Here is a 288358-nt window from a genome sequence, read left to right as displayed (position 1 = left end):
CTGTATAAGCAACATATTATCACTCTCTTGGAGAAGAATCTGGGCCAGTATGAATGGGCAAAGCATCTCTTTTTCTTAGTATATTGCTTCAGTTTGGTCTCAGCAAATACTGTGTGATGAGCTGGATAAAAGTTACATAGACTCAAGCATGCAAATGTGGATAAATTTTCTCTAGCAGTATCCACTACAGTCCTTTTTAACTTACTAACCTAAGTTTAGGTTATTTGGACATCAAATAACAAAAATGGTTTGTTCTCTTAAGGATCTCTGGGCTAATACTCTACTCCAGTTTTCCAGATTCCTGGCTATAGCAACAAATTTGCATAAAATGCATGGAAATTATTCACTTTTTATTGCTAGATAAACTGTGGCTCCACCAAAATAAATTAAATTGCCATGCATCCTAACCATAATAGTTAGTATCTACCTTAGCATGTTCAGAAATATCCAACTGTCTGAGATAAGACTATGTTAGTTTAATCTATTATCTATTCTCTGTTCATTCGATGTAAAGGTAATTTACATTTTGCATTAAAGTAATAGCAATTATATATTTCTTTTCCACTGACGGAGCTTCCTACTTTTATTATAATTGGCTCAGGAGGGAAAGGACTATAATACTTTCTCACTTGTCTAAATGTTAACACTATTCCATCTTCTTATTAGGACTAGGACTGTGAGATGGGAGGATCTCACTTGCAAATTTTTTTTAAATGCATCTCCCCAGCTTCCCTATTAAGCAATAGCTCCATGGAAATCATTCTGGCAAAGTCTTGAATATATGAAACAATGGTGAGTTATTACTGTAGGACCTCCCCAGTAAAGTGTTCAACTGAAGAACCATGCAACAAATTGTTTTACTCACATAATTAGTGGCCAAGCACTTATGTTCTTTTTAAATTATTTGTGATTCGCACAAGATTCAATCGTTTGAGCATCGATACTAAGTAGAGAGTGTGATAGAACAGTTTTAAGGACATGAGAATTTGCTCCTAATCCTGCCCACCTCACACAAATTATCAGATAATTTGTTCATTAAATCCATAGATAAATTTCTTTCAGGAGAATTAAGAAACTAAAAGCATGGAAGTTAGACAAAGGGGGAAAATGTGAGTAGGTACACCAAGCCTTGCTGACAGTCTTCAACTCATTCTTCTCAGCTTGGTTTATTAATTTCTTCTGCCATCTACCTTGAAGATTGGCAGTTGAAAAATTAAAAGGAGGGTGGAAAAGGTAAGGCAAAATGAATGTGATGCATAAATGATGCTGCAGTTTTTACAATTAATGTTATTCACACAGGAGCCCACGCAACAGCTTTACACATTTGAACTTTATTAGGAATATATGTACACTTATTTACATTTACACTTTGAAGACCTTGCATCCTGGATTTTATCACTTCCTGTCAAAAGCTGGTGAATATGATCCAAGGAAATTACTTGAAAACAGATTCAGATTTTTTGTGGCTCTGCAGATTTTAATGACTTGTTTTATTTACTTATTTACTTACAGCATTTCTATGCCACCTCAGTCCCAAAGGAGTCTAGGCAGTGTGCAGTTAAAGCAGAATTAAGCAAATAAAATAATTAAAATTAAAACAATAACTCAATAAATCATTCCCAGGCAGCTCAGGCAGCAGGTGCTTTGCAATAGGACATATTTCACTTGCTTTCAACATGGAAAAAAATACATCTGGGGGGGGGGGGTACTCTAGTTTATACAGTGGGGTCTTCTACTGAGAAGGCTTGCTATCTTCCATGTATCTGGCAAGGAAGATCAGCTCTCAAGCCTTCTCTAGATGTTTGCACCACATGGAGGGATAGCATTCAATTCTGGCAATCTTGTTTGAACAAGATGATAAAGAAAAGAGAGATCCTTTGGCAGGGAGGACCACAATACAAAATGCCATTTTGCCATCCATGACCAAAACTGAGCCACTCAGTTTCAATGCTTTGAAATCCTCCCATGAGCTGAGCTCCTTTACACTTTTCTTCCTTTAAGCAATTTCTGCTTAAACTATTCCCCCTACTGTGGAATTGCAGAGTCTACTTGGGTGGTCTGGACAAGTGTATAATGTCATTTGTTATGGAAGCTGAAAGAAACCCCTCCACCCACCCAAACACATGCATTTTCTGTTATGGGCTTAAGTAAGGAGGGGGAGTAAGAATGTCATGAGGTTTCGCATTTCTCCGTGGTGGAAACATCTGGATATTCATCTAAGGTTAAAACTTTATAAATCCAATCCCATGTCACAATCATTATCTCCACTAATTTAAAAAGCCACTTCTTAGTTCTGGCTGACTGCCAACTTATCCAATTGCTGTTAACTCTTTTCAGGAGGCCTTCAATCTGTGAGGAATTAATACATATGGAAGTGGGAGATATAAGCAACAGGGTAGTATAAATTCATTTCTAGACTAGGAAATATGCTTGGATATTGCTCTGTTACTAGCATTAGCACAAGGATACTATTGAAGGGTGGTCAGAGTCGGAGAACTAAGCCCAAACAGAAGGTGCTAAATACCTAATAAAAACAAAAGAGACATGTATTTTAACAACATAGGAATTTGCCCCAAATATAAAAAACCCAATGGGTTTATATCACATTACAGCATTACAGCCTCTTTTGAAATCAGATATTTTCACCACTTTTTTTTAATAACATTGAATTTTTAATCTGTGTATCTTTGCTTACGTCTTCAATCAAAACAAAATCTGCTGCAATCCATTCCTTAGTAGTCTATTTGCACACAAAGCATAATGTCTTAATGATCTGTCACTCAGATCAGTGTTTTTCAACTAGTGGCAAGCAGAACTTTGATGGTGCAGGACTCAGAAGTCATCAAGATGAGATGCATCTTTTCTCCTCTTATCAGGAAGGAGCCTATTTGAGAGGAGGACAGAAAATCTCAGCAGAGTGTTTTATGAGTCTAGAACAGGAATAAGTGGTGACAGGCTTGGCTTAAGAGCCAAAATAAAATAAGAAATGTTTTGCCCTAGTTTAGAGGTCCCCAACCTTTTGGGCACCAGGAACCGGTTACGTGGAGAGAGATTTTTCTGCTGACCAGAGGGTGTGTGGTTTTGTGTGCTTCCTGAATCCTGCAGATGGGGCTTTGCTTGTTTGTGTGGCCCAATTGCTGGCATGCCACAGCCTGGTACCGGTCCATGGACTGGGGGTTGGGGACCCCTGCCCAAGTTCATTCTCACCTCTTTTCATGATTTGAAGGTATTTCTTTGTCTTTTGAAGGAAGGGGTCATGATTTAGGAGACAAGAGCCCACAGAAAAAAGATGTTCCTTTTATTCCAGTTATCCAGTTAGCTCTCCCTCAGCGTGCAATACAGTGATAATGCTATAAACAATATGTCCACACTTTTGATTTCCTTAAAACTTGCAGATAAATGCAATAAGATATTATCTGCAAGCATACACAAGTCCTTCTTTTAAAAAGCAAGCTTTTAGTATCTAGCTTGCTGGAAAACTGATGAAAAATTAAAAATATTGATTTAAATAATAAACATGTAGTCTTTATGTCCTTTTTCACAAAAGAGAAGTTTGTGTTTGAACACATTCTTTATTTTAAGTCCTCTGTTTCAACTGTCAGTTGGAAATAATAGTCTATAGCAGTAGTGGCAAACCTATGGCATGGGTGCCAGAGGCGGCACTCAGAGCCCTCTCTGTGGGCACGTGTGCCATTGCCCCAGTTCTAGGCCTTCATCTGGGTTTTATAAAACCTTTTCACTTTAGGCCTCTGTCGCCGTGTGCAAAAAAAAAAAGTTTCAATCAATCAGTCAATTTCAACTTCTTGTGGGAAAAAAAGATCTTGCAAAGTTGGAATTGATTGATTGAACTTTTTAGTCCCACCCAGTCTGCTTTACCACCGCAGCCATGCCCACCCAATTGGCCACACCCAGCCAATGGGCCACACCCACCTGGCACCCGAAGATGCATAAATGGGTTTTGGGTTGCAGTTTGGGCACCCGGTCTCTAAAAGGTTCGCCATCACTGGTCTGTAGCACAAGAGTTGCTAAGTTAAAATATACCATCAATGTCAAGAAGGAGAAAATCATAGTGACAGAGAAAAGTAAGGCAAAGATAAATAAATTCAAATGCTATATGTTTCTGAATAGATGCATTGACTATGAAGTTACTGGATAAGCAGTAAAAATCCAGCTTCTTAAAAATGTGGTTATAATTACTGTGGAGACACCTCTATATAAACTAAAGAAATGTACTCTTTAAAAAAATCTTTATGATCATTTTTATTTTGGAAATATTCATTGTATGAGATTAAAGTCCAGATTAGTTTCTGGTTGTCAAAAATTCCTTTTGTCAGTGACTTCCGGTTCCAGATCACGGTGCTCACAGCTGGGCGAAGAGACTGCTCTCTTCGCCAGCTGATTCTCTGCTGCCGATAGACCCTTAATCGTGTCGAAAAACCGCTCTGGAGAGGCGGCTACCATTGAGGAGGTCCTTGTTGTCCATGGGAGAGGAGCAGCTTCTTCCACGGCCCAAGATTGCTCCTTTGGGCCGATGGTGGAAAGACCGGCCAGTAAAATGGCCGTTCACCTTGCTGCTGTAACCAGAAGTCAAAAGAACTGCTCTGAGAAGGCGACGTTGATGAGTATGGGAAAAAGAAGCTTATGGATTGAATTAATTTAAAGTGACTTTTTTCTCTATTTTTATTTTTTTTTTTTATTCACTTTGGGGTCTTGGGGGAAAAAATTTAATATTGAATATTGAATCTACTATTGGACTTTGTTTATATCTGAAGAATTCTCATTTTCTCTGTGTTTTCTGATCTTGTTAATGATATTTCTGGTGTCTGGGAGGAGATTTTATATTTTACTGAGGACACCTTGTGGAAAAAGTTAAAATTGTACTGTCTCTTTTTCTGATGGTGAGACTGGCTTTGACCTTCAGGTTACCATAAAAAGGAAAAGACAAATAAATTCAACAGCTGTATTTGTGAGGGTGGATACTGATTAAATGTTCTTTGAACAAAGCCTCTACTAAAGATATAGATTGTTTCTAATTATTTTTGAAATGGAGAAACCTAATGTTCAACTTGACTATAAACTTATACTGGGAAAACTTTATGAAGCTACTGACCAAATATGTTTCCAAATAAAAGAGTGTACTATGGCAATAAAAAACAGAAATTTTGCTTTGAATTCACAAATTGACCCCCAGACTACATCTGAGTATTTTTTAGACCAAAAAACAACAGAAGCGGAATCAACTAAGATTAAAGAAGATTCTACTTTACTTTATATGCATGCTGAGGAGATCTCTGAGGAACTAAAAAGGACTGTAACTAAATCACTTACAACTTTAAAACCAACAGAAATGAACAGACAAGCTCAACTAACTGAGAACTATGGCAGCTTGGATAAGCAGCTATTAACTACAAAGTTGGACATAACTGAGCCTGTTATTCAACAGTTTCAAATGTGGAGACTTGACTCTTTAAAACAACAAGGGATTATTTACAAAGGAGCTAAGTCTTTAAAATAGAAAAGGAGATGCTTTTGTTTGACCCAAAGGATACTACAAGGCATAAAAAGTGACTTGTTCATTGATATAGAGGCGGTGTTATGGAAACCTGTCTGGCATAAAAAGAAAGCTAGAATAAGATTTAAGAGTGTGACTTAAGGCTCTACATATTGGATTTAAAAGGCTTACTATATATGGATTGATATTAAGACAGTTAAATAAGATGTTAGATGGAATAAAAATTAATTAAAGGTTTGAATTTAATAAGAAGATGTTCGTCTATATATTAACATGTTTGTTGTGGATATAATAATTTTTGGAGGAGGTTAAAGGAGTTTGACACAGATATTGAGGGAGTGATACAAAGTATATAAAGTATAATAGAAATAGAAAGGTATTTTTTTGTTTTGTCTTTGTTTTTTCTTTCTTTTCTTCTTTGAATTAATATTTTTCTTATTAGAAATGATAGCTATTTTGTAATGGAAGAAGAATAAGAAAAAAGAAGAAATTATATTAATAAATGTTTATTGATTATGTTAAGGAAAAAGGGAATGGGGAGACACCCGAAGTGTTAATTATGTATTTAGATTAGCAATATGGAAGATAATAACTGAAATAGTAAAGCTTAATACAGGATTTGGATTTATTTAGATGAAATGGTACTGATTTAAAAAAAAGAAGGAATGATATTAATAAATGAATATTGATTGTGTTAATGAAAAAGGGAATGGAGAGACATCTGAAGTGCTAATTATGTATTTATATTAGCAATATGGAATGTAGCAATTGAAATAGTAAAGCTTAATATAGGATTTGGATTTATTTAGATGAAATCTTATTGATGATTGTTTTGACTGACTTAGTTGTATTGAAATACATTAACTTGAATATAATATATTACTAAAGGGAATAGAGAGGGGTTCTTTTTTTAACTTTTTTTTAATGATTTAATCTGAACTTTATGAGTATGACTTTGTTTTTGGACAATTGATTGCCCTGCCACCATGGTGATTCTTAAGTACTGGTTTGTAAAATGAAAAAAACTAATAAAACTTTAAAAAAAAAGTCCTTCTGTCTCTGACAATCATCCAAAAAGTGTGCATTTCCTCAGGGAATGTAGGAAGAATATTGATGGATCAAATCAGATATCCATTAAATCCAGCAAATTGTATCAGTATGTGGTTTAACAATGGTTGTTGTTGTGCTCTATCAAGTTGCAGTTATTTGTACATCTCAATTTTGCTTGTAGGGATTTGGACAGGATGTTATTTCTGAAGCTACAGATGTCATAAAGTGTCCCTGACTGATAGGCCTTAGATGCTGTAACCTGCATGAATGTGTCTAATCCATCTTTAAAGCTCTCCATAAACTTGCCCTTACCACATCCTGTGGCAACAGATTCCACAGGGGTAATGCTTGCTGCTTGAAGCAGCATTTGTGAAAACAAGACAAACAAACAAACAAAAACCACGAAAGCAAATTGAATAATATGTATGTTACAGAAAAGTTGCAAATACTTTGCACTTGCATTTGTTTATATTTGTTCTCATTTTACTGTTTTTCCAACTATGCCATCACCAAGAAAACTTGTCATTGTTGTAATGAATGAACTTTTAGATTTATTCATAAATATTAGGATGACACATGAAATGTAGCAACTCAGCATGGCAATACCAAATTATAAGTCCCATGGGTAGAGTAATGCAACCAAAGTATTTATTTACCATAGAAATAAATAGAGGTTTCTTCTACACGTTTACCATTAAATTGCTGTTAGTTCTTCAAGCACTTATTCAGACTTAGAGATGAAGTTGTTAGACAAAAGAAAAAAGGCTAACAAAGACTTAGAATTTGGATTCAGTCAGTTGAACAAATTGAAAACTGAAGTGTACCCATCACCATAGCCTCAGTTATGAGAACAGAAGTATGACTACTTTGAAGTCTTCTGGGCTGATTGAATTGGCTTGTAAATGATATTGTTTCCAGGATTTTTCCTTGCCAATAAAAATGTTTTCCTAAATAGTTATGATTTAAATTACTGATGAGTTAGAGCTCAGATATTTTAGTCTATATATCAAATGCATGAAGCTTCTGGGATACCCTTTAGAAAGAAATTTCCAGGCCTTGCTTTGAATATTTTATTGTGAAAAGACTTCCTTGCTAACACACACATGGAAACAATCAGGATGATGGACAAATGTGGAAAATGGAGAACAATGACTTTAGCATTATCTACTGATGGGTAAATTCATGCAGTTCAGTGATAGAGCTCCAATTCTTCTATTGCACCTAGTGGGGAAATGCATGGGCTTATAATTAAGATGTTGATATACTTCTTGTGATGAGTTTTCATACAGAGAGATTAGCTTGGCCAGGTAAGATTGTTTTAGTAAAAAAAAATGCGTCATATTTGTTTTCCATAAGCATATTTAAATGAAATACATAATTGCATCAAATAATTGCAAAATAGTTTGAATAATCTCATTCATCTAATATGTTGAGTATATTAATCAAGGCAAACAGCATATCAGACAATATAAACTTTATTTACTTCTTAGATTTAGGTCCCATTTTTCCCATAAAGGTGTGAACAGGACATTCTCCTTCATTATTTTCTCCATAATCAACCAGACAGAGGTAAATTGGGCTGAGAAATAGTAACCTGGCTTCAGTCACCTTATCTGCTCCTATGATAATTTGAACATGTTCATGTAGCTCAGGGGTCCTCAATCTTGGCAACTTCAAAACTTGTGGACTTCAATTCCCAGAATTCCTCAGCCAGCAAAGCTGGCTGAGGAATTCTTGGCGTTGGAGTCCACAAGTTTTAAAGTTGCCAAGGTTGAGGAACCCTGATGTAGCTGAAATGTAGTGTTATCAGATTCCCATCAGACATACAGATACCTTTGATTCCTCAAACCTCAGTCCCCAAATGCTTTTTTTTTAAAAAAAAAAAAAGACAAGTTTTCAAGACATTTCTGAATAGCAAGAGTATTGGCACTGATCTTATGCTGGGCACAAGGGCATTCTATAGGAGTAAAATCCCTGCAGAAGATGTTCGCTCCCAGGCCCTTCCTGTTGTATCTCATGAGGGGATAGGAATCCTCAGTAAATGTTCTCTGCAGACATACCATGGATGAGCATACTCTATTAGGAATAAATAGTTTTGGAGATAACCTATAAAGATCCATATAGCTTGACATTTTTGTCAGTCTTTTGCACTGTATCCAGAAACCAGTCAACAATTAATGCAACTCCCACAGCATAGGTATTACATGACAGTACCAAGGCAATTTTTGCTAGTTGCAGTTTCAGGAGTGATTTTAATGGCAGACCCATACAAAGCATATTACAGTAGACCATCCATGAGTGACTCTTGTCAGCATTTTCTGCTCTAAGAATTGTAACAATTATCTATATAGATATCCACTGGATGGATGGCAACACAAGTGTTGAAAGTATCAGGATTAATTATAAAATCAAGTCAATTGAAGAGATATCTGACTAGTAGTCTGCTACAGATTATTAAACCAATTAGAGGAGGAGGACAAGAAGGAGGAGGAGTCACGAGGAGAAGTGTCTGGTATTCAGACATTTGTTGAAATATTAATTCTACCTAGCACACAAAGGCAGAAAAATTCTTGATTTCTCACAAATAAAGGCAAATATACATGTCCCAGGATAATGTTCCAGAGGTTTAGTTTCCCAAGCTTTTGGACATTCCCAGAGCACATTCTCAGGGAACTTTTCTCTCTCCCAAATGTGTTCTATGTGTAGTATTTATGTGGTGCCTGGCTATGTGTTTCTTTTAGTTGTTAATTGAGATGTTGATCGCTGGCTATTAAATTGTTGGCTGTTGTTTCCCTGTGCTGCTGTTCCTAAGTACTGATAAGCTGATGGTAAATCAGCACTCCTATTGACTAACAAAGAGTCTGTTTCCCAGACTTCAATAATTTTCCTGGCTATTTTTTAGCCAACAATCTTAGTAGCTGCTAAATTGAATGTATGTCCTGGTTCATTGCAATGTGAGGCTAGATAATGAGTTCTTGATTTCTGTTGGCAAGAATTTTCTTTTTTGAAAGGGTTAGGATAAATATTAAGGATTCTCCTACCTTAGATTTGGGGCTTACCAACCAAGAGGAGTTGATTGAAGTTATGTAGTAGGAACTTTAGGTGCATTGTTAAAGTTCTTAATTTTAACAAAAAAAATTAAAAACAGTTAACTTCAAAGAATGGGTTTTAGAAGGGTGAGAAAAAATAGTAAAGAAGGTGCTATGGGAAGAGAACTTTAAAGGAAAAGATATTATAGCTGACTTTCCACTCGCTGGAAACCTGTCTCACATTCATGCCAGTAGTTTGTGCAGTGGATTAAAAAAGAACAGAGAGTTCTGTGCAATATGAATGTTGCAGATTCCAACAGAGGAATGTTCACCGAGAATTTAAAGATCACATTTTTTTTAAATGAACACTCTGTTCAGGGAAGTCACTGAAAGTAGGAGTTTTGTAGAAATGATAAACACCAGAAAATAAATGTGTGAAATATACCATTTCACAACTAATAATGGCAATACAAAATCTTCACTCTGGAAGAGATGTAAGCTCTTTGATTCATACCAACTGCTATTTCTGTGCTCCCTCCAAATAGGAAAGATCTTTATCCTCCATTATGAGTTTCATCTACTCATTGTACTTCTGTGTATTGAGTCTATCTTTAAAACAGTAGTGAGGAATCTTTTGAAGTCAAAGTCAAAACTCCAGGATTTTTATTTCACTTTCTGAAGTAATAATGATGCAAAATGGAGGTGGCATGGTTTGATTCTTCTCCTTCTCCTTCTCCTTCTTCATTTACTATTTTTGATAGTGTTTTTTGAGGATATTTTAAGGCTGATTCTGCAAACCAGCAGAAAACCATGCTATAATTTTCCAGTGCTTAGAAACCATACATGGCTATGGTGGGTCAGAGGTTGTTCCTCCCTATTTTAAATCATCAGATGTTTTCCTCAATACCAAATGTTTTTATACAAATTAATATAAATAATATATTTATATAATATAAATATAAATGTTGCTGAATACAGGACTTTCATACATTTGGTGGTCAATAGTAAATGTCATTTGCATTTTCTACAAACTTTTGTTGGATAAAATTCAACTGCCCGGAATGGAAAGAAGAGCAAGACAAGACTAAGAATAAACTTTCTAATCTGAGTCATCCAAAGGAATTGGTGTACAATTCTTATTATTCCCAATCCCCCTGATAAAAGAAGGCACTAAGCAAGCCTTTCCAAAGAGAGAAGAGTTTTTTTCTTTTGGAAAAGTCCCTTTTTCCCCTAAACAGGATTATCTAAATAGTACAGCATATTCTATATACAAACAATATTTTAAAATATTATTGGCCTTTTAGTTTTCCATTTCTTAGCATGGAATTTGCCCTTTCCTTCCAATGTCACTAAAGTAAGTCGATGCTGCTCCTCATTAATCTAGCTACTATTTTTTTTCTTTTTTGGTTAATTGGATATAAAATTAAGTTTAAAAAACTTGAATGTGCATTTTCATTTGTCATAATTTATATATATAACTAAATCAAAGCAGAAGAGAATTCTAAATTACTGTAGATGAATTAATTAATAACCTATTAACCTCCCTTAATAAACTGTTCAATTTATAATCTGGATAGCCAAACTGATTTAAAGATAGTTGTTTTCGTCATTCTTATGCTGAAGGATTAGCTCAATGAGGGGGAATCTGTAGCTTTCCAGATGTTGAATTAGAAGTTGAATTGCAGCTCTAGTTTCACCACTATCCATATTCACTTTATTCACAACCCAGAGTCGCTTATAGGGAAGAAGGGCAGCAGAAAATTTTAATAAATAAAATAAAAAAATTGGCTGAAATGCTGAGAGTTCAATAGTAGCTCAATAATATTCAAAAAACATAATAGCTCAATAATATTCAAAAAGCCAAATATCCTCTGTGTTAGCTCCTTGCCTTAGCACTAAGAATCTCTAAATAGTCAGCAATTGCAAAAGCTAACAATAAATTACATTCTGGTGTGTTGGAAGCTAAATTTGATAATTGTAGATAACCAGATGTTTAGGCAAGGTGCCAGTCTTCTCATTATTTTCATTTTTTCCCTTCACATCTGTAACAAGTCAACTAAACATATGTGAATCAACCATGAATTTAAACCTGAAAATCTTCCCAGGATCAGTATAGACTTTAAGGCATGGACACCCAAGCTCTATTTGTTAGGCCTAAGTTAAACATCTGAATGCTATGTCAGTAATGTATTAGTGAAGTGCAATATTTTAATATTGTGAGGCCGAACAACTCTATACAAATAACATAAAGTGATTACCAAATGTATCTTCTGAGTTTTATCTAGTTTTAATTTAATATTTTAAAACAACATTTGGCAGCATTTATGGATGTGGAAGCAGATTTTTCTTTTGTTTATAATCACATTACAACCTCTCTCATTTCAACATAAATTTAAAAAAAAAATGTTCCAAAGTCATCTGGATGCATGCTAAAATATAGTAACCATTATGGATAGTACATTTATGAAACATCCATTTCCACAGATTTTATCCAAATCTCTTTGATTACCATCGATATCCAAATGCTTATTGGGTCCTACCTAGTGCCAGAACCGATGTCAAACACATTGAAGCTGGCAGAAAAGTCAATACTGCCATGTCATTGCCTATGTATGAAGCCAATGTTTTAATGCTAAGCTCCAAATTTGTTAGTTGATGCATACACGGTTATTCCAGTCTTTATGACCAGTTCTTTTCACTCTGCACAATAGGATTTCAGAGAACAGGCTGCATTGGTGCCCTAGACTGGAAGTAATTATTTGAATGAAGCTTTTAACTTCTTCTTTTAAAGAGAAAAATCATTTTATTCTACTGGAACCTTCTCAAAAAATTTTTGGCACCCATTATTTTAGCAGCTATTATTAATAAAAATGCAATTTTCATCCATCCTGTTCTGATGAGCTGAAAGTTCCTGTATACCAACTTTCTAATCCTCCAGGAATGCTTTTTTCTCTTTTCTGTTTTCTTACAAAATGTTCAACTTTTCCATATACTGAAGCCCTTTTAGTCAAGTTTCAGACCTGGGCATAGTAACTGGGACTGTATTAATTGCTCTTGTGTATGACTTATAGTGGTATGGAAAGCTGATGTTCTTTTCCAAATTCATATTAAATCTCTTCACAGCATTCAGTACCATCACAGTATCCTTAGACTGTTTATGAGGTTGGGGATTGGAAACACTGTTCTGCAATGAACCTAGTCCTTCCTTCCTGAGAGGTTCCAATCAAAGATTATGGGGTAAAAGAGTTCAAACCTGGTTACTCCAGTGTGGGGTACCCAGGCTCAGCCCTCTCCCCGATCTGTGTAACATATACGAAGCATTTGAAAGAAGTTGCCTATTGGTTAGCACAAAACACAGTTGCCTGCTTGCTAACTGGTATAAATCAGTTCAGCAGAATAACGCTAATGGTTGTGAGAAAGTAAGCGTCCAATTCAAAGTTTTGTTTGTTATCTATATGGATTGGGCTCTTGATACCTTTAGGACCATCTTTTCCAAGTAGAATCTGCTGAGAAAATATTCTGAGTGCGTATGAAGAGAACATTTTTGATAATAATCTATAATCTGTGCTATAATAATCTACATAATAATCTATGTTTGAATTGTTGATATGTACATCACACTATTGATAAGTACTAAAGCAATAGAAATCCAAATCCAAAACAACTCACAGGTACAAAATCAAGCCAAGCTTGCTTTGGTATGATTCTTTATTTGCAATATTTCTGTTATTAGAAACGCTGTCCACCCATGGTGTGTTGAAAATTATAGTATAAAGTACTTAGACTGTACTTTATGAAGGAAAAGTGATCCAGCAACACAGTAAACCTCAAGAAAACCAATCTGGTTTTCATTATTCATGAATACAACATAGTTCTTTTTAAGGGAAAAAACCTCAAACAACTATTTGTTCACAAATATAAAGCTTAACAACCAAATTCCTCTAGCTAAGGAAGTGCTTAATTGTTGTGGATGCAACAGACCTGTTTAATCAAATAATGACTGCATGAATTCCTGTTTGTTTCTCTAGAACCATGTATTGTGTTGCAAAAGGAAACTCATGCTGAATGCAACAGCTCCAAAAACAAAGCATCTGGAATCTCAGATAACTTCATAGTTTATCCATAGTTAATCAAGAGTCCCACATCCTAAAATAGACAGAGCAAGTGTTATTTTAGCATGTTTAGCATGTTCAGCATTTTAGTAAACAGTGAGTAAATCCCAGTTACAAGCCATTTATTGGCAACCTTTAGGATCCAATAGTGAAGACATGTTAACTCTTGGTATAAAGTTACTGTATATCTGCAGTATAGGGCAGCATTTTTCAATACAAAGTTTCACTTCCCTGGATTGTGTTTGGAGATAAATAAGTAATACAGGATGTTTCCACATACAAGGACTGCACTCTGAGAATAGAGCTATATCCTGCATCCCGTTGGTCTTCACTAGCTGTTTATTAGCTTGGTTTGAGTTGTGGAGTGCAGGCCAAGCATTATTCCACTGGCAGTCCACCTCTCTGCTCCTTCAAATTCCCTCCTCTTTCTTGAAGCTAGTATTACCTTCTTCCATTCCTTTCTGGTAACTCCTGAGTACTTGCTTTGCTATTCCCTAAAATTATAACTGGTGGCATAGAAGTTACTTTTGTTTACAGTTTTCCTAACTGCAACAAGCAAACGCAGTATAAGAAAGGCAATGGTAAGGTGGGTGCTGCTTTTCATATTCATCCACTGGTCAACTAAAAGGAGTGCTGGTCAGTTCAATGGCAATATAGTGCCCAGTAAAAAGGGCATTAATGAGGGCACTTCCACAGAAGGACAAAAATAAAGTAAGGCATATGAGAAGTGAAGATGGTACTTCTAAGTAAATGTGACAATTAGCTCTATTTCGTCCATAGAATCCTTGGTGCTCTTTGAGGTTGGCTCTTGGCTTGAAGACAATTCATTACCCAACTAGGTAACATCATCAGTGCTAGTGAGTGTGGGGTTTGTTTCCTGCGTATAGAGTCTTGCTTGCTCTGCTAGTGTTGGTGGGGGTGCAGTTTCCTTTGTAAATTCCTTGATTGGAATATTGTTTTCTGCTTAATTGTTTGTCTAGTGTTAAATTCCTGCTTATGTAAATGTTGACTGCTGGATGGAATGTCTATTGGTCTTTTTGTTTTCCCAACTATTCGTTGTCTTTTTTGAATGGTGTGTGCATGTGATTTATTTCTATGAGTCTATTGATACCCCATTTGTCTGACTGTCAAGCTTTTGGATTGGGCTTGGACTATTTCTTCTTTATTGTAACATTTGGAAAAATGAACTATTTTACATCCTGTTCCTCTTTTTTCTTATATTGTACACAGTAGGCTTAAAAATACTGGATTTTTAGGCCAATATCATCTCTGTAATTTATCAGGGAACAGTGCTTAACCATGTATTTCCATCTCCTCCTACAAATAATGCCCAGTGGTGATCACAGCTACTGCATCCCAGGGGAAGAAATGCCAATAAAACACCAGCTCTACTATTTAAAGTGTTTTGTGTACTTGGCAGCTGGAAGCCCAGAAGAAGAATCAGTTTCATGTAAGCAGCCACTAGCTTGCCAGAAAGTGACAGAGTTAGATGTTCTGTTCAAAGACATAATAGCTGAAAAACTGGTATTTATTTGGCCAATGAACTCTTCTTTTGAAAAGTAGCATTCTATATATGAAATAGCTTCTCTATAATCTCTTCAAACAAATGTTGGTCCCATTTTATTTTACATTTACAAACACATATCATATATTCTACTTAATACCTGATGATCAATTCCTATCCCTTGTTACAGCTTATGGTAGCAAATTCCATCATTTAATTTTGCATTGTGTGAACTTCTTTTTCTCTCTTCTGATTCCTTTCTCATATTCAGCTTCATTACATGGCCTAACTTCTAACATTATGAGAAAAATCTCTTTATCTGTTTTCCCTGTGTCAATCGTCCTACAAATATCTTCGGACTATTATTTCTAGAATTCCCTGCTTGAGTAGCTAATAAACCTGGTGACTGGGGATTTTTGAACTTTCTCTTACAGCAGACACGTCAAACTTGCGACATCACATGACATCGCACAATGTATCGGAACTTTTTTGCCATTGCCGGCAATGGGGTGGGCATGGTTTTGCGATGACGTGTCTGGCCAGCAGTTTGACATCCCTGTCTTACAGGCACAAGGTTAGAAAAGGTTGCAGTACAAAGATATAGCTATGTCTGATATATAGCAGCCTTTTCCTTGGGCCTCTAAGGTGTAGTTTCCAGAAATAGAAGAGCCAGTTTGGTCTAGTGGTTAAAGCTCCAGACTAGAAACCAGAGACTGTGAGTTCTAGTCCTGCTTTAGGCATGAAAGCCAACTGTGTGGCTTTGGGCCAGTCATTCTTGCTCAGCCCAAATAACATCAGACTTGGGCAATAAATAGGCTGGTCAATTCCTGTCACAACCACATTCAATTGATCAAAAAAAAAAAAAGCGCATGTGTGGGAAAAATGCTAAGAAGGAAAAGAAACAATATTATCAAGTCATCCTCATTTCATCTTTTGGAAAATACAACACTGTTGAGATCTTTCTTTTCACAGAAGTTGTTCTCTGGTAATTCTAACATATTTCTGCACCTTTTCCTTTCAGCTCTGTTAATATCCTTTCTGAGAAATGACTAGACATTCTGTCAATAATGAGCTGAGCAGACTGGGGAGAGAAGAAAATAACCTTATTATTTTCTTGCTCAACTTAGTCAAAGCATTTTAAGCTACCATCAAAGCAAGTTATTCAGCCTGGTGGATGATCTTTGGAGATTGATAAGAGGACTGTGATTCCAGGTCTTTCTGACCTGTAACTAATCATAATACAAATATCTCTGGCAACATCTTTTTCTCTCACATCTCTATGATGTTACCTTCATCCCAGCCCATTTTCCTATCCATCCATAAGTGACCCTTAATTATATTGGTGTTATAGTCATTTTCCTCTTTAAACTGATCCCATGCAATCTCACCTGCAAGGTATGTATAATCTGTTACATTTGACACCTATTAAGCTAGATGTGAAGTCAGGTGACCAATAATGGACCAACAGTAGTCTATCGAGCTGATTCAGGCTGTTGAAGGTCTAGCCTCTTCCCTTTAATTACTGTACAACTTCATTGGCCACCATTCTCCAGCTTACCCAAAGAATTGGGCAAGCATTAGTGTATCAGTTGTCTATTAGAAATGCAAAATAATATATTATGTTAGATTGCTCAGTTGGTAATGGTTTAGGTGCTTGAATTCTATGCTACTTACTAAAACTAAAATAGAAAAAGAGTGAACCAACTTCCCTCCCTTGACTCTGAAACTAGTATATTTTGCCTATATATGAAAAAAAAAGATAAACCCTATTTTTGCTACTTATGGCTCAGTTACATTCAAATTCAAATCTCTTTTCTTTCTGTAATATTATTTAGTTCACTTGTTGATAGCATGCAGAGGACAGAAAGAAGAAACAGTCAAGAGATGGGACAGAAAATCTTCAAGATGGGCCTGTCCCATTCTGCTAAAGGGGAATGGCTAATGTTATTATTAATTAATAAAAAATAATGATTAGCAAAAGAAGGAGGCCAACAAAGCCAGAGGACTCAACTGTTCGTTTTGCTTATCATATGCTGCACAGGGAAAATCAGCAGGGCACCATTTGACAATGAGTTAGAATGGAATGGAGATAATTTAGCCTGTCTAGATAAATGAAAGATCAGCACAGAATTATTGGGAATTTATTCAGGAATCTGTAAATCATGTTCTCTAAATATCATAGTCTCCCAGTCTTTCTTTCTTTTTTTTTTTTTTTTTGTCTGAGCAGCAAAATCTTATTGAATTCCAAAGTGTTTTTTACTTGATTACCATTTGGTTCTAGTTTCTGTCCTCTGCGTTCATGTTTGCCTCTTGACTTTATCTTAGAGCTAAAATAGATGAGATGCAATACATATATTAATAAGTTGCATTTATAGATTTTTAAAGAAGAAAATTCTTGAGCAAAGAACTTAATCTGTATTAAGAAAGCACTGAGGAGTCATGACTGGAACTGTGGCCAGTAAAGCCAGTCATAAATATGTGTTAATCATGTTTGTTTGCCTCTTATTTTACTGGCTTGGCTGCATGGCTTCTGGATCACCCTATGAGTGGAGAGTTGGCCATAATAAACAGCCTCCTCTTTCAGGCTTTTTTGCAGTTGGGGAGTTTGACTTTCCAGATCATCTCATAGGAACACTAGAAGCTTCCTTATACTGAGCCAAACCATGGGATCTGTAGACCAGTATTGCCAGTAATGACTGGCAGCAGCTGTCCAGCATTTCAGATCAGATTTTTCCAATTCTGCCCCAAAGATGCCTTAGAGTTTCTGTTTATAGAACATATCCTCCATAATTTATTCCATAATTATGGGGATTAGAAAATTGAAAGCTCTCTCTCTCTCTCTCTCTCTCTCTCTCTCTCTCTCTCTCTCTCTCTCTCTCTCTCTCTCTCTCATACACACACACACACACACACAGAGAGAGAGAGAGAGAGAAAGCAGAGACTATATGTGTCAAGATTATATACTTTTCTTATTTATTTCAAATTTATAGAAGGTGACAGTTTTATGTAAAGTTCTCCCGCCTGAGCATCTGTTCTACTTTTTAAAAAAGATTTAATTCATTGTTAGTTTAACTTCTCAGTACAGGTACTCCTCAACTTACAACAGTTCATTTAGTGACTGTTCCAAGTTACAAGGAATGTTAATAATTGATTAAAAAGCTAGGGGCGAGAATTTCAGGGATGCGTGCTCCTCTGCATGCCCACAGAGCCATTTACCATTTCCAATGAGTTTAATTTATTTCAAAACTATCTAGGATTGTTATTTCTTATTTATTGAAGGCAAACTTCATTAAACTTAATGGAATTTACTTCTGAGTAAACGTGGTAGACATGCATTGTCAAGCAGCAGTTAACGGTTGTGTTTTTCCACTGGAAACCGTGACGCTAGAACTCAGACCAACTAAAAACCATAGAACATTTTTCACATCAGAATGTTGAAGGTCCCAAATTATACAGCCAATTGTTATTGGACTATGAAGAACGTGTGGGGAAAAGAAGCAGTTCTGTTTTGCCTTGAATACATACAAGATATAATAGACTATTTCAATACTTAGAAAATTCAAGCTTGGGGTGACTTACATTTACAAGAATTCCATTCTCCTTCAATGAGTTTTATGAAGCAAAAAATTTGTTTGCTTGTTTATTAGATTTGGAGGACTCCTGATTTGTAATGACTGTTGGAATAGGCTTCCAATTTAAAAACATAAAAACAATAGAAGAAGAATATGAAGCATCTGAAGTTGTACAGGTAGTCCTCAACTTATAACAGTTTATTTAGTGACATTTTGAAGTTACGACAGCACTGAAAAAAGTGACTTATGACTGTTTTTCACACTTACGACCTTTGCACCGTTCTCATGGTCATGTAATCAAAATTCAGATACTTGGCCACTGACTCATATTTATGACAGTTGTAGTGTCCCAGGATCATGTGATCACCTTTTGCAGCATTCTGACAAGCAAAGTCAAGAGGGAAGCCAGATTCATGTAACAACCATGATGCTAATTTAACAACTACAATTCACTTAACAATTGTGGCAAGAAAGATCATAAAATGAGGCAAATTCACTTAACAACTGTCTCACTTAGCAACAGAAATGTTGGATTCAATTGTGGTCATGTGCAAAGGACTACCTGTAAGGTCAAATTGTTTCTGGACTAGAAAAAATGCAACAAATCTTATTTTTTGTTTTAATAGGAGAAGGATCTGCAGTTGCTGAGGATTTCATTCATGTTCAGAGTCTCTGTATGTAGTTGGAAAGGGTCTTTCAGAAAAAGAGTGAGTCAATAACCAGCACGGTGAGTTAATCACCATTATAAACATGGATGAACATACTGAGATAAATATCCAAGATTTTAGGAAATGAAAGTTCTCTGCCAGATTGGATGTCGTCACTTTCATTTTCTCTCCCAAATGTTTTTCATTTCCAACCTTTCTCTCTTGTTTGGGAAAACATTTGTGCATTTAAAGTTCTTATTAGAAAAATAAGCCAAACACAATTCTCACCAATCACTAAAACAAATATGGATTAAAATGTGTGTGTGTGTGAATTTATTCGTCGTGAAAACAAAAACATATTTCTAAAAACCAAATGACAAATGGCAGAATATAGGCTGTAATCCATCATGAAAAAATCCTACTGAATTTAATGAAACTTTCCTTTGTATGAAGTTGCCCACAGTGGTGCTATATCCTCTTAGGCAATACATTTTAAAGAAGACTTGTTTGTTATTGATTGGATTAATGCTAATTAGCACAACTTGATTTATGAAGGTATCTCCACTTTTCAGTAAACAAATACCTCTTTGAGGCTCATTGTCTTCCAGAGAAATGTTGGTTATAATCTTTCTTAACTAAAGCAATCTGTCACTATTGGGGCAGCCAAAAGAATTCCCTGCCTCCAATTAAAAAGCAGTTCATCAAGTCATTTAATGAAACTCTAATTATTAAAACCACATGGGTTTTTATGATCATCTATCAGAAAAGTTGACAAAGAAAATTATAATATGTCCAGCCAATTTTGTTTCAGTTGTTAGTCAAATTTCAAGTAGCCCAAATCAATAGCTGCTTTCTTCCAGTTGAAACGATGGGGTGGGGGAGAGGTGGTGGTGGGATTCAGCCGGTTCGCACCACTTTGGCAGAACCGGTAGCTAATTTTTTGTTGCCCAGGCCCAGAATGGACTTCCAGAAGTGGCATCCACACAGAGAACCTGTTTTTCACATATTTGAATCCCACCACTGGGGAGAGGGAGTGCAGTTTTTCTTTTCGGTCATTTAGGGAAACAAACATTTCCTCTTTTGTTTCTGGTACATTTGGAGTAAATTTTCATATAAGCAAGAACACCATTTCAGATATGTTCACGATTTTTTTAATTCAAACTAATTTTTTAAAAAATCTTGGCATTTGAGAAATCATCATATTTATTTTAGAAATTTAAACTGGTTTAATAGTTCCATTTTTCAGAAGATACTGGGAACTATAATTCTATCAAGTAAAGGTAATAACATACAGGATTCTTTGGGGATATTGCATATCTAAGATATATAGTAGTTAGTGTTTCTCAACCTTGAGCACTTGAAGGTGTATGGACTTCAACTCCCAGAATTCCATAGCCACCCATGCTGGCTATGGAACTCTGGGAGCTGAAGTCCACACATCGGCAGGAGGCCAAGGTTGAGAAACACTGCGAGCAGCTAATGGTATCTAGTTAATTAAAGATAAGAAAAAGATAGAGAAATATGCACCTGACATCCAGTGATATATCTTCTATTCCAAATAGATCCACAGGATTTTTGTTGGCAGTGGATTGACAGGCTGATTCTATATACAAGTTAACCCCATTGGTAAGCTCATGATTCTGATTTGGTACCAAAGCTCTAATTACTTTCACATTAGTTGCTATTGGGCTGCCTTATTGTTGTCCCTGCCAACTGCAACACAGTGTCCTTCAAGGTAATGTTCAATTTGGCATTGGAAGTAAAGAATCCTTGACCTCCAGTACCACCCAGTTCAGTTTGCCTTAAATTTCCATCTGCCTTTTGTTCCACTCTTCTAATTTGATATCTGGTTGGCTGGCAATTATAGGACTTTAAGGGAAAGGCATGTGGATAGTGCCAGGCTAGGGAAGATGTACTATTCATTGTCAAACACTAGCATTACTGTCTGCACTCCTTATGTCCATGAATTGTTACATATTTAACTCACAACAGGAATCTTCTATGTTCTTTCTCTATACAGTTTCTATAATATACTTCTGGCACTAAAATCAATATTTTGTGGCTTTATAATTGGAAGCATCTGGCTAGTACATTGTTGGTGTGTTCCAAAGCTATATTTATATCATACATTTTAGTCAGGGCATATTTTCTCATACCAATGATATTAGCCCAGCCATATTGTTTGCTAGGCAGATTCCCAATTAATTCCCCAGAAGACTTGGATAGTGGTTTATCGGCAAAATTCAGAAGGAGATGTCCTTCTGAAAACTAGAGATCTGAAGGAGGAAACCATCAAAGTCTGAAGATTCCTCTAGCTGAATGGCATATAGGACTTTTGTGTAGCAATTGCAAGATATTTTCCAAAGTAAAATATCCAGCCCTCTCTTGTTTCTGCTTTAATATCACTGTCTATTCCTCTGCTCCCTTTAATAAATAAGAGCAAGAAGGATTAGCATTTAGCTCAGAGAAGGAAAAGGGCAGCAGTGACAGCAACAAGAATAGGATCAGATCACTCTGGAAAGTGGTCCATTGATAGCATCTTATCCAGGACCATTTTGCTAAACATGGTCCTCAGATGAACTTTGTAGAGATGCATTTTTGTAAGTATAGCCAAATGTTTCAAAAATTCCATCCATTGCCAGTGTTCCTTCATCCAAAGAAAGCTAAACTTAAGTAGTATTACAACTCACCGCTTCAGAAAATGGAGAACGTCATGCAGCAGTATGCTTTTAGTGGTATCACCAAGCCAGACCTGCTTTTCCTGGAAATAATAAAGATATTCACAATTTTAACGTTCTTGATGGTTCTAATTTTGTTTTTATTTAGTGAAACTTTCTTGAAGGGGAAAAAAAAGAATTTAAAGATTTTCTAAACCCATTCATGAAAGTGTTAACTAGATTCATACCTGAATATCCATCATTCTTCACATTCTAGATTTGTTTCTTATCAGTTTGATCTATTTTTATTATGCTTCTTCCACTTATTTCCAATTCATTAAAAATCATCTTAATTCCCATGCCAGCAGGAATTCATTTTGAAAAGACAAATTTTATCCGGGCCTCTTTTTTCAAAGCTCATAATCCAAGATTTATAATGGTGTTTTCATAGCTTCCCTGGAATTTCACATAACACAATTTCACATAACTCCAAGAATGGCTTAAAGCTGTTTCACTCATAGGTTATGAACAAAATGATGGTCCATGGTGAAACAACTGGGAAAAAATAGTTGTTTATTATTATTATTATTATTATTGTTGTTATTATTATTATTATTATTTTGTTGTTGTTTATTCCACTGCTGTATGCAAGTGGAGAAGGCCCATAATAGGAAAGCCAGTTTGGTGCAGTGATCTTGGCCTAGAAAGCAGGACATGTGAAATCTCTCTTAGGCACAAAAGCCAGCTGGGTGATTTTGGGCCAGTCACTTTCTCTCAGCCCAATTCATCTCACAGAGTCATTATTGTGGGAAAGGCAGAAGTATTAGGTACAGAAATAGGGGGAGACGAATAAAAATATGAGAATATAAAATAAGCTTTGGAGTTATGGAAAGTGTGTTTCCAAATACAGTGCAAGTTGCTCTGTAAAGACCTCTGTAAAGACCTCTATAGCTGATGCCTGGGTATCTAAGAGAATACATTTTACATCTATAAATTGCCTAGAACCCCCTAGAATTGAAGTGGTGGATAAATTGCAGAAACAATCACATAAGTAGACCAATGTCCTTGTGCCAGCCCTTCAAAGTATGCTGGTCAAGAAACAGAGAAAGTTAAGATTTCAGGAATACTACTTTCCTGTTATGGGATATAATAGCAGAATGTTGATAATCTACTATCCCTCTGCTTCTCTAACACCAAATAGAATCAAGACAAAGTTACTTTACCTTCTCCTTTTCCAGGACTGAGTTTTTCCTTACTTTTTTTTCATTGTTTTTATATTTCTTCATTAAGATTTTCTCCATGTTGCTCTACAATCTGAATGGTAGACATTGGCAATAATAGGTCCTATGTTAATACTTATTGTGGTCTGTAATTGTTCTAAATTTATGGTACCTAAGAGTACTCCTTTGCATCATTTCCTTTTGATCAAAATTGCCTCACTGGTTTAAAAACTTAATGTAATGAAATTCCTATAATAATTCAGAGAAAAGCATGGGCTTGATCTTTGGTCAGCCTCTGTAGAAAAACAAATTTTCATGGATGAAATACTACTCAAGAAATCCTTAATACAATGCCTGCTGATAGTGATAGAGAATTGGAAGAACTATATCTGGCAAGTGCCAAGTTGAACATCCTTTTTTTACTTGAACTTGTTGCAGAATCTAAAGAATCCAAAGGGAAACATTGGTTATGATGAACCAAGCAAATACAGTGGACTACAATAAATTGTAGGCTTTGTAGTCAAAACCTAAGGCAAATTGTTCCTTAATTCAATATTCCTGAAGATGGTTAAGCTATATGAGTTCAATTTTTCTTTGTTCTGTTTTTCCTCAGAACTTAAAAAGAAATCCTTCTGCCTTTCCTCTTGCACTCATTGTTACAGCATGAGGCCCATCCTTATTCTCACTTGTTTTTCCAAGAAAAATACAAGATATGATTGTACAAGATATGGGTAAAACAAGTCCAAGTGGAGCAAAATCTCTCTATATATGTATTTGTTATATTTATATATTGCTACATTTATGCCCAATCTTTTCTCTCACAACAGCCTTGTGAAGCAGGCTAGAGAAAGTGGTTAGTCTGAAGTCTCCCAGTGAGCTCTGTGAAAGATTTAGCTTTTAAAGCCCATCCAGTCTTGCCTGATGTTTTTTAAAAGTTTCATTCCTACAAATAATGTAATCCCTTGACTACTTCCTTAAACCTCTACCACTTGGAGAAGATAGATCCTGAATGAAGCTCTTCTAGCTGAGTGGCCACAGGACTACTTCAAGGTTGGGGAATAAATTGGACTGAGATTTATAGCTTAGCCAACTTTTCACTTTTACAAGGTCAGTAACACATCTATTCTGCATTTTGCAGATGGAAAATAAGTGTCATCCCAAACTGAAAGACTTGAGTATATTAACATCTTTATTTATTTTATTCTTTTTTTGCTTTCAACAGAAATGCCTTGAAAGGGAGAGAAGAAGGTAAGTAGGATTTGCTGCCAAGGCAATAAGCCAACTGTCAAACTCCCAGAACACAAAGCATAGACCAATTATAGCTGCCTGGGTCTTGCTGTAGTTTATTCTGGAGAGATTCTACTGAGAGATTGGAGACCAGCCAGATCTGGAAGACATGAGGCCCTGAATCTAAGAAAGTGAAGGCAATTTCCCCTCATCTTACCCACAAGTGCTATAGTTGTTGCTAATTTGAAAAATACTGTCCTTTATGAAAAAAAACATCTTACATGTTTTTCAATAAAACTGAATAGTTGTTATGATGGAAGAGCTGGCCACTTCTATTTAAACAAAAAGATCTGCGAAAAGCATGTCCGTTTTCAATATGTGCCAGAAGCAGAGACATATAGATTTCTTGAGAAATTTTACTTGTCTTATAAAAAATAAATCCTTTGGCTTGCCCTGAAATTTCATTCAATATTTTCCTGGACTTAGATTCTCACCCTGCCACCTTTCCAATAGAATCTGGGCAGGAGTTTCCAGTTTATGTAAAAACCTCGATTTTAATGTTGTTGAGATTATCTAACTTTTATGCACCCTATATATCTAGGGTATACCTAGATATATATACCTGTATATGCACCCTAGATATCTAGATCTTAACAAAGAGAATATAAATTAAAGACACTGTTCACTCTAATGAATTGTATAATTTGTATACATTTATTTTTATTGATGTTAATCCATAATTCTTCCAAGACCTCTGGCAAAAAAATGCAAAAATTAACCTGACATCATATCAGAATCAGCAATAAATATCAAATTCCAAATAACTTATCAAATGCAACAGTGAATGGAAGTGGAAATTACTGCATTATAATAAATGTATAAAATTAATTCAGATAAATGCTTTATAAAGTACTACCAAGTCAATTTCACTGGGAGCTTTTTCTGTTTTGACTCAAATAATTGAATAGAACTCTCAAGATATGCAGAGCTAGTTTCAAAATGGGTGGCTATACAAAAGTTTTAAATAAAATAAACGTACACAAATTCCAATAATTCCAATAATGTTTATAGGTAAGAAGGCTTCAGAGATCTATTTTGCATTAGAGACTATCAAAGGACCCTATTACTTCTTGTGCATTTGCTGCCCACTCTTCTCACATGCATAGGTACAATAAGCGGCTGAATGCTAGAGCTGTAAAAATATCCAGTTTTTTTGCAATCAAGATGCAGTAGCCCCAGTGAACAAGGAAGTTGCTTCCCATGTGTGGCTTTTGTGAACTTGCTGCTGGTCTCACAATGCAAGCATTCTGTTGGTTAGGCAAGAAGAATCACTTATTGTTTGTGCAGCAGCTGCCAGCTGCCTGTGAGATAAGATCTTTAAAATGGACTGTTCATGATTTGAGGAGCTGTACTTTGCATCCTAGATGCCTCCCCCAAATGTGAATGTCTGATCACCATAACCATGCAATAAGAGGAAGATAGGGTTTGATGGAAGGAGCTTTCACAAGCCAATTCCTTTGTGTTGAAAAATATATGAAGATTGGTGATAATTATTGGGATTCCTTCCCATCCCTAAAACAAAAAAATATGAAACAATATGCCTCCTTCCTATGATTGCTACCATAATTAACATTTTACAGCAATTGTTAATAGGGCTTCAAAACTTCCAACATGAGTAATATTCCTGCTTTCTAAAGTGCCTGCTGAAAACAGGGGTAACTGGAGGCCAGACCTGAAGCTATTATGAAAAACTTTTCTACTGAAGTTTGCAAAGGGATATTTTCATTGGAATTATTATACTGATACACAAATGAAAGAATAAATTAAAATAATGACAAACAGAGCTCTCAAAGGGGAATATGAAAAATATGTAGCTTTTGTAGAGCCAGATTTCCAAACATTTCTGATCACGAATGACAAATGCTGGGAGCAAGTGATCCATTCATATCTTTCTTATTCCTTCTGCTGTCTGGTGCCCTCATATCTTACTGATTTGCTTCCAGAGGCATCTGGTTAAACTATAGAAAATAGGATTAAGTTGATACTATTGGAGCAAGGTTCTTCTCATTGGGTTCGTGTTCATGTTGGCAGCACCAAAATGCTTCTGGATTGAAAGGATTAGACTGTGACATTAGCATTTTGGGGAACATCCAGCTGGGTGCTCCTTTCATGTCCTTGTTAATGTGCCACTGAAAGGGTACCTATCTATCCACTTGCAAATGCACATGTTGAACTGCTAGGTTGGCAGGAGCTAGAGCAAATGAGGGGAGCACCAGGGGTGACCCTGTCATACTTGCTCTCAAACCATAGGCTTGCTGATCATTAACCCAGCCTCCTAACTACATGAGGCACTGTGCTCCTGGTTTTTTCCCCCATGTTATTGTAGCTTACAACAATCTATATGTGGATTTTAAGTGAAAATGTGACTTATTGATTCAATCTGTTAGCCCTGATTTATCTGGGGTTCAGATAGCTCTGAGCAAAGGGACTACAAATTTTACTATTTTTAATACTCACATGCTTCTTTTGTAAACTCTTCTTCATAGTTTCTGAAGATGCTATAAAAAATGAAGGTGTCATATCTTGTCATTATGCTTGCCAAATGACAGGAAATTCCACGGAGATTGTGGTTCCTTGTCAGTTGATATATCTGGAGTTAATTTTCATGGGGGTTTTAATTGATTGGTTTTGCAACATAGTTACTTTTAATTGCTTCTCAGCATGTCATCCATTTAGCTCATTTTGTCAATACTGACTGATACCTGATCTTCAACTTTTGATGTAAAACTTTTTTTTTTGCATTACTCAGAAATTTCAAGACCTGAATTTTATGTCCTGAGGATGTAGTATAACTATATAAAGGGAGGAGTGTAAATTAAGAATCTCTTAACTATCAAATGATATATAAATTATGCACTGATCCTGAATTTATATTATGTCTTTAAAACACAGGGATGAACTTGCTAGATTAGACTAAGTTCCACTTACTTGATATCATTTATAAGATCCCCAACAAGAAGCCAAATTCAAATAGTTCACAGGCTATCTTTTAAAGAAATCCATTTACCTGCCTTGAATATAAGAGACATTTATTTTAATGATAAAACAGGATAACGGAGCTAGAAAATATATTGGATAAGAAGCTGATGAAATAGGCCACATATCATTTTTTTAAGTAACAGTAGTAGCAATAACAAAAATAATGTTCTGTTCATTGCTGGAACTTTCAAAACATGAGTATTGAATATAGTAGACGTTGCCATTCTTCAGATGTATCTCGATAAATAAGCAGAAATTAGTCCTTAGAACTGACTGAAACATTTTAGCTTAAATTGGATAATGTGTTGATATTGTAGAACAATGACATCACAAGCCTGCCCCCAAATGTCTTTATTCATGGCTGCATAAAGATATGAGGCCATATCTCAGCTATAGAGAACTATAAAGTTAAGACAAGATGGAAGAAAAGAGTAATCTGTGGGTTTAAAATGAAGGATGGCGGCAGATGTGTGTCTATACATACAGACAAAATCCTATTTATCTTTTAATGCTGCCTGGGATTGAAAGAATTTATCTTCTCAAAGGGATTTGTTTTGTTCACAGTGGAAATGAGGCAGGGAGACTTAATATGGAATAAAAAACCATAAAATAAAGTGAAAATGACAACTGAAGCCTGGAAAAAAAAATCATTTCCAGCCAGCTGTCTGGCCAGCTGTCCAGACATTGGTAACAATTCCTGCAACTGTTTTGCAATTGTTGATATTTTAGCTCTGCCTTCCTCCATTCCTCCCAGTCATCATTTGCTTGTCTTTGCCCTTTCTGCATTCAGAGGGCATATATTTAGGATTTTGAGAAGTTGCTGCAGACAAAAAAAAAAAAAACAGTTATTCTAATTCATAAAATTATGGGGTAGATCATTATCTCAAAATCCAGGATAAGATTTTTGCCAGTAGAAATTATTGTGAGGATGTCATTGGAACCTTGTGCTGAGATCTCCCATTGTTTTCATCTGCATGTTTTGTCCCATTCTCCTTCAATCTGATGGAAAATAATTGCTTTCAAGGAGGATGAGGCAATGTTTCAGCAGATTCTCTTGAGTGGAAAGCAGAGTTGGTGCACTTGCTTTAATAAGGTGACTCAGGTATGTACAAGAATGTACACCTGTGAAGTTTTGTCTCTCATTGTGCATCTCCAATAGTTTATAGCTTCTTATATATCTCAGATCACCCCACTTATGGGCAGCTGGGGAGGCCACAGAATGGTCAGGGAAAAGGAAAAATTAACATCAAAATTGTCTACCAACTGATACTAAGAACTAAACATCACTGCACAATTTCTAAAGCAGTCTGTGAATGAGGAAAAATGATGGTGAGAGGGGAAGGACAAAATAAATTATGTAAAGTGCATGTTTCTTTGAATCCTCAGTATTTTGTGAATTACAGCTTGGTTCATCAGATACACTGATGAAGTGAGCTTTAGCTCATGGATGTTTATGCCTTTTAATAAAATTTGTTAGTTGGAAAAGGAGCTGCCAGTCTTCCTCTGATTTTTTACACTTATATTTTTTTATATATTTTTTATGCTCCTGCATCTGTGATTGAGTATAAGACATTGCATGATTGAAGGAACTCCCATCTCAAGCTAGTTTTTGTGCATATTTTCACTTCCTAAATATTTAATGAGCTCAATTTCTACATTTTCCAAATAGCAATCTCCTCATGAAATACAACTTGTTAAATTTTCTCTCCCTTGGTGCTTGGTTCTAAAAAAAAAACACCCTCACTTTAGTCTTTTTCCTAATAGATCTAATCAATTAAATATATGAAGTTGAGAGAGACATTGAGGAGAAAAAAAAAAGATTGGTTTAAATCTATGCTTAAGAATGCTACTTATAGTATGTTTTCTTAAATAAATAATAACTTTCAAGTATCATCAGTGCTGTGTACTTACTTTGCATGTTTTTCTCGAAGATGATGCAACATCAGAGAACATATTTCAAGTAAAAATCTTCCAACAAGAGAAAAATGACACAGATTTTCTGGCTTTTGAACATGGACTTATCTTATGCTAGAGAAACTGTTCTTCTAGTCTTCTATTTGCAGCTGTTGAAAAGTATGTATTTTGAATTACTTTCTACATTTTAATGTGTCAGGTTCTTTTTCTATTCAGTGGGGAAAGGGTCATTGCTCTCCATTTTAAATATTGTCAGTTTATAGGTAAACAGAAATGACAGATGACAGCCTATGAAAAATGCCATCTGCCTCCAAGGTTTGAGACATCACTGACTGACATCTGATGAACTAAAGGCCAAAGACCAAAGATCATAAGGTTGTGGGAGATGAAGATCAGCAGGAGATCAAGTTGGAGAAAGCTAGGATATATTTATCATTATATTTGGTGTTTATTTTCCATAAAAAAACTCAAACATATCAATAATTAGTAACATGATAATATGAACTCTTGTAAAAAGTGTATTAGAACACCATATGATGCCAGATTGTAATTTCTTGTCTATAACCTGATTCAAAAGCAGACCACTTCTAGCAAAAGAAGCATTTGTACTGTAGTTACAGTGCAATTATATATGCTTACATATGCATATATATGCTACATCAGGGATCCCCAACCCCCGGTCCGTGGACCAGTACCAGGCTGTAGCATGCCAGCAACCGGACCACACAAACAAGGAAAGCCCCATCCAAGGATGCAGGCAACACACAAAACCATGCCCCCTCCGGTCCGTGAAAAAACTTCTCTCCATGGAGCTGGTCCCTGGTGCCTAAAAGGTTGGGGACCTCTGTGCTACACGACTTATATCCTAATGGCCCATCCAACCTGGGACTATCGTTCTCTATTCTAATTTGGAGCTCTTGAGGAATGTGGATCTTTTCCAACTATATGACCTAGAATTGTTTTATCTATATGCATCACTCATGATGCACAGCTTATATGTAGTAATTGTAGCCTATAATATATATCAGTAAATCAGTTTCATTGCAATAACAATCAGCAGGCCTATGTATAAAAGACACTAAACCTTGAACTTACAATGTCTTACCATCCAGTTTGTCTATGGAGATTCTCAGTCATCCAGGTCATGGTTGTCCCAAAGGTGCTTTTTCAAAAGGCAACAGGACTTTCTTTATTTTTGCTCGAAGATGTTTTGCTTCTCATCCATGAAGCTTCTTTAGTTCTAAATAATCATTGTGGACTTTTCTCACTTCTGCCTAGCCATGGTACCAACATGTCCTGATTACCTCATTTTTCTGCCATCTTCCCATGGTATTGCCTGAATCTCATTCCCAGCCTTAAATCATCTTTAGCTGTACCAGGGGGGTTTCCTCTTAGCTGACCATATCTGACAGCATCCCCAAGGAGTATTAAATCTGTTAGGCTTTGTTACCTTGGCGGAAGTCAGGTGGCTGCCTGGGCTCAAAACATAGTAAAATAAGGACTGGAAAGGGGGGGGGGCTAGCAATTTTCATGCCCACAAAATTTGCTGCCAACGCAAGAATATCCACATAGCACCAAGTGGTGGGACCTCTGACATCACACAAGTTTGTGCCCTATGAGCTGAGGTGGAGGAAGCTTCCTGGAAGATTCTATCAAGACAACGTTCAATGTGAATTGTGTATATATGTATGTATGTGTGTGTGTGTGTGTGTGTGTGAGAGAGAGAGAGAGAGTGTGTGTGTATCATTGTTATGAGAATTAATGTTTCTTGATTACAAGCATTTATATGATTCTAGGTCAGCGGTTCTCAACCTGTGGGTCGTGACCCCATTTGGGGTCGAATGACCATTTCACGGGGGTCGCCAAACAACGCAGTCCACCATTTTTTCCCCTTTTCCTTAGCTGTGCTACTCCCTTTTATTCTATTGGCTTTTGAAAGCCAATAGAATAGACTCTCTTGAATAGAGTCTAACTCTATTGGCTTTCAAAAGCCAATAGGAATTATCCAGGCTGTCTCTGGCCTGCTGAGCCCGCCAAAAGTCCCATTCTGCAAACGGTGCTGCAAGTTGTCTACAGCGAAGGCGAGCTGTCTGGAAGTTTCCACCCCTCCCTGCTGAGCAACTACTAAAAATGTAAGTAAAAAAGGGCCAGGGGTGGGAGGTGGGAGGCCGGCGGGTGCAGGGAGGGTTGCTGGCGCACGTGGGGCCCGGTGGATGCCTTACCTCCCTTGGGCTGGGCCAGTTGGTGGCCCAGCCAGTGGTCGTCCTGCGCCGTCGCTGCCCCTTGCCAGCTACGCCTCGGCTGGTGCAGGAGGTGGCACCACACATGCACGGCGCTCTCGGGCAGGGAAAGTCCTCAACTTACGACCGGTTGGGTAGTCCTCAACTTACGACCAATTGAGTAGTCCTCGACTTACGACCAGTTGGGGGTCGCAACATTAAAAAGGTTGAGAACCACTGTTCTAGGTGCCATACTGCAAGGTAAGCAATGTAAGAAGTTATCCATAGAGGTGCTTAGAAAGCTTGTGTTCTTATAAATATTGTGCAGAGGCTACACAGCTCAGCTTGGGACTTGATCCAGAGTTTTGGAAATGGCCTGTACAGTCTAGTCATTCAGAAATAACTCCAGCTTAATTTAATGCAGCTCCATTTCACCATAATATATTACTGTGGGGGAACCACACAGCTGCATCCTTTTTAATTTTTACCAAAATGGGATGAAATTTGCTGGCAAGCTAAAATTTTGTAAGTGGCAAGATGCTAATTTGCACGTACACTGGGGCAAGGATTGCAAAGCGGTGCTCTTTTAAACTTGAATTATTTTTCTAAAAAAAGGCCTCAAAATATATTGCTTTTGGAAAGAATACTTGCAGCAACAGAGGCCCCCATGACAAATTTCTGAAAAGCATTTGTATAAAGAAAAGATGAAAAGGAAAGAACAGAGAAAGGAATACTGAATGTGCATGTGTTGGGGGGGGGGGGCAGAACTATTCAGAAATTAACTTTGTAGCTGTCTGCCCTGACAAAAAACCCTTTAGTCGTTGTGCCCCAGGTTTTGCAAATAAGCCAATAAAAATATCTGAGACATGAGCTAGGAGGAAGGGTGTTTATTTTTTTTAAGTATTGCCTCTGAAACAGTATTCAGATGTGAGGATACTTTAGAGACACCAATGCCAGAAATACAGTGGCATTAAAAAAAAAAGGAAAAAGTTGAAAGGAAAAAATGCTGGAATGGGAAAATCCATTGATTTACAGCAGAGTCTCACCAGGTAAAAAACAATTCATAAAATCTTCAATCTCCAAATTTAGTTCATTAAGCTGACTAGCTCATTAATTTTGCAACAAGTTCAACTTTATTTTGTATAGATTTGCTTGTGTCGGGATCTAGTGAATACCAAAAGACTGGAATTCCATCCTGGCTTTAGCCAACGGCTCTCTACAAATTTGGAAGCAAGCAATGTGCCATTCATAAGCGTCCTGCTATTTCAAACAATCCAGGTGGTTCATCACCTAGCTTCTCACAGAGGCAGTTCAGATACTTCTGGGAAGTCTGTTTGCAAGACCTCCCCTGTGCTATTTCCTCTCTAGAAAGTGGTATTCAGAAGAAAACTGCCTTTTGAGTCTGAATTTTCCATACAACTGTTATGACTAATGGCTATTACAGAACTTCTTCCCTGAATCTATCCCTTTTTTTTTAGGTCATCTCAATGAATTCCCCTGATTAAGGAAGCACTTTTTTTTTTAAACTGAATATCATTTCTTTATAGGATTAAAGTTTTATTATTATGGAACAGGAAAATCCTTTTCTCTAGGGACTCCCTCATACTTTCATAATTCTATAATTCATTCACGTGTCAGAAAATGGAATAATGGGTTTATTTTATATATCACCAAAATCATACAACTCCTGGCAGTTTAGAATCCTAAAAATATGGCAAAACAATGCTAAAACGTACAGTAAAATTTCAACAAGAATTAAACAAACAATAGGTAACATTATAATGTGATGGTGCAGATTGGTATTTGACAGTATCAACTCCCAAAAACTTAGAAAACAACTCCATCTTGACAGGTTTTTTTTTTTTTTTGAAAGACCACCAAAACTGGTGCCAATCTGATCTCTAGAAGAAAGTTATTAGATAAAGTGGGGATCAGCAAAGCTTGGTCCCAGTGAATTTCAACATTTTAAATCCATCAAGAGATATTTTTATAGAGGTGTATAAATTTGTATTCACAACATTAAGCAATGAACTATAATAGCCTTCAGGTGTTTTTATTTCTATTTTCTCTAGGATACCAAACCCTTGCAATGCAATGATATATTTTTTCAATTGCTATTAAAAAAATAATTAATTTTTTAAATAGCAATTGAAAAAATATGTCATTGCATTGTTACTATGACCCTAGACTCCCTTCATGTTTAAATAATAAAGGAACTACAAAGGCATAATTATGTAATTTTGGTAAATTTATGAAAGGCATAAGTATGTAATTTGGTAAATTTATGAAAGTTTTCTGGAAAAGAATTTTCAAAAATATGGAGAATACCATTTTAGTAAACACCATTAGTCTTCCTATAGACATTTAGGATCCACACAGCCACTCCTCTCATCTTTAAGTTGGAAGTAGTGAAGTGCGCATTTGAGCTTCATTATACTGGGCAGTGTTGCTTTCCTTTCAGATTTTATTGTATAGTACATGTCTATTGAATGTTAATTCCTAGATTCTCTATAAATGAAGGATATTCACATATATTCTGGACAAAAAAATATATGGTACAGTAGTTTGCCTTATGACATTTTTAACTTCTTTAGATTAGGAGTCCATAACCACCAGGCCATGGCCACTGGTGGGATTCAAATACCTGAACAACCGGTTCTATTATGTGATGCAGGCCTGGGCCTCCGATGTCTAGAATGGACTTCTGAAAGTGGCATCATGCACTTCTGGTGGGCCATTCTAGGCCTGGGAGGCCTCCAAGCCTAGACTGGACTTCTAGAAGCCAGCCAGTTCTCTGAATTCAGGTAAATTTAGCTACCGGTTCTCTCAACTGGCTGAATCCCACCACTGGCCACTGGGCCTTGAGCTATTCGGAACCTGGCCATGGAAGTGGCAAGTGAGTGCACAGCAGTGGGTGAGCATGTGTGCATGTGCTCCATTCACAAGAGCAGTGGACACGCTTGCCCGCCACTCATGCAGAGCCCTCTCCCCCACCCAGCTGGGTCACAAAGCCAGAAAGGTCAGAGAACTCTGCTTTAGAGGTTCCTTCTTTACATTCTACTCACATTAGAAATGTGTTAGAGTACCTAAGCAAACACTGACTTTATGCTAGTATGTAACTCTGTGTGTTTGAACTCTGCTTAGATTATTTGGCTTACTGGATCTCTAGAGAATGGATATAGATGGATCCAACAATTGTGGAATCCATTCTTACATGGCAGGCACATAGAAATGTTAAAAGCATCCAACATTTTTGGAGTTTTGCCAACTTTTATAGACACTTCATTTCTGATTTTACTAAGCACATATGATCACCCACTTACCTTTTGGAAAAGGACACCAACTTACACACTCTATTCAAGAACAAGCACCTTGACATTCTTACAAGACTTGATAACTTCATATTCAAAGAATTATATCTTTGATTCTGACAAATGCCATTAAATCCTTCTTGTGAACTTCCTAGGAATGGCAGGTTACTTGCCAACAGAGTTTTTGGTTGGTTATGTCTTTAATTTGACTCTCTAAAAGTTTTCTTAAGAGTAACCATGCTTTTTAAGTATTTAACTTTACTGGTTGCATAAGATGGCCTTGTCACAACTTTGTTTTGTTCTACCTTCATAGTTAAAAAGAGGGATTTCCTCTCCTTTTTCCTCACAGCTGGAGCTTCATAACTATTTGTAGTAACCACCAGGGGTCAAGCTTGCACATTTGGTATCAATTGTCTACTTATTTCCAAAGAATTAGCAGTTGTCTTCTGCCCTGCCTCCTATCTTGTTATTAATTTTTATAACACCACAGTGTGGTCCATAGCAGCTCCTATTTCTAACATAGGGTAAACAGGAGTATTATTATCAAGAACCCACTATAAAGAGAATATAGTCTGTATAAATAAGAACAATATTCTCTTCATATTTTGCTTTTTCTGACATTTGCCTATCAAAGAATTAGTTTGTGCATTACTTTTAAGCATTATTATATTAAACAGGTGGTTACTTGTGGAACATTTTATAGCACAAGCTGTTTGTCCTTAACTTGAAAAGGGATATAGGACTCATTTCTATTTTGTTGGTTCCAGGTCAACATAGTGTGACTGTATTCATGCTTCTTCCTGATCATCAATTTTTGTATAGAAAAGCTGCTTTGTATGAAGGAATATTATTAAGTATTATTGTTTAGACATAAGGGAACTAATGTCCTGCTTTTTTCAAAAAGAAAGAAAAAACATCACTCAAAGACACACAAAAAAATCCAAATTTGTAACACTGCATAATCTACTTTATGTGCATACTGCATATTTATATTTTAAATTGAAAAATATAACTCTCCACAGTGAAGAAGACTGAAGAGTAGTGATGATTCACCTGCCTGCTCAGTCAGCTATTGAGATGCTAATTATTAATGAGCAAATGCAAGACCTGAGCAAATTCTTTGGATTCAATACAGTATGTGAGAAATTTCTAATTCCTTTATTTTAAAAAAATGCATTAGCTTCTGATATTTTTCCAGGTACATTTCAAAGTGATGATAACTTTGAGTAATAGGAACCTTCCTATGTATGAAAGATCCCCTTCAGAAGATCCCCTTCTGTATACCCAAGATCCATTTGAAGATGGAATTCCAGTGATTGGGCCTAGGTTTTCCTTTTGAAGGCTTATCTCGTTTCCTTATTTCCAGTATTCTGGAAAGTGATAAAGATATCCCACTTTAGAAAAGCTTCTGAAGATCCTTGATCCTTATCTCTTGAAGATGTATATTTTAAAATGTTTCTGGTTCAGCTTTGTTGTATTTATATCTTTGTGTTCTATAATAATATGTACAGTGCTTTTTTCTAAAAAAAAAAAAAAAATGGTGCTGGAACTCACACACGTCATATAACCTGCCTTGCCTACCCTACAAGATTCCATCCCAAAAAGGTGCCGGAACTCTGTTCTGGGCATTTTATGACAAAAAAAGCCCTGAATATGTATAATGTTACTTGTAGTGGAAATTAAATAGAATATAAATGTTTTTCTACAATGAATGCCTCTGAAGCAAGAAATACTGCCACATGAAGTCTATCTGAATTAAGAATTTAAATATTAAGAGATTTGATTCTGCTTTCTAAGATTCTGTACATACAACATACAATTTCATCTGGTCTTTATGGTAAAGATGCTTGAGGCGATGGGTGTTTTAATTCATGCCAGGCATCAATTATACCATGATACGAATTTGAGGAAGGAAGAAGGCAAAGTGGCTTAAACCTGGATAATAAGCCAGGGTGATTTGAACACACTGCAGAGAAGATGAAAACTGCAAATACAACTCATGTGGCTATAGAATACTGAGTGAAATTTTCCTAAAAATGTGACAGCAAGGAAAGGAAATAGGATTATTTAAATCGAGAAACTGAAATCCGTGTGAAATCCACCATTTTCTAAAAAGAAAAGCTATGCCCAGTTCCTTTCTTTTGCACACAGAGTGTATCTCCTCCATGTTCTATTTAGTTATGAGCAACTACAGCAGTTTGCATTGAATCTAAGTAGAATAGTAAGACTCTTAATTTTTTCCTTCAAAAATCTGTAGATAAGAACTTATCAAGAAGTAAAAATGGAAGACTTCAATGAATTGGATGAGGAAGACTTTCACTCAAAGTATTACTACAGGCAACTACAGTACAGGTATATCTATTTTAAGTAATTAAAAAGACAGCTTCTATGATAGCTTACAACAGTGGTGGGTTCGCATCACTTTGACAGAACCGGTAGCTAATTTTTTGTTGCCCAGGCCTAGAATGGACTTCCAGAAGCGGCATCCATACAGAGAACCGGTTGTTCACATATTTGAATCCCACCACTGGCTTACAACATAAACTGTTGAGCCTCACAGATCTCCATTGCAAAGTAACTGGGCATCATTATAAACTTTCTCACTGATCCTGCACCTTCTTCAGGAAAACTCTGATTCAGAGAATTAAAGTTCCATTCTTAATATATTCCTGGTGAAAGCCATTAAAGAATATATAGAAAATAAAAAATACTTACTAACATTTCTAAGGTTCAGGATTAACCCTGAAGGTACCTTTATCTAGGAACTAACAAATTTTATCCTAACATTTTTTTATTCATTTTATACTTTAAAAGACGAGCAATAATTTTATTATTTCATTATTTATTTATTTTCCAGAAAGGAATTATCATCAGCATAACATTATTAATATTTTAGAATGAAATCTCCATCCCAACCTGAAAACTACTATCTACCAATTTTGATTTGGAAGATTTGTGTGAATTTGTATATGAATATGAGTAGAAATATTTCTAAAAATGTTTTGGTTATGCATAAATAATATTTAAAATCTTTTAAAATTGGTTGATTATTACAAAATCAGTTTGTATAGCCATCCAGAATTGCTGAGATTGGTAACTATACTAAATAATACATAAATAATTCAGTATCATTAATGGCTATGGGGAGCCACAATACTATAATGGTTAGACTGTGACTCAGAATCTAACTTCATTTAGTCATGAGGCAAATTAAGTTTACTTGATCCAACTGTTTCCTTCCAGCCTTATAGAGATATAGTAGAAGGGAGAAAGATAAGAAGATGCCATGTTTCAGGAAAGTCCAGACTTTGATCAAATCACCTCACTGAATTTGTGAATTACAGTGGAAAATCTGCGTCAAATAAATAAATTGAATCAACAACGAACTGAATCAGCAAAGCACTTGGCAGGTCCTATAGGTTTTCTCCTAATTATGAGGTTGTTCCAAACAGCATTCAATATTGCTTATGAGGAAGCTACAGACAGACATATATTGATTCTGAAGTTGTTACAGACAGCATACAATATTGCAATTTCATTTACATCTGTACAAAAAGCTGTATGGAATAGAGTGGTACAGTGGGTTTTCCGACCTTGATAGAGGTGATCAACTGAAAGATTTCATTGTATATATCCATCACAATATTGCATGTTGTGTTGTGATATTTCCCTTCCTCTGGAAAGTACTGTAGATCAATCTCACAAGATTTTAAAAAGATCAAACTTTACAACATAAGTAGTTCTCAACTATTAGTTAACAATGGTCTGGAATTATGACAGCCTCCAAAAGTTTGCTTATAGCCCCTTTGTTGTTGCACTATTACCACTCCCATCGTCACGTGATAGCAATCTGGGTGTCTGGTAAATTTATTCACATTTATATCCAGTTTCCAAGGGCCCGTGATCGTGTGGTCAGGATTTGTAATTTTCTCTGCCAGCTTCTCCAGAAAATCAATGTTACTTGCATACGATGGAAACTTAATTTTAGTGCCAGGTTTTTAATGTTTTAATAAATATATGTATTAACATTTTATTATTGATGTTATTTTAATTGTTGATTGGAAGCAGCCCAGAATTTAATATAAGATGGTGGCTATATAAATTTTTAATTGTTTCTAAGAACAGGAGGTAGAAAAGCAAGAAATGTCATTTTCTCTGGGCCAGACTCTTGCTTTGTGGCATTTCATTTCATTGAGGCAGCCTAGATTTTTGCCAACAAGCCACAATTTTGACATATCCAAGGAACATTTGAATTTAATCATGTATGGACATTTCCTGGCAACATTTTTTCTTTAACTTGTCCCTGTGAAGTTCCTTTAATGACATCCTCAGTTTGTGTGGGTTTTATGTTGTCCTCACCTGTACTGTTAAAGTATCTTTGCCTTTTAAGCCAACCAGTGGCACTTTCAAAGTGTATCGAATGTGACATACTTTGCTTTACTATGCAAACAACCCATGCAGACAGAATCAGCCCAGCAACTATTGAGGGCCCCTCTCTTCTACTCTCTGGGCATTCTCCTTCTCCTGGCTCTCCCACAAGCCCAGGAGACATCTCAGACTGGAGTCAGGTTTTGAAAGAACCATATTCTGCTGCCATCATGGAAAGTGGGAGAGCAGAACTTTTGTTAAACCCAGCACCTATATAACACCTGCTAAACAGTTGGCATGTCTCTCTTGTCAGCATTGGTCTTCTATAAGTTTTTTTTGTGGGCTTGTGAAAATATGGAGTTTTGAAAGAAAGATTGAGAATTGCAGAGAGGAGGAAACTAAAGTCTAGACCAGTGATGGCGAACCTTTTAGAGACCAAGTGCCCCAAAACTGCCCCGCCTCCCTCCCCACTCCCAGTCTGTACCCCACTCACCCGCATGGCCACCCACACCCAGGCAGCCCAGCAGCGCCATGGTGGTCACGCCCTCCACCCATGCCCCGCAGCATCATCTGCAAGTGACAGGGCGTGAGGGCAGAGTCTTGTCCCCGCTGCCTGGCTGCCATTCCCTTGGCTGTGCTGCTCTGCACGGACTGCACTCAGGGCAATTCTCCTCTGGGGGGGGGTTGCTGGTGAGGAGGAGGGAGCTACGGGGGGAGGTGGGGCTGGGGTGATGGTGCACATACCCACAGAGAGGGCTCTGAGTGCCACCTCTGACACGCATGCCATAGGTTCACCACCACTGGTCTAGACCTTTATCCGAACCCACCTCTCATTGAACAACTGAGACAGACCTCCAGAGATAGCAATGAGACACATGCTTTCCTATTTACTTGAAATTTTGCCAGTGATGACAGAATCCTCCCTTTGGGCCAAGCTCACTAAACATCCATGCCAACCATCCTCTCACATCCTAATACAGAGATTAGAGGCAGCAAAAGACATCACTCTAAAAGAATGACCAAAATGAACATTCTTCAATATCATTCCGAGTTAGGCCTTTCAAAGAAGCATGAAGAAAACTCAAGGGTTTCTAAAGCAATTAACTGAAATTTTATTTTCCACATCCGTTCAGCACAATTTAAGCTTTTCACTGGATAATTTGTATAATGGTCTCCATTCCGCCTTCCTTCTGTTTCTATCTTAGAAGAGTTTAAGGGAAATAGTTCAAATGTTTATTCTGATGAAACCTTGAAGATAATTTTATTGAATGTTGGCAGAGCTGATGTCCTTGAAAGTATCTGACATTTCTCCTAATGTCATTCCATTCTGCCAAAAAAATGAAGCTGCTGAAAGCATTTTGACGCTTCCCCAATATAGCCTGTGAATGCTTTTTTAAAAAATGAATCTCATAAACAGAAGTAATACAGAGGATTTTCTCTTAAAACATAACTTGCAGGATTTAACTGAATTATGCCCTGTTTGAATCTTTCATACAAATTGAACTGAGAGCTAATTCACACGGATTTACCATGTATGCATTCAGAGCACTGTAATATAATAATAATAATAATAATAATAATAATAATAATAATAATAATAATAATAATAATAATAATAATAATAATAGTAAAGTTGGAAGGGACCTTGGAGGTCATCTAGTCCAACCCCCTGCTCGGGCAGGAAACCCTACACCATTTCGGACAAATGGCTGTCCAGTCTCTTCTTAAAAACTTCCAGTGTTGGAGCATTTTCTGCTTCTGGAGGCAAGCTGTTCCACTGATTAATTGTTCTCACTGTCAGGAAGTTTCTCCTTAGTTCTAGGTTGCTTCTCTCCTTGATTAGTTTCCACCCGTTGCTTCTTGTCCTGCCTTCAGGTGCTTTGGAAAATAGTATATAGTATATTGACTAACCTTATTTTTCCTAGATACTTGTGAAATTTCTCTCTGAGATTATTATTTATTTCTCTGTCCTAAATTAACAGCAAAGACCAGTGTGGCTAATGACAGATCACATAGTAAATGGAATGATGAAACCAAGCCATTAAAAACAAATGAAATTAGGGGAAGAAAAGTAGAAAATAGGGCAAGGTAAGTTAACAGATACTTTTCATTAACTTTTCATTGCTATAAAAATCTCTTAAAATAAGAACAAAACTGAAGTTATTCCAAGATAATGGAGAGTTAGCATGGCTAAGCTTCAAACTTGAATGAAAATATTCCAAAATGGAAAGAATGACTATTGATCTCCTTTCATACTTAAAGGCAAGTAAAATAGCTCCATACATAGCAGCAGTGCACAGATGGATCTCTGATTACATGTTTGATTGGTTGCAACCTTACAAATGCATTCCTAATTGAAGTTATCATGGGAAGGTTATCTAGATTTTGATCTAAGATTCTGATGACACCACTGGAGATTTCTTATAAATCTGAATCTTAAGAGTTGAGCTGAGACAAGTGGGAAATTCATGGATGTAGCTGAACTCAGCACAAGTCCTTAGCTTTCAGGTTTCCTGGCTTTCCAGTTCTGCTTTTATAACTGCACTTCTTTTATAAAGCCAAAGTCAGACATAGTAGGTTTCTTACTTCAGGATCCAATAGTTTTCTTGAAGATTTTTTTATCATACTTGGTATCATGTAAAAAAAAACCATTTTTTGTTTCAAATACATACATTAATTCAGGAGATTTTAAAGATTAATATAAATTGAAACCAAAGGTATTTCTTTTGGGACTAATAGACAAACTGTTGAGGAAAAAACTCATGGAACTTTGTTTCTACATATGACAACAGCTATAAGACACAGTGATGGAAGAATGAATAGTAAAGCTGATGACTGAGATGGCAAAACTGACCACTTTGATTACAGAAAAGACATTGATTAATTTTAATACTGATGGTACACTCCTTTTGGACTTTTGTGTGAAACAGAAAAAAATAAGAATTATGACGTGTGGATTTGATTGAAAAAAATGGTTGATAATAGAAAAAAATTAAAGTTATGTTGGATACTTAGAGTAACAGTTTAATGTAAATTTACACTTTTATTTATTGTAAAAAAAAAGTCAGAAATCATTTCTTTCTATTTCATTTGCACTTTGGCTTGGCTTTCTGTTTCATTCTTTACTCTTTTTCTTTCTTCTACCTTTATTAGTTTTGGTTGATTTTTATCTATAGTTCTTAAAAATATCTAATAAACTTATTTTTAAAAAGGATCCAATGGTTTTGCTGAAATGAAAAACAAATACCATAGAAGAGAGTGTTTGTAGTTTAGGATTGAACTGTGGAGTCCTTGGTGCTCAGTGAGCTTGATTTTTTATTTTTTATGCTTACACTGAAGATGTTACAGAGTCTGCTAACAAAACATCTGCAATTAAATGACCAAGCTCAGTGAGCACCAAATAAGTGCCATGAGATTGGGATGCAAGTTGTGCCTCTTACATATTTGCATATAATGCATGTTCATGGCAGGTAGAGCTTGCAACCCAACATCATTATAATAGTTTTATCATCTGTCTGCCTTACCTCCTCCCATGGATACCCATGCTATGGGAGCAGTGCTGAGAAAAAGCAGTGGATTTTCATTTAACTTTATGTTCTTTTAATGTCTCCCATTTGCTGTAATTGTATACATTGTCCCTAAACTGATTCAGTTTCTTTAATACTTGGAGGCAATCCTATTAAGAAGAGCTCAGGCAAGAAAGACCTATAAAATGCAACATGTCCTACAATCCAAGAACTCTGCTTTGTTGTTTGAATACACAATATTAGACCACATAAACCAGTGCTTACCAAACATGGATAAATTACCCCAAATTGGGAAAAAGTGGCTTTTCTTTGAGTAACAACATGCTAAGCCATTACCCAATCACAACAGGGACATTTAATCTGACTTAATGTTTTCCCTACATTTGGGTAAAAAAGACTTTTTGATAAGCAGTTTTGGGAAGGCAAATGTTTGGGAAGAACCGATGAAAACCATTGATTCCATTAAAGCAATAGAAATACACACTGTTTGTTCCCTCTCTTGCTTATAATAAGCCGGCAATGAGAATAACAGAAATATTACTACTTAGGCTGGATAGTCAAAGAAACACTGGCATTCTGTGCTAGCTATTCAGTATTTTTCTTTCCTTCTCTAGAGAACCTGGGGAGCCAAAGAGACCCAGGGTTTACACATCAGCATAACACTGTTCTAATCTTTTTTCTTTCTTTCAGTGTTTAGAGGAGGAGAATCCAACCACATGCTTCTAATAGTGGCCCTGCCTCCATTCCCAAATAAAACAACAGTGTTTCTGATGTTAGCTGGGTTTCATTAGCAGAAGGGCTAATGATGAGCAGGGTGAAACATTCCATATGCAATTTAAAAAAAAAATTCTATCAAAAGGCTTCTGAGGCAAAGGAAGTGATGGGGTAGCGGTAACTTAGGAAAGTTTGAAATTAGGCAACTCTGAACAGACTCTTAGAATGTGCCACTTTGATCACAAAAACCAAATTGATGAAATAGAAAAGAGAAATGCAGACATATCTCCACAGGTATGAATCTTAATTGTGATGGACAAAACAAAATGGTTTCCTTTCTCTGTTTCTAGATGATAACATATCTAAGCCATGTATTCATTCAACAGCACAGCAGAAAGCCTGGATGGAGGAAAGTCTGATGTCTCCACCAATTTGTGAAGCACAACTTTTGGGCTTTTAACAAATATGGGACAAAGGGAAATACAGGCAGAGGAACATCTCTTATAATTTTGTTCCATATTGGGGAAATTTAATATATTGAAATTCTATCTGTTATATGTCTGATAAAGGTGGTTTCTGGCTTGGGAACCAGCAACAACCTAAAGCTGGCCCTCTCCACAGTTCCAAATGGAATCTATTAAACCTGAGAAAAATATGAAAAACAAAATTCATATATACCATCTATGTACATGAATTCAACGTGTAATTGAGGAGATTAGCTATATACTCACCTGCCAACATATTTTACTCAGAGTTGCCTTGCCTTCATACAGTATGTATATCATTGGAGACTTATAGATAAGCCAATAAGTCAGGCTCATTATTATCAAGTATTTTACTCAGCTACCAGGACTGGAAATAGTTCAATAGTCAAACAAGAACTTCTGAGAAATAGATGGTATTGTAGAAAAAAATAAGAAGCCATGACAAGAGAATTTCAGCAACTGCTGAATATCAAATATGAGCTCTATTTACAATTATCAGTTTTCAAATAGCATCTTTTTGTGCTAGTCACTTCACATAAAGAGCTAGATGTTAATCTCTTTTGGATACAAGATACAATTTCTATCCTTTTCTTACTTTTTGGTTGCTTAGGTATTTTTGACTGTGCTTGAACTATTTTTTATATTTACATGTATTATCTGTCTTCTCTGAGTAAAATCCATATTTAAGGCAATGAGCCAGTGAGTATTCATGGTAGAATAGCTAACCTCATGGTGGAGAAGACAAGTGCTGACCATGCTCCCATCATAATTTGAATCTAGATGTGCTGAAGAGATATGAAATTAAGACCTTCAATTTTTTATGGAATGTTTCTGAATAAAAACATTGTTTTGTAAATGAATTCCAGGTTCTGAGCATATCTGTACTTAAGCGGCAGTTATATTGGCATGATTCTGTGCTCATGCCAGCTTGACTATATGCTGATTTACAAAATCCTACCCAGATTGAGATACTTTGGCAACAAATTGCAAGATGTTCACTCTCAATTGCAGGCTTGTATGTCCCCCTATTGGACAGATCTCCTGCTGTGTTCTCCCATATCTTTTTTTTCCAACTGCCAATCACTTTTTTTCCTTTGGGTGGGTCTTTTTGAAAATATATACTTTGTGTGTACTTTGTGTATACATACATACAAACACACAGACACATAGATATGCATAGTGAAATCATCAAAATGTCCATACATGCAGATATATAAACAGCTTAAAACAAGAATTCTTTTCCATCCTTGAAAAAGCTTGAAACCTAGCAGAAATATGATGGTTTTGCAACCATCTTTTCTTTTGTACCTAGTGAACCACTGGGTTATTGTGGTCATGTGAGGTAGAAAGATTTCACTAATCTCTTTAAAAAAAACTAATACGGTAATGTAAAACAATTTTTAATGATATCAGACTGGCAACCTTTTTTATGCTAACCAGAGAACTTAACCCCTCTGCTAGTTCAGCATTATTAATAAAAGGAGGTATAGCAGATGTTAGACCTATTTGTAAGGGCTGGCTCAGTTGAAGGGCCAGTTCTTCCCTGCAAAGTAACCAATGAACTGCTGAGATCAACTTTGAACCAACTAAGTGGAGCAGAGAAATGCAGCTTGAGATCACTTTGAAAGGGATTAATAGAGAGCAATTTTGTCCTTGAAATAATTGTCTACACAATCTGGCTGGGAGGGCATTTGTTTACACTGCTTTCTGTCATAGCTAGATTTTGGTAAAATGTCTATAAATAAAATATTAATTTGGTATTCAAATAGAAAGCCAGTTATTTTATAAATATTGCAACAATAAAACAGATCTGCCTGCCCTCTTTACTTACTAAACACCTGAGTACATAGGACAGATTCTGCCAGGAAGCCAAAGGAGAATAATAAAGGCAGAAGGAAAGGATTATAGAAGCAGATATTTCTTTCTATCTGGGTTCCAAACTTTACAATTTAAAGGCTAAAACCAGTGTCCAAAAATAACATAGAAGAGGGAGGTGCATTATCAGATCTATTGTTGAGTGCATACGAATGGGAATACTGGAGGAAGCTCTGTGTAGTATTGCCCTCTCTTGGATGAATCCACAATTCTTCTGTAGGAGCAGAACATGCAAGCCTTGATGCTTCCATTCAAAATCTTGATATGATATCAGTATTGCCACATGTTTTAAGGAATAGGGCAAACTCTAATACTGTTTCTCTAGGCCTGCCTATCTGCTCTTTTTAATTGAAAACCAACCTACCACAACATAATAATCACACAAAGCTTTCCCAAAGTTTTTGTAAAATTCTAGGCCATGGAGAAGGGTCGGATTGGAAGCAGCATCTTTAACCATTTCCCCTCTGATTTTATCCACAAAACCATTTTACAAATCATTTTATAAGTACTAGAGATGGATCTGTTATCCCATATTATTTTTTTAAAAATGGGTAGAAGGGGAAAAAAGGGAGGGGACAGGGAGAAAAGTTAGGCATGTTCAGTTCTTCTTTTTCCCATTATTTCCCTGCTCAAAATTTTCATTTCTCCAGGAACCGAAGACTGAATGAGGCAAAGTATACAGATGTTTGCATTTCTCATGAAGCTTCTTCTTAAGTAGCCATATTACCCTGGCAAGATACAATGCTTTTCAGTTATTCAAATTGTAGCAATTATTTATGAATTTGCATTAGCATGTGCGCATTTTATGCTGTTTTCAATTTTCCTGCCCAGCCTAACCCTCCGACTATAGAGCTGTGTCAGAGTTGCTAAAATGTAAATTCCTGAATATGATTGAGGCCTATTTGGCAATGTGCTATTTCATAGTCAGTATATATAGTTATGTAGGAAGGGAATTAGAAAATCTGATTAATAACATCATATCCGATAATAAAATTGAACTCATCAAAGGAAACTTGCCATCTGTAGTTTCTGAGTTTAGTTTTCTTTTGCATCCAAGCAGTCACCTGATGCTGCTAATTCAGCCAAGAAATATTGCTGGTTAAGAATCATCACTTTAAGAGAAGGATGCTCATTAAAGGAAGAATCTGATGCCCTCTACAGCAAATTACCACTAACTATAGATTTATGTCCTACCTTTTTCCCAGGAGTTAAGACATTAAATATCTCATTTTTTTTATCATATATGTTGCTCACAGGAAACCTGCATTAGGATATGGGTACTTTTGTTAACAAGTACATACAATGCTATTGATGAAGTGAAAGAAATAAACAACCTAGGCTTTGGGGCTATGTACAATAAGAGGTTTTTGGTGATCATCAAAGCATCCAGAAGCACTGATGCCTGTAATCATAGAAACAACAATCCACTCATTAAAAACCATGTAATTCTGTGACTATATTGAAGACTCTTTTCCTTCAGGGTTTTCTTTTGGTTTTTTTTTTGTTTTTTTTTTGTTTGTTTGTTTGTTTGTTTGTTTTTGTAGCCCTGTGATTATTGCCACTTGGATTCAAAGTGCTCTCAAGCAGAGAACATTGCATAGATGTACATAGTTAGATGGGATGAGTCATAAATTGCCAATTTAGTATAGCCCATAACTGAGTTTCACATGACTAGCTTGATGGAAGAAAAGAGTTTGTATAGGTGGTCCTCATTTTGTGACTACAATTTGGACTGAAAACTCAGTTATTAAGCAAAATGGTTACTAAGTGAATCATCATGATTTTACAATATTACCTCAGCTTTGCTTTGCTTTGCTTTACAAACCTGTAAAGGATGTAAATGCAAGGGCTGATCACAAAATTATTTTTTTATCACTATTGTGAGTGTGAAGAGTCACACTAAATGAGGTAGGCACTAAACAGGGACTATCTGTATGTCTGGAAGTTGAGTCATGGCAACTGGACTTCTTTTCTTTCTTGGTTTGAAAAGTTTTGTTGCTTATTCCAAAAAGAAAGAAGTCCAGTCACCATGCCTGAACTTCCAGACAACTCTAACTCTACCTAGGTGACTAAGAATCTACAAGTGTGAGTTCAAGTTGACACAGCCATGATGGGCCCAAGTTTGGATAAATTGCCCTTCAAAGAGGGAAGCTATTTTGAAATCATCTTGTTAAATCGATCTAAGACTATGAGATTTCCTCTGGACATAATATCAAGATTAACTATGATTTATTTCATCATGAGATGATGTGGCTGAGGGACTAGTAATCTAGAAGTGAACATTAATTATCCCAGGCACTCAGTAGCAAGACAGTGAACAAGGAAAAATAAACTATCAGAATTTGTTTTAGGATAATCTACCTTAGCCAGAAAAATATCTATTACACTTTAAAATAACTGCAATCTACATTTCCAATGAATTAGTAGAATTCCTGAGGCAAAGGGTTGGGTTAAAGTTCACCTATTAACAGACACCATAATTTGCTGCATACGATAGACAGATGTATGTATTACTGTATATCTGCATTTTGCAAGAAAAATGTTGTGCTTTGCAAACATGCAGCATGAGCAGTGGCAGCACAATTAGATATAGTTTTTTTCAATCTGGGTCCGTCACTGAGACCAGAGGTTTAATCTTCTGAGCTTTCAGATTCATGCTGGAGTCCATCCTCAGGGAACTTCTCTCTTACCAGAATGTAATTCCTTATTTAGGCATTCACAAACTGGTGTCTGTATATTTATGAAAAGAAAGAAGCAGAGATGAAAATGTGTTAATGGTGACTATGTGCAGTAAAGGAAGTAATGAGCCTAAACTATCTAAGCTGTCATTAGATGTAAGTACACCTCTAGAGCCTTCATTATTACAGTGACACCACAATGAGTGTCAGAAGGAATCTGGCAGCAAATGCAATGCCAAGAGTTTAGCCATGTTGATTGAGGGGGACTCAGTTCCCTGTGCTTGGCAATGCCCATAGGAAACTTCCATAGATGGAGGGACTCTTCCACAGTTATGCCAATATAAGAGCCCAGAGTCATAACAAATCAGCCTATGAAACTAGAAATGAGTAAATCTGTCAGTTTTGATTCAATTTCTTATTCCACTGATGAAAAAACACAAGATCCATATTTAGCTTTAGTGTTTTTCTGAATCTTACATGTTACATTATTATTAAAATTGTGTCTGGTTTGAAGCAGTGTGCACATTTCACAAATGAACTTTCAAAAAAATGTGTATTTTATGCAAATATTGTGTAATCTGTTATTTTTGCATATACTTTTCTAATGCAGCTCTTTTACAATCCATTTTTCCCAATATACATTTCAACATACTTTTCACAGTATAAAATGTATAAATCTATGAGCCTGGTTGCTTTCTTGCAGATGTTTCATTACTAAACTAGGTGTCATCAGTGTACTTGATGATGTTACTTAGTTTTGTAATGGAATGTCTGCAAAAACAAATCCAACCAAGCTCATTGAACTTTATAGCACTCTCCAGACTGTTTACAATGTAAGCATTATTTACATATTGCTCCCAACAATCTGGATCCTCATTTTACTAACCTTGAAAGGATGGAAGGCTGAGTCAACCTTGAGCCCCATCAGGATCAAACTCCAGGCTGTGGTAGAGTTTACTTGCCATACTGCATTCTAACCATTGCACCAGCAAAATAAAATTATGTATGACGAGTTACTAGAGTGGCTAAATCTATGGCTGGATACACTGGGCAGCAGAGCCCTTGTATTCCATGGAGGTTCCAGGGAATCTCCAAGGCATTCCATCACAATATGAGGTAAAGTTTTAGGACATTCTCAGTCACATTTAGGATTATTAACCAGCCCACATTTATATTCCCAATATTAGCATCTGCCATGATTAGTTCAAATCTGGTTAAGTGCTGTCCAGATTTTCCTTGAAAGATCAAAGCCAGAGGGGCATTGTACTGGATCAGACACTAGATTAAATAGATATGGGTTAGAAGTAGCCAACTCCTGGCATCATGCTATCTCAATGTCAAAGTCTTCTCTGACTAATTGCTGTCCAAATTTCCATGGTGGGTTCTGAGATTTGAGTCTGAATGTTTGATTGTGACAGTCCTTGTGTATAGATAATAATTGGTTTGCCACAGAATAAGCTGAGTATCTCCTTAATTCTAGGTTGGGTCTCTCTTTGATAAGTTTCCATCCATTATTTCCTATTCTACCTTCAGGTGCTTATGAAGCCACCTCCTTCCCCTCCTCTCCACCACCCAAAGTGAGGCTGGCTCCATTGCTTTTGATTTTCTGTAAGTCTCTCAAAACCTGTTTATGCCATCAGGCCTGGTAGCCCCAACAAACCAGCAAGGTACTAAGATGGCTCCACTGTTGTTGACATCTACTGCCTGCCAGAGTCATTTTTTCAAGAGATTGGCAGCCATATAAATTTAATAAATAAACAAACAAACAAACAAACAAACATGTGAGATGTTTCCTTTGGCTTAGGATATTTTGTGCACCCACTTGCTATGTTTTGAAAATCATAACTATGGGATAGTTTAATGTGTAAACCATTAATTCAGGACCATCAGATCTGGTTGAAAGAATCTGGATTACCACTAGAGGCAGTAGAATTAGCATTTTCTCTATCAATTTTTTAGCAGTCACTCAAGATTTTGCAGCCCAGATGTGGTAGCCTTAATCATAACACAAACTACAGTATTGCTTATGGCAATGTGTGAAACCAGGACCCACTTCATCCGTTGAATTCTCACTGCAATTTATATATTCTCTGTAATTCTTTTTTAATCAAACTCTTAGCTCTGTGGAGACTAAATAAATAATTAATCAGAAAATTAACCAGAATTCAGGAACTGGACTTGGCTATTCCCCAAATGCTCTACAAGTAAAGCAAGAATAGAAATTAGGAGATTGATGCCCGTACAATAATTTACTTCAAGGCTATTTTATTTTGCTATTTGTTTGCTTCAACTATTAAACAGGTGCTGCTTAGTAGAATTATAATAGCTTTCCCAGAGACCTGGTGTTTTAATTTATGTTATATTTCAGGCATTTTAAAGAAGACAGACAGTCATGTAGCCTTTAATCTACATAAGAGCCAATATGTATACTGTTCATACACTTTTTTCTCTCCTTTTTTGCAAGACTGCCAAGCAATTCCATTCCAGAGTAGTAGAAATTGGAAACATTACTTCATTCTGAGGAACAGTAAGCCATTCTATAAGTTCTGTGACCTGGAGTGCCCATTAATCTGAACTGAAGATTTCCAGATTTTTGAGCTGTCTATAAGATTTGAAGGATCTGAAAATCAGGCTGAGCAAAAAAAAATTTTTTTTAAGTATTTCAGAACACATGGAAGCACGTAGGAAACACCTCTTTCTGAATCATTAAAACACTGGTGTTTTTTCCCCAAAGTTTGCAGGACGTCTTTAGACGTTTCTCCCAGCTGTCTCTGCAAAGTGATGTGGTTGTATGTTCACACACATGTGAAGACAAGAAGAAGCAACCTCTGAAACATGGCTGTTTTTAACAATTCAGAAAGAGGTGCTACATCAATACCATCACACCCACCTCAAGATTTTGCATGGTCCTCATAAGAATTCTCTCATTTAATAAAGACAAAATTAGAGAGTTCTGGATTAGACATCATGGCATTACAAGCACAGGAAAATGGGGCTCCATCTTCCATATCTGATTTCATTCTGCTGGAGACCCTAAAAAGGATTGAAAGTTGCCCCGGAGAGGCAACAAAGGGGATCCTGGCCAATTGCAGAGGGGCAGCCACCCTTCCATTTGATCTGAGGAAGCCCTCCAAACTGGCAGAGGAAAAACTGGCTACATTTATGTGGCCAGACAGAAGCTACTGACAACTGAAGCACTAATTAGCAACTTCTGAACAATGCAGACAGAACTGGGTGAAAACGTAATCCTCTCTTTATAACTTTAAAACCTCTTCCTGGAAAAAAGAATTCCCAAAGCAAAGAATGCCTCCAGATGATAGAGAGAAGGGGAATTTCCACCCCGTTCCTTCAGGAAAAGAGAAGTGGTAAATAACTTTCCTTGGGGGGGGGGGGAATAGAGAAAACTATAAGATTAATTTGGAATTAATACAGAGGCGGAGCTTTGATAAATTTGGGGACTAAAAGTACTTTTAAGACTTGCTTTTTGAAAAGATATTTGGAAAGTTGGTGAAATAAGTTTGGACTTAAAAGCTGGAAGATGGATGTTAATAACATCTAGTGGTGAGCTTTGGCATTACAATTTATTATGCTTAAAGAAAATTTGGCATGAAGCCCGGACATAGATAAGGCTCTTTGTTGTTCCTGGAAACTTTCACTTTTGCAGATTGCAGCTGGGAAAAGGGGGTGGAATCCTTGAGCTGTTTTATCTGTATGAAGGAGACAATAAACCATTTTGAATTGGCCAGCCTCGATTACAATTATTGACTGACTTTTAGTTTCAAGAATTATCAGGAAATATTAAAAAACAGTGGGAAAGTTGCTTCTCAACTATTTCTCTTTGGAAGAAACATGGATGATCAACAAGAAAATGTAAATGAACTTCAGAAAGAAATCTTTCCAAGTTGAAATCAATTCGAGAGACAATTGTTTTAAATCATGATGAGACTAAAAATAATTTAAATAATATAAATGAACCACTTTCCAACTTAAACTTACATGCAGAAAATGTTCATAAAATGACTACAAAGAATGAACTAGCAACTCAGAAAACAGAAGAAAAAAATAGAGGAAACTGATACAAAGATGGAGGATTCAAAAGAAGAAACCAACAGACATATACAGATAAATAAAAATTTGGAAGATCCAGATATAACACTGGAAATGGAAAAGATATTTTACTTTTCAAGATTTCAGAACATACTTGAGGACAAGGATGAAGAATCTATAGACTAATGATGGAGCTGTTAAGAGAAATGCTGAAAACTGGAAAACAAGAAATTAAAAGAGAAACAGAAGGAGAAAGAAAATGGAGGCAGTTTAATGAATATAAATGGATTAAGTGTTTTTACAAAAATACTTTAATTAAATCATCTTTTTTATTCCAAACAATATATATAGAAATAGAGGAAGAAACACTTGGTGATCTAAATGCACTGACTTACAAAGTTATTTGGCAAAGGAAGAAAGCTAGAGTAAGACTGAAGAAAATAGAGGTCCTGACTAATCAGATGAAGTATTATACTATCTAATGGATGTTTGAATATGACTAAAAGAATAGATAATTGTTACAAATAAAAGGACCATTATAAATTAGAAGGATATGATTTGTAACTAGGATAACATAATTTTTATAAGATGGGAAATATGAAAATACTAAGAGAGTTGGTATTTTAATTACCCAAATGTAATTAACTATGAGAAAAATGATAATTGATAAAGTTATTTTGAATATTGATGGGAAATTAAAACTGAAAAAAGAGAAAAAAACAGGATATGGATTGAATAAGGGAAAATTGATTGCAAATACATCTGAGATATGTTTTGGCTAGAGAAGATATTATAAACTGATATTATTGACACTATGTATAACATTAGAAAAATGTGATGAACATGCATATATTTAATTGTATAGGTATTAATAGCAGTAAGAATTTTATTTGCCTAATGTGGAAAAATGATTATTATTGGAAGAAGAGAGGACCAGGGAAATACTGCATGTTGTAGTATTGATATTTTGAGTGAAAGCTAATATGTACCACTGAATGGCAAAGGAACCCAGACACCATGTTGTTTATTAAGTACTTATGATTGTGAAACTTGAAATTAATAAAATATTTCCAAAAAAAATAATAATTATATTCTTTTTTAAAATCCAACTTTGGAGGGTTGTGTACAGACGGAGGAAGAAAAACAGACAATCTATTAAAGGTGTGCCCCTAGCTATGTGTAACCTATATATTTATAAATACATTCAGCTGGTCTAAAGTACCATTAGCCTCCAGTGAACTCCTTGAAAATAAAATAAAACCTTGGGAAATTGCTCACACAACAGAGAAGTCGAATAACATTTTGAAAACCATGGCAGAAAAAGACAGGAAGAGAGAACATTTTTCATAGGCCTTCTGTAAAATTCCTTATAGTTTTAGGCCTGTGCAACACTTCAGATTTGAAGGCAGTATGATATTTCAGATGACACATGGCTGGGGATGTAGCATCTGTCTGAATTCAAACCACATATGTCATTTGCAGAGATTGTACAGCTGCTACACATGATTCCAGGAAAAGACATGACCACTTTAAATAGTTACTGCATTCACATATTTGCACACTCCTTTTTGCTTCCTCTCCAAAATGCTACCTTGTCCTAGCCCATATATTCCACATACTCAATTATCAATAAATAAAATTACTTGTATTATTTTTGTACAACTGTGGCTTTAAACTGCAAATTCTAATTTGCCAACTGTGCAGTCATCCCATTTAGAATTCAATTGCCTACAGAGGAACAATTGTAAACTTCCTTATTTTGACTATGTTTTCCTAATCTGGGTATTCTCTAGATATGTAGATATCTGCTACACTAAGCAGACCAAATCAGGAAATCAACTCCACAGGAAAAACAAAACTACTGTTATTGAGATTGGCAACCGCAGAATCCTTTAAATATTATTGTGCTGTACCTCCCCTTCCTTCTCATAGTTTATTGAATTACGGAAGCATCAGAATTCATTGCTGAATGTGTCCATTGATACGACTTGATGTCTGAAGGCTTTCAGGTTGGGAAATGCTGATTGTCGAAAACAAGAATATTTGGACTGGTTGATCATACAGTAGAAAACAATTCCCCTCTTTGGACAAAGGAACTTTTTGTTTCTTTTAGAATTTAATCCTATGCATCCATACAGACAGTAATCTCTGTAACTTTGATATTGTTATTTTAAACCTTAAGTTCTAGTTCTCGTAATTTCATGTAGTCCCCTTATGGTACAGTGATTATTTTTCATGAAATCTATGCAAGATTAAAATGCAGCCTAGATTTTTTTTAAAAAAATCTGCTATTTTTAGTTTAGCTTTATATGATATCTCAATATTTGAGTCCTTATACTTTTAAGATCAATAGTAAGAAAAATTCTTATAGTTAAATTTTGTAATAAAGTATTACAATTTTATGTTAATAATGTCTATAATTATTTTACTAATTAATTATTTTATTAATTAGTTTTATTTTATACTTTAAATTCTTATTCCTGAAATGGTTGTAATTATTTAGAATCCTATGCTTGCTAATCTGTCATATATCATGATTGTAACTGAAGAAAAAATAACATAAATCTTTCCAAGTTTTTTTACATTTCAGATTATAAAAGCCATATACTGATACAATAGGGGAATGAGTGGCAAATCACTATGCTTGCCATTCATAAATTTTCATTTCTAAAGGGAGTGTAAATCCAGAGTGGCTTTACATAGCTGCTTTTTTCAATGGCAAAACAGCTGTACTTAAAGATCATTTTGATAAAACAGAAGTTCTCATCCAATGTGGCAGGTTTCTTGTTCTCCCACTTTTTATTCTATCTATCTGTCTGTCTATCTATCTATCTATCTATCTATCTATCTATCTATCTATCTATCATCTATCTATCTATCTATCTATCTATTTATCTATCTATAATCTACCATCTGTCTGTCTATATATCTAACTAACTAACTAACTAACATGGGTTTGTCAAAAACAAATCATGCCAGACAAATCTTATTGCATTCTTTGACCAGGTGACAAAATTAGTGGACCAGAGGAATGCTGTGGATATAATTTTTCTTGGACTTCAGTAAGGCATTTGATAAAGTAGACCACAACCTATTACTTGATAAGATAGAAAAATGTGGGTTAGACAGCATCACTACCAAATGGATTCATAACTGGCTGACCGGCCATATTCAGTGTGTGGTCCTCAATGGAACCACATCTACATGGAGGGAAGTGTGTAGTGGTGTGCCCCAGGGCTCTGTTCTGTGCCCAGTGCTCTTCAACTTCTTCATTAATGATTTGGATGAGGGGATAGATGTGGAACTCATCAAATCTGCAGATGACATCAAGCTAGCAGGAATAGCCAGCATTCCAGAACATAGGCTTAAGATACAGAAGGATCTTGACAGACTTGAACATTGGGCACTATCTAACAAAATTAAATTCAATGGTGAAAAAAGTAAGGTTCTACATTTAGGCAAGAAAAACCAAATGCACAGGTATAGTATAGGTGGTACTTTGCTCAAAAGTAGTAACTATGAGAGGGATCTCGGAGTCCTAGTTGACAATCACTTAAATATGAGCCAGCAGTGTGCTGCAGCTGCCAAAAAAGCCAACACAGTGCTAGGCTGCCTTAACAGAGGGATAGAATCAAGATCACATGAAGTGATAATAACAGTTGATAATGCCTTGGTAAGACCATACTTGGAATATATCCAGTTTTGGTCTCCATGAGATAAAAAGATGTTGAAACTCTAGAAAGAGTACAGAGAGATTTTAAACATTTCATCCACATATTATCCCATTGTTTAAGCATCACTGTGGCAACTTCTGAATGGCAAAAGTCCCCAGGTGAGAATAGAACTTGAGAAGACCAAATTCAGGAGCTCTGTATGTGTATCTTTACTAATAATAGTGGGGTGGAAATGCATGCAAAGCTCTTATCAAAACAACCAAGAGGATGCAAACAACACTTCAACTGAATGCAGTGTGTCACTGGACCCTGTATCTTAAGATAAAAAAATCCCTATATGAAGTTAATGAGTGTGCGTTTGTGTGTGTGTGTGTGTGTTTAAGCCACTGTTTGGTAAGGAAGACAAGACAACAATTTTCTGATGAGACACTATATCCTGAGTGTGGACACTAAAAAAAGCTCCCACCCAATCAGTTCATACCCCCACTGGCAGTTAAAAGGAAGAAACAGCTAAGACCACACATTGCTGCTCAAAGCAAGAAGCTGAAAACACCAGCCTGAAGATGACGAATGTGACTTCGTCGAAACGTCGCCAAGACACTTCCAATTTTACGCGGGAGAAAACTCGAACAACCAAAGACCTATAAAAAAAGGTATTTTATACTTTGCTCAGGAATAAATATGGTAAGAATGTACAGGCTATTCAATCATCCTTCAGTTCTCTAGTCTCCTAGGAAACAAGCTTTTCTCACAGATTAAGGAATGAGGTCCAGGAACTCTCAGTCATGCCTAATTATGTGATTTCCAAAATATAATTAAGTCCTATCATTTGTTACAGGAGTTAGAAAGCTGGAATAATGCTTTAATGTAAGATAACGAGCTCTGTATGCCTGTATGCATATATATACACAGCATTGTGGATATATTGCATATTACCATGCTACTAAATGTATGGTATGTCTGTTTCATAAATGAAACATTTAAAGTGGAAATTGGACACCTAGACAAAAACATCTTCTATGTACCCTCATTTCTTTAAGTGGCTGGCATATAGAGACAGTTTCTTCCAGTTGGGGGATCAGTGGGCTCTCCTATTAGCCAGACCAGTCATGACAAGTATAAGCCATTCCATTTAATACAGAAAATACATCACACATACAGTAAACAAAAGGATTAAAGCCATTTGAGATACCAAACAGAATTTTTAAGTTACCTGTTTTGAGTAGGCTAACCACAGCACGCTAGCCACAGTAGAAAGGAATGAAAAACAAAAAGAATTCAAACATAGAGGGACCAAAAAATTGGGAAAATTTAAGTCCTAATCGCCTGAAAAGCAAGTTTTTGAAGACTTCATGCCCCAGCATGGAAGAAGATAGATTTTATAAGATGTAGCATTTACACCCATATCCTCTTAAGGGGGACCACCTTTCACATAAGTACCATTTCACTTGGATAATTATATACTAGGCATTCTAACTGGTAGCATCATTCCTTTAATATTTTTGTTTGTAAGTTACTATATATGCTGAAAAGCACATTAATTTTTTCCACTTTCTCTACAACAACATCTACTAGAAAATTAAGTTACAGGTTTCCAAAACTGTATGTTGGAATCACAGAGCTTAAGATATTAGATTTGATTGTATACTGTAGATTTCAACTTTATTTGAACAAGTCAAAGGAAAACAGAAATGGAATAACAAGAATGCTTTCTTGTGCTGTTTGATTACTTCCCAAGTTATTTTTGTATATATTTTATGTAAAGAATTATAAAACAAAAACACAACAGTACAATTACACAGTTATATGAGACATGTTTCCATTTCTGTAGCCTTTATTGTATTGTGAACCATCAAGACCAATGCTTGTTATTAGGATCAATTTTCTAGCTCAATATTATTATTACCGTCAGCTGTAAACTAGAAGCTTTTAAAGGTTAGGCATGTCCAACATTAGATGCTTCCTGTGTAACATAAGAGAAGAAATAATACTGACGAAACAAAAATATATTTTGTTGCCCTTTTTAAAAGCCTTTGAATGTTCTCAATGGCTCAAGTCAACCTCATCTCTTGATGAGATTTCAGACCTGTCATTACAGAACTGAAATCCTAGTTTTCCCAGCTTCTAATTGACATGTGAGGAGACAGTGTTAATTAGCTCAGGCTCCACAGTCCGCAATCAGAGCTATAATTAAGATGGGAAATCTCAGAGTAATTTCCCTGCATTTTGAGAGTTAGTAGCTGGGTGAACACGAGGGTAGGGAGATTGTTTCTTTCACCAAATAAAGTTTTCACTTCAACATGCTTGCACATGAATAGAGTTGGCCTCTCTGACTCCACAATCTCTATGGTTGCAACCTTCCACAGTCTATTAGTTTTACTGAGAAATTGCTACTCTGAAACTTTCTCTTAGGAGGAAGTAAGTAGAGCCTCCCCTCACTCAGTTTCATGTCCTTCTATGGCTAACTGCCTAACCAGAGTCAGAATTCCCTGACAGCATGAGACTTCTGACTTCAAAAGAATGTAACAGAATAACAGATTAGGAAGGGACCTTGGAGGTCATCTAGTCCAACACCCTGCTCAGGCAAGAAATCCTATACCATTTCAGACAAATGGTTGTCCAATCTCTTCTTAAAACCTCCAGTGTTGGAGCAGCCACAACTTCTGGAGGCAAGTCATTTCACTGATTAATTGTTCTAATAGCCAGAAAAAAATCTCCTTAGTTCTAGATTGGTTCTCTCCTTGATTACTTTCTATCCATTGCTTCTTGTCTTGCCTTCAGGTGCTTTGGAGCAGCCTCTTAGATATTGGAACACTGCTATCATGTCACCCCAGCTCTTCTTTTTATTAAACTAGACATATCTAATTCCTGCAACTGTTCCTTATATGTTTTAGCCTCCAGTCCTCTAATCATCTTTGTTGCTCTTCTCTGTACTCTTTCTAGAGTCTCAACATCTTTTTTTATATATCATGGCAACCAAAACTGGATGCAGTATTCCAAGTGTGGCCTTACCAAGGTATTATAAAGTGATATTAACATTTTATGTGATCTTTAGTCTATCCCTCTATTAATGCAACGTAGGACTGCGTTGCCTTTTCGGCAGCTGCAGCACACTGCTGGCTCATATTCAAATGATCGTCCACTGTCATTCCAAGATCCCTCTCACAGTTATTACTGTTCAGTCAGGTACCACCTATTCTATACCTATGCATTTGGTTTTTCTTGCCTAAATGTAAAACCTTACTTTTCTCTATACTGAATTTCATTTTGTTAGATAAGGGCCAGTGTTTAAGTCTGTCTAGATCCTTGTGTATTGTGAGCCTATCTTCTGGAGTGTTGGCTACTCCTACCAGCTTGATGTCATCTGCGAATTTGATGAGTTCCCCTTCTATCCCCTTCTCTAAGTCATTAATGAATATACTGAAGAGTACTGAGCCTAAGACAGAACTTTGGGGTACCCCACTAATCACCTCCCTCCATGTTGATGTAATTCCATTAAGGAATACACATTGAGTGTGATTAGTCAGCCAGTTACAAATCCATCTGGTGTGATGCTGTCTAATCCAAAAAATATTATCTTAACAAGTAGTAGGTTGTGATCTACTTTATCAAATGCCTTATTGAAGCCCAAGTAAATTATATCCACAGCATTTTGCTGGTCCACTAATTTTGTCACTTTGTCAAAGAATGCAATAAGATGGCATGATCTGTTTTTGACAAATCCATGTTGGCTTCTGCTTATGATTTTGCTTGCTCTAGGGTGTTCGCAGATTTGTTGCTTAATTATCTTTTCCAGAATCTTTCCAGGTATTGATGATAGCTGATAGGTCTGTAGTTTCCTGGATCCATTTTTTTTTTCCTTTTTTGTAGATGGGAACTATAGCGGTCCTTTTCCAGTCATCTGGTAGTTCCCCGATGCTCCAGCGTCTTTGAAAAATATCTTTCAGTGGTTCTGAGATCTCATCTGCCAATTCCTTGGGGTGTAATCCGTCTGGTCCTGGTGATTTGGACTCATCTAGGTTGGATAGGTGTTCTTTCAAGGTCTCTCCTCCTATATTTTGCTCACTGTCATACCACCCATCAGTAAACTGCTTGTAAATTGAGGCAGAGTGTATTTGCTCAGTACAAACCAAGACAGGAAGCAAAGAACAAAGTCAAAAGAAAGCTCCCCCCTCCCTGTTAAAAGATCATCTGAGCAAGTTATCTTCCTGCTCTTGATTAATAGCTTAGTTTGAGTTCTCAAGGCTTTGCTAACCTCTGGCCTCAATCTAGATTGATGCAACTAGTTTTGATTCATTAACTCCTATCTTAGAATGGTTTCTCTCCCTTCATCAAATATTCCAAAAAATGTTTGTGTGTAGTAGAGAGCAGAGCACAAATATATAGTTTCTAAAAAGATTTTAGAAATACCTGAAACTAATATGGAAATGAGACAAATTGAGCCTAGAAAAAAAATGAGTAACTAAGAGAAGGAGAAAATGAGGTTTGCTATTGTATTGCTTGTATAGGAGAGTATTGAAAAGGTTTTGGGTAGTTTGCTTGCTTGCTTAATTGATTGATTTACTAGATTTAGAGGCCACCTAATTCTAGAATGGCTCCAGGCAGTGCATATTTAAAATAGGTTCTTTTTTTTTTTTACTGTTATTCCAAGTGTCCAGGTAGATCAAATATCAGCCTATCACCCAGAGCTTCACAAACACCTTATCGCAGGGGTTGGGAGAATAGCCATGTTTTTAACAACTTGTGGAACCAAATTGAGATAGGTACTAAATGAACCTCTGAAGATATTTTTAAAATAGCACATATGAATTAACTTTTTAGCAATTCCATATGGTGGACCAGAATTTTTATTTTCATACTTGGAAACGGTTAGGCTGAGAGAGAGTAAATTGCTCAAACACATTCAATGAATATATAATTGAGCTGCAATCTGAACCAAGAATTGTTCAGTGTTTAATTCTTTTTAATCACAACATCTGTTTTACCCAAAGTTACAAATATCTATTTAAAACACCAACTGTTCAAATCTTCTTAGTTGCAAAACAAATAAGTAGAAGTTTTTATATGTACTGTACTCCTAAGAATAAGGGCAAGCAGATCAACAAAAAGGAGATAAGGAACTAGTGGGGGTTTTAATGATGCAAATCTAACTGTTCTGGAAGGCACAAAAATGACAAAACAGTGGATGACACTATGAATTCATGTAAGTCATACAGTGATGGAAAACAACAAAGGTCCTTGCTGTGCACACATGCATGCTTGCCCATCCCTCATGCAGAACCATCCCCTCTCCTAATCCCCCAGCTGGTCGCAAAGCCAGAAAGGTTGGGGAACTCTAATATGACAAATAAAATACTGTGTATGCTTATTACAACAATCGTGGAAACTCCTATTTACTTCTCCATTAATATTTCCGTCATGCATTCCATTCCTTGACATGCTCTTCTGCAGTATTCATTCAAACTGTGTTCCCTGGAGCCCCAGGTTTGCATTAGAATCGTCCAGAAATTCTACATGCCAATTTACTTTCATGATTATGGTGAAATGGTAAGATATTTGTTCCTTTGTTTTGCTTAAAAGAAAGATGTTTGTGACAAGGTATTTCATGAAACATATATTAATGGGTTCTGCTCTTATTTTTCACATTGAGAAGGGTTTCTTGTACATCTCAAGTTTGAAAACCACTGTCCTAGGAAATAACAAAAGTTACTTCTGTGGGATAGCAAGGGTAGCTGAGATTAACTGTGGAAGCAGAATATGTTGGAGTCACTAAAAAATAGAAAAGTTATAGGAGACAAGCATGGCTTAAAACACTAATTTGTAGTTAATACATTAATGGTTATTAGTTTAAGATTGCCTTTATTTAAAAGGCAGGGATGGCAGGAATAGCCAACACTTCAGACGACAGGCCTAAGATACAAGAGGATCTGGACAGACTTGAACACTGGCGCTATCTAACAAAATGAAATACAATGGTGAAAAAAATAAGGTTTTACATTTAGGCAAGAAAAACCAAATGTACAGCTATAGTATAGGTGGTACCTTGCTCAACAGTAGTAACTCTGAGAGGGATCTTGGAATCCTAGTAGAGCCAGTATTGTGCTGCAGCTGCCAAAAAAGCCAACACAGTGCTAGGCTGCCTTAACAGAGGGATAGAATCAAGATCACATGAAGTGATAATACCAGTTGATAATGCCTTGGTAAGACCACACTTGGAATATATCCAGTTTTGGTCTCCATGAGATAAAAAGATGTTGAAACTCTAGAAAGAGTACAGAGAAGAGAACAAAGATGATTAGGGGACTGGTGGCTAAAACATATAAGGAACAGTTGTTGGAATTGGGTATGTCTAGTTTAATGAAAAGAAGAACTAGCGGTGACATGATAGCAATATTCCAATATCTCAGGGGTTGCCACAAAGAAGAGGGAGTCAAGCTATGCTCCAAAGCACCTGAAGGCAGGACAAGAGGCAACGGATGGAAACTAATGAAGGAGAGAAGCCACCTAGAACTAAGGAGAAACTTCCTGACAGTTAGAACAATTAACCAGTGGAACAACCTGCCTCAGAAATGGTGAATGCTCCAACACTGGAAGTTTTTAAGAAGAGACTGGACAGCCATTTGTCTGAAATGGTATAGGGTTACCTGCCTGAGCAGGGGGTTGGACTTGATGACCTCCAAGGTCCCTTCTAACTTTATTATTATTACTTTATGGATCATCGCACAGTCAGCCAGATGTTCAGACTGGATTTGGCATTTTGTCTACCTATCGAGTCCTTACCCAGGACCTGGGATAGGCAGATATGGATATTTGATGGTATTACAGGTATCGTTGCAGGATGGAAGCAGTTCCTAGTAAGGCCGCCTTTTGCAATTGATTAATAGTGAACTTGTCAATGCCAATGGTGTTCAAGTGGTGCTCCAGTTGTTTTGGGATTGCACCCAAGGAGCCTATTACTATTGGTACTACCCTTGCTTGCTTTTGCCACAGTCTTTCTATTTCTATTTGTAGGTCTTTGTATTTTGTTATCTTCTCCAGTTCTTTCTCTTCTATTCTGCTGTCTCCAGGCACTGCCACGTACACTATCCAGACTTTTTTGTCTTTCTTATCGACAATTGTTAAGTCTGGGGTGTTATGTTGCAGGTGCTTGTCTGTTTGAATTCTGAAGTCCCAGAGCAGTTTAATTTTATCATTTTCTATGACTTTCTCTATTTTATGATCCCACCAGTTTTTGCTTACAGGCAAATGATATTCTTTGCAGATCTTCCAATGCACCATTGTTGCTACTTTGTCATGCCGCTGCTTGTAGTCAGTCTGTGCAATCTTCTTGCAGCAGCTTATCAGGTGGTCCACTGTTTCTTCAGCATCTTTGCATAGGCGGCACTTACTGTCTGTTGCTGTCTTCTCAATTTTGACTTTGTATGCATTTGTCCTTAAGGCTTGGTCTTGTGCAGCCAGAATTAGTCCCTCGGTCTCTTTCTTCAATTTTCCTGCTCTTAGCCATTGCCAGGTCTTATTATTATCTGCTTTCCCAGCTATTTTTTTTCATGTATTGGCCATGTAGTGCTTTGTCTTCCCATGCCTCTATTCTGTTCTTCATTGGTCTTTCTTGTAGGCCAGTTTGGTCTCTCCAGTAGTCAGTAAGCCTTCCTGATATACTAATTTCAGTGCATCTTCATCATTGTTCTTCAGATATTCTTCCAAAGCCATTTTTTCTTCTTCAACTATCTGATGTACTTGTAGCATTCCACGCCCACCTATTTTCCTTGGTAAATAAAGTCTGTCAATGTCACTGCGTGGATGAAGGGCATGATTCATTGTCATTATTTTTCTGGTCTTCCTATCCATTGCTTTTAGTTCTGCTTGAGTCCAGTCCACTATTCCAGCTGTGTACCTAATGACTGGAATTGCCCAGGTGTTGATTGCCTTTATGGTATTTTCTCCATTGAGTTTGGACTTTAAGATCTTCTTCATTCTCTTGATGTATTCACCTCTAATCTTTCTCTTGACTTCAGTGTGCTTGATGTTGTCAGCTTGAAGGATACCCAAGTATTTGTAGTAATCGTCCTCATCCAGACTCTTAATGTTATTTTCGTGGGGCATCTTGATTCCTTCAGTTTTCACTACTTTTCCTTGTTTGATAGTAAGTGTGGCACATTTGTCCAAGCCAAACTTCATAACAATATCTTGGCTATATATACGGACAGTGTTGAGCAGCGATTCTATTTCAGATGATGTTTTTCCATATAGCTTCAGATTATTATTATTATTATTATTATTATTATTATAAAATAATTTTTCCATACAGTTAGAAAGCTATGTCTCTGCCTCTTCAAAAACTGAAGTCAATCTCCAAGAAGTTGTGGTTTTCTTATGAAATAAGAATACTGAAAATATAGAGCACTTCCACACCATAATTAAAACAGTTTAAAGGTGATCTTAAATTGTCTTCACCTCTGGCAATTTCAAATTCCTGAAGGAATAAAAACCACTATCCTGTCTTGAGCTCCTATAAATCCTGTAGTAGAAAGAATGTTTTCATTCTCATCCCATTAAAGAAAAAGAAGAAAAGAATGCAATGCTTCATCCCTGCTTATTTTTCTCAACAGGATTAAGGAGAAACTGCTAACAAAGCAGCATTTCCTTTACAAGACCCACAGTTCAGAGCAAAAACCCTAGTTGCACAACAATGTCAATTACATTGAAGCTGGGCTGCTAATAAATTATCTCAACTTTCTAACCCCACCGACATTGTAGGAATCAAGAGGTTCAGAGCTGCTTTCAGACTGGCACAGAATTCTTGCTAGGGGAGCCTTTAAGCAAATAAATAAGAGCTTATTGAAAGAAGGAAATAGATATAAATTCAGGATTTCAAGCACGATGGTGGAGCTGATTCCTCTAGCCACCTCATCTCTCAAAACAGTTGTTGATTTCATGAACAGAATTCTCATTCCAAGAATGTTGTTTGGGTTGAATAAAATAATCTGTTATTGGGGAAATTGAGGTCATAGATGAATAAAATCCAGAAGGAAGCTATCCAGCTGCAGTCCTGACCTTTGAATTTACTTAGAAATAGACAATTAGCCACTGTTTGCAACTACCAAAGTCAGGAAAGTCTCTACTCGGGGTCTAGAAACAAATTTTATACAGTATATCAGTCAAACATGCAGCAAATGTATGCTAATAGTACATTTTCAGATCATTGGTACAGGCAGGTCTATGCACAGCTACTCAAATATAAGCACCCCTATATTTAGCAGTCCTTATACAACCATATCCTTGAAGTTCATACTAGTATTCTGAACTGGGTCCAGAAATGAGCTGGAAGCAAAGTACAGTTTTATTAGTTCATTTCTATCAACAAAACTTTTGAACAGTTTAGGTTTAACTAAAATTCAAGTCCATTTTCAAAAGTAGCCTCATATGTAGTGTTTTGCAATAATAATCTTTACCAGAACATATGTAACCCATAATATATTAATGTTGTCTGAATGGGCTTATAGTCAAGACATAATCCATACTGATAAAAAACACTCTGAATCACCATGACTACAGTACTTGTACTTCTAATGCTGGATCCAAGAGTACCATAAATTGCCTGCAATTTTTTCTTTAGCACATTCATTCAAAAGTAGTTGTAACTGAATTCAGTAGGATTCATTCCTATATCTGCGAGTTTAAAATGATATCCTTACTGTTGGATGAGTTTGCCATGTTCCTTGTATCTTTAGAAGTTCTCTTTGGTAATATCCTATCTATAAGATAGATCCAACTTCACTAACTTAGATAGATTTATTCAAAAAATGACATGGTGCCAGCAGATTGTGGTAGAATTGGCAGAAAGAAATTTGTATGTGTATAAAGCACTACCCAATCAGAAAACATGGAGCCCTTCATCCATAGTCCGGAAGAATCTAAAGTTAATTAACATTGTTTTTTTTTTTAATTTCTGCTGAAATCTTCCAGATCTGAAGTTCTGTTTATTCTGTCCATTTCTTTTTTTCATCCAGCTTGTCTGTCTTGGCATATTTGCAATGTTTTGTTTATAAATCATACTTCAAACAGGAACTTAAGTGTAGAAATGATGACATTGTTATTTGCTCCTAATAAGAAAAAGACCCCTCTGGACATCTGCAAATGTTCTCCGCTTTCTTTGACAGTAACCCTAGGAGAAGGGAAAATACATAACAAAGCCATGTGATGTAGTAGAACAATACCAAGGCCCCCAAATAATGTGTATTTTAAAACCCTCATATTTTTTGAAAAGAACTAGGAGAAATAATAATTTTAAAATATATAACAATCATATTTAACAAGAAGAAAATGACAGCAATTCCCATTGCATATTTTGAAGGCAGATTCAGTAATAGGGGATAGAATCTAAGCATCCAGTTAGTGTCACCCAATCTGTACTAGAAGCCCCATGCTGACAGTCTGTAAAGCGTACATCCAACATACCATATAGTATGTTATCAGGCCTGTACTCATGCTCTTTGTTCTCTTTGCCATTTTCAACTTTCATTTGTTTTAAAGTTCTTCCACCCTGCAAAGCTTCTTATTACGTTAGAATCATAGAGATGGGATGAACCAAAGAGGTTACCTAGTCTACCTTTACCATCCAGCAGATGTCCACTCAGCCTTTTCTAGTGAAGAAGAAAACACCATGTCACATGGCAGCCTGCTCCGCCAGCTGACAGTTCATATAGCCTTAAGGTTCCTCTGGATGTCTAACCTAAATCTTCTTTTTTGTTGTTTTAATCCTTCAGTTATAGTCCTGCCCTTGGAGGTTTTGCAGAATAAGGGCCAGTAGAACAGCTATGAATTAGAAATGCCCTGGACATGAATTATGCTGGCTAGCAATTATAATAGGGCACTAGGGTTGGTCCATGCATAGATAGGAATAGAAGAGTCATGGAAAGGAAGCAGGTAAGTATGCAGTCCCTTCATACAGAAGCACATCCACATCCCCATTTGTTGTCAACAGATTGGCATTAGGTTTGGTGACCAGAAAGATGTTCCACAGTATATAGAATTTGGAAGTAGGCTTGATGATGCACCAAGCCATTTGATGTAATCAGTAAAGTTGTGGCCAATATTCTCATCCATGTTCTTTTGTGTCTAACTGATATTGCTCATGCTATATTTCACATTTCAGGTCAAATTCGATGGATTGCTTCCATTACTGAAAAGTAGGTATGATCACATGAAAATAGTTGTTACATTGAGGGTCTTTTAAATTGTTCCACATGATGGATACTCTTATACAAATGTTTTCTCCAAATTAGACAATCCAAACAACTAGCCTAGGAAGCAATGCAAAAGAACTTTTTAATTTACATAAACATACCGAATATGGGGGACTTAAAGTTAGTTCTCAGAGTTGCAGTCATTCTCTGATCTCATGTTCACCCAATTACAATTCAGGCACTTGGCAAGTGGCTTATAATTACTACAGTTACACTGCAGCATGGTCATTTGATTGCGATTTGTGACCTTCCCTCCTGGCTTCCCAGAAGCAAAGTCAATATGGAAGCCCACAGGAGGTTGCCAGTCACTCCTGGTCCTGCCATTTTTTCTCCTAATGAGTCCCTGGGTGGCATGGGGATCTTGTACTCCATAGTGCCTACCTGTCCACATTATATAGTATCTGTCAATGGCAATTGCCTGCTCATACTCTTAGCACCCACCCATTCATACTCCACAGTGTCCACTCATGGTACTTGCCCACCCACTCTCCCTTGTTCGTCTGCTTGCCTGGGGTGAAGTTTCAGTGGCATAAGCAAGTTTTCCTGTATTTCCACCTCATTTTCTACATCACAGTCATGTGAGATTCTTGCTTAATATGCCCTGGGATCCTTGCTTAATGATAGCAACAGGGACTCTGGAAGAAATTAAAGAAATTGCAATAAAGCCAATATAGGGTAAAAAAAAAAATGACAGAGCACATGAAACAGTGTGGACTCTCTCTCACACACACACCAAACTTTCTAACAACAAAAGGCCATCTGGATATTGGGGAAACCTTTCAGAGGGCAAATACTGCTCTGTTATGTTCTGAGCCTGTGAAAGCAGGCTCGGGGCATTGCAATGGTCCTGGGCAGGTGCAAGCTGCCCGGGACCAGACTGGCTGTCGCCAGCACTCGTGCGCATGCGCGAGTGCAAGCGCACCAAATGTTGCAGTTTGGCCCGGGAATCGCCTATAAAAGGGGCAGGGAGATTTGGGCGTTGTCGGCGTCTTGTAACCAGTATGCTGAACAGAAATAAAGAGGTTCCTGAGAACTACAACTACTTCTCGTGTCATTGCCATTTCGCGAAGGACTTAACACTGGCGACGAGGATGGGATTGCCTTAGATCGACTGAAGACAGGTGTAAGCTTACCCTAGAGTCCTGAGCAGTAGGAACGGCATTAACTCAGCAGCTGCCCGCCAATCCAGCGAACATCGGGGGTAAGCTGGCTGATAGACCCTTCCTTTTCTACAAAAATGGCAAAAGTTGGACAACTTTCAGAATTCGACGTCTCGCATCCGGAAAGATGGGAGTCCTACGTAGCCAGGGTGGAAAACTATCTTAAAGTCAATCAAGTAAGAGAAGATAGTTTAAAAGCCGCCACCCTGCTGTGCGTTTGCGGTCAAGACGCATTCAAAATCGCTGAAAACATAGCAGCACCTGTACCTCTACAATCTGTTAACTACACAGATCTCAAAAAACTACTAAAGGAACACTTCCAGCCCAAGTTGTCCGTCATCGCTTGGCGCCACACCTTCGAACAGAGGGATCAGCGACCCGGAGAATCAGCCAAAGAATACATTGCTGCGCTGAGAAAATCCGCTAAACACTGCGAGTTCAAGGATCTAGAAGAACGGCTGAGAGACAGATTTGTATGCGGACTGAGGCATAGAGAATTGCAGCAGAGACTTTTTGCTAAAGAAGACTTATCATTCCAAGATGCCTTGAGAGAGGTTACTGCAGAAGAGGCAGCGGGCGGCGCCATCAAGAACATGAGGCCGATCAGAAGCACTCCAGAGGCTGCGTCCGTGCACCAGGAAGGAGTCCAAAGGAACCCAGAGGAGGATCCTGATGATGAAGTAGACCGTCTCTACCACACGAAAGAAGGGAAACAGAAGGAAAGCTCTTCAGCTCTCCCCAAGTGCCTCGGTTGTGGAGGTCGCCACAAGAGGACCAACTGTAGATTCCGCTCCGCTATCTGTAGGGCATGCGGAAAACAGAGACACATTGCAGCTGTGTGTCTGGGCCGTCAGAAGGTACAACCTTGGGAAGAATTGCGCCTGAAAGGTACCAGGGTCCCCAGCCAAAACAGGGTGGGTTTCTGTGCTTCGCGAAGAAGTATTTATAGGACAGGAACACACAAGCCCATTAAGAAAAAGCTGTCACTTAAAGTGAAGCTACAAGGGGTTCCATTGGCTATGGAACTGGATACGGGGTCTGCACTTTCAATCATTTCCATGCACACATTTAGGAAGATTTGTTCTGGCAGCGGATTTCAGGCCAAGCTGAGGCCTTCCGACATTGTGTTAACAGGCTTTCAAAACTCCAGAGTATGTGTTAAGGGGGAGGTCACCCTTAACGTACAGTATAAGGATTTTGAAGGTCCACTAGATGTAATAGTAGTAGGGGGTGAGCGAACGAGTCTCATAGGACCCGATTGGTTTGAGGCCTTGGGAATACACGTCAAAGGGCTCATTAGCTTGCAAACAGTAGACCTACAAGAAGTCTGCAAAGAATTTGCAGATGTTTTCAGCCCACAGCTGGGCACGTACAAAGGACCCCCTGTGTCACTGAAATTAGACCCTACTGTCAACCCTATTAGAATTAAAGCAAGAAGGGTTCCTTTTGCCTTGAAAGGTAAAATTGACACCGAATTGGACAAATTGATTCAGCAAGGAGTTCTAGAACCTGTCGACTCCAGTCCTTGGGAGACCCCCATTGTCACGCCTCTTAAGGCAAATGGGGACATTCGCATCTGTGCAGATTACAAATGCACTCTGAATAAGGCATTGCAGCAACCTGCCTATCCTGGTCCCGTGGTCAGTCATATTCTGGCCTCCCTCAAGGGGGGGCATGTTTTTGCAAAGCTTGACCTAGCTCAGGCGTATCAACAGTTGCCTGTTGATGATGCTGCTGCTGTAGCTCAAACCATTGTGACCCACAGGGGGGCATTCAAGGTAAAGAGGTTACAATTTGGAGTAACTGTTGCTCCTGGAATTTTCCAAAGCATAATGGAAAACACAATACGGGGTATACCAGGGGTTTGCCCCTATTTTGATGATGTCTTAATTGCTGGAGACTCTACACACAACTTAGCTGAGAGATTAAGGGCTGTACTGCTGAGGTTCAGGAAAACGGGCCTCAAACTTAAGAAGGACAAATGTAAAATTGGGGTGCCTTCTACAGATTTTCTGGGATTCAAAATTGATGCTACTGGGATTCACCCTGCTGAATCCAAATTGAAAGCTATTATGCATGCTCCTAGGCCAAAGTCCAAGGCCGAACTACAGGCCTTTCTGGGCCTTCTGAACTTTTACAACTCCTTCCTTCCAAACAAGGCTAGTGTAGCCGAGCCTCTTCATAGGCTCCTGGACAAACAGGCAGTGTGGCAGTGGTCACAAAAACACGAAGCAAGTTTCAATGAGGTTAAGGCCTTACTCACTTCTAACAGTGTGCTTGTACATTTCAATGAATCCCTTCCTGTGTGCATCGCTTGTGATGCTTCTCCTTATGGGGTGGGAGCCGTACTAAGCCACCTCAGACCAGATGGAACTCCTGTTGCATATTACTCCAGAACCTTGTCTTCTGCAGAGCCAAATTATGCTCAAATTGACAGAGAGGCTTTAGCTGTTGTTGCTGGAATCAAAAAGTTCCATGATTTTCTATATGGCAGGCATTTCACGGTCTTCACTGACCATAAGCCTTTGTTGGGGCTGTTTACCACACATAAACAAACTCCCCAAATCATCTCCCCCAGAATGCTGAGATGGTCTATCTTTCTGTCTGCCTATGATTTTTCCTTCTTTCACAAACCTGGGAAAGAAATGGGCCACGCTGACGGCCTCAGTAGATTACCCCTGCCAGTAATAGAGGCTGACCCTGCACCAACAATCAATATCCTCTCCATTCAGGCCTTGCCTGAGTCCCCTTTAGATGCCAGGGATGTGGCTGCTGAATCAGCCACAGATCTCACACTTTCTTGTGTCCTATCCTGGGTTTTATCTGGATGGCCAGAGAGCTGTCCAGGCACTGAGTTTCAGAGTTTCTGGTCCAAAAGGAACGAGTTATCCACTTTCCAGGGTTGTCTGCTTTGGGGGAGCAGAGTTGTCATTCCTGCCTCAATGAGGACTAGGGTCTTAGGTTCCCTCCACGAGGGTCATCCTGGCATTGTACGTATGAAGGCGCTTGCGTGCAGCCATTTGTGGTGGCCTGGGTTAGACAAAGACATTGAGGCTAAGGTGCATGCATGCCACCTTTGTCAGCGCTCACGCCCTGAAATGCCCCAAGCTCCTGTACATAGATGGGAGGAAACACAGTCTCCATGGTCTAGGGTGCACATTGACTACGCTGGGCCCTTTCAGGGTCAATTCTTCTTGGTCCTGGTTGACAGCCATTCAAAATGGCTTGAGGTTGTACCTGTCTCTTCCACAACCACTGCAAAGACTATTCAAGTACTGAGGGGGATTTTTGCTGCACACGGGCTTCCTGATGTCCTCGTATCTGACAATGGCCCTCAATTCACTTCTTCCAAATTCCAAGCTTTCTTACAGGCCAACATGATTCATCATGCCACCTCTGCGCCTTTCCACCCGTCCACCAACGGTATGGCTGAATGCATGGTTCGCATCACCAAGGACGCCTTGAAGAAAATTACCTATGGAGACTGGCATCACAGGTTGGCTGACTTCCTCCTTTCTTATCACACTACACCTTCCACTTCTACTGGGAGGAGCCCAGCTGAACTTCGTTGGGGCCGCAAACTGACTACCAAGCTTGACCGATTGCACCCGGACAGACTACCTTCTACAACCACACATCCCAGGGCACCTAGACAACTGCTAGTGGGTGCCCCGGTTTGGACTTGTAACTACGGGCCTGGTCATTTATGGGTCCCTGCCACTGTGTCCAGGGTCACAGGTCCTTTGTCCTACGAGGTTTCCCTGGACGACGGTCGTGTCCTGCGACAACACATCGACCAGCTCCGCACTAGACAGGACCTTCCCACTGAGACTCCTGGTTCTTTTCCAGGGGGGGAGGGGGACCCCTTTGGGCAAAGGGAAGAGTGCGGGCTGCCGCCTATCATTAACGAGGGAACTACAGACAGCTCATTCCGAGATTCCGCGAGTGCTCCAAACAGGAATTCATGGAGCCCAACTAGAACTCAGGCACCAGTGCCTACTCCAGCCAGGGAGTCATCCCGGGGGCATAATCACTACTCACCCGAATCACGCAGTACTCCAGTCAGGGAGGATACCCGGGAGCGTCCAAACAACCCACATCCTGCAAGAGAGCTGGCACACATTCCGTCTAGTTGGCCCAACACTGCCCCTGTCCCTAGAAGGGGGCAAGCAGACAGGGAGGTGGTCGAGGAACCGAATCCCGACTACAACACCTCTGGCATCACTCAGGGGACAACTGAGTTTTGGAACAGTACAGAAACCCCAGTAAGCCCGGGTACAGAATGGGAACACGGGGAAAGACAACCTCTTGACAGGTCTAGGACAGACCTGGGAAGTTCTACAGAGTTGCCCAACAGTGACAGTCACTTAAGAGGGCCAGAGAACCTGCAGCCAGGCAGGATAACCAGATCAAACAGAGAAAGAAGCCCTGGCCTGACGAGCCCGGTGGGCAAGCAAGCAGGCCAGGCATTGGAGCACAGTCCTTGGGGATCACCAGGGCCTAGCAAGGGGGACAAGCATACATCACCCCTCAGTCAAGGGATACTTGGAAGGTGCCCAGAAGTCAGGAGGTCACAGAGAGCTAAAAGATCTCCTAAGTATTTAGAAGATTTTGTAACCCTACTGGCAAAACAGAGTTAACAGAGAGTATTCCTGTACACATAGGAAAATAGAACACTGGGGAACAATAGAAGCAAAAGGAATAACTGCTAAAAAGCTAGTACGGGTTCCACACTTGTATTGGGTTGTATATTATTATTTGTATGATCATAGTCTTAGCCGGGGGGGGGAAGGGGTGTTATGTCCTGAGCCTGTGAAAGCAGGCTCGGGGCATTGCAACAGTCCCGGGCAGGTGCAAGCTGCCCGGGACCAGACTGGCTGTCGCCAGCACTCGCGCGCATGCGCGAGTGCAAGCGCGCCAAATGTTGCAGTTTGGCTCGGGAATCGCCTATAAAAGGGGCAGGGAGATTTGGGCGTTGTCGGCGTCTTGTAACCAGTATGCTGAACAGAAATAAAGAGGTTCCTGAGAACTACAACTGCTTCTCGTGTCATTGCCATTTTGCGAAGGACTTAACAGCTCCTTCTAAGGTCCTGAGAGATGACACTGATAAATTAAAAGAACTCAGAATGCACCAACTCTGCAAGCTCTTATTAGCTATGCAGTAAGAAAGTAAATGGTTGGTAAAGCAATGTATGAATTGAAGCACCCATTCATCAAAATAGTTGGGAACCAAAGAGGTCTATGTCAGTCGTTAACACTTTTGAAATGATGTTTGAAATTTTTAACTATTACTTTTATAATGGCTGTGAGATTCAACAGTTCCTAATCACACAGCATTTGTAATACAGCCTTTAAAAAAGAGTGCCATTATTTCTGGGATTTATTGCATTTTATTTTTTTTCAGTGTTAAATAACATGAAAGTACATTTGTTTCTATGCTGCCACAAGACAATGGCCTTGGACTGTGCAGCTGAAATCTATTACTCATCCCCAGTGGAATGAAATTTTAAAGAGGTTTTGGAGCAGTGAATAAATTTTAATACCGCAGAAAGAGGAGAGTGCTTGATATTTGAAAGACTTCACAGTAATTATAAGGAAATCCCCCAAATCTATCTGTGTAATTCTGTCTTTTTTTTTCTTTCAGTCTTTGTCAAATCCTTGCTTATAATAAAAGAATATTTTCCTTTGATATACCATGAACAAGGGTTGTTAATTGGAGAGGACACACTGAATTAATAGCTTGCTTAGAACTGAGAAAATATATGTTGAACCTGTTAACCCAGGGGTCTTCAAACTTGGCCCTTTTATGACTTGTGGACTTCAATTCCCAGAATTCTTCAGCCAGCTTGCCTGGCTGAGGAATTCTGGGAGTTGAAGTCCACAAGTCATAAAAGGGCCAAGTTTGAAGACCGCTGTGTTAGCCAGTGTTTCTCAATCTTGGCAACTTTAATTAAGATGCATGGACTTCAACTCATGCTGACTAGGGACTTTTGAGAGTGGAAGACCACACATCTTAAAACTGTCAAGAATGGCAACACTTGCTACTTTATAAACTTTATCTATTTATTTCCTGCTTTTTGTAGCTTCCTATTTGTTTTGTATTTTTATCTGACCTTTATTACTTCATAAATAACTCAAGAAAGAGAACAGACATAATAATACTGTTCAAAAGCACATCTGACATAAAAATTAATTCAATTTGGAAACCATGAATTATAACACTACGATGATGATGATGATGATGATGATAAAGTTGGAATGGACCTTGGAGGTCATCTAGTCCAACCCCCTGCTTAGGCAGGAAACCCTATACCATTTCGGACAAATGGCTGTCCAGTCTCTTCTTAAAAACTTCCAGTGTTGGTGCATTCACCACTTCTGGAGGCAGGTTGTTCCACTGGTTAATTGTTCTAACTGTCAGGAAGTTTCTCCTTAGTTCTAGGTTGCTTCTCTCTTTGGTTAGTTTCCACCCATTGCTTCTTGTCCTGCCTTCAGGAGCTTTGGAAAATAGCTTGACTCCCTCTTCTTTGTGGCAGCCCCTGAGATATTGGAACACTGCTATCATGTCCCCCTTCGTCCTTCTCTTTGTTAAACTAGACATACCCAATTCCAGCAACTGTTCCTTATATGTTTTAGCCTCCAGTCCCCTAATCATCTTTGTTGTTCTTCTCTGTACTCTTTCTAGAGTCTCAACATCTTTTTTACATCGTGGTGGCCAAAACTGGATGCAGTATTCCAAGTGTGGCCTTACCAAGGCATTGTAAAGTGGTATTAATACTTCACGTGATCTCAATTCTATCCCTCTGTTAATGCAGCCTAGCACTGTATTGGTTTTTTTGGCAGCTGCAGCACACTGCTGGCTCATATTTAAATGATTGTCCACTAGGGTCCTTTTTTTCCCCCTTTTTTGAAGATGGGAACAACATCAGCTCTTTTCCAGTCCTCTGGTAGTTGCCCAGTGCTCCAGGATCTTTGAAAAATATAGTTCAGTGGTTCTGAGATCACATCTCCCAGTTCCTTAAGAACCTTGGGGTGTAATCCATCTGGTCCTGGTGATTTGAACTCGTCTAGGCTGGATAGGTGTTCACTTACCATTTTCTTGCCTGTCTTAACTTGTATTTCTATTTTGTTTTTTATGGCACTATTTTTGATAGGTTGGTCTGTTTTTTCCTTTTGTGTAAAGACAGATGCAAAAAATGAGTTAAATGGTTCTGCTTTCTCCCTGTTGGTTGTCACCTTCTTGCCACTTTCACCCACTAATGGACCAATTCTAATTTCTCTTTATGATTTTTATTCTGTGGACTATGGATGGTCACATATTATTTGGATTTTAACAATGGTTTTTAGCCTACACTGTACATTTAGTTACTTAAAACTTATCAGTGAAATATTGAAAATTTTAATCTAATTCTATGATGCTTGTAAACTCTGTTTATCAATTTCTTGCTATACTTGACCCCTTTGGCTTCTGGCTCTTTTCCTTATCTTAAAAATGCTTAATAAAGAATATCATAATTAAATAAAGAGGCTGAAGCTGAAGGGAAAACCAAAGCAGGAAGCTCCCCCCCCCCCAGTGACCCAAACAACATATACAGAAAGAAATTAAACTCATGCAGATTTCATTGCCAGTTCATCCAAGCACTCTTAAACAGATGAATTAAATGTGTGGGAGTGATAAGGGACAACTCAGCAGCTGAGATCTCTGCTCCCAGAAATTCCTACACTTTCATCCAAAGCAGAACTTTGACATTCCAAAGAGAACAGATGTCTTCAGGGACTAACATTGCTGGTTATACCTACATGAAATAATGGCAACTAGTTAGCAATTTTTTTCCCTTGGCTTATTTTCCTTTCCTCCGGATGCTCCTCCAAAATAAATTTGCATGCTTTAAAAACTGAAGAAGAATCACTTCTGAGACAGCCAACAATATTAGAATTGTTAAATTTATTTATTTTGTTTATTTATTTATTTATTTATTTTAGATAATTTATATAGCAAACAGCGTCTCTAGGCGGCTTACAGAGTTGTAGGTCTGCTTATGCTAAATAGTTGCAAACAGTTATTTCTATTAACAACAAGAGGTATTTTTGCAATATATTCATGTTACTTGAGTTTCTGCTGACAGAAATATAAGTTAATATTTTGAGAATGAAAGAAATTGAGAATTCAAGTCACATGCACTAAAAGGTTCAAACAGAACAGAGTACAGGAATGGGAACATGAAAGCAATTCGTTGGACTCTAATCATGAGCTAAACTAAGTAACCCCCAGAGAGATAATTATTCTAAAATGAAAGAATTATTTGAGCTTTCTCAACAAAAAAAAAAAATATGGCTCAGCTAATGATCATAAGACTCCTCTCAGGTGCAATTGGATCAAAAAAGATATATTTTATTTATGTAAATACGTGTATGAATCTTTGTATTTTTAGTTCTCCTGCTTTGGGGGCAGACTTGGAAATAACCTTCTACACTGCCAGTCACCATCAATGAGAACTGCCACCAGGTGTGAACTGACATAGACAAATTGATCTTCTGTCTCCTCTGAGCAGGGTTTACATGGATGGTTGGAAAATTAAAATTGTATCTTCTGTGAAAGGCCAGCACGATAGCACAAAACCTGGCTTTTAAAAGTTTCATCATAATTATCACAAAGAGATATCACTTAGTGTACATAATTAAAAATGCCTACACTTTATTTTTCTTGGCACACTCCTGTTTTTCTTTTTTTTAAAAAAAGTACTACTGCTGCGTTTTTTTTAAAAGAAATTGTGCTGATCCTATCAGCATTAAAGTTTTTTTAAGTCATAAGAAGTTTACTCTTCAGCTCTCAAACATCCAGTACTGTGAATAATAATTGTTGTTGCCCACTACAAATACAGTTAATTGAGCAAATGTATCTTAGAAGATATTAATATACTGTATGTTTGTGTTTTAACTGGGTTTTGTGATTTAATCTCTTATTAGTTGCAATGTTGTATTATGTGTCAAGTGAAACATGACAAGTTGTCTAAGTGTTTGAATAGGTACGTTACTAGATGAGCAACAAAGCCTATTTAATATTTTTGTAGTTAGAAAAATAGGTCATATTTCTACTTTACCAGAGAGAATTTTGTATCTTGAAATGTGACTAGGAAAAGAGATAAAGGCTTTGTTTTCAAAGTTCCTGGCAACTAGCCTCAGGTTGCTACAGAAACAGAATGTTGCTTTGGGGGAAATAATATCAGTACTATGTCTTAAATTTCTGCATTCAAATCCTTCCCTCTATTTCCCCTACTTAACTAATATTATAAATAAAAGGCAATTCCTCACAAGGCAATACTAGTGTAAAAGAGCTATGGTAAACTATTAACTGATATAATTCATCAGCTAGAATTTTAACTCAGTTAATCGGCAAGCAAAATTTTATGTAACTTTCATAAAACCAACTCCATTCCATGTGTGTCAAATTTGGCACTGTCCATTTTTTGTATATAATGAGCAAATTAATCAAAAAGAAAAGCTCTTTCCAACTCAATGGACATTGACCTTTTTCCTTAGGAATTCCACCATACAGTGGAATCAATTTTAATTAAATCAGAAAGATTATGCATATCCTATGGGAGGTTTAAATCTATTGGCATTGACTCTTCAGCACTTAATAACCTAATAACCATAAAACAGGGCCGCGGGCTGGATGTATCATAATGAAACCGCGCCCACCCCATTGCTGGCAATGGGAAAAAAGTCACGACTCATCACATGACATTGCGAGTTTGACACCCCTGCCATAAACGAACAGTGGGAACAGATAGTTAAGACTTTACTCTGTGTCTATCTCTGTCTGCTCTTTGTCTATGAGACTGCTAATCTGAGGTCATTTTCTTCTGCCTTTCTTCCCTGACATATACACATGAAACATATTGTCATTGACTCTTCTCCTAGTAGGCTGTTACAAGAATAGATGCAATTTAGAGGTAGCACTCCATTATATTCATAGATTGTTTCCAAGATGTGTGGTTCCATTTAGGGAGGTGTCTTTAAGCATGCTTTTTTTGCTGCTTCATGAAATTATTTTAAAGGATTTAGCATAGAACATCTGAAATCATCATAGCACTGGAGCAGAAATACTATGCAATGAAATGTCAGAATGGCAAAAGGATTACAGAGAACCCAAGGTCAAGAATAGCGAACAGGGAGAAATTATTTAAGAGTGATGGGTCTTTAGAGAGACAGTTTGCTACAAGCTCCACTGGGGAGAGAGGAGGAATTGATGCAAATGGTAAATTCTGCAGCAAATTTTTACAAATCCCTATTATTATGACTGTTGTTATTATTAAATATATACTCTGCTTCTCTTATTTGTGTGCTCATGATGGCTTAGAGCAATAAAACAAAAACATAAAATGCAACAGTAAAATCAATACAATGAAAATATTTAAAATACAACTAAAATAGAACAACAGTACGCAAGTGCCCTCTCCTACATACCAGATGGCTGAACTGTGGAAAAGCTGTTGATCAAAGAAAATGGGAGGTTCATAGCAATAAAAGCAATCCCCTAGTGGTCAGACTATAAGCCTTTTAGGGTTTTAAAGGGCAGTGCTGAGCCTTTCCTATTCAGGAAGAGTCAGATTTGTCATATTTATAGATGTATGATGTGTTCCTTGACACCCCCTCCAAATACAGCTGTGGGGATTGGGGAGTGAAGTAGTATGCCCAAATTGAAAAATGTTATTTTGGGGGTAGCTCCATATCAAATAGATTTCACTTCTATTCTCAAATCTCATTTTCTCTTTACCAAAGAGAAAGCCCCTCATCCAATCCATTATCAAAATTAAGCAATGTTCAAGGTTGTTCCTTGGAGTTAGATGGTAGGAGGCATCTATAGGAGGTTTTATCAGTATACCACTCTTCCCTGTGGTCTGCCCGAAAACTACAATCCAAATTGAGGTGAATATGCTTGAGGTTGTCTATGGAGAATGATAAAAAATGCTCACAGAGTGCTTTGAAATTTTCTGACTCCATTTTCCCAACATCTCAGTAGAGGTGTTATATAGAAAGTAATGCTAAAACAAAGAAAGTGTCTGGGATTCATTCAGTTTATCTTGCATCCTCCATGTTCAAACTCCAAGACAGCCCATTTGTTGGGGAGATGACTTCATAACAGAGCTGCTCTTTGCTGCCTGCCCATTGGTATAGCAGGGAATAGGATCATCTGGCAGTAAAGTAATGTTTTCTATGGAAAAAAACAGGAAAACCTCCCATGGAAACATAGGATCTGGTATAGATGAGTTGCCTTGCATAGGATTGGTACCCTGCTGGGCTTTTAGTCTCTTGCAGTCTCCCCTCTCATTTGGCTATGGGATAGCTAAAGAAAGGAGAATCCTAACTATTATAATGGGGGGGGGGATTTAATGGGCTGCTGGGAATATTTATTTAATGACCATAAGGTCACTATTCCAATTGGAAAAACATCTGTGAACAGTTCAGAGCAGCCTCCATGAGCAGGAGTTGAAAGAAAGAAAGCTGATTTAGCAACTCATTCACAATTGTAATTAGGAAGCCATCCCCAATTAGTCCCCATTTGGAATGGCCGTATGGCAACTGAATAGTTGAGACAGAAGAGGGGAAGGTAGTTATTCAAGCAGGGCCCCACTAGCCAACAGGCAGAAAACTCTGAAGAACCCAGAGTATTCCTATGCCTGGTTCCTTCTTCCTTATTTGCTGTATAGCATGTTGCTGTCCCCAGCAGCAGCACTAGCTACTCCTATGTTACAGCAACCATCCTACTGGCTTTCTTCTGGCAGCACAATAGAGTGTATGTTGTGGGGGCAAGAGATTTCAAGGACAAAAGAAAAACACATTAATGGGATCGCGTGGATGAGCTCATAGTGTTAACTGCCTAGGCATCTTTTGTGTTGTACACAATGGCTACTAACGTATAAGATGAGAAATTCTCAGGTTCATTCAGAAAATCATCCAGATTTATCAGACATCTTGATTAGACTATCTTGATTAGTCCTCCACTCCTGCTGAGGTTTATAGCAATTAGCAGCCTAAAACTGACCAGAGTTATTACAAAGAACACTTTCATCACATCCAGCCAACCAGATTACCAAACTCAGCATGTGGCCTCTATGAGGCCAGATACCAATTAAGACAAATCAATGGGTCATCATGGCAAGCATGACATTCTAAGTTACACTTGGTTGGTCAGCCTCCCTATGGACACTGAAGAATCCTAGCACTTGGAGGGTTATGGTTTCATCTCTTTGTTTCTACTTCAATAATTAGGAAAAAACACTTAGGTTTGAAGCAGCAAATTTCAGCCTGATCCCCCCAATTGCTTCTAGCTTCATTGTTTCTTCCTGACAGGAAATTCAGGCAGCTTTTGCACAAACTCTTTAAAAACAAGGTTCCACTAACCTATTAAACAGAAAGAGGATGAAAAAATTGCCAAACGTTCTGCATAGAGAGGGAGAAAAAAATCTTGGATTATTTATAACACCAAGCTCTTTAAGGTCTCTTCACTCTGTCTGCAAACTGCCTGCTGCTTAGAGGCCACTCCAATATTTGATCAAGAGTCTGGGCGGGCACCAAGCTTGGCAAATTGCAACTTGCACACACATGGTTTTTAGTACCCAGGAGGATCACACAGTCAAACACTGAAGCTCTGAAAAAAGGAGTTTCTTGGTATAGGTAAGTTGATTTTTGAACCACATATTTTGTAAATTAATAAGCAATTCTTGGTAGGCTGTACCAGAAGAATAGTTCTGGTTTCTTGTCATGAACTGGTAAAATATTAATCTTGGTGGCCAGCACAGAAATAAAATATGAATTGTATATTGAAATGGTGCAAATGTTTTAGCTTAAGCGAGACTTTTTCACTTTGCTAATAATGGTGAGGTTTGGAGGAGGGGTGTCCATAATTTGCAAATTCTTGACAATAAGGAATGACATGAAATAAACTCCCAATACTGCCAGACTCCCTATTCAGTCTTCTTCCACTGGATGCTCAAGTAACTTCAGCTGCATTGTTACTGTAACCATCTGCCTCAGATTATTGATGCAGGTAATCAAACTATGGGGAGGAATTAACAGTAAGTACTGAGTTATGACTAGAAATGATCAGGACATCTCAGACAAGGAATCGGAATTTCAGTTCAGAACAAATAACTAAAATATGTTCCTTTAATCAGTATGATATAAATCCAAGAGCTAATGGAACTGGATTGTAGAAGGACACCTATAAGCAGATGGTAATGCAATTTCCACAAATGTGGGTTTGGAAGGACAACTTCTGTGTGAGAGAATTCTGCCAGGATTAATAGAGTAGAGAAGAACCCTTTCTTAATATTGTTTTGAGGAGAGGCAGTCAATGTGTAGAATGTTTTCTTGAGCCAAGTGAAATGTCACAAAATAGTATGCAAATGTTCAAGTACTTTAATGCTCTTCATCAGGCTAGGCAGTAAAAAAAGAAAAACTGGAGAAGAACAAAGATTAATGATAAAGGATGCCATCTGCATTGACCAGCACTTTTTAATTGGAATGTTGAAAGAGATGTGACTTAAAGAATATGGAATTCAGCAGCAGAGTCCCATTGCGAATGAAAAATATTTTATGTCACTGAAAGAAAGGAGATGGTTCCTAAGAATAGCTACCTTCCAATTGCTAGGTACTAATCTTTAAGTAGTAGTTCTCTGATACTTGCACACTCACACTGAAGAAATTCAACAAAAATTCAGACTGCACCAAAGATAATTTTAGGTACAGCTAAAATGGTCAAATCAGAGCATTTAGGTAAAGCCTAAAGCCAATGCTGGGTAATTATTTCCACCTCCCATCTCATGATGAAATGGCTTGAACACCAACTCACTGGTTGTCTCCTTCATGTGATTACCTTGTAGCTTGACCAAGAGTTATGAGGATTCGGAAGCTTGCATATAATTTTAATATTTGAATTGGCATTAAAAAGATTTCCATAAAATGGATTTGAGTGTATTTCCTAATGGCCAACACAGCAACCTTTATACTTTATTTTTCAATGTGGACAGTAGTGGCACAAGTCCATTTTCCAAGCGAGGAGAGGAATGTCTTGTTTTTTTGGGCAAAGTGACACTGGAATGGTATGAGAAGTGGCATTTACTGAAAAGCTGTTTGCACACCAAATATCTCTACAGCATATAGTCTAAACAACCTATGTAATTCCTTAGCTATAGTTGTAAGAGCTTGTTGTATGTGCAAGCAGAATCTATTCAGTATTAGTAGGAATCAGTGTAAAACAGCTGCTTAATAGTTACTAAGAAGCTGAATAAAAAGCAGACATAATATGTCTGAGTAGCATTTTTTTGTGAAATTATATTTCTCTCCAAAGAATATTATTCCTTTGCCTCTTAGGCAAGGCAGCTATTGTAATTGTGAGCATATAGTTGTGAACTCCTTGATGGGCAGTGTACACATACTGGCAATAAATACAATAATAACCACATGAACTACAGCTGCATAATTTTTGTGATACTTATTTGGCTAGAGCCTCTGATTTTTAGAGATAGGAGCAAAACTTTCTGGTTCCAATTTGTGGACCTTGTAAAAAGAAGTTCTATGTGTTCTTCTTTTTACTACCACTTCCTATTCTAATTTTTCATTTTTTTAAAAGTCAAGTGTGGTACGCCCATTCTTCCTACAGACTTATTTGATCATATAGTGGGGGGACAGGCACTCTGATGTCTTTAAATAGTTTGGGTACCACATCAACAATCCTTTGCCTTGGTCCTGGTGGCTGGCAGTGCTTATGTAGAAAACATCACACACATTTCCTCCTCTCTATGAATAGTAGCCATTCTTTGATCAAGGAGAAGACAATCACTAAGATACATGCATCCCATATTTCTCCCTATATAAATCATGAAAACCTAGTCTGATTCAACTCATAACCAAGCCTGAACCCCGAAGAGAATGGTTCTAGTATCTGTTTCTTCTAAGAACTTCTATTGCTATGCAGATACAACTGCTCTCCCTAGTACCTTCCCTAAATGATTAAAAATCCAGACTAGATTTCTTGAGCAGCAGTTGCAATACTGCCTCCTTTAAGACATCCATCAATTGTCCCTTCCACAAATTATATCTTCCACACTGGGCTCATCCAGTCAACCATCTTTAACTAAAACAAGTCAATCATGACGGGACAGAGATTGAATACCAAATGAAAACCAATTGAATACCAAATGAATACCAATTGAAAACCAAATGCACAGCTACAATATAGGTTAGGCATGTCAAACTCGTGATGTCACATGACGTCAGGCGACATATTGCCAGCATTTCCCCCATTGCCAGCAATGGGGTGGGTACAGTTTCGGCATGATGCATCCGGCCCACGGGCTGGCAGTTTGACATGCCTGGTATAGATGATACCTTGATCAATAGTAGCAACTGTGAGAGGGATCTTGGAGTCCTAGTGGACAATCACTTAAATATGATCCAACAGTGTGCTGCAGCTGCCAAAAAAGCCAAAACAGTGCTAGGCTGCATTAACAGACAGAAAGAATCAAGATCATGTGAAGTGATAATACCACTTGATAATGCCTTGGTAAGACCACACTTGGAATACTGCATCCAGTTTTGGTCACCATGATGTAAAAAAGATGTTGAGACTCTAGAAAGAGTACAGAGAAGAGCAACAAAGATGATTAAGGGGCTGGAGGCTAAAATATATAAAGAACGGTTGCTGGAATTGGGTATGTTTAGTTTAATGAACAGAAGGACTAGGGGTGACATAATAGCAGTGTTCCAATATCTCAAGTGTTGCCACAAAGAAGCTATTGTCAAAGCATCTGAAGGCAGGAAAGAAGCAATGGATGGAAACTAATTAAGGAGAGAAGCAAACTAGAACTAAGGATAAATTTCCTGATAGAAAATTAATCAGTGGAACAACTTGCCTCCAGATATTGTGAATGCTCCAACACTGGAAGTTTTTAAAAAAAGATTGGACAACTATTTGTCTGAAATGGTATAGGGTTTCCTGCCTGAGCAGGGATTGGATTAGATGACCTCCAAGGTCCCTTCCAACTCTGTTATTCTGTTATATACATATCTAGCTTCATGCATTTTGTCCATATTCTTGGGCCCCCAATGCTATAAATCATTCCATAAAAGTAGATTAGGCAGTACATTGGACTTCCTTTGAACCTATATGTTCTGTGGCATCCAGGTCACCACTGAGATGAATAATTTTATCTCTAAAGTGCCTTGCAAATGAGCACAGCAAGCACATATAGGATCCAGTGTTCATTTGGCAGGATTTATGTTAAATGTCCCTGGACCAGATGTGAAAAGCTATAGCTGGATGCTACAAGATGAAGTGTTGGCAGTGAAGAAAATCTTTTTTGACTTTTTTTACAATATGCTCCCTCATTCATATTCTGTTGTCTTTGAACTGAATTTTTGCCACCTGTGCTCAAAATGTTTATGTTTTGGAATATACTAATTATTCCTTTTGGGAGAATTCTCATCCAAGATTTTCCATCTAGCCTAACATGAGAAACTAATAGAAGAGGATTCAATCTCTCATTCTTTAAACAATAATGAGAAACTGAGGGGGAAATAGCAACATCATCTTTCTGTGCAGGATTCAAAAGAAAAAAAATTAAACGGCCATAAATTTCTACTCCTGGCAAGCCACAGAATTGTATGTCAACATAAGAATGTTAGGAAAATATGGAATCCATTCTGGAAGGCTTTATGGATAAAGTTATGCAGCATTACTCAGAGTTGGGAATATACTATAGCTTTTTCATACATAAGAATGAAAATTGCTTCTCCTGCGATTACTGTAATATGCATGAAATGAAACCTGTTGGCTGGAATGGTCATTCACATTACACGTGCTCTGCTTCTACTTTGTCACAGGAACAATTTTTTGCATAATTTGCAGGACTGATGCCCTCTACCCAAGTTAGTGTATTAAATCATATATACAGTATATGTACTACAATTGTTGTTATTGTTAGTTGCGAAGTCGTGTCTGACCCATTGCGACCCCGTGGACAATGTTCCTCCAGGTCTTCCTGTCCCTTACCATCTTCTGGAATCCATTTAAGCTCACACCTACTGCTTCAGTGACTCCATCCAGCCACTTCATTCTCTATCGTCCCATTCTTCTATTGCCCTCAATCTTTCCCAGCATTAGGTTCTTCTCCTTCCTTCTCATTAGGTGGCCAAAGTATTTGAGTTTCAACTTCAGTATCTGGCCTTCTAAAGAGCAGTCAGGGTTGATCTCCTCTAGGACTGACCGCTTTGATCACCTTGCAGTCCAGGGGACTCGCAGGAGTCTTTTCCAGCACCATATACTACAATAGGAGTTTGTAAAGTTTTTGAAGGCATACTGTGGTTTCTCTCACAAAATAGTTGTGGTGAGATTGCTATCTATGATGCAGGATATCTACAGGGGAGTCAACAATATCAAAATCGCAGATGTGACAGAGCAATTGAAGCACACACACATTAAAAAGGACCTGTTATTTTGACACCATTGATCTACACAGAGAGGGGGGGAGGGAGAGAGAGAGAGAGAGAGAGAGAGAGAGAGACAGAGAGAGTGACCACCTGAAACCAATCAGAATGGTCTATCTATATCATCCATCTTTCATCCATCCTTTGAATCCATGAGCACAACTGAAATGTTTGGTATGCTTTAGGTGTTCAAAATCATAAAAATATATTTATAGAATTTGTCTCCTTTTTTATTGTTAAGTATCCCCTTAATAACATCAACTGGTTTCCCACCCCACCCCCAGGTGGATGCAAACAAAGCATGGGATTTTATTTACCCACCATTTGTCAGGTGTGAAAAGACAGGATCATATACGACATTCCAATAAAACTGATTTATTACCACTCATGCCTATCCACAGTATTCGACTAACAATTAGCACTATTTTGGCACTAGATAAGGGTCAAAAGGGCTTGGACTTTGTCCGTTTTTAGACATGTAGTGACTCTACCCTGGTTTCTCTTTTGACTCCGCCTCCAAGTTCTGCCATTCCTTCTTCTACACCATATTAATTTCTGAGGAACCCAATGAGGAGCAAATGAATTTTTAAAATAAAGATGATGATGATGATGACAATGACGAGGAGGAGGAGGAGGAGGAGGATACAGAAAGATAGCAAGCATTTTGGTGTACGTAGTCACATATCTCTATGTGTGTATGTCTCTGTGTATATCAATATATATATATATATATATATATATATATATATATATATATATATATATATATATTAAACAACCTGCCTCCAGAAGCGGTGAATGCTCCAGCACTGGAAGTTTTTAAGAGACTGAACAGCCATCTGTCCAAAATGGTATAGGGTTACCTCCCTGAGCAGGGGGTTGGACTTGATGACCTCCAAGGTCCCTTCCAACTTTATTATTATTGTTGTTGTTGCTGCTGCTGCTGTTGTTGTTATTATTATTGTTATTATAAAAATCCTTTCTCACTTCTGCCTCAATCTTGGATTTTCTATAGAGGCTTGAAAATTTGACAGTTCTGTGCAGTATTTCAGCTGTTTCTACCATTTTTGGACAGAGAACTCTGATGTTCTTCCAAGAAACTATGGGACCTGTTCTCTCAGCTTAAGAATCATAGCCCTAAGTGCTCCTAACGGTATCACCACAACTACCACCCTAGCCTTTACTTTCTACATCCTCTCTAGTTCCTCCTTCAGGCCTTGGTATTTCTCCAGCTTCTCATACTTTCTGGTATTGCTATGTCCATCATCACCACTGTCTTCTGGTTCTTTTCTACTACCACAATATCTGGTAGATTTGGCCAGTAGCTGTTTGTCCATCTGGATGTGGAACTCCAGAAGATGTTAGTCTAGTTATTCTCTATGATCTTTAGCCCATATACTGTGCAGATGTTCCTGTACTCAATGGATCTATTCCTGACTATATCTTATGTATTGCCACTATGATTTGTAATGTCTCTGAGGCTTTTTTGCCTCAGGTCCTTTCTGGTGTGGTAGAACTCTGCTTCTTAGATGCTTAGTGCCTGTTCTTGTGCTGCCATGATCAGTGCTTCAATGCTGTCTTTTAGTTCAGTGCTTTCCAACCAATGTCTGCCAGCTCAGCTATATGTCAAAGATATATTCCATGCAGGGTCTTGTCTTGCCACAGCATTTCATCTATTCAGTCTTCCTCTAGGCATTCTCTCTGCAGCTCATTTTGGATGCCCTTATTAATGTACACCTGGATGCTCTGAGTTTCATCCAGGACAGTGAGTTTGACATTCACTAGACCCCACCTGCACTCTTTCAAGCTAGTATATAGTCTCTGGGTATTGGACGTAGGTGAAAACCTCCATACATTGTGAGGAGTTTCTGGGTTTTCACATCTGCAGCCTCTGTGGCCTCCTTTGGTCAGCTCACTATATCAACAAGGTATCTGATGACTGGCAGGGTGTACACATTGATGACATCCTTCTGATTGAGCTCACTCTTCACCTGTTATATTTTTTGGAGGTACTTGGATATTGTTGTCTTCCTTGCTTTCACTTTGTGGTTCCAATGTTACTACCAAGGTAATTGTAGCTGGTCTATATGTCTATATATTTTCTATGTAGCCCACTGGTACTGGTACCATCACTTTTGATTACCTTCCCTCTATTTACTACCATCTGCCACACTTCTCCAGTCTGAAAGACATCCCAATGTCCTCACTGGAGATTTATGTCAGATGGATCTGTGAATATCTCATTCACTCTTAGCATACAGCTTGATGTCATCCATGTACAGGAAGTAGCTGATGATCGGTCCACTCTTGAACTTGTATCCATATCCAGTCCTTATGATTATCTGGGGGTCCAAGCCTATGCAGAACAGCAATACGACATCAGCTTGGCATATATCAGTGATGGCGAAACTTTTAGAGACCTAGTGTTCAAAAATTGGACCCGCCCCACTCCACCCCCTGCTCCATCCCAACTCCACCCCCACCCATCCCCTGCCCTGCCTGCCCATAGGGCCACTCACTGCTTCCAGGACCCACCACAGATCGCCCAGGCAGCGCCATGGCAGCCATGCCCTCTGCCCGCGTCCCACAACATCAACTGTGCGCAATGGGGCATGAGGGCAGAGTCTTGTCCACACTGCCTGGCTGCCATGTTCCTGACTGTGCTGCTCCACGTGTGCCACATTTGGGGGCAACTCTTCTCCAGGGGGGCTGCTGGTGAGGAGGGGGTCATGGGGGGAGGTGAGGCTGGGGTAACAGCACATGTGCACACAGAGAGGGCTCTGAGTGCTGCCTCTGGCACGCGTGCCATAGGTTCGCCACCACTGGCATATATCATATTTGATGGCCACATGTCTTAAGTTGATTTCCAGTGTTGTCTTCCACAATCAAATTAAGTTCTTGAAGAAAGTCCTTAGTGTCCTGTTGACTTTGTATAGCACCAGACATTCATAGATCCATATATATTGCACTGAGTTATAGGGTTTCCTGCAGTTAATCCAGGCTATGCTCAGATTGCTTTGTCTAGAACTTGAATTTTGGACAACTACTCTATCCAAAAGCAATTGGTGTTTTGAGCCTCTGGTATTGTTCCCAATGCCTTTCTGTGTTGTGCTCATGTACTGGCCCATATGATCCTATAGCTTGGCAGCTATGATGCCTGATAGGACTTTTCAGGTTGTGAGGAGGCAGGTTATTAGCTGGTAATTGGATGATGATGCTCCCTTGAGGGAGTCTTTCATAATCAGCACTGTCCTCCCTTCTGTTAGCCAGTCTGGGTGGGAACCTGCTGCTAGCAGATGGTTTATCTGTGCTGCTAGGCATTCATGTATCCTGTTAGTTTCTTTAGCCAGAAGTTGTACTTTGCAGGAAGTTTGCACCTTCAGATTTGCAAGATTGATGTTAGCCTTCCTGAATAAACCAGACAGGAAACACAACTAGATGACTTAAAATTACTTAATTGTAAGGCTACATTAATAGAATATTGCAAATTTGAAGGTGCAAACTTCCCAACACTTCTAACTATCAATTAGACTGGGTTATTCCTAAGTTTCTTTTTCTGACCATTAAATCTTTGGGGGCTCCTCCCTTGCTTGTCCAATTGTTTCCTAGGCATGTCTTCCCCTCATTCCCCAAGTTCTACCACACATTTTATTACACATAAGTACTTCCAGTACTGTTCAGTTTCTGTTGTTGGAGGCTCTACTGCTTCTGTGTTGTTGCACTATATTTGGGAGTATAACTTAGATCAGTGGTGGTGAACCTATGGCATGCATGCCAGAGGCAGCACTCAGAGCCCTCTCTGTGGGCATGCACACCATCACCCCAGCCCCACCTTCTCCTGCGGCTCCCTCCTCCCAGCAGCCCCCCAGAGGAGAGTCGCTCCTGAGCGCAGCCCATGCAGAGCAGCACAGCCAAGGACATGGCAGCTGGGCAGTGGGGACAAGACTCTGCCCTTCCACCCTGCTGCATGCAGATGATGCTGTGGGGTGTGGGCAGAGGGCTTGTTGCCATGGCGCTGATGGGTCACCTGGGTGATCTGCTGTGGAGGGCTGTGGAGGCAGTGGGTGGCCCTGCAGGCGGGCAGGGCAGCAGGTGGGCAGGGGGAGGTGGTGTGGGGCAGGGTGGAGGGTGGGGTGGTTTGGGGGCACTCGGTCTCTAAAAGATTTGCCATCATTGCCTTAGATGGTTCTTTGGAGAACAGGCATTTAGCTGAGTCTTATCCTTAATCTCCGCACCCTTCTGTAGTTTCACCAACTGACTAATTTCTCTCTGTGTTGTCTTGATCTTAGCAGCCAACCTCATTTTCCAAGGGGGTGGAGAGATGTACTGCTGTTCCCCAGGATTACATGGCTGTAGTGTAATGTAGTGTAGTGTAGTGTAGTTCATTGGTTTGAGTTATGATGATAGTAGGGATTGTCATGAGGGCTCTACTGGCATCTTCTAGGATAACATTTGATGGCACATCTCCACAGCATCTTAGTAATTGGTCTTGAGGGTTGACTGTAGCTTGATCTTATGTTTCACATCAACTACTATGTTGTGTTATGGAAGGGTGGCAGTGATGTTCCACTGTCAGGTATTGGCTGCGTGTTCACTTATTCTTCCTGGTCTCCTTCAAAACAAAGTGTAATGTATAATTGGTCTATCTCAAATTGTGAGAATAGTTTCCTCTTCACTAGCTGTTTCTCAGTGTGGATGTAGGTCTTTTATCCATCCATAGCTCCCTCAGACACTTCATATATCCCTTCTCATTAAGTCTACTGTTGCAATAGCATGCAATGGATTCCAGGTTCTCTAATTTTGTCCATGTATGGTATGTTCCATAGCCCACTTTTCACCAGATTGTCTTGGTTCCCCAACATCTGATACATATCTTATTAATCAGAATGATGTCCAGGCTGACATAAGTCTCTTAGTTCATGTCACTCTCGTATTCAGAGTAGACAGGTATGGTGTTAAGGGGTCTTTGCCCAAGGACTGGTAAGGTAGGTCCCAGTTGGGATTCAAACCCTAGTCTCCATGTCAAGGGACAAAGCTCTAACTTTTATGCTACCCAGCCGCTAGACAGTACCCATACAGCCTGGAGAGAGAGAGAGAGAGAGAGAGAGAGAGAGAGAGAGAGAGAGAGAGAGAGAGAGAGAGAGAATGTATATATGTATCTACTCTTTATGTGTATGTGATTGTGTAAAATATAATTTCTGTTATGTATATTATATATGATGCATGTGTGTGTATATTTATAGATTCATATGCATTTGTGCTCTTTCTCTTTTTTTATATGGGCAAGAATAAAGAAAGTTTTACCAAAAAGTCTCTTGTCTAGAGATCAATGACATTCCAGAAATCTGAGGACTGCTCATCAATCCTTCCAGACAAGCAAAAGTGTTATATTAAGGGTCTGTGTTCAATTAACCTTTGATGCCTACATCTACTCTAGACAATGCCTGAACATTGTGCTAAATATGCCTATCCACTGAAACAGCTCCCGCCCTCCACAATAACATATTGTTATTTGTTTTCAGTTCCCCAAACACTGAGAAGTTCCAAGAACACTGTGTAACAGGGTCAGGCTTCCTTTGCAAGAAGAGATCATTGGAAATTTATGATATTTTGTAATATTTGAATTTGTTTTCCACATGTTGAAAACAGTGGAAGCAAGTAGCACAATAGCAGTTTTTACAATGCAAAATCCCAGATCCCTATATTTGAGTATATAGAAGAGCCCTCGAAAGTGACTTCGACTCAGTTTATAGAGCAACCATGCAGTGTCTTCTTCATTCCCAGTCTCAAAATTCTCTTTAAATCCTTTTTTCAGCTTCTGAGATGAAATGTTCTGCCAACAAGTTTCTTTGTCATCGTGCCCAGGGGTAGAATGGACTTCCCTGGAACTGGCACCTACATTGTTTTCCTCTGATGATAGCAAAATTATTTCTGTTCTCTTGAGGATTTCATATGTAATTTCAATCTTGCAGTGTTTTCTATTGCATTTGATATTTTCTGGTCTTTCATTTAATTATATTTCAGTGCTCATATTTTCATTCTTTTATTCATCTTACAGATTTCTTTGAAACTACAGTTGAAAGATGGAAAAATATTTACAATAAATAGAAATGGGAATTTATATATAAATAATAAATAATAAGGAATGCATTGCTACTGATCATTAAGATAAATCACCTAGCTGTTAATCTTTTTTTTAAATTATTATTAGGAAAGAATATTGATAGCATGGCATGAAGTTGCCAACTTTTATAATGATGCTATCAATCTGAACCTAAAGGGAAAAAAAATACAATATCTCATGTAAAATAAATAACCATCCTAGTCAAATTTAAGGTTAAGCAGAATGCAGGTCTTGTCATCTTTGTTGTTACATATCAAGAAATGAAGTTTGGTATCGGTTAATAATCCTTATTTTTATACACTGTTTTGCATAATAGCAATTAGATGAAGACATAGTTTTTTATTCTAATGAGGCAGTTTCCATTGAAATAAAGTATAATGGGGAAATAATCCAATAATGTAATGTGAAACTTGTAGAATTTCTAGTATAATAGGACAATAATTTCTATCAACCCCCAATCAGTACACCAATGATAAGGGAAGCTGAGAGTTAACTAATGTCTGGAGGAATACAGATCTCCTATCTTTGGTCAATTCAGATGACAGTTTTACAAGCTTTGAGGCATAAGTCTTCGACTAACATGACTTTTTACTCTAGAGATGCCAGGGAGTTCCTCAGACCAAGAGAAGGCTATTTTCTCTAGTTATTAGCACAAAGGAGCTGGAATATGTTTTGTTCTAGTGACAAAAATTAGGGATTCCTCACTTCATTCCTTTAATGCTATTTTTTCTCATTTGCACATTATTCATAAAACAATGTTGATCTTTTCAAATATCCTTGCTATTTTAAGAAATCTTTTTCTTGACGTATACTGGTCCATTAGCTGCTCACTGACTGGTTTAAATCCAACTGGCATATCAAAGTTTTATTAATCAGATTTTTAAAGGTGATGCCCTATATATGTGTGGATTGTCAACTCACATAAGTCAAATCGGCAGGGATGACATGAGCTGCAATCCAGTTCAAATAAGTGGCATTCCCTTGAAGAACATTGATATAACTGGTCCTTAAAGTGCTCACTTGGTGAAGTTGCCAAGGCATCTTGAAATCATTAAAGGTAAAAGATGTTGCACATATGCAACATTTCAAAAGATTACCTGCTTTTCGAGTGGTAAAATGAGGTTACAATAAAAAAAATGGAAGGAAGACAAAACCTGGATGATGGTAGTTTTTTTAAATTGAATTTCATTTTATTTTAAATGCAATTCATATCATTGCAACTTTTCTGCTTCAGAAAGTTCCTTCTTCTCACACTAAAAATTACAATGCTTGAAAGAAGTATTGACCTGTACTCCAAATCCCAAGAACCTCGTGTTATACATCCCTCTTTTATTGGTATTCCTACCAATATGAAACAGAAGCTCAAATCTTATTGTTTATGGCATCCTATATTGCAATATCCCAAACAGGACCATACATTTAGAATTTATTCTTATAATAATGACATGTAATCTGAAAATGGAGGACACAGACATCAATTTGTGGTCAAACTTCTCTTCATTGCTCTCCCTGACTTCTGTAAATATAGTAGACCAATTAAGATGGTCCATCTTAGGTGTCTGAGAGATCCAAATTAGTTTTCCATTATAATTCCACCTTGCATCTGGTTGCCAGGTGGAAAAAGAAGATGGCTAAGGTGTTGGATGTAATTGCTCCTGAGAGGTTTTCCATCAGTTGCACATCCAAGGAGCATCTTCGTTTCCAAGGAACTCCAGAAAATTATGTGAGTGAAGAGATGTGAAAGAAAGGGCAAATCTTACTTGCTCTTTCAGATATAACCTCCTCTGCTGTGAAGAAAAGAAGGATGAAGCCTGCTTAGTTTTCTGCACTTACTCTGCACTTACTGCATACACAAAGTTGGTGAGTTCAGCATCTTAACAGGCTGTTTTGTTGGTCTGCTACATTCTACACCAATAAAATCATAGATATTTAAAGACAGAGAGTAAAGAAAAAAGGCAATATGAGAAAAATTCTTGGATCAAAATTCTTTTTTCTAAAAATTGAATAGACTACAACACAATGTTCTCTTTCTATCATATCCAGTGTATCTGTGTGCATGCATGTAAAACCAAGATACTGAGAAAATGATTTTAGTCTACTCTTCTTGGATCATTTTTAAAATACAGTCCTAATATACGTATTGAATGTGGTATTTCCAAGGTTTTTTTGTTTTATATTTTCCCATGGATTGATTGGAATGTTGCTGTTGAAATTGTTATATCGATGATTTGCTTTTAATCTGAGCTTAATGTCAAGTGCCAGGGAAATCAAGAAATCCAGACAATTCAAATGGGTATAAAGATTTTTTGTAAGCTTGAGCTCTCTACAAGAATCTGAACTACTAACGGCCAAGGGAAATTAACGGGAGATAAGAGCCAAAGGAATTCAAGGTGGGTAGGACTTAGATCTCTTGTGGGTGACTGATGACTCATTTGACCTCTCCCTCAGGCTCGGCCTGCTCATCTCCTACATCTTCAAAGAAGGGAATTATATACTTCTCAAAGTTGGTTTTGACTGGAAGATCTTACAAGTCTTTCAAATTGAAGTCTCTATGCCTGACATTAAAAATCTAATAAATGCTTTTAGTGGTTCCATAAACCTGACTCAGACTAGTATGTATGAAAAGCATACATCACTTATGAGTTAAACATAAGTGATCTCAGTCCCTTTTATACACATTAGCAGCTGCTAATTAGTATGGAACTGTGGTAGTAGAGTGGTTAGAATGTAGCATTGCAGGTTAACTCCGCTTACTGCCAGGAGTTCGATCCTGACAAGTTCAAGGTTGGCTCAACTTTCCATTCTGAAGTTGGTAAACTAAGGACCCAGATTTGGGGGGGGGCTAACGCTGTAAACCACTTACTAAAACACTATGAAACAGTATATAAATCTAAGTGCTATTGCTATTGCTGCTTTGTTTTCTTAAGTTAATATTTTTGATGGTTGTTTTTTTCTCTGTTTTTTTTTTACTGTACTCTTTATAGGTAAAACCAAAGTTTGTGGCACAATGCACTGGGCTTCTGTTTTGATCCTAGTTGGCTTCTGTGGAATATCCTTGAGCCAATATGAAGATCAGTATGAGGACATATTCTGGCTACAGCAATATTTACGCAGCCAATCTTCCTACAGCTATTCACCATATTATGAAGATGAGATTCCCCCCTATTTTTCTTACTCTTCTGAGCCAGTTGGATCCTATGTTGGAGAGCCTGTCCCTGAACCACCTGTTTCTAAGGAATGCCCTCAAGAATGTGAATGCCCCCCTCATTTCTCTTCTGCCTTGTATTGTGATACACGCAATCTTAAGTATCTTCCATTTGTGCCTTCTCGGATGAAATATGCCTACTTCCAGAATAACCAAATTGTGGCAATCCAAGAGGGAGCCTTTGACAATGCAACCAAGCTCGAGTGGTTAGCACTGCATGGCAATCAAATAACCAGTGAGAAAATAGGCAAGAGGGTCTTTGCCAAGCTCAAGAATCTAGAAAGGCTGTACCTTGACCATAACAACTTGACCAAAGTGCCTCACCCTTTGCCACAGTCACTGAAAGAGCTTCACCTGGCTTATAATCAGATCTCCAAGATCCCATCCAATGCCCTTGAAGGCTTAGAGAACCTCACTGCATTGTATCTCAGCAACAACCATATCCAAGAGATAGGATCAAATCTCAAATGGTTAAACTCTCTGATCCTTGCAGATCTGAGCTACAATCAGCTCACAAAAGTTCCTGGTGGGCTTCCAAGCTCCTTAGAGCAACTCTATTTGGAGCACAATCACATAAATACAGTCCCTGATGATTACTTCAAGATCTCTCCTAAATTGCTGTATGTACGAATGTCTCACAACATCCTGACAAATGAAGGTCTCTCCGCAAATGCTTTCAATACTAGCAGCATTCTGGAACTTGACCTCTCTTACAACCAGCTTCAGAAGATCCCACGAGTCAGTACAAGCCTTGAAAATCTTTATCTTCAAGGGAACAAAATAAATGGTGAGCTTTCGTATTCTGAACTATGAGCTAGTATGGGGTGGCATTGAAGCAGGATAGACTGGGTGGATAAGCTGTTGTGAAATGATCACAACTATGGTAGGTAAAAGGATATCAGCTGCTTTCTTGGATGCAATGTTCAGAAATCGTGGTACATTTATCCCACCTCTGCCTCCTTAATGGTTTTTCTTGATAAAATCAAAGACAGAAGAAGTACTAGGAAAACATGGGAGATTTGCAAATGAAAGAGAGACTGGAGGTTACTAGACAGAGGTGCAGTCTAATTTTTATATGTGATAAGGCTTGTTATATGAGCAATTGAAATATATCTCAGTTGTTCCTTGTTACGGCAATGAATAGAGAAGGAAGATTACCCCCAAAGTTCCTGTTGCAGAAAGTGGTGCCTGAAACCTGATGCTTTGTTCCTGAGAACTTACAGCATTCTCACAAAGCAACCTAAAGAGCAGGGGGGGAGGGGAATTGGCTGCTGGTTGTGAACCCAAAGGGGGCATCCAGCAAAGCTGCTGGAAGCTCTTGAAAATTGACAATCAATTGGACTTTCTCCTCTACTGGAAGTTTTTCTTTCCCATATGATAAAGAGGAAGAAAAGGGGCCAGTTCTCCTATCCTTAGTTAGAAAGTACCTTAAACAGCCTGGAACAATTTGGGGAGGGGGAGGTGTTTTAAAACAGATTCATAAGGACACACTTCTCTCTCACACAACTGCCCTTTTTTTCCCCCTTGGGGAGGAGAAAACATTTTCTCTTTAATTAGCCACTGTTTTGGTTAAAGCACAAAATGACAGGAAATTGAAACCAGAAAGCAACGGGGTCAATTCCTCTCTTGGTTTTTCAGTTTAGAGAATATTCTATGTTCTCCAAAGTCTGCAACAGATAGTTCTCAATTTACAACCATTCATTTGATGATCATACCTAGTTTAGTAATGGAATGTCTGCAAGAAAGCAACAAAGTTCAGAGAGCACCAAGGTCCCCAAAGTTACAATGGTCCTTGCACTTACGACCATTGCAGTCTCCTCATGGTCCATGATCATAATTTAAGTGTCTGGCTACTGGTGTGTATTTACGAAACTTGCAGTGCCCTGGGGTCATGTAATCACCATTTGCAACAGCCAACTTTTGACAAGTGAAGTTAAATGAGGAAAGCTGGCTTCACTTAATGACTGTGTGATTTGTTTAACAACTATGACAAAAAAAGGTTTGTAAAATCAGATGCAATCATATGATGGTTTACTTAACAACTGCATCTCTTAGTAATGGAAGTTCCGATCCCAATTACAGTCATGAGTCAAGGACTACCTTGACATACAACCATAATGGAGCTTGGCTATTATGGTCATATGTCACAATAGTCATGGGACCAACCCAAATTTATGACCTTTTGGTGGCAATCATTAAGTGAACATAGCAATAACACTTAGACTTATATACCGATCCAAACAGCCCTCTACAGCCCTCTCTAAGCAGTTTATAGAGTCAGCATATTGCCCGCAACAATATGGGTCCTCATTTTACCGACTTTGCAAGGCTAAGTCAACCTTGAGCTGGTCAGGATCAAACTCCTGGCAGTGAGCAGAATTAGCCTGCAATATTGCATTCTAACCACTGCACCACCATGCCTCTCTTGCTTTGCTTAACATAAGAATTAAGCAAATGCTGAAGTCATTAAGCAAGCTAACACCATCATAAAATGCAGTCACATGATAGTAAGATACTGCAAGTGGCCATAAATGCAGCCACAATGCTGAGTGCCCAAAGTTCAGTCACATGATTGCAAAGGTAGCCTGACCACTGGAACTTCAAATCCAAGTCATATGTCTCCTTTTTTTGGGTCAGTCATAACTTCTAATGGTCACTAAGCGACTGATTGTAAGTCAAGGACTACCTGTATATTTAAATAGGTCCTTCATGAGAAGGAAGATGGCTAAGAATGAAGGAATCAAAGAACAACAGATTTGCTGTGGGCAAGAGAAGCTATTTTCCATCAGCCAATACCTCTGACACAAGAAAAGGTCATTCAACATCATTGTCATCAGAAAAGAAACACAACTGGAAAGAGGGGGAGCAGAGTTTCAAAATAATACAGACCTGTAGTTCCTGATACTGCTACTCTAATGTGTTGGAAGGCAATACTCATTTTCTTCAGCCATTTAAAATTCTCTTGATATTTGCTAAGATCAAAGTAACCCTTGATATCCAGTGGCAGTTTTGCTTTAAGGGGAACTATAGTTTGACTTTTTAGCACTTAGCATTTTATGACATAATTCCAGTCATCGTGTATACCAATGACATACTCCTATTTCAAAAAGAAATTAGTGTAGGTAAAGAAGTTTTTTTAAAAAAACAATGCTTAGTAGCTAAAAAGGACTGGATTCTCTTACGATGGGTGAATTAAGTAAGTGAAAAATAACAGCATAAGTAGAAGCAAGATAAGAAAGAGAGCTAAAAGTCTAAAGTTATTTCCTAATCTTAAAATGATTAATGTTCAGTGTATAGTCCATTCATTTTCTTTCACTGATCAATGGTGGCAAACATTAGAAAGATCAAGTTAATAACACACCTGTGATCTTTCTGACATAGTTTTGAGTGTTATCATAAGTTGGTTTAATAGAAAACTCCAGGAATGCAAATGAGATTTACACCAGATTAAGAATGTGTTAAGATTGCTGCTTTAAGCACTGGTTTTATATCTATTTGTCTGAGAATAATCTTTACTAAATTCAAATGGAGCTTTAAATATGCATGTACAGAGCTCTGTTAACTGTTTTTAAATATTGTAACTGCTTTGAAATTCTGATTGGAATAACGTTTTATAGGCTTGATAAAAAGGATTCTTGTAGAATGTTTGGCTTTGTATAAATGAGATACCTACAACAGGTAAAAAACAATAATTTTGAGTTGGAGAAAATATTTGGTTAAGTTGCATTCCAAGCTTAGTGACAAATCCGCCATAGGCTGTGGGTCTCTTGCACCTCTTGAAGAAGAGACAGCAGTCTGGCTTGTTTTAATTATTTCTTTATCTCTAATTGAGGCTAACATAAGGTTATTTACTACTTTACCTTATAAAGGCATATCAAGTATAGGTTCATTTACTTGAACTCTGACCCCTGGGAGCTCAGCATCTTTTTTCCACTGTCCAGATCATTTGGACACAGGGAACCACTCCTGTTCCCCTATTGCTAATTATAGTTCTGTCTCAGTGATTCCAGTACAACCAAAATAGTTAAAGACACACCCTCCCAGCAAACCAGTGGTGGGATTCAGCCAATTCGCACCACTTTGGTAGAACCAGTAGCTAATTTTTTGTTGCTCAGGCCCAGAATGGACTTCCGGAAGCGGCCACACAGAGAACCAGTTGTTCACATGTTTGAATCCCAGCACTGCCACAAACCCCTGCAAAGTAGCTCTAGTACCTTGCGTTGGATCACTGGGGAGGGGTGAGAAAGAGAGAGAGAAAAAAAAAAGTTAAAGTCTTTCCTGCTGCGAGACCATCCCTGTTCAGTTTGTGTGTGTATATTTGAATGCTTATGGGGAAAAGAGGCGAGAAATCAAGAGAGAGAAAATAAAAAGTGTATTAATAGATTTATATTAGTGTGAAAATGGGACTATGTACAAATGTGTATATCTGCGAATGTGAGATCTGAGTTCACAAGATCATATGTTTTACATGTAGCACATGAGATTTAATCCTGGCTCTGTCCACTGGAATACAGCCCAATCACCACCACGTCATTTACCCACTCCTGGTATATTGTTAGGCAGATAAGCCAAAATAAGCCGTAAATTCACAGAGAAGGTGAGAAAATCTGAAGCTTGAGTTTGCTGAGTCCCATTTTATCTAAACAAAGGAGATTATGGCATATTCTTAGTGTAATTAGTTGATAAAGCAAGACTTCAAACTAATTATGGACTGTAGAAATCAGTTTCAATATATTTTTTAACAAACTGTACTCAGAAGCATTTCTATCCATCAGGAAGTACAAAAGCCTGAAGCCAATATAAGAATATCCTTTTAGCATGCAATCATCTTTTAAAATTACAGATATCCTAGCACAAATCATAGCACAATCACACTGCAATTTTTGCTGGTTTTAGAAAACCACCTTTCAAAAATTCAATGAGATAATCATTAGCTAAATCTTAAACTGATGGCATAATTCAGATTCTTCTTCTAAGGACTATAACTTCTAACCAGTGGAACTTCTATCCACAATTTGTGAGATCCTTTGCAGGTAAACTGAAGATGGGGGACGTTTTACATCAGAGGTCTGTCTGCATCAGTCCCTGTCAAAGATCCAAAATGTAGCACAAGATGCTGACAAAATCTTAGACGTATCATTAGAATTTATCAAGATCTCTCACTATATCCCCCCCTTTTTTTAATTTGGGTAGGCTTGAGTGCTGAGTAGGCATTCGGTGGCAACCTCTAACTAAGCTTTCATTTCCAGAGTGGCACCAGCTCTAAAATAAAGTCTTTTTATCCCAAATCACTTTGGAGTTATTTCCACATCTTTCCTGATTATGAATTTCAGATAAATTAACTGTGCCCTCCTAGTTTTTCTTGGTTCTCACCTGTTGAATTTATCTGTGTATGTATTTGTAATTCTTATTCAAGAATTTAAAAAAAGAAAATGAAAAAAGTAACACAACTAATAGAAAATAAGAAAAAAATGAAAAAAGCTAAAAATGCAAGAAAGGGAAAACCTAAAATAAAAATAGAAACGAAAGGAAAGGAAAGGAATACAAAAAAGTAGCTTCAATTCATCCTGAAAGCAGTAATAAGTACAATTATAAACTTGCCTCTTATTCTATAGCAGGGGTCTTCAAACTTGTCTGGCTGAGGAATTCTGGGAGTTGATAAGTCCACAATCATAAAAAGGGACAAGGTTACTGATAGATTAAAACCACAAAGAGATTCTTGCCCAAATAATTTAAAAACTAAAATCAATCCGAAAGAAAATAGAAGAGTAAATAAGAAAATAATAAATTATTTAAAACTCTGAGGGTTTTTTTTTTTCATGGAAGTACTCTAATAAAACACTGCTCCCACAATAATCACTTGATCTAAAACAAGGGTTTCAAACTGCCGGCCCGCGGGCTGGATGCATCATAGCGAAACCGCACCCACCCCATTATCGGCAACGGCATGCTGGCTGAGGAATTCTGAGAGTTGAAGTCCACAAGTCATAAAAGGGACAAGTTTGAAGACCCCTATTCTATGGTTACAACATATCTCTCTTCTTTCTCTAATCTAGTTTGCCTAATCATCAATATTGATGTCTTTTGTTGTCTATGTCTTTTCTAGAAGCAAAGAAGTCAATTCAGCCATCTTGGCAAATTCTACCATCTTTCCAACTATTCCTTCATTATCAGTAGTGCTGAATCTTTCCATCTTACAATAATCTTGCTGCAGTTGTCCTGTAGAAAACAAAGTTCATGACTTTTTTTCCCCAACCGTTTTCTATCAATCCCAAAAGAAATACCTCTGATCTCAATTGTATATTAATATATAAAATCCTCTGAATCCATGTACCTGTTGCATTTATCAAATTTACGCCTGTCAGGGGTCTAAAAAGGTATCATCAAGTCAGGGAGAAAGTTAAGACAGCTTTGCCAGTCTCAAACTTTTCTTCAAATCTCTGGCTCTTTGTGACAGACAATTACATTGTTTCTCCAGATTCCTTTTTATGGATTCCTTCATTTTTCAAGGAGTTCTGTAGTTAACCTTTGAAGTATTTTTAACATTTTTTTCATAAGACAGATGCTTTTTTTCTTCCCCAAAGTAAAAAAGAAAAATACCAGAACAAGAAGACACAGGAGCAAAATTAGTGCTGAGTATAGACCTGAAAGTTGCTAGACTTTGAAGATAATGCAGACTTTTATTTCTTACGCAGAATCTTTTTTGTTGTTGCTCTTTAGGCCTCTCAAATGAAAAATAGTCAATTTTCTTTCGCCCATTTTCATTTTGACTCATCTGCAGAGTTCAAACTCTAATCTCAGCTAAGATGCTGAATTGAAAATTTGAAGGCTAGAGACAAAAAAAAAGTAGTTCTTTCAGAAGGATGAAGGCATTTTGAAAACAGCATATAAGTGCTTTTTGTGCTGCAAATACTGTAGGATACTACTGTGGATTCAGGCAAACAGGCTTTGCAGGCAATTTGTTTCTAAAAATCAGCCAGAACCATTTGGCCCAAGGCCTGTAATACTGCAAAAATACAGCAGTGTGTAGCAACTCAGGCTCCAAAAGCTCTCCGCTCTCTTAAAAAGGAATGCCTGCTTCCCACTTCAGACCTTTTCCCAAATCCTGCATATCACTGCGGGCAGCAGAGGTTTAACAGATGGTATGAGTTACTATTCTACTTTCTCTGGTGGTTTTATAGTAACATGCAGAGTTCTGCACATACACTAAAATAATAGCAGTTTGATAAAATAGGATTGGGAACTTGTTTCATTGGTGTTTTTACACATCCCATTATGGTTTACTATGGAAGCAAAAAAAAAATTGCTCTTCTTCAATATGCCATTATCTAGCAAATTGAAATTATAATATTCCCACTCCTGATGACTGCTGCTCTTCCTTACGTTTTACCTTTTAAATACTTCTCAGTTTTGAATGTTGCTGCTTTGATATGCAGCAGATGGTCTTTCTTTTAGAAACCATTCAGCGATCATGTAGTCAATGTGGTTTGACTACTGAATGATATTTAAAGGACAAGTGAGGTTCCCAGGCCATGGCATTGGTTTATCTTCACTAGAACCATGATGAGGCCAAGACTGGCTTGACTATTTGTAAAAAGTGGAAGGCTAAAGATCGGTAAAGCATATTTCATTCTTCCTCTTCATTACATCAACAACAAATAACCTTTTTACCTAAGTCAAATTTAAATATAAAAAGAATGTAGCAGAATTAACCTACACACTGACTGATTTATACAACACAAAGGGATTGGAGGTTAGAGAATAACAGAATAGCAGAGTGGGAAGGGACCTTGGAGGTCATCTAGTCCAAGCCCCTGCTCAAACAGAAGACCCTATATCATGTCAGACAAATGGTTGACCAATCTCTTCTTAAAAGCCTCCAGTGATGGAACACCCACAACATCTGAAGGCAAGCCATTTCACTAATGAATTGTTCTCACTGTCGGGAAATTTCTCCTTAATTCTAGGTTGCTTCTCTCTTTGATAAGATTCCATACATTTCTTCTTCAGATGCTTTGGAGAATACGTTGACTCCCGCTTCTTTGTGGCAGCCCCTTAGATATTGAAAGATTATTATCATGTCACCTCTAGTCCTTCTCTTCATTAGACTAGATATATAGGTAGTCCTTTAGTGACCATCTGAAATTACAATGGCAATGAAAAAAGTGACTTATGACCATTTTTGACACTTATGACCATTGCAGCATCCCCATGATCACGTCATCCAAATTCAAACACTTGGCAACTGATTCATATTTATGATGGTTGCAGTATCTCTATGTCACCTTTTGCAACCTTCTAACAAGCAAAGTCAATGGGGAAAACAGGTTCACTTAACAACCATGTTGACAACTGCAGTGATTCACTTAACAACTGTGGCAAGAAAGGTCATAAAATGGGGTAAAACTCACTTAACAACTGTCTTCCTTAGCAATAGAAATTTTGGGCTCAATTGTGGTTGTACATTGAGGACTACCTGTATCCAGTTCCTGCAATCCTGTGAGTTCTAGTCCCACCTTAGGCATGAAGGCAGCTAGGTGAGTTTGGGCCAGTCAGCCTTAGGAAGGATTCAGTGGCAAATCATTTCTGAAATCTTAGCAAGAAAACTGCAAGGATTTGTCTACCCAATTACCAGGAATCAAAGTTGATTAAGGGTAGAATCTGTTTCAAATAACTAAGCTTTGAATGCCCTCTGGCTGCTTAAAAGGAACAATACAATTTATTTCCTCCAGCATATATCTGTCTATCAATCTGCCTTGGAAGCCTTCAGAATCTCACCGTAAGAACAATCACTTAAGAATGGCAGAGAAGAAAACAAGCCTAGTTCTTAGACAGTTCTTATTGTCAAGATCTCTGTGATCTTTGGGCAACACAATACATATATCTCCCAATTACTTATGAAGTTTGTTTATGCAGTAGCCATCAACATTAGTAGTATAGCATAGGTCAGGGGTCTTCAAACTTGTCCCTTTTATGACTTGTGGACTTTAACTCCCAGAATTCCACAGCCAGGTGCCTGGCTGAGGAATTCTGGGAGTTGAAGTCCACAAGTCATAAAAGGGACAAGTTTGAAGACCCCTGGTATAGGTTACTGGTAGATTAAATCCACAAAGAGATTCTTGCCCAAATAATTTAAAAACTAAAACCAATCCAAAAGAAAATAGAAGAGTAAATAAGAAAATAATAAATTATTTAAAACTCTGAGGGTTTGTTTTTTTTTCATGGAAGTACTCTAATAAACCACTACTCCCACAATATATCACTTGATCTAAAACAGGGGTTTCAAACTGCCGGCCCGCGGGCTGGATGTATCATAGCGAAACCGCACCCACCCCATTATCAGCAATGGCAAAAAAGTCATGATATGTCATGTGACATTGCGAGTTTGACATCCCTGATCTAAAAGAACAAGAAGTTTCCAACTAAATTATTTATTTCTCCCCAGAACCCAAGCTACGCACAAAATGGCTTTTCAGTAAAAGCTCCAAAGCCTGACTGCTACCTATCTCAATTTTCAGGTCTTAAAGTAACGCTTGCTGATTTTCTTCTTTTCATTTTGCCCCCCTTGGTTTATTTAAATGGAGTTTTAAATTGCCTCTGACCCATTGTGGTGATAGTTTCTTTCAACTTTGGTTTTAAATGGATTTCTTGTAATTTTAATATTCTTTTCTTAATTATTTTCATCAGCTTTTTTGAATGCTTCTTAGAAATTCATGGCCTATTTCTGGTTTGACAAGTGATAAAAACGATCTTGGAATAATACCAGTGTTTTTTAACCTTGGCAACTTTAAGATATGTGGACTTCAACTTCCAAAATTCCCCCACCTGTCTATACTGTGGCCACAAAAACATGGCTAAATGCAGGTAGTCACTAGGAGTCAATTTGACTCAAAGGAGATTTTTACTTTTACATCGTATGAAATTGTATATGATGACCTAAAGGCCCCTTTTAAATCTTTCAATTCTATGTTTGTGATAAAAACCTTCAATTAAATTTAACGTATATTTAGACATATTTCATGAATTAGTTGCTGCTTTAGTCACCTATTAATAAGAATTGCTTTGAATAGGTAGATTAATACCATTAAAGGAAAATGGCACAATTCGGCTTTCATGATGAAAATAATTGTAAAAAAAAATTATCCTAGTCTCAGATTTTTTGGATTTATAATGGTATATTGTACAATTCAAATAATTTTTCTATGATTCCATGAAAATGGTTTAAATGTTAAACTCCTAGCTACCTCCAACTTTGCAGCTAGGGATGCACTGCTTAGCCCAATAAAATCTGGATCAGAAATGTTATTATTACATAAAAAATAGAGCTATTGTATTTGGGCTGAAAATGCTGACTAACCTCTAGATGGCAACAGAGATATACACTGAACTTTTTTCTGCCATCTGATGGTCATCCAGATGTGTGCAGCCTAAATCTTGTAGCAATAGTTAAAGGCCAACTACAGCTTATTTTATATTTGTTGCTTCTTCAATCTCTACCCAATACATAGGGGGACTAGTAACCTTACCTTACACCACAGCCCACAATGCCATTGTTGCCTTGCAGACCTACTGGACCTCAAGGTCTAAAATATAAAAGGAGAATGTCCAAAATCCATACTGCCTTAGGGAATTTTAAGGCTTAACCCAACAGTTCTGGAAGGCATTAGTTGAGGAATGCTGATTTATGTCTTTAGAGTAACTGAAACTCCCTTTGAACTAGCTAATCCCTGGAGTTACATATAGGAGATCCAAGCTAATGAGATTTGCCTTTGTTGATAAGAATGTAATACCTAATTCTTGAGCTACATAAAAGAAAAATGTAAGTGACACATAATTCTTTCTTTTTGTTCCCAGAATTCACCATCAAGAGTTTTTGCAGCTTTGTAGACATCATGAATTTTTCCAAGCTACAAGTCTTGAGGCTGGATGGGAATGAGATCCGTCGCAATCATTTGCCCTCAGATGCTCCACTATGCCTGCGGTGGGCCAATGTCATAGACATTTAACTATTTCACTTGTTTCTTTCCTTAGATCGCCTCCATCATATGAACAAGGCCAAATACCTCCTGAAATCCTATGGCACAATGAGGATTCTTCCTCACTTTTATTACTGCTTCATTTGACTGAGCTTCCTCAGTGGTATAATGTAAGAAGGATTGGTAACCTGATCACAGAGGTGTTGTTTATAATAGTCAATTCGGTAACAACAAATAGGCCATCCAAATCTTTGCTTACCTCTTTCCCACTTTGTCTCTACCATACTATCCTGTCTTCAGCAATCACTTACCCAGTTTTCATGACATGCTGTTGGGTAGTGCTCATTCTCTTTGGTGAGCAGTACAGAAGTCTTTTTCTTTACAAGTGTTTCATGTGTGTAGCATTAGAAATTCAATGCCAGCTGGGATAACTTTGGGATTTAGTTTTCCATGTGGGTGGACAGCAATGAAAAAGTACTGTAGCATATATGCAGTGGGAGTGGATAAGACTAAATCCAAGCAAAATGAAAACAGATTAAAGCACGGGTGTCAAACTCACCGCGTCAAGTGACCTGTCATGATCTATCGTGACTTTTTTTGTATTCCGGTACTGGGGTGGGCGTGGCTTCCACATGATGCAACTGGTCCAGCAATTTTATACCCCTGGATTAAAGGGTTGGCCACCCAACAAGGAACAATTAGAAAGATGCATTAGGCAAACAGAAAAAAAAAAAAACAAAGCCAAGAGAGAAATCAATAACAAGTTAGTTGACAGTATAATTCTCCAGGTTTTAGTTGCCAGCTAAGTAGCATCATTTTGTTTATTCTTCTTTCTTTTCCATTAGTTTTAACATACACAATACAACAACACACATTACCAGTGGGGAATCAAAACTCCAACAAGCTTAGCAACACATAAAAATTGCATGTTGAGCTAATCCTGATGCTATACAGCAAATGTCACCATTATGTTTCCAAACCCTAATAGATGCTTGTCATTTATAATAGTCATAATTTAGCCCCTAGAAAGACACAAATATAGTTTTGCACTTAAATAGTTTCAGTAAGACCCTTTCTCTCCATTTTTTTTCCATTCTTACTTTGCTCTAATGCTCCCATTTAATCTCTTAATGTTCTGCAGTCAGTGCTGTTGTAGCAGAAGGACTTTAAGTAATATTTCCGCCTCCAATTGCACTTAGAGAGATTAAAAGAAGTAACAGAGACGTCAAACCTAACATTTTCACACAGTTTGATGGCAGCCTTATAGCAATAGAAAAGCTTCATTCATATCACATCCCGGAGGGGTGGAGAGAAAGAGTATCCTTTTCATTTTCAGGAGAAAAGAACATTTTACTATGTAAACTTCTGATGGCATTGAGCCCCATTTGAGGCTTCCTACAACCTACAATCCTACAACCACCAGGTTTTTTTTTTTCCTTTCTTCTGTTATAGTGCAATGCAATTCATTACTCAATGCTTTCAGCATGCGTATTTTATATTCCTTTCCATGTGCTGCTTGAGTGCATATAAACAATGCTACTGTTTGAAGGCATGTTTCTAAATAGTAATAAAATGCAATGAGAACCATAGGCATTAAAATGGTTGGTAAGATTCAGTATCATACAAGCAAGATGTTTAGTCAGCATATAATGAAGAATTGAGCGTTTTAGGCTTGTACTACTCTGTATGTTCCCATTTCAGCACAATAATCCAATAAAAGGTGCATCCTAAATCCTTGTTATAATAGCATTGCTTTCTTGGTTCCTGTAAGTCTAATTACATTTGCTGTAATTTGTTTGCTTGACTGTAGAATTGCCTGTGTTAAATTTCATGCAAATCATAGTACAGTACCAGCTACTGCCATAAGAATCTATGGTGCTTTCATCTATCATCCATTGAGTTCTTTCATTTCTATAAAATTCATGGAGGGAAAAACAAGAACAAGGAAAAAATAGGTCTTGGGAGATTCTGAGACACTCAAAATACCATCAAAACCTTTTTGTATGTGTAAAATGCATGCTGACAATATTTTAAAAATGTAGATGCATGAACTGTAGATACCATTATTGCTCAATAAAATCCTTTTTATAATTGCATGGAATGACTTGAAAACTACCAATTGTTGAGAGGAAGTCTGAAACATCTGGTGTTAGTGAATAATTATCAGGAATTAAATCCACTGTGGAGACATTTAACACTGCACTTTGAAAAGAAGGTATCTGCAAGGCTATTTAGGGGATCAGATCAGTGGTAGGATTCAGCCGGTTCACACCACTTCAGCAGAAGCGGTAGCTAATTTTTTGTTGCCCAGAACGGACTTCCAGAAGCGGCATCCACACAGAGAATCAGTTGTTCACATATTTGAATCCCACCACTGGATCAGATATGTTGATTTAGTGAATGAGTTCAGTAAATTAAACCAAGGTTTTATAAACTATGATTTTCTAGGTTCACACATTGTAAGTGTAAACAAAGGCTAGGTTCATATAATATGCTAGGACACAAACAGACACAAACACAAAAACTCTTATTATGTTTGGCTCAGAGATCAGCAACCTTCCCAAGCAGAGGTCACCATTACATAGTTTTGCATGATATACAAGCACCAAATGATATAAAAGAAAAATAGCTGCTGGAATTTTGTGAGGCTTTATATGAGAACACAGGTACCATTGTGATTATTGGGAGATTTGGGGCATTTCAATTTTTCTCCCTATTTTGATATGCAGTGGACTCTGCATTGAGATATCATAGATACCCCAAATGCTTCACTTCTAATCTGATATATTTGCTTGGCTATTCTATTCTTTCCAGCCACTTGGGAATTAATAATCACCAAGCCTAAGTAAGAGAAATGTTCTCAATGGTAGGAAAGGCTTCCCTCGGTAATATGTTCTGGGGAAAGCACTGGTTCTGCTTTTCATGCTTTAGCATTAATATTTAACTGCCAAACTGGATGGTTCAAGATAGACAAATGTTTAAAAGGATCAATATAACTGTTATGTTCATAAAACTCTGGTTCAAAAAGCCAGTCTTTTCCTTGAAATGTCACCTCCACTGGATTTCCAGGTAAGACTGTCAGTTAGGTGCTGCAAAAATCTAGACACTTATTAGATGACAGCAACGAGCTAAAATTCTCGGTATCTCTTCCATCTAGTGGTTTTTTTAATTTCTCCAACCCAAATCTGATAGACCAGTCTTTTTAAATCTCACCAACTAAAATGTTGGCTGGGGAATTCTGGGAACTGAAGTTTGCAGATCTTAAAGTTAGTGAGGATGAGAAATACTGTGATACTGTAGACCCCACATATGAAATTGTTCAGCAACAGAAACAGTGATAGAAACAGTGATCTAACGTTGCCCTCTGGTGGCTAAATTATGGAATTTCTTACAACATACAGCTTTTCTTCCATCAAATAATTTTTCATCTTTAAATGCTAATGTTTCACCATCATGGCAAACAAACACAGCTGCCTTTTAGATGATACTTGTGTTGAATTGTATTGCCAAAGATAAATGCTTGCTGGGAGGAACTGTCTTATCTACACTGTAATAAGAATTGTATAGCGTACATGAAACACTATGCACAAAGAGCAAGGCTATTTATTTTTGGCTTCTAATTATTGATGGTGATGTGTTTTTCTACCAGTAGCAGAATTACAAATTTGAGAGTGAAATTACAGAATGTCCTTGACTTACAATAGTTCATTTAGTGACTGTTCAAAGTTACAGTGGCACTGAAAAAAGTGACTTATGACCAGTTTTCACACTTTTATGACTGTTGCAGCATCTCCATGGTCATGTATTCAAAATTCGGTTGCTTGGAACTGGTATTTATGATGGTTGCAGTGTCTCAGGATCATGTGATCAACTTTTGTGACCTTCTGACAAGCAAAGTGAATGGGGAAGCCAGATTCACTTAACAACCATGTTACTGCCTTAACAATTGCAGTGATTCATTTAACAACTGTGGCAAGAAAGGATGAAAAATGGGGCAAAACTCACTTAACAACTGTCTCACTTAGCAACAGAAATTTTGGGCTTGATTGTGATCATAAGTCGAGGACTACCTGTACTATCATGTGAGGGTTTTTGCAGATTTTCCATTGATTTCAGTTTATTATTGCAGGAATAAAATTCTGGAACAGATGGCCTGTATTTTGTGCTCAGAAATGCACAGCTCTTCTGATATGCCAAAGCAAAGGACAAGGGCATCAAAATCTCATGTTCAGCATAATTTCTTTTCATGTCCCCTAGATCAGGGCTTTTCAACCGGTGGTACACATACTACCTGACAGGTGGTACACGGCCATCCTAGAGAAATGGTAGCAGGGAGGAGAGGAATGAGCTGAAGTGGCGGCAGCATCTCACAAGCCTGAGGGAGAGTCAGCTGGAGCTGCAGGGCTGTCGGGGCTTGGCAGAAGCCCCAGGATCTGTATAAGCGGCTACAAGCTGATTGGCACTTCTGCAGGGCTGTCGGGGCTTGGCAGAAGCCCCAGGATCTGTATAAGCGGCTACAAGCTGATTGGCACTTCTGCAGGGCTGTCAGGGCTCAGCAGAAGCCCCAGGATCAGCACCGGGCTCCATCTGATTGGCGCTTCCAAAAGCAGCGTGTAGTTGGAGGTGCACAGAAAAGGAGGGGCAGAGAGGAAAGGATATAAAAAGAGAAGGTTTTGGCAGAAAAGGGCCACCGAGGGGCTGCCCCCGCCCCGCTCCCTGGTGACCATCCCTGCTGACAGTTCAGAAAGACAGAGACAAGCCCAGGCCGACCAGATGCTGATTTACAACCTCGTAGCTACCATCAAAGCCAGAACATGCTCAGCCTTAGATCTATGGAGCAGCCTTGGAACCAGCAACAGGCGATCTCGCCACTTCAGTTCCGCCCCTGCCCCACCCCTTGGGCATGTGCACAGGAGCCAGCAGTGAGCACACAGAGCCCAGTGTCCCTGGGGATTGCGCTCTGAGCACTTTGCAGGTTCATTTTTTTAAGCTGCCAGAGGCTCCGGGCAGGAGGCTTCCCATTTTGACCCCTCCCCCTGTCATTGCCTCTGTGCCTGAAGGGCCTCTGCATGGTTCTCAGCTCACCTCTCCCAGACCCGTGCATGTGTGTGTGTGTGTGTGTGTGTGTGTGTGTAAAGAGAAGCTGCGATGAGAGCTTCTTGAAGCCTTCCAGCTTCCTTTGGGGGTGGGAGCTGAGGGAGGCAGGGCGCAATGCAATCGGCGGCACATTGAGAAAAAGAAACAAGTACTCCAAAAAAAGAGCTTTCATCAGTTTGCAGCCTACCATCGCAAAAGGTCTCTGTTAAGGGCATGGGACTGCAAGGGCTGACACACACACACACACACACACACACACACACACACACACCAAAAAAACCATGCTCAGGTCTGGGAGAGGTGAGCTGAGAGCCACACAGAGGCAACGACAGGTGGAAGGGGTCAAAATAGGAAGCCTCTGCCCACCGCTGCCTGCATGTTGCCACTTCTGCCTGGAGCTTCAGGCAACTTAAAAACAAAAAAAAAAGCAGGGAAGGAAGGAAGGAAGGAAGGAAGGAAGGAAGGAAGGAAGATTATAATGAGAGGGACGGAGGGTCTGAGGGAAGTCCTGCCTTAGCACTTGGCCACGACCAGCCCTGCTGCCCTTTTGTCATCCCCTTGTCCCCTCCTCCTGATACTCTTGGTGGTCTTCCATCCTATCACTGAGGATGCTTTGGTTACAAAGCCAGATCTCCTCCAATGGAGTGGGAGTGGGCCTCCCTCTGACCCACACATTTTGCCCTCCTGCACACACCAAGAGCAATCTGGACAAGGAGAGCGAGCCAAGCAGCAGCAGCCTCAAGGAGGAGGTAAGTGCAGCTGGAGCCCCCTTGGGGAAGGCTGGGCTGAGTTGGGTGCCTGCCCTCCACTGCCCAGAGCTCTGGGCAGCCTGCACCGCCAGAGAGCAAAGGAACCGCCACTAGTACTTTTTTCCTTTTTTTAATGGTTTGTAACATTTTGTTAGATTATGGAATAAAATACAAAAATACAAAAGCAAATAGTATGACACAGTGGGGAGGAAGAAGGGGGAAAAGGTGAGGGGAGAAGGGGAAAAGAAAAGGCATTGATTCCGACTTCCTCTGTTGCAGTACAATGAAGCCTTACCATCAAACCTCAACTTTTTATTTTCCATTATAGTATAAACTAGCCATTTCTATAACAACAAATTAATCTAATCAGTAAAACCCAAAATCCCGCCCTTTTTTCAGTCATCAAGTTTTTGACACCTTGCTAAGCATTGGTAGTACTCGAATATTGTCATGTCTTAAAAGTGGTTAATCTGTGAAAAGGTTGAAAAGCCCCGTCCTCTAGATAATCTAGCACCCACTAATTTTATTCAGGTAGAGCAGCAGCCCCCAGCCTTTTGAGCACCGGGGACCGGTACTGTGGAAAGGGTTTTTTCCATGGACCCCGGAGGGAGCTTGGTTTTGTGTGCTGCCTGAATCCTGTGGATGGGACTTCGCTTGTTTGTGCAACCCAGTTTCTGGCATGCTGCAGCCCAGTGGCGGTCCACTGACTGGAGGTTGGGGACCTTTCTTTCAGAAATTACATTGCAGTCCCAGAAGGTATGATTCTTCTCCTTTTCTGGTGCAGATGTTATTCATTGAATTAGAACTCTAGTATTAGAACTCTAGCCATTGCTGGGCTTCTGGTGAGAATTATAGTGGACCCGATGTCTCTGAAGAAGCGGTGACACTGGCAGAGCTGATTGGAGGGCAGCTGCTGGCTGACAAAATGTATCGGATGAAGGAGAGATTATGAAATAATCCGCTTGTCCTCTGGATAGTTGCTCCTCATGAATAAACTGCAGGAATAAAAGGTTTTGTAATTGGCTCCTAAATCAAACAGCTAGGAGTCACCGGATCCCATCTAAGCTCACAACTATAATGTAGCTTATATGCACAATAAATTAAGCCAACTTAATTTCTTAACCACATTTTCATTTAATCAGTCTACAGATAAACAGATTTTCTTCATGGCAAGAGAAGATTGTTCTTGGTGAGTGCAATGTTTTTTTCTGGATTACAATAAAAAAGAGACTTTGAAGATGTAAAGACCCAAGAACCTTTAACAAAAAAACAAAGAGATGATTTAACAAAGTTTAAGATGGATAACGGAAACAGTTTTATTTTTATTTGTATTGTTTTTACTTTTGGTGACAGTGCTTTTGCATAAACTTGAATTAAACTAGACAAATGGACCAGACCTTCATGGGAATGCTTTCTGTTTACTACTAAAGAGTGTAAGTGATTGGCAGATTTAATAAAACAAAAGATAAAGGTAATATGAGCCAGACTGTGATGCTTTGTTGTTGCTATGGGGATGTAAATTGTGATGTGGATTGAAAGGTACAGAAAGAGAAAAGTGGAGGGGGGAATCTGAGACCTTGTTTTTATACAGGATAATTGTAACCAGACTACAGTATTATTGTCTGCACAAAAATGACAAGGTTTGGCACTACTCACAATGGTGGACTAGTTGGTGAAGATGATGGAACTTGCAGAAATGGCTAAATTGACTTCCTTGATTAAAGAAAAGACAGTAGACAGTATTTACTCTTTTTATTGACCCAAAATCCCTTTGGAAGAAAAAAATGAACTTATGATTTATGACTTTGATGATTGAAAAATAGAAAAAAGAGGGATTTTTGTACCAATAAAGAGGTAATTTTGCGCTATACTTACAATTGCTGTGAAGAAAATGGAAGCTATTTCTATTTTTTTTTCATTATTTCTTATGCTTTTTTTTACTTTTTCTCTGCTTTTTTCCCCTTTTTTATTTACTTTGCATTAGTTCTTGTTAGCTTTTATCTCTTTTAAAATAGTTAATACAAATTATATGAAATGAGAGAGAAAAATATCCAGAGCTGTACAATTTCAATATACATTTCAACCACATCAGCCGGTATATTCTAGCCAATTTCAAACTGGATCTATGCTAGATCATAGTTCCCATCATCTCCTTTTAACATTCAAAGAATCATGAGCAGTATGTCACATCTCATTTCAAAAACTCTTTATTTCTGCCACAAGATGTCAATGTTGTCATTCAAAAGCAATGGCTTGGTAGGGTCTGCCACCTGGTCACAGAAACATGTTAATAAATTCTAGGATCACAGCTGATTTTGCCTGATGCAGCAAAAGCAAAATAGTTTAGCGACAAAGAAAGATGCATGGCATTTATACACCTGGTCTATTTCACAAACAGAAAAATAGCAGGAATAATTGAGTAGGCAAGGGAGTTTTGCTTATGAAGGAAATGCTATTTTCCCCCCTGGGTGCTTTATTAATATTGGCCATGCCAAATGACATTGCATAAAAGAAGCTCTAGGGAATAGTTTTTTCTAGAGCAATGATAATTGGTTCATAAAATAATTTATATTGGGCAGAATACACTGCAGAAGTCTATGTTTATATAACCACAGCATGGGCAAATAAGTCTGGCTCTAGGTTGTTTGGTGGACTTGTAAAGTTATTAAAGCCTTCTGGATTATGATTTGGTGGAATATTCAAATAGTTTTTAAAAGGAAGATTAAGTTTACTCCCCAACTGTTTCTTTGGGGAATTTTTGTGGACTTTAATGTTAAAGAAACTATTTTAATGTTGAATTTAATAACAGCAGCAAGATTACTGGTGAGTCAATATTGGAAGAAGGATACTCTGCCTTCTTTAGAAGAATGGGTATTTAAAGTTTCTAATTTAGCAGAAATGGCTAAAATTTCTGCTTATTTAAAGTACCATTCACAAGAGAGATATTTTAACGTATGGAGAAGATGGATAGAATATGTTCAGAAGAAATATGGAACTACAAAGTTTCACTTATTCTATGAGTAATGATTTTGTTTATAAACTTATGATGTTAAAGTTTGAAGAGAGTTAAGGGTTTTTATGATTTTGTTCATTGTATAATTAGTAAACTTAAATAGATTGTGTTTAATACGTTTGCATAATCCTGTATTTTGCTCTGGGAAGCTGGGGGGAGGGTGGGGGAGGGGGGTGGGGGTGGATGGGTTGAAGTTTAAGTAGTTCAGATAAAGTAGAAATAGTCTTATTGTATATAATATTAATGTTTTAATTTTGAGAGAGGAACTGCTCGGGCATTTCCCTTGGACCGCATCAAGAGGGAGAAGAAGAAGATGAGAAGTAAGTAGGAAGGTGGAGGTGAAGGAGGAGAGGGGGTGAGTGAAGAAAAAGAGGGAAAGAAGTAAGTTGGTTTGAGGTGGGATGCGGTTTGGGGGGAAATGGGCAGGCAAGACCGAATGTGGTGTGTATCAATTTGTTTTATTTTTTATATGAAGTATTTGTAAGATTGTTATGTATTGTAAAATTGAAAATAAAAATTTTTCCAAAAAAAAAAAAAGTCTGGCTCTAGGTTCTGTAAATGAAATTCAAGAGACAGCAGTGAATGTTTAATGTTTTTTTTTCCATATGTGTGTTTTTCCACATTCCAGGTGCCATCAGAATAAAAACACCAAGATAAATGAATTCTAAATTAAGAAATTATGGATGCGATAGACATTAAATATGTCCTCCATTACTATATTTCCAATATCAGCTGTCTCAATTGCATTCATTTTTTCACTCATGTTAAATATTATCTGGGCTCTTTTTACACATATTTATGTGTAATTTGTAGTTGGGCCCCATTGCCACATTAATGTTTGTAAAGTTTGTGCAATCTCAATCTTCTGATTTGCAACAACTATTATTTCCTTTGTTTAGAATCATTTACAGACAATAATCAATTGCCTGTGTGTGAGGAAAAAAGGCCATCCAACACCTATATGGGTTTTTTTTTTCTGAATGCAAGATAAAAACTTTCCTGTGATATTTTAACAATTAGTTGGCTCTGTTAACTGGAAATTGTAGATGCTCTATTCCCAACACAGGTGTAATATCAATCTGAGGAAGCTTATCTAGTGGATCTAATAAAAATACAGCTAGTCAATTCACTGCTCTCTTCACAAATTAGCTTTAAATTGGCTTTTTTATATACAAACATAAGAAATCCAGAGGTATTGGAAACTGCCCCAAACAAGTTGGATATAAGCAGCTACATCATCAAATTCATTGTTCATGTTATTATAGTGTTATAATTTTGTGATTTCTTTGATTATGGTTTTGCATGTTGCAGTCATTCTAGTAAACTATGAACCAATAGTGTTGATTTATATTTGTATACAAGCCCATAGTGGTTTAGTCAATAAACCATGGCTAAACAAAACATTGATTAGTATGTATGAACTCAGTGAGGAATATATGGATCACATGCTTGACCATGGCCATGTTAGGACCTTGTCTATATGTTACTATCCACAAGAAGTGCATTGCCATGTATCCTTTTTTCCCCTTTAACTTTAGCAAGATTTGAAACTGTAATAATGGAGTTGTAGGAAAAAATCTCACCTGTACTAGCATTTAAAAGTTGCATAAAGTTTCTCTCCCCATTCCTAATCACTACTAGTAACAGACCATCGTATTTGGCTTCTTGCTCTTTTTCATTACTAGAGTGTCAGTGTATCCAGCTTGCATTCAGCTAAGTGAGTAGGCTGGAAAATACGCTGTTGTGGGACAGCATTTGTGTCACAGACTACTTGTGCTTCAAGTAAAATTGCAGCTTCTTAGAGCTGCTGGTGCCATCCTCCCTTTTCCTTTGCTGGGAAACCCAACATGCTCTTGCTTTAGTTCCTTGCCTTAGAACACTAAGATCCCTTACAAAACTAACACATTTTACAGCAGCAAAAGAATGTAGGCAACACCCCAGCACAAAAATGTACATGTTTCTAGTAGAGGACTCCTCCTCTTCTGAGCCATTCTCTAGCCCTAAGGCCTTCACTTTGGCTTAAATACAAGAGCAGAAGCAAAAAGATGAGTAATATTCTTGGGTTGAGGGGAAAAAGAATGCTACTGTGGTCCAGCCATCTTTTTCAACCCTTCTTGCTTCAGAAGGGTTGGAGCAGTTGTAGGAAGCAATGTAGTGTAGAGATGACTCTTACTATCAGTGAAAGATTTCACACTCCAGATCTTTGAGTAAGACGAAATTCAGTTCTGAGAGTTGAGTTGTTTCCTTATAATGAAATCACTGGAGGCTTATTGTGATTTTCTGAGATGCAACTGATTTACTATCTGTTGAGACCTTTACATTAACATCTCAACAGATACCAACCCACAGCCTATAGCATTTTCAATAAATAAAATCATAAATTCTAGATTCACTCCAGTGCAGGCTGGTTCCTTGTTTCCTGCTTATACAAAACAGTGTCCTGGCCTCTCTCTTCTGTTGAATCATGGTGATTTCTTTCTGCCCATCATTTACTAAATTCTGAAGCTACCTTATCTCCTGCTGATATACCTCATCTTAATACTAAGGACTATCAACGATCTTATGACAAAACCCTAAAAAGCATTGCTTCAGGGCAACCCACAATGACAGCTCTTTTCTCAGAATGAGATAAGAGTCATGGAAGTAGAAAATATGTCAGTGGAAGACCCAGACCAACCTATCAAAACTTGCTCAAAAGGATGTAAGCTAAACTCAGCTTCTTCTTCTTCTCCTTCTCCTTCTCCTTCTCCTTCTCCTCCTTCTCCTTCTCCTTCTCCTTCTTCTTCTTCTTCTTTCTGCAAAATTTAGCATAAATCCTCAGTGTAGTCCTTGAGGAGTGGTCAACAATGAAATCATTTTGATCTACGCAGAACATGAATGACCATCACAGTGAACAAACCATTCTGGATATATATTTATTCCTAGGAACAATTCAAGTGCTAATTATTACTCATACCATAATAATCTGGCTTAGGTTAACTCACCTGAGAGGATATCTCATCCTTTGGAATCTTTTTATCTCTTAAAACCTGGTGCTAAAGCATTCATACGCATACTAGGACTTTTTGAGTACTGTATGACTAATAGTGACAGGCAAAGGGTGTATCTCAGCAACAGTGTATTATCTCTTGTGAAAAGAATATTCTTTGGTTTATTGGAGTTTCATCTACTTTTTTTAAAAAAGAATGATCTTTGGGAAAACCTTTGTTATTATTCTTTAAAAGTTTTTGGCCAAGTAGTATTTTACAATTTACTCCATTTTTAACCATATGTTTTATATATGTGTGTATTATGATTAGGTTTGAAATGTCTTAGCCGTTATCAAAATCTTTATTAGAAAAAGAAAGCAAAGTAATTCTCAGGAATCTTTTTTTTGGTGTCAAGTTTCTGTTTTGATATCAGGAAAATGGTACAGAAAACAGTCACTGTTCAAACTGAGATATAAACTGTATTTCACAGAATATTAAGATTTATAATCAAAAAGTAGAAGCAGCACATATCAATCCAGAGGAACACAAATGCACACACAACAAAATGTGTAAGAGTTGCTTATATATTTCATAGCTGGCTTCTATATCTTCTACATCCAAAAACTCAGGCAATGCATAGACACGAGAGCCTGATGTAAAGATCGGAGAAAAAGTAGTAGATTGCACAGCAACCATTTTCAGGATCGTAAGTAAGAAATTCATGTTTTTTCCTTTCCTTTTTCAGGAAATAGTCACAAACCATTGTATAAATCAAAAATGATTACATGAATTACAACTATATATATATATATATATATATATATATATATATATATATATATATATGTGTGTTTTCTAAGGTTTTCGCGGGTATTTGTATGTAGGTCTTTGGTTGTTCGGGTTTTCTCCCACGTAAAATTGGAAGTGTCTTGGCGACGTTTCGACGAAGTCCCATTCGTCATCTTCAGGCTGGTGCTTTCAGCTTCGTGCCTCGAGCTGCAGTGTGTGGTCTTGGCTGTTTCTTCCTTTTAACTGCCAGTGGAGGTATGAACTGATTGGGTGGGAGCTTGGCTGTGTTCTGATTGGGTGGAGGTGTGTTTTGATTGGTTAGGGGCTTGGCTGTGCTCTGATTGGCTGGGGGGTTGGCTGTGCTCTGATTGGCTGTGCTCTGATTGGCTGGGGGAGTGTTCTGTTTGGTTGTGCTCAGGTTAGTCTGAGTTGATCTTGAATCCCTCTGCAACTCAGACTAACCTGAGCACAACCAAACAGAACACTTCCCCAGCCAATCAGAGCACAGCCAATCAGAGCACAGCCAACCCCCCAGCCAATCAGAGCACAGCCAAGCCCCTAACCAATCAAAACACACCTCCACCCAATCAGAACACAGCCAAGCTCCCACCCAATCAGTTCATACCTCCACGGGCAGTTAAAAGGAAGAAACAGCCAAGACCACACACTGCAGCTCGAGGCACGAAGCTGAAAGCACCAGCCTGAAGATGACGAATGGGACTTCGTCGAAACGTCGCCAAGACACTTCCAATTTTACGCGGGAGAAAACCCGAACAACCAAAAACCTACATATATATATATATATATATATATATATATATATATATATATATATATAGAGAGAGAGAGAGAGAGAGAGAGAGAGAGAGAGAGAGAGAGAGAGAGCACAGCAAATTATCACACACATCATTACACAAATCTGTAATAATTCTTAAAGTAAATCTGCCTTCTCACAAGTTTTTTGACCCATGATGAAGGAAGGGATCTTTGGAAATAGAGGGAATCATTTTAAACTGACTTTTCCCAGCACCACTCAAGAAATCACGTGAAACTTGGTTGGAGTGTGCCCCAGCTTAACCTGAATAAATTTATTATATTAGCTACAGACGTAGTCTCATATCCAGGCTCAAGATGCAGTTCTTTCTTTAGAGCCACTTCTTATGAAAAAGTCTAAGATCAGAAAGTTCAAATGTATGCGGAAATAATCCAACTCCGCTCAGTGTGGGATCTAGTCTCTGACAACCTCCAGCAGAGAATTCACTCCTTCATGTGACAGCATGTTCCACAGGCTAATGGCCTATGACAAGGGAAGTTCTTCCTGATATCTAGCCAGAATCTATTTCCTTGTAGTTTTAACCAGCTGCTTCTTGCTTTACACTTTGCAGCAACAGAAATACATTTAGCCCCTTTTCTATGGGACAAGATAGTTGAAGAATGCTATCATATCTCTCCTCAATTATCTCTTCTGTAAGCAAAATTTAGCCAGTCCTTATATGGCTTGATTTTGAAACTGCTCACCATCTTGATAGTCCTCTTGTTGAGTCAGTCTAATTTGTCATTTTTCTTTCTGAACTCTAGGGCATCAAACTGGGACACAGTTTTCCAGATGGGCCTGACTGGAACAAATGCTTCTTATGATCTGGACCCTATAGTCCCATTAAGGCACCCAGGGATAATGTTTGCCTTTTTAGCAGCAGGATTCCAGTGTCAGTTTATGTTTTACTTGCAACCAAAAAGGACACCTGAATCTCTTTCACACATGGTACTGCTAAGTCAGGTCTGCCTATACTTGTGCTTTTCCTTTTTCTACCCCAGATACAGACCTTTACTTTTTCCCTGCTAAATTCCATCTTATTCACTTCACTCACTTTCCAAAATGTTCTAGACCTTTTTAAATGTTCCTTCTCTGTTCTAAAGTACCAACCAATCTTGCCGGTTTTCTATCACCTGCAAACTTGATAAATATATCCCTCATCTAAGTCATTGATGGGCTACGTTCCCAGAAACATCTCTCAAACACTTCACTCCATTAATAAGCACTCTTTGGATACAGTCATTCAGTCACTGTGCAAGTCCAACTCACAGTAGTTATCATCTAACCCATACTAATCCAGTTTATTAAAGAGAATGTCAAAAGCTGTCCTCCTGGAGGCTTTACTGAGGTCCAGGCACATTCCCATGATAGCTAATAGCTCTGTCAAAGAAGAATATATGGGCAGTTGAAACAATTTTTTGTCCAAAACTCATTCTGTTTGTTAGTTAGACTTAGAGCATAGATATTCAACTGCTCACAAACATACTGCTTAATAATGTGTTTGAGTTTATTTAGAGAAAAATCCTCTGGAGTTACATGCTTCTTTAAATTGCCTTGAGAAAAACAATCTATTCCCAACTATCTTAATTGTATCTTCTTTGGGATTTTAGCTCCCCAAACTAATTTCTCCATTCTGAGTGATCCATACCCACCAACATTCCAATGCTATTGTGCTAGTTTGTTTTGTATGAAAAACAAACAAACAAAATGACTGGGGAAAGGCTAAGAATTATTGGGATAAAATATGTACTTTAATTCAGAGAATTCTTGAAATAATTGAATCCAGAAGCTTTTCTTTTTGGTTTGATGGATAAATAGTTGGAGAAAAAAAGATGAGGTTTTGTTTTTGTATATGATAAAGTCATCAAGACTTTTATATGGACAAAGCTAGAAAGACTTAAAGGTTTCCACAATGGAAGAATGGATGGTGAAATTAATGGACCGACCAAGAAGATGACATTAACTACTTTGATTAAAGAAAAGGCTTTGTCTAGCTGTAGTTCTATGTAGAAATCGCTTTTTGCTGGAAACTGGAAAAAATGTATTAATTGTGGGATTACATTGATTAGAACTGTTTATTATTATAGAAATACTGTATATTATTGAATTTTAGATCAAAATATTTTTAGATCAAATATTTTTGATATTTGCAACTGTATCAAAGAAAATTGGAAATTACGTTTTTTTCTATTTCTTTTCTTTTTTCCTTATTACTTTGCACCTTTCCCTTCTCTGTTTTTTTTTTCTTCTCAGTTCCCTTTTTCTTGTTTTTTATATATTAGCTTTTGCAGAAATTTGGTAAAATATATTTTAAAAAATTGATTGGAACAGAAATAAATGCTTTATCCCAGGCTGGCTGAAGCTATACTCATCCGGGACTCAATCTAGCTGCATCAGCACAGTTTAGAAGAGTGGGAGAGCAAGGAAGGAAAGAGTCTTTCATGCACAGCTCAATGAAACAAGATCAGGCCTTAGGAAAAGTGGGGCAGAGGTGGGAAAATATGCCTCTACAAGAAGCAGCTGCCAACCACCCCTCCCTAAACTGCCCATCAGGCTGAATCTGAAAGGCCTCTTTCCCCTACCATAGCCCTGGAGGAAAAAAGAAAGAAATCAGCTTCTCCCTTTTAACCCTCCAAAGTGCTGAAGCCCCAATTGGTCCACTGGCTTCTGCCAACCAACCAATCATATAACTGTTGCCAAGATGCTGCAGCTGAGTTGACTTGGTGTCTGCTGGGAGCGGCAAGAGATAAAAAAGATATTTTTTTTCTTTCCTGTTTCTGTTGCAGGCAGTCTCCGGAGAGAGGAGGCGCCTGATGCAACAGGCCACCCTGCAGGGTTGGGTTGGGCAAGGCTCCATCCATCAAAAGCTTGTCAGTCCAGCAGCTTTCTTTCCGCCCTGTGGGGGTGGAGTGCAAGATCTGTGGATTCTTCCGCAAACACAAGCTTAGTAACACATCTCTGCTCTGTGTAGCCACTGAGAAATTATGTTCCTTCTGCAAGGGGCGCTGTGCATTTTGTACTGTAACATATCTCTCTTTGTCTGCATCTCTGATCAGATACTACCATACAATCCAAACCACCGGAGAAACACGAATGAAGCCCAAGAAACTGTAGCCCCTTCATCTGGAGTTTTTCCATCTGATTCGGGAACCCGACTTAAACCCCATCATAGTTTTAGTACACAGATTAGAATTAAACTCTGATTCTTCTCATTCCTAAGTGCTTCACCTAATTTCCTTCTGTGGTACTCAGGAATGTTATTTAATCATCAAGCATATGTAATATTCCTCCTGCTCTTTTTGTGAAACAAACAAGCCAAGAAATATTTTTAGACTTTGTCAATAAGAATTTCCACATCTCCTTAGTTTCCATTCATTCCTCTCTCCTTTGTTGAAGTGACCATCTGTCAGGCTGCACACTATGCACCAGCAGTGTCTGCTCCATAAATATCAAGACAGGAGCTTTATTTAACTGTGAAAAAGAAATGTAGGTGATCTCTTCTTTGGCTCCAAAAGGGACCTTTGGAGGATAAAAGGTAAGCACTGGCATCACCTGCAGAAAATCCTTTTCTGAGCTGGCTTTCTTGGGTGATGATACTTGATGGGATCAAGGTTCTGGCAGGCTGGGGCTCATTTATGCTCTTACCATTGGCCATTTTTTTTTAACTCTGAAACCTGGGAAAAGAGGACAGTCATTCTGAGTCTCCACTTGGCTTGAATTTGTTCCTTTGCTGCACACCAGGCCCGCTGCATGAGAAGGGTGATGAGTGAAAAGACGCCAATCCAGCCCTGCTGGCTGGAAGCGTGTATATGTGGCCCCTGTGGTTACCCTTGGAAACAGTGCTTCAGCTAACATCTGCCATGCCTGTTCTTTTAGAGCCAGAGAGAGAGAGAGGAGACAGAGATGACATTCTGCCAGCACTTTTTCTAATGCTTGAAAGCAGAGGTGTGAAAAAGCCCAGTATTTCTGGCTTTTATCATATATATCTGGTCCTGCTCAATTTATCTAGGGGTAGATTGGTATTGCTGAACTGAAGAAAGCTTCACATGCTCACATGCCACTTCTCCAAAGCACCCAGAGCAATGTTACACATGAATGGTTAATTTGATAATACATATTTCTCACACCTCTCATTCAAATGTAGAGTCCACTGTTGGTTAGAATAGACCTTTCCAAAAGGAAAACAGATTTGTTTCTGCATTCCATCCTAGATAAACAATCATACACCTCAATGGGTAAAAACAGTTCTCAGGATAGGCCTGGACAACTACTTTCTTATTTATTTTGAACTATCTTCCCTTACCTCAAAAGAAAGGAGGAAGTCATGCCAACTTTTGCCATCTTTCTCTGAGAATATACAGGGCATGATTATAATATTATGACATAGATTAATATATCAATTTGCAAATCTTTTTAAGAAACATAGAAAACATTCCTGTGCATTGATCAGTAGGCACCCAGTGCAATACTCCACTACAGGGTCAAAACACAGAGTGAAGATGAACTCTTTTGCTTGTTTTCTTTTCTTTTTTAAAGTGAGCAGTCCCATTGGTCATTGGATGGTATGCCAGATGCTACATTCAAGAACTGGCAAGATCCAAGATGAGAAATTTTACCAGGCCTGGTCAAAACCCAAAACTGATGGACTAATCCCACCTCAAAGCTTCAATAGTTTTCCTTTTTGCACTTTAACAATTGAAACTTTGTAGGAAACTTTAAGGGTCTCTACAGGCAAAGGTTTGCGGAAAGGTACTGTTTGCCCATCCACCCTAAAGATTTGTGTTGTTTTGTTGGGTAAAACACATGAATGAATCACTCCTTTCAAAAACAAAAAACCCTGTCCCAGTTCCCAGAAAGAGCTGTGCATTTCCTGGGCAATAAAACAGCAACCAAAATGTGGGAGAAGATGGATTTTGGACCAGAAAAGTCCCAGATCTTTCCTGGGTATATTCTGAGTTGGTGAAAGGCAGGAGCTTGTTTTCCAATACTGTAATTCCCCTGAATGTTAAATATGCTAAGAAAATTGGAGTGAGATGAGATTGCATCTACTCTCATATGTTAACTTTATGAGAGGAGAGAGTTGGGAAATAGATTCTTAATTGCTGAGGAGGATAATTCCTATAAAAATAACAGCTGAGGGTTCATTGAGGGTGTCTGGCAGAGCCTGAGAGAGGAGGGAGGGAGAGGACTTTGATCTCACCTCCTCTGCCAGCTAGCACCAGGATACTTCAAGCTGCCTTTAGGGCACAGGGTGATGTAGTCAGTAAGGCAGGCAGAACTAAAACAGGAGACAGAGAAGAGAGCTTGTGTGGAGATTAGTGCAAGGATTACAATGATATCTGCTGAGCCAGGATTCTAAGCCTTAATACCCACAGCATTCTCAGAAGGGGAAAAAGGAGGAGGAGAGGTAGAATCAACAAGGCTCCAGGGCTAAAAAAACATGTCCAATCTTTCTAATTGATAGTTGGTTCAGTCTGTTCCTGCCTCCTATACCTCCCCCTTTGGTGGATTTATATTACCCTTTTGCCTTCTAAAGATTCCACCTCTTCAAGGTACCTCAGGTTTATTGGAATGGGATGAAGATGGGAGGTGATACAAATCATAAGTTATTGATTTCCTATCTGGACACCTCTCAACAGAAGAACAAGGAGGTATTGTAACTGCAGTATTGGTCTTTGCTTGATTCAAGCGATTTTCACATGTTTTTGCAGCTGAGTGACTATAGCAGCTATTTCCCATTCAGTCAATAAAAACCTACATCTATGTAGATTTCAGCAGTTTGCAAAGTAAAAAGGAGCCATGTGAGTAGTTGCAATTCATATTTAATCAGTGAAGAACAAGGCCACGGTTGCTTGATTCAAGCACTTTTTATTTATTCCTGCAGCAAAGTGATTATAGCAACTATTTCTCCTTTCAGTCAGTAATTATATGTGTGTGTGTGTGTGTCATTTTCAGAAGTTTACAAAATAAAAAGAACTTTATGATAGTTACATATTATTTTTAATCAGTTCAGATTTATTTAACCAGATTGCAAAACAAAAATCAAAATTTTTGAAAAAAAAATTATCTAAACTATATTAATTATAGCAAGATAAAAAGGTATTTCAAAAGAGGTGAGAGAGATGATTTTTCACTACAGGACACACTATACAACACATAGAGTTGTTGAAATAATCGATAATCATGTTTCTATATATCAATATACTTCTGTATTTTACACCAGCAAACAGAAACTAGAAAACACCATGCCAAAAAGAAAATGAAGTCTGTAGCTTATTGAAAATTAGAACTTACTAGGTATCTTGCAAAAAAAAAAAAAAACACACTCTTTTCAAAGCCCAGAATAAATGGAGACTTTCTCCTATGAGTTGCGCTAATATAAATTGCATGTATGTATTAAACTGGATTGATTCTAGGTGAAGGAAAGAAATATTAACCTTTTGCCCAGCTTTTTGTCCTTCTTGTTGGGCCCAACTGGAGGTTTCTTCTCATTGCAGAGAGCAAGTAGGGGTTAGATTATGCCATTCAAGAAAATGGCTGAAAGAATTGTAACCTTTCTCCCACTTCCATGACCTCAGTCTGGTTTAGCTACCTTCCAGATTGAGCACACAGGGCCATTTTAGCTATTTTGGATCTTAGATCCATGAGGTAGTCATCTTCTTGAGAAGGATTTTGTTGGCAACAGGCAACCTAGAGCATTAAATTCCATTTTTTGCTTCAATATGAGCAAAATCCAGATCTCAAGTCATCAAATCATGCACGTGTCTGCATAAAAATCCTAAATGTCTTTTTAGTAAATGAAAGATTTAAGAAAAATCATGGCTGGCATCTTTGTTTATGATTTCTGTTATAATTTCACTACTTTCTGGAGCAATACTCACAAAACAAATCTAGTTAGTTGCATGCCAGATTAGTTCAGTACAGGGGGGGGACTCTTGGCATCATGGTTAAAAAAAATGGATTGGCTTACCTAAAAATAAAAGGACTTTGGAATGGATTCCATACTTGGGAGTTGATTAATATAGGTTAGATAGTTTATTTACAAAATAAAGATTATAGATATAATTATTTTCATTGTGCATTATTTTCATGGCTGCAGTGTTGTATCACTTCCTGAGGGACTGCCAAACCCCATTAATGGAACTTAATTCCAACAACATATGTAAGACAGCTCAGTGTAAAAACTATAAGTGCGTTTTTGTACATATTACCAAGCTTGATATTTTAGGATATACATAAATGCATATAAAGAAAACTTATATAAAATGTTTTACAGATGGTATTTAACACCAGTGAGATTAGCAAAAATGTTTAAAAATACTTCAAACAAGTGTTGGAAATGTAAATAAAGACCAGGTACTTATTACCATATCTGGTGGACATGCCCTAAGCAAAAAGATTTTGGTCAAAAATACATTTATGGTTGGAGAAAATGACTAAAAAACAAATAGACTTTAACCCAGAATTATTTTTGTTAGGAACAATAGGAGCAAATTATGAGAAAGACTGTATACATTTAATTTTACATGTACTAACTACAGCAAGAATTGTATTTGCCCAACATTGGAAAAATGAAAACTTACCAACTGAAGAAGAATTAATTAAGAGAACTTTAGAGTGTGAAGAAATGGATAGATTGACTTTAAAGATAAAAGAAAGAAGACTCAGTGTATTTTAGAACATGGGATAATTTTTATCAATAGCTAGAAAAACGAGTTAGATAGAAAGGAATGTGATATGTAACAGTGAATATATATTAGTAAGCAGAAGACTATCAAGGAATTAATTAACATATTGTTTATGATAATTAACTACTACTCATTGTTTTTTTAAATACATATATATATAAATGTAAACTAGTCAGGTAAAAAGAAAGAAGTCATTTAACAATAAAAGATAAAATTAATGAATATAGTTTTATAGAAGTAAGAAGGATGATGAACCATCTGTCCATGAAAACAATCTAAATCTTACCATTTAAAAAAAAGAAAGAAAACATGTTTAGGCGGTAAGAAAATCAGTTTTAAAAACAAGGATGAAAATAGGGGAAGCAGAAGAGAATGTAATGGTATGTGGGAATGACCTTGAGAGACAGGAGGAAGAACCATAGATTGGATGCTATTATATAAAAATATATCAAAGCCCACAGAAGAAGGGAGGGCATGGGAAACATTTCAGAAGGAATTCTCCCTAGTTTTGCAGAAAGTAAAAGGAAAAGAGGGGAGAAATTCTTTCATCTCGCCAATTCTACTTAATACATCTTATAATAAAGGTAGAGCTAGTAGTTCTGACTGTGGTACTTATCTGGAGGACTAGCTTTTAGGGTTAACAGAGAGGCAGGGGGTAATTGCACCAACCCATCTACCCTTCAGCAAAATCTAAAATCTGTTCCCAGCAAACACTGTTCACAAAATCTAGAAACACACACTTCAATCACACAGATGGTACATTCATTCAAATCTATGCAGTTGTTCTTAGCTATATCTAGGAGATCAAAGGATCAGGCATAACGTGGTTCTGTTGTAATTATAATCTCCCCTCTATCAAATATCTGCCAAGGGCTATATGATCTATGAATGACTCATAGAGGAAGGATATTTGGCTAGAATATATTAACACTGCAATACTCCATACTCTGTTAAGTACTATGCCCTAATGTTAAGAGCATACACTTATTTATTTTATTTATCCTGCCATTATTATTTTTATAAATAACTCAAGGTAACGAACATATCTATCATCATACTCCTGCCTCCTGTTGAAGAATAAGGCTAACTGAATTCTGTGTGATTTTCTACTGAATAAGAAGAAATATTTAAAGACAATCTTCAAACAACAATGAGGTCACCAGGTAGTCATTTGCCAAAGTTACAAGATCACAAAAGGGTTTCATCACTTCAGAGACTCCACCATTCCAACTGGAACTGAACTACCATATGTACAGTATATTTAGCCTTCTGACAAACATGAAGACTGGGGGCAGTACCAAGAAGCTCAATCATTCTTCCTACTCCACAGATTCATATTGGATATGATTACTAATTGGCTCAAGTCAGCATCTCAAATGGAAACCTAACAAATAGCATTTTAATTATACCTGGAAGAAAACTGTAACTCTTTCAGTAGAAAAATCACAAGGAAAGACCTAGAAGTTCCTTGTCACTACATGACCTACTGCATTGTGGATCAATTGAGGTTTCCATGTAATCTTCAAGGGCAGCCCCATGTAAAGTGCATTGCAACAGTTCAAACAAGGTGCCTAAGGCATGAGTAACTATGAGCAACTCCTCCCACTCTAGGAAAAGCTATAACTGGCACAGTAGATGAAGATAGGGCAAGATCACAATTAGTCACAGTTGCCAAATTCTTTTCAAATAGATACATGAAACTATAGGAAAAAGTAATCTGGAATGTTAAAGTTTGGTTTCATACCTGAGGCTAGTTCTATTTGTTAATTATTGCCAAGGAAACTTCACAAATTGTGAGCTTTTGTTTTTGTTTTCTCCACTTGCATGTAACAATAGCACAAGTATGCTCTGGCAGTATCTTTTTCCTGCTGTGTTCCACAATTTTACCTTCATTTTGTCCCCAGCCTAAGAGTAAGACAAACTTAAACCATTACTTTCTGAAAGCCCCATTGATCTATATGGGGATCACTTCTGATTTAATTTATTACAACGTATTATATAGTATACTTCTGGTGAAGATTATTGGAAATTATACCAGATGCCAATTTGTTTCAGCACAGTTTAAGTTGGTGGGCTGGAGACAGAATATATGTAAAATATTTAGCAAACCACCAGAAAAATGCATACATGTGGACAAGCATATGGAATATATGAATGTTACAGGGGTAGGTATTACTAAAAATTGTGTTTTGCTTCTTTTTAAAGCAAGAAAAGATGAAGGGCTGCATGCTATTTTACCAGGAGCAGGAAGCTGAGAAGGGGTAATAAACTCAGCAGTGAGCAAGTTTATACAGGGAGCATTGATGGCTTCTGGCTAATTTGGGCTGAGCAATAATTGGCGAAAGGTGTTGCCTTAAAGCTCCAAATTCACAACACATAGAGAACACCAAACTGAACATGTCTTTGATCTGCAGATGGTGAGGAGAAAGTGACAGAAATGCAGCTGGACTGAAGATGTTTGCATATGGAATAAATGTGTGGCACAGAGTTCATGGAGTGATCGCTATAAATGATTGCTACTTCACAGAAGTGAGGAGATTGGCAGGTGCAATATGGCTTACTATGACTTAAAAAAAATCCTCTATATAACTTTTTGTCCATAATATTGACCATTCCTAGAACCCATAGTGGGAAAACGGGTGGAATCTAAGTGGTAGTGTTTTCCCAATCTGCACTGACTTTAAATTAAGACAGGATTTAGACAACTAGCTTTTTTTCCCCTCAGTCTGAACATATTTTGTTTGAAGGATCATAATGCTCACACTACTTCATAGTCATTGCTTATTAAACAGCTTGTGAAAACTTTCCCACTGATTACTGGAATCCATTGTACATTCAGACCATGCTATCCTTGAAAATTTTAAAAAAATAATCACCAGAGGAAAAATAATTGTGTGCATCATGATGAAATTAAAAAGAGGGCCATAGGAAGTGCATTCCTCAAAGGAGGTGCTCTGGTCAGTCACAGCTCTACAGTGCTGTAATACATGTGGTTTTTTTCCATAAAGCTGGAATTAAAACAAAGATGAGCTGTTCCTCTTCTAACGTCTGTGCTTTTAAGAGATCTGCAAAATAAAAACCTCTTGGCAAGTACAACTTGCCAAGTTCAACTTTCTTAGTTGTGGGTATGGGGAAAGGGCTAGATGAAAATCTGACAAGCTGTATATTGTGTTTGCATGTCTTATGATATGCTTCTAAATAGAACTACCAACAACTTTCCGTCATGTTAGGGTGCATTATACAACAACTGCCTTGCTAAAACTAACGATCTGGATGGGAAACTGGGAATTCATCCATGTCACCTTCAGATTTATAATGGAAAAGAGATTTGGACATAAACAATCATGCCTGAAATATATCTAACTGGCAAAGCAGTCAGTTCCTTTGTGATTCACATTACAGGTATCCTCAACTTTCAACAGTTCATTTAGTGACGGTTCAAAGTTACAATGGCACTGAAAAAAGTGACTTATGACTGTTTTTCACACTTATGACCAATGCAACATTTCCATGGTCATGTGATCAAAATTCAGCCCCTTGGCAACTGACTCATATTTATGGCGGTTGCAGTGTCCTGGCAGTCACCTGATCACCTTTTACAACCTTCTTATAAGCCTAGTCCAGGGGTAGGCAATCTTGGTTCTTTTATGACTCGTGGACTGTGTTATTAATTTAACAATTGCAGTGATTCACTTAACAACTGTGGCAAGAAAGGTCACAAAATGGGGCAAATTCACTTAACAAATGTTTCGCTTAGCAACAGAAATGTTGGTCTCAATTATGGTCATAAATTGAGGAGTACCTTATAGCATCCTTCAGTTAGATAACATCATCATACATGACTCTAAGACAAGCAACATAGTGCCTTCACATTTTGGATTTCAATTCTCATTAGCTTTAGCAAGTTTGGCCGGTGACAAATGATTCTGTCACTGAGAGTATTTAAAAGAGAAGATACCAAGATATCAAGTTGCTTTTCTCTTAGGAGACTTTATAGAAGACAGTTCCCTTCCCTGAGGAATTCTCAGTTTGGGGCAGAGGGAATTAAAAAGCACTAATCCCCAAATCTGATGCCCTTCCAGAAGTAATATCCGCTATTACTGGCTCTAGAGGATGGGTGGTGCAGTTAAATACATCCAGAGGACTTCAGACAGAAGATTGCAACAGAAGAAAGGTAGGACAATGAAAGATGGAGCAACAGGGAAGAACAACAAGTTAATGGCACAAAAGATTTTACCCATAAGTCAAATCATTAATTTCATTTTTTTTTTCTTGCTTGTCCTACCATAGGATCTTGTTCTCTATAGCCACCCAGTTATCCTTTCTGTTCTGGCAGTTTCCACCTGGCTGGCTGTATCTTTTACTCCCTTAGTGAAAGAGATGGTAAAACCTGAGCAATCATTTCTGTGCTTTTCTTTATAATATGTAGTACATCTCCCTACCATGATTCACCTGTGTACTTTCTAAACTTAAATTATTTTGAGCATTTTTTTTGCAATCCATGCTTAAAGATTGTTGTCGTGTTTAAAGACTACTCACTCTTTTTATAGTCACCAAATAAGGAACCACCTAAAGGAAGGATGTTGATATGCTGAATTGATTAGTTACTGTATAGGCAGTCCTGGGCACCTCACTTTCATTTCCCCCCTATACAATGGGAAGAAACTACCTTCAACCTCAAAGGGACTTTGTTAGGGGATGATTAGTATTAAGCGCACCCATCTAATTGACTAATCTGCTCTGCACAAACCCATTCCTTGGTTGATTTCATTCTTCAACAGACCCCCAGTATCATTCTACATAGGCAGTGCATGAATCCAGTAAACCAATCTTCTCCAGACCAAAAAAAAAAAAAAAAAAACCTCCCCAAGGAAAAGCAAAGAGGGTTGTTGTTTTTTTCACTCTCTTTAAAGGCTCACCCCTCAAGCCATCTCAGGACACAGAATCAGAGACAGGGCAACCAAACTCAAAAGAGTTTGTGATGGATGAGAAAGGGGAGCATCAGATATGGCCTGGCTAGGAAATGAGGATTGAGTTTTGCCATTCAGCAGCAAGCCCTTGAAACACTTCTGCACACAGACATCAACATGCAAATCCTGGAGATGCGAGCAAGCTCTGCTGCCCTGACCTGTATAATGCCCAAATAAAAAGAGGCCACTTTGCTCCCAAGCTCCCTTGGCCCATTTACCCTCATCCACCTCCCCAAAAGACAAAAGGTGCAGCTTAGTGATGCATGAAAAAAAGGAACAAAAGGAAAAGGCCTCCTCCCCAGTCCTGCTTCTAAGCTCCCCAACTAGACAGATGGCAACAGTTGCCCCCACACCAGTTGCAGTGAACAAGCCTCTTTTATCCCCCAACAGGTCATAAATAAGAATGGCGCAAACAGGGCTGGTGTGAGGAGGAGGCAGGGAGGGAAGTCCGCTTCTGTTTCAAGGTCCAAAAGAAAATAATTCAAGCAAGCTGAGAGTGGCTTACGTGTGAGTCCATCTGTCTGGTTTGGAACTGACTTCTCCCATGTGCTTTTCAAATAAATTGTTGTTGTTGTTGATGATGATGATGATATGTCAGAACTCATTTATGTAACAAGTGACTGTTCCATCAAGCTAAGATAATATTCCAAGTTTGCCTTCCCATTTATAATCTTTTAATTTTCTCAACATGGTGCCTAAGATGACATTGTCTTTAATAACAATGTTAGCTTCCTCAAGAAATGTCATCCCCTTTTAAAAGGAAGCTTTTATAGCTGGATTATTGTGGTGGGATGTTTTCTTCAGCTATTATTACATTTGCAATTGGGTTTCTGGTGATGTTTAAGTTAATAATTCTATTATTTGTTTATTGTTGTATCCTAGGTTTGAGGTTCAATTTTTAAAAAATTGCTGAGATGCATATATGCAGTATTTTTAAGCTTCTGAAGCGTTGTTTGCAATAGAAAAATAAGCCCTGAAAGTAATGGTAGTTAATTCAATTCAGTCAGCACTAATAGTCCTGATTATATATTTTCACATTTATCTTAACCAGATGATGAACAAAGATTAATGTAAAGTTTCAGCAGACCTATCCTATTCATGTTTCTTAGAGTTACATTCCACTGAATTCAATCACACTTACTCTATACATATTTGGAAAAGCAGGCTCACGCACACAAACTAAGGGACCTAAACATGTGTCTTGTACATGAGTGTGAATGCATGAACACATGCTGAACTGCAGCAAAGCCTAAAAAGATCTGCAAATGCACTCAGGCAAATACTAGACACTGCTTAGGCAAAGAACAGGAAAATGAACTATGCCTGCCAATGGGCTTTGATGTTAAATATGAGACAACTGCTGAGCACAAGAAACCAGACAAAGCACAGCAAAAACAATGAGACAATATAGGTCAGCATAATGAGTGTTAGAAGCCTCTGCTTATCAGCTGTCCAATCTATAGCACTGCTTATTCAATTCCATATTGTTAGTGCTCATAAATTAATTTCAAGACTCCTGGTTTCATGACACTTGAAATGTATGCATATCAGCCTTCCACAAACTGCCTCCCTATCTCCTATCCCTCCAATTCAAAGCTATCATAGCTGGAAATTATGGAAATTGGAATCTAACACAACCAGAAGGCACAAGGTAATGATGGCTTCTCCTGAACTGAGGTGATAATAATGAAATAAGATCTTACAGTTTGCTGTATTTCAGGGATAAATCATAAAAAATATGTTTACCATTAAGTGTTATGTTCTGAGTTTGTATACTCAGGAAACCACTAACGGTTGCAAAGTCCTGGTGATGAGTTTGAAAACATTTGAATAAAAATGCAGGTGCAAAAGCTCAACAGTAACACAATGATCACTGTCATTATAATGACTTCTAAACTTCTCCCACTTCTGAGATATTCTTAATATAGATTCCATTATCTTAGGGGCAGGACTATTGCCTTAGTTGTATTGGCAGGGACTGATAGAGATAATAATTGGAGAAACACATGGAGAAACTAGTTGGGGAAAGATTTCATACATCTTAGGACAAACACAAAAATATTTAGATACTTACCTGAGATCTACCTATTGGTAGAATAGTGTATTGGCTCCATTGAAAATCTAAGTAAGGTGTTGTTGGTTTTTTTGCACTGCTTTATTTGAAACAAAATAAAGAAAAGTATTTTTGTCAACTTTGGAGGAATTTGCAGACAGTTGTCCCTTCTCATGAATAACCCAGTGCTAGATTCAAATAACTCTTAATGCCTTTCTCCCTCTCACTCCTGTGTCTTCTCCCTCACCCCAGCCACTATGTAAGACAAACAGGCAGAAAACAAGTACTGTGCATCCATAAACACCAACTAACAGTCAGAAGACATGATGAAAACTCCTTAATTTCACAATAAATAAACATCCTAACCAAAGGTTCAACTGAAAGACTTTGAGCATCCCAGACCAAACCAAGTCCAAAAACACTAGAGAATTCCTGGAAGCTCAGTGCTCAGACAAATTGGCCATTAACAGGCACATAGAAATAAACAACATCTGCACACCATTCAAAAGAGACAATAAAAAAGTCAAAAAAGAAAAATATCTTCTCACAGACAATCAATACCCAGATGAGCAGAGATTAACACCAAGATTAACACTAGACCTATAATCAAGAAGTAAACAATACCCCAATCAAGGAACTACCAACTTAGCCAAACAAGCTAACAATAAACAACAGTCCTAATCAAGGAACTTCCAACACTGAGAGGGCAGCCCCTACTATATACAATGAAAGCAAATCCTTTAGCACTGATGATGTTACCTAGTTTGATAATAAAAAATTTGCAAGAAAACAACCAAGCTCAGAGAGCACCATGGACCAATCAGGTCAATGCAGAGCTACGTTCTCTTCCATTGGGACATCCTTTTTTTATATAACAAACTTCAATGTCATAAGCCTGCTATTTTGATCTTGGGTGGATAATAAACATTGTAAAATATAATAAGTAATAATTTTTCATTACAGCAGCATAGTCGAGATTGCTTTTATTCTTTGTTAAATATTCTTTTTAGTGTGAAATGATGGAGAGAAAATCTTTCCAACTCCAGAATTCAGATTATTGGAGGCCATCATTATATTTACCCAGTCCAGGGAGTTGCTGAAGAGAGTACTGATTGGCTCATGATGAGCATTTGGAGATAAGAGTGTAAGAAAGAATGATGATTTGAAGGATGTAGAATGCTTTGAAGAGAGTAGAAAGGATGCTATATGGTAATGCCATTAGCCTATCTGGTTATTTCTGGGTTACTGAGAGATGTATCCAGGCAGACATTGAACAGACCCTTCATCCAATCACTTGATAAAGGCCCCCATGAGAAATATGCACTGGAAGCTTTTGTTTAAGACACAGTGTTTCCTCCAGATTACACCTACTGTTATAACACTCAGGCAGACATTAAGCAAATCCAAACAGCCATCCAAAATCATTTGCTTGATGAACAATATTAGAAACCAGCTGAGTGTGTATATAAAATCACTTCTCTAAAAAACAACACTCTTTGTTTAAAAATATTTAATTGCAGAATTATGCCCATGAACACATTAGTTGACCTTCAAGACCCAGACTATTTATTGCTTTCTTGGAAATCCATTCTATCAATTTTGCAGTGATCTGAACGATATTTTCTGTGTCAGAATAGGCATTTTAATGGAGTCTCATTTGGAGACTTGCTCAGAAATGTGAACTACATAGAGATGTTTCACTTCCTTCTTTAATCTCCTTGGTGTCTATTAAACTGATTTCACTATTTTAATTGTATAACACAATACGAACATACATGTACACATAGTTTTACATAAGAGATAGGGGGGAGTTCACATACAAAAAAAAATGAGGTTGTTTCATTTCTCCCTTAGACACTATTTTTAAAAAAGGCTGACTTCTTAGATTTTTTAAAAACTTTATAAAAAATATTTTACTGGAGTATGTAGATGAAACCCACATTTATATATAAATGTAAAACAATTGAATGGTTGTTTGGATATTGTGAATTGTCCCAGCTCTTCAAGGCAGTAGTATTATTACACCCATAAGAGAGGAATAGTTAAGCAAATAGTGCCTAAGTATATTGTACCAATTTAGTTGGACTTCTCCAATGTGTGAGCCTTTGAACTACAACTTCGAGCATTCCTAATTTGCTTACACAATAACAATGGATTCTGGGAGATGTAGCTCTGTAGCATTTGGAGGGCCACTTAATGTGAATCAATGTTTTAAATACTTATTTGTTGTAGAACAGGAGTGTCAAACTGCTGGCCTGCAGGCCGGATGCATCATACCAAAACTGCGCCCACCCCAGCTCTGGCAATGGGGAAAAAGTTGCGATACATTGCAACACGTCATGTGACGTGGCGAGTTTGACACCCCTATTGTAGAAGAATGACATATTGGTGGGATATCAGCTATAATTTTTTAGTGTTTATCTTTTAAAAGAAATAGTTATATTACTCAGAGCCACTAGGTGCACAGCAGCATAGAAGGGTGACTAGTATATTTAAATAAATAAATGCTAGACTTACAACCACAATTGAGCCCAAAATTTCCATTGCTAAGCTAGACAGTTGTTAAGTTAATTTTGTCCCTTTTTATGACCTTTCTTATCACAGTTGTTAAGTGAATCACTGCAGTTGTTAAGATAGTAATATGGTTGCTAAATTGATTTTGCTTGTCAGAAAGTCACAAAAGATGATCACATGCCAGTTCCGTCTGAATTTTGATCATGTGCCCAGAGGGATGTGCAGTGCCATTTTAACTTTGAATGGTCATTAAATGAATGGTTGTATGTCAGCTTACAACTGATGGCTTAAGGAATGTTTGAAATTACTAAGGGCCTATGAAGCACTTCTGGCCATCGTAAAATGTCATGCCCTCCCCTCCCACACAGTGACATAACCACATTTTGGCATGGGCAATTGGCTTGCTTTTACAACTGTTACAACATCCCACAGTCACATGACTGCAATTTGCAATGTTTTTTGCCACTTTCCAGCAAAAATGCCTATTCAGAAAAATGGGTTTGCACTTAAAATTGCGCCCTTCTCTTAATGACTGCTGCAACAAATGTAATAAAATTGTGTATAGTCACATGGGTGCTAAGACCATAACAACTTACAACCATATAGCCAGTCCCAATTGCAGTTGTAAGTTGAGAATTATTCAATTTGCTGATGGGAATGGTTACAACAAAGGAGACTTGTCTTTGGGGCACCTCTTGGTGGCAGCCATTTCCGAGGCATACTTAAATTGGATTTAAGGTGATTCTAAGGAAATTGGTATTTTCCATGGTTTAACACAGGTTGAACTTTTATATGAAGATTCCCTATCATGAGGAAGAGTCAACTTTGAAGTCAGTAACTCGCTGGACCATCCCATCACCTCCTGGCAACTTCTCTATGTGTATGAGGTAGGTAGAATGTTTGTTTGTTTGTTTGTTTGTTTGTTTTATATGCCATCTATCTTACTATCCAAAGCAATTCTGGGCATATTGAGCTCATGGGAATCCTTCCCTGTTATCAGGATCAGTGGAGTATAAATGAGCATTTGCAAATCTTGAAAGCAACCTCCTCTTTTCTCAGTTTCTCTGCTCTCTAATGCTGCCACCTGATCCCAAGATAAAATGTGGCTATTTTAATGAGTTTCATAAAGGTGCACCCTTTGTGTGCCTGCATGCTTTTATGTACCTTGTGGACTTGAATCTGCACATTCTTATATTCTGAGGATATTTATTGCTACCCTAATACTACTAATCAGGAGGAAGAGGCAAATGAGAACTTATGACCAACTAGAAAGGAGTCTGTTTTAGGCAAAGAGCTGAGTTCCCTCTCCACAAGGAATTCTCTGAGTTGCACTATAATCTGATGAAAAGCAAAATCTACTAATTATATGAGATTTAATAATCAGCTCATTTTCTGAGTATCCATAATCTCCATATAAGACAAGTAAATCCTGGGTCAATAATAGAGCCCTAAATCTTCCAGCACTCAGAAGTGGGGTGGGAGCACATGAGCACATACAATAATACAAGATAAGAGTCAAGTAGCAGAATCCCATGCCCAATTGTGGCCTTGTACCAAAAAAGTTTTATTGTTTGTTTGTTTGTTTTGCTTCAGCAATAAAAATAAAGGCAGTCTAATTTGTTTCTTCAGTGTTATCTATTGTTATTTAAATTGATACCCTGGGGAAAATATTCATTCCAAAATCATAATTTAGCTACCCCTGATGGGAGGATAATTTCTGAAATGCATAAATTTCATGTAAATTCTTACTGGATGTTTGAATGGTTTTTGATAAATTGTTATGCTCCCATTGTGAAATGAGTGGGAAAGGAAGCACTGAAGCCATGTTTGGAATTAAATACTTCCCCCTCCCTAGTAGGTTTCAGGCAGGCAGGTGTTGAAACTGTGCTCTAGGCCACAGACTGATTTCCCCAGATATAAGAGTTGAATGCTTTGCTCATATGGTTGTCTGACTGGTCTTAATGCAGCCCAGAGTCACTCCTCCTCCTCCTCCTCCCCCTCCCAACTCTCTTCATCGGAAAACAAAGCAAAGGCAGGAAACATCTGGAGACCAAGTCTGACTGAATGGAACACGCCACTCGAAAGAAAGCCTCTTCAGCTGGTTTCTCTCTCTTTCTGCACCAGCTGCGTAAAAATACAAGCTGAATCATTCATCAGTGCCCTTACTCCAGGGCCATGAAATGTTTGCCTCTTGATATGATTACCAGCTCAGACGTGCTTTCCAGGACTCTAATGCTCTCTCTTATGAGAATGATAGCATGCCAAACACATGCAGCTGTAGTCAAAACAATTGGTCTGGCATTACCAGGCTTCCTCAACCCTCAAATTCTGTGAATGTGCACATAAGTGATTGAAAATATGGAGGTGAAATTATTTCTACAATGGTCCGATTCTCTTTTTTAATTAACCAGAATCCAAAGCCCTATTCAGAGATTCAGATGTAATGCTGTCTTGGTACATAAATACAGTTATACCTCTTTGGCGCAGAGAGTTGAAATATCTGCAGAGCCAAACCATCAAATTCTACATACAAATGGTCTTTCCATGCAAAGCTTTACAATGGATGCATATATAATAGTCAATAGGGCTTGGCATATATGATAATAGGACCATTGGACCTGCTGCAGATCCATTTGTGCATTAATACAACCCAAAATTCACAAACAAAAACATAGTGAATGTAGGACATTTCCTCTACCTTACCATCTGTGGACCCAATACCTAACATTCCACAGAAGTGTACAATAAAAATATAATAGGATGACCCATATCTTTATTATTTCTGAAACAAAAGAAATTCATATGTATCTAATCATGAAAGTTCTTTAAAGAAAAGTCTGCTTAACCACATATTGGCATGAACCTTGAGAAATATAAACAATATAAGACAGAGAATCATGGATATCTACAGAAAGGCAAGGAAGGAAATGTAGACATTGTTTCACAAACTCCTATCTTTATGTCCTTCATACAACATTGCATCACAAATACAACCTATTCTCCAAAACCCCTGAAGGACAGGACAAGAAGCAACTGATGAAAACTTATGAAGGAGAGATCCAACCTAGAAATAAGGAGAAATTTCTTGACAGTGAGAACATTTAATCAGGGGAACAGTTTGCCTTCAGAAGTTGTGGGTGCTCCATCACTGGAGGTTTTTAAGAAGAGATTGGACAGCTATTAGTCTGAAATGGTATAAGGTCTTCTGTATGAGCTGGAGGTTGGACTAGAGGACCTCCAAGGTCCCTTCCAACTCCTATTCTATTCTATTCTATTCTATTCTATTCTATTCTATTCTATTCTATTCTATTGCAGCTGCTTTCTAATGCTTAACCATGTTGGGCTCTTGAAACAACCAGAAAAAAACCCATCTTTTGCATCTTAAAATTTAAGGCTATAGTTGTAATGTAAACTTGTGAGGATTACAGCCCACTAATAAATATATAAGGACATAAGTTTATTTCCAGATTTAAGAAGGGGCATTATAACCAGTCTACGCTCTCACTGTTATGATCATTAACTCTCAAATACAAATTCTCTGAGGAAGCTCCCATACATAGATTAAATTCACATACTGCATCAAATCATGGTTGTTGCAACTAAGACTTGTTAAATAATCCATATGATTGGCTAATACACAATACATTAACCCTTAACAGAGCATAAACCATGCTAAGCTAAAGTAAACAAACTATATCTTATGAAGTGAATTTTTACAGTTATTTTAAATAATAGAATATATGATTGTCAATAGCTTGTGAACATTACAGATTTGCTTGAAGAAATTATTTGTTCCGTCATGAGACTTTGCCTCTAAATTTCATCCAGTCTAAAGAGAACAAGAAAAGAAAAGAAAAGAAAAGAAAAGAAAAGAAAAGAAAAGAAAAGAAATGCCTGGCTTTTCATTTTCCTGTGAAGCATGTTTTCCTAACTATTTCAGGCATCCAGACTGGACTACCTCCAGAATGACTGAAGTCAGATAAAGGACCAGGGTTTGTTGAAATGCATTCTGAGGTATACATAGCTCTAGTTGATTCTCAGGTAAAGCAAACCTACACTGTTTTATTTTTCATATCCAGATGAAAACAAAATTGAAAATCATTCTGCAGGTGACAAAATAGGAGAAAGTCTTCATTTGTATAAATAAAGATAACCATTTAACCTACATTTTATAAAAATATCAAAATCATGACTGAAAATGGGTTTGAAAGTAAAATATTCTCTTATTAACAGGGCCATTATTATTTCTCTCAGATCCCTTTACATACAATTTCATTGTTTGATTTGTAAGAATTGATAATAAGGACCTACAGATGCTGCTGTGCAAGTACACTGGTCAGAAACTGTCAGATATGACTTGTTCCACCCAGCCAAGTCCTTTTTGACTCCTCCTTTCTTGACTCATCTGGGATTTCTGCTGCTTACAGATTATGTGGGTGTCTTTACAAAACTAGGCACCACCCTGTATAATTTAAACTTTGAAGAGTGTTTTTGTAAGGGTCATTTTCTCTCTATCCGTCAGCTATAAATTCAAACATATATAATCTAAGTGGACTCTGGTATAGCGTTATATGGGTGGAGATGTTTCCTGGAATAGATAAGGACATGCATCTATATTCTTTATGAATTTAGGAGCTATAAAGCAGCTCACTATAATTATTCTGGCTCCAGAATTTATTCGTTCAGTCCGTGTCACCTGTTGAAAGACTATGTGAGGGACAAGCTGTTTTACTGCACAACCCTGTCCTCCTTGCCCCACTGAGTCATGTGCTGGCAACATTCCCAGTGGCTATTTGAACAGCCTTTCTTTCACAAAGGACTGCCACTATGCATATCAGGGGCAAACTTGTCCACCCCCTTATTGGATGAATAAGAAGGGGAGGAACCAGTCTTATCATCAATCGACACAAAATGGAGGGTTTTTTTTTTCCTGTTGTGTATATAAATAATAATTTCTCACAGTTTCCTAAAATAAGTAATTACTCCGTAATTTGTTATCTGCTGCCATGATGTTTCTCTAGATACTGACATACTGTACTTTTCAAAGAAGAAAATGGTGAATCCTTGTATCTCACAGGACTGAACCATATATTGGAGAGAAAGAAAAATGGAATAAGGAAGTAAAGAAAAATAAAAAAGTTGACTCATAATCTTGACAATTATCAAGCAGAGTTCTAATGAGAAGAGAAATGTCTTCAAAGAAAAACAAGGAAGTCCAGTTGCCTCTTGAAAAAGCACCTCAAACATGACCTGGATGACTGAGAATCTCCATAGACAAATCTTGACAATTACCCATTGCTCAAATTCTAGAATATAAGCATTCTTACTTTCAGAACTATTGAGTTATTATGGAAACTGAGTTTTTCCAGGATACAAGTACAGATTAAGAAGGCAATTGCTGGTAGAATTTCTTTTTGCTTGCATTGTTCGTTTCCATAAAGCAAGTCTTCAAATAGACATTTATATGTATCCTCTTCTTCCAAGAAACTCACATATGTGGTGTATATCATTTAGCATGCTTTATAAATGCCTTTTGGTAATAGAAATGTTTACCCGTGTATCACAGTAATTATTTTGCTATCGGTATTAACCAATCATACTAAACCATAATATGCATTGAAAAAGACAGAGGCATAGGCAGTGACACCATGATGTGATAATCATTGTAGAACATACTCCTACAGCATTTTCTCAGTTACTGTAAAAACAAATAAAGTCCACTAGCCTCCTGAAATAAAAATGAGATGAGGTGAAATTCTTTCTCTGGTATGTATTATGAAAAAGTAAATATGCACCAAATATTGACTAGGTGGAAAAACAGATCAGCCATCAAAATTATTGAACCAAGTAGAAATTGAATCAGGCATCTGATCTAGAGCTTAATTGAATCTTAAACTACTTGCCTGGCATAGGATAATAGAGCTCCAGAAGACAGCCCAGCACATGAAACCATTAATTTCCTCATGTAGATGGGAACAGAGATACAGGATGTAGCCTATACCTTATTAATTAAATCAACTGGAGACTCCTCCTGAATTACTGGCTTTAGATTACATTCACATAAATTATCTCTAAGTACATATCAACAATAGATAACTCATGACCTCTTGGATCATCTCTTCAGAGATATTTTCTTATGTACAACTCATGTACCTACAAAGCCTCTCCAACCCTTGTTGTACTTTCCTTGCAACTTTGCACAACCCATGCACCCTCCCCAATGCACGCTGCACTCCCCAACCCACGTTGCACTCTGCACACCCTCCACACCCTCCCTCACAGACTTGCACAGTCCTTTGCACCCACATACACTTCCCAATCTATGCCGCTTACTTGTGAATGCTCACACACATCCTTGCATCCCCATGTACTCTCCGCAGATCACAATCCCAATCAAAGTTCCTGACCCTCGCATCACTTCTCACACATACCCTCAACCCTTGCACATCCTCCCCAACTCACCTGATGCCTCTTGCACACCCCCTTGCACCATCCCCAACCATGCAGTGCCTCTTGTACACCCACACGGACCTTATCTGAACAACATGCTGCCTCTTGTGCACCCCTTGCACCTTCATGCACCTCCCTGACCCATGTGGTACTACTGCACATTCCTTTGCACTTCCATATACCATCACTGATCCATGCAGTGCCTTGAGCACCCCTGAGCACCCTCACCAATTAACATGGCACTTCTCCCACACCTGTGCAAATCCCTCACTCCATTCCATATCTCACAGCAGCTACTTACCACTAGCCAGCCAAGGACTTTCTACTTCCTGCTGGCTTCCCTATTGATTTTCCTTGTGGGAAGCTGGCAGGTAGTTGGAAATGATTATGTGACCACAGGTGACCACACCAATGCAGCATCACTGAAGTGGCCATAACTTTGCGAAACTTTAATCACATGTGAGTAATGGGACCCAGATTTTGCACACATTTTGTAAATTAGCCCATTTAAGGGACTTTCTCTTTTATTGCTCTATAACAGGGGTCTTCAAACTCGGCCCTTTTATGACTCATGGACTTCAACTCCCAGAATTCCTCAGCCATCATGCCTGGCTGAGGAATTCTGGGAGCTGAAGTCCATGAGTCATAAAAGGGCCGAGTTTGAAGACCCCTGCTCTATAATGTACCATTTCATCCAATTGAAGGTTACAATCAGAAAGACACAAGAGTTTTAGTAGTATATAAATACTATCTATGATGTACTTTAGACTCAGAACCATAGTGTAGAAAAGAGCTAGACATGAAACTTTTATCTATTTGGGAAGCTCAGCTACACAGGAAACTGTTTTCATCAATTCCGGATGGAGTATACAGTATTCAAATAGGAATAATATTTTGCAGACCAAAATCCCCTTAACGTTGCTAATGGACTTTCAAAATTTATCTGTAAGAATCACATACAACCATGATCAATTTTTATACAGCAGAATGTTAGCAAATTGAGGGAATCATATTGGATGCTGTGCAAAAACTACTCTATGAGCATAAAACTGCAATTTTTTAATAGCCTTTTTCACTAGTGACTCATGGTAAATTGTGGTGAACCATTCTGTCAAGTGAGTTTGTTCACCCAAACATAGCTGTTATATTAGGGGAAAGCTTCTTAGAGCAAGTGTAACTTGATTTTAATAAAGCTTTGATATCTACAGAACTATTGGTAATCAGTCATTATTAAAGAACACCCTATTTCATAAGTTAAGGAGAAGGATTTAAACTAGGGTCTGATATGGAATTGTTAAAAAGTTAACCTACTTTTGAATATGGTATTCTAAACTCTTTAATATGAACAAGCAATAATAAACCTGCATATGAATATAAATATATGAATGTAATTTCATATGTTTCAGGATTCTTTTTCCCAAAGCTATGCTTCAGTGATAATTCTTCAATGAGAGATCCAAATTATGTGCTCTGTTGTGAAGCTACAGTGGCATGATTATAACTTCCCATCCAAAAATGTATTATTGTGCAGGACCAAAATAAGTCAGTTCAGTAATGTAATTGTAAGGTGACCAACCGTCCTCCTTTAGGGAGGACAGTCCTCCTTTGTTAAGTTCTGTCCTCCCTCGAAAAGTGTCCTCCTTCATGTCCTCCTTTTTGATATTTGAAGACTAATCTGCAGGGCTTTTTTTTTTCCCTCATAGAAAGCTCAGAACGGCGTTCCGGCACCTTTTTTTGATGTTTTTTTTTCAACTTTTGCATGAGCTGTGCTACTCCCACTATTGGCTTTCGAAAGCCAATAGGAATTGCTGCTGAGCACGCCAAAACACCCGGCTGGTAGACTTTGCACATGCAAGTTGTCTGTATTATTGTTGCAATGAATAAAATGTTTCTTTTATTTATGATATTTTTTTCTTCAATTTATTTGTATTCTCCTTTTCGTTGTAAAAAAGTTGGTCACCTTAGTAATTGGATGTTATGAAAGCACAGTTTGTTTGAATTAATTAATTCATGTTGCTATGTTGCAAACATGCAAATTTGCATGGTTTCTTCATAATGATTTACCAATCATTTATTACAATCCCACCTAGGCATTGTACAGATATGACTGCAATAGTCACTTTATGCAGCCTCTTCAGTATGATTACTATGACATCTAAAAGACAGATAGGGCTTCTGCAGGGGGAACCTTCATTGCTGAATTAGCAATGGCTCAACCAGTAGCCTAAGACTGGTTACCTTGTAAGGGCAATGGGTAAACTGGCATGGCATGGTGGTTGGACTGGTACCAGGATATCTCATTTCATCTCAATCATAAAAACTCATGTTGATGTGGTTACTTAGTCACATTCTTTTAGCTCGAACTACACACAGAATTGTTGTTGTGGGGAAAAAAATAGGAGAATGCTATATATGCCATCTTAAACTCCTGAACAAAAAAGAGGGATACAAATCTAATACATAATCAAATTGAGTTTCCCCTGGAACAGAAAGCATATGTTGAAAGCAGCAGTAGTAAATGGAGATGAATGCTTATTTCCATAATACTAGGTTCAACTCTGTAATAAAAGTACAAATATTAAATATTCTATTTTCATGCTTGTCTTTGGCAGTTGTAATCTGGTATCAGGTACTGTACTAAATGTTACAGGCCAGATATGAATTTTATTTTTATATATCAGGTCCTATTAATCTGCAGAAAAGGATGTTATATTGGGCTGAAACAAATTTAGTAATACATAAATAGAAACCCACTGAACTTTGTGATTTAAAGTAAATCATGACAAATTTACATCCCACTGATTTTAACAGGTCTTATTTAAAGTATGAATTTAGATAAGAGACAAGAGTCTCATTAAAATAAAGGTAAATACTTATTTAGTCCTTTATAAGTTTAAAATAGTTATTTTAATCATAAGTAAATCTGCTGAGGAAATTTGAAAAGTAAATTTTATTTTAGTCATATTTAACATTTTTTCATCTCTTTTGTTTACATATGTGCATGTATTTTATCAGTTGTAGTTTCTGCCTCTATCCATCATTTTAATTGTACATTTAAAAATTGTTACAGCCTATGGGTTAAACTAACAAAAGTCATTATTATTACTACTCTATTCTTAGAATGCTATTCCTAAATAATAGTTCTCTAAGGCTTCCCTTAACTAGTCATTTTGAAATTGCACAGTCTTGGCAAGAAAGTCAGTGTAATGATGGGAAAAATAGAATTACAGTAGACATCCAGCTGTTATTTCCATTACAATTGGTGAAAGGAATGTGGGTTGTATGTATTTTTTTTTTAAAAAAAAAGTTTCCTTTTTACTTTCAAACTATATAAATACAACCTTGACTTTTGCATCTATATGTAGATAAGTATTTATATGTTAAAGGTGAAAACAAAGATAAGAGCAGGTAAGAACCAAATAGTAAGCCTCTATTTAAGATTTAACTGGAAACAGTAACAGCACATATATAATAGTGTATCCTTGCAGTTGTAGATAAAGTACATTTATAAAACAACTATTGTATAAAAGATCATGCCCAAGATGATTTTCAGTGTATTTTATTTTGAGAAAGTGCCACTATCTGCTTCCACTGTTTTGCATATATATAGTCCTACAGGACTGTCTGCTTACTGGGATCACCACAAACTATGTCATTAGCTTTTCTATCAGGGACTTGCAGAGCAAAACCAGATCTTCTGTAGTCCTAAGAGAATACTGTCTATCAATATTTTCATTCAGCATATTTTTGGACTAGTTAGCTGTTTAGCAGCTACTTTTTCCCATCTCAAGTGATTATGTATTGTATGTGTACATGAAGTTAATTGCTATTGTCATAATCTACAAATGAATCTGGAGTTTCTGTTTGGGGTTTTGGTGTGTATCAAAAACAGCTTTTATTCAGAATTTATGATTTGTTTTAAATATGGTTAAAGCCAGTGTCAGTAACGTATACAAGCAAAATAATTTTGGGGTGCGATCAACTCCTGATCTGTACTCTGTTTTAGTCCTATTACCTTGTACTTCTATATATTATTTAGTGTACTGGAAGGGACAAAAAACAAACAAACCAGGAATGTGGTAGATCATAAAACTTCCACTCACACATCATACTATGGCACAACTATGATCAGTAAGTGAAATACAAATAATGATGTTAAATTGTGGAATGGTGTCTTATATGGAAATAAAGTAAGCATAAAATAAAATGTGATAGATGCACCAAGTAATATATTTCTAAAAGTAATCTCATTTTTTTTTAACTGCAAAAAAATTCTACGAATCACATTTTACACAGCTGCAAACAACTTGAAACCCAAGGATAATTATGTGTATTTCAACTATTCCCGAACAATTGTGTAGTAAATAGACATATGTACTATATGTACACGTACATATGCGTGTGTGTGTTCTTAAAAAAACTTTCAGGGAATATTTTTACAGTGTTTGGGAGATCAAATGAGGACCACAAAATATCACGAACTTCCATCAAAGCCAGAGAGAAAGATGGCCTTAATTTGCACAATATTCCATGTTTTTGCTTTCTCAACACCTAGTAAACGAGGGCCAGCACTTCAGTTTAGCCAATTTCAGTTCCACTGGTCTCTGTAGAGGAAAAATTAAGGTAAAGCTCAGACTAAGGAAGAGAAAGGAAAACACACAAAAACCCCCTCTCAAACGGCCAGAAAGTTGCTAGGATTTGTGTGTGCTTTCCCTTTTTCTCAGTCTAAAAAAGAAAACTAGTGGTTCTTCTGCTTTGACTCTCCTTGCTTCCCCATGGGGACAGTTGCTTTCCCATCACAATGTTATTCTTTAAGAACCAAGCAAGATCTCATTTTACAAAGAATGAGCCAATCCCTTTGATCTTTCCAACAATGTATTTAAATTGCTACATTTTTATTAAAGTATCAAAAGTGTACATTTCTCAATATATCTGTACATTTTGCATATAAAAACACCATTGTACAACAAACATCCCTCCCCCACACAATAGCTTACAAACTTGCTATTATTTTCACCAGTTATGAAACTAGGTCCCGCTCAACAGTCCAGCTCAAGTTTTGCAAACAACTTTGAAAAGAGGCAGAAAAGACACACACTCACAACCCATAGGCAGTTTCTAGTACAGTTCTTCAGCACTGGTTGTATCAGACTTAGAATCTGAAGGCAACAAGGAGCACACATCAATTCACAGCTTTTACATGCACAAGCTACACAACAGATCATGTCCAAATTTGGTTGTCTTAATGTGAAAAAGAAAGAAAACCTTAATACTAGATTCAATGCCAAGTGTAACAGTATGATATTTGGTAAACTTTTCTGTTTCTCTATCAACTCTTCAAGGATAGTGGGGTGGGGAAACAAAGGAAATGGAATAACAATTTGGTTTTTACAGAACAGTTCGATGGTAATGAAGTATTAAGGGGAACCATTAATATACCTGTAATCAGAGTTGCTTTGAACACACCAACCCAATTACTGGCATTTGGGAAATTCTAAATAAAGGCAAGGAGCACAGCAAAACAAACTTTTGTTTCAAGCTATCTTACAGTTCCCACTCCTATTGGGTTTTACAATATCAGGGAAGGAACAAGGCTCTTAGGCAGACTTCGAACAGACACTTGTCTTGAGAGGGGAAAGCTACAGTGCAGAAAATGTTCCCCTTTGTGCCACCAAATATTGCACAAGTCTCCTAACGGAGTGGCAGCACTATTTTTTTAAAGCTTTTTTAGCTCATAGGGGATTTTAGTGCTTTACAACCTTGTAATAACTGAACATAAGCTCTGGCCTACATACAAGAGCTTTACATAATAAATTGGAAAAAATCAGATGGACATTTGTAGCGGCTAACATTTCAGTGTTGGAAAATTGGGGGTACAACTAAGTTTCTCTATGCAAGCCATTGAAATAAACCAAAATTTCACAAGGTGATTAACCATGCCCCTTGCAAAACTCTCCATTCATCTCAATAGGAGTGGCTTAGGAAGAGGAACACCCCAGCAAATTCATGCCTTTTCCAAAAAAAAAAGGAACTGTAATGTGTTCTTTTTAGAAAAAGAAAAAACTTTCACACCCCATAAAAATATGCCATTCTAAATTTTAGATTACTTATTCCAACCTCTGACTATTCAAGGACATTTTAGGAATCAGTTGAGCAGTTTTCAGGAGAAATATTAATAGTCATTTTGCAAATACGAAATAACTCTTCATCTGAGTGCCCAAATGTTAGGATCCATATTGCACAGTATCTGAGAACTCAATTCAAACAGGCCAAGGAAGAGCTCTGGAGAAGCAAATGAAGAAAAACCAAGCCAATCATGTGGTCTGAAGATTTTTTTTTAAAGTTAAGTGCCCTGATTTTGTAATTACTTCTCCGCAATTATTGGCAGCATTGTCAGGAATTTTACAAGATTGTATTAAAGGCAGTGGAATAGACAAAACTGTGATGAAGCCATGCTTTCAGTAGCTATAGTTCATATTGGCCTGGCCATTGCACTTTTGTTGACAGGAGTTAACTGTTAAGAGTAACCAGCCAGCCAGTTACACAGATCACATCCTAAACCCTTTTATCAACAAAATTCCATGTACAGAAACCACATGTTCAGGCACCAATAGGAATTTAACATGCGTATGAAATTTAGGATCAAGTGCAGAAAGAATTGGGTTTTTGTGCAAAATTATGGGCAGATTTTTAGCAGCCCATAACCCACTGGACAAAAACTAAAATTGCTGTTGTGACTGGGTGGTCTAAGTAAAATGTTTATGCTATAAAAAGACAAAACTGTTGCTGAAAATTAGAACATGACATAAAGCTGGTGATGTAGTGGCTTGTCAGTATATAACCAAATGAAAAGGAACATTTTATGGGAAAAAAGCACAATGGCTAGAATGAAGTCATATCATTGTGATCCACATGCACAGCTCTGCACTAACTACCATCCTGACCTGTAGATTCACAGTTGTAGTAGCATTTACCCCATGGTTTGTCACTGTTCAAAAGTGCTAAGCCCTGCCCAACCCCTGTACTTTTATTTTTAACCCTGCATTTCCCAAACAGGCAGGTCAACATTCCAGAATTGTCAATCCAATGATAATTAGGTAGATATTGGCTTTTTTTTTTTAATAAACTTGCAAGCCTGCAGACAGCTTTTAAAAGGCACCTTAGCACCACTCTACAAAAGAGTAGTACCTGCTACTAAATTTCAATTTGGATTTCCTTTTTCAAAAAAAAATATAAATAGCTCTTCATTTTTTAAAAAAATACATCCTCAAGTTGAGGTATACAGTAGCCCATGTCTTGGCAAAGTAAGGATAACAAGGAGTGCTTAGCTGGAGACGGTCATCATGTAGCTTTTGGAAGGGCTGGTGCGCCCCAGCATCATTTGATTTTTGCAGGTGAGCATCCCATAGGAGCTCACAGGTGCCACCGATGCTTCATACAGAACGCAGATGGATCCATCCTCCCCTATTCGGTAGGATACTTCATAAGGGTCTACCCAGAGTGTGAGTTCACTGGGCAAGAGCTGGTAGAGTTGCTGAAGGCTGAGTCCAATCTGGCTAGCTGCTTTGCTGATGATGGGGTCCATTTTATGATTGATACGGATGCAGCGGTAGCCAGACCCTTTGAATGGTTTCTCGGGGAACCAGTGATGTTTGTAATGCTCTGCAAAGGAACAAGAAAAATACCACAAATGGTCAGAGATTACTGGAGTTAATGGCCAAACAAAAGGTAAAATACATTTTACACACAAAGAAATGTTCAGGTAAAATTGGTGGCAAAATGTATTTTTTTAAAAAGTAATGTTTTGGGTCTGAGTTCATCAAACTCTCATTTTCTTCAAGCAGTAACATTAAAGTTCTAGAATTAGAGAATCTTAAGGATGGAAGGATCTTGGAGTTCTTCTGGTACAATCCCTTCACAATGTAGGATGCACTAGGGTATCTCTGATAGATGATCACCCAGGCTCTGACCTCCAGGTCCCTCTTTCTTTTAAAGAATGACAGCACAATGAAGAGTTAAATGGTTGGTTGAGGGGAAAAAAAGTCATTTCCAATAAGAACTGTAAAATATCTAAAATATGGCAATGAATACCCTTTTAAATTCAAATAACAAAAACTCCAAAGCTGGGGGGGGGGGAGTCCAAAAGGTTTAAACTAAATGCAATAGCCATGGCATTCGGTAATTATTGAAATCTTCTTAGCAGACAATGCAGTTAGCATATAGCCAGAGCAATCTCATCTGCACTTCAAGTATACAGTTCTATCCCATAATAAATTTGGTTATAAAGCCTTTCTGAGTATATTTTACACTTAGTAGCCCAATAGTGTAACCAGATGAAGAGAGACCCCCGTTAACTGAAACTTAGCTGCAGTCTTAAGTTGCATGCCTGAAATTCTGCACTTTTCCCCTGACATGGAAGTAAGGCCTGCTGAATGGAATGTTGCTTTTAAGGGAGTTGTGTGGGAACCCTTCAGATATGACTTTTAAGACTTGAATACACAGTCATTCCATTCTCATCCCAGGGCTTCAAATGATTTGTAGAATAGCACTTTTCAACTTCAGAAAATGCCCAGTATGCAAATTCTCTGCAACTGGCCATACCAGGCCCCAGAGAAATCCTTAAGGGTTCGTCTGCATAAGATCTATTTATTCTTATGCTCTACATTTCTCCCTTTTGTTTTGCTGAGCCTTATGTCTCTGCATAGCCGCTTTCCACTATGAAAGCTAGTTTCCTTGTTCTATCTAGTTTGATCTAGTAAAATCTAGTTTCCTTGGTCACCAGAACAAAAGACACTTTTTTCCAGTCTAATTTAGGACACAAATTTTCAATCCCAGGGCTGCAGTGCAGCAATCCCCAATGTGGTGCCTCTAAAAGCACTGGATTATAGCTCTCCTTAGTCTCATACTGTTGGGAAAAGACAGATTGGTAAAGACAGATTATAGTTGCAGGGTGGGGAAATAATTTGTCACTAATCTGGGTCAGACATATGCTTGCTATCCAGGAGTACCTATTACAGGAAAATATATTTTAAAGAATAATTGGAGATTTTAAAAAAAAAAAACAATGCAAAGGAAGGCAAAAATTGAATGCGAAAATAAGTATTTTGTGTGGTAGAAGGAAATTCACAGATTAAACTAAAGATAGGAAGAAAGGAAAGAAGAAAAAGAAAATCAACGATTCAGTGACTATCCCACTTTTTTCTAGGGACAGAAAAGTTAAGTTTGATTCCCCAGACGTGGCCTTCAAAGATCCCTAGGGTACACTTCAAGGAGGCGCCGTCTCTCACCTGTAAGCGCCTCTTCAAGAGCCTCACTGAAAATCTGAAGTTGCTGTTCACTAACGCAGCCGCGGGTGCGGAATAAGCTGGACACAAAGCCTACGGCGGCGGCGATCTCCGGTACCATGTCCGCCCGGCTGTTGTTAACGTAGCTTCCATTCCAGCGCTGGCCTTGGCTCATGTCTGGCTTCGTATAAAGTTAGGTCGGTGCCCCTTAAGGCTCCGCAGTGCTTAGAGAAAGGGGACAAACACGGAAACGACGAAGTAATTGGCCGCTCCGGCAGTTCGTGGCAGACCCGCCTGCGGTAGAAGCGACTGCTTAACGATGAATTTCGCGAAGGCTGCTCTCACGTCCGCCACTCGTCTTCTATTTGACATGCTCCTACTACAAACAGGACTCTTAATAATCTTGGCTATTGCAGCCGTCACTAGATGGCTCGCTTCTGATTGGTTGAGCTTTCCTTGATATGCTAATAGGAGGTGACCTCAGCAGGGTGGAAGTAGTGACGTGAGTACTGGGAAAGTCACGCCTTGAGAACATGGCCAAAGCAGCTGGAGGGGGGAGGGAAGGGGAAAGCGCCTTGTTTGGGGCTATTAATAGGGCTTTGCCTAGCAGGAGAGAAATTGTATCTTGTCACTAGCGCTGTTTAATAGTTTGAAAAATAATTACTGCAGCTACTTATTATCAAAAGACCACAAGGAAATCAGGATTTTGTCAACGGTTCCGTATTCCCAAACTGAAATACGTTAAAGCAGTGGTTCTCAACCTATGGGTTGGGACCCCATTTGGGGTAGATCGACCATTTCATGGGGGTTGCCAAGCAAGGCTGTCCGCCATTTTTTTCCCCTTTTCCGGTGGGTGCCTTACCTCCCTTGGGCTGGGCCAGCTGGTGGCCCAGCCGGTGGTCAGCCTGCTCCATCTCTGCCGCTTGCCAGCTACGTCTCGGCCGGCATAGGAGGCGGTACCACACATGTGTGGCGTTCCTGAGCAGGGAAAGTCCTCGACTTATGACCGGTTGAGTAGTCCTCGACTTACGACTGGTTTAGTCCTCGACTTACAACTGGTTGGGGGTCACAGCATTAAAAAGGTTGAGAACCACTGCGTTAAAGGTATATCATCCATCTATTCACCCATTTTACAAAGACTCATTTCTTTGTAAAATAAAATGGGATGGGCCTCTCAACAGTTTGTGCTAGAATACATCTGTTAATCTTTAAGATAGCAATATAGTCTGCTCTTGTGTTTGTTGTGATAGGTTCAGGCTGCTGTTACTCAAGAAATTAATTCAGATTCATGTGTGGGAATAAGGTTAGGCTGTCCTTTTTTAAAAGAATAAGTTGGCTGGGAAGATGCTTTTAATTTAAGTTGTATTCACGCCTTTCTTTCTTTGGAATATTGCAGCATGAATTAAAACTAGTTGTGGATGACAAATAAGCAATTTTGTATCTGTAAAAGATTGCACCAGTTGAAGCTGAGGTTACAATTAAATGGTATACGCTTAAAATTATACACTGGAAATGTTGCATAGCTCATCAGGTTGAGCACAAAAACAAAACATAATCCAGAATTCAAGTCAAAAAGCATAAATGCCTGATCATAAACGGTTATCTTTATGTTTTTGTTTCACTCAACTTCCCCCACAATTCAAAGTATAAAGTTGCTGCCTGCTCTCATTATATAATAACCCTATAATGGAAGATCCACTGAGAATAATGGCTAGAACATAGAATAATAGGGTTGAAAGGGACCTCGGAGGTCTTGTAGTCCAACCCGTTACTCAAGAAGGAGACCCTGTACTATTCTGGACAAATGGCTGTCCAGTCTGTTCTTGAAAACCTCCAGTGTTGGAGCATTCACAACTTCTGGAAGCAAGTCATTCCGTTGATTAATTGTTCTCCCTGTCTGGAAATTTCTCCTTAGTTCTAGGTTGCTTCTCTCTTTAATAATCTTCCATCCCTTACTTCTTGTCCTGCCCTCAGGTGCTGTTGGAGAATAGATCAAATCGCTCTTCTCGGTGACACCCCTTAAAGTACTGAAAGACTATCATATCATCTCTAGTCCTTCTCTTTGTTAGACTAGACATACTTCCCTCAATTGTTCATCTCCCTTATCTTCTTTGTTGCTCTTCTCGGCATCTTTTTTGTATTGTGGTGAGCAGAACTGGATGCAGTATTCCAAATGTGAACTCATCATCTCAGAAAGTGGTAATATCACTTCCCGTGATCATAACTATCCCTCTGTTGATGCTTGCAATAACCATTAAGTTCCACAGATGAATGATCAGTCTGGACATTAATCTTTTAATTCTTCCTCTAAAAATATTAACTTCAACCAGAAGAATTCCAAATATTACATTCATGGGTTAACATATCCCACTCTGATTAAGTATTAGACATTTGTGTTGTTATTTACACTCTTATACCTGTCCAGTCTTTTTCTAATGTCAAAATTTATTTTTTAAATCTATCCTATATATACAATTAGCATTTTAAATATTTCTCATAGAAAACAACTCTATCAAGGTGCTAAATACTTTCAAATTGTGCTGCTCAAGAACAATTAAATATTATCTCCAACTTTTGTAGTTCAGACTATATTCATTTTTATTAAGAATCTGCTTTTGTTTTTATGAACACCCCTTGTCTATCAAGTCAAACTATAAATAGACATAATAATAACACAGCCATGTATTGTGAAATCCTGAACAGCTTCTTCCAGATTACCAAAGAGGAACAGAATATGGCAGACAATGTCATTCTGTATGTATCTGCTCAGTAATAAGCACCTTGCATTTAAAAATACTAACTCCTAGATACATAAAGTATTTCTGCTTTCTTATTATTGTTTCTTATCTTGATTTCTTCCTGGCCTATTTGCCACTTCATCCTAAAATTTATGAGAATGCAACTGTTTTAGTCTTGAACAGACATCATGGAAACTTTCAGTATTAGAAGTAACTGGATTTAGAACTAAAAGTTTGTATTTTTAGACCTGTGGGTGACAGTTTGACTGCTGGATTTGTACTGGTGCCATGCTAATAAAGAATTGGTATGGGTTTAGTATATTTATTGCAATGGAGCACTTGAAACAAGAGCAAAAGGAGTGAGCAAGATACTATGAACTATCTGGGAATTCCTCTTACCGAGAAACTATGCAGAATGACCAAATATAAGCTACAAAGGATATATAGATATGCATGTCTCTTGAGGCCATTTTTAATCATTTTCTTTTTATTTCTTCCAACCTAATGAACTGTTGGAAATATATTATGTAAAGGGGGGGGGGTGAGACTCTGTTCAGTTGTCTGTCTTTTGGCAGAACAAGTCTCTGAAAAGTGAACAGAAAGGAGCAAAGGTGTCTGTAGGGGAAAATACCAGCAAAAGAAAGACTGAATTTAAAATGGGTCAAATTGAGCCAGGAGTTGTGAAGGGAAAAAAAAATGAAAAAAGCACCATAATACAAGTGTGGCAGTTCATCCGTCATAGAATCTAGCAACCAACTAATATTAACTAACACATTTTCAAGTAATAATTCAGAACAAGTTTTGGTTCAGGGTTTCAAAAGAGTTTTGGGTAATCTATTTCTCTTAAAGCAATTAAAAACACTTTGTGCATACAATAATGGTGACTGCAGTGAGTGAAAAATATCCATACCAGTCACAGATCATCCTCATTAAACAATGGTACAAATGGAAAGGCCTAGTTTTCCTTCCTCTTTTCATCATCTGCATCACTGAATTGAAAGTGTATTCACCCCATTTTTCATTACAGCTAGTTTTGCCTCTGTAGGCTTTGCAACAAACCAAAGCATTAAAGTCATTTAATGGCTTTTTATTTTAAATCATAGCACTTGGGAGAGGAGTTCATGTAAGCAATTACAGTGAAGACATTGACAGTCATCAGTTGAGGCTCCTTTGTTATTTAGGTTACAACTTGGTCCTTGAGATAATAGTATGAGTCACATGCTATTACCGTAGTGTGACTTTAGCCTAAAATGTGGCGACTGCTTGAGCTTCCGTAGCTTGTATTGTAATGCATAGATTCGATTTTTTAGCCTTGTGCCACCAAATTCTAATTCCATCCATGCATTTCTCAATTGCTCTTACATTTTCCTGTATATTTAGTAGCAGCATACTATACTTAAAACACATTCCCACCTCAACATTTTGTTTTATAAACCTCTTTTCTCAATATGCTATAAAAACCTTTTGCAGAACATTTTCATTTGATACAATATTACCCTATTCTCCTGGTTTTTTTTGTTTCTTTTTTCCTCGTTTTTTTATTTTACATACTACAAATGTATTTTTGCAAAAGCTGTAGTGTGGGTCAAATTTTAGGCTGACATAAAGGCTCCCCCCATATTGCCAACAGAGCATTTCATATTACATTTAGGAATAAAATAGAATAACAGCTGGAAGGGACCTTGTAGGTCATCTAGTCCAATCCCCCCCCATCCATCAGGAGACCTGACACCATTTTTGACAGTTGGCAGTCCAGCCTCTTCTTGAAAGTTTCCAGTGATGAAGCTCCCACATCTTCTGAAGGCAATCTCTTCCACTGGTTGACTGTTTTGAAGTTTTAAGATAAATATAGAAAAGAGTCATAAACCAACATGAAAGCAATACAAGAATATACATCTCATTGACCAATTAACATTACAAGAAGTCTAATGGTAGATAATTGCTTATTTTTTGTTTTTATAAGTTTTATCTGTGAAAATATGCCTTGTTTTCGAAAGGGGAAATTCTATGGCAAGATATACTAACCTATATATAGTAATCTGGGAGTAAATTCCAATTAATTCAAAGGCACTTTTCTTTGATAGGCCCACATAAGGTGATAGATTTGCACAATGATGCTATTTACTGAAATGACTGAGGAATTCTGATATAAAGAAGAAAATTTTTTAATTATTTAATTATTTTTAAAAAGAACTTGCTTGTAGCTAGAAATTCTTGGACTGAACTGTGGTTTAAAAATCTCTTTCCTTTCCCCCCCCCCATCAACCATTACCCACTTTTCTTCCTTCCTTAATATTTTTAAAATATCAATTTACATCAACAAATCAAACTGACTCTGAACTGGTCCTGTTGGAGGGGGGAGGGGAGGAGAGTCACTGCAACTGAGTTCATGCTTGCAATTGTGTATATGTTTACCAGCCAGACCAGGTTTAAGGCTGGCTTAACTGGAATCACTTATGACCATCAGAAATATTAACTGATCTTCAAAACTGAGGTCAGAACACAATGACAATGAATCAGGACATAAGCTGCACAAAATAGAAGTCGAACAATGGTAAAAATATATTAGAGATTTTCTCACTGCCTGCATATTCAGGCTTCATTGCCTAAAAACATTAAAAAACAGATCAAATGCTTACCAGTTGTGGGTTTTTTTGTGTGTGTGTGTGTCTGTGCATATACCTATGTGTGTTGGTCACTGTATTATCAGAATAGACAATTCACAAAATTTACAGAACAGGTCTAGACATGTTTAATCTGTTTCTACATAAGCATATATAGATCATAGTCCCATATATAGGATCACAGCTTGGCTGGGGGAAAGCAATACCCTTCAACAAGCTGAACAAGCTCATCAAGATGGATTGTTAGATTCCACATATGTCTAATAAATGTTCTTGAGGTTAAATAGAGTTTGGTGCTACAGTTTAATAATTCTGATTTGTATTTTGCCATTTTTTTATCATACTGTAGGTCATCCTATGGCAGACATGTTAAACACAAGGCCCAGGGACCGGATGTGGCCCGCGAAGTGGTTTCATGTGGCTCGCGAAGCCATCCTGGAAACAGTGAGGGAACGGCCCCCGCTGCCTTGGCCCTGGCCCAGGCCGGCCGGGAGCCAATGTACAATTTTATGGTGGCCATCTATGCTGAAACACATTCAGTCTTTGCTCCACAAGGCCATCTGGAAACAGTGAGGAACCAGCTCCTGCTGCATCGGCCCTGCTTTCTGGGTACATGCTGGGGAGGTGTCACCCTTTATGAGAAATGAAGAAATGCACTATTGCCTGGAAGTGGCCAGCAAATGGCCTTTGCTTACTTCACATATCCGGCTTGATGGGCTCCAGGGGAGGGGTTTCAGCAGGCAGTGGGGGATTCTTCTCACAGCGCCGAGAGGCTGAGCCTGGTAGTGCGAAACTGATGAGAAGTGCAATGCTGCCTAGACCCCAGCCTGGCCAGTTTCAGGAGGTAGCAAGGTACAAAGCTGGTGAGCTTCGCACCTCCCGGCTCAACCTCTTGGCGCTGTGAGGAGAGCCCCCCCCCACTGCCTGCCGAAACCGGGCAGGCTGGGGGCTAGGCGGCATTGTGCAGGTAACGTTGAGGAAAGGGAGGGTCTGAGGGAAGTCCTGCTTAGTTCTGCCCTGCTGCCCTTTCACCATCCCCTTACCCCCTCCTCCTGGCCTATCCTGGGGGTCTCCCATCCTATTGCTAAGGAAGCTTTGGATACAAAGCTGGTCTCCTCCCATGGAGAGAGAATAGGCCTCCCTCTGACCTTGCCCTCGTACCCATCATGAGCAACCTGGGTAAGGAGAGCAAGCATAGCAGCAGCAGCCTTGAGGAGGTAAGTGCAGCTGGGCGCCCCCTTGGGGAAGTGGGGCTGGGCTTAGTGCCATGGGTGCTCGAGGGCCAGGCTGGGCATTTTACCTCTGCTGCCCAGGGCTCCCGGCAGTCCGCACCACCATCCAGCCCCCCCCCGCATGGCCTGGGAGGAACAGTGAGGCTCCTCCAGTGGACCATGCTTTGGCGCTTGCCCCGGTCCCTCTCCCTTCTGCCAAAGACCCTCAGATCTGTCCCCCACAGGCACCCTTGGCGTGAACAACATAGAGCTTGCCACGCCCACCTAGTAGGCCACACCCACTCCATCCATGCCCACCCAGTAGGCCACACCCACCCTGGCCACACACCCCCAAGGGCAACCGCAATGCTGATGCGGCCCTTAATGAAATTGAGTTTGATACCCCTGTCCTATGGACTTTGAATAAGCAGAATAAGAAGAGTATTACTGATGATTTTAAACTTTGGTGTTGGAGAAGACTTCTGGGAATATCATGGATAGCCAAGAAAACAAAACAACAAATCATTAAATAAATCAACTCAGAGTTCTCACTTGAGGCACAAATGACCAGTCTCAAATTATTCTACTTTGAACAAATTATGCAAAGGCTTATCCCTCTAGAAAAGCTTTCATGCTGGAAAGGTGACAGGAAAGAGAAGAGAGTGATTAGCAAATGCTGAATTCTTTATTCTCTGGACTGTTAAAATTTATTATACTCAAAAGATTATCCTAAGGATGACTATTAAGGCCTGGATTCAAGTTTGTAAGAACACAAGCAGAGCTTCAGATCAACAACTTCCCAAGTGCAACATCCTGTTTTCCATGATGTAAACCACATGTAAATCATGTAAATCACCATTGAAAGACATGAAAGACCACGTTAAAGGTCAGATTACTATGGAGAAATTTTACCTATGTGGTTGCTAAGACTTGATACTGACTTGATCGTACATATAGTAGTCAATCAGCTGATCATAACAATTATAATGCATTTGTTATTATTTTGTTTTAAAAAAACAAGCAGCCCAATAAAGAGAAATTAAACTGATGAAACCTGTCCCTTAATATTTTTATCTCCATCCTAAGGTGGGTAAAGAATCATGTCCTTTATTTCCTTGTGTCAGGCTTCAAACAGAGGTGCAAATGAAGAATCTATGAAATAAGAGAAAGGGAAAAATAAAATCCCGGTTAGAGCTTTCAAAAAGAACTGGTAGAAGACTAGAAAAGGGACAGCTGGCTTTTGGCACATGTTGTTGTTGTTCATGTTCATGTTTTAAAACAGAATTTGTTTTGATCTTTGCAACCAGGAAAAGTCTGTTCATTGTATTCTAACAAAAATGAGGCCAAAAAAGTAGATGACAGGCTTGTCCTAGATTACTGCTTCAGCAATAATAAGAGCTTGTCAACAATTCAGGCCTTCATAATATATGACTTCTGCTTTTTCAACCTGTATACTGATTCTGCTTTAAAGACATTTGGTGATACTAGTTTTAGAGCAATTGTCATTCAAATTATGAATTGGTGACATGAGAGAAGAGCAGATGTTCCTGTCTTTAAAATGGGAAAATAGGAGGATGAGAGAAACTATAGAAAGGTTGGCTGACACTAATAACTAGGAAGGTTTTAGAGCAGATCATAAAGAGCTCAGTCTCTGTGCACTTTGTAATATAACGATTACCAGATGTCAAAATGGATTTGTCAAGAACAAATCTTGAAAAACTACCCTGTGATACAAAATATTTAGTTAAACATGGGCTGGATAGCATGACAATTAAGTGAATATATATCTGGCTTAAGAATAGTATACTCAAACGTGTAAATTAAACAAAATCAAGTGGAATATCTAATATCTTAGTAGAAATAACAGGAAGGTTGGCAAACTTTTTTTTTTTGAAAAGGATCACATCCTTCCTTCTTCAATGCATCAAGGATGTTTTTTAAATTTAGAATTCTAAGCTAAAATGAATCCAGACATCATGCTTTATAGAATATTCCAGTGCTATCATTTTAATATAGGTAAATACAGCTTTAAAATCTTGCTTAGCAAAGCATGACATGGTCTTTTCAAGACAGAGTTAATAGTTTCTCTCAAATCTTCCCAACTAGAGAAAGCAAGAACAAAGCCGGAACCATCTTCAGGGCTCAACAATGCAGTTGCTTTGACTTAGGCACTGGGCAATGTAAATTTTTGACAATGCCCTGAAGTGATGCTCCAAGGCTTAATGGGAAGTATGAAATAGTGCTTCATAATTGCAGCCTGAAGGAAATATGCTTGACACTACAAGTAGTCCTTGACTTACAACCATTCATTTATCGACTGAAGCTACGACACTGAAAAAATAATGACTTATGACTGGTCATACTTACAATTATCACAGCATCCCCCCCCCATAGTCACATGATCAAAATTTGGCCATTTGATAACTAGCATGTATTTATGAAGGTTGCAGAGTTCTGGAGTCATGTGTTTGCCATTTGCAACCTTCCCAAATTGCTTCCAACAAAGTCTTGGGGGGAAGCTGGATTTGTTAATGATCAAGTGATTCGCTTAACTGCAGTTATTTGCTCAATGATTCTGGCAAAAAAGGTCATACAATCAGACTCACTTAACAACTGCCTTGTTTAGCAATGGAAATGTTGGTGCCAATTTTGGTTATAAGTTGCAGACTATCTGTATGCAAAGAGACTCTTCAGACTTAGCTTTCTCCTACATTAACCATCTATTTCTCCCCAAGATTATAAACCGTTTTTGACAGTGCATATCAATAAACTAATAGCAAAGGATTTTTAAACAATTGGTAAATATATCCTATCAAATATCCAGTTATAATATATAATTATATATTAAATTTCTTAAATATAATAAGAAATTGTATGTATGTATGTATGTCAGTCTTCTCTCTTTTAGGGCATTCCTCATATCCAGAGACTGCAAAATACAATACCTAGTTGCCTTGGTGAGATGAGCAGCTATATAATTTTGATTAATAAATAAAATACCAACCATATTGACTGGGTATTCAGATACCTAGATAGATATTTCAACTGAGTAAAAAAACAGAAAAAATAAACAAAAAAGAGAAAGGAACATAGTATATACATATAAATACATGCATAACATTATAACACCAAACTCATCTATATATAATGCTGTATGTTACACCCTGTTACCAAATATGGGAGAGAGAAATCTATTCCAGTTCTCCCTTAATTCTTTGCTAGCAATCCAAATTTTAGAAATATATATGTGTGTGTGTGTGTGTGTGTGTGTGTGTGTGTGTGTGTAGGTCTTTGGTTATTCAGGTTTTCTCCCACGTAAAATTGGAAGTGTCTTGGCGACGTTTCAACGAAGTCCCATTCGTCATCTTCAGGCTAGTGTTTTCAGCTTCGTGCTTCAAGGAGCACGAAGTTTCATGTTTCGTGTTCAATTTCATGTTCAGTTTCATGTTCAGCTTCGTGTTTTCAGCACGAAGCTGAAAACACCAGCCTGAAGATGACGAATGGGACTTCATCGAAACGTCGCCAAGACACTTCCAATTTTATGTGGGAGAAAACCCGAATAACCAAAGACCTACATACAAACACCCGCGAAAACCTCAGAAAACGTGTATGTATATATATATATATATATATATATATATATATATATATATATATATATATATATATATTGTTGTTGTTGTTCTTGCTGTTTGTACTTTCAACAAATATGATGGATTTTTACACATTACAATTACTGATAAAATAACTGATGATGTGTCTCATATGTAATCTGTATCTATGTAAATTTCCCTTTCTTTTCTCTCCCCATCTTACATTCTGTATCAGTCTAACCTCTCTATGCATCTTATGAAATGAGCTACACCTTATTCCTTTTAATAAAATGAGTTAGTTAAAAAGATGCTACCAGATTCCTTCTGTTATTTTGTCATCTACACCATCCTCTAATAATCATTCCTAGAAACTTTTCTTCTCCATGGTGTTTTGCTACTGCTGCTATAAGCTTTTTCACAGAAGAAACTTGCAAATGCTCATAGCTAGCATAAAAAATTTGGGAGAGCACCTAAAGAGTTGAGGAAGCTTGCTTGGACCAGAAATTGGGGAGTTGAGAGGGGGAGTGGTCCTCAAGCTACAGGTCTGTGAGGGCATTCCACTTAAAAGTAAATGTGACATAGAAAGGAAAGAATCTAGTCTGGTGATATTTTAGACACCCAATAGTTACCAGGAGGCCAATACATATACAAGTATGTGTAGAAAGAATCTCTGGCAGTTCTTTAAAATCTAGAGTCCATATAAATCATGTCCGTGAGACATAATGCAACTGCTTGGCTTCTTAAGTATTTCAGGATATTCTTTCTGCTTAGATACTCCCCTTCCCTTGCACTCATGCACTCAAAGTGACATCTTTACCATAAGCAGCGGTCATATTTATTATACTTATTTCTCATTTTTGTTCTGGGAATTCAAAGCATTGTACAAAGGTGACTCCTCTCATTTTATCACAACAAAAATAATTGGTAGATAGGTTGAGGTACTTTCCTCTATCGGTTCCCAAACAAAAATCCATCAAACCAACTAAGATAGCCTCAACAGTCTGGCCCCACTTTGAAACCAATTGAAATTGCTCCAGATAATCTATCACCTTTGGAATTGTCTGTGGTTGAAAAGCTGGAGAAATCTCTTGGTCATCTTACCAATACAGAAAATTAGGGACCTGTACCTAATTAACCATTTCTGAGGGATCCAGTAAAAGTTTCTTTAAAAGCAGTCTAATTATTGCTTTCTTTTAATGAAGAAATACTCTCCCAGGCACTTATGATGTCAGCTAAGATGTCTCTAATAACAATCAAGCCAAAAGTTGCAAGCAAACTGGGCAAGAATTCAGAGGATTAGTCATGGAATGTAACAATTCAAGCATATATACTTGTGATTCCCATCGAGTTTAACTGGACTATCTCTCAAAATAAACATGTATAAAATTACAGTCTATGCAGTGCAACATTAGTTAGGGGAGAGGCCATAATAATAGCCACTGCTTTATGACTGAGCACTTGCCCTACATCTCAAGTCCAATCCTTGTCATCCAAATGTAAATGTGGGAAAGATTCTATCTTAAATTCTTAGGAATTGGCTTCCAATCATTACAAAGTAAGTGGACAAGTGGTCTTGGGCAACCTACTATGTTTTAGTGTGGATGAGCTAACTAGTCCATAGATCTGACATAGCATAGTATGTTTTTTTAACATCCTGTATTTAGGAAAGAGAACAAAAGGTGAGCTACAAGAGATAGGAGAAACCCTACATTTGATTAAATTTCGTCTTCTACTTAGTTGCTAAGTTAAGGTGCTGATATGTTTTACATCTGGTTGCTGTAGAATCAAGCACAAAGCCTGGAATTCTACAAACAGAGCAAAGAATGTTATGGCTTAGAAGTAACAGCTGTGGTGATACAGCTATGCAACTACAGAATTTTCCCCTGCCATAGGGCTACTAATGACCCAAGAGGGGCTTAACTTACTGAGCACTGGAGTCATTGGTTTAGCAATGAGCAAACGAGCAAGCAAATGTATTTCTCATGTCTAGTGCTATAAAGATTTCTGTTCACAAATCTTTCCTGTACAGGAAAAACAAAACTTCTTAACAGAAACAAAGGTGAAGGAAAAAAATTCTGCAAATTGGTAACACGGGATGTCATCCTGTTCTGTGCAAACCAGAAAAACTGTTGCTGAACAATATCTGCTTCCTTTATGAAGGATCCAACACTGCAAACTCAATAGCTCAAAGATAATCCGAACGTGATAAGTTCTAATGAGAAAAGACAAAAGCATTAAATTCTAATAATGAAACATGATAGTGTAAGACCATTGAAGGTTTCCTTAAGTTATTGGAGATTACTGATGGTTAGTGACTAGTAGTTTCTGGAAATACGCTATTTGCTTAATCTGTCAACTGTGATATTTGAAATGAAACTAATTTAAAAAAATTGAGAATAAACTTTGGAAGGCTATACTGTTACTTTTGAAAGATCTGATTGTGCTTTAAAAGTTTGGAGGGGAGAGTTTTAGGGAATTGTTTTTTTCTTTGCTCTTTATATTGCTCAATTTACCAATTTCTACACAACCACTTAACTTCCACATTGCCCTCAATGCCCTCTGAACTGTTGAATAAATATTGAATGGCAACTCCTATTCACTTAGAACAGTTTGCAGTACTGCAACCACAGACAACTACTATGGTCTGCCAGGTGAAGCTGAAATTCTCAGCCATTCCTAGGGAGTATTAAAAGGTCTACATTCAAGATTTAAGGTTGTCATTCCAAGCAAACAGTCTGGAAGTAAATTGCAATGTCAGAGACCATTATTTCAGAATAAATGTTATGACCAGGTTGCCAAATGTATGGTATGCTAATTAAGAGCAAAGTTCCACCAAGAGCTTATTTTGTTAAAACCACAGTTCAGCATTCAGAAACTCACAAGATTGGCTATTATTGTTGTTGTTGTTGTTAAGTTGGAAGGGACCTTGGAGGCCTTCTAGTCCAACCCTCTGCTCAGGCAGGAAACCCTATACCATTTCAGACAAATGGTTGTTTTCTTAAAAACTTTCAGTGTTGGAGCATTCACAACTTCTGGAGGCAGGTTGTTCCACTGATTAATTGTTCTAACTGTCAGGAAATTTCTCCTTATTTCTAGGTTGCATCTCTCTTTGGTTAGTTTCCATCCATTGCTTCTTGTCCTGCCTACAGGTGCTTTGCAGAATAGCTTGATTCCCTTTTCTATGTGGCAGCTCTGAGATATTGGAACATGCTATCATGTCCCCCCTCGTCCTTCTCTTCATTAAAATAGACATACCCAATTCCAGCAACCGTTCTTTATATGTTTTAGCCTCCAATCCCCTGATCATCTTTGTTGCTCTTCTCTGCATCTCTTTCTAGACTCAACATCTTTTTTATATCATGGTGATTTACATGATTTACATGTGATTTACATCATGGAAAACAGGATGTTGCACTTGGGAAGTCGTTGATCTGAAGCTCTGCTTGTGTTCTTACAAACTTGAACCCAGGGCTTAATAGTCGTCCTTAGGATAATCTTTTAAGTATAATAAATTTTAACAGTCCAGAGAATTAAGAATTCAGCATTTGGTTTCCTGTGGATCTGGTACCACTAAAATCTTGTGAGCATGTGACTTATACATCTATTACTACATAATGTATACTAGGGCCAGAATGTATACTAGGATCTTTTTACACACCGCTCTGAAAAATTCATTTGAACCTAAACGATTTTAAATTCTTAACCGAGAGAGGAAAAGAGAAAGAAGTCTGAATTAGTCCTGAAAGTACTTGACAGTTCCCAACGACACCCTGATATTGTTTAGGGAGAAATGGAGGTACCACACCTAGGTGGGTCTTGCCAGGTTACTTTGAAAGCTTCTATTGTCTGCAGGTGACTGTGTAACTGGGCTTGTCACATGTATTGTTAATTGTTTATGAAAACACCTGGCAGGGAGGGACTCAGAGCAAATACGTGTCTTCTACTAAAGAAGTGGCATTTGTGAACTATTTGAGGAGAGGGGCAGCCATACCGATCACTTTGGATTCAAGAAATGATAAAATACTGGATATATTTAACAAGGCTTTTAAGTTGACATACTGTATTAGTCTATAACAGTCAAATTCTATTTCATTATTTTTCCCAATTCAGATTTTAGTTAGTTACCACAAGAAAAAGGTAGTCATTTAGATTCACACAGCTTTACCAATAAGGTTCTTTGACTCTCTTAATGAATCCCCAGATTCAATTTTGTATTTAAAAACTAATGTAGAACATAATAACAAGGATTGATATTTCACACTGGATATAATTAACTATAATATGGTATATAACAACCCCTTTTATATTTTACAATTTTAGAAGCGTAATATTTTTTGTGTTACAGATACTAAAAATTTAGAGTTGTTTTGCTCTAACAATATGACATGATGACCTACTTTCAGACAACAGTTGCAATTCTTTCACTTTTGTGATGAAATCTAGTTTTCATTAAAATATCTGTCTTCCAAAACAAAATCTGCTCTTTATCAGGTCATATTAACATAGGAAAGTCATTTTTCCCAAGTCAGACTGTCTAGATACTGAATGGCAGCAAATGCTCCAGTATTACAGAGCAGAGTTTGTCTAATATAAAAAGGAGATATCAGGATTGAATCTTCTTTATACAAGACACAATATCTTTCACTCACCAGTTCCCTTTTTGAAGATGGCCACCTGAAACACACCACACCCACACCCACCACAATATTAGATTTTTTTTAATTGAGAAAGGCTTTCAGGTATTGGGAGGGTTTCAGGTTGTCTGCATGGTAAAATTTGTACTATTTGATCTATTTGATCTCTTGCCTTTTTCTGTAGAATTATTGCAGTGTCATCTATCAATGTTTTCTCATGAAAAAACTATTATCCCAGGCTTATACAGTAACTATTGCAGGGTATCAGTACTGTAAGAAAACAACTCAGATTACAGTGTATGGAAGACTAGCATTCTCTCCACTTGAAAAGAAACATGGGGGGCTCATACATTGAGTTCCCAAAAGATTACCAACTTTTGCTGCTGATAATTTTTTCCAAAGTTATAACTGAAACACTGTTTTCAGTATTACAGATATTGTATTTCACTATTCAGTATTTTGCTATTCAGATGGACAACTGCTAATTTGATAGCAGGGCTACTGACATCTCTGATGATCATTGCTATCTAAACAGCTGTAAAACCAACATAGCCAAATGTTGCATCTCCTTCCCCATTCAAGAGTGCTCAACAGCTGAGCCATATAGCCCTGCATCGGTAGCCACTGTCTGATACAAACACAACAGTTAGTGTGTTCTAGTTTCTGTTTTTCTGGGTAAGTCTGCCTTCTTTCTCTCCTTCCAGCCCTAGGATTCTATGATTCTAAATAGCCCATACTATTGATTAATCATTTCCATTTTAGGCAACTAAAGGGAGGCTGAGAAAGGACTTCTCAAAAAAATGAAGAGGTTTAAATCAAGATAAAAGATTATTATTTATCTAGAGAGATTGAAAATAACCAAAATAGTACAACTTCTGCAGCCATTTAAGCCAGGTTAAAGAATCAGACACTAGACATGCAATTTAAATTGAGCTTCCAAGAAGTTAGAAACAGTAGGATTTCTCTTGTTTTGATGTTTGTGTCTAATGGAATACCAAAAGCTATTAACAGATTTTGATTATTCCATAGTTTTGCTTTTTATCTCTTTTAGTATGCCTATAATAATCAGACAAGTATCTTGCTCAAAATCCTGAAACCAAATTATTTTTGGCAACCATCACAACAAGCAACGTGACTGGATCTTTGCTTAAAAAGCAATAGCCATAGTACAAGCAATATGATGAGTCACAGAAAAAGTTCAATCAGAAAATCCAGAATCAAAAATGGATCAATGTCCCACAAAGAAAAAGCTAATATCAACAACTCATACTTCTGTAAAACCTTTAACACATTCAAGTTAGTGTTTCATATGCCACATTGTTTGACTGGCATTTGTTCCCAGCTTGGCACCTAATAAATAGGCTGAGGAGAGATTAAATTACATGACAGTTGATCTATATGAAATGGCAGCAGTAGCAGTAAAATCTCAGTCATATTGCGCTTGACATCTGGTGACTGCATGTTCATGTAATATTCTTAACAACTATATATGCAAGTAGCTTTTCACTGCATTTTTCTAGAATGTTTTCATGACTTCTGAGTCTAGACTCCAGCCCCTGATTCCCTAATAATCTCCCATCAAAGTAATAACCAGATTCAATCCTGTTTATCTTTTTCAAGATCAACGTTGTCTAAGTGCTGCCAGCTCCTGTACACATCAAACATTAAGCATACTCTGAAGATGAAAAAGTCATTGAGGAAATCTACTGTCTAGAGTTATTGCAAAATAATTCTGTCTGTCCCTTAATAAAAGGGAAATTTTAACTGGGGCTGAATGTGTGGGTAGTGAATGGTCCCAGATATATGGCATGTATAACATTACTTCTGTGTGAGCTATATTAGTTAACATTGTATTTCTGGGTATAACTCAAGGTGCTGGTGATCATCTTTAAAGCTCTACATGTCTTGGAACCAGGTTACCTGAGGGACTGCTTTTTCCAAGAGTCTCTATCCATCCAATCCAATGTAGCAGAATGGGCATGCTGCAAATCTTCTCAGCCAAAGAATGTCAGTGTTATGACCTAGGTGGTCAAGACAAGGCAGGCCTTTAGAGAGTCCTTTATTGTCCTCAAGAAGTGTTCAACAAACAGCCCTCCAATGATCAGTAAGGCTCCATCCCACGCTACCCTGAAGGTAGCCACCCTCAGTCCCCCCAAACAACAATCCATATATTACCAACTGCAAAGGAAGATCTGAAGGTAAAACAAAGCAAAACAAAGGGGAAAGGCTAGGGCAAGACAAATGGTAGTCCTCAAAGTAAAATCAGGGTACAAGGCAAAGGCAGTTCTGAAGGTAAACCCCACAGGCCTAGAGTAAGACCAACAACAGTCCTCAAAGCAAAGCGACAAGCAGTCCCTGAAGCAAGGCAAAAAGGCATGAGTCAAAGCTGGAGGAGTAATGCAAAACAAACATTTGTTCCTGGCAAAGGCTAATTCCACATGGCTTCTCTTTAAGTTACTCCCCTCCAGGTGTTCCTCGTGAGGAGGGTGGGGCAACCTTCTCCTGAGTAGTCTTGCAGCCTTCTCTGAGCTTGCCTAAACTCTGCTCTCACCGCTTTTGGATCTAGTGGAGGAGGCAGCTGTTCCTCATCAGAGAAGATCTGCTTATCAGCACCACTGCCTGTCAGCAGTCGATCCTCACATGTGTCTGTGAAGGCAGGCAGTTCTCCGTCTGGTTGATTACCTCACCCAATGCTTGAGGGGCCTGGAACAGCATCGTCCTCAGCCTCTGGCCTCTCCAAACATGCCAAGAGAGACGTGCCGTCCCTGTTGGACTGTCCCAGTTCTAACTCCTCCTCCTCCTCCTCCTCCTCCTCCTCTGAACCGGGCTCCAATGAGACCATGACAGTCAACTGGCAGGGACTAGAAGATGGGGTTTTTCTGCAGTGGCCCCTGCTCTATGGGACATCTTTCCTTCAGAGATTAGAATGGCTCCAATCTTATTTTAACCTTTCTCAAGGGGCTAAAACCTGTCTATGTTCTTGAGCCTGGGGTGCTGAATGTGTTAAGGGCTCTGTTTCCTGGCTATATTGCTAAAAGGCCAAGTATCTTGGCTGCTATATGTATTTATTTTGAAGTTTTTATCGTTTTGTGTTGTTTTAACACAATGTTTTAATAATAATATTTTTTAAGTTGTATGCTGCCCAGAGTCATTGAATGAGATGGGAAGCTGTAGACATTGAATAAATAAATAGATATCTGTAACATGAGCTGTTATTGATGACTTGATTCACATATCAGTCTAAAGCATGATTTATTTGCTAAACAAATCATAATATACTAGGCCAGTGATAGCGAACCTTTTAGAGAACAAGTGCCCAAACTGCAACCCAAAACCCGCTTATTTATCGCAAAGTGTCAGGGCTGCATCAGCATTGTGATGCCCTCAGGGGAGGGACCATGGCCTACTGGGTGGGTGTGGCTGCAGTGGTCACAGCAGACTGGGTGAGCATGGCTGGGGCCAGACCCTCGCCATCTCCGGAGCATCCCCAGGGGGCCAACGCCACTTGCTCGCTCACTTCCTGCCCTGTTGCTTCTAAATGCCACATGCTCACAACTCTGGTGAACTCTGCTGGGGCAACAGTGCGCGTGCCCACAGAGAGGGCTCTGACTGCCGCCTCTGGTATGCGTGCCATAGGGTCGCCACCACTGTACTACGCCATAAGCTATAAACAACAATGCCTCACACAACCTATCAAATCAATCACATTATAGTTTAGTAGAATGTATTAACTCCCCCAGTAGAGATTTATTACTTCAAATCACACTACTAAGACAATAGTCTTTGAACAGCAACATAAATATTTGAAATAAACAGTCCACTATATAACAGAATAAATAGTATATGTGACTGACGCAAACTATCAACGAGAAAAAACATTATCCAAAGGCAAATCCTAATCATGTTACTATTATGTAGTCAAGACTTCAGTCTTGCCACATCTCTCTCAGAACTTGGCCAGTAACTTCTGTCTGTCTCTCAGAACCATCCAGGCTGCCTGCTTTTTTAAGGCTCTGACTCAGTGCTGGGATTCAAATATGTGAACAACTGGTTCTCTGTATGGATGCCACTTCCGGAAGTCCATTCTGGGCCTGGGCAACAAAAAATTAGCTGCCAAAGTCATGCAAACCGGCTGAATCCCACCACTGCTCTGACTTAGACCAAGATCTATCTGACTAGCATAAGTTCTATCAGCTCTCTAGCTACAGTTCTCTAGATCAGTTCAGATTTCAGCTTTAAGAATTCATAGCTAGTATGATTATTGATCACGTTGGTTTGAAATTCTAAAACAAGAGCATTAGAACCAAGATAGATTTCTGGAAATGTTTGATGAGGATTCATAGTGAACTAGACATATCCCTGAAAGAGCAGGGACAGCATTCTGGTGGTGATCAACGGTCAGATGATGAATTCTCAGAAAAAAACAAGAGATTACCTACTTGCACTCTAGACTGCTATTCCTCATGAGAAGACTGCAGGAACTGAGTTGAGCGGCTGGGAGTCAAGAGATTTTCCACCAAGTTCATAGCCACAATGTAGTCTTTATAAACATAATTCCCTTTAAGGGTTTGTTAAGAGATGACATAATGGAAGAAGAGCTCATTTGTTGTATTTTAAAAAGTGATAATTACTAAAATTGATCATAATTTTTCAGATGAAGTCATTTCTTTATATATTTCTTTTCTTTTTCTTTATTATACTAGATTCTTTTTTCTTTTCTATTTTTTCATTTTGTTCCTTTTCTTAAGTTTGCATTAGTTTTTATCTTTTTAGTTGTAATGCTTAATAAAATTATGATTAAAAAAAGAACAGAGATAGGTTTTCAAAAACTGAGTGTCAGCTGTTATGTAACTTGTGGGTCTAGACCTGAGGAATAAAGATAGTTTTCCAGGAAGCTATGGATCATAATTTGTGCCAGAAAATAATTAAATTAGGAAGTTCAAGAAGTATTCATAGATGCTGTGATAAGTAGGAATGAGCAAACAAGCATTTCCCATCTCTTTTCTTCCACAGTTACCACAGTACTGCAGTTATTGGTTGGACATCATGAGACAGATAGATCAAAGTAAGGAACAAAAAAACAAAAAAGAAGGAAGAAGGCGGGTCTCCCATTTTTTCTGATCCTGTTTGGTGCCAACAAGCTCTGTCATGCAACAAAGGCCCTCAGATCAGAAACATTTACTCGCCTATTCTTGGCAGCAAGGGTTGAATGATAGAGCCAAAGAAAAATGGCAGCACCTGGAACAAAAGATTTGTCTCCAAAACAAATCTTGAACATTTTTCATATTCTTGGTTTTGCTAAATTATTATACAAGAGGTAAAATTGTTACAGGGTGGCTAAGTTAGCAATGGTGTCTGCCCAACTTTAATTTAAAAACTGAAACTTGCCCAGCTACTTAAACTTGGGTTGGGCTATTTAATCTTATCCATTCAGTCAATAGATATGCTACTGGGGAAACACCCAGAACAGTTGGGCTGACCACAATCTGGTTCACACTCACCACTGTTCCAAGTGTGAGAAATCTCAGGGCCATATCCCAGGTTTAATTTCCTTGAGAAAGAGAAATTGGGAAATACATAACATTTCTGTATTATTATTTGTTTATAAATAGATTAAACCCAGCAGGTGTGCAGTTCTTGCCTTGTTCTTCTCCAACCAAGGAACAAACATTCCTTGGCAACATCTTTTTTTTAAAATCATATCTCCCTGATGATACCAATCCATGTATGAGTTGTCTTTAGTTCTACTGACGTTAAATTGCCATTTTCTCCCTTAAATTGATGGTAATCTATGCCATTTCAAGGTGTAAAATAACCTGACATAATTGTCCAGTTATTTTGTCAATGGCATAATCAGGTGACACATAGGTAGTAGTGTACTAGAGGTGACTTGTAGCAGCTCAAAAGATCTTGATTGTTAAATTTTAGGGAATTCTGCATGCAGCTGAAAGCTGAGCCTCAATGCCTGGTGCCCTAATCAGCTGTTCATTGCATGAAATGAAGCCTGCAGAGCCAGTTCTTAAACATTTATGGGCACACTACTGCCCCAAAGATGGGGGATCAATCCAGTGCCTATTTGATTCCATCATGCCTTGATCCTTCCATTAACCAAGCATTCATCTGCATCTTGATCTTTGTCTCTCTCTCTCTTTGGTAATAGAATTGTATACCAGAGTCTGCCATCATTACATTCAGGAGCTTGAAGAATGCAGAGTTCTAAACAGACGTTAAATCTGCATTTTGCCCAGGAGAAAGCAACAAATTGTGAGTCTAACCATCTTTGAAAATTTGGGGAACTTGTCCTTTTGTATGTTTGGTATATTTGAGGGTCTAGGTTCATATGATTCAACGTTCTTCATAATCCGCTTCAATTCTGTTCCCCATCCATCCTCTTCACTTCTTTTTCTGATCCTGCTGGCATTCAGTGGTAAACAAGAAAAGCAAAGGGCATAAAAGACACAATTGCAGGTGTCAAATCCTGACCAATTCCTGCTGTAGTGCTATGATTGGCAGAATGTTTCTCACTAGTTGGTGATATTCAGAAAGAGAAAAGGCAGCAAAGTCTGAGAGTTAAACCAGTTGCTTTGCTTAATGTTCTCTGCATACATGAAACAAGGACTCTACTATCTGGTGATAGAGGCAATATAAGCAGGTCAGGAATCAGCAATCTGCACATTCTGTACCAATATGTGTTTTTTTTTAATCTCAAGGACTGGTTGATAGCACTTTATTTAGCAGAGAAAAAAGCGCACCATGAAATTCTAACTTAAAACAGTCTGCTACTGAAGACTAACAATATCTTTTTACAATTTTCTACACTTGCTTTGTATCACTCACTTTCAACATTTCAGTAACAATTGTCTCCAGTGTCATTTCCAACTACCTTTAAATTACAGCTCAGATCTGTTCAGGATACCCATCTGTGCAAGATAGTATCAAGAGCAATCTTTGATTGTTATAGCTAAAGTAGAAGAGCATGATGTATTCTGTTCCTCTTCATCAACTGACATTTTTTCACAGGGGTTACAGATATTAGCAGTATCATAGGAAGATGCTCATTGGTTAAAAAAAAAAGATAATTCTTAATTGTGTTGCAATGATTTTATAGCTGAACCCTTATGTTATCACTCCATAACTAGAGTTGTGCCCACTAATGCAATTCCAACCCATTTTTAAAAGATGACAGTGTTATGTCCTGAGCCTGTGCAAGCAGGCTCGGGGCATTGCAGACGGTCCCGGGCAGGTGCAAGCTGCCCGGGACCAGACAGGCTGTCACCAGCACTTGCGCACATGCGCAAGTGCTGGCGTGCCAAAAGTTGCAGATTGACCCGGGAATGGCCTATAAAAGAGGCCGGGAGTTTTGGGCGGTGTCGGCGTCTTGTAACCAGTATGCTGAACTGAAATAAAGAAGTTCCTGAGAACTACAACTGCTTCTCATGTCATTGCCATTTCGCGAAGGACGCAACACTGGCGACGAAGGTGGGATGCCTTACATCGACAGAAGAAAGGTGTAAGCTTACCCGAGTGAGTCCTGAGCGGCAGGAACGGCGTTGACTCGGCAGCTACCTGCCAATCCAGTGGGCATCGGGGGTAGCCGCCATCGCGCGCGCAGATCCACCGGAAGCCCGTGCTTTTGCAGTTCTTGTGGGAAGTTCATTTTTGCCTCATCCCATCCCCTGAGCAAAATTCAGCATATTCTTCCTGGGGTTGCCTTTTCCTATATGCACTATTTAGAATTGAGAACTGACCTCTTTTCCCTCCTCTCCTAATCTCGTTTATTTATGAACGTGCAACCTCATTATTTGGAAAAGTATCCATACTATCAGATTTCCTTCACAAGTCACAATGGTTTTTTAAAGCTGCAGGAAATGACTGTTGTGGTCATGAAATCCATGAGGGAGTTTGGTATTTGCTCCCTATTGTTTACTATTAAGCTTCCTAATCCCTGCCTATATGATAATCACTCAAGGATTTTTTGGGGGGTGGGGGAGATGCAAACAAATACATATAGATAGAAACATAGAAAACAGCATATGAGTGGATAGTAACAATGTATTTATTTAATTCATTTTTGTCTAGTAAGGGGATGAAGGATTTGTTTTAACTTGGCACCAATAATATTTCAGAGGGCAAGACCTGAATATTTTTCATTCCCCTGTTGGTGAGTTGGGAGGAAGATTATGTTCTCTGCTTTTCAAAGTTGGGAACTGTTCTGAATTGTGTAACTCTATGTAACCCTGACTAGTGCATGTATCTGTATGTTAGAATATCTGGCATTTGTTGGGTTAAGTGCTGTCTCGTTAAGAGATGGCTTATGGGAAATGTAGTTTTAGCTAGTCAGTCATCCCATGTTAATGGGTCAGTGGGAGAAGTTTCTAAAGGGCATTGGGAGATTTCCTGGAGACAAGCCAGATTGGAATGTCTTTGTCTAAAGAGAAGCATGGGCCATCGGATGTCACCCGATGACCCTGTTCCGCTATAAAGATGGTATGGAGAGAGCATTATCTTCTCACCGATGGGAATGAACAGAGATGTATTTTCCAGAAGCCACCAGCATAAATGCAAGTAATCTCTCTGAATAAATATATTTTTGTTATGAAATTATTCCTATTGAGTTTAATTATCTGACCCGGGTTTACAACACAACTTAATTCTGGGTCAGAATAGTGAGAAGACGTTGTGCCTTGAACTGCAGTCTACCACGGAGAGCTGCAGTCTCAGTGTCTTCTTTGAAAAAGCGAGACTAACAATACAACAAGGCCACAACGTACCAAGGTTAGAACTATGTGGTACCACTTTAGCTGTAAAGCTCACCAACATGACAGAGAAGACGTTGTGCCTTGAACTGCAGTCTACCACCTTCTACGCAGACAGTAAGGTGATGTCAAGATACACCTGCAAACAAAGCAGATACTTCTACGTCTATGTAGGCAACAGAGTAAAAAAGATTGAAACATCTTTAAGCCCTGACCAATGGCAACACGTGCCAACAGATAAGAACTTTGTGAACCAAAGGAGGAAGATTATGTTCTCTGCATTTCAAAGTTGGGAACAGTAGACAATTGGAGTAGATTTCATATTGCACTGGGTGAATTAGTGGTAGAAATGCATTAAATTTGAATAGTATACACAACACATTACAATATATATATATATATAGTTCTATATCGAGGAGATTTTTTTTTTCTTAAGAAAAGTATTCAGGAAGCAGATGGGCTAGAACTGAGGTTTTACTAAGTATTTGTTAGGAAGTTTCGAAGCAAATGAAATGTTTCCACTGATGAGAAAACAGATCTTGAAACTTATTGGAAATAATAATTATTCCTTTAGTTTTGGTTTTGATAGCCACTTTGATATCCTTTTATTGTGCACTTTTTAAAAAAATCCCTTACTGGAATTTTGATTAAGATAACAGGGGTGTTGTAATAGCAAGTAGTTTTACTTCCCTTTCTCTGCAAAATTTTAGTTGACATTAAACTGCAGCAGAGATTCAAGCCTTTTGTTTTGTAGTAGTAGTTGTTTTGCTACTATACAGTGGCTATCCAGATTTTTGCAGACTAAAACTGATCTCTCTAACAGAATAACAGAGTTGGAAGGAACTTTGGAAGTCTTCTAATCCAACTCCTACTTAGGCAGGAAACCCTATTCCATTTCAGACAAATGGTTGTCCAATCTCTTTTTTAAAACCTCCAGTGTTGGAACACCCATTTCTTGAGGCAAATGGTTCCACTGATCAATACTCCTCTGTCAAGAAATTTCTCCTCAGTTCTAGATTGGTTCTCTCAATTAGTTTCCATCCATTGCTTCTTTCTCTGCCTTCAAGTGCTTTGGAGAATAGGTTGATCCCCTCTTTTTTGTGGCAGCTCTTAGATATTGGAACACAGCTATCACGTCACCCTAGTCTAGGGGTAGGCAACATTGGCTCTTTTATGACTCGTGGACTTCAACTCCCAGAATTCCTGAGCCAGCCATTCCTAAGCCAGAATTCTGGGAGTTGAAGTCCACAAGTCATAAAAGAGCCAAGGTTGCCTACCCCTGCCTAGTCCTTCTTTTCATTAAACTAGACATACCCAATTCCTGCAACCATTTTTCATAGGTTTTATCCTCCAGTCCCCTGATCATCTTTGTTGCTCTTCTCTGCATCTCTTTCTAGAGTCTCAAAATCTTTATTATATTGTGGCAACCAAAACTGGATGCAATATTCCAAAGGTGCATTTACCAAGGCATTATAAAGTGGTACTAATATTTCATGTGAACTTAATTCTTTCCCTCTATTAATGCAGCCTATGACTTTGTTGGCTTTTTTGGCAGGTGCAGCACACTGCTGGCTTATATTTAAGTGATCTTGCATTAGGTCTTCCAGATCCCTCTCGCAATTACTACTTTTGAGCCAGGTACTACCTATTCTATACCCGTGCATTTGGTTTTTCTTGCCTAAATGTAGAACCTTACTTTTCTTACCATCATCTATACACCCAAAGAGAAAAAAGAAAGAAAAGCAAAATTATTGCTTCACATTAAAAGTCTGCCTAAATGTGACTTTCAATTATTTTTGAAGAATCAAAAGACCTGGACAGAAAATGCTTCCTAAGACTCTAGAACTTGAATTCAACAGCAAAGAACTCCACTATCTATATAATCACACACTGTTCCCAAGACTGTAATAGTTGAATACAAAACAATTCCTCACTCATACTTTGGTAGATCAGGAACATGTATAGCATATTTACTGTTTCCCTCAACTACAATCTTGTTGTCATAAAACTGTAATGATGGATCCGTTAAAATGAGATTCAAGCTTCTTTAAAGTTAGGCCAGCTGTTTGGGTGGGGAACATAAATTTTGCCAAACAGTTAATAGGAGAACAGAAAGTGCAAGCCCAGAATAGTGCAAGAGGCAGATGATCTACAGGATTAGAAAAGCTTGTTCTGCCTTGCTTAGAAATTACATATTCTAAAAGGGGTTTTGAACATGGTCTGGATCCAAAAGACATGTTAGATATGCCCCAAAACTTGCACGTCCTATAATATTTTTATAACCCAGTCCCACCCTGTTTTGAACAGCAGCCATCCTGCCAAATCATAGGCTTCTTTGGAAACACAAGTTCAAGTTTTCCTTGGCTGCAGAATTTGTTTTGGTTTTTTTTATCTTGGCCTAATACTTTTGGCTCCAGATATCTAAATTCAGTGACAGGAGAAGATGTTCTTTTGGAGAAAGGACATGTTTGTTAAGATTAGAAGTCTGTAAAAGTTCTAATGTGTCATCCAAGTTTGAGATTCAAAAATAATAAAATTTCAAAGGGAGACAAGTGGGAGTAGCTTCTCCACTTTCAAATATTTCTGAGTTTTGAAACAGGTCCCAAATGGAAGCATCATGTATATCTTGTAAGATCAGCAGTTACCACAAATACTCACAGTTCAGTTTTTAGTGGCACATTGAATGTCAACCAGAGATCAGGCCATTTTTTTTCTGTACTATACAGAACAAATTATTTTGATTTACAGACATGTCAAGTGTTGAATATTGTGGGGAATGCGCTGAAAAAATATTCATCATATGTTGGTATAAAGCAGCCTCCTTTCTATAATCCTTTCTGTCTTTTTTCAGGATATTCAGAATTGATGGGGTTGTATAATATTCTCAAAATGAAAAGTAATCAATTACAGAATCCAGCCCATTAAATCATGCCTAGTAACACAGCTTTTAAACTGACTATTGCAGAGGAAGGACTGGAAGTGAATACAGGAAGAAGAAAATGCTGTGCTTAGAAGAAATTACCAGTTGTAATGATATAGTAGGGTTATCACTTTGGAGTGTAAAATTCTGAACATCCAGTAGATGTCAGCAAATTGCGGGTTTCCGTCTAATGGCCAATCTAGATATTTGTAGGCCAAATCAGATGGTCTAAGACATGTGTGTCAAACTTGATCGCGTCATGTGACGTATCGTGATGTATTGTGACTTTTTTGCCTTTGCAGAGCTGGGGTGGGCATGGCCTGCATGTGATGCTCTAGCCCATGGGCCAACAGTTTGACACTCCTGGTCTAAGAGTATGGGGGGGACTATATACTGCATCATTTTGTACAGTAGTAATTAATATATTCAAGGCCTTATTCTGAGCATTTATAACAATAACAATATACAATCACTAGGATTATACATCCAGGTATCTATTTTCTGCTCTACGCTTACACAAAGCTTCATAGTGACTGTTGATAAGAAATTATTTATTTGATAAATACCTAGAATCAAACTGTAGCTAAAACCTTTGCTATTAGAAACAATCTTATATACCAGTACAATCCCAGTAACTTTATGCATAATGGCTTAAGAATTCTGGGAACTGAAGCTCACACATCTTAAAGTTACTGTCATTGAGAAATACAGTTTGTGTATAATAGCCTCATTGGCCTTTGCCACTGATATATTAAGGAGGCCCTACCTCATGGCTTCTGTGAGATTAGAAAGCAAAGTGAGCCTGTAATTTATTGCAAAATGGTCATTACCAGGAATTCAGTATTGCAGATTAGCCTCAAGAGAAGGAAATGGAGATAATTTTGATCTACTCTCTACTAGCTTAATCTGGTTCCTTTTCAGATGAGTTGCAACTTACCTAGAACTGCTAATTCGTTCATACAGAAAAACTGCCAAGTAAATGGATTCAAATTATTTTGGATTAAAATAAATGCATAAACCAAGTTATCTTATTATACTCAGTATATTCAGAAGTAGTTCCACAAAGTCTGGTCTTCTAATGCAAATGAGCATAGGTCTATAATCTGTGAAGACACTTTATTTCGCTCAGAGAAGCTTCTTTTATTCATTTACTTGGATCTCACAGAACAAGGACTTTCAAGTGGACGGGAAAACCTTTAAGCTCCTTACAGTGTTACCAAAATCCCACTGTGAAGGGCTACTATATTATGGCTGCAAGTAACACCTTTTTAAAAAACCCTGTTCATAATTTATGAGTCATTTCCAATTCAGCTTATGTTCTAAGTATCTACAGCAGGGGTGTCAAACTGCCAGCCTGCGGGCTGGATGCATCATGAGGAAACCGTGCCCACCCCATTGCTGGCAATGGAGAAAAAGTTCTGATACGTCGCACAACATCACGTGACATCGTGAGTTTGACATATCTGATCTACAGTACTGGTCTCAGATACTACCAAATGAGCTTTATATTACATAACCATTTTGCTTAATTCATGGAATTTCATGGGGAACCCAGACATTGTCATCTGCTGCTGCTGAATCTCCAGGATATTCCCACCACTGTAATATTTCTTACCATGGAATATCTGTCAACGAGGAAAACACAAAAACACACTTGCAACAAGGTTTTCCTCGTTAGTACAAGTAGCTTTATTTTTTTTTCCTAAAAGTATCCTTTTTTTAACTTAAAAATACAAGTGAAGGTGGTAAGGAAGCTTCTTTTTATGGCTGGGCTCATGCCCTGCACTGTCATAATAAAAGTGTGACTTCAAAATCATAGTGGCGGGATTCACACAACACCCAAAACTAAAGCAAATTATACTGTAGTAGCATAGATGAATCTATTGTCTCTAAATATGTGATGTTATTCTACCTTCATCATTTGCACAGGCTTGGTGGCTTGGAAATGTTAAATTGTAGAATTGTTGGTGCTCTCTGAGCTTGGTTGTTTGCTTGCAGATGTTTCAATATCCAACTAGTTACCATCAGCGCACAACAGCACTAGTCATGTTACACTAGTTGGTTAATGAAACATCTGCAAGCAAATAATCAAGCTCAGAGAACACCAAGAACTTCACAATTTTCTACCCTGAATGACATATATTATTTTCTAGAATTAAATTAACTTAAACAATGAAGAATCAGACATAGACAAAATTGTCTTCTGATACTTGAGGAGCTTTCACAAAGAAAAGGGGGTTGACTTATTCTCCAAAGCACCTGAGGGTAGGACAAGAAGCAATGGGTGGAAGTTTGTCAAACAGAGAAACAACCTGGAACTAAGGAGAAATTTCCTGACAGTGAGAACAATTAACCAATTTTCTCAGAGTTGTGGATGCTTCATTATACTGGAAGTTTTCAAGATTAGACAACTATGAATGTGGGATGGTATCAGGTCTCCTGCCATGGGCAGGGAGCTGAACAAGAAGATGTCCGATGCCCTATGATTCTATTCTGTTCTTCTGTTGGTCATTGATTTATGAGATTAAGGGAAGCTTCAATCAGAATATAGCAAGCATAGAACAGATATTATTGTGGTTTACTGTATACTAGATTGCAAATTAATGATTCAAAAACATGATGCAACTTTGAACTTTGAAGAGATCCCAGACTTTTTCAGGGAATATTCCCCCAACCTTTATTTAGGAATTGCACTAACAAAACTTATACTTCCAGTTGTTGCAACACTCAAAATCCAGGATAGTTTTTATTATTTTACCCTAGATTCCAAAGAAACATCATCATATATTTTCCAGTATCTTATAACTCTAACATTGCTGGTAGAGTTATTTTCTGATAACCAATTACAGTACAACTGAAAGGTTATGTTATTAAAAAAAAGCCTCCCGGTTTACACGATACAGTTCAAGTTATCTTTTACTGAGTTTTGTTATGATATACTGGAAAAAAGTAGAAGGGCAATCAAATCTTAAACTGAGCACATTTTAACTCCTTAATTGCAGGTTTTCTTCCTTGCGGTTCAGCAAATGTAAGGAAAATTAAATCCGTTCCCTTTTCAAAACGCTTGCAGATATGCTGGGAAGGAAGAGCAAATTATATTTATTTACTTATTTTTGAAGTACACTAGAAACAGTCCGCGATCGAGTAAATTATCAACAGGCATCACCGAAGGCTCATATTATGCTGAACTAAGGGCGGGGAATTTCCAAGTCTCGGAAGAGTTTATGCACTCCATTGTTGAAAGGATTAGAGTTTAGTAACTGAAGCCAGCTGTTCACTCACCCGCCCCACCTCTCCTTAGCAGCCAATCAAATGTCGCCGCATTCCGAGCCCAAATTAGGCATTTATTTCCCTTCCTGCTTCTTGACGTGGCAGGCTCTGCGCGTCAGCAACCACGGCTTAACCGGAGGTGGTTGGTAAGCGCTTTTGAAAAACATGTGACGTAGGAGACAAACAAAACGGGACTCACCGGTTGTTAACCTCCCCACTTTTTTCAAATTATGGGAAGCATCTGGCCGTGAGTGAGAAAGAAATTATCGGTCCAAACTGCTGTGTAGTTTTCTTTTAATGCAAATTAGATTTAAAATAATAGCTCTTATAACGCGAGTCTCCTTTACACCTAGATCTTTGGGAACAGGGAAAAATGCAAGTCTTGGGAAGCGATCTGTTTGGAGCCCGCTCAATTTGAAACCCAGTCCCCAAAGAAACCTGGTGACGCAGCTCCTGCTCTTTCTGTCCTTGCTCACAGTTGGTATTTGTAACTTGCAAACTGTACCAAAGGAGAGGGAGTAGGTTATTAATTTTGCGTGTTTAAATCAAGCTGTCTGGTGTGTAAAAGTGAGTCTTGCTATCTGAATAAATAAATGTTGCCATATAGGTTGTGCTCAGTCTCTGGAGGGAAATCAAACTACTAACTATAGTATGAATTAAACAGGCGGTGTGGTATTTATGAAAACTTTGTGTTCACATACATCAGAATTAGTTTGGTGTGGTTGTGGCATCAGGCTAGAAACTGGGAGACGGTAGTCCTGCCTTAGGCACAAAACCAGCTGAGTGACTTTGGACCAATCATTCTCTCAGCCGAGGAAGGAAGCAGTGGCAAACCAATTGTAAAATCTTGTCAAGGAAACTGCAAGGACTTATCCAGGCAATTGTCAGGAATCAAGACTGACTCAAGTACACCAAAATGAAAAAGCAAATCGGACCCTTCCCACTGGACCACCCATATGTAGACCCCCTGAGTCAGCCCCATGCTTGGAGGAATAGTCAGATATTCATGGCCTTCCAGAAGGCTACAGGGTTTTTTTCCATGAAAATATTTTATTTATGGCAATATCTAATGGGTTTAATAGTTACGTTTACATGATTTAATAGCTTACAAATGCCACCATTTTTTAAAATATAAATCTTAATAAATATAACCCATACAAGCAATATCTCTTTTGGGGTCTCCCATATTTTTTAAAAATAGGAAGGGATACTAAGAGGAAAAAGTTTCAGAACCACAGCTTTAAACAATCTGAAGTTGCCTTGTACCTGATCACATTACCGTTTCATTTTTTCTAATATTATCTAGTCTGACTTCAGTGCTTTTCAAATAAAGATATCCTACACTCCTACTGTAATTTGTCTTTTGTTTTAATTAAACTAAGGAATACATCAGGAGTCTTCTACTTATACTGAATGATAATGTCATTTCATTTGTTGAAATCCCGGTCTTTTCTGCTAGATCTTACTGACCACTGGCCTTGTATAGTGTGATTTTTCTAGCCCATGCTGGTGTTTTCTACAACATCATTAGATCTGTGTCTTTGGGACGTGAGAGGTTCCCATGAAATTTAGAGCATTCATTCATAACCAATACAACTTCAGAAATCAGAAGGAATGCAAAACCAGCACAAGGCAGAGTTCTTTAACTGGAATCCAAACAAGCTGCTTAATGCAGTTTTCTAAATATGTCATTAAGCTTATTGTTTGTGAAGTGATGGTAGACATTGTTCTCCAAATCTTTTTTTAATTTCCAATTACCTTTATGAGTGGCTTTCCCCACTCTTTATGAGTGGCTTTCCCACTTATCTTTGAGGTGTAGTTTGGGCTGTTTTGTGAACAGAAGTTTATTGCTTTTCCAGAAAAGCATGAAACTTCTAAAAGCACCCTGAACAATAATCTCTCATAGGCAGGGAGAGCTGCATTGTGATGTGGCAGAAAGAGAGTAAACTCTTGCAATTCCACCCTCCCCCCAAGTCTGCCAACTGTTGTTTGACTGTCAGCTCTTTAGATTGATCAGTCTTCAGCCTGGGTATTAGATCAAAGACCTGCTGGGGAAAAAAGCTCTTCTCCACTTTACCTGCTACTCTGTTCTTTCTAAACAACTGATCCCCAGATTGGGAGATTTGGTGGGTGAAATATCTGGGGGGGGGGGCAAGTTCCAACAGGTAACTAGACTTGTGATCTAGTCATCTGGCAAAACAATGGGCAAACTTTTTTTTTTCCTGCTGCCTGATGATGTTGCAAGCCAGAACCGAAGAAATGGGATTGGCCTTCAACTGACTTGTAGACAAGAAGAAAGTGCTTTAACTAAGATTTGGGGAAGAACTGTGTGAAAGTGTTTTAACTAAGGTTTAGAACTACTGTGGTAGTGCTATCTGAGTGCCTGAAGGCTGTAAGGTTCTGGACAGGGAGGACTCAGCTTCAACTCAACCCTAGCAAGACAGAGTGGCTCTAGGTTTTTGATCCCCCGGGCCCAAATTATATTTCATATCTGAGTCTGGACAAGGTGTGCAATGCAGGGGCCCTTCTTAAGTCATGGCTCCTGGTGAAAGAGCAGGTGGCAGCTCTGGCTAGGGGGTCTCTGCACAGATTCCTAGTGCATTAATTGAGCCCTTTCCTGATCCAGGAGGCCTTGCTCACTTCCTATAAGGATTACTACAATGCACTCTACATGGGGCAGCCCCTGAAGACCACCTGGAAGTTACACCTGGTTCAGAATGTGGCAACATGCAGTAAGGTTACCAAGGTTTTCCCATATAACACCTCTTTTGCACAAGCTGTACTGGCTGTTTCCTTCTAGGTCCTCTGTTCAAAGGCATGGGGCCAGGTTACAAGTAGTCCTCGACTTATGGCCACAATCGAACCGAAACTTTCCATTGTTAAGAACAGCAGTTAAGTGAGTTTGGCTCCATTTTATGACCTTTCTTGCCACAGCTGTGAAATGAATCACCACAGTTGTTAAGTTAATAACACAGTTGTTAAATGAATCACAATGGGCTTCCCCATTGATTTTGCTTGTCAGAAAAGATAATCCCATGACCCCAGAATACTGCAACCATCACAAATACATGCCAATTGCCAAGCATCTGAATTTTGATCCCGTGACGATGGGGTCATAAGTGTGAAAACTAGTCATAAGTCATTTTTTTCAGTGCTGTTGTAATTTTGAAAGGCCATTAAACAAATAGTTTTAAGTTGAGGACTACTTGGATCTCTGGGACTAACTCTCCCTAAAGACATCTACCTCTCCTACCAGATCACTATTAAAGGAGGAAAAGTAGATGGCTTGGAAAATGTTGACTCATCCTGAGTGATACACTCATCTAATATCTGTAGGGGTGCAGCTATCTGATTTCTTTGAAACAATACAGAAATGGTTTGCTGCTACCTTCACATTCAGTAGGATTTACTAAATCAAGTCAGCATACATTCAGCATGCATTTCAACATGGATTTTCTAAGCTCAGAGAGAACCAAGGGCCCCTCATTTCAAGGGAAATCAGTGTGTGTATGTGTGTGTGTGTGTGTGTGTATCTTAGGAAAATACATTTACAGAATCACATAGAATCAGGCATGATACCTCTTTAACCTGTGTTTTTGAACAAATTTGTGGTTATCAAATTTATTCCAACCTCGTGGAAACTAGTACACCCTCAACAATACAATTTGTTATTTAACTCACATAAACCAAAAATGAGCCTCTCCTAGATGCAAATGCAAACCCATTGCATATATCCCAGAATTAAATGGGAGGACAACTGAGAGATAAATTGTGAGGCTACTTCAACCTTTAATCATGCAAATTAAATTTAAGATGACAACAGTGTTTCAGTTAAGATTATTACAGTAAACAGTTGGTCTTTCCAGATCGTAAACAACAGATAATTTTTTTTCTCAGTACTGGAAGAAACAGGAGGAAAGCCCTATTAATAAGCTATCATGGGATATTCTGTAGACTTGACTGGCAAATCTTTAAAATAATCCATTCATAGAAAACTTGAATTTCAAATTAAATGCCATTCACTCCTAGTTATTTTCTACTCAGAAAACAATTCTTAGCAATTTGTATTGTATTATGTAAATATAAAGAATTACTGTAAATCCTCACAGGTTTAGCTTTGGTGTAAAAGCAGTGAATGACAGGATTTGTGTGGGTGTGCTTTTTCCTAAGGCTAAAGAGTTCATAAGAGGAAAAATAATTGGGTTGCAATACTGAAGAAAAGGTAGATTTTCAATAGAAAAAAGAATCTTCAATTAATTATCACTCCACTCCAATGCCTTATAATGGTTGTGTTAGATATATATTTTTTATATTTTATCTTCAGTCAATATTTACTAGAATCATTTTCTTTTATACAACAGTGACTAGGACAATAAGAAAGGGAATATCATATTCTGCCTTATTGTCATACATTTTATTCCTGCAGAGGAGCATCAGTAGCATTCCTTACTTCTGGGGTTTTCAATAGTACTTAGGATGCTTAATCTGGAATTTTGGCTAGAATTATCTTCCCATGCCTCTCTGCTCCCTCATAAATAGCTATTCCCAATTTAAATCCTAGTCAAGTGTGTGATTTTGCTTTTTTTTGGGGGGGGGGGTTTGCAGTCAAAAATCCTGTGTATTTACAAAATGCAACATAGGTATTTAATAGCATCAATTCTAAAGACAAGTTCAAAAGAGCACATAAATTGATCCATGTGTACCATATATTATAGTATCATTCCACTTTGTAATGTCTCATAAAACTGGGATGTCAAAAGAAAACAAAATCCATCACAGATTTATTTTGAAGGAAGTTTCATCACAATGGAATCTGTTGCAACATGAATCAACAAAGAATCCTCAGTGTATACTAGGATCCATTTAAAAATATTTCCCTTTTCCAATGGTTAATTATACATACATTATACAAAAATTATGTTTAAAGGAGTATTTATATATTTTCCTTTTATATAGAAAAGAACAAAAGTCCCACAAGGTGTATGTATTGGAAAATGTTATGCACAAAATATACTGCTTAAAGTTTTTAATCTTACAGTTTTTAATCTGCAGAACAGGAAACTTTGATGGAAAGAGCTAGCACTCAAATATATGTGAGATACTGTAATGAAATGCAAATAATGTATATTAATTAATAAATCATTATTCCAAGAAATTTTCCATAATGTTAGAGCACAGCGTGATATTCCAGTTTGAAATAAAAGCATTTAGTACTGTAAGGATTTCCACGGGCAGGAGGGAAAAGACAGACCATTTACAGATTTTAGGGGATTGTGAGCAATATGCTTTGTGCTGAGCTGAAAATCTCCAATTAGCTAGTTGGAGATTGGAGACTGATTGGAGACTATTATAACTTTAGAGAAGTGAAAACCAGATATGCAGCAGATGATTTAAAATAGTCTTGTTATTTTCTTCCCAGCGTTTCTAAACAAACTTTTGGAAGTATTTTAAGATTTATGCTGTAGCCCTTCCCCCTTATTGCTCTCCTAGGATTATGGTCTCTTTGCCCTGCTGATCTATAGATGAATATGTCTTTTGAAAAGAAACATTACTGAATATAAATGGGGTTATCAGATGTGCTAAAATTAAATATGCTTGGAGAATGAATCAGTCCAAAGCTATTTTCCCATACATCAGCCACAACATATACCACGCATATATGATTAATTTGGGAGATTATTTCCGCACTTATTCCATTCTGATTTACTTTTGCTTTTTTATTGCCATTGGCTATACACTTTCAGGCTAAAAATATTTTCATTTAACTGCGTTTGAGAAATAAAGGCTAATAAAAAAAACCTGTCTCCTTCAGTGGTTATGGAACAAATATGGATGTCTAATACTTTAAGGCTTAGTTAAGTAAAAGCAGTTTCTGCCTGGAAGTATGGGAAGGGTCATGTTTGTTGAGAGCAGGGCCCAAAGAATTGTTAATTCAAATGTGTCCACACATGCTCTCTTTAATTCACCTGGCATCTCTTCCAGAATATTTTGTTTTGAACAAATGAAGAGAAGTTGTTTATGCAGTGAAAAGGGTAGATATACAAGCTGTATTTTTTCAGAGTCTTGAGTTCACCCAGCATTAGAACGCCAGGAAAGAGGCCTCAGATAGGTAATCTGTGGTGATCAATCATAAAATGAGCTTTTTTGGATCAATCAAAAGGTGACTTAATTCAGCATTCTATTCCCGTAAGCCATCTGGGGATGTATGGAAAGCTCCATGATGGCATAAGCACATCATGTGAAGCGCAGGATAGAGGCAGGACAGCAAATTTCATGCCACTATAAATTTCTGCCGTATGAAGGAGGATTGGATAGCTTTTAAATCACTAGTGTAGATAGACTCTAAGAGTAGAATAATCAAAATCAAACTTCTCGCTATTTAGATTAATTTTGCATTTACTTTTACTGAAATTTAGAAATCAAGGAAATCTAGATTTTCTTAGGCATCTCAGTCTCACTAAATAGGCTATGTAAATGTCACCACATTTTACATGGGTAATGAAGTAAATATATCTGACTCCATTCCTAACTATTGGTATCTGTAGCAATATTTTAACAGAATGTGACCTTATTTATATTCACTAAAATTACTTCCTCTGATGAAAGTAGAAATGAACTCTAGGATACTCTGATCTATGACATCATTACATAGGTTCTTCTTTGCAACAAAAATAAGATACCCAGTGTAAAATCTATGAATAGTACAGAAGACATTTGAATGTCTCCCATAGAACCAGCTAAACAGAATTATTGGAATACAATCCATGAGTTTGAGGTTCAGGAGAAACAAGTTTACAGACCCATAATATCCTATAACTTTATAATACCCTATTGTTCAGAAAACGGATTTTAACTATACAAAGCAAAGCAAATATTCAGAAATATGTAATTTCTATTCTACTATTGCAAGTAAAAACTAAGGAACTGAAAAATAAAGGGGAAAGGAACAGACTGAATACATGCATGGAAAATGTAGCAAGATGATATGAATGTCATATGGTTAAGGTCATTGGGAAAATAGTACAGATTATAAATGCACTTTGCTTACTGATAAGATAATAAAAATGTCACTAATGTCAACTCAGCAAAACAGGTCTATAGACTGAACAAGAGGTCTTTAAAAAAAATTAGCACTGCAAGAGAGTTAGTTGTCAGCACCTCCTTGTGGTTGATTAGTAAAGCTTCCTGGAAGCACTTTTCCATGGTACCAGTTCTCTTCTTGTACAACTATGAAAACAGCATAGTGAACTCAGTAATCAGTGCTGACTTAGATCATGGGAGCTTTGACAGTACATCAAGAGGTCACAAGGTTGGGATGGCTGCTATGATAGATTGCAAGATATTAAACTAATATAATACTGTGTGATTAGATCTTGCTGTAGGCCATTTATCATGTTATGACAAATTATAATACTTAATATCACAGTCACATATTGCCGTAAAGCAACAAACAAATGAGATGCTTTATTTGTGTGCCAAACCATTGGATAATGAATTAAAGTGACCCTTGTTCACAGAATCGGTTCTTATAGATCGCTTTAAAATAAGATCTCTTGATTCTTCAATCACATCCCCCATACAGTTTAATACAGGAATCATGACACCAGTCTATTTTAGGGATGATTTATGATTTGGAAAAAAATAGGATTCCATTTCTTGTTCAATTATGACATTCCAACACTCCAAACAATCTAAAATATAATATAAAGAGTAAGCCTCTGGAAGCTAGGCTCCAAATGTATGGATTTTTCAGGTTTAAAAATACAGAGCCAACATTAAACAAATAATAAAATACAGTGAATTTGTTGTGTATTGTGTCCAAAATACTATAACATTGGAACAGAATTAGCTTTTCTGAAGCTGTAATGGTATATAGCAAGGGTGTCAAACTTGATTGTGTCATGTGATGTATCATGATATTTTTTGCCTTTATGGAGCCGGGATGGGTGTGACCTGCGCATGACGCATCCGGCCCGCGGGCCGTCAGTTTGACACCCCTGGTATATAGGAAGAGCCTTAGGAGACAGGAGGAAGAGCTGCAACTTAGATAACTATTTGATAAATAAAATCTGAGTTCAAAAGCAGGGTGGGGAATGGAGAAAATGCCTCATAAGGGACCTTCCTTAGTTTTTGGGAGAGTAAAAGTAAATGAGGGGGAGGTACTTCCAGGGTTGAAAGATTCTGTTGTTGCAACCTTATAATAAAGAGAGTGTTAAAACTTAGGGTGGGTGTTTCCAATCTGCACTACCTCAAAAGGCTGACATCAATCTTGCAAGTCTCAAATATTAGAGAATTTAAAATTATATAAACTTATAATATAAATAGGGTTTCATTATGCCATATAATTTGTTTAATTCTTTGAGATTTCTGATAAGATCCCAGAATAATAAAAATGCCACAGTAGACAGCAACTTATTATTATAGATTAGTAAATAAAAAGGAATTGTATTTTCTATAAATATTTGTAAAAAAAAAAATTCCGAAGTTTACCCTGAGCCAGTTTTCTTCAATAGGGCTAACTTTCAGAGTTGCTGACATATTTGAAAAGATTGGAGAAAGATGACTACATTAATTGGTTTAATTGTATCAGGTTTCATCTAGTCTTTTGATCACCTTATTTTTCTTTGGAGAGAAAGGAAAAATGCTTATATCCTGTGTAAATGTCATACTATGAATATATGACATTTAGAAAAATTATCTTCAGGTGACTCTCCAAGTTACAACAGAAGGCCATTTTCTAGCTGTGCTCTACCAGTTTGTTATCTTTAATCCCTGAAGCTTCCATTCTCTTTTTTAATGGGTTATAAATGTTCTATAGGAGGCAGCTGATCTATCCTATCTCAAGAGGTGCTTTACGTTTCCAGGCTTGTCTGCAAGAATTAATTACAAGCTGGCAGATGTTGACTGGCTGCACCATAGTGCTGTTCAGAATAAGAGCTTAATAAGTAAGTAATTAGAGATAATGGAACAGAACAGTGTTATTCCAGTTTTCAGAAAGGGAGGGGCAGAATTTACTAATAAGAAGCCTTTGAAAGATTTTAATTTGAACACATAGTTTAAAATTGGAGTCTTTCTTAGACTCCTTTTTCTACCCCCTTCCTGATTCAACTGCATCTTCAAAGTCCATTGCCTTCTTATAATACTTATTTGTATGCTTAGACTTTAGGGAAAGGTGTTTCCAGTGTGGTAAATCTATTAAATTTGACTAATTGTTGGATTTTATGACAGAAAATCAGAGAGCATCTAGAACTCCACAGCTATGCATCCCTTGACTCACAGCTGGTCACCAATACTTATAGTCTGTACAGCTGCCAACCCAAAGCACATTTACAGTGACAACAAGTGAAAACAGACTTTTAGAAATGTCTGTAAATTTATTAAAAAGAAAAAACTGAAATATCACATTGGCATAAGTATTCAGACCCTTCACTCAGTACTTTGTTGAAGCACCTTTGGCAGCAATTACAGCCTTGAGACTTTTTGGTATGACAAGGTAAGCTTTGCACATCTGGATTGGGGGATTTTCTGCCATTCTTCCTTGCAAATCCTCTCAAGCTCATTCAGGTTGGATGGTGATCGGTGGTAGACAGCCATTGTTAGGTCCTTCCAGAGATGTTCAATAAGATTGAAGTCAGGACTCTGGCTGGACCACTCTAGGACATTCAGAGAGTTGTCCCTAAGCCATTCCTGTGTTGCCTTGGCTGTGTGCTTAGGATTGGTGTCATGTTGGAAAGTGAAACTTCGCCCAGATCCTGAGCACTGTGGAACAGAATATCCCTGTATTTTGCTCCACTCAGCTTTCCCTCAACCCTGACCAGTCTCCCAGTCCCTGCTGCTGAAAAACATCCCCATAGCACCATGCTTCACTGTTGGGATTATATTGGGCAGGTGATGAGTTTCCTGGTTTCCTCCAGGTACAACATTTAGAACTGAGGCCAGACAGTTCAATCTTGTTTCATCATACCAGAGAATCTTGTTCCTCACAGTCTGAAAGTCCCTCAAGTGCTTTTTTGCAAACTCCAAGTGGGCTTCCATGTGTTTTGCACTGAGGAGAGACTTCTGTCAGGCCATTCTGCCATAAAGCCCAGACCAGTGGAGGGATGCAGTGATGGTTGCCCTAGAATGCTATCCCATCTCAACACAGGAATTCTGTCAGGATTTCAGTCAGAATCACTTCTCTTACTAAGGCCCTTTCCTCCCAATTGCTCAGTTTGACTGGGTGACCAGCTCTGGTTATGCAAAAGTTTTTCCATTTGAGAATTATGGAGGGCACTGTGCTCTTAGGAATCTTCAGTGCAGCAGAAATTTTATTGTAGCCTTCCCCAGATCTGTGCCTTGCAATAATCCTGTCTCTGAGCTCTGCGGGCGGTTCCTTTGACCTCATTGCTCTGCTATTGTCCGCTGTGAAGCCTTGTACAGAGAGTGTGTGCCTTTCCAAATCATGTCCAATCAGTTTAATTTACCAAAGGTCAACTTCAATCAAGGTGTAGAAACATGTCAGCAGCAATTAAGAGAAATGGGAGACTCCTAGGCTAAATTTCAAGCGTTGTTGAAAAGGATCTGAATACTTATGCCAATGTGATATTTCAATTTTTTTCTTTTTAATAAATTTCTAAAATTCTGTTTTCACTTTGCCATTATGGGGTACTGATTGTAGATTAATGAAAAAAAATTTTTTTAACAACTGTAGAATCAGATTGCAGCATAACAAAATTGACAAAAGGTAAGGGTGTCTGAATAGTTTCTGAATGTCCTGTATGTTTCTCTCTGCCTGTACACAGAATAGATTTGGAGATCAGGGTTTTATTGTTATTGCTTTATTATTAAGCACATGTATTTTATTAAGCACATGTAAATCTGCATTTATTTACAAAGAACAAAAGAATAAGCAAAGTCTTCTCCAATCAGCAAAATTTTTCACTTAAACAGACCAGAAGCAGTCTAGAATCTAGTCTTGTTGACTTCAGCTGTATTAATTTTTGCAAAATTCATGGGGAATCAGCTTTAATAAAGAAACCAAAGAAGTGCAATTGTTCTTTTCTTTATCCACTTCAATTCTATCACCTGGTCAATCACAATGGAACTAGACCAGGGAACTAAATCAGTATTAGTATCATGATAATGAAAAGACAGAAATTATTTCCTTCTTTTCGTGGAAGATATTACATACAAACTGAATGAAAGATTCAAACAAGTAAGTGATGGTTTTAAGAACCAAAGAGAAAAACCAAAGCCAACAAATAAAAAACAGTTTAATAAGCAGCATTTAGTTTATGAAATCCTTGAATATTAAGGTCATGGAAATGATGGAGAAAATATTAGTTACAACCTCTGTGAAATGCCAGCATATTGCCTAAATACAGAGGACAGATTTACTTGGGAAAATTGTACCTTAACAATTCAAGCAAACACATTTTGCAACAGTGGAGGAAATTGCAGCCTGTCTTTACTAGACCCTAATTATAGCTGCTCTCTTTGGTATGGGAAAAGATAAATGCTCAATTGAGCTCATGAGGCTGAAATGTGATTCTATAAATCATTGAGCATTGTGTCAAATCTCCTTCCCCACTGGGTTTGTTGCAGTGCATATGGTTCTGCACATGGGAAGCACCCACCTCATAAAATTGGGAGTATTAGTTACCTTTCAGAAGGCATCATTCCAACAAGGCACAAGAAACTAGGAAGTAATTAGATAGCACATTTATGAGAATGCAGGTTTTCAAAGGCAAGAATTCCATGGGTGCCAATAATGGGAACATTTGGCAAAAGTTCATTAATTAGCATTGGTCTGTTACCCTTAATATAGGGAGGCCAAACTTCAAGGACTTAGATGAGCATCTATTCTTCCTGAAAGCTGGTATTGGGGAAATGGTCCTAAGTGCAGAGAAAATTAGCAATTGCCTGCTAGTGTTTGGTGCTAAAAATTATAGAATAAGTAATAGAGTATAGCTTTGCTGTGATGTTTTCTTGGCACCATTCAGTGAGAAATGTAAATTCTTGCTTTTTACCCACCTAATTTTTAAAACTATAATCATTATAATGGACATATTTCTGCTTTACCAATAACTCCTGAAAATATATTCCCTGAATGCCCAACAAATAAGCTGAGCAATTTATACAATTACTTTCATGAAGAAATTACAATTCAAAATTCTGAACAGGTTCTACTTTCTCCTTACTTACTTATTTTTTCCCCCTCTTCTTGCCAATATGTTTCAAATGTGTGTATTCTGAATTATGCAAAACCTAAAAGTTACACTGAGAAAATATTATCTATATGAAGAAAAAAATACAGACACCTAGAACAGACATGGAAAAAACATGCCTGTCGTCCACCTACAAAAATATTTAAAAGCCAACTATTGTGGCACAGTTTATAAAATGTTAAAAATCGAATCTCAAAGAAATTCATATACATTATATATAAATATTATTTCTTAAAAATATCTATTTTTAATGAAAAAAGCAATGTTGATTGTTTACTATCAGGAGATATTTCCTTACCAGATTCCTTAATGCCTTCAACAAAGACAGCTTCTAATATACTGCCTGCACTGGAAAAGCTGGGCTACATTCAGAGATGTATCTTCCCAGAAAACAGCCCATGTTGAACTGAATAGAAGAATCAAACATCAGCACAGGAAATGTTTTATGATATTTGGTATTATGCCACATACTGTTTTATGATGTTTATGTCGTAAAATGTTTTATAAAATTTGCCAAATTTTAATTCCACAGGAATTATGGTCCTGGATTTTGAATACATTCTGATTTTGAATACATTCTGTAAGCTCTAGCCCATTTGACTGGCTTGGTTCAAAACGTTTTGCCCTATGGTGCACTGTTTCACCCAGTTAAATATTACAGGAAAGAGTTTTAGTAGTATATGTATGAGAATATCAGATAAACTCCCCCCCCCCCAAAAAAAACCCCTCCAAACATGTATAGATGTGCACTATTTTGGATTCTGGAGTCTTGGACATTTGCATCCTCATTTCTAGCAATGTGCAAATTAATCTAAGAACAGAACAGAATAATAGAATTGGAAGGAATCTTGGAAGTCTTCTAGCCCAATCCCCTGCTCAACCAGGAGTCCCTATACCAATAGGATAGGATAGGATAGGATAGGATAGGATAGGATAGAATAGAATAGAATAGAATAGAATAGAATAGAATAGAGCTGGAAGGGACCTTGGAGGTCCTCTAGTCCAACCTCCAGCTCATACAGAAGACCTTATACCATTTCAGACTAATGGCTGTCCAATCTCTTCTTAAAAACCACCAGTGATGGGCCACCCATAACTTCTGGAGGCAACTTGTTCCACTGGTTAATTGTTGCCAGTATCAGGAAATTTCTCCTTAGTTCTAGGTGGGATCTCTCCTTGATTAGTTTCCATCCATTGCTTCTTGTCCTGACTTCTGGTGCTTTTGAAAATAGGTTGATCCTCTCTTCTTTGTAGCAGCCCCTCAGATATTGAAACACTGCCATACCATTAATCTGATTCCCTCTTCAAAGTCTCAGCATCTCAAAATGGCATGGATAATGACCAATGACATATATCAAGCTCACCAGATTAAAGAGTGCTGATTTAGATCAATACTTGATTAATCTGTGAACCATCATTTAAATGTGTGTCCTGAGATACTGTGCAACCAGTTTAAAATGAAAACAAATGCTGTCTAATTCTCCATTATCCTCAGCTATAAGGAGAAAGAAAGTTTTCTTTTTGTTATAAAAAATATTGGCAGACTTTCTCTTTCTGGATGCTCCCAGCCAGCTCCAGAATACTTGCCATACTACATTGCCTGCTATAGTGCTTACCCATTTTGTAATTTTCAAAATGGCAGACCCATCTGGAGAGCTAAAGACAAGGCTCAAAAAGTAACTGCCTTTAAATTAGTATTTCCCTTAGGCAGTTGCCGGAAATTTGGATGGGAATGTCAGCTATCATCTTCCCACACAATGAATAATGTTACAGTAGCAAAAATAATAATGTTACAGGCAATAGAAGAAGGGGACGACAGAGAATGAGATGGCTGGAGGGAGTCACTGAAGCAGTAGGTGTGAATTTAAATGGACTCCAGAAGATGGTAAAGGACAGGAAGACCTGGAGGAACGTTGTCCATGGGGTCGCGATGGGTCGGACACGACTTCGCAATTAACAACAACAACAGCAAAAATTGCAGGTATCTTGGAATGGGTCAACATTGGTAGCAATTAAGATTTGCTCCCTTAGCCTCTTTATTGATCTATGGCTAGTCCTTCACACCCTTAAAATAAGAGATTAAGGATTATTGAATAGGAGAAATATCCATTTCACCGTATTAAGATGAGATACCAGCTAGGACAAAAATGGAGAAAAGAAAAGAGGAAGATTTTGGTGTTAAATCTTTCCGTTATCTGCCTCAAGGTTGACCATATATATGTATGGCAAGACCACTTCCTCCTGAATGACACAATAACTTTTAGTAATCAATCATTGCTATGTCATTATAGCAACAATAAGGTATCACCTGAACATTGCCTAGGCCAGGGGTTTGAAACTGGCGGCCCACAGGTCAGATGTGTCACATGCAGGCCACACCTGCCCCAGCTCCACAAAGCCAAAAAACATGGCAATGGGTCATGATATGTCACGTTTGACACCCGGGACCTAGGCCCTAGATAATGCTAAAAGATGCTGTAAGTCACTAGAGAGAATTGGCTCTGAACTATTCAAGCAAGAATGCTGCTGGATAGAATCAAAATTCCCTAGCATTAAGTAACTATGATCCCAGGAAAAAGTCTGGTTCATTTAAGGCGTTGCAGACAAATGATACAATTGTGACCAGTCAGAGTCTAAAACAGTTCTTTACTTCAAAACAATGCACATCCTAATGAATGATGCCAGACTTGCATGCTTAAATTGATATTCATTGATTTGCAAATTAGTTAATTCAGATGTGATGTTGATGTAAATCAACTGAGTCTGATATCACTTTTCAGGCCAACAAATGTTTCAAGTTATCTTTCAGAGCTATGCTGATATTTATAGTGCTGTAAACACTGGATATATCTCTATTTTTGTGAATTACAGCTTTCAGATAACATCAAACAATCAATGTTAGCCATAGCTGACTCCAGGCTGGAGAATAACTGAGTATCCTTTGAACTCAGTGTAATTATTATGAATTCATAAAAATATGTTAATCTCCCCTCCACAAAAATAAAATAACATAGTAGCATCTTTTACTCTGGCACATTTGTTTGATAGTTTGCAAAAAAGAAAAGCATTTTTTTCGATTGCTATAGGAAATTATAAGAGTTTTTTTAATATAAACAAAATGCTTTAAAAATACTTTAAGTGGACATGGAAGCAACATAGTGCAAACCTGCATTCAGAAGCTTTCCAAATGATTTTGACCATGACAGTGTGTTAATAAAACACAGCAGTAAGAAAAAAAAAGAATTTTACAAACAATGCACACATGAATATATATGTATTTTGTGTGCCAGTTAGGGACTTTTAAATGGCTTTATAAATATATAATGGCTTTATAAATATATATACAGTAAAGTGTTCCTGTCTGACATTTTTTCTTTAACTTGCTTTCTATTAATTTGCTGGTGTGAATGAGAAAGTTATACATAAAAACTATACAAAAAAAAATAAAAGAATGTACCAATACTGCCATTTGATTTATGTTACAGTTTCTGGATGCCATTGTTAGCCCAGGAATCAGTACATCAAATTATTGGTATTAGGCATGTAAGTTCAATAGACTTCCTACTCTCCAAAGCCTCCCCAAAAATATCATACTCTCCAAAGCCTCCCCAAAAATATTTAGAAAAAGCCAAGACAATCTCTGATGTAAAAATGCTATTTGTAGCTGTCCATTTCTCTCAACATGCCAACACACTAATCTTAACTGTTCCAAGGTATCTTTTTTCTGACAGGGAGAATGAATACGTTTGTTTTCAGTTAGTAACTATAGTGCATCACTTTAAGGCAGAGGTCCCCAACCTTTTGGGCACCAGGGACCAGTTCCGTGGAGAGAGATTTTTCTGCAGACCAGAAGGTGTGTGGTTTTGTGTGCTGCCTGCATCTTGCAGATGGGGCTATGCTTGTTTGTGCGGACCGGTTGCTGGCATGCCACGGCCCGGTACTGGTCCATGGACCGGGGCTTGGGGCTTGGGGACCCCTGCTTTAAGGGATGAACAAGAGTAGAAAGCTATAGCTTGATTAGCTTTTCACCATGGCTATAACTTTTAAAGTTACTTAAAGCAAGGACTGGGACAGCCTTTTGCATATACATACTCCTTTCTTTTCCTTCAGTGCTACATTCACTGACCCCTTTCAGAAAGATGATTGATTTTAAACACATCAGTTCATGTACACAAAGCAAGCATTTATTGCAACTAGTTCAGTTTGAGTCTTAGTTCATTGTAAGAAAATTGAAGGCTTTGATTTCTATGATGCACTAAGCTAAATATTTTGAAGAATTCCCCCTCCCTCTCCCCTACACATGTTATATTCAGTTAATCAGTTTGCTATTTCCCCAGCTAATAATAAAAGGGGGCTCTACAGTTTTTTCTTAGGATTCGTTGAGCCTTCTGCCACTGTAGATAGACAATAATTTTAAAAGGAATTAAGAGGAGAATGAGAACAAGTGTCTGTTTTATTCCTCTGATATTTCTGGTGTAAGAAGTTTGCAGGGAGATAATTCTGAAACCTGAAAAATACGATTATCAGAGCAAAAAATGGAATGAGTGTGTTGCATCCTTCGCGAAATGGCAATGACACGAGAAGCAGTTGTAGTTCTCAGGAACTTCTTTATTTCTGTTCAGCATACTGGTTACAAGACGCCGACAACGCCCAAAACTCCCGGCCTCTTATATAGGCCATTCCCGGGTCAATCTGGAACTTTTGGCGCGCCAGCACCCGCGCATGCGCACAAGTACTGGCGACAGCCTGTCTGGTCCCGGGCAGCTTGCACCTGCCCGGAACCGTTTGCAATGCCCCGAGCCTGCTTCCACAGGCTCAGGACATAACACCCCTTCCCCCCCGGCTAAGACTTTGATCATGCAATAATAACATACAACCTCGTGCGAGCATAGTGCCCATGCTACTTAATGCCAGGTATTTCCTCTGCTTCTATCAGTCTCAATGTTCTCTCTCCTGTGTGTACAGGAATGTTCTGGTTAACTCTGTTTTGCCAGTAGAGTTACAAAATCTTCTAAATACTTAGGAGATCTTCTGGCTCTCTGTGACCTCCTTACTTCTGGGTACCTGCTAAGTGCCCCTTGACTGAGGGGTGGTGCATACCTGTCCCCCTTGTTACACCCTGGTGATTCCCAAGGACTGTGCTCCAATGCCTGACCTGCTTGCTTGCCCACCGGGCGTGTCAGGCCAAGCTTCTTTCTCTGTTTGACCTGGTTGACCTGCCTAGCTGCAGGCTCTCTGGCCCCTTTAAGTGACTGTCACTGTTGGGCGATTCTGTAGAACCTCCCAGGTCCGTCCAAGACCTGTCAGGAGGTTGTCTGTCCCCTTGTTCCCGTTCTGTCCCCGGGCTTGTGGGGGTTTCAGTGCTGTCCCAAAACTCAGTTGTCCCCTGAGTGAAGTCAGAGGTGTTGTAGTCGGGATTTGGTTCCTCGACCACCTCCCTGTGTGCTTGCCCCTTCTAGGGACAGGGTTAGTGTCGGGCCAACTAGAGGGAATGTGTGCCAGCTCTCTTGCAGGGTGTGGTTTGTTTGGACGCTCCCGGATATCCTGCCTGACTGGAGTACTGAGTGATGCGGGTGAGTAGTGATTATGCCCCCGGGGTGACTCCCTGGCTGGAGTAGGCACTGATGCCTGAGTTCTAGTTGGGCTCCTTGAATTCCTGTTTGGAGCACTCGCGGAATTTTGGGATGAGCTGTCTGTAGCTTCCTCATTAATGTTGTGCAGCAGCCCGTACCCTTCCCTTTGCCCAAAAGGGTCCCCCTCCCCCCCTGGAAAAGACCCAGGAGTCTCAGTGGGAAGGTCCCGTCTAGGGCGGAGCTGGTCGATGTGTCGACGCAGGACATGACCGTTGTCCAGGATCACCTCGTAGGACAGAGGACCTGTGACCCTGGATATAGCATGAATGACCCATGAATGACCAGGCCCGTAGTTACAAGTCCAAACTGGGGCACCCACAAGCAGTTGTCTAGGTGCCCTGGGGTGTGTGAGTGTGGAAGGAAGTCTGTCTGGATGCAACCGGTCAAGCTTAGTGGTCAGTTTGCGCCCCCAACGAAGTTCAGCTGGGCTCCTCCCGGTAGAAGTGGACGGTGTAGTGCGATAAGAAAGGAGGAAGTCAGCCAACCTGTAATGCCAGTCTCCATAGGTAATTTTCTTCAAGGCGTCCTTGATGATGCGAACCATGTGTTCAGCCATACCGTTGGTGGACGGGTGGAAGGGCGCAGAGGTGGCATGACGAATCATGTTAGCCTGTAAGAAAGCTTGGAATTCTGAAGAAGTGAATTGAGGGCCGTTGTCAGACACGAGGACGTCTGGAAGCCCGTGTGCAGCAAAAATCCCTCTCAGTACTTGAATAGTCTTTGCAGTGGTGGTGGAAGAGACAGGTACAACCTCAAGCCATTTTGAATGGCTATCAACTAGGACCAAGAAGAATTGACCCTGGAAGGGCCCAGCGTAGTCAATGTGCACCCTAGACCATGGAGACTGTGTTCCCTCCCATCTATGTACAGGAGCTTGGGGCATTTCAGGGCGCGAGCGTTGACAAAGGTGGCATGCGTGCACCTTAGCTTCAATGTCTCTATCTAACCCAGGCCACCACAAATGGCTGCGTGCAAGCGCCTTCATGCGTACAATGCCAGGATGACCCTCGTGGAGGGAACCTAAGACCCTAGTCCTCATTGAGGTAGGAATGACAACTCTGCTTCCCCAAAGCAGACAACCCTAGAAGGTGGACAATTCGTTCCTTTTGGACCAGAAACTCTGAAACTCAGTGCCAGGACAGCTCTCTGGCCATCCAGATAAAACCCAAGAAAGGACACGTGAAAGTGTGAGATCTGTGGCTGATTCAGCGGCCACATCCTGGCATGTAAAGGAGACTCAGGCAAGGCCTGAATTGAGAGGATATTGATAGTTGGTGCAGGGTCAGCTTCTATTACCGGCAGGGGTAATCTACTGAGGCCATCAGCATGGCCCATTTCCTTCCCAGGTTTGTGAAGTAAGGAGAAATCATAGGCAGACAGAAAGATAGACCATCTCAGCATTCTGGGGGAGATGATCTGGGGAGTTTGTTTACGTGTGGTAAACAGTCCCAACAAAGGCTTATGGTCAGTGAAGACCGTGAAGTGCCTGCCATATAAAAAATCATGGAATTTTTTGATTCCAGCAACAACAGCTAAAGCCTCCCTGTCTATTTGAGCATAATTTCGCTCAGCAGAAGACAAGGTTCTGGAGTAATATGCAACAGGAACCTGAGTTCCGTCTGATCTGAGGTGGCTTAGTACTGCTCCCACCCCATAAGGAGAAGCATCACAAGCGATGCACACAGGAAGGGATTCATTGAAATGTGCAAGTACGCTGTTAGAAGTGAGTAAGGCCTTGACCTCATTGAAACTTGCTTCGCGTTTTTGTGACCACTGCCAGACTGCCCGTTTGTCCAAGAGCCTGTGAAGAGGCTCAGCTACACTAGCCTTGTGTGGGAGAAAGGAGTTATAGAAATTCAGAAGGCCCAGAAAAGCCTGTAGTTCGGCCTTAGACTTTGGCCTAGGGGCATGCATAATGGCTTTCAGTTTGGATTCAGCAGGGTGAATCCCAGTAGCATCAATTTTGAATCCCAGAAAATCTGTAGAAGGCACCCCAATTTTACATTTGTCCTTCTTAAGTTTGAGGCCCGTTTTCCTGAACCTCAGCAGAACAGCCCTTAATCTCTCAGCTAAGTTGTGTGTAGAGTCTCCTGCAATTAAGACATCATCAAAATAGGGGCAAACCCCTGGTATACCCCGTAGTGTGTTTTCCATTACGCTTTGGAAAATTCCAGGAGCGACATTTACTCCAAATTGTAACCTCTTTACCTTGAATGCCCCCCTATGGGTCACAATGGTCTGAGCTACAGCAGCAGCATCATCAACAGGCAGCTGTTGATATGCCTGAGCTAGGTCAAGCTTTGCAAAAACGCCCCCCCCTTGAGGGAGGCCAGAATATGACTGACCACAGGGACAGGATAGGCATGTTGCTGCAATGCCTTATTTAGAGTGCATTTGTAATCAGCACAGATGCGAATGTCCCCATTTGCCTTGAGAGACGTGACAATGGGGGTCTCCCAAGGACTGGAGTCGACAGGTTCTAGAACTCCTTGCTGAATCAATTTGTCCAACTCAGTGTCAATTTTACCCTTTAAAGCAAAAGGGACCCTTCTTGCTTTGATTCTAATAGGGGTGACATTGGGGTCTAACTTCAGTGACACAGGGGGTCCTTTGTATGTGCCCAGCTGAGGGCTGAAAACATCTGCAAATTCTTTGCAGACTTCTTGTAGGTCGAGTGTTTGCAAGCTATTGAGCCCTGTGACGTGTATCCCCAAGGCCTCAAACCAATCGAGTCCTATGAGACTCGTTCGTTCACCCCCTACTACTATTACATCTAGTGGACCTTCAAAATCCTTATACTGTACGTTAAGGGTGGCCTCCCCCTTAACACACACTCTGGAGTTTTGAAAGTCTGTTAACACAATGTCGGAAGGCCTCAGCTTGGCCTGAAATCCGCTGCCAGAACAAATCTTCCTAAACGTGTGCATGGAAATGATCGAAAGTGCAGACCCCGTATCCAGTTCCATAGCCAATGGAACCCCTTGTAGCTTCACCTTAAGTGACAGCTTTTTCTTAATGGGCTTGTGTGTGCCTGTCCTATAAATGCTTCTTCGCGAAGCGCAGAACCCCACCCTGTTTTGGCTAGGAACCCTGGTACCTTTCAGGCGCAATTCTTCCTGAGGTTGTACCTTTGGACGGCCCAGACACACAGCTGCAATGTGTCCCTGCTTTCCGCATGCCCTACAGATAGCAGAGCAGAATCTACAGTCGGTCCTCTTGTGGCGACCTCCACAACCGAGGCACTTGGGAAGAGCTGAAGAGCTTCCTTTCTGTTTTCCTTCTTTCGTGTGGTAGAGACGGTCTACTTCATCGTCAGGATCCTCCTCTGGGTTCCTTTGGACTCCTTCCTCGTGCACGGACGCAGTCTCTGGAGTGCTTTTGATCGGCCACATGTTCTTGATGGCGCCGCCCGCTGCCTCTTCTGCAGAAACCTCTCTCAAGGCATCTTGGAATGATAAGTCTTCTTTGGCAAAAAGTCTCTGCTGTAATTCTCTATGCCTTAGTCCGCATACAAATCTGTCTCTCAGCCATTCGTCTAGATCCTTGAACTCGCAGTGTTTAGCGGCCTTCCTCAGCGCAGCAATGTATTCTTTGGCTGATTCTCCGGGTCGCTGATCCCTCTGTTCGAAGGTGTGGCGCCATGGGATGACGGACAACTTGGGCTGGAAGTGTTCCTTTAGTAGCTTTTTTAGATCTGCGTAACTGACAGATTCTAGAGATGCAGGTGCTGCTATGTTCTCAGCAATTTCGAATGCGTCTTGACCGCAAACGCACAGCAGGGTGACAGCTTTTAAACTATCTTCTCTTACTTGATTGACTTTGAGATAGTTTTCCACCCTGGCTACGTAGAACTCCCATCTTTCCGGATGCGAGATGTCGAATTCTGAAAGTCTTCCAATTTTTGCCATTTTTGTAGAAAAGGAAGGGTCTATCAGCCAGCCTACCCCCAATGCTCACTGGATTGGCAGGTAGCTGCCGAGTCAACGCCGTTCCTACCGCTCAGGACTCTCTCGGATAAGCTTACACCTGTCTTCGGTCAATGTAAGGCAATCCCACCTTCGTCACCAGTGTTGCGTCCTTCGCGAAATGGCAATGACACGAGAAGCAGTTGTAGTTCTCAGGAACTTCTTTATTTCTGTTCAGCATACTGGTTACAAGACGCCGACAACGCCCAAAACTCCCGGCCTCTTATATAGGCCATTCCCGGGTCAATCTGCAACTTTTGGCGCGCCAGCATGCGCACAAGTACTGGCGACAGCCTGTCTGGTCCCGGGCAGCTTGCACCTGCCCGGAACCATTTGCAATGCCCCGAGCCTGCTTCCACAGGCTCAGGACATAACAGAGTGTATGTACTTCAGATAATAATATTTAATGGCAAAGCAGTCTGCCAGTTCTTCCTGGATAAATTATTTTGAAATATGGAAAATTATTTCTGACATGTAGATTGGAATATGGCAGTCCCAATTTAAAATAAGGTCTAGACTTAATTGTCTCATGATGTCAGGTATGTTGATATACTGCTAGACTGGCCGCAGTGTTTCTGAAATCACAGCACAACTAGAGCTGTCGCTTGACACATTGAAATTCTGTAGAAACCATGAGTATTCTATCCTCCCACCCATGGGAAATCACTGGCTTTTTGACTCCCATCACCCCTTTAGATATTCAGTGACGATAATGCTGTTCTCAGATTTTTTGTGTTGACAGAAGTAAAGATTATGAAATCAATTGTGTTCAATTTCAAACTAAACTCTTTTGAGGATTAGGGAGTAGAAATGATGACAGTGTGCTAGTAGCCAAAGAAAATAAAAGTTCAGGTCTCTTCAGGAATTTGACTAGGGTCCAACTATTCTAAGAGGGGATTGTTGAATTGTATCAACAGATATGGGTTTTTGAATGTGATGTCCATTTTCTTGAGCTGTAGGGGGAAAATGTATAGTTTTGGTGGGAAAATAATTTAGTCTATGGACTATTTTTTATATGACCATGAAGTCTTTAAAGTGAAATGGTGGACAGGTATAGGAGAAAAGGCTTGATATTTCTCCTTTGTTAAGGCTCTTTGACTCAGTTCACACACACACACACACACACAGAGAGAGAGAGAGAGAGAGAGAGAGAGAGAGAGAGAGAGAGAGAGAGTGCTAGGACACTATAAGAAAACAGAAATTATAAAAACCAGATGAGCAGGTTTGTTGGTTGCAGGAACTATTTTATTTTTTTCCCCATAAAACTTTACAATCCCCAGCTGGAGCTTGATGCAAATAACATATACTTAAATAGTTAGTGATAATTAATTTATTATAAGTTCCTGACATAGGAAAAGAATTCATAGTTCAAATATTATCTCTTAATGACTAATATTATTTTCATTTCTATAATACATGGTAAATTACTGAGGAAAAATAGTTTCCAGTAATTGTGCTGCTGTTTAGGTGAGTCAAATTTTGTTGTAGTTGTTGATCTGTTGCAAAACACCAGTAGATTACCAGTAGATTTATTTTTTCCCCTCCTATCTATCACTTGCCCTTGGGTGAACCCCCCCCAAAAAAACATTTCAACTGTTGTAGAACAGATAAAGCATCAGTAGATGGCATTATTGTGTTATAAGCAGGATTTTTTTCTGTTTTTCTACAATGATTTTTTCTCATTGACAACTTTATGTCTGTTCATTTTCATATTTTGTAGTCTTACTTTATAATCTAGGATAACTGTGTACTTGGGTGATAGTTTGCTAACACTGAAGAAAATGTTGTTGTCGTTTTTTTAGGCCAGACTTTATTTGGATCTTCAAGTAATATAGCAGGATTGCAATCCAAAAAGTAAATGGGATAAGGAGAAAGAAGAAAGAATTCCTCTGGCTGGAGAGAGAATTCCTCTGACTAGGGAATTTGGGGAAGAGAAGTCCTCAAGTCTTAAACTTGCCAAGATTGGACAACCCTGATTTAGATAATGGATTTGGAAGATGCTGCTTGGGACAGTCCTGTCCACCTTCTTCATTGTTCCATATTCCAAAGGCTGATTAAATACATAGTGAGACTGCCTCTCCAAGTCCTTCTACAAAGATAGATGAACCATATCCATGGGTTGTTCCATGTTACGAGGAACAACTTCATCCTTTTGCACCTTTCCATCTCTTCTCATCACCCAGCATGGAATTAGTCCCTTCTTTAAGATTGTAGAAAGAAAACTAAGCAAAGGAAACTAACCAAAGAGAGATGCAACCTAGAACTAAGGAGAAATTTCCTGACAGTCAGAACAATTAATCAGTGGAACAACCTGCCTCCAGAAGCTGTGAAAGCTCCAACACTGGAAGTTTTTAAGAAGAGACTGGACAGCCATTTGTCTGAAATGATATAGGGTTTCCTGCCTGGGCAGGGGGTTCAACTAGATGACCTCCAAGGTCCCTTCCAACATCATCACCACCACCATCATCACTATTATTATTATTATTATTATTATTATTATTATTGATCATCGCACAGTCAGCCAGATGTTCAGACTGGATTTGGCATTTTGTCTACCTATCGAGTCCTTACCCAGGACCTGGGATAGGCAGATGTGGATGTTTGATGGTATTACAGATATCGTCGCAGGATGGAAGCAGTTCCTATAAGGCCGCCTTTTGCAATTGACTAATAGCGAATTTGTCAATGCCAATGGTGTTCAAGTGGTGCTCCAGTTGTTTTGGGATTGCACCCAAGGAGCCTATTACTATTGGTACTACCCTTGCTTGCTTTTGCCACAGTCTTTCTATTTCTATTTGTAGGTCTTTGTATTTGTTATCTTCTCCAGTTCTTTCTCGTCTATTCTGCTGTCTCCAGGCACTGCCACATCCACTATCCAGACTTTTTTGTCTTTCTTATCGACAATTGTTAAGTCTGGGGTGTTATGTTGCAGGTGCTTGTCTGTTTGAATTCTGAAGTCCCAGAGCAGTTTAATTTTATCATTTTCTATGACTTTCTCTATTTTATGATCCCACCAGTTTTTGCTTACAGGCAAATGATATTTTTTGCAGATCTTCCAATGCACCATTGTTGCTACTTTGTCATGCCGCTGCTTGTAATCAGTCTGTGCAATCCTCCTGTTGGTGCAGCAGGGACTCTAGTGACTCTAGTGTGGCTCTAACTCTTTCAATCTCTTCCCTGAGTGATGGCTGGTGCTGCTGTAGGGCTGTTGGCGCTACAGGTGGATCCATCCGATTGCCATTAGTGGTATGGTTTGGTGGGTTCTGTGGGATAATAACGGTGGGAGATCTTGTGGCACTCCCCGCTGTGCAGTTGTTGCCGTTGCTGGGGTAATAATGATGGAAAGATCTTGTGGCACTCCCCGCTGTGCAATCATTGCCATTGCTGGTAATCCCATCAGATTCGATGTGGCAACAACGGCAGGAGGATCTCGTGACCTAGGTGTCATGACATCAACTCTGCAGTTTATTATTATTATTATTATTATTATTATTATTATTATTATTATTATTATTATTCAGGTCCAGTTTCAAGCTGGGAGTAAAAAAAATGGAGGCTAAGAAGCTAATCATTTTTCAATTTTGATAGAAGACAAAGTAATTGATAGCTAACCCTATTTTTCTATATCTTCCTTACTGATATTTCCTTCAAAGGAAATGTTACATTGCTCTCTGCTGTCTAAAATTCATGCTGTGCATTTTTCTTTGGCCATTATTCAAATGCCTTGGTTCGGGCCTTTCCAGTTTTGTTCTAGAAAAGGTAGCCAAGCTAAAAGGCTTGTGAAATTCCTAATACAAAAGGTGTGTCACTGTTGAAGCTTCTTTGGTACTTTAATACTTTAAATTAAGGAAACTGCTGTGCTTTCTCCACTAATTTAATTAAAGGGAAATCCCCAGGGAGGTTCCAGTATTTGTCTGGGATTGTATCTCTGCATCCTGCCAGTAAATAGGAATGGAGAAACGTATACTGATTACTGGTATACTTTCCCTAGTGGGAAACATAGACAATTTGTAAAGTGTGGCTGCCTTCTGGCAAATTAAGATCAACAATGCCCAGGTCTGCAGTTTCTATGAAAAATTTCCATAACACTTTTCTTCATTCTGATGTCTGATATCTCTGTATCTCTGTTTGTGTGTGCATAAATAAACATAATATCAGACCTAGTCAGAGGTTTGAGTTCAGAGAGCAATTTAGGCTGAGCATCATGCTCAAAGAAAACTCAATTTTAGAACACTGTTATTTTAAAATGTTCAAATAATAGGAGGAGGTTCTTTTTGATTAGTTGGCCATGTCTTGATTTCATGCATTATTGTATTTCATTTTTATTATAGTTAGGAGACTCAAAAACTGGAAGTGATTTGGGCTTCTATAAACCTGAAAGGGCCTGCACAGAGCATCTAGCAATATAGTTGTAAGAGTTAAATATTTACAAATGCAAACTAGAGTGGCTCTAGTTTCTATCAAACCAATTTCCTCTTTCTTCAGCCAAGGTTATCCCAACTCCTAAGTGCATCACCATGGAGAACCCGGTGGCTACATTGAAATGGAAAATGTGGAAAAAATGAGTTTGTGTTTGTATATAATAATATGCTTAATTATTTTTTTTTCATTTTGTAGAGTTCCAATATCAGCAAAAAAAAAAAAAAAAAAGACATTGGAACATGAATATCAAATGCCATGCAGAAGTCTATAATTCCATTCTAAACTATGCTGGCTAAGATTGCGAAACTAAATGTCTGATTTTTCTCTTGGTACAATGAATGATTCTGTTTGAGGAGTTTGAAATTATTTATAGAGCACTACAAAATATAAAGTTTAGATTTAAGATATTGGAGTGATGGCATGCTAACAAAGAAACCTGTGTTTCTCTGTGGATGCAAACAACTGCCACATTGTATATTCACACTTCCTGGTATAAAATTGCTCTCTTCCAGCCGTGGTTATTTCACTGCCTGTAATCTTTGATATCTATATATAAAACAGTGTTGCATACAGTGTTGTATGCAACATTGTATGGACAAGATAATCTTTAAACAATGTTAGCGTTGTCCCACAATTCACCTCTTTCCTTATAAGTAGGCTTTTCTTCACTTGTGTTTAATTGTTACAGAAACGTGTGCCAGCAATTCTTTTTCCCCCAACAATGTCTTCATAAATTGCTCTCGTATCATTCCCAATCCATAATGAGATAGCTTAAAATATTCTTAGCTGTTCTGTTGAGCTGTTAGCTGAGCTGTTCTTTAACAAAGTTGTTTTATCCACACTAAGTAAGTAACACACCACTGTAATTTTTGTCATAGGTACAGTCTGGAATGCTCCTGCAACTATTTGATTGATATTAAAGTCAACTTAGCAGTTTGAAAATATGCAAATGCAAATAGATAAATAGGTATCACTGGGTAGGTTACAGCATTTCATGCACCTCAGTGTATAGTCATGCTGGTCACATGACCACAGAAGCCTCTTTGGAAAATATGGAAGTGAGTACCCCTCCCCCCAGAGTCAGTCATGACTGGACAGAGGAAACTTTTACCTTTTTGAAAGTCAAGGAACCTGAGAGGAGGCAGATGCGATCAGCTCAGCATCTAATGTCTCTTTATGCTGGTATAAGCATAGCACCTCCCTTTTTTGACTCAGAGAACTCTTTACCAGTGCCATTCTGGATAGCAGAAATTGGGAAGCCTCTGCCACCGTGCATACCATCTGTAGGATGGGGGAAGGGCTTTTCAGTGAGAAATAAAGAGACTTTCCTCCTTTTCTGGGTAGCTTTTGCTACTTTCTTGATTATCTATAAACACGACATCTGATCCTCATGATCCTAATTTACCTAGCACCGGCACTGCTTTACAAATCATTTGAAGTTGTGGAAGACTATACAGTGAAGCAGAAAAAACTCCTGCTTTACTGGGCAGCCTTCACCACCCTGTGGATCAGCTTTACTAGGTAGCCCTCCATCTCTTTACAGATAAACGTCTGTTTATCTGAAAAGAGATGGAGGGCTACCTAGTAAAGCAGCAGCAATCTCCTGTTTACTAGGCAAGCTCCACCTTTACTAGGCAAGACCAGTACCTGCTTTTAACAGATGGGTTTTAATGGATCCACAGATTCCAGGCATCTGTCAGAATTCTCCACCAATCACATCAGTGTTGTGTTTGGCAGATGGTTTATTACCAGAAGCAACATGGAAAAAGGAGCCAGGTAGCAACACTAAAGGGTTTAACCTAGAATTTGGTTCAACAGCTTTTGTGCATGCTGTACCAGCATTCCTCCTTCTGGCAGTGAGGCAAAACAGAAGCTTTAGAAGCAGAACACAGACTAGTTGAGGACAATCAATTAATGTTATTATAGTTTTCTGATTTCAGCTCTTTAACTCAGCAGTGAGGAAAGCCCATGTTTTGTGTCTTCTACATGAGGGTTATGATTTTCAGCCTAATAATAGCCAAAGAAAAGCAACCCTCATCAGTGCTGATCACAAGAACTTATCAATATAGTTGAATGTGTGTATTATACATCCATATGCACATATACACATATATAAGCCCTGAATTCACTATAAGTCAACATCTTTATGATTTGGATATAATAAGCAGCTCATAGAAATCTGTCAGATGACAGGAAAACAATCCAAAAAAGATTTTAAAAATGTTTTCAGTTCTGCTAACAGCAAGGCCAGCAAACTGGCTTTAAAAGCTCTTTAAGATATTCATTTCTAGTAAGAATAGAAATTGATTACAGATTTTGCATTTGTCTAGGATTTCTATTTTTTCCTCAATTTTCCTTTATTTACTGAGAATCAGGCATGTTCATTCTTCAGTTCCCTGATCTTTTTTTTAATACCAAAACTGTTGTGTATCCAGATCAATGTCAGTACATCTCATGAAGTTGCTTTCTCATTGTGATTGTCATTTTATTGCAACATTAATGACAAAAGGACAGCTAGGAAATGCTATTGCAACATCATATGTACGTTGGCATTAAGCCGGTATATAACAGCACACAGGTAAGCACAAAGATCTACTTCTTTGCAACTAGAGGACTGGACATCTTCTGCACTCAGAATGGGCCGAGCAATTATCTGGACTGGTAATGTTATATTCAGTGTTTGAATGTTAAATGTTGATGCTGTGTTGTTTACTAAATTTCATTCTTCACTTATTTATGCTTCTATGCAACTATGAAGTATATTTTTTCTATATAAAATTCATAGAAAGATACATTAATTTACTCTAAATAGATATTTCTATTACAAAGGCCAAATTTTAATAGGTTTTTGCTTTCAAATCTGTTTCTAACAATGGAATAGTGGAAAAAGTATAGTGGCAAGATGAACAGGTAACACAACTTCGGTTTCTCAGTATCTTTAACAGGGAACTAAAGTAGAACTCTACAAATGGCCTTTTCAAAATCTTTCCCTTATTTATGATGGAACTTGTAGGGTTGTTTCAATGCAATTTTCAAGGAGAAAAATTCTCCAATATTTCCGGGCTGGGTTTCACTAGTAGCAATGAAAGTAGTATAGCTTGTCTGATTTGTTCTAGTAAGGTGACCAACTTTTTTACAATGAAAAGGAGGACACAAATAAATTGAAGAAAAAAATATCGTAAATAAAAGAAACATTTTATTCATTGCAACAATAATACAGACAACTTGCATGTGCAAAGTTTGCCAGCCGGGTATTTTGGTGCGCTCAGCAGCAATTCCTATTGGCTTTCGAAAGCCCATAGCGGGAGTAGCATAGCTCATGTAAAAGTTGAAAAAAAAACATCAAAAAAAGGTGCCGGAACACCGTTCTGAGCGTTCTATGAGGGGGAAAAAAAAGCCCTACAGATTAGTCTTCAAATATCGAAAAGGAGGACATGTAGGAGGACACTTTTTGAGGGAGGACAGAACTTACAAAAGGAGGACTGTCCTCCCTAAAGGAGGATGGTTGGTCACCTTAGTTCTAGGCCCAACGCTGTCTTGCAAGCTTCTAATGGTGAAGCATCCAAGGATCCATAGACTATAAAAGTATGGGCACAAAACTATTTGTGCTACTTCTTCACTTTCCTGATGCAGGAGCCATAGGATCTTTGGTACAATCAGTGCACTTTGGCAGGTCTATACATCAATATGACAAATTGTAAGGAAACGAGGAAAGGAATAGAAGAGAATAAAGACATGAAGAAATAGCAGTCAGTTGACAGTTTATTTTGCCAACAGCAACTTAGCTCAGGTGGAAAGGAATCTGGGAAAAAGCATTCAAAGACATTCTGCCTTAATTAGCTCACTATAAAGAAGGCTGAGAAATTCCTGTAATAGTTTTCAGAATTCTGTATTTATCCCAGACTCACATTCAAGGAAAATCTATGTAGTTCTTGCTTCTTTGATCTTGTTCGGCTCTATCCAGATAGATAATCAGATCCTCATTCAGGTTTGCATGGATGGCATCAAGGAATTTAGGTTTTCAGTAGCTGTGATGGAGATTGGTTACTGCCATTATTCTATGTGGGAGATATATATATTTAAAGTTTCAATTAAAAAGATAAACACTAACGCAAACTAAAAAAGAATAAATAGAAAAATAAAAATTAGTAATGAAAAAAGAAGAATATAAAGGAATGTCTTCTCCCTTCATCCCAATATGATGGGATGTATAAACAATTATAAAGTATAAATAAATATATATTTTAGTAACTTATTACCTTCTCTTAAAATGCCACTAATGATCTCTTTTTCCCATATCTCATCTCTTATCTATAAACAAATCCTTAAAGCCTTGTTAAATATTGATCACCAACAGTCAATTAAGGTTTACTAGCTGTAACAACATATCTATTTTAACCTTGATCAAACAAACCAACTTTATATTCCTTCCAGTAACAATCTTAATCTTTAGTCCTTTCAAAGAATATCTTAGAACTTGATTTCATATTATTTTTTTCTCTGTACCTTCCAACAAACTTCTTTAACAAGTTTTTTGTAAATTCAGCATAGGAAAATTATCCAGACCACTCTCTTAATTTGTTATTTATATATACTTTTTTAATTATTAAGATATCAGCTAGTTTCTTTCCTATATCCAATCTAGCATTTTTTTTTCTATATAATTCCTGTAGTGGCATAACCTGTCATTTTAAAACCCACTTTCAGATCAGTCTGAATTTTGCTAGTTAAAACTTGTTTCTCTTTTATAACATTTCAAAGACAATTTATCTATAGAGGCAGACACTCTTAAAATTAATTTCTGGATCCATAGTTCAAAAATATCCTTCCAAATGTCCAGTGTTAATTTTTTTTACTTTGTTTTACATTAGTAAGTCAAATTTTTGTGTTCTGTAATTGCAATCTTTACTTCCTTTTGATTCCCTTTAGTGTCCAACCTTCAAAGTCTAACCTTATCATTTTTTAAAAAAGAGAATTCTTTAAAGAATCACCTTGAACTGCAAGATGAGCAGCAAATAAATTAATAATTCAAAAATGAAACCATTTTCCATGGGAAAGATTCTTATAATTAATTTTAAAATATTATTTCAAATCTTTTTAGACACTTAGTCTGTTTATAACTTTCCAAAATCCAAATTCTGATCACCCTTTTGTTGTGTATTCCAAAATGTATTTTTTAAACATTTTTAAACTTGTATTTAAAACATTTTGCTAAGGATTGAAAGAAACTCACATAGTACTGTAAACCTTATCAACTGAAATGTTCCTAATAGCTAAAAAGCAGTTAACAAGCAATTTCTGAAACTGATTAGAAAAGGAAGTATGTAAATCCATTGATCTTTTGAAGGCACTGACAACACCTTCAGTAAGATGCTTATTCCCTCATCTCCCAGAGTAGTAAACCTTCTGGAGACTGCTGTCTTGAGGTCTCATCACAAGAAGCAACTACCAGGAGCACTTGTGAATGATCTCAAGTCCTCTCCTTGTCCAGAGAGAGACTGCAAAGAGCTAGTCTACTTGGTGGGCTCTTCATTTTGTTGTGGTCATCTAAATGTGGAGATATTTTCAGTTCACCACTTCTTCCCAGAAATCCCTTTATATGGGAGATTCTGGATAAGCAAAATAGATCAGAGGATCAGAACTGGCATGCAGAGGTTACGAATGTACCCTTCTGAAAGTAACCCACCCACTCTGCATCCAATTCTTATGTTTTTCTTGACATACTCAACTCACACTTCCAATAATTTCTCTCCTGATATATTCAACTCTCACTTGCTATGCAAGTAGAAGCATTTTGTATACACAGCCATTTTCATTTCTTTCAAAAAACATTCCATATAAGAGACCACACATTACCTACTGCAGTAATTGAACTAGCAGCTGCACATTTTAAAATGAATCCATTCATTTCCCTATCTTTAGTAAAGATTTCAGTGTGACACACCAATTCATTTACTTGCTCTAAATTTTTGACATGAATAGATTGCAAAAGTTAATTGATTTTTCCTGTGAACTTGGGTTATCAGTACATTTCATTTCAGATTCTTATGCCTCATTGTCTTAAACTAGTTATCTGACATGTGCCACAAATCATGCAGGTTTGCAATCACAGAATTGTCTGCATATAAAAGACGTACATTTCCATCCCAGGCTAATGCAGTTCTAACAGTCCTCCAATGATTCCTCAGACATAAATATATTAAAGAACCCAAAAGACATCATACAGCCTTGTCTTACAACATTTTTCATTGTTGAAGCATTTACTAAGCATTCCATTTACTTTCTTACATGCTTTACTTCTATATATTCTACACTTGTTGCATTCGGCAACCAACCAGCCTTCAACTTCATTTTCATAGGAAAAGTTCTATAATTCACACCTATATGCATTCACTGTATTAATAATGCATGTAAAGATTCCGGTTTGCTTTCATACATTTCTCAGCTGAAGAGGAAAAATCTAATATGTACACCCCCTACTTGGCACAAAAGGACACTGCACTTCACAGTTTTACTTACTGATGCTTGATGTACTCTTTCTGTTAGAATTCTACCTTCCTACACACATTTAACAAACCAATACTTCCTATGGGGTTTACATTTGTTCTCATTACTTTTCATAGTATGAAAAGTGATCTCTAGCTTCATTATTCATGCTCTCTAACTTCATTATTTGTGTGTTTGTGTGTGTGTGTGTGTGAGAGAGAGAGAGAGAGAGAGAGAGAGAAAGAGAGGAGGGAGGGAGGGAGGGAGAGAGAGAGAGAGAGAAAGAGAGAGAGAGAGAGAGAGAGAGAGAGAGAGAGAACTAAATTACCAGCTTTACTCATACGTGTGTCATATATACCACTCACTGCTAATGTAAGTTTAGTTCAGTTTTGACACATCTTGGCCAGGATGCCACAATTTTCATCAAACGTTACCCACACTATTCTTAAAGAAATAAGCTCTTTAATCTACAGGCTACCTTGCAGAGCCAACATATAGTTGCCTGTACCCCATCAAAGGAGATAAAAGGAGTTTTCTGGCACATTCAAAGTGAAATATAAAAAAGCAATGATAGCAAATATTGATCATATTATGCACCATAATCTTAAATGCAAAGAGGCTGTATTACTTAGCTCATTTGTCTTCTATTTTCCTTTTATTCTAGGTTTAGCTGTCTTGCTGTTTCTTCACTGCAGTAAGTAATCATATAGTACCATCTTATTTCCTAATGAATCATAAGAAAACAGGAAAAATTAAGGCTTGATTTATTGGGCTCTAATAAAATATTCCATAAAGAAATCAACAATGGAAAGTGCATGAAGGCTGGTGATATCTTTCATGGGCCCAAGCAGCATGAGAAGTTAGATTTAGACCAGTGGTTCTCAACCTGTGGGTCGGGACCCCATTTGGGGTCGAACGACCATTTCACGGGGGTCACCAAACAACGCAGTCTGCCATTTTTCCCCCCTTTTCCTTAGCTGTGCTACTCCCTTTTATTCTATTGGCTTTTGAAAGCCAATAGAATAGACTCTCTTGAATAAAGTCTAATTCTATTGGCTTTCAAAAGCCAATAGGAATTGTCCAGGCTGTCTCTGCCCTACTAAGCCCACCAAAAGTTCCATTCTGCAAACGGTGCTGCACCAGTTGAGTAGTCCTCGACTTACGACTGGTTGAGTAGTCCTCGACTTACGACCGGTTGGGGGGTCGCGGCATTAAAAAGGTTGAGAACCACTGATTTAGACATTCACCAACCATTGCAGCAATATACAGTAAGCAGGACAACAAGTGACAAGTAATTGTTTATGCCAGATAATCACTTTTGTGAGATGGGTTGTGACATAAATTTGATAAGTAAAAATATTAAATAAATGTGACACACTATTCCCTCAAATCTAGTAGCAGGTGTGACAAGAAGAAAGGTAGATAAATGGAGAACCCAATAGAAGCTGTTTCTGGAATCAGAAAGATAATAATAAACAACAGAAAAGAACACATTCTGATGGGTAGAAAAAATATTCTGAACAAAGAACTTTGCGTCATTCAACTTCATTAGAAAGTGATTTACAGTATTAAAAGTTCTGCTATTTGTGTCATTTATGCTTCTCCATGTTAGCATTCCTCATGGTAGCCAATCTTGATATTGTAGAAAGTCAGCATACACCCACCCTCGTAGAGAATTAAATATTTGGTGGATATTAAACAAAGGCAGAATATTATATTTCCCCAAAGAAATGGGAAAACTCTTAGGCAGAGAGAGCCCCCAGTCTCCCTTTCTTAAGGCAGAAATGCAGATTTGGCAATCCTTTCAGAAAGGCTGAGGCAAACCACTCATAAGCAAAATGCCTTCAGCTCCACAGTGATAGGATTAAGAATTTACATACCCCACCCAAAAACTAAAAGCAGGACATGACCTTTAGGATGTAATAGGATTAATCAAATATATACCATCTTCAGATTAGCAAAAGACATAAAAGCCCACCTCATTGCACAACCTCCTGGAGCAAAGAATGTATAAAATCCTACCTATCCCAACCCCATATGGCCAGCTGTCCCAGAACCACATGCTACTGGTGGTTCTGCTCATCATTAAACGTTCTTTCCAAACAGCCAGCATCCATTTTTATTTCCAGCATCTTAGCCTCCATTTTATTTTCAGCAGCCTCTATTTTAATTACTCCCAGCTTAGACTGGATCTGATTATTTTTCTTTCAACAATATATTTTATAGACATTCCTAAATACTCATATTTTCATTATCCAGGTCTTTTTATGAATGTTATATATGCATGCATGTGTGCATTTTAATCAATGCTTTGGACAAATAATCTTAAAATATGTAAATGCTTTATACTGCTTTATGATGTTATACTGTTATTTAATAATATTGTTATTCAATCAATACAACCAAAAAAATGTATGCAAGAAGTGTTAAAAGTAAGTAATAGAAAAAGTAAATAGGACTCTGATGATGCTATACCCAATGCCAGTGAATGATTCCCCCATGTTTCTGTGTTGTCTTTTTTATTCAAATTGGTCTAAAAACTTAACTATGCCTTTTTAAAGAAGTAGTCACAATGAAATAGATGACGATTTTATTCTTCCCCTTCCAGTGGACACCAGAAAGGAACTCCAGGAGAGTGGCCATATTCTGTTTTATTCCCATTACTATTTACTATGTTTAGAACCTTATACCATGAGCCGAGGTGGCGTAGCAGTTAGAGTGCAGTACTGCAGGCCACTTTAGCTGACTGTTCAGCGGGTCAGCGGTTCAAATCTCACCTGCTCAAGGTTGACTCAGCCTTCCATCCTTCCGAGATAGGTAAAATGAGGACCCAGATTGTTGGGGGCAATGTAAATATACATATACATTGCTTACTGGTGTACACCGCTTAGAGAGTGCTTGCACTTAAAGCGGTATATAAGTCTCATAAATAAATAAATAAATACAATTTTGAGTACTATTTTCAAATTATCATTTTATAATTTTACAGTTTAAATAACAGATAGTGAGAAATAGATTCATTTATATCCATTTTGCTAATTATCCCTTAAGTAACTTACAATACTAGACACTACTGCATTAAAATTTAAGTAGTTTAATAATTTGCAAAATAGTTTTAGTAAGCTAGCAAATTAGCTCTGTTTATTTTAGGGAGGCTGGTACCTTTAATGTTGTATTATATTTATTTTTATCCTGTTTTAAATGTGAATTTAATTTTGGTCACTGATCATGATAATAAAGATACAAAACTAACATTTCTTAATTTGATTTCTTCCAGATAGGTTGGATTATTTTTCTTACAACTGACCATGATGGTTGGGATTTTAGGGAACTGCAATTCAGTATATCTGGATTTTGCTAGTTTGGGAGTAAGTCATTAAACAGATAAACCAATAGAAATATCTTATTTTCTTGGGAGAAGTGACTAACTGAACAGACCAAGATGTCTTTCATATACAATCTCATTTCCACAGGTTCTGCTTTCAAACTGGTTTGCTATTTCACCAACTAGGCTCAGTATAGGCAAGATAGAGGGAAATTCTTGCCTAAAGACATTGATCCCAAACTGTGCACTCATCTCATTTACGCATTTGCGGGAATGAAAGACCATAAGATCACGATGGCAGAGTGGAATGATGAACAGCTCTACAAGGATTTCAATAACCTCAAAAAAATGTATGGAGCAAGTGGGGAGGGTGGGTGTAAGGGGTCTTTCCAGAAATTCCTGGAACTGGGATTTTGCATTATATGATAGTAGAAGGAAGTATATAAAAATTTTACACAGGGAACTTTATGGAAGCTGAAGCAGAAATGTAATCAAGGCAATCACTTGACATAATGTAGTAGTACCCATATATAATCATATTTTTTTAAAAAAAATCACTAGTAAAGTAGATTAGTAAGTATAAGGAACAGTGCAATTGTAGGCAACGTGCTTGCTCAAAACGGTTACAATCCCCTGAAAGTTTTCAGTAAAGAATGCAGTTTTGTCCTTATTCTCTTCCAACCCCAAGGACTACACTAGAAAACAAAAGTTTTTTTAATTCCTTTTGTATAATAAAGTGATGCAGCTTGGAAAAACTGCAAAAAGGTTTATTTTGCCTACATTGTAAAGCATCAACCTGGATCAGGCCCAATGAATTTTTCTAAGCATGAAAAACACATAAAATATGCAAGATAAACTAGTTAAGAAAAGAAACTGAATTCTACTAACCAACTTTTTTTTTCTCATTTAGGAATCCAGGATTGAATACACTTTTAGCTATCGGTGGATGGACATTTGGTAGTACAAAGTAAGAACCTCAGAGATATCTATGGAGGGGACTGCATTCATTATGTTATGATAAACAATTCTAGGTGGCAACTGCCAAAACATAGGACTAATTCTTGGGATGCTCTTTCTGTGGCGCTCTTTGAGGGTCCTACTTTGCAATTATTTTTATTGTTGTACATTGGTTTGTGATTATTTCCTATAATTCTGCTAATAGTAACAATGACTGCACAAGATGAAAAATATGAAACTGTAATAAAAAAAGTTAGCAAATGTGCATAAAACTGGCTACTGTACATACGTAATCATGTAGTAATATAATATTCATGTTTCAAAACCTGTTTAAAACAGCAAATATTATTTGGAACTAAAATTGAAAAAAAATAGAAGGAAGATTTGATTGGAAATACATTATTTGGGACTAAGTATCTTTTCAAGTCAAAAAAGATAGAACTTTAAAAAAAAGATATTAACTATGTCTTCCCCCTCTGTAAACTAACATAAAAAGTTCATTTCTATGGAAAGTGTACGCCATATTCTGTAGGATGGGTACTGATACTGAATGGGAACACATATGATATATGTACATGACAAAATCAATTGGTATCCTGTTTGTTTGATGTGCTCATAAGCAACTTCTTTGCTAGATTCTCTGCAATGATAGCTACTGCTCCCAGTCGCCAGATGTTTATTTCTTCTGTGGTTTCATTCATCCGAAAACATGGCTTTGATGGCTTAGATCTAGACTGGGAATATCCTGGTGCCAGAGGCAGCCCTGCAGAGGATAAACAACGTTTCACCTTCTTAGTTCAGGTACTGCAAAATTTTAAGTTGATGAAAAAATGCAAACAGCAAATAAAAAGTTTCTTGCTGCAATGTTATTTTATACTAGCGAATTCTATGTATGGTAGTGTTAGTGAATCAAAACATCAGGGAATATTCCAAAAGTTGTATAGAATGACTGCTGTTTAATAATTACTGTATTACTAGAACCAAGTCTTAACAGACTTGCATACGCAATCAGTTACTAGATTCCAAAATGTAATATAGGGAAACCTTTTTTTTATCTAAAGCTAAGACCCCACAATGGGATGATACACATCAAATGCTCAAATGTAAATCTGTTAATAAACACAGCAAGTAAGCAATATGGATTTTTTCCCCCTTCTGTTCAATTGTGTGTGATTCTTGGAGATTTCTTGGACTTCTTGTAGTTTTCTTTGCAAAGGTTTTGCCTTTACAAAAGGCAAAATGGTTTGCCTTTGTCTCCTTCCAAGGTCTAAGAAAGAGAATCATTAGTCCAAGCTGGCTTTGTGTCTAAAATAAGACTAAAACTCTACATCTCCTGGTTTCTAGCCTATGCCTTAACCATTATATCAAACTGGCTCTCAAGCGATATGTAATAGATACCTAAAAACCTCTTTAATAAAAATAGAACTCAAACAAGAAGTATCCTGGATTTGCAGTTACTTTGGACACAAAAGTGACAGAATTGATATCACTATCCACTCATTCAATCACCTGCTTCTTTTTGAATAACCTACATTTTTAATTTATATTTTATTTTATTTTATTTTTTAAAAATGATGGGTAAAACAAATGCTGTTATCTGCTTATCTTAGGAAATGATGAAAGAATTTACAGCAGAAGCTCAGAAAACAGGAAAGAAAAGACTCTTGCTTAGTGCTGCCGTTGCTGCTGGGAAGCAGACTATTGACAATGCTTATGAAGTAGACAAGATCTCAGAGTGAGTATATATGCTAGAAAAAGTATTAACTAAAATGGCAAGCATGCTCACGTTTAAATTAATTTGATCTGTTGGCTCCAACATTGTAAGTTAACAAATTCTTATTCCTTAGTTGCAAAATGTCTTACTTTTTGGAGTCATTCAAATTACAGGTAGTCCTACAGTTCGTTTAGTGACCATTCAAAGTTACAACAGCACTGGAAAATGTGACTTATGATCATTTTTCATAGTTATGACTTTTGTGGCACCCAATGATCATGTGAACAAAATTCAGATGCTCAGCAACTGGTTCATATTTATGACCTTTGCTGTGCCCCGGGGTCATGTGATCACCTTTTCCGGCCTTCTGACAAGCAAAGTCAATGGGGAAGCCCACCTAACAACTGTGTTACTAAACTTATCAACTGCAGTGATTCACTTAACAACTATGGCAAAAAAAGTTGTAAAATGGGACAAAAGTCACTTAACAAATGCCTCACTTAACAACAAAAATGTTTGGGCTCAATTGTGGTCGTACGTTGAGATCTACCTGTATGATAATAAAGATGTAAATTTTAATATAATGTAAGTATATTATATTTATATAATATAAATGTTCTTACTTTCCTCATAGATCTCTGGACTTTATCAACCTCATGACATATGATTTTCATGGAGCCTCAGATGGAGTCACAGGACATGTCAGCCCCCTATTCCCTGATACTGTATGTGATAAACACTTTTTTATCCCATAGAGAATCTTTACATCTAGAGTAAAGTAATTACTCTATTTAACACTTGTTACATTCAGAACACAGTCTAACACAGAGAGATTGAGAATCAGCATGCTGGTTTAAAATATTTTATTCAACACTTTCCCTTTTAATATATTCATGTTGTGCACCTGAAAAATTACAATAGTTCTCTAAACAGTGACTCTCAACAATTACTAGCTCCTTAAAACTGCTAGTAAAAAGATCTGTGAGACCTGCTTTTCTTAATAATTATCATTGTATTTCTTTTCATTTGTATACATGAGCCCAAAATATTGAATGTTGTTCATTAATCATATCTGTTAGAATTAAAAAATATCTAGATTATTCTGTAGGCAATAAAGGAACATACACTATTACTTACAAAAACATTATTTTTGTAAAAAGAAAAATTCTAACTATGTAATATCAGATAGGAAAACACAAGTGAACACTGGGCGTTATCTAACAAAATGAAATTCAATGATGAAAAAAGTAAGGTTCTACATTTAGGCAAGAAAAAACAAATGTATAGTATAGGGAGTACCTTGCTCAATAGTAGTAACTGTGAGAGGGATCTCGGAATCCTAGTGGACAATATGAGCCAGCAGTGTGCTGCAGCTGCCAAAAAAGCCAACACAGTGCTGGGCTGCATTAACAGAGGGATAGAATCAAGATCACGTGAAGTATTAATACCACTTTACAATGCCTTGGTAAGACCACATTTGGAATATTGCATCCAGTTTTGGTCACCACGATGTAAAAAAGATGCTGAGACTCTAGAAAGAGTACAGAGAAGAGCAACAAAGATGATTAGGGGACTGGAAGCTAAAACATATAAGTAACGGTTGCTGGAATTGGGTATGTCTAGTTTAACAAAAAGAAGGATGAGGGGGGACATGATAGCAGTGTTCTAATATCTCAAGGGTTGCCACAAAGAAAAGGGAGTCAAGCTATTCTCCAAGGCGCCTGAAGGCAGGACAAGAAGCAACAGATGGAAACTGATCAAGGAGAGAAGCAACCTAGAACTAAGGAGAAACTTCCTGACAGTTAGAACAATTAACCAATGGAACAACCTGCCTGCAGAAGCAGTGAATGCTCCAACACTGGAAGTTTTTAAGAAGAGATTGGACAGCCATTTGTCCGAAATGGTATAGTGTTTCCTGCCTGAGCAGGGGGTTGGACTCGATGACCTCCAACTTTATTATTATTATTATTACTATTATTATTATTATTATTAAGTTTCAAAGTAATATAAAAGTTTTTTTAATCTTATGCCACCTTAGAAAATTATCTATCTGTTAAACTATTTGTTCTTTGCCTATACAACATCCAGTGAAAATATGGATGAAATATAATTTTGAAATACCTTTATTATTTTTCTAGTATCTATATCTTAAGCATTTGTAGATGGAGATAGGATATTACAGTGTCAATGTGTTAACCTTTTTCCTACAATTCTGTTTGTTTCCTGCCTATTCCAGATACTTCATGAGTATAATAGTGAATGACATCCAAAAAGTTTGAGTGACAATAGAGTTTTACTCATTAGTTTCTTTCTATAATCTTCCTTGCATTCCTTACAAAACTGCTGCATAAATTCATAAGATCCTCTAATCAATTCAACATGCTATTGGTAAAATTCCAAATATTTCTGAACTACAGTTTCTTCACAATTGGCAATACTGATTGATACAACTTCTGCAGCTCAAAACGTGGAAAGCGAGGGAGTTCCTCACCCATCTGAAAGGAATAAGCTTTTCCTCAGTATGAAATGAAAGGCTATTTGTTGGGAAGAAAAAATGCCAGTCTAAATGTCTTAAAATAGAACCATTTTCCTTGGTATATGTGACAGTATTTTCACCGATATATTTATGTTAGGACTGCAGCATAATTGAATAATAAAAAGGTTTAGCCGCAAAACCAGACAAAATGGATTGAAGTCTTGCTTATTCATTTATTGCACCAAAGGACAATGCTGTGAAGTACTGGAAGAGCAAGGGAGCACCACCTAAAAAGATTGTTCTGGGAATTCCCGCCTATGGACGAACCTTCACCCTTTCTACTTCACAGAATGGAGTGAAGGCACCAACTTCAGGGCCTGGCATAGCTGGTATTTACACAAAAGAGAGAGGATTTTTGGCTTATTATGAGGTAAGGAAAAGATATATAGTTATGCCCCCTTCACTTCTCCAAACAAGAATAAATTCCAAGAAGCCCAGCACTTGCTCATGTTTGATCCCATTTGGTAGATACTGCAGAGATGTATTGATATTTTTAAATCATACATTTATAAGTAGACAGGTTGGTAGAGTTGAAATGATTTAAAATATCAGTATACTCACTGCTTCCAGAACAGATCTCTAGAATGAAGCATCTTGGTATTCAGTCCTAGATTACAACTTCCTTATTGTGGGGATGCGAGGATATTGCCTTCTTCTCTTACTATTCTGTTTTCTATTGCAAACCTAATCTTAATAGATACAAGGGATGAAAACAGGGAGTCATTTGTTGTTCCTTGTCTCCTACAATTTGTCTGAAAACTTTCTAATGAAAACTTTGGCCAAGTACTAAAGATGCATTCTTGGAATATCCTGAGTTATTCATGTTTCTTTGCCAAGACAAAATACATCTGTCTCAAGTCAAGTTATACTCTGTTTCAGATCTGTGACTTTAAAAATGGTGCTACCACAAAAGTGATTGAAGATCAGAAGGTTCCATATTCCTTCAAAGGAAACCAATGGGTAGGATACGATGATATCAGCAGCATTACTAATAAGGTAAGGATTATATATTTTAATTTAAATGCTTATGTATTCTTCTAGCAACCTTTCCGTTCATAAATCACAAGATGGTAACAACATAGACTGGTTAAGGGTTCTTTATATGTGAAAGGCATTTTTGTAGAAATTACAATGGTCCTGGTTTTCACTAAGCATATATCAGTGGAAACCTATGGTTAATCATATTTTGCTCAGACATATAACCTTGTAACCATGCAGGCTGGCTTGAGACATTGTGGTGCTGTAGGCAAAGTCATATTCTGACACCCCATGTAAAGAGGCACCCTCTTGCTTCTTTTTTCCTTCTAGGTTTTGAGTTTCACATGTACAATTTCCAGCCTGGATAATTTTTCCCCTTTTGGGGGGAGGGGGGACATCTTCACTATATTTACCCTGAATCGCAGTAAATAATTTTAAATACATCAAAATCCATTGTAGCCATAGGGCAACCATTCTGTGAAATTATATTTAACCCTCAAGTGAGTGCACTAGTACATGAATATAACTTGCTCAGTCAGTATCTTCCTATCCAACTTTGGTCTTGCATCATGAATATTAGCTTCCTGGAGTCTATAGCTATAGTAATAATTTCTTTTTCGTGCCTTGCAATGTCTGGCTAGTGTGCTATTCATTACTGCTTGACCAACTTTATGGGTGTTTTCAAAAAGGGCAGAAAGAAAAAGTTTTAAAGCACCAAGGAAGGATTACCAGATTTTATACTAATATTTCACCAGTCTTTTCAATTTTTGCACCCCCTAAAATTTGGTGCCCTAGAGAAGTTCCTATTGCCAAGCCTAGCACCATCTCCAAACCATGGCAAATCATGGCAGCTGAAACTGTTGAGCATTGTGATTTCTATTTGAGTTCAAGCCTTTGAATTCCTATTTTCTGTTTCATTTAGGTCCAGTATTTGAAAAAACAAAACCTGGGAGGTGGTATGGTGTGGGCCTTAGACCTAGATGACTTCAGTGGCTCCTTTTGCAAAGAAGGAAGATACCCACTTATTCACACTCTGAAAAAGCAGATGAGTTCCACAAATTAATTGGGTAATATTTAGGGTTTTTTTCCTTAAAGTCATATTTTAACGGAACCAAGCATTTACCCAACATCCTCATTCTACTGGTATTTCCCATTATATAGTTTATATGAAAAGTTTCAACATTTCTGTAAAAGGGAAAGCATTTTCTTTACCATAATGCTCAAGATCTTATATCACTTTTTTCCAATACAAACATCTATAGCCATCTGAAATAGTAAAACTTACTAGTAAATATTTACTATCTTGCCCTCCAATAGGTCAACTATGTATGGTTTAAAAAAAAGCTTTACTGAATGACTCTAAAGTCTAGTATTAGAAAAAAATCTTTCGGTTACATTGTCAACATCACAGACATGTGTTGAGTTTGTAAGATTTTGCTCTCCCCTAGTGAAGGTATTCAGAGGTCAGTTCTAAACAATGTTTATTCAAAAGTGAGACTTCGTTTAATTCACTAAACTTGTGCGGATTGATCATGATAAACCTTAACAAGGCACTTGATCTCATGGAGGCAAGTAACTCCTTGACAAGGAGTCCACAAGGAAACAATCTGCTTTACTTCGCAAAGGGACAGGAGGGGAACTTCTGTTATTTTGGAAAGCGAAGAGGCACAGCCTCCTTATTTCTCTGAGTAGAAGTGGTGTTGGGAGGGGGAAGCATAGAAAAGCTTTTCCCTTTCCACTCAGGATCTTTGTCCCCACTAGGCACCATAAGCACGAAAGGCAACAGTATACAATACACTGGTTGCATGTTCTGTTGAGAGATTATTCATTTTAAGAGCAACAGAGTTTGAAGGGACCTTGGAAGTCTTCCATGCAATATTTGTCAGTGCAGCATGAACAGGCAAGAAAACCTATACTGAATAGAAAAGATTCTAGAGCAAAATTTGATTTTAAAGAATCCTATTTCATTTCAAAGGAATTGCTACCGTAGGAGGAATAATATGATATGTTATGGGTCTACTATGTCCTCCGGTTTTGATTTTCTTTTTAGATAAATATAGCATACTTTGGGAGAACATAAATATTTCTAAAATGTCACTTTAACCCTACTATTATTTTGTAAAAGATTTTACTGTTATTTCCCCCTTTTTGCTCCCTTTGTAGTAAATCAGATTTAACCACATGGAATAGTCATTGAGAACCAATGAACTGAACCAGACTCATAGAAACATTTCTTGAATAGGCAGATGATGGCGTATTGCCAGGCCTACATTTTTAAATGCCCCACTGAATTAGAGTTTGCAGAATATTCTTGTCCTTTCAACAAGACAGATATAAACTAAGATTTGCAGCCCCAAATCCATGGAACATTTAGCCACGCCCCCCCTGCAGTCCAGAATGGATTCCACTTAGCTTGCTTTTACAGGTAAAGCCAAGATGCATCTTTTTGAATTTTGAAATTCAGCTGTTGATAAATATACTTTGTTATTAATACTACTACTACTACTACTAATAATAATAATAATAATAATAATAATAATAATAATAATAATAGTTGTTGTTATGACCACCCCTCCAACAGAGGAGCGATTGGGCAGAATACACAATTAAACAACAGAATACACAATTAAATGTTTTGAAACCATGACAACAAAACCACCCAAACTAAAAAGGAGCCATAACAATTGAAAACATGAAGACCTGACTCCATACACATAGAGTCAGGTCTTAAGGGTCTTCCAGAACACCATATTTATCGGGGGGGGGGGAAACACTATTGAAGAGGGGCAGCAACAAAGAAAGTATTTCATAGGCTGTAAGCTACCCAGAGGTTTAGAGGAGGGCTAGAAATATAGTTGAGAGAGACTGTGTAGCTTGAAATGTTGCTAAACTAATGTGGTGGTTTTTTTGGCAGTTTTTCTCTTTCAGGTTCAGCAACATTCCTGAAGATGAAATGTCAGATCTAGGTCCAAGACAAACTGCTTCACCAGCAGCAAACAGCTTTTCACTTTGATAAGGCTAAAGGGAACTACAGCATATTAAATTACGAATTTTATATTAGACTATAAGTAATTGGATCCAACAAGTACCATTTCCATATGCTGGGTCCAGTAAGACTAATGCTTGACAATCCGTATAGATGTTGCAACTATTTTAATTGAAGCACTGGTCCTCACCAATCCCAAAGATAATCACATTCTATAATTAGCAATGTATTGTCTCTAAATTAAACTATCCATTTTTTCCAATCAATACATTTCTCTAACCTTTAATACATGCATCCTTTGATCTTTATTTCAGTGTGTAAACAAGATATTATTACTTCATGATAATATTAATTACTGTTTTATAGTAATAGTCTAAAGTGCACCAGAAATAAACTAATTGCAATCATAGCAGTTATATTTTTCTTTGTATCCTTACAGATTACAGTAGCAGATTACCATATTAAATAATAATGGCCTCTCTCTATTTGAGTCTATCCACTTTGCTGCTGGTCATCCTCTTTTCTTTTCTTCCACCTTTCCCAGCATTATAGACTTCTCTGGAGATCTAGGTCTTTGCATAATGTGTCCAAAGTAGGATAAAGATTCAGCTTGTGCTGAAGATAAATTTGATAGAAAATTAACTATGGCATACATACTATTTTACATGGTGCAGCAAAAAAAAAAAAAAAAACCAAGCATTGTAGCTCTGTCATTTATAGAGTCTGAATACTGTGCTAAGAATAAGCATGCATGGAGCTTCCATGGCTGAACAAAATATTGCTAATGAAATAACCAATTCCAATCACATTATCTGAAAACAACGTGGGATACATAAGAAGTGCATGTACAAAGCAGTCCAGATTCAATTTAAAACATAGAAACAGTGTATATAAACTATGCACCAATCTATTTTTCACTTGGCAGTATATGTGGCCAAGAAATTTCTTTCATTATTTTATTTGATTATTCATGATTATAAAAGACAGAATAATCACTTAGTTTTACATTTATAGCATGACTTGAGTATTAGTTTCTAAAAAAAAAAAAAAAAAGCTACGGGCTGCATTTATCTTTCCTGATGTTGAAATTGAGATTATATCAGCTGTATTTGTGTCATTGGTGAACTCTGCTTCCTTAAAAAAGAGTACCTATGTTTAGAAGTTCCTTCCCTATTCTAGAGTAACTGACTCTTATTTAAGCTGAATTCATCCTGAAATTAGTGACCAAACTTGCATAATTGTCACCCATGAGGATTTGAAACTTGCCTTAATTATGAATGAATAATTTTTTTAAAAAAATGTCTACAGTTTTTATGCCCTGTCAATAAACAATCCATGAGTAGCATTTGATTAATGTTGCTCTGGAATTTACAGGAGTCAAATATATTATTGTATTGAATGAGCGATTTCTGCGATTGTTCTGCCTAAAATTCTCTAAAAGAGAATCAAACTAGGTTTGTAAAAGACTAATTTCACAGCATTAAATTTTTTTAAAAAAAATTACAATAGAAGCTGCCCTGCAAAAAATGAAAGTACCTCATAAAAAGGTTTTAAAATGAAGTAAGGAAATGAAAATTGGATAAATTAATCATATGCTATTATTTCTGCAATTAATGTATTATTTAACACATATACACGATGAACAGAGATTTCTAAATTCATAATGTGAGTGAAATCCATTCTCTTCAATGCATTCCCTCCCATGTACACATGTCTGTGCACACACACACACACAAACACATACAAAAGATGTCTCATACAAGAGGTGGTAAATCTTGGCAAAGATAGACAGTAACAATAATAAATGTGAGTTTGTGATTTTCGGCAAATCCTCAGGGGCTACTCCAGATGTACTCAAAACCATATTCTTGATCTTGTTCTAAGATTGGTGCTTTTCCACCTTTTCTTCAAAATTTGAGTTGATCTTCAGTATCTGATTGTATTTAAATGTATTGCAGTTCTTCCTGTTTCCCAGGGTGCTTCCAAACATGGCGCTTCTTGTGCTACACTCAAAAAAGGAATTCTTTCTACCTTCCTTAATGTGCAGGAAAAACTGGTGAGAGAAATTCAGGGAAGGAAGCAGGGCAACAGCTCCAGAAGCCCCTCCCCAACTATATTATAAGGAAGTTGAGATATGGTGGTGAAACTGAAAAACAAAACAAAACCACCAGAAGCCAGAAATAAGGAAATTGTGGGCAAACGGAGAAACAGTCATAAGGAAACACTGTCTTGATCTAAATCAAAAATTGACAACTTCATACTCATAATCCATTCAAGGTTCAGCCACATCTGGGCACTGTCCGCATAGATTTCTTAATATAAATTTAATAAATGAATACATTTTTAAAGGTGTAGATCAGTGTTTCTCAACCTCAGCAACCTGAAGATGTGTGAACATCAATTCCCAGAATTCTGAGACATTTAGGTTACATCGTTCTTTCCTTCTTCTATCTTCTTTCCTTGCTCCCTCCCTCCTTGCCTGCCTTTCAACTATCTCTATTCACTTCTGATATAACTTTCTTCTTTCTCTTAATTTTAGAGACAACCAGCATACTGGATCTATTGTTTTTTATTTCCTGAATCTGTGCTGTTTACCATTTATTCCTTTAATGTCCCAACTCTCAATTTCTTATAACCCAAAGACCTCACCAGATAGGTCTGTACTATTGGCCATTGTGGTTTTGATCAACTGAAGGTTTAGTAGGAAAAAGAAAAAGCAGTCTAGTTATCAGCCATACTCTTAGCCATATGCACACCATATGCTTCATTCACTGTTACTGGTAAACCCATCATATTTGGATCAATATTCCACAATTGCAATCAAGGCCCAGATTTATTTCAAGAATGTTCAGGTTTTTCTATGCAAGCTAGGAGTTCTCATTAACAAGCCATTCTGTTACCTGTATTTTACCAACTAGAAGTGATATAATACACCAAAACAGTTAAGAGGGAAGAAAAAAATTCCATAAAAAGATTGGCTGTGAATAATTTGTTTTGACTTTTATTTATTGTACTTTTTTCCCTTTATTTATCAACAAAAAACAGATTTTGTTTCTGTCCAAGACAAAAAGAGTAACTTTTGCCAGAATAAGTATTATAGCTACCACCTTTGGTAGTCTTAATCTAGTTTGCCAGAATAAGCTTAATAACTAACCCAAAAGACAGATTTTCTACAAGTTATTAAATAGATGGCCTAAAAACATCAAATATTATCTTTTTTCAATAACATGCACTTTTCGTTTGTCCACCTTTACAAATGCAACAGTAATTGTCTTTGCTAAACCTGGCAATCCCCATTTCACTGCAGAGTACAAAAATCCCAGCCATATCATTTTAAGGACATAAAAAGTGATAATTATTAAAAAGGGAAAGCAGAACATATTAAGTAAATTATCTATAGGACAGAGAAATACATATTCTCTATCATGGCAAAAACATCTAATTCTGTATACTGTGTATCTGATTCCACTGCATAGGAATACAGTTGAAAAAGCCATACAAAACCTGTGAGAGCTGGCAGATGATGGAATTTGTTATCATCCAACATACCTGGAGAGCACAAAATTAATGAAAACTGCCACAGAACATTAGTGACATATTGTTTTATTTGTGTAATATTTTATCATAGATACTGGTAATAAAAGAAGTGACATTTCATTTTTAGATCATTTTTTCAAATCATGTAATTTTAAAAAAGGAAAAGAAAAAAGCAACGTATTTTTCTTTAAAAATTATGTAATAGGTGCATCTTAAAAAATCTTCATTCAATGCAATTTTCCTTTGTTAGAAAAGTACTAAGCAGTTAACCATAATTCCAAAATTAGACACTAAAAATAAATATAATTTGACCCTTTTTTACATCAATGTCCTTTAACTAAATAAATCTAGGTCCGTCTTCAAACATATGCTGATCTCACTGCATTATGCTGATGGCTGATTTGCTAGTTTCATCATTACTGGCTATTAATCTGTTGTGATTGTTTTATTGCATTAGTTGTAAGTTGCTTAGCATTTTTAATTAAAGTGGCGTACAATTTTTTAAAACAAATAATTATAAGCCGAGCTGTAAAACAAATACAGGGCTGGACTGGACTGGACTGGTATAGTTTTGTCCAGTTGTTCTGAGACCTGAATCCTCTTTGCACAATCATGTGCTGAAAAAATATCAAACTATCATTAATTGGACCAGGAAAAGTGCTCCCTCACTTTGAAATCCTTATGGAAGTTTTCAAAAGTTGTCCTGCATCTGTAGCCAGCTGTTGATGAAAAGCAGCTAATGAATCCAAGTACGTCAGTATTTCTGTGGATGACTGTCCCATTCCTGACCTACTTTTCCACACGACTATACTTGTTTTTTTCAGTTTCTCTACTTGTGTTGTTTCCACAAGCAAAAGACAGGATGGCAAGATTTGTTCTGCATACAGACATTAAAAGACCAGCCATTGAATCTTTCTCCAACAGCAGTATCCTATACTACACTACACTACACTACACTACACTACATTACACTACACTACACTACACTACACTACACTACACTTAAACACAGTAGATTACTTAAGGAAAGTCAGACTGACTTTCTTCTCCAACTTCTTTCTTCTGCTCCTGAGTTACCAGGCTCTGCTTTCTAACACAAAGTTTTCTGTACAATTTATTCTGCAACATCTAAATAGAGCTCACACACATGCAATACATACAGACCCAGACTTTTGGAATCTACCCATTGAATTAGCTACATAAAAGTTGCTTATTGGTACTGAGGTTTTGTGCCTAGAAGCGAGGCCAATTTGCAAGGTAATGGGATGGCTTTACTTCCCTCTGTGTCAGAGTAGGCACCCATTCATATCTTTGTGGCACACTTACTCATTTGTGGTAGAAGGGATCGAGAGCTGCAGTGAGATGGGGTGTGGTGCAAAGCGAGCAAGGTTTTGACACAAAACTGGTGAACTTAGAGAGGGGGAATATGAATCAATATAAGTGGTCAGATGTTAAAGACTTAATGAAACTCAGAATTAAAGTTGAAACCTAATGTTTTTCGAAGCCATAAAGAAGCATTGAGAGAACAGCCATCAGAGCACAGGGCAAAGTGTTTTCCTCTCTTGATTTTTTTCCTTAAAGCTGTCTAGCTGTCCATAGCTCTGTTTCTTTGCCAGGACTTGTTGCTGAATCTTCAACAACTCCATTCTTCTCACCAGGATAGAGAAGGGGAGGCTTTTCTATCTACAGCTACTGTTATAAGACCTTCCACACAATCATTCAATTCTGATTCCACACGGTTTCAGTCATGTCTTCACTCATGCAGCTCTACACAGATACATGGATATATCAACATATGCATTTTGGAAATAGCACAGGATATAAGGAACCTGGCTAATATCTCCCTACTCCGCGACTGACTAATTATGAATCTTAAAGACTGAACTGGTTTTACAATGCTCAGTATTGTCTGAGCATAATTTAAGGAGTTGGTTTTTAATCTTTAAACCTGATAGGTGATCCTTGACTTATAAGAACAACTGAGCCCAAAATTTCTTTTGCTAAGCAAGTCAGTTGTTAAGTGAGTTTTGCCCCATATTACAACCTTGCCACAGTTGTTAAGTGAATCACTGCAGTTAACATTGTTGTTAAGTGAATCTGGCTTCCTCAAGCCTCTTGCTTGTCAGAAGGCCACAAAAAGTGACCACATAACTCAGGACACTAACCATCATAAATACATGTCAATTGCCAAGTGTCTGAATTTTGTGACCATAGGGATGCTGCAACAATCGTAAGCATGAAAAATAGTCATAAGTCATATTTTCAGTGCCATTGTAACTTCAAACAGTCAATAAATGAATGGTTGTAAGTTGAGGACTACCTGATCTGAGAGACTGTTCATCTTGTTCTGGACTCGTCTGAAAGTGAAGGTCATCAGGAGAAGTCTTATTAAATGTGCCTTCCCTTTTTAAGAGTGATTTGTTGGTCACACAGAAAAGGAGCTTATCTGCATTCTGTGGAATGCACTCCATAGAAAGGAGTCAGGCTTTTCAGTCAAGCCTTTTCACTCCAGTTTAATTGTATCTGTAATTTTTATGAGATTTACTTATGGGATGGAAAATATTTTTTTAAAAAATTATTAAATAAAAAGGGATCACAAATGAGATTTTCATAGATTTGCAGCTGGAAGAGATGTGAAGCGTTAAAACTTGTTCTGCTGTGTTTTTCCATTTAGACAGATGTAAAGAAAAATAAAGGAATCCTGATTCCACAGCAGTGGTTGCAACATAACGGCAATTGAGCAACAATCATTCCAGGAATAGAGAAGCAATTCCTCCTAAAAGACACTACAAGCCTGTTAAGTGACTATAAATTAGAGGAGAGCAACAGTATAGGCATCATTGTAAAGAAGCAACATTTCTGCTGTGGTACAGTTGCACACTGGGAACCAGGATGGCTCAACTGTCACTATGGATTGGTAAGTCTCTGGTCTCACCCTTTAATGTTAAGAATTCATATGCAGAATTTCCATGATTTGTACTGGCAGTTCAGATGACCCTGCAGATATGAGCAAGACATTGATGATGATGATATACTTTAAAGTTGCTGAAAGAAAATTTGTTCTCTGGGTGGAAAAAAATCCCATGAGACTGGCCAGTTTAGGAAGCCTGATATATCTCAATATCTAGTTTAAGGTGATCCAGTTAATTTCAAATGCTTATATTAATTGAAGGATTTCAATTTGACCACAGACAGGCATGAACTAAGTACTGTATTATGATCATTGATTGTTTTAGCTTTGCTAGAATTTAATTTTCCTCTCTTGGCTTTCTGTGTTTTGTATTAGGCATTGCTGCACTGATATTTCTTCAAAATGGTATGTTATATTTCCTGGGGGCGGAGGGGGGGGGGACAGGGAAAGACATTTCTAGTCAATCTAAATTTAAAATGTCTTCACTTGAATGAGAAACTATCATTTTCCCCTTTCAAACACAATGAAGAAAGAAAAAGCAAAACCAGAATATCTTAATGAAACTTTGGCTGCTAAATAGAACAGCTGAACAAATAATTTGAGAACCACTTTAAGAAGGGCTTTGCCTGGACAAGGCTTCATATGAGATACTTCTTGAAAAGCTGGCAAAATAAGACACCCTGATTCTAAAAAGAAAGGGTGGAGCAACACTTCACTCCATTTCATGTCCCTCCACCTACAGAGGACAACAGTTGAGGTAGTCCTCAACTTATGACCACAATTGAACCCCAAATTTATGTTGATAAGCGAGACATTTGCTAAGTGAGTTTTGCCCTAATTTTATGACCTTTCTTGCCAAAGTTGTTAAGTCAATCACTGCAGTTAACATGGTTAGGGATGTAGTGGTTAGCCATTGTAATGGTTAAGTTAATATCATAGCTGTTAAGTAAATCTGTTTTACTTATTGCTTTGCTTGTCAGAAGGCCATGAAAAGTGATCACAGGATCCCAGGACACTGCAACTGTCACAAATGTGAGTTAGTTGCCAATTGTCTGAATTTTGATCACATGACCATGGGAATGCTGCAGTGGTCACAAGAGCACAAAAAGATCATAAGTCACTTTTTAATTGATGTTGTAACTTTGAATTGTCACTAAATGAATTGTTGTAAGTTGAGGACTATCTGCACTGAAGAGCCAGTGTTGTCTCTTCTGGGTCTGCCAAAGGAGGCAACTGGAACAATGTGAAGTAATGCAACAATTATGTCATTTATACTCCCCCCAAAATTGAATAAGTATCACTTTTGCTGCACAATATGTCTCAATGAGACATATTGTACTGCCTGGCATAGGCCAGTCAAATCAGTACCCAGGAATATAGGTAGTCCTTGCTTAACAACCACTGAACAACTGGTACTTATGACTAGATATCATACTTACATTGGACACAGTGTCCCTGCAGTCACATAATTGCAACCTGGGTGCATGATGTCCAGCTCACAATTATGACATTACAGCATAGTGTACATTTTTAAACATTTACCAAAGGGCAGCATGGTTAGGGCCATTTTAATTTCCAAGAGGAGAATATTCCACAGAGCAGGGGCTACATCCAAAAAAGCCATCTTCCAATCCCCCCCAGCCAGGATCTGCAGCATGCCCACTCTGCTAGATCAAACCGGACAGGTAAAGATTCTTGGAAAAAGGCTGTCCTTCAAGTAACCCAGACTCAAGCCATACAGGCCTTTAAAAGCAGCATCTTGAATTGTCCCCAGAAATATACTGGCACCCAAAACATGATAGAATTTCTGTTGCAAAATTGTATGGTGGTGTGATGTTGTGTTTTAGACTGCCTTGCTTAGCAATAGAAATTCCAAACCCAATTATCCTTGTTAAGTGAGTACTGCCTGTATGACCCATCCACCTAACAATTTAAAATCATGAAAATGCAAGTAGATAAATAGTTACCACTTCAGTGGAAAGGTAATAGTGTTCCGTGCGCCTTGGTGTATAGTCATGCTGGCCACATGACCACAAAGTGTCTTTTGATAACACTGACTCCCTCAGCTAAGAAATAGAGATGCACACTGCCCCCTAGAGTTGGAAACAACTGGACAATAACTTTTACCTTTACCTTACCTGTATGACTGTTCATTCCTGTTTACAAATCATAACAAGATTAGTAGGAAAAGGTATTTCACCATTCATCTGTGATGTGCTTGGAATTATGTTAAGGGAGTGTATGATAGTAATGATAGCTCTAGCACAGTGTTTCTCAACCTTGACAATTTTAAGGCACGTGGACTTCAACTCCCAGAATTCCACAGCCAGCAATGCTGGCTGTGGAATTCTGGGAGTTGAAGTCCACGTACCTTAAAATTGTCAAGGTTGAGAAACACTGCTCTAGCACATTCAGTTCAGGGCAAGAGTGCAAACTTGGAAGAAGCAGGATAGTATAAGTAGATCTGACAAGGTCTGCAGTCTTTAGATTGAATATCTCATGCTTTAACAAAAATTATTTTGTTTTCTTTCTCTTTATAACAGTTTCTGCCTTTAACTTGGTTTGTTACTTCACCTCCTGGTCTCAGTACAGGGAAGCCCCAGCAGGCTTTGTCACTGATGACATTGAACCAGATCTTTGTACCCACCTCATTTATGCTTTTGCTAATATATCAGGCAATCAAATCACCCACTACGAATGGAACGATGCTACTACCTATGAAAATCTCAGGGGACTTAAAACTAGGTAGGTACAGATGGGAGGTAATATAATAACCAATGCATCCAAAAATGCCAATAACCATATCATCTGCTAACACTGGAGGGGTGTTCAATTCATCGCATACTTGCTGATGTGAGTCTCTTCTTAAACTTAAGCTGAGAGATTTTAACTCTTTGGTTTAACCACATATCCACATTTCCAATAAAATAACTGCTGCAGGGAGAAGCCATCGGTATCAGGGAAGAGTACTCACGAAAGACAATCCTCCACCTTGATCTTCATGTATCCTCTCTTCACACTGATATTTATAACAAGAAGAAAAAGCTTCCTTCCTGATGCCATAACTGTTTGAAAAGAAACAGGTGTTGTAAGAATTATGATAAAGGAAAAAGATTGATTTCTTCCTTGAATTAGTTCAACTATTTGAGTCTGCCAAGCAGTGGTTCTTTTTCTCCTGTTACACATCTTTCTATAACTTAAAAGTGTGACCATCACACTTTTCAATCTACAAAGCACAATGACTTGAGTTCCCTCAGGAAATCTGCCCTTGGAATTTAATTTAAAAATAGAAGAGGGAATTTAAAAGTTTCATCCAGTACTGGTCACTGGATGGTTTACTGGACAACGAATGACATTTTTCATAGATATATCTTTGATATTCACAGCACAAACTATAAATATTATTGTAATATTGCAATAAATGTTCAGTATTTGTAATGCAATGCTCCATTTTATGCATCTCCTCCTACTTTTCAAATCATTTGGCAACTTCTGCATCAAAAGGCATCTTAGTTTTCACAGGATAATAGAATCAGTAACATTGATAAGGAGGGTTTTTGTAGAAAGAAAGGAAGTTTTCAATGAATAAACTTTTGCAAACAAGAAAGCTTGGGGCACAAATTGTATATCTTATAGAAGCTAAAAAAAATTATAGTGGCTATCTGACTCAAGAAGAATGGAAGGATATAGAGACAAGTTCTACTTAATTCTTCCCTCCTTTACTTTTCAGCTTAATATTTTATTATCAGTAATTGCAAAAATTTAGTGAGATATAATAAGAAATATAAAATGAAATGCAATAGTTCTGCTTTTAAGGAGTGTCTGAATGTCCACCAGAGGGCAGGACAAGAAACAATGGTTGAAAACTGATCAAAGAAAGAAGCAACTTGGAATTAAGGAGAAAGTCCTGACACCATCACTGGAGTTTTTTTTTAAGAAGAAGCTAGATAGTCACTTGTCTAAGATGATATAGGTTTTCCTGCTTGAGCAGAGGGCTGGACTAGAAGACCTCCAAGGTCCCTTCCAGCTCTATTCTATTCTCTATTCTTTTCTTTGAATAATGTTAAAAGTGCATAGGTTGCACTGACGTGTGTGACAGGATGAGCATTTATTTCTTCACACTATTCATACAATTCCTAACTTGCTTCTAGCAGTTAAGTAATTTTAGATCAAAGATAGGCCTTGTGTGCCAGAATCTAGAATTTTGAAAGTAAGTTATGAGTGATTGCACAAAATGACTATCATGATGAACATTTGCCAGAAGGCAACTAGGTTTGTTTGTTTGTTTTTCCATCTCTTCATGCCTACAGGGTTATTCTAATATATGCACCTTTCTTTTGTCATTTTCTTTCTTTTTTTAACACAAATGTGCAGTGCCAAGTAAAGCAATAGATTACAATTACTGCTCTCTTTTCTAACAATGCTGAAAGGGTCTTTGTTGAGTGAAGTAGAAGTATCTGTAACCAATTTTGGTCACCATACTACAAAAAAGATGTTGAGACCTTGGAAAAAGTTCAAAGAAGAGCAACTAAAATGATCAAAGACCTGGAGACTAAAATATATGAAGAACGACTGCTGGACTTGGGTTTGGCTAATCTAAAGAAAAGAAGAAACAGGGGTGACATGATGGCAGTGTTCCAATATCTTAGGGGTTGCCACAAAGAAGAGGACGTCAAATTATTCTCCAAAGCACCAGAGGGCAGGACAAGAAGCAATTATTGGAAACTGACCAAAGAGAGAAGCAACCTGGAATTAAGGAGAAACTTCCTAACAGTGAGGACAATTAACCAGTGGAATAGTCTGCCTCCAGAAATTGTGGGCACTGTCATTGGAGGTTTTTAAAAAGAGACTGGACAGCCACTTGTCTGAAATGGTATAGGTTCTCCTGTTCGAGCAGGAGGCTGGACTAGAAGACCTTCAAGGTCCCTTCCAGCTCTATTCTATTCTATTCTATTCTATTCTATTCTATTCTATTCTATTCTATTCTATTCTATTCTTAAAAATGATGGAAGTATCAGTGCTTTGTATTACAGATGCAATAACTAGGCAATCTAGCAGACAGCTGTCCAAAGGATCATTGGCACTATAGGTCTGCAAATACTTTTTACTTTGAACTTAATAGTTAGAAAGAGGGCCCAAATGAAAATATGGACAATTATATTGAGTATAATTGAGTATTTACATTTATTTTTTCAGGAATCCCAAACTGAAGATTCTTCTGTCTGTTGGTGGAGCTAAATTAGGCTCTGCACCGTAAGTATAGAACTGTCAATTTATTCATTTGTTTGACTTCCAAACCATTGTTAACTAAATTGTTAACTGAGTTATTTCAAATGAGATTTTCATGATAACTGCAGCACAAAGGGAAAGAGTTGGTTTTTTGGGCACCGGTTCCAGTTCTGATTTGGGGTCTTGTGACAGAGTCACATTGTAGGATAGACAGGCAGCATAGAAATTAATAAATTAAATTAATAAATAAAACTGCCATTGGAAAAAATGTTCATATACAATGGCAAACTATATTTGTACCTCAGGGTGTAGCTTGGTCATTATTTAGCTTCTCCTCATAGTGAGCTGATCCCTTAAAGTTAAGTATTTCTTTCCTGCTAAATGCTACATTTGAAAAATCATAACCTATAACTGTCTTCCTCATCTCCCCTAGTCTCCACTTGTTCATATATAAACTGGAACTGCAACTCCAACCATATATATATATATATATATATGTGTGTGTTTTCTGAGGTTTTCGCGGGTATTTGTATATAGGTCTTTGGTTGTTCGGGTTTTCTCCCGCGTAAAATTGGAAGTGTCTTGGCGACGTTTCGACGAAGTCCCATTCGTCATCTTCAGGCTGGTGTTTTCAGCTTCGTGCTTTGAGCAGCAATGTGTGGTCTTAGCTGTTTCTTCCTTTTAACTGCCAGTGGGGGTATGAACTGATTGGGTGGGAGCTTGGCTGTGTTCTGATTGGGTGGAGGTGTGTTCTGAATGGTTAGGGGCTTGGCTGTGCTCTGATTGGCTGGGGGAGTGTTCTGTTTGGTTGTGCTCAGGTTAGTCTGAGTTGCAGAGGGGTTTGAGATTTTGGGCTGCCTTGCTATTTTTTGGCTTGCGTTCGTGGTCGTGCTTCCTCTTCATGGAGGGTGTCAGTTTGCTTCATGTATGGATTGGAGGGGTTTAAAGTGGCTAATGATGCAGCTGTGGTCTGGCTTCTGGTTTGTGGTCGTGCCTCGTCATCGGTGTGGCTTTGGGTTTGTTTTTTGCGTGTATATATATATATATATATATATATATATATATATATATATGCTTTCCTTAGGCTGTATATATATATACAGCCTAAGGAAAGCTTCTGACTGACATAAATTGAGTTTTACTTATACTGAATCATTTGTAAAGGGTGTGTCTATGAAGATTCTCAGTCATCCAGGTCATGGTTGTCTCAAAAGTGCTTTTTCAAAAGACAACTGGACTTTCTTTGTTTTTCCTTAAAGATGTTTCCCTGCTCTACCCCCACCCCCACCACACCATCCAGTCAGAACTGATGAAGCTTCTTGGGTGAGAAATGAAATGTCTTCAAGGAAAAACAAAGAAAGTCCAATTGCCTTTTGAAAGAGCACCTTTGAGAGAGATTTGCAAAGGGTAATTCTGAACTGAAGCCATTTTGTGCTATGTAGCAGGTCACCGCTGTTCTACAGCTTTATAATGCTAGACTGAAAGTGAAAAGGAGAGAGGGAGGGTTGTTGACCTTTGCACCTCTGCAGAATTTAACAGACAAGCAAAGTGCCTATTGAATTCTGAATCTTTAGAATTCAAGTCATCTTTTAATGATGATGATGCCCAGCTTTTAATTCTCTTTCCACTAATACCAATGCTACTACAGAAACTTTGAATGGTTTTGGGATGCAATAGTGGAAGGGAACTGACAACTTAAATTTCAGTTAGTGGTAGTGATTTTATTAGTTAGTTTTAAAAAAGCCAGCTTGTGAGTACAATTTGGTTTGAATGTAGTTGTTTCAGTTACTGCTGTACTTGCTATTATTTATTTACTTATTTATTTGATTTCTATAGCTGCTCATCTCAGTAAACGATGCTGGGCAGCTTGCAATATTAGAATGCATGATGCACATCTGGTTAAAATGATTCAAATATATTCCTTTAAAAATGTTCTTTTTAAAATCTGATAGTCGCTCTCCCATTTATAACAGCTTCCGGAATATAAATACTTCTCCTGCCACACGCTCGGAATTTGTAGCATCCGTGATCAGCTTTCTTCGGACCAATAATTTTGATGGTCTTGATGTTGCTTGGAACGAGCCAAGCCAGAATGATAAAAGGCATTTGGTTAAGCTGGTTCAGGTACATGTATATTAAATCATATCTTTGTAAATAGTATAAGGATATGATTTTCCTTGTTCTGTGCATATTAGACATTTATACAGTCATTTCATTCCACTAGAACAGGGGTAGGCAACCTTGGCTCTTTTATGACTTGTGGACTTCAACTCCCAGAATTCCTGAGTCAGCGAGGCTGGTTCAGGAATTCTAGGTATTGAAGTCCAAATTCATAAAAGAGTCAAGGTTGCCTACCCCTCCACTAGAACATTGCCTCACTTATTCAAATATACCGCTTATCCTTATGAGGCCAGTTTCCTCCAATATTTGTATCTTTCGGTATCTTTTTTTTTCCTCAATCAAATGATAAAGATTTTCTTCAGAAGCTCACCATTTCCCAAATCATCCAAATTTGCAAACTTTTTGAAATGCTCCTCCTTTTCCAGTAGACAGTCTTTACATGATATTATGTCCAAGAAATCCATTCCTTCAAATTTTACTTCAATTATACTTCCCCCTACCCTCACATATAATACTTTAGAGCTCAAGTGATCATTCTCTGGCTTCCAAAGAATTTATGTTCTGTAGACATCTAAAAGAATTATGTAGGAAAGGGGGAGAGAGATCAAACAATTTTCAAGCTGCTTCTTCTTCTCCTCCTGTGGAGTTCAGCAGCTTCAGGATTCATTCATGCTTTGATGCATTGGAAAGGGGATCTGCAGACAGCTGAGCAGGACAGCCTTTGGCCAAATTAGTTGCCACACAAATCTCACATGGATGGAGCATAGTGTTGTGAATATCAAAACAATTGTGAAACCCTGCTGACATCCCAAATCTAATTCCTTTGCATTTACCCTGCATTTACAAGGTTTAAATAACAGAATGAGCAAATTATCCAGAGATGTTTCTAACACTGGACTGCACAGCCTATTGTAGTAAATAAAAAAGCTGAAAATATTTGCAATATTACAGATTCTTGCTGCTTTTCTATGTAGCTCAAAAATTTGCAAGTTAAATCTTTTTAGCATTTATCAAGTCACAATAATGATTTCCGTTAATGTCATTTAGGACCTGAATCTAGCATTCCGCCACGAGGCCCGGAGGAATCCAGAGAGGCAAAAACTCATATTGAGTGTGGCAGTACCAGCTGGAAAAGAAGCTATTGATAATGGCTTTGATATCCAGAATATTGCTAGGTAAGTACTCTTATTATCATGACTCTTAAAATGCATATAAATATGAACATACTTTGGTAAACTTTCCCAAATGAACATGTCCAATTTATCATTTTTATACTTGCCTAGCTTAAAAGTCTCTGATAAATTTGTTTTATCACTGAAAACGGGACATTTTTAAATAAATGAAACTAAGCAAAATAAATAAGTGGTTCAAAACCATTTCAAGACATGTGCATGCAGAATAAACAGTTTATTTGCATTACTTGCATAATCTTCTCCTTTAAAGTTCTTTAAGTAGAATAGTGTTACGATTTTAATTAGAATTCATATTCCAGAAATATATGGCTCTCATCTCTAATTGTATTCATAAAGGTTAAGTGTTTTACACTCAGAATTCCTTCTGGAATTCAATGTGAGATAAAGGCTTCTTTCAGAACATTTTCAGATACCTAATAAAGATATAGTCATTGCCTAAAGTGTATTGAATTATTATTTTTCTTTGCAGATTTGCAGATTTCCTTAATGTCTTGTCCTTTAATTTTCATGGTTATTGGCCAGATCATAGTCACCCCTATACCGGCCATGGAAGTCCCCTTAGGAAGAGCAGAGCTGACAGAGGATCTGCTTCCGCTTATAATGTTGTAAGTTCTCTAGTTATAAACTTTTTCAAATGTCCTTGAAATGTTATAATTGACCTTGACCCTAACTGACTAATGATACGGTAGCTAGTATAAGCATTGTACTGATCTAATTATCTTGAAATCCAGCTCTAATGAATGAAGGCAATACAAATAGATTCAGCCCCATACCTGCAACACCAATCCCAGTAAGCAGATTGAAAATAATTATGGGCAGGAATTCCAAACATGTTTCATACATTATCTAGAAGATTTTGTTTGGCTGGGGAATAATTCATCTTTCCATTGTTATCCTGATGGTATATGGTAAGGACTAGTAAAAGTTGATTATTGTTCAATTCTAAGTTCCCTACCCAACATGACAATTTATAAGGAATGATAGGAACTCTATCCTCACATTCAGGCACCTCTTATATGCATGAACTGTCACAATCATGTAAACGGTCAATCTTCAGAGATCACATTTCTCAGTTTTTTAAGGTTCTCAACTCTAGCTGATATGTTATATATCCTCAGTTCATATGCTATATCTTTTTTGCTGTATCTGGAAGAGGAGAATGCTATCACTATATCATCCTATGTCATGTGCTATATAATGACAGATTTTATACTGTAGTTCTCTTATTTTATACTTTTGTTAATTTGTAAATGGAAGCTAAAGATCACTAGGAAACAAGGACTGAAATTATGTTCTTCTATTTAAGTAGAAGATGAGGCTATTTAAAGATGGAAATTCAAGTTTCTCTCCAGATCTTTCTTTCTTCTGTTTCAATTCTTAAAAACCAGACAAACAACCTCACACAATCAGCCCCTTCTGATGGAATCATCATCCTCCCAGGGACATTTTATATGGCTCTGGATCTGCCCAGAAAAAGAATTGTGTCCCAAGTTCTGGAAAAAGTTTGACCATTCAAACATATGGAAAAAGTATTTTGCATAAATATTGTTTGCAAATATTTACATATTAGGAGAAAATATACATCCACTGAACGCATAATGCATATTCAGGATATGCACAAAATGTTGAACATAAAAAATAAATATAAAACATACTCGGCTAAGAGAGAAGTTCCCTGTGGATGGGCTCCAGTACAAGCCCTAAAGCTCGGAAGACTAAACTTTTGGTCTCGGTGACCAACCCAGATTGGACCTGCAATAAAATTAGGTCCTTCACAAAATCACAAATGAAAAAATGGGATGGAATAAACAATTTTTTTTGGGGGGGGGGGTGATTATAAAACATTTGAAATATGTTCAACCCATAGCTTGAATATAGAATTTTAGGATAGTATGCCATATTGATGCTAATATCTAGATTCTAGAAATTATTTCCACAAATTATTTCAGTGATGAAATCTGAAATGCAGAGAAATATTGCATGTTCATTTCAAATTTGGAATAAAATTTGCCCCCCACATATTTGTTTCAGCACAGATTAGAACATTTAGAGCACTAAATTATTGTCTACCATCCATAACAAGTATTTAGTAAAATAAATGATGTAATAGTAATAGTGCAGTATAACAGAACTAATTCATGTCAAGTACCTGTCGGCAGTGACCCAGAGAAGTAGCCTTGAGGCCAATATTGTAGTGTAAACAAAGAAGATGGAAGCGTTCTTCAAGTCCTTGAAACAGAGATAGGATTAAGAAAAGATTCAAGCTGATCCTTCCCTGACTCCTTCCAGTGTAAGAGTCAAACTTTTGACTATTATTATAATTAACAATAAAGTATACATAGTCCTTGTTTAGCAACAATTATTATCAAGCTCCAAAACCCAAGAAAGACACATTGTAATTCTTCCAAGCAGATTTGTTTCTTGTTCCTCATCTATAGACAGAATCTTGTCAAACTAAGGCAAACTACTGGCTCCATAAAGCATACACTCTGAGAAATAATAGGGAGGAGCCATCGTCACTCTCTTTCTCTCACACAAACTATATGAACTGAATTGTTTCTTGCTTCTCTGGAATGCACTCCCTCTCTCCTGGGAATCCAGATTACATTCCATCACAGTTATGATGGTGATAAAAAGTAACTTTGTGACCTATGCTCACATTTACAAACACAGTTCTGTAAAGCAAAGGAAAGCTTAAGGAAGATCATAAGCATAGTCATGGTTTCACTAAGTGACCATTTTGTTTATTGACTGAGATGCCAGTTCCAACTGTGGTCATTAAAAGAGGATTGCCTGTATAATCCTAGTCTTCCTATGGAACAGATTTTTTGGATGTAATCTACTTTATATGGCTGACACTATTTAAAGCACATAATAAATAATAATGTCTTCTTTTTCAGGACTATGCTATCAGATATTTGAAGACCAAAGGTGCCCCTAATAGGAAAATTATCATGGGAATTCCTACCTATGGGCAGACTTTCACTCTTTCTTCTGTACAGACTGGGGTTGGAGCTCCCGCCTCTGGCCCTGGGCTAGCTGGCACATTCACAAAATCAGCAGGAACCCTGGCATATTATGAGGTAAAAACCTTTTTAGTGCTTTTCCTACTTGCACCTAAGCATGGTATCATGGCAACACCTTTGTCTTCTTCCCAATCTAGGAATGAGGCAAGTTTAGGTTGTTCTTAGCACAACTTGTGTTAAACTAGTATTTTAACTTTAATAACTTATTCTTAATCCTTATTTAAGATATTTAAGAATTGCTTCAAGATGTGTAAAATCTGTTAGACTTTGTCATCTGTAATCTGGGAGAAAAATCAAGTGACTGCAAAGATTTGAAATAGGCAGGATTGCCAATGGGGAGATGAGAATTTATGCTTTTATAGTTTTAATCTTGAGTCAGTAGCCTATATATGTACACACATACAGTTCATACATATATTAACTCTAGTTTATTCATATGAAGGATTAATAGGAATCCAGGAGGATTATAGTGCACAGCACTGTATTTAACCCTGTTATTATGCTTGTCCTGTTTTTTATAGTCCCTCCATGCTGAGGATGAACATCTGCAGCAAGGCACATTTTATATTTGTGTAATTTTCCATTTTGATTACAACACTGACCCCCACTGAGAAGGGAAAGTGTTAAAGAATAACAGTTTGAGAACTGCTTCTAAATTAAAAGAAGCACAGAAAGGGAACATTAAACCAGACAGATATTGAAAGAGGAAGAGAGGGTGACTCAATAATTCTTTTAATCTTTTGCATTAAGACAGTACATGAAGAGGAAATCCTCATCTATAGTTAGATCAAAAGAAGGAAAAAATCAGGTCTAAGGCTCCATGGTGTTTAGGTAGCAAGAATATTGTGTTTTATGATGCAACAAGAAACAGCCAACTGGAATTCCCAAAAAAACATTTGAGTCAATTGGCTGCCAGAAAGACAATTCTTAAAAAGATCCAGAAAAGATTGGCTCAGCATGTCCATTCTAAGAGTTCTTTGTCACATAGTGTTCGTGCACTAGGGCAGAGGTCCCCAACCTTTTGGGCACCAGGAACCCATTCCGTGGACAGAGGTTTTTTCATGGACCGAAGGGTGCGTGGTTTTGTGTGCTGCCTGTATCTCACGGATGGGACTTTGCTTGTTTGTGTGGTCCAGTTGCTGGTATACCACAGCCTGGTACTGGTCCATGGACTGGGGGTTGGGGACCCCTGCACTAGGGCACTCATTTCCTTCCAACTGTGGGCTGTTTTATGGACATGCTAGTTCTGGGAACCATGTTCCATTGCTAACATTGGATTGATTGATAATTAGAGAATAAAGAGGCATTCCCAGGGTAGCATCAATAAAATCTGAATAATTAAAGCAAGGCTGCTTCCTCAGAGAAGATCCTTGATTCTGTACATGCATAATATACATCTCCTATGGATGGAATGTAAAAATAGTCCTCCATTAGTTATTTTAATATAAAGGTTGATTGACACAAAATCAGACGTTTTAAAATATTTTGGGCCTAGGCTATTCAGGACATTAGAAAAAAGTGCAAGTAACTAAACTGAGATTAGTAATAGATTGGCAGCCAAATTAACTGTTTCAAAAGTATATAATGGTTACAACTACATAGATTAATCAGAATTAGAATAGATTTCTGTACTTGTTTAAGCTTCTAAACTACTTTTAAATACTTCAGACATTAAAAAAAATTACAGCGATTCAGTTGAAATAACCTGTGGCCATGCTGATCAGTCTTTATTAACCAAAAAAAAGCTACAGATGATGACAAATCATCTCAAACTGGTAAACAGTGTAATTGTTTGAGGTCACGAGCATATGACAACAGCATCAATGGTGAGACCTATTCATTATGGCATATCTCCTGATAATATACCAGTTTCCCAGATCTAGAAATGATCAGCCCATTTTATCTCCATTAGCAATCCAAAGCCTTTGCTAAAATGACAAAGAACAGGTAGAAAAAAAATGCTCAAGACAAAATGTAGATAACCTTATAACAATCCTAATGTCAAAAAAGAACCAATCTATTGACATCATATATTTATCCTTTCTAATTTATTACTGACAGATTTGTAGTTTTAATCATGGTGCTACAAAAGAAAATATTGAAGAGCAACAAGTCCCCTATTCTTATAAAGGAAACCAATGGGTGGGTTATGAAGATGAGACAAGCGTTCAGATTAAGGCAAGTATTGTAGGATTATTTATTATTTATTCATTAAGTACCAGTGGTGGTGATACAAATGATATGCAACATGAGAATTACTCCATTTGTTTAAAAAAAGAAGACATGCCCTGGTCATCTCCTGTTTGGATTACTGCAATGTGCTCTATATCAAGCTACCCCTGAAGAGTATTCAAAAGCAACAACTGGCACAGAATACAGTAAAGTGGCCCGTATAAGACTACTATGCATGAATTGCACTGGTTGCCATTTTGCTTTCAGGTCCAATTCAAGGTATTGGTTATCACCTTTTAAAACCCTTCTTGACATGAGTCCAGGCTATCTAAGCAACTATCTCATCCCGATGGAATTGGCCTGCCCCACTTGCAGAAGGGGCATGTTGTGGACCCCACAAACCAAGTAATGTTGACTGGCAGGGTCCAGGAAAGATTTTTCTGCTGTGGCTTCCATCTCTTGGAATATTGAACATCTTGAAGTGAGATTGTTCCCACCATCTTGGCCTTCTAAAAACCTGGCTCTGTCAGGTTCAAAGAATCAAGTTCATTCATAAGGTTGCAGGATAAAAGATTTATTCAAACCTATACACCTGAATTTAATCAACTAATGTCAGCACTAAATTGGCACTAGATAAGGCTCAATGGAATTCAAGGGAGGCTGGACTCGGATTTCTTCTGGTAATGCAGGGACTCAACACTGATAATGCATTTCACTCCATCTCACAGTTCTGCCTGCTCTTCTCCCACAGGCTCTGCCAGCTCGCTTGGGAGCCCAATGGAGGCATCCCATTCTGGAGATAGAGAATAGATTAGGAGCCCATCTCTACCCCATTTCTTTTTATATAGATTTTTGTTAACTGTTAATGCTTTAATTATTAATGCTTAATATTTTAATATTCTAATTGTTTTATATCATGCTTTATATCAGGGGTTCCCAACCAGGGGTTCGTGCACCCCTGGGGGTGCGAGATGATATTCCAGAGGGTGCGAAAACTTGGGTTTTCAAAATTATAGCGTATATGCATAATTCATTGCTGTTATTTTGAACTTTTGTATTCAGAGGATAAAATTTCAGAATGATACAATAGATAGATAAACAGACAAACGGAACTTATTTAAAGTAATTATTGGAAATCCCCATATAGATCATATTAGCTAGCAGCATCAAAACTATAGCTCTGACTGTCAATTTAGAAAAGATATTGATTCATTTACTAAGAAAGCCAATAAATTAAAATTTATTAAGAAATCCAATCTTCTATTTCATCAAAGAACAATATTCAAAATATGAGGTAGTCCACTTTTCAAAGAGGTGATGTGGTCATTAGACAACTTATCTTGAATTACTAAGACATATATAAATCTAGATTTTATTTTGCCACTTAGCAAATCTGCAAACAACTAGAAGCAAACAAAGTCATAACTAGTAGCCAGCACAGGTTTGTTAAAAACAGATCATGCCAAACCAATCTTATATCATTCTCCAATAAAGTGATTAAACCAGCGAAACGCAGAGGATGTAGTATACTTAGATTTCAGTAAGGCATTTGACAAAGTAGACCACAACCTACTCCTTGGTAAGCTAGGAAAAGGTGGAATAGACAACATCACCACCAGATGGATCTGTAGCTGGGTGACAAACCGTATTCAATAAGTAGTCCTCAATGGCACTACATTCACATGGAGAGAAGTAAGCAGTGGGGTACCACAAGGTTCTGTCTTAGGCCCAATATCTTCAATATCTTCATAAATGACTTAGATGAGAGTTATGTACATTCCCTTGAACAGTACTAAATACTTTTTACCTTCCAGGCTAAAGCACTACACAGTCCTATTTGAACATTCAAAACATATTCTTTTCTTACTAAAAATATCTGAAAATGGTACCTTAGGAGCCTAATAGTATCTCTCCTCTAATGATGTTTCTTGATCTTCTAGTGGCTTACATATAAGCCAATCCAAATTTGGGAAACAATAAGCCCTTTTGCAGATTTGAGGCAAAGTGAAAATTGACACACTTCTATGTGTGTTTTGTGAGATAAAAAGTTCATGTAAGCTTGTATTTATTCCAGAGTGAATACTGTATTTGAGGTTTTATTTCATTCTTTTCTCTCTCCTTTAGGTTCAGTATGCGAAGAACAACAATTTGGGAGGTATTATGATTTGGTCACTTGATCAAGATGATTTTTCAGGTACCTTCTGCAAGAAGGGCAATTATCCACTACTTGCTGCTATTAAAAATGAACTAAATAAATAAAAACATCTATTTGCCAAAAAAAAAAAAAGCCCCAGTTTTAAATAGCAGTAGAATCTTACAGGTAAGGTCAAATTTTGGCTTTCTTTTAGGGATTAAAAACAAATGATAACTTTCTGTGTGGTTTTGTTTACTTCTAAATAAATGCTTAAAGTTGTATTACAAATAACCAGTTATTAGTTCTGTATTATTTCATGGTTAATGTTATTCATTTCTTACCCATATTAAATATATTTTCATTATTTTGATCTATTTCTGCAGTATGTGGTCTCTTGGCACTTTGCCTAGGCCTTTCATTATATAAATAAATAGTTTATCTTGATCATACTGTATTAAAAATGTTGATAAGTTTCATTAATTGTGTTGTCTCAAAAAAAAGACTTAATACTTTCAATAAAGGATTTGCTTCCCTTTACTTTGGTATTTTGTATGTCAGAAATTATGTTCGTTCTTGTGATGAGTGGAAGATGAAGAGGTAGAGCGCTTTTTCTTCAAAACACACCTTTTTCCAAAATAATTTTGTTTTCAGTTGTAAACAATTATCCTGGACAATTCAGCTGCCCTTTCTCTGGAACATCAACAAATTAATTAAATTTGATTTAAGGACAAGCATTATATCACTTTTACAGAATGAATATAAGTCAGACGCTGCGACAAATGCTATTGTAACAAGCTGGAGATTTTTTACAAGTAACTCTTGTACTTAACTATTTTAGTATCATTGAAAGGGAATCTCTTTGAGCACATCTTTGGCTTAAACATACTATAAAAAAATCAATGAGATAAAAATGTATGTTGTTACTAGGATAATAATATGTAGAAGATGAAGAGTAGAATTGGCTACTATTTGAGCACATGGACAAACTGTTTTCTAATTAGTTGATTTGAAATTAAAGTATAAACTGCCCATAAAATTTGGTGGCCTCACAGTGGGTAACTACTAAGCTTTTTACATAATACAGTGGAAAATGCACTCAGTCCCAGAGAATTCACATATAGCCTATTTCAAATGCATGACAAAATGGTCCCTGATGACTGATCATCAGCATAATTCAACTCTGACTTATGTGTTCTCATGAAACCTATATTTATAGTTCAATATAAGCTCTGTCTGCTAAAATAAATTTGGTATGAAAATACATATATAAAGCACAAATATCAGGAAGACCAAAAACAAATGTGCTAATTCATTTTCCTGCCAGCTTTTTTAAACAGCTTTTAATTTTAAATTAATTTTTTGAAAAGGAAGCTCTGAAAGTGGAATAAAATTATCCATGCAAAATTCCCAGGTGTCAAAAACATTTTAAGCACACCCAGCAGAACATGAAAATTCACCCTCTGTCTTCCACTGAAGAATGAAGTTTGGGGTAGTACCAATGGAAATGTAGATGCTGAGGACCAAAATGGCACATGTAGCACCAAGCTCCCTCCATAGATGTTCTTTATTACTTACTGTATATAGAACATATATCTCTACATATGAATGCTAAACCAAAGAAGTGTTTTACTACATAAAAGAATATGGCATTTATTATGGCCATAGTCTCTAGGGAACAAAACACAGTGAAGATTCAAAATCTACAACTAGATTTGGAAACAATCTGTCTGAAACCCTGAAGACCTATTCCTGAAAGGCAGTGCCATTTTACTAAGAGATAAGAATCTATCAACAGTGACCCTTGCTCTTATCACTTCTCAACTGGACTACTGCAAGACACTTTACATGGAGCTACCTTTTAAGAGCATCCAAAAACTGCAACTGAGATAAATTGCAGCAGCCCAATTACTGACAGGCATTACTGCTCATACTGTACCACACTGTACCTATGTTTTTGACCCTACATTGGTCACTAATAGGTTTCTGAGGACAATTGTAATTGCTGGTTTTGATCTATAAAGCCCTATATGAACTACCACAAAGGCATATTTATAGGAAATATTCTATCTGAATCAGCTAATTTATCAAATTCTTCCTGCAAAAACTTTGAGTCACATTTTACTTTTGGAAAGGAAGGAGGATGGTGGTGACATGGGGACTTATTTCTCAGCTGCTGCTCCAGACGCACACATGCACACCCTCCTGCTAACTAGGAAGTTCCTTCCAAAAATATTTTGACTTCAAATGCAGGGAAGGCAGACAGCTGGTTTCTATAGCAGTATCTGTCTGCATCATAAATGACCAACACTTAAAAGTGCTTAGCAGGCTGCTGATAAATGTTAGTTTAATGCCTATTTGAAAATGTGCCAGGCCTCTATTTAAAAAGCAGTCTAGAACAGAGGTCCCCAAGCTTTTGGGCACCAGGAACCGGTTCCGTGGAGAGGGGGTTTTCCGTGGACTGGAGAGGATGTGGTTTTGTGTGCTACCTGTATCTCATGGATGGGGTTTTGCTTGTTTGCACAGACCGGTTGCTGGCATGCCATGGCCCGGTTCTGGTCCATGGCCCGGGGGTTGGGGACCCCTGGTCTAGAACAACGTTGGCAACTATAAGCTGTGTGGACTTCAACTCCCAGAATTCCTCAGCCGGCATGCTTTAACTGATTTAAACTGGAAAAAAAGGAATCAGGTTCTGCCAGTTGTCTGTTGCTGATTCCGTTACTACTGGACGTTACAGGTTTGTAACTGTTTCTGCCAATAAAAGCTTTCTTATGGTCATGCTTTTACTTTTTCATTATTTAGGAGAGGCACCATTTTGCCTCTCTGCCTGTGACATGCTAGCTAGTCAGTTAATATAAGAGGCAACTAAACAAGCCATTTCAAGTACTGACAATAAGCCTTTTAGCACATTAATAGAGCATGGCTGAACTGTTTGATTACCCTAGATTTGCATGCCATCCATTCCCTTGATGCAGCCTCTAATTCTAGCTCAAATTGAGTTTATCTGTCACAGTTTTCCTATATTTAGAGGATGGGGGGGGAAGGTCTTCCTCAATAAATGTATCTGTTGGTGGGATTTTAGAAACATTTCCCTGGAGAGTTTCTTATTCTATTAGGGAAGGCCCAGTGAGATTGTGAGTAACTCCATCCTCCAATTTATTCTAGTTTTACAAATTCTCAGGCACATTTCTTTCTCCAGGGATTAACTGCCAAGGAAGCCAAATATTAAATGTCTCTTATTTCTTATTCCCATGCTCAGTCTCTTTCAAGCCATATATTCTTAACCCAAGTTAAGATTTTAGCAGTCATACAAACAGAGGCAAAGGGTTTGCTTTTTAAATTGCACTAAGTGTTTGAATAGCACTTGGAAGGATTCATGGAGAAAGCCCCAGAATCTTTCTTATTTATAACACTGCAAGTGATTCCTATTTTGTTCCTGGCTTCATCCTTTCTGGCTCTGCTGGACCATTGGAAAACCTGTCCCAGTGCAAATAACATCTTTCAAAGAGAGGATCTAAGGAAAGCATTAAACTGCCTTTTCAGCTCTTTTGATGGCAGTTATCACAACCAATCCTTTCATCCAGTCAACCTCATTTTCACATGTAAAAACCTGCAGGTTACAGGTTTAACATCCTTTAATACTTAGGATTACTAGTAATAGTAGTAAAGTTGGAAGGGACCTTGGAGGTCATCTAGTCCAACCCCCTGCTCAGGCAGGAAACCCTACACCATTTCGGACAAATGGCTGTCCAGTCTCTTCTTAAAAACTTCCAGTGTATTTATCTATCTCTTCACATACAAGGCATGTGAAGTATTTTTTATCTGTTGCTTAGCTTCTAGTTGTAGCTTTTTATTTTTATTTTCAAAACAAAAGGACAGTTTTGTTCTCTGTATTAAGAAACCATGGGATAAATGGGATATGTTTTCTCTATTAAAAATAACAGGAAATTATTCACCACCACCACCCATTTTTTGATAATTATACTTCTTACTAGTATACATTGGGACAAGACAATCAGAAATTATCAGGTACAAATGATGGTAATTTTCAATTTCCTCAAGCTGTTGATGCTTATTGGACATATTTTCCTTTGGAAGATTCTCAGGACAGGGTTCCATGATCCTTTTAGATCAGGTTGATCCCACTACATTCCACAATTTGATATGATTGACACAATCAAAGGCCTTTCTAAAACTAATGAAACTAATACTGACTTCCTTTGGGTATTCTTTTACACTATCTCAATTTTTCAGTGCACACTACCAATGTCTTATGTCTCTTGGTCTTTTCTAAAGCCAACTTGAGCAATTGGCATCTCCATTCCTATGAAGAGTTTTAATCTATGTTGAATGATCCTAAACCTTATTTTGCTAGCATCTGAAATTAAGATCATTGTGCAAATTTTACTGGTCTTCTACAAATTAGCATTTTACTCAAATCCAAAGAAAGATACTAGATAAAATTACTAGATACTAGGTTAATTATCACACATGAGAAAAGATTCAAGAAAGTTGTTTCTTCATACATAAACCAAGGTTATACATAAAGGGCAGAAGTATACACAATTGAATGTAATGCAGCATTTCTAGCTAAACATTTTCTTTTCAGAGATAGCAGAATCCTGAAATAGATGTTCCCTTAGTTTCAATTGATCCTGGGCATCCCACTTTTTGAAGATTCCAATAAATTAATCATAAGGCTACTTTTCCCAGCTTCCGCCTATAGCTTCTGCCTTTGTTTTTATAAGGCTCCAAATGTTCCTATCACCACCAAAGAGGAAGAGGCTCATATAATTTGTCACTGTACATGGCCCCAAAAGGCATGCCTCACTCAAAGTAAATATTTATTGGCATAAGGCTAACAGTCTGCAGTATTGTGAATGCAAGTTGCCATTCACAACAGTTAAGTATCAGAATGAACATCTGCATAGTTCATTCATACTCCCAATAATTGAAACCAGACTTTCTCCTAGTATGACTTGTTCTGTAGCCAGTGTTTTTCTTCAGAACTCAAGTATATTATATTAATTGAATAAAACTAAGCTTTAAATCTGATTTGAACCTATTCTATTTAAAAAATATTGACTTAATTATGTGTGTCACAATTAAGTAAAAATGATCCAGATTTATAGTTATATAGTCTATATGATGTCATTCTTGAAGATTATGTTGTTCTATAACTACTAATAAGTTGAGAAAAAAAGTGATCAGGGAGACACTGTTTTGATCTATTCCCATTAAATTTTCTATCATTTAGTTTCTAGATCACTCAAAACAGAATTTGTATTATGCCAGAATATCAGTCAGGTAAGCTGATAATCATTTTTACTATGAAATATTTTATTATCTTAGTTAGAATTACTTCCCTTGAAAATTCTCCAGAAAAGATGTATTACATATTGACTAATGAGATCTATTTAAAATTCTTTTATTTAACCAAGTGGTTTCATTTCTCTCAGTATCTCAAAGCTCATAATCAGATCCAATACAGTATTTTTTCCACTGCTATAGATTACAGAGATTAAGTGTAGTTGAGGTAGTCCTCAACTTACGACCACAATTAAGCCCAATTTTTTTGTTGCTAAGGAAACAGTTGTTAAATGAATTTCACCCCATTTTATGACCTTTCTTGTCACAGTTGTTAAGTGAATTACTACAGTTATTAAGTTAGTACACGATTGTTAAGTGAATCTGGCTTCCACATTGACTTTGCGTGTCAGAAGGCTGCAAAAGATGATCACACAACTTGGGACACTGCAACTATTATAAATATGGGTCAGTTGCCAAGCATCTTAATTTTGATCACATGACTATAGGTATGCTGCAATGATTGTGAGTGTGGAAAAACAGTCATAAGTCACTTTTTTCACTGCCGTTGTAACTTTGAATGGTAATTTGAGAGTCCTCCTGGACTCAGTTCTTTGACCCGATGGCAGCCATGGCCAGGAAGATTTTTGCACTGATCCATAGCATGTATTAAATATGACCCTATCTGAAAGCACTCATAATTTAATCATCTCTCATTTAACACAACCTATCCAGGGCTAACCTTGAAAACTATTCAGAAGTAACTATGGTCACTTCTCATTTTGCCTACATAAAACCTCTGCTTTATGAGTTGCCCTGGCTATCAGTGGGCTTCTAACTGCAATTCGAGATGCTAATTGTCATCTGCACAAAAATTCTCCATTGTTTTTGCCCAACCAGGAATCTAGGGACCTAGGAATCAGCCTTTGTTGTGGTTGTGATCTTCTCCCTTAAGTCCACATGGCATTGACCATGCTGTTTTAAATCTTTAAATCCTTGCCTCTTGCAACAAGCTCTGGGTAGGATTGGGTTAAGATCAATATTGGATGTATGTCTTATGACTGGGGCTGGATTGTTTTGTTTTTCTGACCTGCCATTGTGTTTATTTTTTTATTTTTATTTTATTATTGTTTATTTTTATCATCATTCTATTGTTTTTAATCCTAAAATCTAAACTGCTTAGAGGTGCCTTTGTGACTGAGGCAGACTACAACTTGATTGAATTAATTAAGCATATACCTCATCATGTTACCCTTTCATTTAAGTACTGTATAACTGAATAGTTTAGGTCTTTAGATAAGCGCATGCTACAGAAGATAGCGCTTTATGGATAAACAGGTCTCTGATTGGGAATTCCAATCTGCCAAACAAGTTTGTTCAGAAACAGGAAACGCTGTTGCTCACCTTCTACCAGCTATATAGACTTCTGAACCAGCTGAACATCCGTTTTCAACACTCACTGCCCATTGTGTAAAAATAGGCTGTTTTAGGGCCTTCGAAATAAGTATGCAATAATAAAAATAATTCCGTTGGCTCAACCAGCCTTTATTTCCAAAGGCTAGAGAAATTCTTTTTCCTCACCCAAGAAAGACGGGCGATCCGGAGTTAGCTAGCTGCCATAGGGTGAGGGAGGTGTAAACACGCAGCACTTCTTCATAGTCCGCTTTCCAGTATTGACAGAGCTGAGCCGAGCCCCCCCCCCCCCGCCTAAGCCCCGGGCCAGGATTGAAGACTGAATTTGCCGCGAAAATAATACCCGCCTACCGAGTTACTGCTGTCAAGTAAAAGTACAGTTAGTCAGAACCGCGCTGCAAAAATCCGGACGACTATTAGCTGGCAATAAAGAACTACAACAATTGCGCTTCTGCCGTCTAGAAGTCGCCCAGGTTTCGTAGGCTGGCTGAGTTCTCGCCCCGGCCGCCAGAAGCTACGCCGCGAGCCTCCCCAGCATTTCTCTCCCCGCCTTTGCAGATACGGGTGAAGCCCTCGTGTCTGAAAGCGCGACCAGAGACCCAGATCCTCAGTATTCCAATGTGGGGCTCAGCCCTGTCCTGTTTCCATGGCAAGAGACGGACTCCAAACAGCTCGGAATCCTGACGCTCACCTCCAGCCAGCGCCCTCTCGCGTGGGAGCTCATAGGTGAGTCGGGCGGGGATTGGCTAGAAGGCGCGCCGGACAAGCGCTTTTGCCCCCCTCCTGCCCCCCCCCCGCAGTGTGGAGCGCCGTGGCTCGGCTGGAGAGGGTCGCGGGTTGCCTTCGAGGCGCTCTTCCTCTGAGGAGGTGCGCTGACGTGGGAGCAAGGGAAATCCGGTGATTTTTGCGATCCTTCTTCGGGATTGCCATGCCTCAGCTGGGGAGCCCGACATTGGGCCGTTCTAACGTGCGGGTGCGAACACGGTTGGATGTGCGAACACGGTTGGATTTCCAAAATTACCTGGATCCGGAATGGGAACTGGACGGTAAGTAAGGTCCAGTTTAAAGTCAAAGCTCCGAGCAGGCCGATTAGGTAGTTGCTTCAATGAAGCGATTTGGGGTTTTAGGAGGGAGCTCTTAATTTCACTTAGTTTACTGTGTTTTTATTGCTAATTTACAACCAAGAGAAAGACGCTTCTGAAATTATTTGCCTCGGGTTCCAGAATAAATTTACACCACCATGATTCTATATAGACTTCTTTTAAAATAACACTATCTAAATGGACTGTCACAGTACTAAAGGAACATAGTTCCTTTGTTCAGTCATTTACATACCAGCAAAATTAGATGGATGTGTAACACCTGCCTGCCAAATATATATATTGCAGTGCGTTATGGGACCTTTAACAATATATTTTCTTTCTTGAGAAATAGATAGCATTGTTTATTTCAGAATAGATAGCAGCAAAAAAAAACCTACTTTCAGTTTTCCAGGATGTAATCACAAAACTAATACATTAGGGGTTAATCATGGAACAAGTGAATAAATTAGTACAGTATTCTAAATTTCCATAAAGGGCCCCTCTCTTTCATCAATAAATCGGAAACAAGTATCTTGTTAGTTAGAAGTTTAAGTCACTGCAGAGAAACATCATAATAAGTTGGCCATAGAATGTACCGTATGTTGGAGATTATCTAGTTCAAACCCCATTTACTATAGCATTCCAAATTCCAACTGCAGCATTCCTGAGAAATGGTTGCCCAGCCTCTGCAATATATTTTTCAAAAAGGAGAGTCTGCTATCTCCCAGTTGTTGAAAAGCTTCTCATTGTTGAATTTCTGAGAGCAGAAATGAATAGAATGTAAACAGGCAGTTGCCACCAACAAGTGAGTGTGGTAAACAAAAAGTCGGTTGACACATATGTACAGATAGTCCTCAATTTACAATCATTACTGAACCTGGCAGTTGGTCACAAATGGTTGTAAACTGAGTCACATGACCAACCCATTTTACAATCTTGTGGTGGTCGTTAAGTGAACAACATGGTCATTAAGTGAAACCATTGTTTGCTATGGGCAGTTTTTGTGAGAAACTGGACGTAAATGCCGATTTTGGGCAAAAATCACAGTTACATGAACACAAGACACTGCAAATGGTTGTAAATGCAGGCCAGTTGCCAAGCGCCCAAAACATGGTTACATTGTGACCATTGTAAATGTTTTGTTGTAAAGTTCCCGAATCATGATCATATGACTGAGGATCATGCCATCACTATGGGGATGTTGCAATGGCTGCAAGTCATTAACCTATTTTTTCAATCCCCTTGTAACTCTGAATAGTCGCTGAGAGAGGCAGTCAATAAGTGAGGACTATCTCTATTTTTCCTTTCTAATTATGTTTTTATGTAAATTCCAGGTAATTAAGTGAAATGAAATAAACTGGCTGGCTATATTCTCTGTTTCACTGAAAAGTTAATCCAGTAGATACAAGGTGTCATTCTGCTTTTTTATCATTTTAATTTTGTAGCATATTATAAAACATTGATACAAACATTTGACTGACATTAATTCTTATTTGGGTTTTCAGATGTACAGAAGGGAAATTCATTTGGATCCTGTCAGGAAAAGAAAATTTTCCCCTTTCATCATGCACCAGACCGATTAGGTAATGAGTACGCACCAATTAAAGGTGATCCTGATCTTGGGCCAGGAGCTTATAATCATGCAGAGGCAAGTAGTGCTCCCTTTCATTTTTATTTTCTCGCCAAAAAGATATTTAATTTGAAGTAAAGAAAGGATATTTACTATTCAGATTATATTGATTACTTTTGCTTTCAAAATTTGAATATATTGTAAATAAAAGCAATGTCTCTTGTCTTAAAAAGTAGATAATTAGAGAATATTTGCAAAGATTTGAGAGACCACAGTTGAATCCCATTCATCTATTATTTTCACAGGATGACTCTGTACTTGATACTGTCTTTCATTTCTATCTACTTCACATGATTGCTTTCAGCAAAAATCCATGAGTACAAGTTCTGTTATTTAGACTAATGAACCCTAACATTTTGTGTAGTGAATGTGCAAGCTACCTAACCCCCCCCCCACCTAATGTTCACTGAGGGACATCCAATTTATGGTCACTGTCTCAGTTTCAGTCCATATCAAGAGGGGAAAATGTATTTTGTCATATGGAAAGAAGAGACATATTTGGTGAATGGACTCAGTTGAATTCCTCAACTCATCTGTCTCCTAGATCAGAGCAGGTTTTGTTGTTTTAAAAAATAGGGACGAACTCTGGGGAAATGGTATAGGAACCATGGATCATTGTGTTTGTTGTACTTCTGTCCCTCTGCTACTGCTAACAAATTTTAGAAATCAGAAGATGGTTAAGGATGGACTGGATCTGTACTAGGCTTGTTGCCTGGTTGGCTGCTTTTGTGGACCTGTGCTAGTTGCCCCTTGTATTTTATTTTCATCTCTTTGCTACCAGTGTCTTTCATCACATAGACCAGATAACTGCATGGGATTTTCCATTTGGAGAGGCTAATCAGGACTTTGGAGCTTGGATTATCGGTGGTGGATCGGTGTGTGGGTGTGGGGGGGGGGAATAGCAGAAGAGGGTAGTCTGATGTGGACCCCCCCCCACACACACAGGCTTTTTCTCTGATTGTTCCAGAGAGGGAGAAGATTATTTTCCTCCCAATTTTGTCTGTCAGCTAAGTCTTTTGTTTGTGTGCTTTCCCACTCAGGGTGAGAGCCTGAGAAAAGAGTTGATGGAGGAAGGTGGGCTGGGTGCCTGAGGGTGCTGAAAGCTAGTAGGGCTGAAGCAACTCAGAGTTCTTTCTCCCTCCCTGGAACAGATGTAGTTAGTTATTATTGGAGTTCCTGGGCCTTTGGAATTTGGTTGTCTGGCGGGGAAGACAATGTGGCCATTGAGGGGACATGGGTGGGCCATAATATTATAATGGTGATGGGCATGGGAAGATATGGTGGGAGACAAGCAGGTCGCACCTAGGAAAATATTTCACATTCCAGCTCCTTGGTTTTAGCATCTATGCCCAGCAGCAGCCTGTCAGAGGCTCTGACTTCTGCTTGTTCCTCTTAAATGTCAGGTTAGTTTTTAATAAGACCTTTTTGATCGTAGATGAGAAGGCCAAACTGGCATGTGTTATTGAGACCTGGTTGGGCCCAGTAGTAGGGGTCTTCCTCTCACAGATGTTACTGGCTGGGCTTCGAGTTTGTCACTAACTAACAACACGGAGCAGGGGTGCTGACACAGCAGTTGTCATCTGAGAACTGCTTTTGGATTTCAAGGGTGCTGCCCAGCAGGTGACAGGAAGTGAGACCCTGCTTAATAAGTTGAGATCAATTGGGATTGTTGCTATTGTACCAATTTCTCTGCTGTATAGCAACCGCCCTGGATGAGCTACTGGGAAACCCAGGAGACGAGTCAACTAGTGAGGTAGTGCTACCATTTTTAACATCACTTTGTCTGCTATTCTCTGTTTTAGTTTGTTTTTTTTATATTTTACAATGTATGTGTTAATGTTTTTAGCTCTGTTGTATGCCAACCAGAATCTCTTGTTTGTGAGATGATCAGTAATCTAAATTGGTTTAATAAATAGTAAGTGGGAAAACAAGTGGAGTGTACCATTTCTTCAACCATTCTTCTAAGTGAGTCAAGTTATCCCAATAAGTTAGGGGGGAAAGGGGGCAATTGCTTTGAGAAAATTCTATTTAAGAAAAAGTTAAATTTAGGTAGGATACTAAATTATAATTATTTTATTTTATTATTCACCACCGAGCTCCAACATTGACTTTTTAGTTGTCTGTATATTATAATTATTCCTGTTTCTTTGCACTACTCATGCTTTCTCTGACAGTGCTCAAGATTTTTTTTACTTTTTATTAACAACTTCTCAGTAGAAATCTTAGTTTTGCAGGCTCTACTATGCTGCTATACATTGTTTCTCCCCCCCCCCATTATTATAAGGTAGAATAACTTCACCATTTGTTTTAATATATAGAGGAACAATCTTATATATAACTTGGCTCAGAGACCACAGAGTACTAAAGGTTACAGCATGGGAGCAAGAACAACACCACGTTTTGTGATAATAAACAAGGTAAAAACATTTTCAGTACATATACTCTGCAGTAGGAGTTCTCTTCTGCAGGCATGAAATCCTTCAGCAGACAACTCTTGCAGCCAATGTTCCTTGCATACATTGAGGAAATTCACTTTCTATACTGTGGGTCCCATCTAAGGAAGGCCTTCTTTGTACTCTAAAATTTTAATTTTAATAGAATGCCAAAATATTTCCACCACAGCCAGCAATACAAACCAGGGTGGTTTCATGCTTCTCTAGAAGAAAACAGTAAAAGTAGAAATATTACTTATATTCTTTAAGTGTTGTCACATTTTTTTTAGTGTGAAATAGACTACATTTGATTTGCTGATATACTTGGACTGTGGAGTTGGGTAGGGAGCAGAGATGCTCAAAACAAATTAATGCTTCTATCCCTGTTTATCCATAAGTTTAAATGAAACTCTGTAACATTGTGCTGTAGAGATATAAAATAATTAAAATAAATTCATCATTAAAATAAATTCAATACTAGCCCAGACAATAGTTTAAAAACCCAGTGTTTTGGGACATTACTGAGCATATGAAACTGGATAGATAAAAGGTTTCTTTTGCTCAGGGTTTAAATAGTTAATGGCTGAGCAAACAGACAGGAAGAAGATCATTTAAAAAAAATCCCAATTCATTTCAGAAAAGCTCCAGAAAAAGAAGGAGAATTAAGCTTTATTTATTTGTGTGACATTGCCTCACCCATCCTGCAACATTAATATCTTATGTTGGATGATTTCATATACCCAAAACACCTAATTACACATTAAATTATTCTAATCAGGCTCATCAAACTAGAAAGGAATCTCTAATATGGCTGTGCTGTATTTTGAATCTCTATCTAAATAAATTCAAAATACAGCACAGCCATATTAGAGATTCCTTTCTAGTTTGATGAATCTGATTAGAATAGGATCTCTATCTAGATAGAAACAAAGTAAAGCAACTATGTTGTTTTACAGGATTGCACAGTTACAATCCTGGTGTGTTGAAGTAATTGATAATGCACAAAAGTTTACAAAAATATTAAATTGAATTTTAATTACCATTCCTGATTTATTTACAATATATTAATTCTATTAATTCACAAGTTATTCTATTTTGATGGGGTTTGATAGAGATAAAATCAAGATTATTCACTCGGTTTAGAACTGAAAGTTAATTGGAGTGCTTATGGACTTCAAATTACATTCTTTATCATTGCATTTTATGCTCTCTCTTTTTTTAGCATTTGACCCCTGCACCTACAACGTATCAGTCAATATGGATCAAAGAACACAAGCATAAGACTGAACATTTCCCATTTCTCAGCAATATACCACGGTTTTTAGAGCAGGTTCACGATAGAGAACTCTTTCCTGGGTACTGTTTTTCATTTTTTTTAAATTAAAAATTGGTTATGGAACCTGAACAATAAAGGAAGTTCAGTGCTAAGGGGGATAGGCAGGAAAATCTTATATTTCAGCTTTGTTTTGTTTTTCATTTAATTTTGGAAAGGATTTAACTGTGCATAAGCTGGAAATGGTGTGGTTTAGTTAGTCATGGATATATTGGAGGAACAAAGCGATCTTTAGCAATCATTAATATGTCTGAATGTCTTAATACAGTGATGGTGAACCTTTTAGAGACCGAGTGCCCAAACTGCAATCCAAAACCCACTTATGTATGGCGGGCGCAACTACAGTGGACGTGGCAGACTGGGTGGGCATGGCCGGGGTGGGCATGGCCTCCTTGACGTTGCTTAGGGGGAGGGACACCTGTGGGAGCCGGGCAGGGCAGGGTTGGGGGAGATCCAGGAGATCTCTGGCGGGTGGGATGGTGGGCTCCCCAATGGCAGCTCCAGGCTGGCTGACCTTAGGCCAGTGATGGCAAACTTTTAGAGACCACGTGTGCTGGGGTGATGATGCATGCCCACAGAGAGGTCTCGGCGTGCCGCCTCTGGCACCCGTGCCATAGGTTCGCCACCACTGTCTTAATATATTCCAGCTGGAGCTCCCATAGTGTCAGTGGGACTCCTGTACTTACAGATTTCGTTGGATTTATGTGTTGGTATAATTGCCATCTTATGCTGTTTTGGAGGCTCTTCAACAAGTATTTTAACAAACGCTAGTAACCCTCCCAAAATTTGCTAGGTTAAAACGAAAACCTGATACATCTTAACCTTGACAGTGTATAAAAATTACCGTAATACAGCAATGAAATTATTGTTGTATAAGCCCTGTGGGCTTTTTTTCATTTGAAAACAGTGTGTGGGAGGGAGAATCAACAGAACCTAAATAGGATATCTGTTTTACTAATCTGAGGCATACTTTTTGCATTAAGTTGAAATGTCATATGATTGCAAATTATTGACAAAAGACTGCTTTTCTGTTAATTGACAACATGTAACATTGCATTCTTGGAGCCTTTCTGTCTAAAGAGCTTAATAAAAATGCATTCTTTTTCATCATAAAGTTTTAAACCTTTACCCAATTCCATCTATAATTTTATTTTTTTAGTGTTTATTTTTATCAAAAGAAGAGAGGAAAAAGATAAATAAAAAACTACAGCAAAATTTTTAAAAACCCTATTCTTTTTTATTTATACAATTTATCAATATTATTTTGGAGCCCGGGTGGCACAATGGTTAGAATGAAGTATTGTAGACAAACTCTACCCACAGCCTGGAGTTTGATCCTGACAGGCACTCCAGATTCACTCAGCATTCCATCCTTCCGAGGTCAGTTGGTTGGTAAAATGGGACCCATATTATTGGAGACTATATGCTGACATTGTAAACTGCCCAGAGAGCTGTAAAGTACTATGGGATGGTATATGAGTCTGAGTGCTATTGCTATTGTATTGCTATTTTGAATGGAAAGTGTTTTTTTAACAATTTAACCAATCCAACGCAACTATGAAAAAAGCACAATATGCAATGCTATATTTATTTTAAGTTATATAGTACATAGCATAAAAATTGCAGTACTGTATATAACAGAAAATAATACATATCTGTTCTCTCTCTCCTGTCTCCTTAGACCTGGAACTTATAACCCATACAAGTTGCCACATAGGCATGTCAGCTGGCCAGGGAAGTTTGGTTCCCCAGACTGGTCTTTAGTTCCAATGCCACAGAGAAGAACTTTCAGAGCTGAGGTGTGAAATTTAGGGTTAACAATTTGGAATGACAGAAATGCTTCATTTATTGAAATAGATCAATATATTTTCTTGTCTTTGAGCAACAGCTTACAGGAAACCATGTGGTAACCTATAGCTACTAGGCTATTTGTTGGGGAAACAGATGATCTGTTTCTATTATACAGCAATTACTTTATTCATTTCTTGTTTTAACATTTAAAGACTATCATGGCATCAAGTTATTTGAACATCTGTTGACGTAAATTCTAGGTTGGTTATAGATGGCTTATTTTCTGCCATACAAACCAACAGGTTAGTGGATAGCAAACCAGGGTCGCCTGATGATGATTTTTTTTTGTGAACCTCCTCTCTCTCCCTCCAAAAGTGTTTGGCTGGTTCACTTCAGATGGGCCCTTAAAATGGTTCTGTCTACAGACCTTTATATGGCTTTGCTGCTCTTTGATACTATCTTGTCCTACAACTAAACATGGTTAATATTAAATAGAATAAAATGATTATTCCATCTTCTATATTTGAACCACAATAAATAGATTTATGCTGGGGAAAAGAATATAGAGATTCTGCTGCTCGTTGCTGCCTAGGTAAGATTATGAATACAGAAATTGTTCATCAACAAAGAGGAAGGAGAGAGATGGGATGGAAAGTTCAAGTTATATACTGTGGAGCATAGCCATGCTCCTGAATGATACTCCTCTAACTAATATGAAGATTAAAAACCTCCTTTTTTATGGGGGTGTTTTTGATACAGTCTTATTTATGTAACTTCTTGGACAAATCCATGGCATTTTCTTGCAGAATTTCTTGTAATTGTAGAAATGGTTTGGCGTTACTTTCTTCTTCAACTTTCCAGTCTAGTGCTGAAAGCTAATGAGCACCCAATGTCCTGCAGTTTAACAAGAACTGTGTCCCCCCCCACCACCACCTCCAATCCAGCACATTATTATTATGCCATGCTAGCTCTGGTACATAAATTATAATGATATAATAGTATAAGTTTATATCATAATCTCTTTATGGTAGTTATTTTTTAAAGCTGATAACACTTGTTTCTCTTCCTGCAGAATTTCTTTGCCTGAAGTATTTTGTGGTGATAGATTTGCTTTTAAGCTAAGGAGAGACAGTCTTGATTACTATTTGGATGGGGGACCTCCCCAGTCTAGACAGGGAAGTTGGATAATATTCCTGAAGAAAAAATACAAGCCATATTCATATCATGCCGACTGAATTGCCCTCCAAATTTATACTTTTTATTATTTGTCCAGTAATTATGTAATAATAATATAATGATAGCAATTATGTACAGTAATGTATTTAATTTTTTTTTATTTTTTTATTTCAGCTGCTTTCAGATAAAGAATTCAAGAAATATCGGAATCTGGTGGCCTATCTGAGCATATATTATAGTGATTAATTCTTGTGGCTGAAGATATGTCCTCTCCTACATGCTTAGACCACTAATTTACTTTTTTATCCTTAGAATTAGAGCATTTTTAATTAGTTTATTTCTTGGATTCAATAAACAGACTATTTCACAAAGAATGTCTTTGTTAGCCTTTTAAATGCTTCTATTTTCCTAATGCTCTCCATTGTTTCAGTATAACACATTTACTCTTCGGAAGATGTTTCTAATATAAGAGTTTGGATTTTGCTAACAGCCACATCTGTTAAAATGTTTCTGGTTTTGAACAGTTTAACTATAGTAATACTTAAGAAAAATGCAGATTTTCAAAGTATGATTTCTACTGATATATCAGTTTGAGAGTTAAGATCACAATGCGCACAAACGTCATGCCAAATTGGAGAAATTATTATGAGAGCAAGCATGTATTGATTAAAAGCTAAAATTGAAAATATTTTGTCCTGCTATTCCACTGCACTGGCCAGTATTTTTTGAAAGCCAAAGGTATTAGAAGTATGTGCCATATGATTTGATATAGTCTTTCTTGCACTGCATATCCAAATGTGACTAAGAGTGGAAATTCCATGAAATATATGTGCAGCGATATGTGCAATGACATTTTTAGAAGTTTATTTTAGCACAATGCTCTTTTCTGTCTACTGTTTCATTCATACTGAACAAGAAACAGAGATTTATCATGTGAGGAAAGACTTCCATACTATATTCTTGTAGTAGAAACCACGCTTTTCATTTAACTTGAACTGAGTTGTAGCTATTATATTTAGGAACTAGATTTATACCTTTTATATCCATTATACTTCCAGTTGATGAAGAACTATAACTGAGCTGTATAATCTTTTACCTTCTGTACTCTGTATGGGAGAAAACACGGGTAATAGAAAACATATTACAATTTCTAGTCAGTTTTGTTAGATAATATATTAAATTGTTATAGCAGGCAATTACTCTGCTGATGTCTTCTATGTAGCATGATGCCTAAGTACTTTTCTGCACACCACTGTATAAAAGGTTTTTTAAAGTTCCTTTATATATTCTTGATTTTTTCAAAAATTAGCTTTCATTTAGAAGTTTCATGGAACTCCTTATGATTCCAATGAAATCCACTGTATATCCTGTAAACTAGTAGATTTAGATTAGAACGTACACAGAACCACTTGTAACAAAATTGAAAGAATTTATAGCTTTCCAAACAGAACCATCAGTTTCAATCCTACAGTAGCCTTCTTCATGGTAGTATCTTTTAGATGTTGATTGTGTAACTCCCCTAACCCCTGTCCATTCATCAAGCTGGCACAAGGAGACTTTTGGTACAAATTTTATAAAAGATACTACACTAGGAAAACATCTTTACAACATAAATCCTGTCTCTCTCTATCCAGTCATCCACTTAGTAAAGTAATTGATAACTTACTGTTAATAACCAAATATCCGTTTTTACATTACTGCAGTGAAAGAAACTTAGAAACTGGTTATGAGTCATTGATTTATTAATATTTCTTTTTCAAAGAAATATATCACCTGAACAGAAAGAATTTAAGACGTGTTAGTCTTCCACTGAATGTTGTTCTATTCTTCTTACTGAAGCCTGTGGAACAAATACACACAAAAAATGAACTGTAATTGAATTTCAAGGCAAAAAACTGCAGTCAGAAAAGACTGAAGGTGGGACTTTCTATTTTTTTTAAAGTTTAATAGCAATCTTCTCTGAAGAGAGTATAAGGTTTGGACTACAGCATAAAAGAATTAATTCTTTCACCTGCTTGCACCATAGTGCCTAAATTGTCTTGCTCGTTGCTATTTTTTTCTGGGGCTTATATTACAATTGTATTAAACACAACTTATTTTTGCTCAAAAGCAAAATGGCAGCTTCCTAAAGAATTTGGGGGAAACAAGTTTTGTTTTCGGTTATGTTTTATTCAATTGTGGGAATACAATAATAGGTTTCCCATTGTATTGCTTTAGTTTGACCCATTGTAGATATATATGTATCTGTTATTTCGAATAAAGCTTTAGGAGTTTTAATACTTGGCCCCAACCTTCATTTTAACATTATATGATACTAAATAAATGTATCTTTAAAGAATTTCTGATGGATACCATATGAGTGCTCCAGATAACTTTTTCCCATCCAAATCTTCCCTTTTAAATAGAAAAAAATCATGAAAGATAATGATTCCAAATTGTATGTTTCCAGTGTATGTTTCAAAAGCATTTTCAGTTAAACCCAGCATATACTTGCAATGGCAAAGAATTTAATGACTTTCACAGAAATTTCGTAGGATTTATTTCATAATAGGAAAATCACAAATTCTGAATGCAGTTAATAAGGGGGCAATCAATTCTAAGCATGTCCATTTTGTCCCAAGAGTCACTCTTGCCTAAATAATAGTGCATCCCATGATCAAAATAACTCTTCACCTTATATCCTTCACAATTTTCTCAGCCTTTCCTCATACACTATGAAATCAATCATGCTTAAAGATTTATAATTATTTTGCTATGCGTATAATCGTTCCTGTGGCATGCCATGATGATACTTATGTTTAAATTGCATATTTGAAACAAGGATGCCTTTTTCTAAGAAGACATCCACCAATCACTTTATTTATTGTTGGGGCTCTGAATAACCCAGTCACCACTTCTGTGCTCTATTGTCTCCACCCCCACAGTCATGTCACTAAACATGTTTTAATTCGAGGACTTTCCATTTATTAACTGATGTTGTACTGTATTTTCTTGTTAGCCAACTTCATTCAGGTCTTTTCCCTCTAGAAAGACATTAACAGTAGTCATGCTTCACCATGTAAATTTTTTTGAGTCTAACCCCAGAATATAAATTGGCCATTCGGTTTAGACAATGGAAGGTTAAACTTTTATCTACTTCTAAGTGGACATTATAATGATTTGTAATGTTGTCCTGGGAATTCACCTCCTACTGTCATCTATTCTTATTAACTTTTGTTATTATTACTGATATATTACTGATATATGTTGGTTACTTTTATTTCTATATGCATTATGACTGGATATTATATGATCATTTCATTTTTAAGAATTGGTACCTCCCCAGACTTTTCTTTTGTGTTATATCTTTTTAGATTTGAAAGCCGAGAGCAGGGACTGTCTCTTCCTAATGATCTCTAAAATCAAAGTGAGAATTTACCTATCTGAAGAGCAGTGGGAAAGATGGACACAATAGTATTAATACATTACCTCAATTCATTAGAAAAGTCTTTAGTTTATTCACAAGGGGGTTGATTCCTTGACCACAGAAACTGCCAGAGAAGTCATCCAGACCAAGAGTCCAGACCATGGCTCCTCCATACTTTTTCCTCTTCAAAAAATCAGTCTGCAAAGAGAAACAGCAGCTTTTAGAATTAGCTGAGTTGAAGGTATACTTCCTCATAGAAGAGAGAAGTATACTAAGCACCTAAGCAGAGGAATACAGTGCAACATATTCAGTCATGGAAACTCCCATTCCCTGCTAAGAACATTGGAGTAGGCCAGTCCAACTGTTCCGAATGTGGTCCAATTTCAAGCAGGCCAAGAGAGATTCTTTTTAACATATCTCCACTGCATTTAGAATGCACCACAGCAACTGTCTATAACACATTCAGAATTTCTAACTGAATAATATTGTAGTATATTTCTTGTTGCTGAACCAACAGAGTTTGTCTAAAGGAAGAAAATTTTCATTTATCTTATGAATCAGAATGAAACAAAATAAGGAATTATCTTTCAACTTATAAATAATATATATTCAACATATAAATAATTCAGATTGTTGTAAGAAGTGACATACAAGTGTATACACAGAGACATACCCACACACACACACACACACACACACACTCATATACCCATATATACAGAAAAATCACTTCTACTTCCATTGTGTTGAACAAGTGAGTGGTCCAACTACTAAGTTCAAAACTGAGCAACTGAGAAATAAGAGCATGTTTAAATTGTATAAGAATACAAAGATGTTTAGATTTAGCTCTATCACACGGAATGAATAAATAGTTAACTGGACATTGGACCATTTTGTTATAAAGTTCAGTGGTTCTATGTGAATCTTAAATAGGGATGGTGCATCTGAGCTGCAAAAATCCTGACTATCACTAGATGGTCATAAAAAGCACTTCCTGTCATTTTATAACCCTTTATTAATTGTCTGGATTTTTGCAACCCAGAGATGGTGATACTGACTCAATGCTCTGAATCTGTTGACAAAAATTCTTTGTATTATTCAGTGGCATCAGGCCTAGATACGAATTTATACTGTGTAACAGCATGACAAGATAACTTTAATGAGCAGATGGAACTTTTCCATATACATTGTATATTGGAACTTAGTCATGAGTTTATTTCATTGGTTAAACTAGATTTAACTCAATCATTATTACACAAAATGACAACTTACTTTAAAATGAAAACTTTTTTCATCATCATATCCAACCCATTCTCTATTTTTGAAAGCATATGGAACCTTCTGTTTCTCAATCCATGCTTTTGTAGCTCCTTGTAAGAATGTACAAACCTGTCAAAATGATTATGATCTGTTTATTCAAAGCAGTTCAGGAGAGATAACAAAATAAAACAGAATTATTTTTATAATATTCCCCATTGGAATAATTGCTATTAAAGAGTATTGTCGTTTGTGTGCTCAAATTTTCACCTACAGCAGTTTCTCAAAAATAAATGTAGTATAAGAATGGGAAAAGTGGGTCAATTGATAGCCAATTATTAGTGTGGGGGGGGGGCATAAGAATCCCAATTTAAGTGACTTTTGTAATTATAGTAAATAGAAACAATTTGGTTCTGTAAATATTTACTCAAACAGAAATTCCATTAAATTGCGACATTGCTCCCGATAAACATGAACAGAATTATATTGCTAAGATTTTCTTATTATTGTTAGGTTTTGATTTTTTTACCCTATCTTTCTTTCAAGTATTTTGGAGACACATTCCAAGGAAAAACCAAGGATAACCAGGGGTTGCCACCTAGTTAGATAACTTATAATTTTTAATAAAATGAAGGGCATTTTACCTCATAATATGCCAGGATACCAGACTGTTTGGTGTAGACTCCAGGACTGCCTCCACCAGAGGCTGGCGCACCAACATTAGTATTTGAAGTAGAAAGTCTAAAAGTACGCCCATATGCTGGATATCCCATCATGAGTTTTTCAGATGGTGCCCCACTTTTATTCCAGTATGTCATTGCATATTCCTGCAGTACAGAAACAAACAAACATTGTATGCACACTTCTGCATACATACAGTCTGTGCACCGTACAAAGCAGGGTAGAGGAAGATCAAGAACAATATGGTCATTTATTAGTTCTTTCGGCAGCAAATCATACAGCAAACCACATCAGATGGACAAATAAATAGTCCCATCTTTCAGTGCCCAATTTTAGTGTTTGATGGGAATGAGAACAGAAGGAGAAGCTATAGCTGGAGCAAATGCCTTTTACAAATAAATAAAATTAAACAATAAAATAAATAATTAAAAAAAGATTGGTTCCAGCCTCCTTTCTGTCTTTCTCCTTGAGCTAACTCACTGCTTTTTCTAGGTTCAGATTATCAATCAGATTGTGGTTTCAATAAGTGAATTAGTGATTAAAAATGCTTTCAAGTGATTAAAGTGCACATCATGCTTAGTGCATCATGATCTTTGCACATCACGCTCAGTGCTTCCTAAGTTTAAAAAAATGAGAATTCAAATAGATGAATTAACTAACTTGTGAGCCAGATTCAAGTGACCCATTAGTTATAGTACTAGGTTGTTAATATGGTGTAAATCTTGTTACAGCCAGAGCTTGCGTAATCCTTTTTCAATTACTGTACCCAACTCAAGCTGCCTTTCACTGTCTTAGAAAGTATAAGAGAATTCCATTTCTTCTTTTTCATATCTTGCCTTTTGTCAGTGATACAGCAATTTTAGCTGGTGGGATTAAAAAAAATAAACCTTCAGCTAGCATTCTGCTTTTGCTGAGAATAGTCAATTCAAACTTGTTTTGATATTGATATATACATCAAATATCTTGAGTTTCATCAGTAATCTACATATGTTTGCGTTGCTTAATTAAATTCCCACTATGAGTACTACAAAAGTGATAACAGATCTTTATGTTGCCATTTTTCTTACACAATTGTAGAAGGGAACTGGGTCATAGTCCACTGAACCTTGATACAGTGGGCTGTTGTGTCCTGTCACTGGATTCCAACTTCCATGGAAATCATAAGTCATCACATTGATAATATCAAGATTCCTAAATGCAAATTAAAAATAAAGGACAAGATTAAGGAACAATAAACAGCCAGTATAAAGGATCAAATAACAATAGCTATTTTGGGACATAAACACATGTGTAATGGATGTAGTTAATGCTCTTTAGAAAGCTCTCAGAAACCTTAACTGAAATACCTTATATCACTTTTTCCCAATCTGGCCCCTAAGAGATAGGATAGATACATCTCATCATCCCACAGTCTGTTATCCGATCTTGCAGAGGTAATATTCCAAAGCAAAATGCAGTGGTAGCTTGATACTCAACTGCTTTGAAACTCATAGAATTTGACACTCAATGCATTTTGAAAATTTTGTCCTGGTACTCCTTGTTTGTTTAGCCAATGCCACAAACTAGAACTTGTTGGCACTGGCTGCCTTGTGACTCACTAGATTATTCCTCATGAGAAAAATTTGCTTGGCACTCATTGTTTTTAGTACTCATTGCACCTCCCAGAAACAATTAAAGATGAGTACCGAGATATCACTGTAAGTTCATATTGGACCTCTCTCTTAGACTGCATGACCTACCTCCCCAATGCAGGTACTTCATATGCAGCATCTATGGTTGTTTTGCTTGCAGATACAGCTGCTGAAAGCAGGAGCCGTGGCTTTCCAGTTTGTTCACTTTCTCTTGTAAAGGCTGCTAATAATTCCTGAAGAAGGAAACAGAAGCAGCAGCAGTTACTATTGCTCACTTGCAAAAGACCAGGAAAGGGTTCAAAGGAAGCTTTGTCATATTAGAAAGTTTTCATACAGATCAATCCATTAAGTCATGGGACTATGTAGCTCAGTGTACATGTACATTTATGTGCATGTGTAATTAAGATTCTCTCTCTCTCTCTCTCTCTCTCTCTCTCTCTCTCTCACACACACACACACACACACACACACACTATACATGTACTGAGCTACATAATCCTATTATTTAATGTTTGTATGTATATACTGTGTGCGTACATATATGTAAATATACAGTATACACACCCCATATACATATAGCTTATTTAACTGAATCTTCTTTTTACATTGGGTAATTTAAAGAGCAATATGTGGAGAATCTTTATGGTAGAACTGCTAACATGCTCTCAGTGCAGGCAGAGCAAAATGTTTCAGTAATTCCCACATTCCAACCACCTGCATTCATATTTTGTTTCCTTTTCCTTACCTTGATATCAGTCATAAGAAAACTAATTGATACAAGCTCCTAGTTCATTTAGAGGTGTGTTAAACAAGGAATAGAAGAGCGAGGTGAATCTAAGTAAGCCTCCAACATACAGTATTCCTTTGTCACTATCTCTGGTGCTATATTAGAATCAAAAGGGCACACTGAAATCTCTTTTGGAATATGAAAGGGATGGTGGAGGAGGTTCTAAGGCAGTTGCCCAGGAGAGGAGCAATGATTTGTATTCTAGATTGTAGCTTTAAGCACCAGTCCTATAGCATTTAACTTGGAAAATAAGCATCCCTGAATTCAGTCAAACTTATTTCTAAGTAGATATGCACAGAATTGGACTGTTAGTCATGAAATAGTGTAAGAATATTTGTAAATAATACAAAAATTTATTTGGATCTTGGATCCTGCTTTTACTCCTACTATCTATTTTGCCATTCTAAATAAATGGAAGCTAGCTATAAATACATAAGTAATTCATACATACTCTGAGATATACTGCCCTTTTATTTGTATATTCCATCAATAAAATATCTATTCTAGGACTGAGTTTTCGAGCAAAATTGTGATAGAACAAAATTCTGAATAGCAAATCTTAATTGGACATTGATTTTCAATTCTAATTTAATAGAAATTTTTATTGCAGTGATTCACTATTGTTGAATGGCATGCATGCAGAATATCAAAACACACAGTTTAAAGATCTTACAAGACTCTTTTACAAAAATTTCAATTAAAAGTTTATACTTTCAGTCTCTCACCTGAATTAGAATTGTAAACAGGTGTTTATCCTCTGGAGGGCTACCTTTGAAACCTGGATATTCCCAATCCAGATCCAGACCATCAAATCCATACTCACGGAGAAAAGTTATAACTGATGAGGTGAAGATCTGGCGATTTGCTGAAGATGATACCATGGTAGTAAATCTGGAAGAAATACATTATTTTGGGACAGCCTAATTTTCTATGTTAATTGCCGTGGACCTCTAACTATGAACCATAGTTAGAAACTGGCAAGATCCAGCACCCACCTACCCTTAAAAAATAATAATAGAAATTGCTATATTTGCTTCTAAATTCAGCCAAGTATTTTCAGAGTATTCCTTATAGCAAAATGAAAATATAAATGAAATAAGGAAGGAATTGAGTTTATAATTACTGTGGGATGTTCTTACTTATCACCCTTCTCTCTTTCTTTCTTGTAGTGTACTGGCCAAAATGTGCCAAAACTGATTGGTGTTCTATCCTGAAAGCCCTTTTTGCCAGCAGAATTCCTTCTCAGCTACAGAGATGGAATCGCCATTCTTTCATATCTCCTTTAGACCAGACCAAAAATCACATTATTACAAATACATGAACTCTTTCAGTGGACAACTTTAGGAGAAAAGTCTTACTTTTGGTTATTAAAGTTTCCCCCTCCAACAGCCAGCAATGTGAGTAAATTGCTATTTCTGGAAAGCAAGAAAAATAATATAAACATTCTGTGTATATTGACAAATAATCTATATCTTGAAAATTATCCCAAGATTCCCATCAACTGTTCCCTTTTATATGTGTACCATAAGCGAATAGCCTTTGAGGAAAACTTTGTGCCAAGATTTTATTGACACAGTAGAGATTAAAGAAACCCTACATAATAGACTAAAACATAAAAGGCTTTTGTCCCAAAGATGCTTTTTCAGGAGGCAACTAGAGTTCATTATTTTTCTTTGAAGACATTTCAATTCTCATCCAAGAAGCTTCTTCAACTCTGACTGGATGGTGGGGAATAGAAGGATCTATATGCCTTGCAGACAGCTGGTCATTTGCATTCTTTTAGAGAGTCGCTGGGGCCATTTGGAAGTTTATCTGTGTCCTCAGAATCACCTGAGTAGTGCAAATGTATGTGGAGCATAATAATAATAGTAATAATAATAATAATAGTAATAATAATAATAATAATAATAATAATAATAATAAAAAAGTTGAAAGGGACCTTGGAGGTCATCAAGTTCAACCCCCTGATCAGGCAGGAAACCCTACACCATTTCGGAAAAATGGCTATCCAGTCTTTTCTTTAAAACTTCCAGTGTTGGAGCATTCACCGCTTCTGGAGGCAGGTTGTTCCATTGGTTAATTGTTCTAACTGTCAGGAAATTTCTTCTTAGTTCTAGGTTGCTTCTCTCCTTGATTAGTTTCCATCTATTGCTTCTTGTCCTGCCCTCAGGCGCTTTGGAGAATAGCTTGACTCCCTCTTCTTTGTGGCAGCCCCTGAGATATTGGAACACTGCTATCATGTCCCACCTCGTCCTTCTCTTCATTAAACTAGACATACCCAATTCCAGCAACCGTTCCTCATATGTTTTAGCCTCCAGTCCCCTAATCATCTTTGTTGCTCTTCTCTGTACTTTTTCTAGAGTCTCAGCATCTTTTTTACATTGTGGTGACCAAAACTGGATGCAATATTCCAAGTGTGGTCTTACCAAGGGATTGTAAAGTGGTATTAATACTTCATGTGATCTTGAGTCTATCCCTCTGTTAATGCAACCCAGCACTGAATTGGCTTTTTTGCGAGGCAGGATATTTTCTGTCCTGTTGATGACAGGTGCAGGCTGTCTTGGATGAAAAGCAAAATGTCTTCAAAAAAAACCCCCCAAAAGTCCAGTTGCCTCTTGAAAAAGCTTTGGGACAAAGCTGGATGACTGAGAATCTCCATAGACATAAAAAGGCTTTTACATTCTGGCTTTTCTGGCAGTTCCAGTAGAGATAGAGAACATCATTTTCCCTTTCTCATTGAAATTACCAATATAATTTGGACTTCTCAAACAAATCTGAAAACAAAAGGCTAGTATTATTTTAGTTAGATTATGATTTACTATGATTCATTAAATTATTATTTTCTTCTGGATAAAAATAACTTTGGGTCTATCTATCTCACACACAAGTCAATTCCTCTATCTGGCTTGCTGGTTATGTTTATGTAAATAAATATATAAGCACTCATAACTAACATTTGCATTTTCCTAATGGTAAAAGAGAAAGTGAGCAGAGAACATTGGCTTTTAACTTAAGACTTTCCATATACTAGGGATATGTGTGCAAAAAAGTTATTTGCATACATTGGTTTGATCCCTAGAAAATATATCTACTCCGAGCAATACCCAATGTTCCTTCATCCAGAAAACATAAAATACACAATTGTTCTGTGTAAAGTTGGTTGTGAATCATCTTGCTGCAAACTGAGATCCCTACAAGTGTATCAAAAGAGCCTGACTAAGCTAGGAAGAAGACAAAACTGTAGAGCAGGGGTGTCAAACTGCCAGCCTGCAGGCCAATTGCATCATACAGAGGCCGCGCCCACCCCAGCTTCGGCAATGCAAAAAAAGTCACGATATGGCACAACACATCATGTGATGCAGTGAATTTGGCACCGTGCTATAGAGAAAGTTCTAAAATATCCTTAAAATAATTTGAAAAACAAAGAAAAATACCCATGCTCTCAGAACTGAGAAGGGGAAAGGGATCACCTTCATATACTTACTTTATATCTGTCCTAGGCCTTGGGCTTATGACCATTTGACAATATTAATAACTAAGTGTCCACAACATATAACTTAAGTGATGAGCTGTAAGGTCTGAATTAAGTGCTTTTTTTCTGTTTTACCTGGTTTTGATACTATCATCTCCACTAATAAAGGCAATATTATTGTTACACAAATATATTTCTTTGGAAAGTTACTTGCCTGTCCTTTAGAGCATTGAGTTCCCTGTAGAGTGTTACATCATTCCATTCTCTAGTTTTAATTTGATTGTTTTCCAAATCCGCAAAAGCAAAAATCAAGTGAGTGCACAGGAATGGATCTATGTTATCTGGGGTGAACTTGGCTGGTTCTTGCCTGTACTGAGCCCAGTTGGTGACATAACAGACAAGTTTGTAGGCAGAACCTGAAAAGAAATGCTTTGTGTAATGTTATAAATGGCTAAAACTGCATGCAGTTTATCTTCAGCGTACATTTGCCTTTTTCCCAGAGGGAAAAACACAATTCCACATGATATAAAAGATAATTAGCTGCATTTAAAATAGTGGAAAATGGTGAATTATAAATAATATAATATATGCACATATACACACTTGACCTTTGAAAGTATTGCTGATTCATTTATATGATTGAGTCAAATTCAAAGGTTTCTGATATAATGAGTTTTTCAAAGTTGTGGCTTGTTGTATGAAACAGTGACATTATAAAATAAGTGACTTTTTTCATAAATGAGACATTGGCAGGACCAGGAATACTTTGGAAAAAGTAGGAACATTACAGGGAAAGCATTGGCCACAAGCTTCAATATCAGTGTGCATTTTTTGTTTCTGGTCCTCAGGAACCAACTATCTCAGTCCTTTTCATTATAAAACAATTTTTAATTATTCTTTGCACTGTAAGTTGACATAGCTCAAAATATCCAGAAAAACCCTATGTATGACTCAGTTATGAAGATGAATTGTTCCAGCATCTATCTTTTCTGACAATAATCATCAGAAAGCAAAATATTTAGAGTATGTGATAACAGAATAGCATTTTTTATTCCATCTAGAATAACCAATGGGAGAGTACAGGCACTAGTCAGCATTTATAGATTAATTATTTATTGATAAGGATTTTTGCTCTAAATTGCATATAAGGCAACTGATAAAACATTGTAGAATTATTCCGGTCTTAATCATATGAGGGAAAAACTATTCTGCTGAAAGAATTTGCCTACTAAAGTTCCTTGCAACATATTTTAAAGCAAATATTGGAGAATAAAAACCTGAAAGTTTTATCCAATGGGATAAAACTTAGAAACTAAAGCCTCAGCTGTCTAAAGCTAATGAAATTGTCAAGGGAAGAGCTAACAGCCAAATTAAAAATTGTGTCAGCAAGCTGATTTTGAGGGAAATCTGAATATATGCATTAGCTACCATACAGAGAGGGAGGGAAACATCATGAAGAGATTTCAGAAGTTACCAGAAAGAAAGAGGAGAGTGAAAAAAGAAATCAGTCAGAATCAGGGAACCCATTGAAAACCATTGTGGCTTGGGGGAAAAGCAGAGTTTCAGCATAGTAAGTTAGTTCAGGTTTCATAGGACTTGTGTCAGGAAAAATAGAAGGCTGCACTCTATACTCTTCCTTTAATGTTCCTGTAAATAAGGAAGTTTGTTCTATTACAGGCTTGCATGAATTCTATGTTCCTTTGGAATGTAGCACAGAAGAATCATACATTAGAATGAAATTATTTGGTCTGAGAAGAATTGGAAAACCCATAGTTAAGAAGGCAAATTTGTCCTATGTTTTAAATAAGGATTTTAATTTCAGTCTATCTTGCTCTTACATAGAAATAGTATTTAAGAAACTATACACAGGCTTAACTCTAGGTGCACTTTGTTTCTAAAACACTTACTACTTTTTACTATATTTTTTAAAATCCACTTCTGATCATGCTAAAGCAGGCCACTTAAGAGTTTTCGAACAGATCTCCTCAACTAACAAACAATAGTAAAAGAGTCCTACCAAACTGCAGATTCAGCAGAACAATGAAACCTGCAAAGCAAAAATGCTCGACATCAGGAGTAGATCAGACGTTACAGTAAGACATTATTTATTTATTTCCCAAACTGTAGACAGATGATCAAATGAATCCATAACACATGAAAAAAGAGATAAGTGAGATCAACTAAATTCAGCAATAAATTACATCATCTTTAAAACTATAGTTTTAATGTCCAGGATTGTGAAAAAATAATATTCATTTCTTTAGCGCTATTTTGCTTATTTGTAATAAGGCTGATCCTTACTTCCCATTTGCCCAGGTACAAGGATGGGCACTTTCACCAGTTTGGGAGGAACAGGAATGATTGGCTGCATCCTCAGCCCCTCCCTCCCGCAACCTGTTGGGAGGAGGATGGCCACCTGAGTTTTCTGGCTCTGCATCAAAAGTAGTCTTTTTTCTTCCTCTATTCTGGAAGCAGCAGGGCAGTCTACACTCTGTTTCCTACCATTCATTCCCTCCCACATAGATGCCTTTGCTTCAGTTGGTTGGTATTTGCTCTGATGGTCCAGGCTCCCTTCCATGGGTCTCGGATCTCTGCCTTCAAGGGCCATTTTATCCAGGGTAACTGGGCTGCCTGCTGCGAAAGACTAGATCTCTGATGTGGGTTTTTGGTTTCTTTTTTTTAAACACAGTCTCTGATGGAACTGTGAAAACATGGCCTCTTCCCCCTTCTCCTTTAACTATTTGAAACTTGACATGTTTCTGCCACATTTTCCCCTTTCTTAAAAAATATGTTCTTATACTGCTCTACTTAAAATGGCTGCAAGTGGTAGGAAAAAAAAACTGTAAAATTGTTGCTATGTCCTCAAAAGTCTTGGTCACTAAAGAAAAAGCAAATATCACTTGATTTGCTGGCGTCCAAGGAAAAAGAAGCAGGGGAATTATCAGTCAGGAACCACATTAACATCCAGACAGAACATCTGGCCACACTATGTGAGGAAGTGGGTAAAATCCAGAAAGAGGTTCCTTATATTGACTTCCTTTCTAGCCAGTTTACACATGGAGAAAAGTAGGTTTTTTTCTATGCAGCATGTGCAAAATATGCATGTTTACTTACCGACCCAGAGTTGTTGATTCTTCATATGGACACCTGCACCTAACCAATCAGATGCATGCAAACAAGACAAATAAGTACAGAGATGCTTCTGTGCTTTCTTAAAAGTTAAGACCATAATCTTGAATATTAGTACATTTAATGCTATATTTTTTAATGGCTAGTTTATTTTAGTTGCAGTTACAGAGTTGGAAAAAGCCAAAATTAACAAAATTATTCATTGCATGCCATTCTAGTTAGCAAGTTTTTATGTAGTTGACATTGTAAGTCGTTCTCGGCATTCAGCATAATAATCAATGTACAAAAAGCCTAAACACACTCAAAAGCCATTTAAATCCATACCTATCAGCTTGAGGAAATCTTTGCAATTAAAGCAGCCTGACCCTCTCTGCTGTTATGCTTCTGTTCATCAGCAAAGTTCTGCAAAGGAAGGAACTTCTCCTATTTCTATCCTCTCTTACAAATCATATCATTCTCCACACCTCAGTTGCTTGGTGTTGTTTTTCAAAACAAACTTTCAACAGTTCTTTATGTCCCAATTAAGTAAACACAAGTCAAGCAGACCCAGCGAAATTAGAGAGTATCAGCGTGACCTCAATACATGAAAAAATCCTAGAACAATAATCAAGTAGGGGCTTTGCAAGCACTTAGAAAGAAACAAGGTGACTACTAAAAGCCAGCTTGTGTTTGTTAAAAATTGGTTATGTAAACCCAATCTTAACTGCTCTTTTTGGGGGGGGGGATAGTAAACCAAGTAAATGCTATGGATAATACATATTTAGGCTTGGGTAAGGCATTGGATTAAGTTAACCATAGCCACTTCCTTCAGAAAATAGAACTATATGGAATGGATGCCAGAGGGTTTCATAGTTGGATGAATGACTATATGCAACACATGGTGTTTAATAGATGTATATCTACCTAGGGAAAAATACCTCAGGATTCTGTTCTGGATCATCTGTATTTCAACATTTTTTTAAAAAATAACTTAGATAAGAATATAAAAAAGATATCAGCAAATTTGCAGATGATACATTGCTGGGAGTTAGTACTGCTAACACCTCAGAAGATAAAGTCAAGATTCAAAAGGATCTTGATAGGCTTGAATATTGGGCTGAATTCAATAAAAAGTGTTCAGTGGTGACAAATATAAATATAAGGTTTTATATCTAACTTGATAGTACTTTTGAGAAAGATCTGAGAGTCCTGGCAGATCACAAATTAAGCATGAGCCAACAGTATGCTACAGCTGCCAAAACAGCCAATGCAGTTTGGGGCTACATCAAAGAGAGCTAACATGGAGATGAGAGGATAATTTTGCTCTACACTGCACTGGTCAGACTGCATCTCCACGTAGAATACTGTATTCAGTTTTGGACATCACAATATAAGAAGGATGCTGGACAACTGGAAAGATTATAGAGAAGAAGAATAAAGTTGATGAGGGGCTTGGAGATTAAATCCTATGAAGAACAATAGTTAAAGGAATTTGGCATGTAAAGCTTAAAGACGGGAAGGCTAAAGGAGACTTGAGAACAGTCTTCCAGTATTCTAAGAGGGTTGTCACAAGGAAGACGGTATGGATTTAATCCCTGTAGAGGTCAAGGGTGAGATAAGAATAAATAAGTGGAAGTTTTACAGAGAGAGATTCAAACTCAGAATGAGGAATTTTCTTGTTTTCAAACAACTGTTGAACAGGAAGTTTGAACAGAAAGGTCTAAGAATTCCTGTCCTAGATTTGATGTTAGATTTATGGCCCCTTACAACCCTATAATTCTGTGATTCTAAGCAGAAAATATCTATGAACAGTGTCACTTCGAAACAACTTTGGCAGCAAACAAATCAATAAGTATAATGAAAGGTATTACTTTGGAGGTCTCAGCAGAAACAATATTTTCACAGAATATGCAGACATAAACTTAAACAAAACAAAAAAATCTAGAAACAAAACCAGAAAGAGAAAGGAGGAGGAGATGAGGGGAAAGAATATGTAAAGGTCTTTTCCTTGGGAGTTCAAAATATGGATGAGGATAATAGAGAAAAATGGTGGATAATCAACATTTACTATAATATCTGAAATTATATTTTGATAATGGGGGCAATCTCTCAGGCAAAATAACTAACCTGTGTATGGTGCTCAAATAGGGCCAAGCCTATTGTTCACTATGGGATTTGTTTTTACTTATAAAATTTCCTCCATTGATAATTATGCTGTCATTTTCTGGAGTTTCATAATAACAACTCCTATCCACAATATGGCTCCTAACTATAGCAAATGAATCAATTTTGATGTAAAAAGTTTTTATCTGTTCTGGAAAATGTAAATAGTCACGCTACCACACTACTGAACCTGTGTGGTTTTTTTTTGGCTTTGTCCTTACCCCAAGCAACTTCTGGCTTTGTCCCCAGCATGAATTGTAAACTCAGGATGGCAGGTAACAGACAGCCTACCAAATTACATGTCCACAAAGATGGGAGCAGTGCATTACATAAGAAAGAAGCAAGACTTCAATCATATGGTGGCAGATGCTATCTTGCTTTTTTTCAAAATAAGACATATTCAAGAGTATTTTGAATAAGCACCATCAAATGTTTATTGTCCTCCATGGTTATTCTGAGATTAGTTAAATATATGGGTTTATTAAGCAGAAATTGGTAAAAAATCCTGTAATCTTTGATCAATACCCAGAACTAAATTCCAGACTTCTTGCAACTAAAATCAATTGTAGTGGACTTCTTTCAGAAAGGAAAAGCAAAGAATATAACTAGTAATCACACAGGAGAAGAATGAGCACACACATTTTGCTGCTGGTGGGTCAGGTATGAACTATCAATTGGCTAGAGTCCACAGTCCATAAATTTTGTTCAATGAATGCTCAAAGAGCTGCTTTTGATGCAGAAAAGATTATATAGGCAGTACTTGGCTCAACAATAGTATCTCTCAGAGGGATCTAGGTGTCCTAGTGGCTTATCATTTACGCATGAGCCAGCAGTGTGCTGCAGTTGCCAAAAAAGCCAATGTAGTCTTAGACTGTGTTAACAGAGGGATAATAGCATCAAGGTCATGACAAATAATAGTACCACTCTATATTGCTCTAGTGAGACTTGAAATATTGTGTCCGGTTCTGATCACCATGATACAAAAAAGATGCTGAGAACTTATAAAAAGTGCAGAGAAGAGCAACAAAAATAATAAGAGGTCTGAAGACTAAATTGTATTATGAATGGTTAAGGGAATTAGGTATGTTTAGTCTAATGAAGAGGATTAGGGGTGACGTGATAGCTATCTTCTGGTACTTGAAGGGCCATCCATCACAGGCATGAGAGGGTTGACTTATTCTCCAAAGCACCTAACAGCAGGACAGGAAGTAATAGATAGAAAGCTCATAAGAGAAATCCTGACAGTGAGAGCAATTAATCAATGGAACAGCTTGACTCCTAGAGCTGGAAGTTTTCAAGAAAAGATTAAATGTCCATTTGTCCAGAATGGTTTAAGGACTCCTGCCTTAGGTGGGGGGGGGAGATGGACTAGAAAACCTCCAAGGTCTATGATTCTATGATCTCTTGTTGCCATTAGATGACCTTTCAAACACCTGGTATGTTTCTGCGTAGAAGGTAGCAGATAAAGGAGTTTCTTTCTTCATTTCTTTCATTCCTGCAAAGCAAAAGCAGTTATTGTTCTAAGGCTTGATACTGGTCTTCTGTAAACAGAAATGCATCCAATATTTCACATTTAGTATAATCTCAAGAAAACATTCCTGTGTGAAGAATAACATGTTACATAAATATACTTGACGTAAATGGGCTTAGTTGCATTGTGTACTAAGTTGGACAAGATCTTACCATCCTCCATAACACAACCTAATTAGGTTAGTGAAGTATGCAAATGGAACAAAAGCGTGATGCACAGATATGCAAACATTTAATAAGTTTTGGTACAGAACTAAATTACTTAGCACAAAATTGGAATTTATTGTTTTTGTGCATATTTTATTTTTTCAGGTTGCCGGACTCTCAAAGAAGGATTGGGGGGGTCACGAGGATAAGAGATGCCCTGCAAATCAAATAGGAAACACAGGAGGCAGTACTGGTCAAGAGAAATGAATGGGGGGGGGGACATAGGGGTGTGTGAGAGGTGCTGCACCAGTTGGAAATGGTGCAACAGGGGATGGCATGGATTGGGAAGGGTGCCTGGGGATCCTTGAGATTCTGCAAAAGTTGCTGTACAAATTAGAGACAGCATTTGGGTGGGGCTGCAAGTGCTGAAGTGGGTGCATGGGCCAGGAAGAGTGCCTCGGGTGCACAAGAGGTGTCAGGCAGGCCAGGCAAGAGTCATGGGGTCAGAAAAGTTGCATGGCGATGCCTAAGAGGCCCATATATGTCAGGGAAAACACATGGGAGTACAACATGGGTCAGAGTGCACAGACAGCACAAGAGATGCAGTATGGATCAGGGAGGGTGTGGAAGGGGCGGTGGAGGTCAGGGAAAGCGTGCAAGAGGCAGAACATGCTGGGGGAACATGCAGGGGGGTAGCATGGACTGGGAAGGGTGTGCAAGGGGTTCCTTCCTCTTTATTTGGTCCTTCTTTCCCTTTCTTTTCCAGCAGCCAAGTTGGGTGGGGGAGGGAGCAAGAGATTGCAAAACTGGCTTGGAAAGTTGAAAATGAAAATCATGTGACCTCCAACAGCAGACAATAGCATGAAGCAGCCACAACTTCCCCAAATTTCATTCTCTTGGGAGTTGTGGACCCTGGATTTTGACACATTCTGCATTTGAAGCAGTTGAAAAAACTGCATTCTTTGGGACACTTAAAAGTCAGGAGAGTTTTAGTATAGTATGTAGATAACCGTTACAGTTCACATTTGCAGTACAAGAGTATCCTGCAAACAAAGTGCAATAGTCATGAATCTGCCTAAGAATATCTTCCAAATGATTCCCTGACATTTGTCTTACATTGGACAATCTGCAATTCTTATTATATCTGGAGATTAATGTCTTTGTTATAATTAAAATTAATATTAACCTGAGTTTTCACAGGTTTGAAACAGAAAACAATTCAAACAAAGATAGGCAAAAATCGCTTTAGACAGACAGACTAGAACAAAACACAGGAAGGATAATCTTCTAAATCAGGGATCTGCAACCATGACAACTTTGTGGACTTTACCTCCCAGAAGTCCACAGCCAGCATAAATAACCTGAGAGGTGGAATAATTTGGAAGTGAAAGGCATGAGCAGAGATGGGTTACTTTAGGCCATGTTGTTATTCTGGTTTTCCCTTTAAGAGTCAGTTGATCTGAAGTTTTTCTCTTTATTCTTCTGTTCAACCAGAAACTAGGGATATTTTTTTCGGACTCGTCAATAATAATAATAATAATAATAATGTTGGAAGGAACATTGGAGGTCATCTAGTCCAACCCCCTATATTATTTAACATACATATAATTTATATCTATATGAATTAAATAAAGTTGTTTAGATACAGTGTATATATCATATGCTAATAATCTGTAACTGTATCTAAATGGAGTATAGCAGCCTTTGTTGGCTCAGAACAATTTTTTTCTCCAGCATTTGATTTTTTTTTAAAAAAAAAAATCTTTCAGAATCTTGATAGTTTAAATCAGTGGTTCTCAACCTTTTTAATGCCGTGACCCCCAACCGGTCGTAAGTCGAGGACTACTCAACTGGTCGTAAGTCGAGGACTACTCAACTGGCGCAGCACCGTTTGCAGAATGGGACTTTTGGCGGGCTCAGCAGGGCAGAGACAGCCTGGACAATTCCTATTGGCTTTTGAAAGCCAATAGAATTAGACTCTATTCAAGAGAGTCTATTCTATTAGCTTTCAAAAGCCAATAGAATAAAAGGGAGTAGCACAGCTAAGGAAAAGGGGAAAAAATGGCAGACTGTGTTGTTTGGCAACCCCCGTGAAATGGTCGTTTGACCCCAAATGGGGTCCCAACCCACAGGTTGAGAACCACTGGTTTAAATGTATATGTCAGCTTTCCTACCGGACTCACGAAGAACAAAGCAGAGACGAAAGCACCTTGATTCAATCAGCTCCGGTTTACTTTGAGGTAAAGCAATGACATTGAGTAAACAGGCTCTGTGTTGTACAAAGTTTGCGCTGGGAGCAGCCGCCTACTTGTGCTAATACTACCCCACCCTCCACCTAACTAGTTATCAGCCACAACCCTGCCAAAACCATGCTCAATAAACCACAAACCCACCCATTCATCTTCTACCAACCCCACCCTCCTGTCTCCCAACCAGCATTTGGCAGCAATTAGAGAAAGCAGCTACTACATCTGGGACTTCCTGGGATGCCCTGCTCCGGCAATGCATTCTTCGGGCTATTGCCCATCAGCTGTTTGCCGGCTTGCCGCTCATCAGCTGTTCGGCAGCTCAACCCTGTTCTGTGCAGGTGTGACAGCCTATCTGCGCATGGGCAGCATCCCATGTTTTCTGGAACCGCCCGTCAGCTGTTTCAGCGGCCAGAATGCTCGTCGGAGGATTTGCGGCTCGTGTTTTCTTTCCAGGACGGTGGGCTGCTTTGGATCATGTGCTGGTTCTTCTTCCGTCACCAGGCTGGTCCCCCCCTTTTTTGTGTGTCGAGCCCAGGAGGGCTCGACAGGTGGCCCCCCTAGCAGGTGTCCTCCTGGAAATAGGCAAAATGTATAGTTACGTTGGTATTGGGGTTGTGGGTACATCTCCCCTCCCCCCTGGCTTTTGGCGATATTTACGGTGATATCTGCGTACTAGTCAAGGGGCATAATGTTTGTCTCCCTCACCCATGACGCCTCCAACATTGGGTATCCCTTCCACAGTACTAGGTATTGTAACCGACCCCGTCTATACCGTGAATCAAGTAATTTCTCGATTTTGTAATGACCTCCCCCAACTTGACCAGGGGGTTGTGTACCTGCCTAAATGAAGATTTCGTTACTGGCTTTAGTAACCCACTGTGGAAGACTGGGTCACTTTACCAAGGTTGTGGGGTAGTTTTAATTTCACCATCACTGGATTAATCACCCATTATATTTTAAAAGGCCTGATATATTTTGGCCCTAGCTTCTTACTCAGCCTGTGTAACCTTAAGTATTTAGTGGACAGATACACTTCTTCGCCGACTTGAAAGGGTTTTTGTGGACTCCTCTTCTTGTCAGCTTGTCTTTTTGATGATTGTTCTGCTTTCTGTAGTGCCTTCTTAACTGATTTCCACACGCTTTTAATTTGGAGTATCCAATCGTTCGGTTGTTATGACCCAGTACCTCCCTGAGGTAATTCGGGAATAGGGACAGACTCTATTCTGTGTACCACCCGAAATGGAGTAAACCTTGTACTACTGTGGAGGGTGTTATTATACGCCACTTCTGCGAATGGTAGAAGGTCAGCCCAATTTGTCTGCTGATAATTGACATAACATCTAAGATATTGTTCAATCATCGCGTTGGCACGTTCAGTTGCTCTGTTTGTGCTGGGGTGGAATGTGGAACTCAGTCCCTGAGATGAACCAATGGACTTGATGAAATTTCTCCAGAATCGGGCAGTGAATTGCACTCCTCGACCTGATATGATGCGACAAGGTACTCCATGTAGG

The 288358-nt window shown here is 37.7% G+C and overlaps 6 protein-coding genes and 1 long non-coding RNA gene across 11 annotated transcripts; 4 read left to right on the top strand and 3 right to left on the bottom strand.

The window, feature by feature from the left end:
• Nucleotides 1–81115: 81115 nt before the first annotated feature.
• Nucleotides 81116–108681, top strand: FMOD (fibromodulin). 3 transcript variants are annotated; one of them, XM_039340369.1, is made up of 3 exons: nucleotides 81116–81468; nucleotides 95389–96396; nucleotides 106464–108681. In XM_039340369.1, the coding sequence occupies exons 2-3, from the start codon at nucleotides 95412–95414 to the stop codon at nucleotides 106613–106615; spliced, it is 1137 nt and encodes a 378-aa protein (XP_039196303.1). In that variant the 5' UTR covers nucleotides 81116–81468; nucleotides 95389–95411; the 3' UTR covers nucleotides 106616–108681. The 3 variants fall into 3 exon arrangements, with proteins under 3 accessions (XP_039196303.1, XP_039196312.1, XP_039196323.1); XM_039340378.1 differs by lacking the exon at nucleotides 81116–81468 and adding an exon at nucleotides 81782–81841; XM_039340389.1 differs by lacking the exon at nucleotides 81116–81468 and adding an exon at nucleotides 94086–94264.
• A 39867-nt stretch (nucleotides 108682–148548) lies between these two features.
• BTG2 (BTG anti-proliferation factor 2) lies at nucleotides 148549–153353 on the bottom strand. Its single transcript, XM_039340355.1, has 2 exons — nucleotides 152979–153353; nucleotides 148549–151353 (listed from the first exon to the last, which is right to left on the bottom strand). Exons 1-2 carry the CDS (start codon nucleotides 153148–153150, stop codon nucleotides 151016–151018), a joined length of 510 nt encoding a protein of 169 aa, XP_039196289.1. The 5' UTR covers nucleotides 153151–153353; the 3' UTR covers nucleotides 148549–151015.
• Nucleotides 153354–156785: 3432 nt separating this feature from the next.
• On the bottom strand, nucleotides 156786–245369 carry LOC120306689. 2 transcript variants are annotated; one of them, XR_005556374.1, is made up of 6 exons: nucleotides 245070–245369; nucleotides 237352–237442; nucleotides 216062–216157; nucleotides 212856–213005; nucleotides 169696–169796; nucleotides 156786–157537 (listed from the first exon to the last, which is right to left on the bottom strand). It is a non-coding gene; the product is annotated as an uncharacterized LOC120306689 (long non-coding RNA). The 2 variants fall into 2 exon arrangements; XR_005556373.1 differs by lacking the exons at nucleotides 212856–213005; nucleotides 216062–216157; nucleotides 237352–237442; nucleotides 245070–245369 and adding an exon at nucleotides 170327–170515.
• On the top strand, nucleotides 211559–228336 carry LOC120306680 (chitotriosidase-1-like). 2 transcript variants are annotated; one of them, XM_039340302.1, is made up of 11 exons: nucleotides 211559–211608; nucleotides 216098–216127; nucleotides 218907–219108; nucleotides 219669–219725; nucleotides 220351–220516; nucleotides 221326–221450; nucleotides 222064–222154; nucleotides 224153–224335; nucleotides 224845–224961; nucleotides 225866–226010; nucleotides 227858–228336. In XM_039340302.1, the coding sequence occupies exons 3-10, from the start codon at nucleotides 219032–219034 to the stop codon at nucleotides 226004–226006; spliced, it is 957 nt and encodes a 318-aa protein (XP_039196236.1). In that variant the 5' UTR covers nucleotides 211559–211608; nucleotides 216098–216127; nucleotides 218907–219031; the 3' UTR covers nucleotides 226007–226010; nucleotides 227858–228336. The 2 variants fall into 2 exon arrangements, with proteins under 2 accessions (XP_039196236.1, XP_039196246.1); XM_039340312.1 differs by lacking the exon at nucleotides 218907–219108 and having other exon boundaries at nucleotides 211560–211608.
• On the top strand, nucleotides 234280–250789 carry LOC120306670 (chitinase-3-like protein 2). The gene is made up of 10 exons (XM_039340290.1): nucleotides 234280–234383; nucleotides 234753–234782; nucleotides 236921–237122; nucleotides 239574–239630; nucleotides 241580–241730; nucleotides 242775–242902; nucleotides 243390–243525; nucleotides 245821–246003; nucleotides 248008–248124; nucleotides 250243–250789. The coding sequence occupies exons 1-10, from the start codon at nucleotides 234359–234361 to the stop codon at nucleotides 250375–250377; spliced, it is 1164 nt and encodes a 387-aa protein (XP_039196224.1). The 5' UTR covers nucleotides 234280–234358; the 3' UTR covers nucleotides 250378–250789.
• Nucleotides 250790–257718: 6929 nt separating this feature from the next.
• On the top strand, nucleotides 257719–266787 carry PIFO (primary cilia formation). The gene is made up of 6 exons (XM_039340327.1): nucleotides 257719–258015; nucleotides 259557–259699; nucleotides 262000–262098; nucleotides 263336–263469; nucleotides 265128–265245; nucleotides 266588–266787. The coding sequence occupies exons 1-6, from the start codon at nucleotides 257898–257900 to the stop codon at nucleotides 266657–266659; spliced, it is 684 nt and encodes a 227-aa protein (XP_039196261.1). The 5' UTR covers nucleotides 257719–257897; the 3' UTR covers nucleotides 266660–266787.
• A 1347-nt stretch (nucleotides 266788–268134) lies between these two features.
• LOC120306661 (acidic mammalian chitinase-like) lies at nucleotides 268135–281217 on the bottom strand. Its single transcript, XM_039340279.1, has 12 exons — nucleotides 281101–281217; nucleotides 280762–280800; nucleotides 279665–279694; nucleotides 277862–278063; nucleotides 275534–275590; nucleotides 274901–275066; nucleotides 273497–273621; nucleotides 272825–272948; nucleotides 271721–271903; nucleotides 271092–271208; nucleotides 269882–270017; nucleotides 268135–268253 (listed from the first exon to the last, which is right to left on the bottom strand). Exons 2-11 carry the CDS (start codon nucleotides 280784–280786, stop codon nucleotides 269883–269885), a joined length of 1164 nt encoding a protein of 387 aa, XP_039196213.1. The 5' UTR covers nucleotides 280787–280800; nucleotides 281101–281217; the 3' UTR covers nucleotides 268135–268253; nucleotide 269882.
• Nucleotides 281218–288358: the final 7141 nt, after the last annotated feature.

This window comes from Crotalus tigris, unplaced genomic scaffold (genome assembly GCF_016545835.1).
Source record: "Crotalus tigris isolate CLP2741 ecotype Arizona unplaced genomic scaffold, ASM1654583v1 scf7180000017550.10884619, whole genome shotgun sequence".
NCBI lineage: Eukaryota > Metazoa > Chordata > Lepidosauria > Squamata > Viperidae > Crotalus > Crotalus tigris.
The sequence above is the reverse complement of the archived record's forward strand: the minus strand, read 5'-3'. Positions and strand labels throughout refer to the sequence as shown.

Excerpts from the sequence above, each read along its gene's own strand:
- FMOD (XM_039340369.1), top strand. The coding sequence starts at position 95,412 with ATGCACTGGGCTTCTGTTTTGATCCTAGTTGGCTTCTGTGGAATATCC. Across the intron at positions 96,397-106,463 it reads TCAAGGGAACAAAATAAATG|AATTCACCATCAAGAGTTTT; the intron begins GTGAGCTTTCGT and ends TTTTGTTCCCAG.
- BTG2 (XM_039340355.1), bottom strand. The coding sequence starts at position 153,150 with ATGAGCCAAGGCCAGCGCTGGAATGGAAGCTACGTTAACAACAGCCGG. Across the intron at positions 151,354-152,978 it reads TCTTGAAGAGGCGCTTACAG|AGCATTACAAACATCACTGG; the intron begins GTGAGAGACGGC and ends GTTCCTTTGCAG.
- LOC120306680 (XM_039340302.1), top strand. The coding sequence starts at position 219,032 with ATGAAAGACCATAAGATCACGATGGCAGAGTGGAATGATGAACAGCTC. Across the intron at positions 224,336-224,844 it reads GATTTTTGGCTTATTATGAG|ATCTGTGACTTTAAAAATGG; the intron begins GTAAGGAAAAGA and ends ACTCTGTTTCAG. Across the intron at positions 224,962-225,865 it reads TCAGCAGCATTACTAATAAG|GTCCAGTATTTGAAAAAACA; the intron begins GTAAGGATTATA and ends TGTTTCATTTAG.
- LOC120306670 (XM_039340290.1), top strand. The coding sequence starts at position 234,359 with ATGGCTCAACTGTCACTATGGATTG. Across the intron at positions 237,123-239,573 it reads CTCAGGGGACTTAAAACTAG|GAATCCCAAACTGAAGATTC; the intron begins GTAGGTACAGAT and ends TTATTTTTTCAG. Across the intron at positions 242,903-243,389 it reads GATATCCAGAATATTGCTAG|ATTTGCAGATTTCCTTAATG; the intron begins GTAAGTACTCTT and ends TTTTCTTTGCAG.
- PIFO (XM_039340327.1), top strand. The coding sequence starts at position 257,898 with ATGCCTCAGCTGGGGAGCCCGACATTGGGCCGTTCTAACGTGCGGGTG. Across the intron at positions 258,016-259,556 it reads TCCGGAATGGGAACTGGACG|ATGTACAGAAGGGAAATTCA; the intron begins GTAAGTAAGGTC and ends TTGGGTTTTCAG. Across the intron at positions 262,099-263,335 it reads GTTTTGTGATAATAAACAAG|CATTTGACCCCTGCACCTAC; the intron begins GTAAAAACATTT and ends CTCTTTTTTTAG.
- LOC120306661 (XM_039340279.1), bottom strand. The coding sequence starts at position 280,786 with ATGAAGAATCAACAACTCTGGGTCG. Across the intron at positions 275,067-275,533 it reads GGAAACTTTAATAACCAAAA|ATTTACTACCATGGTATCAT; the intron begins GTAAGACTTTTC and ends TATTTCTTCCAG. Across the intron at positions 273,622-274,900 it reads TGTTTACAATTCTAATTCAG|GAATTATTAGCAGCCTTTAC; the intron begins GTGAGAGACTGA and ends TTCCTTCTTCAG.